The sequence below is a fragment of the Brienomyrus brachyistius genome, chromosome 20, assembly GCF_023856365.1.
Source record: "Brienomyrus brachyistius isolate T26 chromosome 20, BBRACH_0.4, whole genome shotgun sequence".
Lineage (NCBI taxonomy): Eukaryota > Metazoa > Chordata > Actinopteri > Osteoglossiformes > Mormyridae > Brienomyrus > Brienomyrus brachyistius.
This window is the reverse complement of record NC_064552.1, coordinates 3162202-3365398: the sequence shown is the minus strand read 5'-3', so window position 1 is coordinate 3365398 and position 203197 is coordinate 3162202. Positions and strand designations below refer to the sequence as shown.

The 203197-nt window shown below is 48.7% G+C and overlaps 18 protein-coding genes and 1 long non-coding RNA gene across 29 annotated transcripts; 6 read left to right on the top strand and 13 right to left on the bottom strand.

Annotated features, from left to right (window-relative positions):
- The first annotated feature begins 27801 nt into the window (after positions 1-27801).
- LOC125715526 (uncharacterized) lies at positions 27802-32387 on the top strand. Its single transcript, XR_007384091.1, has 3 exons — positions 27802-27907; positions 28124-28262; positions 31919-32387. It is a non-coding gene; the product is annotated as an uncharacterized LOC125715526 (long non-coding RNA).
- Positions 32388-37284: 4897 nt separating this feature from the next.
- Positions 37285-40959, top strand: LOC125716053 (galanin receptor 2a). The gene is made up of 2 exons (XM_048988289.1): positions 37285-38615; positions 38909-40959. The coding sequence occupies exons 1-2, from the start codon at positions 38269-38271 to the stop codon at positions 39639-39641; spliced, it is 1080 nt and encodes a 359-aa protein (XP_048844246.1). The 5' UTR covers positions 37285-38268; the 3' UTR covers positions 39642-40959.
- A 5659-nt stretch (positions 40960-46618) lies between these two features.
- On the bottom strand, positions 46619-59855 carry exoc7 (exocyst complex component 7). Of its 5 annotated transcripts, none has more exons than XM_048987231.1 (20): positions 59652-59855; positions 58628-58693; positions 58015-58199; positions 57567-57672; positions 57140-57362; positions 56661-56828; positions 56374-56385; positions 54350-54418; positions 53121-53266; positions 52703-52855; positions 52503-52601; positions 51944-52006; positions 51703-51769; positions 48960-49028; positions 48467-48587; positions 47633-47728; positions 47390-47453; positions 47151-47192; positions 46859-46992; positions 46619-46760 (listed from the first exon to the last, which is right to left on the bottom strand). In XM_048987231.1, exons 1-20 carry the CDS (start codon positions 59709-59711, stop codon positions 46658-46660), a joined length of 2046 nt encoding a protein of 681 aa, XP_048843188.1. In that variant the 5' UTR covers positions 59712-59855; the 3' UTR covers positions 46619-46657. The 5 variants fall into 5 exon arrangements, with proteins under 5 accessions (XP_048843188.1, XP_048843186.1, XP_048843187.1 ...); XM_048987229.1 differs by lacking the exon at positions 56374-56385 and adding an exon at positions 54886-54978; XM_048987230.1 differs by lacking the exons at positions 54350-54418; positions 56374-56385 and adding an exon at positions 54886-54978.
- LOC125715546 (uncharacterized) lies at positions 49035-51685 on the bottom strand. Of its 4 annotated transcripts, XM_048987234.1 has the most exons (3): positions 49467-51685; positions 49335-49426; positions 49035-49294 (listed from the first exon to the last, which is right to left on the bottom strand). In XM_048987234.1, exons 1-3 carry the CDS (start codon positions 50373-50375, stop codon positions 49102-49104), a joined length of 1194 nt encoding a protein of 397 aa, XP_048843191.1. In that variant the 5' UTR covers positions 50376-51685; the 3' UTR covers positions 49035-49101. The 4 variants fall into 4 exon arrangements, with proteins under 4 accessions (XP_048843191.1, XP_048843192.1, XP_048843194.1 ...); XM_048987235.1 differs by having other exon boundaries at positions 49035-49426; XM_048987237.1 differs by lacking the exon at positions 49335-49426 and having other exon boundaries at positions 49035-49286.
- A 676-nt stretch (positions 59856-60531) lies between the features above and the next one.
- Positions 60532-65038, bottom strand: tvp23b (trans-golgi network vesicle protein 23 homolog B (S. cerevisiae)). The gene is made up of 7 exons (XM_048987239.1): positions 64816-65038; positions 63962-64038; positions 63607-63751; positions 62775-62864; positions 62411-62530; positions 61234-61362; positions 60532-60966 (listed from the first exon to the last, which is right to left on the bottom strand). The coding sequence occupies exons 1-7, from the start codon at positions 64825-64827 to the stop codon at positions 60940-60942; spliced, it is 600 nt and encodes a 199-aa protein (XP_048843196.1). The 5' UTR covers positions 64828-65038; the 3' UTR covers positions 60532-60939.
- A 1289-nt stretch (positions 65039-66327) lies between these two features.
- trim16 (tripartite motif containing 16) lies at positions 66328-75290 on the bottom strand. Its single transcript, XM_048988010.1, has 6 exons — positions 74268-75290; positions 71233-71328; positions 69473-69706; positions 68801-68972; positions 68130-68213; positions 66328-67781 (listed from the first exon to the last, which is right to left on the bottom strand). The coding sequence occupies exons 1-6, from the start codon at positions 74958-74960 to the stop codon at positions 67147-67149; spliced, it is 1914 nt and encodes a 637-aa protein (XP_048843967.1). The 5' UTR covers positions 74961-75290; the 3' UTR covers positions 66328-67146.
- A 1356-nt stretch (positions 75291-76646) lies between these two features.
- fads6 (fatty acid desaturase 6) lies at positions 76647-83602 on the bottom strand. Its single transcript, XM_048988241.1, has 6 exons — positions 83089-83602; positions 81698-81864; positions 80591-80771; positions 79714-79901; positions 78900-79079; positions 76647-77657 (listed from the first exon to the last, which is right to left on the bottom strand). The coding sequence occupies exons 1-6, from the start codon at positions 83333-83335 to the stop codon at positions 77508-77510; spliced, it is 1113 nt and encodes a 370-aa protein (XP_048844198.1). The 5' UTR covers positions 83336-83602; the 3' UTR covers positions 76647-77507.
- Positions 83603-86100: 2498 nt separating this feature from the next.
- LOC125716072 (Usher syndrome type-1G protein-like) lies at positions 86101-91092 on the bottom strand. The gene is made up of 4 exons (XM_048988307.1): positions 90856-91092; positions 88644-89064; positions 87623-88450; positions 86101-86868 (listed from the first exon to the last, which is right to left on the bottom strand). The coding sequence occupies exons 1-4, from the start codon at positions 91041-91043 to the stop codon at positions 86101-86103; spliced, it is 2205 nt and encodes a 734-aa protein (XP_048844264.1). The 5' UTR covers positions 91044-91092.
- A 1731-nt stretch (positions 91093-92823) lies between these two features.
- Positions 92824-93714, bottom strand: LOC125716071 (sialidase-4-like). The gene has a single exon (XM_048988306.1). It carries the CDS (start codon positions 93712-93714, stop codon positions 92824-92826), a length of 891 nt encoding a protein of 296 aa, XP_048844263.1.
- A 4438-nt stretch (positions 93715-98152) lies between these two features.
- On the bottom strand, positions 98153-100965 carry LOC125715800 (sialidase-3-like). Its single transcript, XM_048987747.1, has 3 exons — positions 100831-100965; positions 100186-100423; positions 98153-100067 (listed from the first exon to the last, which is right to left on the bottom strand). The coding sequence occupies exons 2-3, from the start codon at positions 100399-100401 to the stop codon at positions 99132-99134; spliced, it is 1152 nt and encodes a 383-aa protein (XP_048843704.1). The 5' UTR covers positions 100402-100423; positions 100831-100965; the 3' UTR covers positions 98153-99131.
- Positions 100933-105292, top strand: LOC125716070 (protein HID1-like). The gene is made up of 6 exons (XM_048988305.1): positions 100933-101060; positions 102443-102560; positions 103381-103496; positions 103730-103816; positions 104145-104329; positions 105289-105292. The coding sequence occupies exons 1-6, from the start codon at positions 101055-101057 to the stop codon at positions 105290-105292; spliced, it is 516 nt and encodes a 171-aa protein (XP_048844262.1). The 5' UTR covers positions 100933-101054.
- A 283-nt stretch (positions 105293-105575) lies between these two features.
- On the bottom strand, positions 105576-110700 carry LOC125715801 (proton channel OTOP3-like). Its single transcript, XM_048987748.1, is given in 9 exon segments — positions 105576-105916; positions 106358-106528; positions 107612-108076; positions 108078-108280; positions 108745-108794; positions 108796-108885; positions 108968-109026; positions 109601-109734; positions 110106-110700. Coding segments are annotated over 9 exon segments (1692 nt in total). The 5' UTR covers positions 110455-110700; the 3' UTR covers positions 105576-105745.
- Positions 110701-128123: 17423 nt separating this feature from the next.
- On the top strand, positions 128124-134101 carry LOC125716048 (proton channel OTOP3-like). The gene is made up of 7 exons (XM_048988283.1): positions 128124-128652; positions 129022-129158; positions 130037-130095; positions 130178-130332; positions 130784-131469; positions 132535-132705; positions 133147-134101. The coding sequence occupies exons 1-7, from the start codon at positions 128310-128312 to the stop codon at positions 133315-133317; spliced, it is 1722 nt and encodes a 573-aa protein (XP_048844240.1). The 5' UTR covers positions 128124-128309; the 3' UTR covers positions 133318-134101.
- Positions 134102-134462: 361 nt separating this feature from the next.
- hid1b (HID1 domain containing b) lies at positions 134463-148425 on the bottom strand. 2 transcript variants are annotated; one of them, XM_048988278.1, is made up of 20 exons: positions 148275-148425; positions 147945-148147; positions 146632-146781; positions 145288-145458; positions 142431-142550; positions 141188-141294; positions 140953-141069; positions 140636-140864; positions 140493-140549; positions 140235-140375; positions 139381-139471; positions 139145-139296; positions 138975-139053; positions 138724-138888; positions 137867-138094; positions 137029-137144; positions 136707-136793; positions 136188-136279; positions 135910-136068; positions 134463-135706 (listed from the first exon to the last, which is right to left on the bottom strand). In XM_048988278.1, exons 2-20 carry the CDS (start codon positions 148008-148010, stop codon positions 135643-135645), a joined length of 2391 nt encoding a protein of 796 aa, XP_048844235.1. In that variant the 5' UTR covers positions 148011-148147; positions 148275-148425; the 3' UTR covers positions 134463-135642. The 2 variants fall into 2 exon arrangements, with proteins under 2 accessions (XP_048844235.1, XP_048844236.1); XM_048988279.1 differs by lacking the exon at positions 148275-148425 and having other exon boundaries at positions 147945-148184.
- A 44-nt stretch (positions 148426-148469) lies between these two features.
- On the bottom strand, positions 148470-152578 carry si:dkey-21c1.4 (uncharacterized protein C17orf80 homolog). The gene is made up of 5 exons (XM_048988285.1): positions 152125-152578; positions 150549-151652; positions 150117-150227; positions 149918-150034; positions 148470-149521 (listed from the first exon to the last, which is right to left on the bottom strand). Exons 1-5 carry the CDS (start codon positions 152132-152134, stop codon positions 149493-149495), a joined length of 1371 nt encoding a protein of 456 aa, XP_048844242.1. The 5' UTR covers positions 152135-152578; the 3' UTR covers positions 148470-149492.
- A 73-nt stretch (positions 152579-152651) lies between these two features.
- On the top strand, positions 152652-156563 carry si:dkey-21c1.1 (uncharacterized protein LOC100150256 homolog). The gene is made up of 3 exons (XM_048988286.1): positions 152652-153486; positions 154076-154190; positions 154738-156563. The coding sequence occupies exons 1-3, from the start codon at positions 153470-153472 to the stop codon at positions 154999-155001; spliced, it is 396 nt and encodes a 131-aa protein (XP_048844243.1). The 5' UTR covers positions 152652-153469; the 3' UTR covers positions 155002-156563.
- Positions 156564-157082: 519 nt separating this feature from the next.
- tepsin (TEPSIN adaptor related protein complex 4 accessory protein) lies at positions 157083-164143 on the bottom strand. 3 transcript variants are annotated; one of them, XM_048988281.1, is made up of 14 exons: positions 164070-164143; positions 163841-163916; positions 163355-163427; positions 163051-163142; positions 162849-162942; positions 162362-162429; positions 162031-162112; positions 161765-161836; positions 161280-161465; positions 159928-160111; positions 159729-159842; positions 159547-159625; positions 158859-158993; positions 157083-158618 (listed from the first exon to the last, which is right to left on the bottom strand). In XM_048988281.1, the coding sequence occupies exons 2-14, from the start codon at positions 163877-163879 to the stop codon at positions 158088-158090; spliced, it is 1749 nt and encodes a 582-aa protein (XP_048844238.1). In that variant the 5' UTR covers positions 163880-163916; positions 164070-164143; the 3' UTR covers positions 157083-158087. The 3 variants fall into 3 exon arrangements, with proteins under 3 accessions (XP_048844238.1, XP_048844239.1, XP_048844237.1); XM_048988282.1 differs by lacking the exon at positions 164070-164143 and having other exon boundaries at positions 159928-160108; positions 163841-164013; XM_048988280.1 differs by lacking the exon at positions 164070-164143 and having other exon boundaries at positions 163841-164011.
- Positions 164144-164278: 135 nt separating this feature from the next.
- Positions 164279-165591, top strand: ndufaf8 (NADH:ubiquinone oxidoreductase complex assembly factor 8). The gene is made up of 3 exons (XM_048988287.1): positions 164279-164411; positions 164533-164643; positions 165279-165591. The coding sequence occupies exons 1-3, from the start codon at positions 164331-164333 to the stop codon at positions 165297-165299; spliced, it is 213 nt and encodes a 70-aa protein (XP_048844244.1). The 5' UTR covers positions 164279-164330; the 3' UTR covers positions 165300-165591.
- Positions 165592-166758: 1167 nt separating this feature from the next.
- Positions 166759-184250, bottom strand: slc38a10 (solute carrier family 38 member 10). Its single transcript, XM_048988288.1, is given in 18 exon segments — positions 166759-169049; positions 169051-169186; positions 169299-169485; positions 170090-170110; positions 171288-171383; positions 171468-171887; positions 172032-172196; positions 173968-174130; positions 175369-175475; positions 175814-175925; positions 176130-176312; positions 177598-177700; positions 180410-180534; positions 182108-182251; positions 182492-182585; positions 183103-183148; positions 183305-183422; positions 183749-184250. Coding segments are annotated over 18 exon segments (3123 nt in total). The 5' UTR covers positions 183839-184250; the 3' UTR covers positions 166759-168236.
- Between the last annotated feature and the right edge of the window lie 18947 nt (positions 184251-203197).

The window sequence follows — 203197 nt, the reverse complement described above, 5'->3', positions numbered from 1 at the left end:
AGGGGTGGATCAAGGTGGCCTTGAGGCCCAAGAGCTGTTTATGGTCAGACCCCACGACCCGCCACGGAAAAAACAACCCCCCCCCCAAAGCACCAAGGGCCTCGACATCCTGCTGGGGAGCCAGGAATGCAATTTTCCATTCACTTTTCACCTTAGTTCCAACAATAATCAAAAGGGCAGCCGAAAGAAGAGCAACTGATCTATCTACCAGCCTCTCTGATCTCAGAGGGCCCTGCTGGGAGGATCTCAGATTCCCTCTGTTATTCAAGCAGGAAGAGTACATCCTCAGTTAAGTGAGTTATTCATAATAAATACTTCTTAGTACTTGGACCAGACTGGCATTTGTGTGCTTGCCAATCTATGGGTAACAATAGAAGAGTCAATTAGCCATATTTTAACTGGGAGGTTATCACTTGGGCACCAGGTACGTTTGTGGGTTCAGCATGAGCGACAAAGCTATCATTGTTCGGGGAAATATTCATTTGCACGGGTCATTGCTTTGGAGACCAACATCAGCTGGCCAGCAAACAATCGCTACCGTGAGCCGTCATGGCAGCAGCCGTCTGGGTCGAAACCGGCGCCGTCTGCAGAGGCCCGTCCTGTGTCGTTCTGATGGACGTCATGGAGGATGAAAGTAAGAGGGGGCCTTGTTTTCGGAGAGTTCCAACCTGGGAGGGGTGGGATCCACCACATTTGGTAGCAGCAATGCATTTGGTAACGTGTCAGCGGTGGTTGTTACCCAGTACCCAGTTTGGATCACTAAGGGGGCGTGCAGCAGCCCTGGCAGTTGGGATGAAACTTTTAATTTGGCCCCTGTTCAAGGATGGTGTGTAATAATTATTGCCGTTAACGCCGCATTTATCTACCTCTGACGTCCAGCTGACGTCCAGAGTAGAGGTGCCGCTATTGTTGTAGTAGTTGTTGTTGTCGTTACTATCGCTATTGAAGAAATAGTTTTCGTTATTTTGTTTTTACTCATGCTCGCGCGTTGGCGGCATAGATGTTAAATTTCCATGCCAATGAAGAACGCCGAATGGAATTGAATTTGAATTGCTGCAGATGCTTTTCAAAAAATAGAAATAAAAAATATGAAAATGAAAACAAAATGTGCAGTGACACGTCGGGGTGGAGCGGGGAAGACAGGTCTAGGTTTGCGTGCGCCGGGCGGCGTGTGAACGGGACAGAGGCCATGTTGGCGCCATATGGTTGCTCTGCACACACCACATGCTAATGAGCTGACGCTGCTCGGGCCAGATAAACATTTAACTGGGATTACTGGTATCTGCTCAGCCGTTCCACATGCAGCCTGTGAAAACTACCAGCTGTGATTTCACTTCCTGTGCTCTGCCATGCCAGTGTGTGCTTCACCTCTGTTTTTGAGGGTGATCTTCTGCTCAACTACATGATGTTCCTTCCCTCGTTCTTCTTTCAACCCTCCCTTCTTTCTCCCCTTCCACCACTCCTTTAGCTTCTCTTTCTTCCGACACTTATTTTCTGCCTATATTTCTTTCCTTTTCTCACTTCTTTCACAAAGTTCCTACTTCTTCCTTTCCTCTTTATTTCTTTGGACTCCCTCTCTCTCCGACTGCCCATCTAATCAGTCAGTGGATGCTAAACAGAGGCAGATATTCTGGTTACATATTTTGACAGAAATTGTATTTTGACTTTCCCTCATTCGTTCTTGGTAGCCTTTTTGCAACTTTCCTGAGGTTGCCCCCCCAGCCCATGGGGTTCGTGAGGCGAGCTCTGATTCGGCAGGCTTCTTTGTCTGGTGTGAAAGTTTTCTCATTGTCAAGCACCCTGTGCAGCCACAAACCATGTGGTCGCTTATCAGATCCAGATGACTTGTGCACGGGCCTTTCGCACAGACACACACACTCATATATTCTCACAGACACACACACGCGCTGCGTGTCACAGGTCCAATTTTTCCATCGCATGAGGCAGGCCTCACCGAGGCCTCGGATGACGCCGATCGAAAGCCTCGACCATTGCTGAGATCCTGGGTATGTCACGGGACCCGGAATTCCAGAAGTCTCCGTGACGCAGCCAGCCTCATGCCTGGCCCAGGTCAGCCCAGTCCAAAACAAAAACACTCAGCATCGCATCTGACATCCCGTTGCTCCAGCAGAGGCTACGTGTCTGTCCTGAGCCGGTCTGTGAGACCAGCCTGCAAAGAGAACGGCTGTGTCTGGAGGTTAAAACCCGAATGATCAAACTGCACATTTCCCCAGATATTAAATACAGGACTCTGATCCCTCTCTGTGTTCAGCTCTGTCAGCTCCATACTGCACTGGCTCAGTGAGATTGTGCGTCAGTGGAAAGTGTTCAAATTGTTCAGCTGGGAATTAGTTAACCGTACACACTAATTACACGCTGCGCTGCGCGTAAAAAAAACCGAGAGCCTCTCTGAAAACACATTTCGGTGTGGAGGTAAAAATAGATTGAATATATTTAGACTGTATAATTTTTTCCAGGTACTGGTAGCTCCTGTACGTGCGCAGCCTAATTCTGCTCTTTCTCAGGTTTTAGGGGAGTGGAAAGGGCGTGGCGGAGGTGAGAGCGCTGGGGGGCGGGGGGAGGGGGTGATGTTTCCTCCATACTCAGATCACAATCGCAAAGGCAGCAGCTCTACTGTAGGGGGGAATTTCATGTGCCTTCCGATTTCAGCTGGAGTATGCTGCGTCCGGGAGCGAAACCTACGAGGACCGCCCCAAACCTGAACGCTTTGACCTCAGGCTGGTTTGTTGAAATAGCCACAGAGCACAAGCAGACCAGGAGAACCACACTGAGGTTAGGAACATCCTGTTGCATCATATACGGCGTGTCCCTCATATGACCCCTCCCACCCTGGTCTCCGTTTGGTGGTCAGACTCTAGCTCATCCGGGGGACGACTGAACCATACAATCGGCTTTCACATAACAAGGTCGGGAATGGGAGAACACAGCAGAATTCATAATGCGCCCCAGCAACTGGCGATGGTGAGAGCTAACCGCAACAGCAGACCGAGAAGCTTTGCGGCATTATTTTCTTTTGCTTTTACTGTATGGTTTCAGTATGTCACTTTGCTATAATTAGAACTGTTCAAGATACAGTACAGGGGGGAGGAAAGTGAGGGACGTCAATGAGAGCAGTCAGTACAGCTGGGCACATGAAGGAAAGCGCCCGGAGATTGCACATCCACTAAAGTATCACTGGGAAGCCAGGGATTCACACTGTGGCTTTGCTGGGCAGAGCTGCTCCATGTTCATACAAATTCTGAGGTGGATGTGTTTGTGAATGCTCTCCACCAAGCCTATAATCTGAATGGGGCCCTCATGCAGACAACATGGGCGATGTTATTACTTACTGATGTCGCTATGACACGACGCGCCAACATTCTCATTCATAAATTCATTCATGGTGAGTCGTTGGTATCATCAGCTTGTAAAATACATGTTGTGCACCTGACTAGCAACGAAACATGGTCTAGACGGTAGGATAAGATATCATGAAGTACAGTTGGCCAAGTGGCTGTTTTACACTGTCGCCCCCTAGAGTGAGCAAATGAGATTACAGTCAGCCAGCGTCTGAACCGCTAAGTGATGGAGAAGGTTTGATGTAGGGATTGTTTCACAATGCCTTCGTCACAAAATGTGTGTTATGTCAGCTGCTCTAAGCCACATACTCCCCCCCCCCCCTTCCCTGCTCTACAGCAACACTGCCCCCCGCCCATCCCCATCCCAGAAACAGAGCTCTCCGAGGACACTGCCGAAAACTCCAAAACAAGTCGGATTGTCTATAATATTAAAGGACGTTTGCACTTTCAGGCTGTCACAGGTAAATGCTGAGAGTGAAGCCCGTAAGTGTTATGGTGCGTCTCTATCTGTCCCTGGACAGTTACTCCTTCATGTACTGCTGTACACCCCTGCATCTGAATTTAGGACCTGCAGGATTAATAAAAAATGACTGGGCAGACACACCATTCATAACTATGGGGAATTTGGTGACTCCAATTAACCTTAGCATGGTATCGGACTATGGAGAGAAACCAGAGAACCCGGAGGAAACCCCATGACAACACGGGGAGGCGCCCAGCCCTCAGAGCATTCATCTGAAACATACATGCAAGGCTGAAGCACAGTCATAGCACCCAGCTGTAACCCCACCCGAGCAGTGCCTCCTCTGTCCATCCACTCAGTGAACTTCATGCCCTGTTGGCTGTGCATATCAGCAGGTCTCAGGCCACTGCATGCATGTCTGCATGACAACTTTTTTTTCAGTGAATTAGCACGAGGGTGCAGTGTTTAAAACTTATCTCTGCTGTTGGCATCAGTATCAGTCCATCTAATGCCACCGCCCGCATATATCGCCTCCTAGAAGTTCAGTGCATGTCCTGTATTTCATAGGGTTCTGCAATGAGCATTTCTGCCTGTCTAGCCCACACATTTCTTCGGAGAAGTTCACAGGCATGCAGCTGGGTATTCCATCAGAGACTTCGCCTTCAGGTTGCCAGTTCTTGTCCTTATCCACCACGCTGCTTGCAGGTTGTGTGCTAGCGTGACTGTGGGATGAGATGAAGATTTTAACATGTGTATCTCGGGAAGGGGTGGGGGGGGGCAGCAAATGACTATCGATGGGGCTGCAACCCATCAAGAAAAGCTGGCACTGATCTCCTGCTCCACAGCATTATGGAACAGCCCAACCACCTGACTAACCAAGAGTATTATCGGAAAAATACTTAATGCATGTCTGAGCACTGGAAATAATTCTTGGAATTTTCTTTCTTGTTTTTTTTTTTTTTAATTGTGGTTCATGTATTACTTTTCCACCAAAACATCCAGCACTGACAAGGTTGGATGGGCTTTGAATGGAAATGTATATGTTTGTTTTCCCTGGCTGGTTCCAGTGCCACCAAAAGCCGAATTTTTTAAAAAATGTTTGAAAGTCTGACTTCCCTCATGAGCTGCTGTGCCACGCATTCAGTGCAGGTGAAGTCCGGCATGTGCCTGTGTGTGTGTGTGCGTGTGGCATGTGCCTGTGTGTGTGTGCGTGTGGAATGTGCCTGTGTGTGTGTGTGTGTGTGTGTGTGTGTGTGGCATGTGCCTGTGTGTGTGTGTGTGCGTGTGGCATGTGCCTGTGTGTGTGTGCGTGTGGCATGTGCCTGTGTGTGTGTGTGTGTGTGTGTGGCATGTGCCTGTGTGTGTGTGGCATGTGCCTGTGTGTGTGTGTGTGTGGCATGTGCCTGTGTGTGTGTGCGTGTGGCATGTGCCTGTGTGTGTGTGTGCATGTGGCATGTGCCTGTGTGTGTGTGTGCATGTGGCATGTGCCTGTGTGTGTGTGGCATGTGCCTGTGTGTACGTGTGCATGTGCCTGTGTGTGTGTGCATGTGGCATGTGTGTGTGTGCGTGTGGCATGTGCCTGTGTGTGTGTGGCATGTGCCTGTGTGTGTGTGTGCGTGTGGCATGTGCCTGTGTGTGTGTGGCATGTGCCTGTGTGTGTGTGGCATGTGCCGGTGTGTGTGTGTGCGCGTGTGGCATGTGCCTGTGTGTGTGTGGCATGTGCCTGTGTGTGTGCGTGTGGCATGTGCCTGTGTGTGTGTGCCATGTGCCTGTGTGTGTGCGTGTGCATATGCCTGTGTGTGCGTGTGGCATGTGCCTGTGTGTGTGCGTGTGGCATGTGCCTGTGTGTGTGTGTGTGTGTGCGTGTGGCATGTGCCTGTGTGTGTGTGGCATGCGCCTGTGTGTGTGTGTGTGCATGTGGCATGTGCCTGTGTGTGTGTGTGCGTGTGGCATGTGCCTGTGTGTGTGTGTATGTGTGCGTGTGGCATGTGCCTGTGTGTGTGTGTGTGTGTGTGTGCATGTGGCATGTGCCTGTGTGTGTATGTGCGTGTGGCATGTGCCTGTGTGTGTGTGGCATGTGCCTGTGTGTGTGTTGCATGTGCCTGTGTGTGTGCACATGCATTGGGCTGTGTGTGCGTGTGTGTGTGTGTGTGGCATGGCCTTACGTGCAGGTTGTCATGGAGGGTATTAGGTTTCGCCCGCGCTCATTCGACGGCTGGGGCCATGTGTATAAACAGAACGAAAATGAGTTTTTCTTAGGTTACACAGAGCTTTCTAGTAAAAAAAAAAATAATAATAACAACTGGGCCACCTACACTGAATCTGCTCAGTTTGGGCTCAGTTTCCACCACATTGCACGTAAACTCCAGGCACAGGTGGCACTGCTGTCTGTTCCCCTTTATTTTAGGCAACTGCCTGGCATTAAAACGGGCGTGTAAACAAACAGGTTTGCTAGGGGCCTTCCCTTCTCATGAGGCCTAGACATTAGGGCAGCCTGGTGTTATTTATACGCTTGGCAAGTGGCCTCATCCAGAACCGTTTACAGTATGTGCATTGGCCTCTGAATTACCCCTCAATTAATTAATTACCCCAGATAAAACAGTCGAGGATCTCTTAAGAATTTTGCAAGTGAAATCCCTCTGTGTCGACGCTTGCGTTGCGTTGCGTTTCAGTGACATTGGGGAGGACCCTTGAGACTCAGAGTCGATGATGGCTCACAGACAAGGCCTAGGGGACATATCCATGGCAACAGAAGAGCCCAGCACCAGACAGGAGACGATCTGTCCCGTTAAGTCTGTATGCTGTTTTCCCGAAATGTTATTTTCATGTCAGAGACTGGAACCGTGCCGGTCCGGGCCTTTGATGTCGTGTCCCTCGCTGGCAGCTGGTTAGACCAATGGGGCGTCTGCGAGTGCTTTGTGGGAAAGGGTTTCCCCCCCGACGCTTTGTCACCATGTAATGAATTTAATTTAAATGCACGCAAACAACATCGGACTTTTGAATTATGGCATTCTTTTTTTATTCTTAAGTCAGGCGTGGAGCATGTATTGCGCTTTCGGCAGACTCTGAAGAAAACAGACGAGAAGTAAAGCCAGTCACTCTGACACGAATGGCAGCCGTTTGTCCGTGACCCGTGAGTTTGCACGCACACCATTATCATCAACATCCAGGGTCGGCTGAGCGACAGACGAGGACAGTGTTGACATATCTGCGAATGCAGGACATATCTATGGCCCGCCTCGGATTGCTCATTGCCTTCTCAAGAGTGCTGGGGCGGAGCATCGATAACGTTGAGCCCGTCCTGGCACTGATTCCTCCCCATTGGGGTCACATGTTCTGCTTGAGACCCACTGCATGCACATGCAATACTGTAGGTGCACCTGGTTTTTGGAAGCTGTCAGCAGGTGGTGTTTTGCTTTAATGAGGGCCTCTTCCCCTTTCCTTTTCTGCTGTAACAAGCCTCTTTCTTTACATAGGTTCCCGTGGCAACCTGACCACAGAATTGATAAGATCCATTTGTATTACAGCATCGCCTTGTGCGGTCAAGTGTGCTGAAGCACGGAAGAGCACTATGAAAAGAAAATGACATAATTCCCTCCCTTTCTTACAGGGAGAGAGAGAAGCACCAATTTGGCAAAAGTGATACCATTTGCAAATGAAAAGTTGAGTCCTTGTCCAAGACTTTTGGTCTTCCAAAAATCACACTCCATTTAGATTTCCTGTGTCTAGCCGTCAACACTGCACGGTAACTCAGCGGCCTTTCTGTGGCAGCGAAGCCAGGCCACGGGTCATGTCCGCCCGACCAGTGACCCGAGTCTTGTACTGCATGCGAAGGCCACCGTCTTGGTCCTCCACTAATCCCCTACAGCTGGACCTGGCTGCAAAACAGTTCTTAATAACAGTGATAACAGACCTCACTGTCCCACCAGGACTAAACATACAGCCAAGGGCTTCAGGTCCAACACGACAACCGAGAGAATCTCACTCACTTGAGACATTAGCCGTATCTAATTTTTTCTTGCCATTTAAACAAAAAAAAATTCCTTCTGCTATGAGCTGTCCTGTTTATTCCTCCTGGGTTGCCATCTTTACTTGCATGACGTTAAGTTTGAAGAAAGGGACAGTGATGCCTTGAAGACATCAATTCTGCGATGTACTATTTAATTACAATTTCTATAGAAACCTTCTTAAAGTAGGGTGGACAGTAGAGAGCACTTGTTGCAATGTATCATTGTATCATTAAGTGAGGTAACAAGGTGGAGTTTAGCACAAATTTGTGTAAATTATGTTGGAATGGAGCACAACAGCGAAGGAAGTGTGAATGTGATGCTAGACATTATTCTTGTTCAAAATGGGGGGGACAATATACGTTCTGAACACCTGTTCTCAGCTTGAAATGTTCATAAGTCATTATGAACATCATTTTAAGGGTATACGCAAGTACTAAGAACTAGGATGTTGGGAGTACACACGCTACGCTGCTGAGCGGCGGGAGTAGCAGCCGGAATTGGCAAATAGAAAAAAAAAAATTGATGTTGCGGACAGGAAACGGAACACAATTTGGACGTACAGTCCTCTTCGTTCGTATGTCTGAAAGTTCGTAAGTTGAAAGTTTGTAAGTAGAGGAGCGTCTGTATTTGTCATATTCCAGGAAAATCTGACAGCACACTAACTGTGGAATATTGTTTGATTTTGTCCTAAATTACAATGAATACAAACACTTCTGAAGCATTTGTGGCTTTGAGAGTTTACCTCCAGATATTAGCATAACCTCCACAGGAAACATTTATGATTAAAATAAAAAATACGGAAAAAAATAAAGCACTTAAGTGAGGCCCAGCTGGAGTGTGAATGGTGCTCTCGTCTTCCAGTCAGGCAGCCGGTGTGGTCTGAGGTGGAATCGGAGACCAAACCTCTGCTGTTGCCTCTGCCAGTTGCCCGGATCTCATTTCCCGCTGTGTCCACACCGGCTATTGTTCTTCTCCTGTTGTCTTTGGACCCCACGGGTTCCAGTTCTACCACAGAACACCAGACGGCATTTGTGGTTTTTCAGGTCTGAGGTTGGCAGAGCTTGGCATTAAGAAAACCTTTACACTGGCATGGATGATATGGAAGGAACCACAGAGGGAGTGGAGTGAAGCGAGGCATGACTTGTGCTTTCAGAATAGTTTTATAGTGTTTTATTTTTAGAATATTGCAGAGACACATGTGACTTAGTGACATTTTCTTGCAACCATTTCTAACTGCTTTGAAAAACGTAGCCTGATCACAGGCCTAACTTAGCACTCCTGCTTCTTATGGTAAAATTTTAACAAATTATTTAGTAGTAACGACTTAAACTGCATTGCAGGAAGTCAAGCTCAGCATGGCCCAAGAACTATGTGATCTGAAGAACTTAGGAAAGCACTTCCAAAATGTATTATAGATATTTCCATTTATTTATTTAGCAGATGCTTTTGTGCAAAGTGATGTTTAAGTGTGAAAGCAGGGTTAGACAGTGTTCCTGGAGAAATTTTGGGTTGAAGACCTTGCTCAGGGGTCCAACGGTGAAATCGCTCCACCAGCTAAGGAACGCAAGTCAACTCCCTTCTGATTATGGTTACAGTGTCCTAATCACACACTGCCGCACAGTTCCCTTTTTCAGGGGGACAGAGCAGGGGGGTTGAATGGCTGCAAGAAATTGAGGGGAGGGACTTAACAATATGTGCAGGCAACCAAATTGCCCAAAAGTGGTACATGGGTCCTGTGGGCCCACCACTTGTAAGAGGGCCATGGGGGTCTGGTGCCGTGTGAATTGGGCAGTAATCCAAAGCAGAAAGGCCTTGTTAGACCAATCCTCAGCTACTGAAACTGACTTTAGGAGCATGGAACCGGAGGTCTGAGGATAAAGAAGCTTGAGCTCGTGCAGCAATACCATGTAGACAGTCTGTCTCACTTCAACGCACAGCTCAGGCTCTGGAACCAAACTCTTCAAGAGGGGTTGGACTCTATTCCATTCTGGAGTTGTCCTGGGTCAGACGTACCAGGCAGGTATGGATGTAGCCCTCCAGTCCAGCAGCAGGATTTTGCAGTTCCCTAAACGAACAAGAGGTTTGCTTCCCTTCAACTTCGAGTCGGGGGACAGGTTCTGACTGTGGTCTGTGCCTCAAGGGTGCCACTAGAGATTTGGGGCCCCTTGATACCATATGATATTGGGCCCCCAACCCAGTCCAATCCAGTTTTGTTATACATATTTTATGGCTCCTGTCACTCAGGGGACCTTGGAATCATACTAATTCTCCTCCCCGTTACGCTGTGTATACACACCAAACATCAGTTCAGAGTTCCAAGTCTCCTTGGAGATTTTGTATGGGGTTGTTGGACTTCAACACTAATGTGGTTAGCAACAGTGAAATGTAGAAGGATGTGATTGTGAGGAATGACCTTCTCAAACCCAATCAGTCTATTGTTATTGGTCTTCTGTTCTAGTGAAAATTTGTCCTTAATAAACCGTATATATTTAAGCATAAGGGTGTTCATAAGTGCATCTGGCACCAGAATACTTTAGGCTGTAGGTCAACGGTCTTTTTCGTAGTCATGTTTTCAGATCTGTGACCATATGTCTTGGACACTTGGGTGAAGAGAGACGTTGAGCTATCAACTGATCAGCAAAAACTCAAGTGTGGGAGCAGGCCACGATGACTGACAAAGCAGAAGCAGAGCTTTGCCCATACTGTTTACAGCACGGATGAAGTGCTTTTGACCTCAACTGGGGATATAGTCAGACAGTGGAAGGAGCATTTCAAGAAGGAAGCAGAGTCGGTGGACTTGGAGGAGATCTCGCCCATTACTAGGGCTGAGGTCATAGAGGCAGTAAAAAAAAAACTCCTCAGTGGTAAGACTGTAGGGGTGGATGAAATTCGTTCTGAGTTCCTGAAGGCTCTGAAGGCTGTCTCGCTTGCTTGTCTTGCTCGTCTCTGGATTGATCTGGGGTGGTGGTCTTTAAGAAAAGATGTGTTTCAACTTTGGGGGTATTACATTCCTCAGCCTTCAGAGGAAGGCCAGGGTGCAAGAGTGGAGGATCAATCTGTTACTTGAACCCTGGATCTAGTAGGAACAATGTAGATTTCATTCTGGCCTTGAAACACTGGACGAGCTCTTTACTCTCACAAGGATATTGGGCGATTCATGAGAGTTTGCCCAGTCAGTCTACATGTGTTTTGTAGACTTGGAAAAGGCACATGACCATGTCCTTATGGGGGTCCTGTGGGGAGTGTTTTAGCAGTATAGCGTGCCAGGCCTGCTTTTACGGACCATTAGGTTTCTGTATACCTCGAGTGAGAGTTCAGTTCTCATTGCCGGCAGTAGGTCAAAGTTGCTCCTGGATGGTGTTGGACTCTGCCAGGGCTGCCCTTTCTCACCGATTCTATTCATAATTTTAATGCATAGAATTTCCAGGTGCAGTCTGACACCTTAGGCTTGCATCTTCTATTTTTTGTAGAAGATGTGGGCTTGCTGGCTTCATCAGCCTCTGACCTGCACTGCAGCTGAGTGTGAACCGACCAGGATCTCCGAGGCCATGGTTTTCAACCAGAAACAAGTGTTTTGTACAGTAGCCTTCAAGTAAACTGGTTCAGCATTCATAATCAGAATCAGCTTTATTGTCCGGGCATGTTTAAACGTTCTGAGAATTTGCCTATTTTTTGTTGCTCTCAGTGTACTTACGCAGGACAGAAATACAGCAAAAATCAGGAGTGACTCTGGACATGTATAAGTATGACTGGAAGGCAGGTCTGCACCTAGGATTCTTTACACAGGCCTGACTGTCCATTGTAGTCTGTTCCTGTCCTGTTTGGTGGCCAAACCAAACCAGACCATGACACATGTGCTGTAGAGTAGTATTGGATATTGGATATTGCAGAGTAGAATTGCATCGGCAGCTCCTGAGGTCGGATGAATTTCCTGAGTTGCCGAAAGAAGTACATCCTTTGCCGGGCCTTTTTGGCAATTGTGTCTATGTCGGCCACCCTCTTAAGGTCCTGGGAGATCGCGGATCCCAGAAACCGGAAGGTTTCACAGTCGACACAGTGCTGTTGCATAGGGTAAAGGAGGGGGTGCTGGGGGACACCTCCTGAAGCCTACTGTGTTCATCTCCAAGCTGTTCTGACCGCATCGGAGGGCCAGCTGTTCAGTTTCCCATCGGTATGCAGATTTGTCACCAACCCTGATGAAGCCAATGATTATTAGATCATCTATAGGAGCATAACAGAAGGGTATCCTGAGAAGAGAACAGGGTAGAAGACACACCTGGGGGGTGCCAGTGGAGACTGTTCGGATTCTGGATATGATTTGCCGCAGCCTCACCTGCTACTTCCTGTCTCTCAGAAAGTTAGTGATCCGATGACCAATGGGAGCTGGAACAGTGAGCTGGGTGAGTTTAGAGTGGATGACTTCTGGGGCAATGATGTTAAACGCTGAGCTACAAGTTCACAAACAGGACCCTAGCATATGTCGACGGGGAGTCATGATGTTGCAGGATGTAGCGCTGTCCCAAGCTGACTGCATTGTCAGCTGACCTGTTTGCCCAGTAAGCAAACTAGAAGGAGTCTAGTAGGGGGCCTGTGATATCCTTCAAGTAGGACAACAGCAGTCTCTCAAGGGATTTTATGACCATAGACGTCAGGGCCACAAGATTGGGGACTGGGATGATGTGGAGCACTTGAAGCAGGTGGGGACTTTACACAGCTCCAAGGATCTGTTGAAGATCTGTGTGATGATGGGTGCCAGCTGGTCAGTGCAGGAGGGTGACACGCCACCTGGACCTAGTGTCTTTCTGGTCTCCTGAAGTGCTGATTCATGTTTTCTTCACAGACCCTGAGATGGGGGGATGGCGGGGGGTGCTGGTTGTGTGATGTGGTCGGGAGGATGTGAAAGTGGTCTTGTCGAACCTGCAGTAATACACATTCAGGTCATCAGCCAGTTTAATGATTCTATGCAATGTGGGGGGACGGTCTTCCGTAGTTTCTTTGCCCTGCAGGCCTCTCCATGCTGACGCAGGGCTGTTAGCTGAAAACCTGTTTTCTATTTTTTCCGTGTAGCACCTCTCTGCTACTCAGATCTCCTTTGTCGGTGTGTTTTTAGCCTAGTTGTACAGGATTCTGTCCCCACTACTGCAGGCCTCCTCCTTTTCCAGACGAAGCTGCCTGGGTTTGGCTGTAAACCAGGGTTTATTGTTGTACGAGCGGAAAGCTTCAGTTGGCGCTCAAACGTCCTCACAAAAACTGGTGTAAGATATCGCTGTGTCACTGGGATCGTGCAGGTCGGTAGCTGCAGCCCGAAAAAACACTCCAGTCAATGCAATCAAAGTAGCCTTGCAGTTCCAGCTTAGCCTCTCTGGTTCAGCTCCTCACTGCGTTGATCACCAGTTCTGCTTGTAAGTAGTGAGAAGATGTACGACACATTGGTCAGAGAGTCCCAAAGCAGTGCGGGGGACAGCACAGTAGGAGTCCTTTAATGCAGTGTAGCAGTGGTCCAGTGTGCTTTTGTCCCTGGTAGGACACTTCACTGAAATTTACCTGTGACAAAGTTTCCTGTCACATTTTAATTGCATATCAGGGGCAATTTTATTATTAACCAATGATGTATTTTTAATTGGTGAGTGACAGGGGAGGGGGCACTCTGGGGCACAGTCAGCTTTCAACGGGAGCCAATACTGCTGTGTCTTTGTCCCCATTTATGTACACATCAAGTCTTCATTCCAGTCTCGGGTCCACAGTAATTATTAGGCATTCACTAGATATTAGGGAAATGCTAATAGTAACATAACTGGCCCAGTTAGAGGTCAGCTCACAGGAAGATGCGATAACGCTCCTCCTCCTCCAGTTTCTCTGCTCCTCACTCCCACCGCATCACCCCTTCACCATCCCCCAAAAGCTGCCGTGTCAGGCATGGTGTGTTCTTCTTCATTTGAAGACTGGCCTATGTTTAATAACGTTTCCCTCCCGCTCTTTTGCTTATTTCCATGGTTATGGCTTTTGTTGTTCCATAACAAAACGACTTTATGAGGCTCATGCGAAAGTCCAGCTGCCTAAATGAGGGACATTCCATGATGTCATGGCCAGGTAGGTCCAAGCGAGGGGACGGCCGCCGGCAGTAACCATCCACTGTTTGACCTTCTACTTTTTTGTTCATCTCTGAACAAAAGACATCTCTGAAGTACGGGAATTGATGCACAGGATTGTTCTGAATTGCCGGCAGTGAGTAACATGTACTCACTTGAGAAAATTTGTGAATTTTCCAATAATGTGAGATGACTATCAGGTGCAAGAAGATGAAGGCGGAGGCTGACCGTAACACCAGGAGCTCATGAGGAAATGGGGGTGGGGCTTCAGTCTGGCTCTGGGCCTGCCATTCGCTGGTTCCTGTTCGATTTACTGCCCAAGCTCATTGTCTGGACCGGTGATTCCAATCCTGAGAAACATGACCTCACCTCCGAGAGAGAGGGCATTCCGAAGATTGGGTGTCAAAAAAGGCAAATTCTTACACAAGGCACAAAGCAGTTAGGCAGTTTCTGCGTTCCAGTACCTTCTGTGCCCAGTTCTGCCTTGTTATCACCCTCAGGACTAGAAAGGTATGAGGTAGATGGAGAGCAGGACCTTCAAACAGTTTGATCAGTTGATGTACCTTCCTGGTTGGACTGTGGTTATTTCCTGATTGAGTCCTGATTCTCCAAACTGACATGGCTGAGGCCATTAGCAGGGCACAGAGTATAAATGGTTCTTTAGGTGTCTCCCAGTTATCCAATGACCTGACACAAAGATTGGACTCCTTTGGTACTGTGTCTCTTCAGAGAATCCTTGGATATGATTAGTTTGACTTCTTCAATGAACGGCTGTTCAAGAGTCCCAAATGAGGCACATTACTTGCATTGGGAGGTAGCATCAGTTACGGTACTGTGGCCATGTGGCATGATTCGCTGAGGGTGATCCAGCTCGCAGGATCCTCATTGCTGAAGGCCCAAGTGGCTGGACCAGGCCAAGGGGACGCTCATGTGAACCAAGCTGCGGCAGATAGATGGGTACTTCCGGAGGGCGTGACCGGGCATGGGGGGGGTCACCAGCTGGGATCCTGAGGTGTTCCCTCATCTGCTGGGCATGATAATATGCTGCACCAGTGTATGCTCCCCAACCCGAACCAGTTGTCGGTCTCCATTGGTCAGAGTCTAGCTGCAAGGGATGTGCATCTCTGCCCATTGGAGTGGCAAGATGGAGAGAAGATGGGACACACCTTAGGTGTCCCTAGTGTCAGGACCGGGTAGCTCTAAGTACAATGCTGGCATGTAGACAAAACTCAGTGTCTATCCTGGAATCACCTCTCCATGAAGTCAGCAGGTTCATTCTGGACACTTGCAGTGGTGTTATTTATTTTCTGTGAAAAAGCTAATGACAGAAAATTACACGAAGCCCATTTCTCTCTCATTTACAACTGTGCTGTTTTGTCTGTGGAAACATTTACCTGTAAAGAAATTGAAAGACAGAAAGGAATGCTACTGTTTTTGTGTCCAGCCACACACAATGTCATTTGGACTAGGGATGAGAGGTGGAGACTCTGCCCCAGAACCAGCCCAGAATCCCGGTTCAGAGTTTGATACATATTATGCAACATGTCAAGTAGTAGTGGGCGATATGCCTTAAAATTAGTATCATGGTGTTTTCTCACTTTTTGGACAGTGATGGTATTATATTACAGTATTTTTTTCCAAGTTTTGGGAGGAGTAGCCTGCCCTTTATATAGCTAAATTTTAAAGATATATTTTATACGTACTCTTCAATCGCTATTGCAGTTGGGTTAGGGTGGTCTTACTTTGGAAAAATATAAAAAGTGAGATAAGTAATGTCTTCTCATGCTAATTTTATAACGCAAAGTGAATGAAAAGCCGTTTCAGCCGAAAACAGTGTATTTTACAGTACAGTTAATTTCAGGTATAACGCAGGGTTACCAACTATGATCAGCTGGCTGAAGTGAGATTTTTAATTCAAGACTGCACACACATGCACATGCATTGACATGTATGTTACAGTTTTATTACCATGTAAATAGTCTGTAGGATTCGCAAACTACCCCAATGCTTTTGATGTCGCTAATTTTAGGTTTATAATGGAATTATATAGATTTGCCATAGGATTTTCTGCGCGAGCACTGCGCAGTCCTGCCTCCTACCACGCACCTTGCCTGAAATCAGCAGCGCATACACATGCTGATTTAGCAACGCAGATAAACCGGTTACATATACTATATAAGAACAACTATTCAGATTGAAACTGATGCTTGGAAGAAAAAAAATGCTTTATTTTTATTAGTAGGCTGTGGTATAACTGGGCTGTTGACTTACCGCAGTCTTAACGGTATAATTCAAATCCATATTGTAGCACACAATCACAGGTAATAACTAGGATACCGGTTTACTGCCCACCCCTAATGTCAAGTTATTGATTTTGATTGGAATTTCCCGTAAGGGCTTAATCCCAAACATGAAACCAAGGGTAACTCCACTGGTAACCCTGAAACACACATCACATTTTTTACTAGATGTTTATAGCAGTCCTTGGAGCATTTGGGAGTTGAGGGCCTTGCTGAAGGACCCAACGGTGAAGTCACTCTCCCAAGCCTGGAGTGCAAACTGACAATCTTCTGGTCATAAACACAGCACCCAGAGACATATCATGCTCACAGTGGCTTCCTGCTTCACTGCGTGTCATGCAGCTGAATGAAAAACTGGGCCAGCTTAAGTCTGAATGAAATCTCTCATAACGGTGTAAGGACAGTAAGTTAGCTGTGCTGCTCAAGCGGAACTCCACTATTCATAATGCAGGTCTCCCTGGGGCTGACTACAGAACTGCCTCCTGAATGTGACAGCGGTTGTGTGTAGGAGTGAAGCTGTACAGATAGAAGAAAGGCCTGGATTTGTTGTCAGCTGGGGGGGGAACAACTGGGATTACAAGACTAGCTATGAGTACTCTACAAGTACTCCGAGTCCACTGTCCTTTGGCCCTCCCGTGGGGGGCGAGGCTATATTTGTGGTTGACCCACCCGACCATGTGCTAGCCTGACGCAGCTCGAAATCTGGTCCCGTGGGCCAGCTCAGGCAAGCTTGCGTGTTAAATGCCAGAATGTCCCAGGCCTATTGGAATGTTGCTCACACCAAATATTTCAATCGCCATCGCATCACAGAGGCAGTCCTCAATGAACATTCCAGGAACCGGAATGTGGCTGGATTCTAATAAAGAATGTCAAGGTCACATACAAGTACCCCAGGTCACAGTCTACACAGTCTTGGCATTGAGCGAAATGGTAATACAGTTGGTGGTGTGCAGCCAGGATGAGTGATCCAGACACAGGTGCAGCAGGGTGGTGCTAAAAATGCTAAGATTACACACTGTACAGAGGGGTGGTGCCATAGTGGAGGGTGGGCTGGAGATCGGGGGTAAATGGGGTGGAGGCAGGGGCAGACACAGGGGTGGGGTAGGTATGATAACATGCGTAACTATGCAAACTGCCTACATTAGTCACCCCCCCCCCCCCACTCACCGCCTTTTACCAACAGGAAAAGGCTGGGGCTGCAAAGCATTTATTAATCCACATCTATTTGAGTCAAATATGAAATCACTTTTAAGCAACACATGGAAAACACAAGAGGAACATCTGTGTTTTTTTTCTTCCCAGCAGAAGCCAGTAATTTCTAGACATGGGGTAGAGTGTGACAATGCTCAGCAATATAGGAAATATTTTGTTGTTGTTTTTTTTTTTTTATTATTATTCTTTCAAGATGCTGTTTTTAATAATTCTGGAAGGAAGAGATTTTACTCCATTGAATCACCCTGCTTGTCAAAAACATGATTCATGATGTCCGTACACAGACGCAGGACAGCTTCAAGCCTCACGGAAAGATCTGCCCTTCAGATTCCCACACAGACGGTACAAAATTGGTTTACGATCTACAATGGTACCAGAAAGGAAAGGATTTTTTTTTCAATAATATAATAAACAAAGAAATACTAGTCTGCATTTAAACTGTACTATTTTTTTGCAATAAAGGCCAGATTTAAGCTGGGATGAGATAAGTCTTCATCAGTAAGTAGGATGTGGTTTGTCCAGAACCCAGAAATGCAGGGAGATTCACTGCATCGCCTGTGATTTTCCACAGAATTTCCAGAGGAATGCCAGTGGATCCGGAATATGCCTACATTTTTAAGGAAAAATGAACCATGTATGAAATACATATAAAGGTGTAAGTTTTCACTGAAACATTACTTCTGTGACAGCCGTGTTCACAGTATCTACAGAGAAATACACAGTTTTTATTTTTTTATGTTTTCAAAAGTATCAATTGAATGCATGAACAGTTTGAGAATATCACGTTTCGGCAAGCTTCTGTTAACCAAGCCATCCAGGGCTAGGGCTCAGTATTCTACTATCTTGAGCGTTCAGCTGGTAGGACAGAACATTTTGTCTTGGTCTTGCATTGGTGGAGACGAAAGAAGAGACAGCAGGCTGAAATCCTCTGGGAGGCTCCTGGGCTCACAATCCAGGCTACTGGTCCCAAACATACCCATGTAAATGAGGTATATTAGAGGGCGTGAGTCCATAGTATTTACCTTCAAGCGAGATGCTGATCCCGAACTGCCCCAGTGGAATACCCAGCTGAATGAATGGGTAAAGCAGTCTTGCATAAAGCTAAATGGAGAATAGGGGACATGGTGCTCATCATGTCCAGCTGCAGTTGGCAGACCCCGTATCCACACTCAAACAGACCAGGAACACCAATGCCTGTAGACTGCGGTTGATATACTGTAGGAGTCACTCAGAAGCTGGTCCTCTGAGATATTGGGCCTATTCCTTCTAAGCCTTGGATTTTCTAGGCGACCATTGCGACCCTGGGTTTTGGCTGTGCAAATTTTGATCTCCGATTCTTGGATTTCAGTTATGTGCCCAGATTAAGCGCCATCAAACCTTCTGTATTTCTTCACTCGGACCTCAAACCATGTTTGTCACAGAGGTGAATAAGGACACACACACGGGCCAAGGGGCAATGAAGATTCAAATCAGTAGAGTAGATGGGGGACACTGTACTGTTTAACTGGCTTGCTCTTTTTGGTCGTTGCTGTGTGGTTAACCCAGTCAGCAAATGGCCCACCATAGGATTCCCAGGGAGGCCCCGGCTCTTATAGCCTTGTGCTTGGATTTCACACATCCAGTGAAAATGCAGAACCGTTTGCATGTTACAAAACTATGTGGGTAAACGCATCACGGTAAAGCTTTCTACAATTTTCAGACACTGCAGTTCATCGCTGCTGCTGAAATCCAGATATTTGTGATAAATGAAGCTTTGAGGACATCACAACAGCTGGCCTTCCGCAACATACAGTCGATGCACACGTCTGCGTGACTGACCCGCGGGCGGAGAAGGACGTCACTGCTGCCGCCCTGGGAGGTCTGTGAGAAGACACATCAATGCGAGGAGTCTGACGGGTCAGGTGTGTGGGGGGGGTGGCGAGGTCATAATTCTGGAAGCACGACACTGAAGCCGAGGTTTTATTGCACAGCCTGTCAGGACACATCGATAAACGTTTTTCTTTCTTTTTCATTTTGCGAAAACGCTTTTGCTGCCAGTCCACCCTGGTGCAGTGCCAGTGCTCTTTCCATTTACTCATGTGACGTGTGCCACACACACTGGATCGTTTCTTTGGGGGGTTTTCTTTTTTTCTTTTGCCTTCATTTATCTGTCGACAGGGCGCTCCAGTAGGCTGGAGATCGGCGGGCTGATTTGGGGCGATCTGCAGCCCACCAGTTGCATGTTTCACCTCCCTTTCACCTCGCCTGAGTCGAGTTATAACCTTGAATAAACTAACACAGAAAAGGTTCAGGAAGTATCACTTTTCTAACTGGAAATATACAGAATTCCTCAGCAAAACCATGCAAAAAACCCATCTCCGAATTCGATCTGATTTTCAAACCAGATTTTAAGTGATGGGGTGATTCATGTTTTCCGAGAGTGGTGGTCGGAGGTGGGGGTGGACATTCGGGTGGGTATCTTGCGCATCTGAGAGAGATGCATGAATACAACAGGCGTGGTTCTGTCGTGTTTCTTTTCTCATGGTAAAAAAATCATATGCATGTAAATACTGGATGGCTGCCTTGATGAAACCAGCTGAGTGACACAGTGACCATCCAAAAAAAAAATTCATTGATGGGGGGCCAACAGAAGAAACAGACCCAAGGCTGGACAGAGCCAAAATCAGACCACTGGGAATGTTAGACGTCCGAGCAACAGAGTTAAGCAGAGTTACATCCTGTCTACTTTAGGACCTGTTGATGAGGACAGGAGAGAGGAGATGGAGAGACAAGAGGACAGCACAGGGGAGATGGGGGACAGAAGAGAGGAGGGGTGGGAGAAAAAGAGGATGGGAAATGGGGGGTCAGGATGACAGGCGAGAAGAGTTGGGATAAGAGAACAGGAGAGAGGAGATGGAGGAACAAGAGAACAACAGAAGGGAGATGAGGTAATATGAAAAAGCAGAGCAGAGATGGAGGAACAAAAGCACAGAAGAGGGGAGATGGGGGACAAGAGGACAGGGTCCCACAGAAGAAGTGGGCCAGGACTTGATAGAGCCAGAATTAAACCACAGGGAATATTATGCCTCCAGGCAATCTGCTCCATGCCTCCATGCTGTCTGCTTCAGGAAATGTTGATGAGGACAGGACAAGAGAGGGGAGATGGTGGAACAAGAGGGCAGGAGAAGGGAAATGGGAGAACAAGAGGACAGGAGATGGGGACAAGAACACAGGAGGACGGGAGATGGGGACAAGAACACAGGAGGACGGGAGATGGGGACAAGAACACAGGAGGATGGGAGATGGGGACAAGAACACAGGAGGATGGGAGATGGGGACAAGAACACAGGAGGACGGGAGATGGGGACAAGAACACAGGAGGACGGGAGATGGGGGACAGAAAGGGGTGTGGCTAGTAGAAACCTTTTGTCCACATTAGATAAATCTAGTAAAAATAAGGATGAAGGTGCATTAGGCCAGTGAACAGAACATAAATATCCTAACAATCACAATTGTTGACAAAAACTTGAGAAGAATGAAGATAGAACCTGGAGATATCGGAGGTAAGAACTGAGAGACAGGACCAGGGATGCACTCGACCTGGAGGGGGAAAACAGGCGGCTAGCCAAGGTTGGGGACTCCGCCAACAAGCCACTATTCGCCTCTCCCTGGGGGGCATGTTGTCATGCCATTGGGCAGACAACTGTATCAACAGACACCGAGGGAATGGGGGGAGAGAGTGGATGCAGCCTGTTTCAGCCAGTACCAGCAGACCAGCTGGGAGGCTTGCTGTGTACAAGCCACACAGGAGTCACTGAATGACTGTGGCCTTTGTGTAGCTACATACCAGTGGTTATAGGAAGTTGACTAACTGTCTTATCCAAATTTACAGGGGAAAATAGGTTTATCTGTTATTTGCATTTTGATACAGGTGCCAAGCCCTTTTTCTGTCCAAAGGTACCACCGGCTTCTCGATGAACCCTGTATGTCATCTTGAGGACAGACTCAGGGCCGGAACAGTGAACAGAACCAAGGAAACGCGGAAATGTGCCATCAAGCCTCCGTTCTCTTCGTCCGGATTTCCCTCATAGGAACTGGGCTGGGATTCTAATAAAAGAGGCCTATTCTCCACTGTTGCGTGAGAGAGAATGCACCCACAGAATAGCTCATTCCGTAAGTGAACACGCAGCTTCATGTGAAACAAAGCAGAACATGCAAATTTACGCTAAATGCCTGGAAAGATGAACAGGTGGAACAAATTAATATGGATAACCAGTTACCTGCCTCCCCCCCCCCCCCCACCCCATGATGATGTCATCACTAATTTTGTGTCTATTCGTAATGTTTTCCCTGGACTGTATGCTAAGCTCTTTGAGGGAACCGTTTTGACGGGGGAAAAAAAGCATTTTGTTGAGTCGTACTGTCAAACCTCACGCGCATCTCATTGAATAAGACCATTTAATATTTAGCGTTTTGCGTCTCTGCTGTAATGGTTGAAGTGTTGGCAGGGTGTGTCTCCTATTTCGGGGGTAAGAATAACATTCCCGGTCTGCTGAATGATCCCTGCTAAATATTTCAGAATCAGTAACGATAGAATGGCAGTTATTCCATTAGGGACTGAAAAAAAGGTCCCATGACTATGGAAATTTCTGCGGTTGCATAGGCTACCAATTGTAGGTTAATGACAAAATTAGAGAATCTGGAGCCTATTTATAATCCATTGTTGCTGCATTAAAGTGACACTTGCCTTTGAAGTGATGTAGACCAGCGGCCAAAATTTCATTTTAAGCGTTTGCCAAGACATTGTTTCGATATAACCAGCGACTCCGCGTCAGTCTTAGTTTTTTCCTCCTCCCCACTAACCCTGTTTTTTTTTGTCTCAAAATATCATCTGCCCAAGATGAGTACCCTGCCAGTTTTAAAACCCCGGGCCAGAAACAACACTTTGTAATGTTTTATAAAAGTCTTACAAGTGCTTCCTAGAAAAGCAAAAAATGAAGGATCCGTGCGAGAATACAGGTCGTTTTCTTGGCTTCAAGTCAGTTGGAGAAAATGGCATCATGTTTGAAGGCACATGCATGGAACAATGGGGCTCATGTTTTTACCCAGAATGCAACGGGAGCTGTGATAACAAGTGATTGTCCAATCACCCCCATTGCTCTGCGCCCAGGGCTGGCGGGCTGTTCCCGGATCAATGATGACCTCACGCACACGCATGCCAACAGTGTGTTCAACCTGTTTTCATTTTAACGTTACATGACCATTAAGTGCAGCAAAAATTGAAACAACAGAGTGAATTGCACGTGAAGCTAATACTCTGATTCTCTGTGTTACTTTGGGTATATATGTCTGAGCATTTCAGTCTTTAAGCTTTCGGGATATTAACGCATTCTCCTCTGAGACCCATGCAATCTCACTCCCACTTGGGGGGGGTGGGGGCAGCTGGCAAGGCAGGATCTACATGGGGGTAGGAGCTCACACCTCCTAATGAGTTGTTTCCACTGCTCCCTGAATCTGAAAAAAAGTTTAAGGAAAGTGCCCACAGGCCCAGCTTGCTGTTATTAACTTCTGAGAGGCTCGACATTGGAGCAGCCTCATTTTATCTGAAACTGATTATCTACAGGGTTATATAAGGTCCATATATGTATGCTGAACCCTAACGCAGGGGACCATGAAAGATGTGAAATGGCTCACAATGGATGATGGAAATGACGCTTCCAGTGGGAAATTGCCTCACCAGGTACATGAACAACTGGAGCAGACCGGGCGTGTTCTAGACTTTGGTGAACCACGTTTGTGAAAACACGGTCGAGCTGGTTCCCATTCGGCTTCGATGGTGCACCCAACCAGAGGCGATGAAGGATCTTCGAGTTCCGCCCTGAGTTAAACTGCTCTGCTGCTCGTTTACCTTCGCTGCCAATTAAATGCAGTGAGAACCAAGCACTCTTTTGGCTCATGGAGTCAAATTTCCATCACCCCAGACTGGAGACAGGGGAATGGAACATAGTCCTCTCAGTTCCCAGCCAGTACTTTTATTTTGACATAATCACTTTATTTCTTATATGAACCAAAATGTTTCAGTGTTTTGCCCAAATATTTACTTGAAGACCGTTGCTGGAAAGAGTTCGAATCTGTGACCTTCTGGCCTCCCCAGTACCACCATTAGCCTTCTTTCCGGATGGTTTCCATCTCTTTGGTGCTCCTCTGTGTCTAAGGGCCAGAGTAAGATGCACGGCCATATTTATGTTTTGCTACCTTGAGCTTACAGAATCATTTTCCTGCTGGCGTTGACCTTGTAGTACAACCTGGCTTCTCGCCGTTGCTTAATCCACCCGGTTAAGGTGTGATACAGCATCTGCATGTTTATGTTTCTGTGTATGTGCTGGAAAATCAGCTGCACGATTTTGGGCTGCCTTCAGTGTATCTTCCAGGTTACACCCGTTACCCAAGGTCACATTGTCATTTCGAGCTCCTGGATTTGCACAGCGGTCTTGAAATCTGCTGTTCAAGATCTCTGGTCCACTCTGGATTACGCTGCAAAGACATCTGGAACTACAGGCTAGATAATGACTTCAAAACAAAGATCTTTGTAACCCCAAAGGATCACAGCTTTCTCTATGCACAAGTTATTAATTCAGTCTCTTCACTTGTCTTCCCAAGAAATCCTCTACTTCAATTCAGCACAGTTTTTCTAAAGGTATAGAGGAATAGCTAGTCCGCAGTGTATGTTAATGCACTAGCCTGGAGAACTGTTAATTGAATGAATGGCAAGGATTAAGCTGTGGTTTATATTCAATTAAGTTCAATGCCAATTTAGTGCGTGTTTCACGAATAATCAAATACAAGTAATGTAAAACAGCTGTAACACTTGTATACCAGGTCATTAAGTAACTAACCATTAAAGCACCTAACACTGAAGGATGTTACACAGTATTTTTATGGATAAAATTTATTGTTTACTTCATTCAGGCACATAGTACAGGTACTCCATGAATAATACATATTGAATTTAGCACATTTAAAAGTCACGACCGTGACTATATTCATTTGCTTTATCAAGATCAGAATGCAATTTATCCAAAAACCAAAGCTTATTAACCAGGAACTCAGCTGGAACAAAAACAGTGCATGTGTTACTTTTCCAGGAACAGGATTAAGACACCCAAATTTAGTGAGCAATTAATTGTCCCTAGACAAACTTCTACAGGGTTCAGATCCCGGGCGCTGGCTTGCACAGAAGGTCTGGGAGTCTGCAGACTGTGAGGATGACAGGAAGCAGAACCCGGTAGGACTGGACCACTCATTTCAGGGGCAGGTAGGAGGGAGACGGAGGGGGCCCGGCTGCTGGCTTCTACCCCCCGTTGGTCAAACCTCATTACCACTATCTCACAAACGTCCTCTTACATGCTTAGTGTATCAGGTACTTATTTAGTGTCGGGAAAAGCTAAAAAAAATCAGTGTGGAGGAAACAGAAATGAAAGAGAGGTCATGCCCCCGTCTGATGCTGTCCCCCCACCTTCCCAGCATGAGAGCTGAGAAGGAAAATGGCCTGGGGCCCAAAAACACAGGAGGTCCGGCCCACCTCCGCTCACAGTGCCCACAGACACTCTACGGTCCCCTCTCTGCTCTGGCTCTGTTTACCTACAGCTAAATGACAAACTGTACATTCAGGAGGCAGCTTGGACAGCTGGCGGTGGAGCTTGAGGCATTATGCGGAATTTAACTCATGCAAATTATTTGCTTTCAATGACAAACTTCAACAGGTCTAACTGCCCCCCCACAGATGGGGTTGTAGTACATCTCACTGGATTTACCTGAAATGCCCTCCATCTGAAACAGTCCACTGAAATGGACCACTGACATCATAACCAAAACCGTCAACTTGCACTGGAGGCAGCGTAGATCGTTATAGCAGCAATAACGTGGCACGCCAGCACAGGGGCCAGAAATACGCTCACATCCCATAATACTGTTGGCCCGCAGGACAGGCGCTGACTCGAGCAAAAAGGTTCCCAGAGAACCCATGGGGGTAAGTAGCTGGGAAAAAGTAAAGCTGTCATTGCCTGCTGTCCCCGTTCACTGGTCGCCACCGCAGGACTGCTGGCGGGTGACGAGGCGGAAGCGCATCATGGTCGGATGCCTGCAGAGGGCGATGCAGTCGAAAGCGGTCGGGGTATTTACAGCCTCTGGCACACCCTCTGCCCCCTGAAGGCACTGGCCCTCGCACCCAGACACGACGGCTAGCTCACTAACCTGTCCTGTCTCTGCCATTCTTGGCATCCTGGGTTAACTCTGCCTCTCAGAAACCAGCAGGGGGGGTGGGAGAGAAACACAGCAAAGAAATCATTAAAAATTACAGCACAATCATTTCATACTATAAAAATATGGTCTGCATTTGTTTTTGATTATTCCTATTAAAATTATATGAGAGGCCCTTCAAATCAAGAACAAGAAGGGATAATAATCCATGTCAGGTCATTTTGGTTTTTTTTGGATGTTCTCGGAACTGAAGGGCTGGTTCACAAAGGTAAACAGGAAATGGCTCCTCAAACCACTTCCTGTCTATCTTGTGTGGCACAGATGCGACAAAGGTTACAGATAATCTAGGCCATTTGCTTCCCCCCCATGCAGCAAATGCAAAAACCTGCATTGGTGGTCGTATGTGTTTCCCATAGCGGCTTCAGCGGTATTGCACTTTCTGATGGGCTCTAGAAAAACAGTATGGCCATCAAATGCATAATTTTTTAATGTTAGGGGTCAGAGGCTGTGTGGTTTAACTGACACTAATGAACTATCAAAAGTCCTGCTAAACTAACAGGAACAACTAGTGCAGTACTAGTTTTGAAGATCCATCCTATTTTGGACTATTTTATTTGAGTGGTATATCATCCCAGTACTCTTCTTTTGGGAAGATAGGAACCAATTTTTTCCCCCTTAATCCTATCAGTACAGACAAACATTTGTGGATGAGCCCACGTGATCTTGAGGAAACAGTCCCTGGTGACTTGCATGTGTGACTTGTGTGTACAGGATATTACGTGTGATGGCTGTCTCCTGGTTTAATGCACATCATCAACAGAGTATTTCGTTCTGTTCACAGACAATTAGCTGTATTCCTCTTGAATGCCAGGTCTGAATCGTTTTTCAGAAAAATAGTCGTTGTGAGTTCACGACTCACCTTCTTCCAATCAAATGCTAATTTGTTTCCCAGACCTTCACGTTCTTGATTGTGGTTGCCAGTCTGTACTATGTTGAGATTTCTGGCCCATATCAGCAGTGATCCAGCGATATAAATCCACCTTAATATCCTTTATCCTGTGTCACCGTGTGAGTCACTGTGCCGCAGTGGCATCCCATGCAGACCGGTCTTCTGCCCTGTCTACCTGATGCTGGCTCCAAATCATAGTGATGGATGCTCACCCAGATGGACAGGAAAGGCTAAAGCAGATAACATCAGGTAGAGCAGAAGCCCCAACAAACTTCTCTTCCATTGTGGCCCAGGAAGGTCTGAATCCAGGAACCTGGCTATGGGATTATACCTGCAGAAGACCCCTGGGGGGTGATTTGAAGCACAGGGAGGACCTGCCAGCTTGGTTGAACATTTAACCTTAAAAATCCTGAAGACCCTCTATGGGAGGGTGCTGCTTGGGTTTCTTAGACCATGAGCAAATGTGCTTCGCATGTGACCCTTCAAAACAACAGGGACTTCCATCTCTTGGGTGGTCCTCCATCCCAGTGCAGACAGGGCACCTTTGTCTGGTTTGTGTGTGCACATGCGCGTGGCCTAGTGGAAAAGCCTTTCTCCTCAACATCCCCGCTTTGTACTCGCAAAAGAGGGAAAGGTTGTCGGTGTCTTTCGCCTTTGTCACCAGCCACATCTCTTTTCCATTCATTTTGCCCTTAGCAAGCCGCTGTTACAAGACAGGACCGTAATCTTGAACAGATTATGCTGGCAGTGATAGACCATGGGGCTCACATTCCTCATGTTTCTATAAATACTAATCTGTTTCCTCTGTCCCCCCCCCCCCCCCCCCCACACACACTCCATCTGCAATCCTCATCAACGGTGGAAACTCTGTCTGCTTTGGATGTGACTCCCTCTGTACCCCAGACTCAGAGAACGGGAGGTGGCGGACTGCCAGATGAGGCGAGTGAGGGGCGTCTTGGGAGCGGGGGTGCGCGTTTCACCTGTACCTGGCGTGGTTTTCTTTTTGCGATGTTAGCAGTTTTGTAAGACGCAGGTACACAGTGAGCAAACTCTTCTGAAAGCAAATGAAAGGCAGAGTCTTAGGCCTTATTCACCCAACTTAGTTGTTTTTTTTTTTCTTTTTTCATTTTTGCTTCACACTTTAGAGATACATCCCTTACATACACCTGACATCTGAGTCCCTTCAGTCCCGTTCGTTGATGTATGGAAGATGACCTGTGAAAGCATGGACCATGTCTGAAGGTCCTTCTTGTGGTTGTGATGGGCTTTGCAACCAGCAGAGTAGTGGTCAGTACATCTATCAAAAAGGCCGAAATTATAATACAAGAAACCAGACTGACTATCACTGCTAACCTACTAAACTTATTTAAACCATTGTTAGAGTTTTACTTGATCCAGACTGACGATGGCTTTTCAGGATGCTCATTGTTGTTTGTTGTGTGTGTGTGTGTGTGTGTGTGTTTCTACATGTGTTTGCATATGGCACCACCTATGACTGGGCAGCGTGAATTTGGCCACTGCTGCTCCTACTCAGACTTTCCAATGGTGCCATCTTGGATCAGCCATGGCGGCACCCGATGGCATCGGCACATGGATGGGTTGTGGAGTATGGTTTTCATACGGAGTATGGTTTTCATACTGAGTGAGTATGGTTTTCATATGGAGTATGGTTTTCTTTGGCTGGTTTTCTGTTTCCATTTATAATGAAACAATAATAAAGACAGCAACTGGAGACCAAACAGAAGCTATAAATACTGCATGAATGAGAGTTTTCTTTAACTAAATTTGGCAGCAGAAAAAAAAAATTGGGCTGATTGCTAATGACTGAAAATGTAAATAGTTTTCCAGTCGTGTTCTGCAGGTCAGTGTCTGTAGAAGTGGCCGAAGGAAGAGGCACTTTTCTGTATCATCGTCTCCAAGGATACGGTCCTCTGATTGCACCGGAACTCGGTCTTACAGCCCATCCATTTCTTTACATTTATTTACTGTTTATCTCTCCATTGGTTAGTAAAACACTTCGGAAATAAAGTAACTAATAGAACCCAATTGTACAATTGCAACTTAATTTAACATTTGGCTGAGTAGGCTGTACTTTTGCTTCACACCTCCAGGGTTGGGCGTTTGAATCTTAAGATTACATTTCTTCTGGGTTCTCTGCTTTCCTCCTGTGGCCTGGCATCCTGTCTAACATATAGATCTGCTGTCTTTCCTGGGATAGGCTCCAGGCCCCCTCTGGACAAGCGATTGGGAGATAGACTGATGTTATTTAATTATGTAGATGTAGACATCTTGCTTACGGTTAAATGACATAACAGATTCTAGGGACATCTTACCTACCATCTTTCCCTACTGCCTATCTGGTGCTGGGTCACAGTGAATCTTGTCGAGGAGCTCAAGGGCAAACGGCAGGAGACAACCAATCTCTTACTTTGTAGTGCACCGAAACCCACAAGAACACGGGGGTCCTTACAGACTCCACATACACAGTTTGGGAATCGAACCCATAGCCCCGTTGGTGCACAGTTACGCTGTTACCATCCTGTTTAACTAATTTACTTGAGTTCTTTGAGGAAGCTACAAGAGAAATTAATCACAAAAAGGCCTATGATGTGATCTACTTAGATTTCCGGAAGGCCTTTGATGTTGTCACCCACAAACGGCTCTTGCTTAAGCTCAAAGCTGCAGTGTTTTTAGGAACTGTAGCAGCTTGGATTGAAAACTGGTTAACAGACAGGAATCAGCGAGTAGTTATTAGAGGCACAATGTTACTGTGGGCCTGCGTTCATAGTGGGGTACTGCAGGGTTCAATTTTAGGACCACTATTGTTCCTAATTTACATTAATGATATTGACACCTACACATACAGTAAACTGGTTAAATTTGCAGACAACACCAAGGTGGGTGGTGTAGCAGATACTGATCTAGCAGCAGAGAGACTACAACGGGATCTGGTTTTAATTATTGACTGGGCTGATACCTGGCAGGTGAAATTTAATGTAGATAAATGTAAGGTAATTCATGCAGGGAGCAGAAATATAAAGTACAGATATTTTATGGGTTCCACTGAAATAAAGGTAGCTGATTACGAGAAAGACCTCAGTGTGTATGTTGATGCTTCCATGTCCCACTCTCGCCAGTGTAGGGAAGCGATAAAAAAGGCCAATAGGATGTTGGGTTACATCTCTAGGTGTGTGGAGTTTAAGTCAAGGGAGGTGATGCTACGATTACATAATTCCTTGGTAAGACCCCACCTAGAATATTGTGTGCAGGTTTGGTCACCATATCTTAAGAAGGACATTGCTGCCTTGGAAAAGGTGCAACGTAGGGCTACGAGAATGATTCCTGGTCTTAGAGAAATATCTTATGAGGAGAGGTTAGCTGAGCTGAATCTGTTTAGCCTCACGCAAAGGAGATTAAGGGGGGACATGATCCAGGTATATAAGATTCTAACAGGTCAAATGGCTATTTCAATATTAGTTTAAATACTAGAACTCGTGGCCATAAGTGGAAATTAGCGGGAGAACATTTTTAAATGAATTTGAGGAAGCACTTCTTTACACAGCATGTAGTTAGAGTATGGAATAGTCTTCCTGCTAGTGTAGCGCAAGCTAAAACCCTGGGTTCCTTTAAATCAGAGCTAGATTAGATTTTAACAACTGTGAACTTATTAGTTAAGTTCTCCCCAAACGAGCTTGATGGGCTGAATGGTCTCCTCTCCTTTGTAAATTTCTTATGTTCTTATCCGCTAAGGCACTGCGCTACCTTGAGCATAAATACTTGGAAGTGACATTTGCCCAGATATGTCCATCTAGGATGAGGACAAACCCCTCTGTGCTCTAAGCGGAACCAGTGGCTTTTGCATGCGAAGGTTTCTGTCAGGCTGGAGAGCGCAGGTCCACGGTAATTGGCTGGATGGCTGCCGTTCAAGTGACCCTTGTAAACAGAAGCAGAGAGTCACAGGGGTCACCCCAGTGCTCACCACTGGGCAGACGGGCTGCTGAGGTGATGGGCGGAGCAGGGAGGGATATGTCTGGTGTCATGGAGGACGGGAGGGTAGAGAAGGTTCAGGGATTAATATTATGAGGTATTGAATTTTCCCCTCGGTACACACCCCCCCCAAGCCCCTTTACAATGTTCTGCCCTTTGCCATTTTCCTCCTCAGTCAGCCTCTCACCACCGGTGGCTATGGGGGGGGGGGGGGCTCACAGAGGCGAGGGTGGAGATCATTATTTTTTGGACGTTTTCAGTTTTTTCCTTTTTATGGTAATTCTTTCAGGGGGAGAAGAATGATTGAGGGGGCTTTAAAACAAGATTTCCATTAGTTTCTTATTAAGTCGTTACAGAAGAAAGTCTTTCCTAGAAACATTACTTATAAAAAAAGGCTGAGGATGGTGGGCCAAACAGTTCCACTTTATAAGTTAATTGGCCAAGAGGGAAAGAGTAAATGTGAACTTTGGGCTTCATTTAAATCCCGATGTATTGGTTAGTAAGGCACAGATGTGTCCAGTTAAACAGCTAGAGCCCAGCTTGGGTAACTTCGCTAAATAAACAGTACAATAGTAAATAAACAATCTATAAGACAGCCATACTGTACATATATTTTTGCCTCTACTACATAGAGTACGAACCAGTTTTATGTACTTTAATTGTGTTTAAATGTATCCCTCTTAGGAATATCAGATGAAAACTTTCAGATTTGCCATTAAAACCAGTTGATATTAATTTGCCGGCATTTTGATGCCCAGCAGCGACTGAGCCAGTTGAACTGTGCAGTTAATGTGTCACAGTGTGTCAAACCCGGTTCTCAATGCTGCCAGTCAAGACAGTCCTGTAAAGCCAGCCTGTAAATGTAGGTCATGTGACCTTCACTGCTGACTGCCTCTGTAAGGTTACTCAATCGTGGAAACGGGCTCCTCACATTTATATAGTAAATAATTCCTCTACGTCATTTCATTGTAATCACCTACATAACATTATGCTGATTGCTCCTCAAAGCAACAATAGTTAGAAGGTCAGACTGACATGGCATCGCTGTGTTTTTGAATGAATCAGAGACCCCAGAGGATTTGCAGGAGCTCGGTCTGTGATGTTTCACAGCATACTTCGGAGAAGACACTCGGGTGTGTGGTGTCTATTTCCACTCTGCCGCAGCTGAATCAGAAGCAGTCTTCCCAAGCTTATTTTTCAGACAGTTATGAGTTTGTGTTTGTATATTTTTATTTGCTTTCCAGATACTTTAACAGGTTTTTTTTGTTGTTGTTGTTTTTATACAACTCATTTTTTTGTGTTTTTTGCCAGATTCGCTAGAGGATTCAACAACAGTGATGCAGCAGGATTTGTATTGTAAGTCGGTCTGATGCAGTTCAGCTGCACCATGATGACCTCATAAATGACACCAGTTGACCCCAGGAGCTCCGAATTACTATCTAATGAATACATGAGGTCATCGTAATGGAAAATGAGGTGCTTTTATCACGTTTGGGAAAATAACTTTGTAAAACGGTGAGCTTACAGTCGTTAGTAAATAACACTGTCCAGTGTGAATTATCAAGCCCTCTCCCTGGGTGTTACACCCCTACCTCTCTTTGGAGAGAGTGAAACCAATTTTCCTTGAACGCCGCCCCACCCCAGCGGCTGGGAATCCTCTCAGCCCGTCGTGAAGGTACAACGGGATGGAGCTTTATGTAGATGAGGCCTTCTGACGTCACGCTAGCGTGCGAGTGCAACCCTGCCACGGAAACTCCGGCCCCGGGCTCCCATTTCCCACTCTTCCCTGTTCCTCTATTCGATGTCATCAACCAAGCATCCCCCCCCCCCCCCCCCCCCCCCGAACACATACACACAGATCGCTCCCCCCCACCCCCCACTCTTTACTAAAGCTCTGGGTCGTTTCCGACCAAATTGACGCAGAGGCTTTTTGGATACGATGCCGGTCTGAGCTTCTTCCCCTGTTGCCTGACACCTCAGACACATGCCGGGGGCCCGGTGAGGAACGTGGGGGGCCCACTACGCACGCAACCCCCCCCCCCCAGCCCAGATCGCCTTTCATCTTGGGGGTTGCTGTCTGCGAGAGCGAGTTCTTGCCCTCTGAGGCTGGGCCTTGTGTGGCCCCCTAGACACTTCCTACGTGAGCTTCAAAGGACGACCACGACGTACCTTGGGTGTGCATTCACTTTGAGAGGGGTAGCGGTAGTAAGGCCTGTCTGAAGCTGGGGATGACTCACAGCAGCTTGGACTCCTTCAGCGATATCCCGGTAACTGATCCGCTGTGGCTACTCTGTGTGGGAGCAGAGATACCTGCCCAGGAGACGGTGTATATGTGTGTGTGTCTGTGTGTGTGGTTTTCTCGATGACCCAGAATTCCACAAGGCAGAGGGGTCATTTCAAGTCTCACTTTCCAGGAACGTTTGGTTTGCTCCCATCCTTCAGGCACAGAAACCACAGGTTACTGGGTCACCAGACATGGGGGTGTGTGTGCCTGCGATGAGCCTCTATGTGAGGAAGGTGAGTGCGGGTTGCCAGTTCCCTGCTTCTATTCACGCTCCAGAGACACAGCTAAGTCCGTGTCTCACGACTCGACACAGTATTTACTCAGACCGTGTCCCGGGTGGGGGGATGGGGGGGGAGGGATCTCAGTGACAAGGCCTGGAACCATCCCTCGGCCGCCACACTGCTCACGCCGCCAGACTGCCGACGGTAACTACGGTAACTTGGTAACCGGTTGCACAACCCCGCAGATCGTGTTAACGTTAGGGGGAAAATGTGACCTCACACTGCCCGCAATGCCTGGGCTGTCCGGGGCGGCCTGTGGTCAGATGTGTTTTTTTTCCGAGGGGCTCGGAAGTGCCGTCGCGTGTGCCTTCCTCATGAATTATGTTTTGGATCTTGTTTTTCTTCACTGCTCCCTCTTCCCCCCCCACCGTGCTGAGCCGGGCCGGGCCAAGGCAGCCCCCGGCAGGCCGGCCTTTCCGTCAGAAGGTACCGGCCCCAGCCAGCGGCTCCTTCAGTTTCCACCGCACGAAAAACAATGTTTCGCTTCTTCAAGCGGAGGCTAAGTAAACGATCAGTCGTCGGGACGCTTTGCGGAGTGGGCGCGCAGTCATGCCGGCCTTTATTCAAACCATTCCTGCATGCGGTTAGGGGCAGGGCTGCGTGGGGTGGGGGGAGGCAGTTGAGGGAGACTGGCGCACGGAGATCAGGTGGCCCTCGGAGATCGTCTGGGACGTGGGAGAGTGAGAGGTACTGGGCATGGGGGCAAACCACACACGGCTCGCGTGACCACACTGCAGCTCAGCCTACTCCAGTCACCCCCCTCCCTAAAACCCCACCCCCCCCAATTGCCAATTCCGCCAGAGCACCTGCATGCCCCCCTCATCTGACCGGAGGCACGGTCTGGAATGACTGTCGCCTTCCGCTGCTCGTTCCATCCGCTGCCTCGGGTCTGGCCAACCCAAGCGAGCCCAGAACCAGAATGAGGAAACGACGGCAGCAGAATTCCAGACATGCAGACGGCATCCATTGCTTTTTTCACTCATTTTCCATATGGATTTCCCCCCTTCGCGTGCCTCACGATATATAGCATTTTGAGATTTCGATTCCGAAATAATTGTGGGGGAAAAAGGGGGCACGTGAAGGGGGCGGTTCTGAGAGTAGGGAGTGTGTGTGTGTGTGCACATGTGTGTACGCATGTGTGTGTCAGTGTGTGTGTGTGTGTGTGTGTGTGCGTGTATGGGTGCGCATGTGTGTGTCAGTGTCTGTGTGCATGTCTGTGTGCATGTGTGTGTCGGTGTGTGTGTGTGTCAGTGTGTGTGTGCGTGTATGTGTAGGTGTGTGTATGTGTGTGTGCCGGTGTGTGTGTGTGTGTGCTGGTGTGTATGTGTGTGCGTGCTGGTGTGTGTGTGTGTGTGTGTGTGTGTCGGTGTGTGTATGTGTGTGTGCTGGTGTATGTGTGTGTGCTGGTGTGTATGTGTGTGCGTGCTGGTGTGTGTGTGTGTGTGTGTGTGTCGGTGTGTGTATGTGTGCGTGCTGGTGTGTGTGTGTGTGTGTGTGTCGGTGTGTGTATGTGTGTGTGCTGGTGTGTGTGTGCTGGTGTGTGTGTGTGTGTGTGCTCATAAATTTTTAATGGCAGAGGACTGTGATGTTATTCATCGGCTGCATGGCTATGAAGCAGCAGTAGCCAATTTATAACATGTAAAATCGGCCAGGGAACGCGTGTGTGAATCTGTCTGTGTGTAGAGTGCATTTTCTCTCTGCCTGCTCGGGTCTCTCCAGGTTGTCTGGTGACCTCTCACAGCCATGCTTTCTCTGATTGTACAGTCTGACTGGCCCTTCGTGTCCACAGGTGTGTGTGTGCTTGAGTGCTCAGTAATGGACTAGCATTCCTGGTCAGCGTAAACCCCAAACATCACCCCAAGACACATATTAAAATTGGACAGGGGACGTCCGGAAGTTTTATGACCAGGCACCAAGACGGTTCAAAAAACGAAATGGCTGGCAAATCCTTGGGGTGCGAGGATGTGAGCAGCGATGGTGAAGATGGACGTGACACCCCCGTAAAGGCGCTGGCAGCTGGCGCAGAGATCGCGTGCTGCGTTTCGGCACATCCTCGCCGACCGGGGATGCCATGCCAAGGGGCTGACACTCCCTGCTAAGGACGTGGCCGGGAAATGGGGAGGCCTGATGTGCTGGTGTGTATCTCAAAATGGGACGCACTGGACAGCCTCCACGGGACCCTACGGGAGCAGCGAGATCACAGTCGTACAGGTGCCCAGCCAGGAAGCCGCCTCAGATCCCTGGCATCTTTTGTATTTATCTTGTACTACTGCACGTTACCTGCGTGAGCTGGGGATTGAGTGACTTCCCAGCATTCCCAGTTCATGTGCCATCCTGTGGTCAGCTAGGAGTAACACTGCGGGAAGCTGTATGAGTGCCGCCCGCCCTGAGCGCCCACCCGGAGACTAACGCCTGCTCCTGTTCTCCTTGGAAGCGCTTCCACATGCGTCCCGGTGTGAATCTGTCCGCCCGCCCGCCCACCGCTTTGATCCGGTAGGAACCGTGGGAGGATGTCGTGGGTGGTGTCCCTCTGTCTTCCAGGCATGGCCTGGTAATGCCATTACAAATGGACCTGCAAAAAACCATGTGCTGCCGGAGCTTTGGTGAATTCCTGACGTTCACTGATATAGGATCAGTTTTTAGTCCAGCAGTCCTGAGCTTGGGGATATGAGCTAACTAGCCTAACTGACTGGGGGTGGCTGCTAAATATATAAACATGAATATAAACCAATAAATACGCATGGGGGGGGGGGAGCAGGAGTTTGTGTTTTTCTACATTTTGTTAGCATCCGTAATTCAGCGGACATGTAGTTGCGAAAACTGCTTACCTATATCTATCCACATGGGGGCGCTATTGAGAAGACTCAAGGCTGTTTTGGTATGAACTGCAAACGTCGGGCTCTGTGCCCTGAGTTCTGTCACAATTGCTTTTTAAGGGCCGCCTGGGGGTCCCCAAAGACCCGGGTGAGAAATACTGGGCTAGGGCGATATTCACAGTACCAGTGACACTCTGTCGTACCTGCACACACCGTGGGGGCTTGTCGTACCTGCACGCACCGTGGGGGCTTGTCGTACCTGCACGCACTGTGGGGGCTTGGCCACAGGGGGTGACTGAGCTGGATCTGAAGGCAGACAAATGCAGTTTCCAGAGGCACATTCCATTTACTATTACAGTGCTGCCCTCTCTTGGTAATTGATGGGAAGTTCAGGGAAGTTCATGTTCCAAAAATAAATCTCCTAAGTGTATTCTGTTGACATATATGAAAAATATCTGGCTTGTAATTAGCAAAACAATGTTATTACTGACAATAAATATGACATTATTCAGATTTAGGAGATTGTTCTGTAACTGAGAAGAAAAACTGTCAGAGCAACCAATACCAGCTGTTAGCCTCTGTCTACCTAAATGGATGTTTGTGTTTTTTTAGCTGTTCAAAAGCCTGGTCTGAAAGCTAACAATTTGTGAGGATGTTTGTACCCCCAGCATTACAATTAACATATTCAGTTTCAGTTCCTGGGAGCAAATCTCACATTGGACATGAGGTCAGTGCTTCAGAAGTAGATGGGTCACTAAGTACGATTCATCTAACCAGCACTGAAAATCTTAAAGTCAAATCCTCAACATCATCCCCCCACCTCAAGCAGGTCCGGTCTGGAGCTGCCTCTCGCTTGGCTCCGGTCGCCGTGGAGATCTGCAGCCTGTACCCTGCCGTCGAATCATGCAGCCAACTGTGGGATCGCAGAGGAATGTAAACAGCTGTAATCTGCAGTAGGTTTGCTGTGTCCAAAACCCAGACACCAGCTTCTGGGTTGTCAACAGGACAGAACCCACAAAAATGTCAGAATTTAAATCAGAAATCTGTGTTTATGCTGGTGAAAAGGAAGTGATGATCACATGACCTCACAATGCTGTCAAAGGGATCTTAGCCAGCATTGCGGTCAGCACCTCTGTGTCACCTTAGTCTAAGGGGGTTAAATCTGGTCTCTGCTGGGGGGGCTGCTTGCATTGCAGCAAAATATGGAATTGAGACAAAAAGTCAATCCTTCAGTCACCATCTTAATCCCACCCACCACTTTCTGCAGTAAAATATCACGTCTGACATGACCCCCCCCCCCCCCCCCTGAGGTATTTGAGTACACAGGGCCAGAAGAACAGTCTTTTCGGCTGAAGGAATGTCGATGCATCTGCAGTCTCACATCTTTGGTCATCTAGCCTGAATGTGGTGTTAATGGCTACGTTTTAACAGGCTGAACCCTCAACCTTTATATCCGTCTGCTGTGTGGTTAGGAGTATAAGGGCATGTTTTTCTGTCTAATAACTGCCCGTTATATGCCTTTATCTATGTCTGTGTGTTGTGTGAGTGGGTGAAAGGTTAGATGCAGAACAAGACAGATAAAATATCAAGGAGATGTGTTAATTTACGGCTATATTTATTGCGTTAAAGCAAATAAACAAAGTTGCCAGACAGACAATCAGTCCGAACTGTATCTGTAATGTGCAGCAGTTATTTGGATACAAAATTCAATGCAATCAGCCGCGCGTTTTTAACTAATACTGATGTATGAACAATTAAATTGGAATCTTTTCTGTGAAGCGAATCCACATTGTTGCGCCATGCATGCTCTATTGGCAGTAAGTAGCTGGGGTTTTAGAGTGACAGGATGCAGAGTCGAGATCAATTTGGTAGCTCTTTCTGTGTGACTGGGGGCAATAAGCGACTCGGAAACGCCCTGCGAGGCTGTCAGGGGGAGCGCAGCTGGAAAGGCGACCACAGACTGCAGAAAGAGGTAGAGAAGATACGTGAATCGGTCTGGAAATGCCATGCGCGCCGCGACGCTAAAGTAGATTTATCCCACGCAAGAAGTCCGCGTTGAAAGTCCTCAATGAGATCTGGGCGATTTGAGAAACCATTTAAAGTTAACGTTTTATAATCATTAGTCTTATATAAAAAGGCCATCATTTCATGGTAGAGTTAATCAGTGACGGGTTTTGGAGAAGGGTCCGTCTGCTGATCGCTCCTCGGGGACGCGCACATGCGGCTCGCGTTGACAGAACCGGAGGCATCGGGATCTTTTAAAGAGCAGCCGAGAAAGCGATGAACGCATCTCATGTGAGCCATACCGCCACGACCTGGAAAGCGGAGTCCGTCATCCTTTCCCTGGTCTTCTCGCTCATCTTCTTAATCGGCACGGTGGGGAACTCGCTGGTGCTGGCCGTTCTTCTCCGAAACGGCCAGATGAACACCAAGAGCACCAACTTGTTCATCCTGAATCTCGGAGTAGCGGACCTTTGCTTCATCATTTTTTGCGTGCCCTTCCAAGCCACCATCTATACCATGGACGAATGGGTCTTCGGCTCCTTTCTGTGCAAAGCGGTGCACTTCTTAATATACCTGACCATGTACGCCAGCGTCTTCACGCTGGCCGCGGTGTCCCTGGACAGGTGAGGACCGCACATCCGATTCGAATTCTTACAGCCATAATACGGTTTAACCCGTTAATCGTTTAACACTAATCACCAATCATCTTTATATTACGTATAACGGATGCCCATTAATAGATACTGCAACCAAACGTTTTTTTAATATAATTATTATTAATAAAAAATGGAAAAGCATTTATGTTATTTAATGTGTTTTTATTGATTTTAATGAATAATACATAAAATTTAATCAGAAATATTTTGATAAATAAATTGTACAGATGTCTCAGTGACAGTTGATATGCACCGGCCAGGTATTTGGCGATCCGGTATCCCCTCCGATCAAGGGAGCTCAGGACCCCGACGAACGCCGTCTTGTCCATTGGCTGCGTATGGGGCCTCTCACTGGTCTTCTCGGGCCCCTATCTCAGCTACTACCAGCAGATGGCGTTGAACGGCAGCGTGGTCTGCATCCCCGTGTGGGGGCCCCGGGACAGGCGGGCCATGGACGTCTGCACCTTCGTTTTCGGCTACCTGGTGCCCGTCTGTGTCCTGGGCCTGACGTACGCCCGCACCATCCGTCACCTGTGGACAGCCGTGGACCCGCTACAAGATGCTGGCGAATCCCGTCGCGCCAAGCGCAAGGTCACCAAGATGATTGTGGTGGTGGCGACCCTCTTCTGCCTCTGCTGGCTGCCGCATCACCTGGTCATCCTGTGTATGTGGTCGGGCTGCTTCCCGCTGAACCGGACCACCTACGCCCTACGCATCCTCTCCCACCTGGTGGCCTACGCAAACTCCTGCCTCAACCCCGTCGTCTACGCCCTGGTGTCCCGCCACTTCCGCAAGGGCTTCCGCAAGGCGTTCAGCTGCCCCGTGCTGCGGCGTGGAAGGGTGGCAGGCCGCGTGCACGCCGTGCTGCCTGCACACACTGCCAGCGTGGCAGAGCAGGCCACCGTGGAGGTCTCCCAGGCCCGGCAGGGTGTCCCCGGCACGAGCTGCCGAGTTAAGGCAAGCGGCACCTTTTTGACTTTCAATGTGACATAGTCACTCGTGTTCCCACTCCACCCTTGTCTCTAGGTTCCTGCCACTTCTGGAATATTCCACACCTGAACACTAAGAGGGTTTGTTCTCCTTTAGTTACAGATCATTAGGGGAGAGGATTTTACTGACAGGGGGGCTTTGATGTTTGCTGTGTGTTTGCTTTGTGATTCTACTTTGTAAGTGCCGGGGGGGCGGGGGGCTGTTTCCATTGGTAGAGTGCATTGTACTTTACTCCACGATGAAGTGGAAACCAGCTTAGAAGCGCCCTCACGCACATTTAGGGTGATTAACACGGTGTCCCAGGACCCCGCTGCCTCTACACCGACATTAGAGCCCGGCAGCCATGACTCTCCCAGACCACCTGTCCTTCGCAGCGCACTGCAGCCGCCACTGACTGTCGACAAAAACAAAACAGGGTCAATTTAACGCTCACTTACCGCCGTCGGCAGTGCGCAGTGCAGCTGCGTCATATCGATGACTTTCTGGAAAGATGGAGCACAAACGAGCTGAAGACAAACAAGAAAAATGATTCTAGTAAAACCGAAATGTAGCCGCTTACTGCTGATTAAGCTGGATACACATGCGGCTTCGACAAAATGTATTTAATCTGTAAAATGATCCCCCCCCCCCCATGTCATCTTTTAACAACAAGAGGCTGTCATCACCTTATCTTTGATTCTACGAAATTGCAGGATTGTATTGAAGGGTAAATGACCTGTACGCCTTGGCCGTTCATAGTAGACTGCACATTGGCAGTCAGTTCTGTGATTTAGTGTGTTTTGTTGATATGAGAATGGTTTTATTTTCAAAAGAATATTTGGTAACTCTTTACTTAAAGCTGCCATCTATAGTGCACTTCATAGTGCATTATAAAGGTCGGTATATCAATTCATAATGCACTATAGCATCTTCTATGGAGAGTTATAAGGCATTATAGTGTTGATTATAATACTTCATAAGCTCCAATGAAACTCATATCTATAATTCACTATTAATACCTTCATAATGCATTATAATGATTGGTATAAGAATTAAGGATGCTTTGTACTGCATTATGGAGGTATCTATAGTGCATTATAAATGAGAGCTTCATAAAGCATTCATAATGCATAATAAACAAAGCTATAATGTCTTATGACTTTTCAGAAATATTTTTAGCCTTGTTTATAATCCTCTATGAATGCATTATAATGTGATATACATTCTTATACACATGGCATTCGCAAAAAGTCTTACTGAATATTTTTGTTTTGTCATGCCCGTTTTTATATTGTGTGAACCATATTAACTGTTCAGTTCTGTGGCTCACAAATAAATTCTCAGCTCGGTGTGTCTGCTACGAGGCTGCTGTTCCTGGTGAGAGTTTAGCTGTGTTGTGGAAAGTGGACTGGGATGAAACACCTTTTGATAGTGATATCTTGGCCACTCAGGCAGTCCTCACTGACTGACCGTGTCCACACTAGTCCTCTCAGCCAAGCAGCAGGATCATGTGTTGAGCTTCCTGTCCTGTTAAAGCAGCTTTCTTTGGCCATATGCCATGTCACTGGTTTAAAGAAAGGAGACACGTCACTGTCTTTATCTTCTAGGAGGTGCTTCGGATTTCTCAGTTTTGGGTTTCACAGCATATATTTTGCTACTGAAGCCTCTACATTAAGTTCCACATCAATAAACTTGACATGGAGTTTGAGAACTCTATGTCTGCATGTCTATGTCTATGAGCTCTATGTCTGCATGTCTATGTCTATGAGCTCTATGTCTGCATGTCTATGTCTATGAGCTCTATGTCTGCATGTCTGTGTCTATGAACTCTGTGTCTGCATGTCTATGTCTATGAGCTCTATGTCTGCATGTCTATGTCTATAAGCTCTATGTCTGCATGTCTATGTCTATGAGCTCTATGTCTGCATGTCTATGTCTATGAGCTCTATGTCTGCATGTCTATGTCTATGAACTCTGTGTCTGCATGTCTATGTCTATGAACTCTGTCTGCATGTCTATGTCTATGAACTCTGTGTCTGCATGTCTATGTCTATGAGCTCTATGTCTGCATGTCTATGTCTATGAGCTCTATGTCTGCATGTCTATGTCTATGAGCTCTATGTCTGCATGTCTATGTCTACGAGCTCTATGTCTGCATGTCTATGTCTATGAACTCTGTGTCTGCATGTCTATGTCTATGAACTCTGTCTGCATGTCTATGTCTATGAACTCTGTGTCTGCATGTCTATGTCTATGAGCTCTATGTCTGCATGTCTATGTCTATGAGCTCTATGTCTGCATGTCTATGTCTATGAACTCTATGTCTGCATGTCGCCACAAAGGCTGAGTCTCTGATTGGGTGACAAGGCTCGGATCACGTCATTGGCAGGCCACTATGCAATATGAGCAAAGCTGATTGCACAGGGTGTGAGTGACTATGTGAATAGAATAGAATAGAATAGAATAGAATAGAATAGAATATTTTTATTATTATTTTACATATACAATGAAACTCTGTGTACTTCCCACCAAAGCTATAAAAGATAAATAAGAAAATAACATGGAACATGGAAGTATATACACTATAGATGTACAGTATCAAACAATATATACAATATTGATGTGAATATTTTTTACACATATAACTCTTGGTGTAAGGCTCAGTGAATTGTACGTTTTTTCAGGAAAGCCATCTGCCGGGAGAACTTAAGGCTCGTTACGGAACTGAGGAGATTTTAAGCATCACGCTTTGATTGCCGAAGTAACAAATCAGCATACATGGTCAGAATGGAGATGGAGATAGAAGGGCTGGTGCGTGGTTTTTCTGGGGTGTGTGATACATGACGGTGGGTATAACTACAATCCCCAAGCTATTCTTTCCAATAGCTGCAGAAAAAAAAACGAATTTATTAATAATTGTTAAAATAACAAGAATAGACGCATGGCGTGCCATGCGGAGGGGGATTTACCAGCAGCCAATACTCGGAATATCACACATCATATTTCCACCCAAGCACCGGTTCTGCCCTTTAGTGGAACGAGAGCTCCTTCGTGTCTGGGTAAGTGATGGTGACCGGAGAGCAGAGCGGTCTCAGCGAACATCGGCGAGGCCTGCGTCACCTCACACCGGCGGTTTTATTTAAGTGCTGTCAGAGCAGACAGAGGCAAATGAGGCCAACCTTCTCTGTGCCGTTAGGGGGGTGGGTCCTAGCCCCCTCCAAAGAGCAGGTGCCTTTTCAGCGTGAATCCCTTTTTAAGGCTTCCCCTGTGTCCCACTCAGTTTTCTGGGAACCATGTTTCAAGGAAGAAGAGCCCCCAGGAAGCGGGCTTGTGTTCCAGACCAACAGCCCAGAAGAATGGCTCCTCATTTTCACCTGTAGATGGGCTGCAACCCACACGCCCCTTAAGAACATTTCCTGGAGACAGGTAAATGCTGATTCCTGTGACCACATTTGGGTTTTAACTCAGCTGCTGGGTGGTGCCTGTCTCTGCGGGTTCGAGAGCTGTGCCAGTGTCCAGAAAGTCATGGGTTCGAATTTTGTTGCCAGCAGAGTCATCATATCCGGAGGTGGAAAGTTCAGGTCCAGAAAGTACAAATCCGGACCAAGATTTTGTTCCAACCAGTCAGTCGAGTACTCTGGGAGTCTGACTCTTTATACTCAAGTGGTTGGATGAATCAAAATCTTGGTCTGGATTTGTACTTTCTGAACCTGGACTTTCCAGCTCGGATAATATCACCGTTGGGCCCTTGAGCAGGGCCCTTAACCCCAACTGCTCCGGGGATGCTGGGTTGGCCTGCGCTTCCTTACTCGTACTTCCTGTTTGGATGGAAGTATCTGGCAGATGTAAACAATGATGCCTCAGTGCAGCCAAGGAGCTCAGAAAACCGGCATCTGATTCATACCCTCCAGTAAAAAGCTAATTATCTCCTTCTCAGTCATCTTAAAGTGACAGGTACGCAGAAAATGGAATCCACATTCATACCAAAGACTGAAGACACTTCAGTAGCATGTCAGGGACATGTAGCTAGGCTAGCTGAGGTCTGTAAATCACCTACAGCGCGTAGCTGCCCATATATGAACTTGTACTTAATGCTTAATATGTTGTTGGTCTGTCATCTTCCACACATTTGTGACAAGCTGGTTAGAGAATTTCTTTTGGAAGTCTGGGTTTAATCTGGCTTAAACATATCCCTTGTTATTATAATATTTTACGGTGTGTTAATCACGTTTAATCACTCCTCCTGTGGGGGAGCGTGAATTTGCAAATCTGATCATGATGATCGCTGAGTCGTTCATCTGATTACTTGTATTAAACCGGGGGGCCTGAGGTCTGTAGTAAGGGGAAAGTAATTAGCTGTCATTGCTGACACACCACAGCACGCAGCGCACAACAAAGAAACGTGTCCTCAGCAATAAACCCATGTGACATCGTGACACAGCTGGGGGCAGCTAATTCAGCGCCCTGGGAGCAGTGCTTGGGGGCGGTACCTCAGTGCTGCTTTGTTGGTCGGGGATTCAAACCAGCAATTTTTCAGTTACAAGTGTGCTTCCCTAACCAAGTCTCTCCCCACACCGTTAGGGATGGGGGTTTGAATCACACCCTCAGTTTGTGTGGCATTCTGCCTAATCTCACCTAAGCATTTGTTGTGTGAAGTGAACACTGCCGTTATCCCTGATTGAGGAGTAGCTATTATTATTATTTTTTTAATTGAGTAAAATTTCAGATACTGTAGGTGTTTATTCTCACCCTCTCACCCGACGTAGAATTGAGGAAGCAAGGTCAGGCTGTCCCTGGAGCAGCTGGAATGTATGGGCCCTGCTTAAGAGTGATATCATGCTGCCAACCAGGCGATTTGAACCAACAACCTTCTGACCCCGAATGTAGTATCCCAACCCCCAGAGCGACACATGGATTTAAAATAAAGGTTAGCACTACAATACCATGACTATGAATCTGATAACCGAGACAGCTACTAAGTGACTTAGGGGTGGGTAGCGTATATGGTGGGGGGAATAGCATGAGATGTCATCATCCCACTCAGAACAGCAGGCAATTTAAACTTATGAATTGTTTTTTCTGGAATTTTCCATTTAATATTTTTGAACTGTAGTTCATAATGGATAACTGAAACCGCAGAAAGCAAAACCACAGATAAGGGGGGACCACTGCATTATTAAAGTAAAATGAGAAAAATCGTCTTCAAACACAGTCCTCCTGTTCTGCAGTCGCTGACCATGTCTGTGTCTGATTTATCTCACTCCTCTTAGTGATTCATGTTATTTCCAGATTCTTCCATTTTAATATTATTCTTTAAATAAAGAGTGATGTAAGACATCTCTGCTTAGGAGTACTTTCCATCCCTGACACAGTCCAGACTGGGGGGGGCGGGGGGGGGGCGGACAGGCGTGGAACGGGACCGAGGCCCATTGTTTACAGAAGGGTACCACTTGGATGGCCCGGTGTTCTGAGCCCTACGCCAGCTCACCTCGGTGTTCATCACACTTGCATTGCAAGTGCATTCTGGGATGTTCCAGCCCTTTTCGTAATTAATTATCCATCGGTTAGCAGTTTTTTTTTTAAGAAAGAGATTTATTTAATGTGTTCAGTTTTCAGTGTAGTCGGTAGCCATTTAATGATGTATGTGTTACGGTTAACAGGCTGGCAGTGATTGGTTATGAAGCCACATCCTCACTGAACATGGTTGTCCGTGTTACTGGTCGTTACTGGTCGTTTTACTGGTCGTTACTGGTCGTTGATACTGATCGTTACTGGTCATTGTTACTGGTCGGTGGTAGTGTCACGGGTATGAATAGTCTCTTTGAAACACTAAAACACTAAGGCCAGGCAAACAGCGATGCAGCAGGCTTGAAAAATACTCTTGAAAAATGGCTGCCGTCATGTTTACGAATCCTGGCGTGGACTTTGGTACTGAAGTGTCGGTTTTTGTGGCCCCCATATTCTGTAAAATTGGGGCCATCTGGTGGCCAAACTCTAATACTGTAGCTCTTGGCAATTATTATTATTACTAGTCTGATATGGATATAAGTACTTTTCCCTTCTTAATAACATCAGCACCTTTTATAAATGAGCTCCCTGGCCTGACATGCAGAGCAGACCTTTAATAACCGTTAGTTATTCATTTTATTTGGTGCCGTACATTATGGGATTGCCACATATACCAACATAATTTAGCATCACTACCATCTAGTGGGGTCAAAAAAACACAGTTGAATGGTATATGAAGCCTGTTAGTCCATCACTATGTCCAAACCACACCTGAAACAATATGAAGGCCTAAATCTTTAAAGTATATGAAGCGGTGGCCGAAATCGGAGAACAGCATCTGTAATGTGTAATTCACAGCGAGCCTGAAGTGGTTCCGGCTGGGCGGGCGTGCAGCATATACTTAAAAAGAGAATCCTTGCTGATACTTAGTGTGTTTCTTTGCATTTTTGAGTAGCACACCAGCTCATCAAAAACAGGATTTATATACATTTATATATACGGTCCTCATCTTTTTTGAATTTCAAACCGAATAAATCATGATTTAATCATCCAATAGCTGTTATCGCTTTTCAAGGAACCGCTGACCAATCCTTTGATAATTCAACCCTTCTGAATGGAGAACATATGTGGAAGAGGTGAATCGTAAATACACTGTTTGGAGGCCAAAATACCACGTCTTATCATGGAAGGACGTTATCAGGACAGAGTACCTTATGTAGAAAACAGTACTCCTGAGATATTGTGTCTTAAAAACTATTTTAATTGCTGCATTTGCTATTGTTTTCTGCTATTTGACTGATTTACAGAAAAGCATCAACAAAACTCAATTCTGAAAGGACTTTCTTTATTAAAGTCCCAGCAAAGAGGAAAATAATACATAAATAATATCTTTATACAAAAAGAGCGAATCAGATTCCCAGAAGACAGACCCGGGAGACAGGAAAACCAGGTGTGGTCTGGGCGGGCGGGTGGGTGGGCGGGCGGGCGGGCGGGTGGATGGGTGGGTGGGTGCGGCTGGGAGGGGCGGAGCTTCAGGCCGAAGTGTCAAACAGCTTCTCGATCATCTCCTCCACCTGCTCTGGCCTGTACTTGTGGTACTTCTCTGGGTTTTTGGTGAATGAAATGTTGGCGTACCTGTGAAGGGCAGGCGAGGGATCATGCGTCAACAGAAAGCAAAGCATTCTGGGAATGATGCGGCCGTGTTAGCGGGCGGCATGGATGGGCGTTCCCACCTGTTCAGGAAAGCCCGGTAGGCCTCAGAGACCACCCTCTTCTGGGCCTGCCGTATGGCATCTCGCTGCTCCTTGTCTGGGATGGCCCACACCTTCTGGATCTTGCACAGCTCCTCAAGCCCGTCATTAAAGCCCTGCAGGCACATTCCCAAAGTTAAAGTTCACCATTAACCACAAGAGGCATTTCACGACGTGTCACAGGCGGCTCATAGAGGAACTGCTCCCATGAAAATCGATCCTGGTTGGGGCTCATAATGGCCCCCGTCAGATAGTGGCTCTTCAGCGTTCCTACCTTGAACTTATCTTTAATCATCTGACGCTCTTTGTCCTTCAGCTGAAGAAGGAAAACATAGAAACACAGATCACAAGGTTTTGCGAGCGAGAGGAAAGCATCGAACCGACCAATTACGCAAGTCCTCACAAGAGCTAACAGGAGAGCGCACAATGTCAGCCTGCAAGAGGCCTCTTTGAAGACGCGTGCTCTTCTGCTGAAGCTCGCATGTATCACGCAGACCAGGACAAGCTTCTCACCTTGGTTCCTGGCTGAAACATGGGCATGTTTCTGTCATTCAGGTAGTCTGTGACCCTAACCCAGCTGCAAAACATGACAGAGCACAAAGGAGGGGTCAAAAGACTAACCATGAGCACTGATCCTCACCCTGACGTCATACATGCAGGTTTCACACCTTCCACATTCAGGTGGTGCGACGGTGGTCATTCCAGCCAGTTCCCCCACTTCACAGCCTGGGCGGAACGCTATACACTCGGTCTCACCTTTGCTGGTACGTCTTAATCTGCTCCTTGATCAGCTCACGGTAGGAGCTCTCCGCCCTCTTCTGGGTGACGGCCACCAGCTGGATCAGCTCCGACCTACAAGGTTAGGGCTGGGTCAGGTTCTGACATATGAAAAAACCCTGTCGACAAGAGTCTGTGGCTCAGTATCAGCTAACTGTACAGTCAGTGGGTGGGGCTTTCAGCATGACCATCCAGGAGATGCTGGACTTCAGCACGTAGCCATAGCGTAGTCATGGTGTACGGATCTGTACGTCTGCGGTCATCATGTGGTCATGTGTGCAGTTAGCCACGGTAAACCGTAAACTTAACAGGGCAAGTCACCCCAAAACTAAAATAAGACTAATTATAAGACAATTTTAGAAGAGCTTTAGTGCCATGTATCCATCTATTGGCGTGTGGAGTTCGGAGAGGAAAATAGTTCCTACATTAAACTACTACAACTTCTGCGGATTGAGTAACAGGGTCATGATTTCCGGTACGAGACGCTGCTCTTCAGTTTTCCTGATGTATTTTTTTGTCACTTTAATCACCGCAGAAAGAATGTCATTCACTCCCATTATTTTCGAGAGAAGCCCGACATCCCTACGGCCGATATCCCCAACGCTAGGCAACTGGGAGCAGAACAACCGAGAAGGATAGACAGCACTAACCCCCCCCCCCCCCCCCCCAAAAAAAAACATATCTTTTTCAGTTTTGGGGTGAACTGTCCCTTTAAGCATCAGCTGAGTCTCTCTTTGTAATGCATATAACAGTGCGCTAAAACAGGGGCACGTGGATGGATGGACGAGCAGACTGGTAAGCGGAGGCACATACTTCTCCAGGGACTTGAGGATGTAGTTATAGTTGTTGTGCAGGAAAATGGCGCTTAGGGCAGAGTCCTCATAGACTTTAGACTTGCTGAGAAGGTTCAGCTGCAGGTTCCCGAGCACCTTGCCTGAGAACCGGCAGAGAAGCATCTCCATTGTGACTCTCAATACAGACCATTCGCTGTAGGAAGCGCGACCTGCAAAACCCACCCTTTGATGGAAGCCCTCGTCAAACAGTTCATATTATAAATAGCTACCATCGACGTCATGTTGACATAGTCCTTCAAGAAGAGCAATCCTTGGATGCACAGAGCACATGTATACATACAGGCAATCACAGCAGCAGTTCAGGAACAGTCCACAAGGGGGAGCCTTTCACAAGAGCACAATGACAGGAGACTCTCCCAGGGCTTCAATCTATAACGTTCTGCCTTAAGGATGAGAAGATCCATTCACTTCTCACTGCATACAATCGTAGTGCTGGCAGCTAAGGGACTTACAGATGTAGGTGCTGAGAAGTTTTCGGCTAAACTCTAAGGAGCTGTAGCTGCTGGCCGAGGAGCTCGTCTCTGAAAAAGGAGTGTGAGAAAAACAAAGTAAAAATCACAGCAGCTTCTACAGTAACTGCAAACTGCCGATAAATCACCCCAATAATGACGTCAGCTCTGTCTGGCTCACTAATGACAACATCGTAAGAAAAAAACACTTTTCTGAACAACACAATCTGGCACCTTTTACATGGATCTCCTGAGAATTAACTACAGGGAGAAATGTTTGGAGGAAAAAGATAACGACCAAGATAGCAGAGTAACGACCGAGACAGCAGAGTAACGACTGAGATAGCAGGGTAACATCCGAGACAGCAGAGTAACGACCGAGACAGCAGAGTAACGACCGAGATAGCAGGGTAACATCCGAGACAGCAGAGTAACGACCGAGACAGCAGAGTAACGACCGAGACAGCAGAGTAACGACCGAGACAGTAGAGTAAAGACCGAAACAGCAAGGAAACGACCGAGACAGCAGAGTAACGACCGAGACAGCAGGGTAACGACCGAGACAGCAGGGTAACGACCGAGACAGCAGGGTAACATCCGAGACAGCAGGGTAACGACCGAGACAGCAGGGTAACGACCGAGACAGCAGAGTAACGACCGAGACAGTAGAGTAAAGACCGAAACAGCAAGGAAACGACCGAGACAGCAGGGTAACGACCGAGACAGCAGGGTAACGACCGAGACAGCAGGGTAAAGACCGAGACAGCAGGGTAACGACCGAGACAGCAGGGTAACATCCAAGACACCAGAGTAATGACCGAGACAGCAGAGTAACGACTGAGACAGCAGGGTAACGACTGAGACAGCAGGGTAACAACCGAGACAGCAGAGTAATGACCGAGATAGCAGGGTAACATCCGAGACAGCAGAGTAATGACCGAGACAGCAGGGTAACGACCGAGACAGCAGAGTAATGACCGAGACAGCAGGGTAACAACCAAGACAGCAGAGTAATGACCGAGACAGCAGGGTAACGACCGAGACAGCAGAGCAATGACCGAGACAGCAGGGTAACATCCGAGACAGCAGAGCAATGACCGAGACAGCAGGGTAACAACCGAGACAGCAGAGTAATGACCGAGACAGCAGGGTAACAACCGAGACAGCAGAGTAACGACCGAGACAGCAGGGTAACAACCGAGACAGCAGAGTAATGACCGAGACAGCAGGGTAACAACCGAGACAGCAGAGTAATGACCGAGACAGCAGGGTAACAACTGAGACAGCAGAGTAATGACCGAGATAGAGTAAACTGCCTTTACAAATCATCAACATCATACTGCCAATGTTATAAACAGCATCATAGCACCTGTTTATGCGACAACGGCACAGTAAGTGAGCTGTACCTGAGAATCCCATTTCACAAATTAAAATAAAAGTGATGAAAAGGTTTTAACGAGGACAGCGACTTAACTCACCAACTTGCCATTATAGTGGCTCAACTAGTCCTTGGATACTGGGGGAAGGTGGTTGAACGATTTCTTTACATAATCCTTTGTTTTTCCTATTCTAGATTTCAAAACAGTCTGACACATACACCCCTCCATTCCCAAAAGGGGGCGCTCTTCTCTGCTTACCTCGGGGGTCTAAGGGTATATTGTAAGTATCCCCAAGGACTACAAGGCAGAGGCATAGGAGGGAAACAGAAGAGAGAGAGAGAGAAAGAGAGAACGAGGGAGGGAGAAAGAGGCACAGTGCAACAGGTTAAAAAGTCTTGTTAGTATACAGTAAGCAGCCCCACCCGCCACGGTCAGATGGGGGGGACGATGAACCTGCAGGGGGCGCCGTCCAACATCCACAGAGGCAGAATGTCCATAAGCAGCATATTATAAAGCTTGAGACACTGAGAGCTGTGTGACAGGAAGGGGGCGCCGAGAAGCTCTCAGGCGCTGACAGACTAGTTACAGTCGTCACACCAGAATGTACAAAGCGGCTACATCAAAAAGTCATCTACAAAAAAAGGTTTCGCAAAGCATCACAATTTGGGACATCTCAATCAGTGGACATGCCCGCTAATGTAGGCACTGTCTAGGGAGAGGACAGCTCCCCCTGCTGGCCAGGAGGCTGCAGAGACGGCAAGGGAATGGGTAAGCCAACATGCCGGGGAAGTGAAGGGAGGTACACAGGGAGTCGGGCGACAGGAGGGAAAGGTACAAGAAATAAAGATGCAGGAGATGTATCCCACCAGGGGGCGATGTAGGGCAAATGGGGCAGCAATTTCAAATGAAGGGACCCCAAGAAATGAGGGTGAGGTCCCCACCATGGAAGTGACATGGCCTGCTGTTCCAGCACAGACAAACGAGTGTATGTACCAAACATCTGCCACCACCGGGGGGCAGCAGCAAGCTCACAGGACAAGATTAATATGCATCCTACTCACAGTGCAGGAGTCACAGTGCAGGGCTGCTTGGTAAAATAGTTTCCACCACTAGCTTCTATATTAATTTGTCAAAAAACCTATTAAGTGGCAGATGGACTCCTTCATAAGCTAGAGACCCATGTGCTCCAAGTACACTGTCACATGACAGGAAAGGGAGGAGCCTCAGTCTTTGCTAAAAACAAAGACGTAGGACAAAATGTATTTAAACCCTCACGCTGCACTGTAATTGACAGAACGGTTCTACATAATGATTCCCATGCACCAAAATCACCCCCCCCCCCCCCCCCCCCACGCCTTCTGCCCTACCTTGGGAAGCCAGCATGGCCCCTGCCGTCTCCTGGAAATCCAGCAGCTGCTGCAGGAACAGAATGGCCTGCAGGGAGCGGAAAGACACGGCGGGGGATGCAAAAAGAATCAGGGAAGCGGGGAGCAAATACAGCAGAGCACAGAAACGCAGCCGCTGCAGAGGGCGTGTGACGCAGCAGGTCGTTACGAAAACCGCACTCATTCTAGCGTCTTCCCTGACGCCTCCCGGTGCCCAGCTTACATTGCTGGTCAGCTCGTGCACAGTGCCGTCCTTGGGCATGTTGTACTCCTTGTCCGGGTCATTCTGTCACAAGGAGGGGAGTGCATGTAAGTTACGGATGGATCGTGTGACGTAGCTACTCTCAGAAACACAGTGACGCGCAGATGCAGACACGTGCAGATGCAGTCACGCGCAGACGCAGACACGCGCAGAAAGACACACAGAGGCTCTCCTCTTATTCCTGTGGGCTGCAGTATATGACTAATGAGGGTTGGAACCAAATCAAAGACCCAGTAATAATTCATAAACATGATATTTTGTCTTACAAACGCCTGAGAAACATAAGCACAGATCCCAGACTGAGCCAGACTGGACTGCACCGAGCCGGACCAAGCCGGAATGGACAGTACCGTACCAGACTGAGCCGGAAAGCGCAGGACAGAGCAGGACTCATCAAAGTCCACGCACAGATACGTGATTTGAGTGGTAATAAACACCACTGCCTAGCAGTATATTTTACTAGTTAAAGGGTTTGGCAGTTTATCTAGTCTATCGCTCAAAGGAGGAGACAGAACCGCACCTTGATGCTGTCAGCGAACTCCTCTAGGGCTTTTGCACCAACCGTCTCCATGGAGGTGATGAGTGTGGGCAGCTTGTTCTTGGTGCTGGCTGCAGTTCCCTGAGGGACAATGTGGCATCACAGTGTCACGTGGCGAAAAGCCTCACCCACCCAAAAAGCCTTCATCCCATGACACAAGGACGACCGTCTCAGTCCGCCACCTGCAGCGTGGTGTCGAACTCCGGCTTGGTCTGCTTCAGGTGCCGCAGGATGGGGAAGATGGTTAGCACAGCCGAGTAGTCGTGCCTCAGGGTGGCTCGGCGTGCTGCTGACACGATGCCCTCACCCTCCAGCATCAGGCTGTCCAGGGCCTCCTGGAGACGAGGCGCGGCTCAGTCAACACCAGGGGGCGCTAGAGAGGAAAACCCTAACGCTACCCCTAACACCTAACCCTGCAGCACCAGGCTGTCCAGGGGCAGGAGGAGCTGCAGTGGTTACAGTGAAACAGCCTTGTATGGTGACTCACTTCGATGTTTAATCAGGAAATGAGGTCTTCTAACATCTTACTAAAGACGCAGCCACCTGCATATCAATTCCCGAATTCCCAGGATGCAGCAGGCAAAGCCGACGCCCCCTGACCTGGATAAGCGAGTCGAAGGTCTTCTTTTGGTGGTGCTCGGGGATGATCTCCGCGAGCAGGGCGTACTCGCTCTGTGCCAGCTTCACAAACGCGCTGATGCAGTGGATGTAGGAGTCGATCTCCACGTCCAGCATGTCGTCCTTGCCTGAGGAGGGTGCGGCGGGGAGCCGGTAAATGGGGGGGGGGGGCTTCAGCCTGGCCATGAGATTTCACATCCCTAAACACATTAACCGTTTTCCCGTCACATTTGATGAGACCGCATATGAAAATGAGGAGTGATTCAGGGCACGGGGTCACAAAGGGGGGGGGCTCTACATTTCAGTCTTACATGATAACATCTAAACTTCATAATGCCTGCAGAACTGATTACTGTTATTATAACAAACAGGTGTCAGTCCACACCAAGCGACAAGGCAGCCAACAGCACAATAATCACGCGATAGGGATGAGAGGGACCTGAAGGTCTCCTGCCACGCTCTGCTCTCGCCGGGTCCCTCCAGTGCTTATTACAATACATTACGCAAATTAAAATGAAAGATCTGGTAGGAGGCCACAGCAATGCAGGCAGCAGGAAATCTCAACGCTCAGGCGACGTCATAGGGCTGCACGTCCGTTCCGAACGCGGTGGGCGTTCAGGCGTTACATAAACACAAGGTAATCGTCAAAGAAAACCTCCAGGAACAGGCATATCAGCTGGAAACCTTCATAAAATGTGTGTAAAAAAGGTTTTTATCCATAATGCATTTTTGGGAACCATAAATTGACTGGACTCATCTCTCCCCTGAATGATAAGGGGAGATTCTATGGAGTTCATTTTGTGCCAAGAGTATTAATCAAAATTTTGAAAACCGCAAGCAAATTACTAAGTATCAGAATGAAAATACGCGTATGTATTATAAATATAAAACAGTCAAAATCATTTTTTCCTTCTTCTCTAATTGTCTTCTCTAGTTTTGGTTCTGGAATGTTTTTCCTTTGCTTTTGAATTATTATTATTTTTTGCTTCTGCTGTGCATCATTGTCTGTGTGCTGGACATCACAATTCTCTCATTAAAAATCCCACCTTACTTCCGTTAAATGTTATTAAAGCCAGAAAGCCTCATATTCGATATTCAGTTAACATAACCGCGGTGCCCCAGGTAAACTTGACTTAGACCCTCCCACTCTACCCACAATCCTGTGGGTGATGTAGACACGCCCACTCCGCGTCCGCCTCGGGCGTACTCACCTGCGGCCGCCCCGTGCTTCTCGTTCAGGGCGTCAGAGACGTGTCTGACCCGCAGGTCAAGATCGTGACCTAATGGAGTATGGGGGGGGGGGGGGGGCGTCACGCAACTGGCAGTTATTCCAGTTGTGCGTGCGGCTGGGCCGAAGGGTGGACTTGGGACTCCCCTAAAGAAAATCCCCGACCACCAGACACCCAGAAGCGAAAGCAGAGGGGACTCAGGGTGGGGGGCTCGGCGCATGACCCTGTGTGTGTGTGTGTGTTTCACCAGTGTTATTATACGCTGCAGGTGAAGCCGGACATCAGCGGAGCTCGCTGTCATTTTACACATATGTGATTTACAGGACGTGCACAACCAATTAGAAAATAACATCTTTAAATAAAACTGTCAGCAGAGCTGCTACAGTCCGGCTGGCTCCTGTCCGCTGGCTTTGGGTCAAAAACAACGGAACGCGCTAAAAAAAGAGAGCAAAAGAAAAGCCCAGGATGAAGGGGGGAGACGGCAACTCGGCACCGGGGAAGAGGCGAGGATGGATTACCTTCCAGAGGAGTGAAGTTACAGCCCCCCCTTTTCCCTTCGAGCGCGTGCTGAGAGTACTGTTTCAGAAGGTTCTGAGCCTTACGGATCGTCCCTGTTCCCACGGAGACAGAGAGAGAGAGAAAGAGAGATGGGGTGGGGGGGGGGGCAGCCCAGGAGGTGAAAGGAGAGGTCAGAAAACAGAGAGGAAAGCTAGGAAGTGAGTACTGAACCAGCAGCCCCAAAATCCCTCCACCAAACACCACAGAACCGAGGTGGGGGGAGTCCTTGGAGACCACAGGCTTAGCTACACGACACAGCAGGACACAGCAGAACACAGCAGTACACACACCCCAACCTCAGGGTGGAGGAACACACAACAGCAGCTAAAGCAAACACATACAGTGGAGGTTATTCGTCATTATACACATGAAAATACAGACAGACCTGTGCATTTCATCAACAACAGTGTTAATACTGTCATTCCGTTACAGATGCATCACCATCATCATCATCATCTCATAGCATGGTTTAATGGTGTTTCTCGGTTTCACTGCGAGCTGAGCATGCCTACACTTCATCAAGGACACATGGCAAAGCTGGCGCACTCAGCGATGGCCTGATCGGCGTGCTGTGTTAGTAAGCGCACATTACACTGAGACCATTACAGATGGATTATGGGTATTCATGCGATGCCGTGGTAATTATCAAGGGGGGGATAAGATGATCAGCCTATCACTCTCACTGACCTCCTGATGTCGGATCTTCCGCAGCAGCGCCGTACAACCAGCTAACTGCTGCCCCCAAAGCATTATGGGAAATGCAGGAGCACGACACGCTCCGATAAAAACAGATGCTGAGCTAACAGATGTGTCACGGCTTCAACTAAGACGCTAATGCTTCCAGAAACACCTCAATCTTAATTCTGCAGATTCTGACTATACTATCTTATTCTGGGAACAGGGAACAAAATTAAGAAAATTAAACAGCCTGGTGACGTGTGGGAATCAGAGCGGAGACTAGGAGCATGAAGAGACGACTCTTGCTAGAGGAAAGCATGACGCTGGCAGAATCATCCGGGCGAGTGGCGGGAGGCAACCCGACTGCCGTTTCCGTTAATATTAAGCTTCTCTGGCTTGTTTTAATTGGTCGGCCAATGCGGTGAGACCTCTCACACTGGCCCACCCTTTGTGTTGCCCACTGACTTGCGGGGGGGGGTCCTGCATTCTGGGTCTCTGCAAACCAGGGGAGGTTTAACATCCCCTCTTGTTGATGCTTCACCCAATCACGATGAGCCCTGCAGACCCAGACAACTGAAGCTGTCTACGGGAATACGGGGGCCCTTCTGAGCGGCATCAGAGTGCACGGCACCTCACGATTCCGCCTCTGGGGGGCTGTGGCGCCGCCCTGGTGGCCAAGGCACTCTTGCAGTGCGGTGAAACACGAGTTTCAGTCAGACACAAGCAAGCAATGGCAGAGGGTGCATGACAAACTGAAGGAGCTTCTTTACCTGGGATGTACACTGCCATCAACATCAACAAACAAACAGAAGAGAAGAGAGAGCCTGTTAATTAGGGTATATTCAAGTGGGGGGGTGTACAGGGACAGCCATTTACCCATCATCAGTGCTCTAAGCTCCCTCTTTTTTGCGATAAATTCCATTTCCGGTTGTGTCTGGCTGACATTTAAGACCAATGCAGGGGATTGTGGGATACCGCTGGGTGCGATGCACAGGCTGAGCCTGCAGGGGGCAGTATGGAGTACGTCTGCTATGCAGGAGGGCGGAGGGGTGCTTACCCGGCCTCTTGGGTGGCTTCTTCGTGGGGGTGTCCTTGCGCTTGATCGGCACTGCGGGGGAGTAGAGCACTCCCGAGGAGGCACTGTTTTTGCGGAAGTGCTCCTTCAGGCCCTTGATGGAGCGGTCCAACTGGCTGGAGCGGATCTGATAGTATACATTCATGAAGTCTGTGTGTGGGGGGCGGGGGGGGGGAGGGTTTGGGGAGCAGGAGGGGGCAAACTCCTGGTTAGAATGATGAGTATATCTGACCCCCTTGTGGTACATTTCCCTTTGCAAAACCTCTGTGTGTCACATAACCTGTGCGCCAGTGGACATCCCCCCCGTTCCCGGCCCCTCCCTCAGTCTTAACGCTTCACCTGGCCCCTCCCTCGCCTTGAGGTCTGGGAGTACCCGGACCTCCTAACCCCCAGGGGCACCCAAGCATGATCCTGCAAGGAAACCCCGACAGAACACACTCGCTAGCGACGTGCTCCTGTACCCTGGTTGCGTCCGTACTCCACCAGCCAGCCCGAGATGCAGATGATGTCCTGCAGTGCGGCCTCGGGGAGGTGCTCCAGCACCACTTCCTCCTGCACCTCCAAGTCTTCGTCCGTCCCAATGGCGTCCAGGATGAGGATGGGCGGCACCGGCTTGCTGTAGCGCGTCAGCAGGCTGCGGAACTCGGCCTCCAGCAGCTCCTTACCCTTCTCGAAACGTGCTTTCTGAGCAACGACAGCAGCATGGTGTACAGCTGGCTCAGGGGATCCGACATACTCACATATCATGTTCTTACCTCGGTATTTAATTAGTGTAGCTAATACTACGTCTGACAGAAACTATACCTGAAGCTGTTACGGGCCTGGATCGACATTCAGCCTCCTTCACCCAGTAAAAAGAAATAAAATACGTGAAAAGGTGTCTCTTACCACTGTGTTGAGCTCGGGACTGTCGGGGTTGTTATCCTGAAAGTACTCCACTGCTTTCTGGATCTTGGCGATACAGGCCAGGTACTCATCCAGGCGACCAGCAGGTCTGAATAAAAATTTTAAAAAAAACAACATACAGAATGATCCTTCCGGCATTTCACACCAACATGGCTGCCATTTAGCTCACTTAGAAACTTGAATACCGGCACACAGCAAAACATAAACTTTACAGGCAATTTCTGGTGACATCACAGAATTCCCACAATTCCGTGCTGCTTCCTGCAGCTGCCCAATTGGCAAGCTTGACGTGTCAGACGCTGCTCGGTTAAGGAGGGGTAAGGGACACTGGAAACAGCATCATCCCTCACAGCAGCCACATCCGCCCCTGCACCGCCCAAACCCCGCACCGCCCAAACCCCGCACCGCCCAAACCCCGCACCGCCCTCACCCTTCCTTGATGATCTTGTCGGTCTCCTTGGCCACATGGTAGTAGCTGATGACGTGGTCCAGGCAGGACAGGGTCTTGTCCACGTTCTCCTGTAGCCGCTGCAGATTCTCCGTCTGCTTGTGCACGGGGATGATGGAGTTCTCCAGCTGCATGAGGCGGCTCTCGAACGATGACAGGATGGACACCTGGCACGTGGGGAGGGGGGGCAGAGTTTATACACCTCATGCATTCAAGTCAATTTGCTGCCCGCCCCCGCAGCATGGACAGTACAAGGTAAAGTTCAGCAGAGAGCAGAGGGAATATACTTCTTTAGGCAGAGACGCTCAGAACTTCCCCGAATGTGCCAAAGCTTCAAAGGGGTCGGCTAAGGTAGAGGACCGCAGGCAATGCAGCTATGGGGCTGGGTATAAACAGGACCCCCCCACCCCACCCCCACCCCCAGGGTCCAAAGACACTTGGCTAAAGACTAGAAGCCACATGTAAATATACAGCACAAACAAAAAAAATTAACTTAAATATTAAAATAATTTAAGTTTTGTGGCCAGCTGTGTCACTATCAGTCACTGTCCTTGCAAACCAGAAGGAGACCACAGAAGGCTCTGCTTGCTCTTACCATGCTTTTGGTTAGCTGGTCGCTTTTGTCCAAGTTTTCACGGATGAAGGAAAGCTGGTCCTGTTCCTGGTTGGCAAACGTGAAAAGAAAGGAGGATCGGGGCGCATTCCGGAAATGCCCGAATGACGGAAGAGCACGAATCAAACGGCTAAGGCGTGGCCTGGCGGAGACTGCGGAGCAGATCAACTCAGAGCAACTCATGTGCAAGTCTGCATGACACGGATAATGACCTCACTTCCAAATGACAGGGAACCTGAGGAAGCGGGAGTGGAATCAAAATGACCAGAATAAAGATTATTTTGAGCATGTTATGAATAGACCTGGTGCATTTGAGAAGACAGTGATGACTGGAAAAGCTGAAAGAATGAGGACGACCAGTAAGCAGGCGGATGAATTTAGTTATAACATGAACATGACATTTGGAAGCCAGCAATTCGCACCTACATGACGGCACTTAATAACTATAACTGCGATTTAATTCACATATTTACATTCGTCATGCTTGTGCAAAAATATAGGTTTGACACATGAAAAAGTCGCCCAACCTGTTTAAAATCAATATGAAGTATAGAGTAAAACCTATTTGTGTGTTATACCCCCGTACTAGTGGTTAGGTTGTAGTATTTGGATGCATTGATGTAGTAAATAGTTCGTTTTCGTGCGCTTCCTGAAAGCTGCATTTTAATTAATAACTATACACACATGCATCCGTCGAATTGTTGTACATGTACATCTGGTTATGATACATATATGCTTTAAAAACACTGATCGGCACTATGCAGCAGACGGTGCCCCTACCAATGCAAATAAATCAAGAACATTTCTCGATAAAAATAAACGTTCATGACAGCAAACGTCGGAAAGGCGTGTGCAGTGCGGCGTCTGTAGATATGCGGACGGCTGGGTGCTGCGGCATGATCGGGATCCGGTGGCCCGATCTGGAAGCGCCCCACACGCTCCCCGGCCTCCCGGTGCGCGCACCGATCACACTCCCGCTCCATCTCTCCACGTCCCCCGAACCGACCTGCTTAAGCTTCTCCTCGATCTCCCTCTTCCGGGCCGACGCATCCTCGGTCGGGATCATGCTGGGACGCGTCCGGGCTCCGCTGGACTTTCCGCGGGACCGAGCGCTACGTTTACTGTATATTTCAGCTAGGAAACACAAACCCTAGAGGAGCTCCCTGCTCGAAGGGATCCCCAGGAAGTCCCGTGATCCCGTTCCGGGCTTCGTTCCGGTTCCACCCAGCCTGCTCCAGCCTCCATTAGTGTTGTGGCAAAAGACATCCACAGTTTATCACCAGACTCATCATTTGACTGGTCTGATCTGCGACTATTATTTAGCCAAAAAAAGTCGATAAACGGTCTTAAAACACAATTCTGCACCGAAGTCGTCTCTTTGAAATTGAGCTGATGTAATACCCCCGGATACCACTATGCGACGCTGTGCTGCAGAATACCGCACTTCGGCGCAGAATGCAGTTACAATGTGCTGACTGTGTACGGGTAGTATAACATTTTCTCATTATTATATGGTTTTTCACGTATAATGCCTTCATTTTAAACTTCGCCGTTTTACCGGCTCAGAACAGATTCGACCCCCACGTCAGCTGTCTTCAGCTGGATGCAAAATACAGTTTACAGTAAATACTTTATTTTTTGTTGTGGCTCCAGCTGATGGTGCATGCAGCAAGGGCATCTGCTGCGACTAAGTGCTGCATTTCAGCCTTCAGATGTGTGACAAAAAAAAGAAAAAAACAACAAAGACAAATGTCCTACAGCTATGAATATTAGGAGGGCAGCAGCAGTGTTGTACAAACACCCAGTTTCACCGAAACGTTTTAGCACCAGGCTCTGGTAGGGAAGAGGCTTCCCCGGAATCTCAAACCACCAGAAGCACAAAAAAATAGCTGAAAGTCCTTCTTTCATCTTTATATAAATAAATATTTACAAAGTTATGCCATTCTGTCACCATAGAAATCACTAACTCATCTCTGTATGTACAAAACTGTGGTAGGTCACCAAAATTATTATTAATCCCATTCATTAGTAAAGATAAAACATTGTAAATGAGAGGAAACATAGAAACCAAACAGACTTAATTTGATATTAACGTTAGTGCTACAGAAACTAACAAATGATGGGGATGCGAAAATGGTGTTACACAGTAGCTAATTATCCCAACTGAAAAAGTAGGTCAGGATACTCTAATTAATAAGGAATTCTGAGAAAGATTTTTTAAATTACATTTATAAAAAATCCCACAGCCGATATCAACTGATCCAGAATGCGCTGTAAGAACCAGTCCGAGTCTCTCACGATTCTTCGTGCTTAGCCATGGCCTGGGGACAAGAACCAGAAGAAACATGAAACTCTTTACAGACAAGAATACTGACCATGTGTGTACATCTGGCAAAGCATGGGGCCAACATACAACATACGGGCAAATTCACACAGAAATACTGCACACAGTGATCCAACGGCAACAGGAGACGATGTAGATTTGTGGGTGACCCATCTTCACATAGATGCACTGTGTGTGTGTGTGGGGGGGGGGCTGCGGCCATGTGTTTCGATAACCATGTCAGCAAAGCTTAAGGTTTGCACACCTGCTTGAAGAACTGACGACCCAAGAAGCTGGTGGCCATGTTCTTTAGGTTGGTCCCGCCGCCCACCTTGCAGCGGATGTAGCCGTACAGGTTGGCACCCTGGAGAACCACCCCCATGATCACCACCGCCTGGGGGGGGGGGGGGGGGGGGAGGTTATGCTCTTCCTTCCATTTTTAGTCATTAATTCACTTTATAGATCCATCCACTTTCTAAACACTTATTATGGTCAGAGTTGCAGGGACGTCTGGAGCCTATCCCAGACAGTGTAGAGCACAAGGCTGAGGGGCCTGGAGCCTATCCCAGACAGTGTAGAGCACAAGGCTGAGGGGCCTGGAGCCTATCCCAGACAGTGTAGAGCACAAGGCTGAGGGGCCTGGAGCCTATCCCAGACAGTGTAGAGCACAAGGCTGAGGGGCCTGGAGCCTATCCCAGACAGTGTAGAGCACAAGGCTGAGGGGCCTGGAGCCTATCCCAGACAGTGTAGAGCACAAGGCTGAGGGGCCTGGAGCCTATCCCAGACAGTGTAGAGCACAAGGCTGAGGGGCCTGGAGCCTATCCCAGACAGTGTAGAGCACAAGGCTGAGGGGCCTGGAGCCTATCCCAGACAGTGTAGAGCACAAGGCTGAGGGGCCTGGAGCCTATCCCAGACAGTGTAGAGCACAAGGCTGAGGGGCCTGGAGCCTATCCCAGACAGTGTAGAGCACAAGGCTGAGGGGCCTGGAGCCTATCCCAGACAGTGTAGAGCACAAGGCTGAGGGGCCTGGAGCCTATCCCAGACAGTGTAGAGCACAAGGCTGAGGGGCCTGGAGCCTATCCCAGACAGTGTAGAGCACAAGGCTGAGGGGCCTGGAGCCTATCCCAGACAGTGTAGAGCACAAGGCTGAGGGGCCTGGAGCCTATCCCAGACAGTGTAGAGCACAAGGCTGAGGGGCCTGGAGCCTATCCCAGACAGTGTAGAGCACAAGGCTGAGGGGCCTGGAGCCTATCCCAGACAGTGTAGAGCACAAGGCTGAGGGGCCTGGAGCCTATCCCAAATAGTATAGGGCATCTGAACAAACATCATTCAAGCCCAAAATGCTAACTTGCTTAGCATAATATGACAGCATCACTAAGAAGACAGGGAAGAAGCTCACCATGGGGAGGCTTGAGATAGTACCCCCCCCCCTGTAAACTCACCAGCCATTTGATCTTAAAGGAGAAGAGGGTGCTGAACACGAAGATAACCCAGATTATAGGACACACAACCAGGCCCAGCCAGAAGATCCGAGCCTCGGAATCCGAGGATGCCTTCTTATCCTAAGATGGAGGACATCTCTACAGGTTGGAATCTCAAAGTGGTCATTGGGTTAATATGAGAGCATACAGAAACACTGGCATGGCCGCACTGCGTAGTTTGGGAGCTTTTAAGGAGCTTTTAATGTCATTTTAATGGCTACAGGATAAAATAAGTCCAGGAAAACAAATGAAAGCGAGACTGGTACTGAAGCTCTTTGGGATACAGAATCCAAATGCAGACCGAACTGGGAGGGTGCTGACATACCTTTCTGGACTCAAATACCCAGTGGCTCTTCCCATCGTCATCCACCTGGTTCCACCACCTGAGACCCACCATCAGGCGGCCAGTGACGTTCTGAGGGAATCCAGAACAAAGCGTATGTTAATGTCACACGACAACAGGGTGTGGGAAATCATGTATTTTTAAATCACATTATTTGCGAAGTGTCGTTGCAGTACTTTCACACGCCCCTTGCCTTTCTCCCTCATAACTGTGCACTGTTCTCCACGCCATGTCTCCTACAACGAGGACTGACAGGCTGTTTTTCATATGGTCCTACCAGGTTTCTTAGATCTAAGCAAGGACAGTTTTCGCGAAAAACAGAAGTACGTGGAGATGGCATTAGAGGCTACGAACATCAAATCTTCGTGGAGAGCCCCAGATAAGCTTTAGAAACTGAAAAACCTTCGCAGATCGAAAAGTGTTAATCGTTCTCTTTTCTGTTGTTTCATACTTCCATTATTTCTAGTATGCCTTAAAGTTAATCACTACAGAACTCAACAGGCTCCAGAGTTGGTCATTTTTCAGAAAAATCCAACGAGGACATCAGAGCACAAAGTGACACAGTTTTTCCTCGAATTTTTAGGTGGACGTTGGACACAGATACTTATGGTTTAATCACAGTGTGTTTGTCGGACAGCTACGCATTTCTTTATGCACGCAGTAAAATGTTTTATATTACTGCTACACGCTATGCTCTCTTCCCAGCTTATCTGCCACTAAGTGCTTAACACCAGCTTAGCAAAACCGCTAGCCTGTCATGTGACAGCCACATGAGGCAATGCAACTTCAAAATTCTAATTACTTAGACACCCACCTTGACGGTCCAAAAGTCGCAGGACAGCAGCAGGATGATGGTGACCATGCAGGCGATAAAACTGCTGCTCAAAATCTCACAGAGCAGGTAGACGAGGATGGCGCTGACGCGGAAGAACAGGTGGAAGAAGCTGGCCAGGGGGTGCCTATGGGCAGAGCGCCAGGCTGGTGGTCAGGAGCACCAACCATGGGCCCACAAAATCCCCTTTGACTGACTGCATTCGTGACCCTGCATTTCCTATACTGGCCACAGCATGTCCAAGTAAATTTTACACAATTACCAGTTAATTATATGTATTCCAAGGAGAATCAGCTCACGCTGAATACTACTTTGGTGCAGATGGCGTCCAACTCACTTGATTTTCGATTTGCGTGACCTTCCAGGAACATCATCTTCTGCATCAAAGAGTGACACATCCTCTTCACTCAAGTTCTGTCAAAGAAAGGCATCAACTGTAAAAATCACCAAAGTGTTAAAGGTATATATCATCCTCATCAATTTATTATGACAGGAAAGGGAATTTAATAAAATACATTAACAGTATGGAGGGAGGACCGGCAACCAAGGTAACTGTAACAGTGTTGTTCATAAGTTCCAAAGTCAGGGCAGAATAAGGCAGGATGGCAGACAGCTGCAGGGTACATTGTAGGAGTAACGCCTCAGACATGGATCCTGGATCTTTAAGATGCAGGCGCCCCATCAAGACTAACACGATCACTCACTGGAGCAAACCACACAGTTTGACGCGCCTAGACTTCACTTCAACAAACAGACCGGGGCAAATTTATTTCAGTAAAAAAATGTAAAAAAAAAATCACTGAGAAACAACTAATTACCTAAACCCCGTATGAGTATAGTGACCTTAATACCTTGACCATTAAGGTATGCCCTTGTAAACGGTTCACATGTTAAGGATATTGAAAGTCATAAGAAGAAAATTATAAACACGGCAAGTTAGTATCTAAATTGCAAACTCTTCTGGGAGTAACAAAAACTTAAAAAACTGGAGTGACGAGTTAAAAAAAAAATCAAACAGCCGTCACACTTTGCAACACTGATTCTCTTGCTGTCACTAGTCAACAATGACACTGTAACACCGAATAAAACGTAAATACGTGTATTTAAACCACACTACACGTTATTTCTTTCCTAAACAAAAAGTTCGCCGTATGTCTCTTTAAAATATTACATAGCTAGTCAGTAACTTACTTGTCTCATCATGCTGAATTCAGCCGTACGCTTCCTGGTAACGTGTCCTCAACCAAACAAACGTGTCCTTCTCGCGCCTGAAAGACCCAAAGGCAGCAGTCCTGTATTTACTTATCGACCGGGAATTAATCAGCACACATCACCGATAATGTACAGTTTTGACGGAGCAATTAACGCGAAACAATTGCGCCAAAACTTAAGAAAGGACCCCAACAAAAGGCGCACGGTCGGCAGCCATGTTTGTTGTGGCAGTGTGTGCCGGAAAAGGATTCTATTCAGTAATCAGCTGTTATGTTCGAGATTTAATGTTGATTTCATACTATTGATGTTTTTGGGCAGTTTACACAGAAAGTGCAGAACATTCTCTTTATTCTCGTAGTTTTACAATCTTTAATTAAGGCTTTAATTAAAAACAGAATTAACGTTAAATTAAAAGCAATATATTAATTATCATGTAAAATATTATTGCAGGAACTCAGCCACGAAGTGTCAGGCCATGTAAAGTAACAGGATGGGGTCACCGAGTGCTGAGGCGCATAGTGCAAGTCTGCAATACTCTGTTGACTTGGTAACTGCAGAGTTCCAAACTTCCTCTGGCATTAATCCCAGCACAAAAACTGCTCATGCAATGGGCTTCCATGGCCAAGCAGCTGCATGCAAGCCTCACATCACCAAGCGCAATGCCAAGTGTCGGATGGAGTGGTGTAAAGCACACTGCCACTGGGTTCTGGAGCAGTGGAAACGTGTTCTGTGGAGTGACGAATCACGCTTCTCTGTCTGGCAGTCTGATGGATGAGTCTGGGTTTGGCAGATGCCAGGAGAACGTTACCTGCCTGACTGCATTGTGCCAACTGTAAACTCTGGTGGGGGAGGGATAATGGTATGGGGTTGTTTTTCATGGGTTGGGCAAGGCCCCTTAGTTCCAGTGAATGGAACTCTTAATGCTTCAGCATACCAGGACATAATAGTTAATTATATGCTTCCAACTTTGTGGGAACAGTCTTGGGAAGGCCCTTTTCTGTTCCAGCATGACTGTGCCCCAGTGCACACAGCAAGGTCCATAAAGACATGGTACTGGGGGTTTGGTGTGGAAGAATTTGACTGGACCCACAAAGCCCTGAACTCAACCAGAACTAGAATGGAGATTGTGAACATCAGTGCCTGACCTCATAAAAACTCTTCTGAATGAATGGGCAAAAATTCCCATAGACACTCTCCAAAATTTCGTGGAAAGCCTTCCCAGAAGAGCAGCAGCTGTTACAGCTGCAGAGGGGAGATCAACTCCATACTGATGCTTGTGGATTTAGAGTGTGAAGCCAGCCATGTAATGGCCAGGTATCCCAGTACGTTTGTCCATATTCTGTATGTCTGCAGATATTTTACATTACAATGTGTGTGGAAATACTTTATTTCACATATTTATTTCACATTTTAAGTAACATCTGTGACTGTAATTTTCAATATTCAAGTATACTCAGTTTTAAATAATTGTTTTAATTAATCCATGTCTTAAATATCATTGTTATTATAAGTATTTGTTTTAAGGGGTTCTAAGCTCTTTCCCTGTGGAGAGCCACACTTTACAATTGCTCTTATTTCACCTTGTTTTTACTGACACTGAATTGTGGTACCAAATCCTCCCGGGTCTCAGTGAATCTTCATTTAGTTATAATTGTACAGAACTGTACGAACTTGCTGTGAAATGTAAAATGTGACATTTCTAAGAGTAATAAATGCAGTGCCATCTTTAAAAATATTGCTGAACTAATTTTAATAATAAAGATACAGCAAACAGTTTTTATCCATAAATATTTATTAAAAATAAAAGTGAGAAATAGACGTATAGAAGTCAGGTGTGACAGCGTCAGTGACCACAGGCTGATGTGGAGTTTTGACTGGGCAGTAATTTGTACAGGTCAGCCCAGGTAAGCAAGCTAAAATAACACTCACTACTTCTTTGTGGCTTGAAAGGCATTTGGTCTTCCTGTGGAAACCGGCTGGACGGGTCCTCAGCACTTCCCCAGTGCGTGGGCCCCGGTCGCCTGCCACCTGCCTGCTCTCCAATCGTTATGCAAAGTGACGCATGCCTTTTGTTTTCCTGCGGTTAGTCACGCCACAGTGTCATCTGTGTGTCAGCTGACCCAGCGAGGAGCCGGTGCTTCCTGAAATGGCTGAAGCAGAGCTGCCTCATGAGCACAGGAGCTGCGTTCTGTTTAGCGTTGAAAAGTAAAAGGACTCATTCAGAAATTTGTTAATGATGTTATACTTTATCTGCTAGGGCTGGCAACGCCTCCAATTCTGCTGACGTTCACTAACTAAACGGTTGAGGCCTTAACTTTGTTGCGTTGCACTGGTTCCATTAGTGTTGGTGGCCACGGTGGTGGCATTGGGAGAAGTGGAAGGGGCCAAGGAGCCCGTCTCAGATGGGGTGTCATCAGGCCCAATGAGCATCACGGAGTTGTCCTTCTTGGGGAGCCAGACGGCAGCGAACAGGGGCTCCAGGAGCTCGGCGCGGTATTCGTGAAGGAGGGTCATGGTGTCGCTCACACCAAAGAAGGCCAGCCAGGATCGTCTGTAGTCCACGTAGACGCCTATATGCGTGAACCCGTCCGCTTTTAGGGGCGTCTCGGCGTCACCGTGCCAGGCGGAGAAGCCGCGCTTCCCGCACTGCAGGCACCAGGATAAGTTATTACCCATGATGCAGCTGCTGGTGCCCTCGCCCTTCCGGTCGATGCTCTTGTAGGTGAGGCCCACATGCACCCCTTCTCCGATCACCTCCACCTCAAAGTAGTGTTGGCCCAGGTAGAAACTCTCCACCGCCAGCACCTGCCTCCAGTGCTCGAAGCGCTGTGATGTGTCCGGGTAGTCGTGCTGCCAAGGGGTGGTGTTGGTGACCTTCCTGTTCTCCTTGGTTAGCCGCAGGAACCTGTGGACGGTGTCAGCATCGAAGCTCAGCGGGGTGCAGTCTGGAAGGGAGTGAGGTACAGCCGTGAGGAGCTTGTGGACCATGAGAATAAAAACATCTCATTGTCCTTCAACTGCACCTCATCTTCAGTTAAAGCCGTGCAGCTATTTCCAGCAAAGCTAGTAGCTGAGCTGTATTGGGTACAGATTACGACATTGTCAGATTACGCCAGAGCATCACTGGAATTAGGCTACTAAACTCTCAATAGGGAGATCAGGACTCTGGACTTGGTTAACTTTGTTGGTTTTTGGTTTGAGACTGATAAAGTACAGTATCTCCTTAGACAACCTGAGGGACTTTAGAAAGTTGATCTTGAGAAAGTTGATCTTGAGAATTAGATCAGGCTTACACTTCAGAAAGTCATTTCGGGTCTTCGGATTGACGTGATTCAGGGCAGTCAGTGCACGAACCATCGTCTTTATCCCAATTTTATCTAAAGAGAAGAATGTGAAAAATTTCAATCAGGTGATACTATTACTGATCAGACACATGATTATCATTTATCACTTGCGTGCATGTTCCTGTGAGATTACGCAATCCACAATTTCATGTCACAACAGGCTGAGATCCAGAATGATTTGCTTGGTCACAGCATACCCGATTAACTCTCTGAGCCTATGCATGCCTGTGGCATGTATGTGTGTACATGTTTGTGCGTGTGCTCTTTCGGTGACATGGCAACAAGCTAAGGAGTAACAAAAATCCACACCCCACCCTGCTAACCCAGACATGTGAAAACATGTTTGGCCCTAAACAAATGGATCTGAAGTAAAGCCTAACTTTAGTGTTTGTTTTAAATTAGCACTTATGGGCAGAGATGAGTAGTTCAGATCCACAGAGTGAAAGTCTGGACCAAGATTTTGTTTCAAGCAATCAGTTGAGTATAAAGAGTCACAGTCACAGAGTACTGAACTGGTTTGTGGAAACAAGGTCTTGGTCTGGACTTTTACTCTCTGGACCGGAACCACCCATCTCTGCTTGTGGGTGACCTCTGACCCCTTTGCCAGTCCTGGGGCTCACCGGCCTTATCCGATCCCTTCAGCTTCTCCCTGTAGATGGACGGCAGGTGCTCGCTCAGTTCCGTGGTCGCCTCCATGACGGTGCGACTGAAGCAGGTCATGCGATCCGCCAGGCTGATGTACACGCTGGGCAGGGAGAAATCCAGAGACTCCTGCTTCCACTGCGAGTATTCCTGCCAACGAAAATGCACCAGATACACATTGTTAGCGAAGTTCGGGGAACTCTTACTCTCACAGGAAGTGGCTCCTGTCATGTCTCAGGGCTGAGATCACATAACCTCCTACACAAGCACAGACTGGATGTTTGGCTAAAGCACTAAGGATAAAATGACCATCTAGAAGCTTAGAAGATGTAATTAAACCAAAAGCTATAGACCTTCTGTAGTGGTCATTTCCTAGGGAGATGTAAGCACAATGTGTCTAATCCCTGATGCGGAGTTTTTACATTCTTTATACGTCGTCAGAACGGACTGGAGATAATGTTGGTATTATTAGGATCTTCGGTTGAACAGGAGGCTGCAGTTCTTAAATCCAGGAAGTTAACACATTAGCTATAACAGTATTGTTTGTAAGCTACATAATTTGCTCTTAGTTTCGTTTAGTTGATTTGTGGTTTTGATTAAAGGTTGCAAGCTCCAGTGAAGGACACACAGCCTGTTTTCCTTGGTGGTACCTGCAGGAAGTCGATGTCGTTACTCTGCCTGGAGAGCTTATCCATGTGTGCCTGTGTCTTCCTCAGCTCTCTGCATCTGTGCTCGAGGTGCGTCCGGATGCCGTCGGCCTGCTTGAAGGCCTGCCTGGCTTCACCGTCCAGGATCTCCGTCACCTCCTTCTGGGCCTTTTCGACCACGGCCTGGAGCCTGCTGAACTGCTGCCTGATCATGTTGTGCACCTCAGCCACAGAGGCCTTGGAAGACGGGAACACGAAAGAGTCACGGGTGAATATAACCAATGTGCTAGACTGATAGCGGTGCTGAATAAAATGGCCGACCCTCCAGGACTCAATTTCCCAGAAGCATGAAGTAGTGTTGTACAGGTACAAGTTAATGTATGGCTGGATGCATGAAGGGGAAGGCACAACAAACATGCTAGCACATGATGCTACTGTTATTCCATTTGGCCTTTGACTTCTGTTTGTTAGAAAATGAATTTGCCTTTCATTTGCTGAGGGAAGGACGCCAAACTACAGTATATGTGAAAGACCTAACAAATACTAAGAAGATGGTGTCTCTAATGAGCCATCCAAGAAATGTACACACCCTGTCCTCCTTTAGTGACCGAGCGACCAGGTTGTTCAGCGAAATGGTCACCAAGTGAAAATCACGGTAGCCTAGGCATGACCACAACTGTGCGTAACAACCTCTCCTCCAGCTTTCCAAACTTAATTTCTTTAACCCTTCATGAATTGGGTGTTTTTAACAGTTTTGACCTTTTGTACATTCGACTTCAAAGATGGCTCTCACTAAAGCGTGCGATACTGTCAGACATGATAAATTTGGTCATAAATGCACGCATTGATCAGGAAATGAATCGCGTGCCCTAGTCGCTAAATGAGGAGCGATGCCATTATGAATAAGGCTGGGGGAAGCAGAGTCCTCCACGTTTCGGGGTCACGACTCCTCAGGATCTAGGCAGCTGCCTGGCGCCCGATCATCTCAAGGGGGCCAGGCGAAATCTCTGGTCGGTGAAATCATTCAAGGGGATCCACCCACCCAGAGAGGTAGCGATTCCCCAGCAGTGTAAAACAGCCTAAAGGTAATTTGGGTGGGTGGGGCTGTGGTTTCAGTGTTCAAAAGCAGGAATGCAGTAAATCAACATGGAATTACTCACACACTATAGAATCTATCTGCTCAGTCAACAGACAGCGTTTACATTTCCCAGGTGCTTTTTATTCAAAGAAACATATAAGGGTCAAACAGCGCGAGCAGCAAAGGGAGGGTAAAGGTCCAACTCTGAAGCCACTCTGCCAAACCCGGGATATGAACAGGCAACCTTCCGATCACGAGAACAGCATTCGAACCCACTGAACCATGTACCACTTTCATAATGTTACGGTCTTTGCAACAGTAGAGAGACAGCCAGTTGGGGATTATGATATGACAGGCTTCTGAAGAATAATGTTTTACAAAATGCTCCACAGGCATCTATCTGACTCTGTGGGTGTATCTAATAAGTGGCTTCTCTGAGTGGAATTTGCACAGTTCATGTCGAGTGCAGACATTGGAGATAAACCGGACAAAGGTGGACCGATTTTATCACGTCTCCTTGATTGGTTTGGAGGTTGCAGTTCTAGTTGTGATTAGCCAAGTGACCGATAAGGCGACTACTGAGAAGAAGGACAAAGTGAGCAGCGAGGTGCAGAGCAACTGGGGGTGGGTGAGAGAGGAGCGAGGTCGGCGTGAGGAGGAGGAGGAGGAGGAGGAGGAGGAGCACCTCGATGGAGGCGGTGTTGCTGTGCAGCTTCTGGATGGCGTTGTCCGCGGCGGTGACACTTCTCCGCATCTCCATCCGCTTGTTTTCCAGCTCCTTCTGCATGTGAGGACATGGGGAAGCAGGCACACATACAGCTGGTAAAAAACGATGGCTACTGATTTATTTATTGCCAGGTAGCTGAACAACCTACTAAAGTACAATATATTGTATCCATCCCCCCTGTTTCATATTCCTGTATTTTTGCACTTAAAGTGCAGTGAAAACCCTCCCCCGTCACAAGTAATGCTGCACTGAATTCCTGGGGGATGCAATTTTGTGCCACTGTACAGTATACCTATATAACGATGGTATGACAACTTGACTAGAGTTGAGTTGATGTATTTTTGAAGAATTGGTCAGACTTTCCCAGAATCTAAATGCTGAGATTTGAGATTTTGACACTACAAAACAAATATTTCTGAGGATAAATCAGTTCCTTGTCGGGCCGTTTAATCATTCCTTCAGGATTGTTTGCACTGTCTTTGTGCTGCAGAGGTCAGATAGGGAGCAGAAAGACCTTTTGTGGGAAACTGCAGTAGCCACATGGTATTCATGCCTTTGGGGCACGTTACCATGCGATCGCCTTGTTCCCAGGCCCCAGAAGGCTTAGCTTGCCATTCAGGCGACAGACACGCACTGTGATGTCATAATGGTCAGGAGGGCATATGGGCGCTGTGAGCACGTCATTCCTGACTGGTGTGGAAAGCTGGTTTTGACTCTCAGCTCTGTTTTCATTCACGCATCTGGCGTGACTCTCACTCTTTCAGACTCTCACACGCACTCAAGACTCTCCCAAGAAATCTTACGGCAAATCCATAGTATTCCATTATAAACCTAAAATTCGCTACATCAAAAGCGTTGGGGTAGTTTGCAAACCCTACCGACTATTTACAAGGTAATAAAACTGTCAGATACATGTTATTGAGTGCAAACTTGTCTCAAGCTGAAAATCTCACGCCAGCCAGCTGACCGCAGTTGGCAGCCCTGTTTATGACGTCATCCCAAGTAGCCATTTCCAGACTGACAATCAACATAGGAAATTTAATTGATTAAGGCTGTAGATCTCCGAGAGACTAAGGGTTCGATTAGCAGGTTTTCTGTGTCGTGTTGTTGATTCTGAGCCAGACGCCGTTATCGTCGCCCTCTGCTGCCAACGTAAAGTCACACCCCAGGTGTCCTAACGGGAAGACTAGCGTGACAGGTTCAGCTGCTCTGGCCCGTTAAATGACCTGTTTCAGCGTCACCAGAGACACTGTAGGGGGGGATGCACCATGGTTGGGAAGCATTTGAATATATATTCTATCCCCAGCTCTGACTTCCATCTTCCTTCATTCACAGACCCTGAACACAGTACAAAGAGACATGAATCAGGTGGAATTAACTTGTCTGTCACTCTCACTGTTTCTGAGTCACCAGCCAGCCAAGCCCAGTCAGGTCCTGAGTCATGGCTGTAGACCAACGCCAGTAGCACAGCCAGTCATATTTAGCAGGGCTGCCGAATCTCACACATCAGGTATGACTCACACTACCAGACTGTCACGCTCACACAAGAAATATTACAGCAAATCCATATTATTCCATTATACACCTAACATGAGCTACATCAGAAGCTTGTGGGGTAGTTTGCAAACCCTACAGACTCTTTACGAGGTAATAAGACTGTTAGATACATGTATATGTGTGAGTGCATGTGTGTGCAGGCTTGTCTCAAACTGAAAATCTCACTCCAGCCGGCTGACCGAAGTTGGCAGCCCTGGTCTAGACATTGTCAGTCTTCAGTAATTAATCAATTAAAACTGGAAATAATTGTTTATATCTTCTTGTACTTTGCTTTCCATGTGTCCCAACCACAAAAATTTTGTTTAAAAATAAATGTAGAACTTTCTGAAGAACACGAGTCCCCATAGTTCCCAGAGCACTGCATGCTAACATAAGTTCCCATAGTTCCCAGAGCACTGAATGCTAACACGAGTCCCCAAAGTTCCCAGAGCACTGAATGCTAACATAAGTTCCCATAGTTCCCAGAGCACTGAATGCTAACACGAGTCCCCAAAGTTCCCAGAGCACTGAATGCTAACACTAGTCCCCATAGTTCCCAGAGCACTGCATGCTAACATGAGTTCCCGCAGTTCCCAGAGCACTGAATGCTAACACTAGTCCCCATAGTTCCCAGAGCACTGCATGCTAACATGAGTTCCCGTAGTTCCAGGAGCACTGAATGCTAACATAAGTTCCCATAGTTCCCAGAGCACTGCATGCTAACACGAGTCCCCATAGTTCCCAGAGCACTGCATGCTAACACTAGTCCCCACAGTTCCCAGAGCACTGAATGCTAACATGAGTCCCCATAGTTCCCAGAGCACTGCATGCTAACACGAGTCCCCATAGTTCCCAGAGCACTGCATGCTAACACGAGTCCCCATAGTTCCCAGAGCACTGCATGCTAACACGAGTCCCCATAGTTCCCAGAGCACTGCATGCTAACACTAGTCCCCACAGTTCCCAGAGCACTGAATGCTAACATGAGTCCCCATAGTTCCCAGAGCACTGCATGCTAACACGAGTCCCCATAGTTCCCAGAGCACTGCATGCTAACACGAGTCCCCATAGTTCCCAGAGCACTGCATGCTAACACGAGTCCCCATAGTTCCCAGAGCACTGCATGCTAACACTAGTCCCCACAGTTCCCAGAGCACTGAATGCTAACATGAGTCCCCATAGTTCCCAGAGCACTGCATGCTAACACGAGTCCCCATAGTTCCCAGAGCACTGCATGCTAACACGAGTCCCCATAGTTCCCAGAGCACTGCATGCTAACACGAGTCCCCATAGTTCCCAGAGCACTGCATGCTAACACGAGTCCCCATAGTTCCCAGAGCAGTAAATACTAACATGAGTTGAATATTCACATAGCTCGATGACAGCTAATGGTGCCCCTGTTGTTCTTCCTATTATCCTCCACATAACACTGTGAAGCAGGTGTTAGCCCACTGTACCTCAATCAGATGCCGCGCTTGTCTGGCAGGCATGATGTCATGCCCTCCGTGCCCCCCTTTGGCGCATTCCTGGCACACGCAGCACCCATCCTGGTTGCAGTATAGCCCCAGGGGCCAGTGGTGGATGTCACAGGAGCGTATCTCCATGTCCTGCAGTGGCTCCACCAGCCGGTGACTCTGGAAGCGTGTGTTCTCCAGGTGGGGGCGCAGGTGAGCCTTGCAGTATGACACCAGGCAGGTGAGGCAGGACTTGCACGCCCGGCGGGGGCTCTCGATGCACGAGTCGCACGCCACATCGCCCGGGCTCAGGGCGTCCTCCGGGTCTCCAGCCTCCGTGAGGGTCACCTCTTCACTGGCCACCTCGGGACCTTTTTCTTGGTCTTGTACTTCTTCTGACCTCTCAAGTTCTGGATCTTCTATCTCGTTATTGGTGCCCATGATCTTGGGGGGCTCTGGCCCCATTTTTCCCCCGGTGCCATTCACCTGCACATTCACAGCCTCCAAAGGTCTGGGATCTTCTGAGACTTTGTCTGGTGAGCAGCTCTTTGCTTTGCCTTCATGAGCCTTGTCACAAAACTCACCGGCAGGCTGCCTTGAGGGGACCGGCCTTGGGTCTGATGACACGTCTGGGCAAGCAGACTGGCTTGGGGGCTGCGCCGATCCAGCAGGCAGGTCTGTGTCTGTGTTGGCCATGGCTGATCTTTGGATCTCGCTTGTTCTGACCTTGCTTGCTCGCGCTCTTGTTCTCCTGGCCACCTCCTTGGCAGGCGTGCTCCGTCACACCTGTCGCAGTGTCTCGTGAAGCGGAGTGGAGCACAGTAGCTCGTTACACCTTAGGAACGTCAGCTGTCATTGTTCTCATAGTTTTACTCACCCCGCCACCACACCTGGCCCTCCCCAAGCTCAGAGAGTTACGCAGAATAGGAAGAGCAAAGTGGGATGGTCTCTGTGGACGAAGGATCCGTTGCGTAAATGAGAGCCGTGCCCAAATCTAGTAGCAAACCAGGTTTCTCTTTGTTTCCTTATCAACTCTTTACACTTGCAATGGGAGGGACTTGCAAGGCAGGTTTCACACAGGCGGAAACGACAGAGCAAGGCTTAACAGGAGACAAATGGGGAGGTTCTCCCATTCAGATGTCAAGTGAAGTCAAGTTTTCTGTATTGACTATTAATGTTTATTATTGTAATATTCAGTGAGAAAAACAGTAGTCCAAAAGATTTCTTTATGTGTAGCGCTCACAGAAAGTCTAGGACGATTGTCTAATTCTGTAACAATGCTGCAGATTTATTGGTTTCATAACACAAGTCCATTGACAAGCAATATTTAACATCTGCGCGTATCTTGCACACAGACATTTTTTTATTTATGTCATCATCCTTCAGTCCTTTTCTTGCGATTTTGCTATTAGTTATAATTGTAGTCATTGACTCCCAAAGGGAAACTACAAATGCGTAGTGTTGCTATGTTATTGCAAAGGTGTTACTCATGACAAAACACCCAATGATGTTTGTCAATGAGCTTTTTCACTCAGAACAGCTCTTTCCGAGCTATAATCTGGGTTTCAGTTTATCACTGGGATTTCAGTTACTACTTGAAATAAATGTTTTACTTCTAGCTGTTTCTAATGTGATATATATTATTTGTAAACGGACTAAGTAATAATTTTTGTTATGAAACCTCTAAAGCTGTACAGGTGTATCCTTGAAAGCAAATGAGCCAAAAATATATTAATTTTGATCTATGAAACGCATCAGGCCCACTGATAGATAAGGTTACCCTCTCTGAGTTATGGTCTTTGCTGCTGCTTAATTCAGGTGCTCAACACTGACCCCTGGTGAAGACGTTTAAATTCCCTTTTTTATTTTATTTTATCTGTCTTTAATGATGTAGGTTTCACCCAGAGCAAGTGAACTTTGTTTAATGGCCAATCGCTGAAACACATGAAGACGTTGGTCTCGTTATACAAATATGATGTAATCTGCTCATTTTAATGTCACCCGATAATGATCAAGATGAAACTGTAAATGAGAATGTTGACATTTTTATTGTATTACTACTCCATTATGTCCGTTTTTTTTTTGTCTACCGAACACGAAAATGTGACTTTTCTTGTTGTCCATCCATCCATCCATCCATCCATCCATCCATCCATCCATCCATCCATCCATCCATCCATCATCTAACCAATAACCATGGTCAGGAAATGGGACACAATTCTGGGGTACTACCAGTTTGTCAGCTTTGTTACGTTAAACAAAAGAATGCAAAAAAGCTAAGTAATGAAAATTTCCTGGACTTAAGTATCCATACTAAATCCCTACTTATACTATGTTGGATGCCATTAAACATCGCATGACAATTGATGAAAACAGACAGAATAGATTTAAATGTTTATTTAGTTTAATTACTGTCGAAAACATACAGTTGTTTAAGATAGACAAATTAGTCTTAAAAATTTTCAGCTCGTTAGTGCATTAATCCAGTGGTCATCGTTGAAAATGTATTACACAACACGATTAATTTATCTGAATTAGTATATTTTCTCTTTATAGCTGTAGATCTAGTAAAAGCTAAACATTTCTGGGATAATTAAAGCTCTTGCGTGTAACTTAGTGGTTACGTAGTCGACATCGTTTAATGAAGTTTGCGGACATCGCCGTCATAGTTTAGCACATAGCCGTCTGCTGTGCTTGCTTTTCATGCCGAAGGCTGATCGTTCAGCACGTCTGTGCTCTGCGTAAATAAAACACCAAGCGAGAAATGAAGCTCTGCTGCTGATCAAAGTGCAGATTAGTATGTGAAAGCAGCATTTCACTGTGGCCAAAGGTGCGGGTGGGATCCCAGAACGCCGTTACCCTGCCTAGATAAACCACAGTCAACACTCTACATCTTCTCATTCTCTTAGTGTGAAGTATTTCTCCAAGAAAGCCTCAAGCCAAGAAGGTTCTAAACTAGAAGACCAGCAACAGGAAGACAAATGGATGTAGCAGTCGCCCGTGTCACATGACTGACACTCAAGCATAAGGAAGACAAGCCGCTGTCGATAAAAGGCAACAGCAGGTATCAACATCCTAAAGGACCCCAGTGAAGAAAATGTGTAATTGGGCAGCACTGTGGACGAATCGGCGGGCTCCAGCAGTCTGCTGTTAAGAGTTCGTGTTAGTCTTTTGGATTCAGTCTGAGCTACATTCATTGCTTGTGCTATTTCTGTACCCTGGCAGGGGCGAGACCCTATGCTCCTACTGCACACCGACCAGCTCTGTGATGGGGGGTGCAAACACCATCAGCTCCTGGTACTTGTGGAAGAACAGGTGCAGCCGTGACAGGTAGCTGTCCTCCTGATATGGCAGCTTCTTCTCCTTTAAGTATTTAGACACGATGGGTTTCACCTGGGGGGGGGGGGGTGGGGGTAAACAGAACAGAGGGAATATCACACGTAAGGGAGGACAATGCAGACCACTCAGCTTCTCTGGCTTTTCAGTATCGAATTTGCGAGTGATTGATTTCCTCAGAGCCCTTGCTCAGCAGTTCCTATACGCCTTTCATTAGTAGCAGGAGCCAGACTCTCTGTTCTGACCAACACTTAGTACGTATTAATCAGGGCAGAACCTTGGCCCGAAGCTCAGGAAGTGTAAGCCTGAGATGTCGGACTGAAGCAGCAGGAGTCATTTCTGTTAACAAAGAAGAACAAAGTAACCAAAGATCTGCCAAAGAAAGAGAACCTTCTGGAATGAGACTAGACTCCATCGCAGATCTAAACACCTGGAACCCCATCAATGTGACCGAATCCTACATTTCCCTCGATTCCACTTCACTGTACACAGATATACAATTTTACTTTTATTATCTTTTATACTTCATCGACACGATGGTACTTTTAATTACGATTTCGTAATTAAAAATTCTACCTTTCAAATTCTAACCAAGAAGGTGTAGTTGCTAAGCAACAGTTGCCAGCTGTATCCATAGCGATGTGATGATTAGCACTGCACTCCATGATCTGGTAGCCTCTCTGGGCCTGGTTTTAACTGAATAGTAAAGAATCAACACGGCTGAGTGTAACTTTGTAGAGGAGGACTGTGAATGGCCGGACCAACTCCTGAAACTGAAAAGGAATGGTGGGGGATTGATTTTGAAACAGCGAGGCCATGATGCCTGGTAATAAATTCCGAGGAGGTTGAGCTGCCTCTCGCATGCTTGCTTTTCAGCAGCGAGTTCAAAGTAGCATCTGAGCAGTTGAAAAATCAAAGTTTAAAAAGATGCTGACATAAGGCTATTGCTGCTGCAGTGAGATGTGGGTGTGCTTTTGGCTGACAGCAGCCCAGAGAGCTTAACTGTTGCCTCTCTGCTACCCAGCTTGGTCTCATTACTGTGAAATGGTGTTTCTAAATGATGGTGTCTCTTTCTGTGATGGTCTGCCATCCCATCCGGCACGATGATGGCCAGGAGCCCTGTGCATCCTAGGGTAGGTTCCTAGCCTCGAGTCTCAGTTCCTGCCGTGCAGATCTTTGCTTCAACCATCTGCTGTTGCACCCTTAATCTACCAAGAGACCATGGAAATCTGAACCGCAGACACACAAGAGCTTCATCCGGAATGCAGGTGCAGCTTCAGACTGTAGGGGGCGCCCTACCTTCAGACACATGTTGTCGGACAGGGAGGGGAAGAGGTGGTGCTCCACGTGGCAGCTGATGAGCGAGTGGCCGAAGGTCCAGTCCAACAGCGGGTTTCGGGGCAGATTCAGGACCCCGTAGGTCATCTGGTAGATCCGCTTTGGTCGGTTGGTCGGGGAGAACATGGACAGGCCGATGTGCTGCGAGAACGGAGGCAAAAGGAGAAGGAGGGGGATGGGAGGAGGTGCAATGAGGAGGGCAAGCCCAGGGGCTGCATGAGAGTGTGTCATGGAAATATCACACACACATCTAATACACTCACACACACAAACATCCAAGCATGCGCACGTATCTCACAAGGAAACACACGCACACAGTTGGTGCAGAGATCAAGCCAGCAGGCTGCTGGATGGTTGCCATGGTGACATACATACACGTATACAGGCACACACACACACACACACACACACAGCGGGATAGTTCCCCTCTGTCGCTCTGGTCCCAAACAATGACTGATTCTTCTAAAGCGTCTTGTTTCCAGATCAAGGGGAATGTTTTTCTGCTCAGCGTTTTGAAGCTGCAGAAATACACAAGCGTGTACAATGGAGTTTAGTCTGAAAGCCCGGCGTGGAAATTCCAGGGTGGTGATGCTGAGCCCAGCATCTGAGCTGTGGGAAAAAAGCTTCAAGGAAAAGGACCGGAAAGCTGGGACATAAGAGTGAGGAGGAAGATCTCCACCAAAAATGACATTACCGCTGGCTGGGACACTGACATACCGCTGCACAGCTCCCAGTAACCAGGAGCTAACCACGGTGACCAGGACTAGCTGCCCACCTGGAAGATGTTGACGTGGATGTAGGGCACAGAGAACAAAGCCCGGCAGACGAGCATGCAGAGGAGAGCGCCGCCCGGAGACCGGAATCCAGAGGCGTTGAGCAGCAGCCAGTACTGGGAGTAGAGCCCCAGAGCCACCATCAGGACTGTGCGCAGGGACTGGGCTGCAGACTGGCGTCTCAGCTGGCCTAGGGGGGCAGGATGGAGGGCAAGGAGGTCAGGATGGAGGAGCGCTGGGGGCCGAGGCCAGCTCTCTGCATTCCACTTATTGCCTGGAGTGCCAACGGAGGTGGGAAGCCATTTTATGGATATCTGAGCACTGAGCTCTCGCCTGAGGATGCATGGGATGGGTACAAAGGTCAACACAGCCCCCTGCGCTGTTTGCACCCCCCCCCCCCCCACACACGAACCCGAGCAATGAGCAACGGCATTTAATGACCTAGACCTCAAGCTGTACGAGGAACGTATACAGGGGCACTGGGCCCAGCAGAAAGCTGATTGGCCCCTGGAGTGCCCCCTCCCCTGGCACTCACTGCCTTATCATTGGTTGAGCCCCCTGTATGAATTATGGCCCCTCTAATGCTCCCCCTCCCTAACAAATCGTGTGTAATAAATGTCTGGCTCGCTGTTACATATCCTCGCTTACATTGTCTCCTGGTTTCCTTTGTATTTTAGAAACATGTTACTAAGAATCAATTGAATTACAAAATTATGCTCTTTTATAATAAACTGCATGAGCACACTGGGCACAATAAAAGTAAATAAGCCAGCTATAATTCACTTCTGTGGCCTGAATTAAACATGTGCCACAGTGCGACATCACCTCCTTACATTCACTACCTCCCCACCATATTGCACAGACGCCCCCTGCTGGTACCTAGCGCCACCACGGGGGTGATGATGGGCACGGCCAGGGGGGCGACGAACAGGTAAATGCTGCGTGGCAGGAAGGGCAGGCGCCAGGTGCTGGAGTCGCCCAGGCCGATGACATTGGTGTGAGCGTGGTGCATCTTCACGTGGGCATGGACCCCCACCCTGGCTGTGAAGGAGCCGCATACCTGGAGAGAGAGGGACACTCAGGTGGGAATTAGCCTCAGGACATGCAGACAGATACACTGGAAGTAATGATAGACAGACGGACAGGCAGGCAGACAGATGGACAGGCAGACAGATGGACGGACGGACAGACAGGCAGACAGATGGACAGGCAGGTAGGTAGACGGACAGAGAAACAGACAGACATGTAGGCAGACACACAAGGACAGACATTATAATGAGACGAGAGGAAGCCGACAGAGACAACAAGGATTATAATGATACTACAGCTGACAAATAGACGGAGGCTTTGAAGTAAAAATAGAGACCGGATGGAGACTGTGTCTGATTTTCTGTAGCTCACAGATCAACACAACAGCTGTGAGGTAAGCCACGCCCCCACACAGACTAACATGCAGAGATGAACCCCGGACTTTGACGGGAGCCAGTGGGATCAGCTGGGCTGCACAGCAGTGGATAGATCATTCTAAGCACAGCACTACATAGACAGGTGAGAGGAAATATGTGGGTCAGAGCGCAGGATTGACCAGCATGCAGATCCCCTGGAGCTGGGGGGTACGGGCTGAGCTCTGGAGCTCAACGTCGGCACCAGCCAACCAGCCCTGGGATTCAAACTAATGACCTTCTAATCACAGGCACACACCCCAACAGACAGAGTTACACACCAACCGCCCCCCCCCCCCCCAAAAAAAAAAAACAAAAAACGAGAAAGAATAATTATTAGATATAAACAGTTTAGCTAACAGAGAGCCCTTTTCTTAATGGAAAGGTTGTGTCTTCTCCATATTCAGAACATTCCGGCAGCAGTGGGCACTGAACTCAGATCATCAGCCATTTGTGCCATCAGACCATTTAAAACTGTAACTGGGAGACAGTGGAGGGCCAGCCTCACGGCTCCCTTTGCTGCCGGTCTAATCCTTCTGCTCACCTCGATGAAGAAGACGGCCCAGAACTCCCCCCAGGCCTGGGACTCGCTTAGGGCCCCGTGGCTGGCCAGGTGGGTGCCCTTCACGGTGATGACGGCGTGTGCCGCCCCCATCAGCAGCATCCCCAGGGAAAACAGCAGGATCTGGGAAGAGCTCAGCAGCAGGAAGGCTGGAACAGAGATGGGCAGATGTATGTGGAGATGTGGTGTAGAGGGACACACATGTCATCAGAAGAAGAGGGAAGATGCCCAGGAAAGAGTAGGGATGTGATGTGGTCTCTCACAGACGGACAGCAGGTTTTGTTGGCCTGGAACTGGGAGTTTAACTGCAGAACAGCCAGAGGAACAGGGTCACATCCTCCCAGCTTCAAGGCTAGCATAACATAAGTGGTTGGAAGATAGTCTCATGCTACAGTATTTCACTGTGCTTTCAGTGGGCATCTCCTCAGGGCACAGTAGGTTGGGAACAATGCATGAGTTTCTACATTAGATTGAGCTTAATGTTTTATCTATATTTTAATAAACAAAAGAGATAATTCCCACCTAACCTTCTACTTAAGAGACACGCAAAAACATACAGACAGACAGACACGTGCACACATGCACACACACACACACACACAAACACACACACGGACGGACACACACACACACAGACATACAGACAGTCACACACAGACAGACAGACACGGACACACACAAACACACACACACAAACACACACACGGACACACACACACACAGACAGACACGTGCACACACACACACACACCCTTTTAAGGCTGGGTATTGCATGCTTGTCCCAGCATCTGGGATTTTCACGGGAGCCTGTCAGGTGGACAAGTGGGGGGGGGGGGTGCAGAGGGACTCAGTCCTATCTATGAGAACTTGAGAGAGTCTGAGGTGGAGCTGGAAGCCTGCGTTTCCTGGCTTTCCAAAAATTATTCCCAAACATCCCTCTGCAGGAGAGCCGGCGAGTCCCCGGAGTCCCCGAGCCTCTCTGTCCGGCTCTCACACGGGAGCCCGGGCCGCCGCCGCGAACAGAACATCCAGCGCTGCTCCTACACCAACGCAGGAGCACAGCTACATTTCAGGACTCACGTTACGACCTGAAATAGCACCGGACAGAAGGATGATACCCCAGAGACTAAATAGAGATGGATTTCTGTCCCCCTACCCACCCGGTGCATCAAGCTGCGTTACCACAGAATTATATTAGACCCAGAGTGTCCCAGTGAGACCAGAAGCGGACTGCGTACTGACATTGTTGTACTGCAGACCTATACTTCATACGTCACCCCTGGTAACCAAATAATGCTTAAGGATATACATCCTGCCTACCTGTGACCTTCGCTTCAGTGCTGGAATGTGGGGGGTGGGGCAGGGGGTCCTACCTGGCGGCAAGCAGATGAACGCCGCAGTCAGAATGGCACAGTCGAGTCCCCGCCTCTCCCACCAGCTGCTCCGGCGGACGACCGTCTGCACCTGTCGGGTTAGCTCCATCATCAGCGACTCGCGATCGGCCGCCTCCGCCACCTTGCCCTCCCCCGGGGCCCCCCCATGCTGGAACGGGGTCCGCTCGCCATCCTCCCAGGGGTCATCGACCGCATCCCGGCGACACTCTTCTGGAACGTTCTGCATGCTCAGCGCAGCGCGCTGTCCTTGCGTATGTGAGCGCTGGCGACGGCACAGACGTCCCGGCAGCGGCGCGGTATCTGACAGGAGCACGGAGCGTGGCTCCCCCTCCCCCACCAGCCAAGGCCGCACTGCAAAGCCCCCGCCGGTGAGCAGATCCGGCTCTGCAGGGAGCTCGGCTGTCCTCCCAGAACCTTGCGCAGTGAGGGACGCTGCGGATTCCTCCCTCTTCACGTACAGAGCACGTGCTGAGAGCTCCGTCCATCTGCAGGACCAGTTTTGCTACCCCTCCACCCCCCCCCCCCATCGATCCTGAGCCCCTCATGAATACTGCATGTGCCTCCCCCCACTCCACCCGCCCACTCCCCTCTCCTCCCTTCATCCTCCTCTCCTTGGCAGACAGCCTGGAAAGTGGGAGGGACAGGGGACAAGGAGGAGAGGACCTGCAGAAACTCCTTCGGGGGGGGAACAGTTTCTTTCAGCAGGGAGGGGAGGCTGGACTGAAAGAAGGAAAATGAGACAGAGAGCAGCCTGGCGTCATGTGACGGGATGGACACCTTTGGCCCAGTGCCAAGCGAGAGACCCCCCTCGTGGGCAGGAGGCACAGGGGGATATCCAAATCCACTCACTGGTATTAAGAGCAAAAGTGCCATGGCAACCAGCCCTCCTGCCTGACCCCTGAGACCCAGGTCCAAAATTGGGGGAGGGGCTAATAAATTCTGACCAATCGGGGGATAGTTTGTTGCTGTACAGTCTTTTTTTCCCCTTTAGCAGTTTGGAAAACAGAACAATAAGCGCTCCTCTTCATTTGCTATAACAAAAGACATTTGATACAGTGACATTAACTGGTCACAAAGGCCGCGGCAAACATGAACAGTCTACACTTGGAGATCATATTTGCTTCCAAACTGCTTTCAAGCTCCTGGTCATAAAATTACATAAAAATGTTTGAAATCGCAACATCATCCACTACCTTCCCATCTCTGAACAATATTTTCCTTTAATTCACTTATCAGAGGCTTTTATCCAAAGCGACGTACGATTTGGGTTAGCCAGTCCCTGGAGTAACATCACAGCTCAGGTTACGCCTGAACGAGAAAGACAGTCATCACCTTCTCACGAGTTTTTTTTTTTTTTTTTTTACTTTAATGTGCAGAAATACTGGCAGGAGCAGAGAGGACGAGTAAAAGGGTGAAGGTGAAGAAGATAGGGGGCGGATCAAAGGTGTGGAGCCTGCAAAAACACCACCTTATGAATGAGGACCGAGCACCATGCCCTGGGCCATCGGTGAGGCCATCGGTGAGGCCATCGGTGAGGCCATCGGTGAGGCGAAGTCACCTCACTGCCTAATGCTGAGTCAGCGCCTGCCCGCTTCGACAGCGTGGCATCCCAACGGCGTACGGGCACAGGGTTACATCGCTCACCTCATTTGTGCCTCTGTGTAAGCATGCGGCGGTCAGAACTTAAATAACCGTTTGAACACATGGACAGGAGAAAGAACAGCATATTAGTGCTGAGTGCGGGAAAGCTGGGGCACGGGGACTAGGTTAGAAGAGGCAGGAAACTCGGCCAGCACTGACGTCAGGTGACCAACATGGCATCACATGACAGAGACAGTATCATGTGACCAACATGGCATCTCCCTGCCCATCACTGTGACCTTGATGTGTTGTAGCCCTTCACATTAGAGCTGTCAAAAAGATTTCCTTATTGATATGGCAGAAGGGAGTCAGTGCATAGCAGATGACAGTGAAAACTAAGTGACTGTGTGTGGAGTTAGTTCACCCCCGTGTGGGGGCGTGGCTTATTGGCAGAGTCTCCGGTTTCCTTCCGCTGTTCAGAAACATGCAACTTAAATGTCTTAAATTGACCGTGTGCGTGACCCTGCAATGGCTGGATGGGTCCTGCCTTGTGGCAAATGCAATGTATCTGTTGCATTACATGCGCTTACTCGATGGACCGTCAGGTTATTCCATAGATTGCTCGATTATTGATGTACATTGACCAATAACGACAGCCCTGGGTTTTGTAAGATTCTGCATCGGATCCGCAGTCCCACCCGTGACCGTGGGCAGCGATTCAGCCGAAGACGCTTCCAGTTACCGCTAAACAATCGAAATGGGTGGAGCCAGTGTTGGGGGGTGGCATCTGAACTCCAGTCGACCTCGTACAGATGACCCCCCTCCAGGCAAACACATACACAGACCAAACTGTAGGGTAAAGACTACAAATAAAACACTTGCATGCGCTTTTAATAATAATAAATTCATTTGATTCTAATGTGCACAGAGCTCCCTGCTGTGTGATCCAATGCATCTGAAGATATATGAGATAGTTAAAGGTCTTTGAGGGGACCTGGGTGCTGTCATGTCCACCAGAGGGCTTGGATAAAACACTAATCCCAACATGACGATCTTAACCCCTACCTAACCCTAACCTAACCTCTACCTAACCCTAACCCTAACCTAACCCCTACCTAACCCTAACCTTAACCTAATCTCTACCTAACCCTAACATAACTCCTACCTAACCCTAACCTAACCCCTACCTAACCCTAACCCTAACCTAACCCCTACCTAACCCTAACCCTAACCATAAGTAAGCAAACTAAATGCGAGACTTGGCATTTCTATTTTTTTGGCAGCATTCACAGGTATTTATGGGGACCTGAAATATGGTCCCCACAACATAAGAAACATTTTATTTTATTACACTGTGGGAGACATTAACCCTAATCCACACACAGACACACACACACAGACACACACTCCTCACAGTTTTGTGTCCTTTAGTTCGCCAGGGTCCTGCAGTGCCTCTTGTCTCCGTCGGCAACCTTCCATGATTTTCCGACGGGGTCCCAGTGGGATGTCGACTCCCTCGAGGTCGTGGTCGGAGGAAAGCAGCAGGACATCCAGGGTGATCTTCTCCTGCTGGAACACGGGCAGGAATTCACTGGCTCCCCATGCAACCAGGAAGGCCTCCAGAGGGGAGGCATCATCACCGCTGGCATCCTCCCCTAGGCTCAGCCGTGACTCCCACGGCGCCTCCCTCTGGTCCTCCTCCAGGAGGTAGCTGTCCAGGCTAGGGGAGCGCCGCAGCGCCGGCCCGGTCCCCACCATCCTGCGGCCCAGCACAGTGGCTCCGGTCCCCGCACCAGGGCAGTAGGTGCGTCTGAACATCACGGTCCCCAGTCCGGGCCGGTTGAAAAGCGATTCGTAGCCCAAGTCCATCCTGGCCTGCCAGCCGACCTGCTCGGCCACACAGACGCCTGGGTCACTCACGGCGCGGGACATGACATCACTGTCACCAAAGGGGAACCCGTCACAGGCTCTGGGGTGAAACAGGGAGTCCCTGGGGCACATGTGGGAAGGGAACATGACATCATATGCACTGGTGAGCCCAGATGGGGAGGGGGAGTCCTCAGGCACAGCAAAGGCCCCCACCACCTGCTTCCTCCTCCGCAGAATCTTCTGGATCTTGGCCTTGCCCTTGGCGATAGACTGCAAGGTGGCCTGCAGAAAAGGAGGGGAGTCAGCTTGCTGCAAAGTGAATTTACATTTACATTTATTTTTGTTTAGTAGATGATTCTGCCTAAAGCGACATACAAGCTGTGTGTGTGTGTGTGTGGTGTGTGTGTCAAGGAGAGCAGGATGGGATCAGCAAAGAGAAGCATTCCAATGTACTCCTGCAAATACAGGAACATTCCTCCTTTCACACATACATACCGGCAAGGAGTCGGCTAGGCAGGAGTGCAGCTAGGCTGAGCTTCCAGTCAAAACCCAATAAAAGTCACACATGCAAAGCAGGTGGCGGTTAAAGGGCTGGACCAGGAAGCAGCAGGTTCTCTGTCTGGGGGACGCTGCTGTTATACCATCGAATTAAGTCCTAATTCTACTATGATGAATAGTCGCTGAAAAAGTGGGGGTGAGCCTGTAAGCTACTGTGAAGCAAAGGAGGGGAAACAGAGAAAAATGGAAGATGGCAACGCTGACTGGAAAATGAAGGACTTTGTAGTGAGAGACCTTTCTGACCTTCCCATGCGGGCTTGGAATTGAATGATTGCAGGTTCGAATCCCCGACCAGCAAGGCATCACTGAGGAACCCTGATCAAAGTACCATCCCCCTCCCCCCCCAAGCACTGCTCCCCGGGCACTGAATTAGCTGCCCCCTGCTACGTCACAAAAAGTCACATATGGGTTAAATGCAGGGGACACATTTCATTGTTGTGCACGGTGTACTGTGGCGCATCACAAAAAAAAAAACAAATGCACGCAGGGGGACACGCAGGGAGACACGCAGGGGGATACGCAGGGGGACACGCAGGGAGACACGCAGGGGGATACGCAGGGGGACATGCAGGGAGACACGCAGGGGGATACGCAGGGGGATATGCAGGGAGACACGCAGGGGGACACGCAGGGGGACACGCAGGGAGACACGCAGGGGGATACGCAGGGAGACACGCAGGGGGATACGCAGGGGGATACGCAGGGAGACACGCAGGGGAAAACGCAGGGGGACACGCAGGGGGATACGCAGGGGAATACGCAGGGAGACACGCAGGGGAAAACGCAGGGGGACACGCAGGGGGATACGCAGGGGGATACGCAGGGAGACACGCAGGGAGACACGCAGGGGGATACGCAGGGAGACACGCAGGGGGATACGCAGGGGGACACGCAGGGGGATACGCAGGGGGATACGCAGGGAGACACGCAGGGAGACACGCAGGGGGATACGCAGGGAGACACGCAGGGGGATACGCAGGGGGATACGCAGGGAGACACGCAGGGGAATACGCAGGGGGATACGCAGGGAGACACGCAGGGGGACACGCAGGGGGATACGCAGGGGGATATGCAGGGGGACACGCAGGGGGATACGCAGGGAGACACGCAGGGGGACACGCAGGGGGACACGCAGGGGGATATGCAGGGAGACACACAGGGGGATACGCAGGGAGACACGCAGGGAGACACGCAGGGGGATACGCAGGGAGACACGCAGAGGGACACGCAGGGGGACACGCAGGGAGACACGCAGGGAGACACGCAGGGGGATACGCAGGGGGATACGCAGGGGGATAACTGAGCGACATAGCGACTGACCTTCCCTCCACATCTGATTTAATTAGAAAATGGCCATGTCCTATCAACATCCCTGCCATGAAAACACATAGAACGCATGTTCTTCATTTGTGGAGTCAAGTGGTGTGTCTTTGGCTCCCCCTGCTGGATGTTCAGTGCAATTACCAGTGACAGAAAAGGCTGGGTGAGAGTAAGCAGAGGGTTCAGACGGTAGGCGGTCGGCTGACCTGGGAAAGGGAGGTTCTGGAGGTCGTGATGCCAAAGGTCTTGCTGCTGGTGTAGCTATAGAAGCTCAGGTAACCTTGCCCACCCCAATAGTCATAACGTTCCAAGAGTTCTGGGTGCTCATGCCACGCGTCCTGCCCGGCGCGGGTCCGGCGCTGCATGGCGCGCTCCGCCCGCTCCTTCAGCTTACCCACCAGCTTGGGGTTCAGCCCCTCCTGCCTGGCTGCCACTGAGTCCAGGTAACGCACGCAGTTCATGTGGCCCCGCGAGGCCGCCACCTCCAGGGCAGTGTGGGAATCGTTGTCCAGGCACCAGACATTAATGCCGAACGACACCAGGAAAGAGACGCAGTTCAGGTGACCGTTGGCAGCTGCCAGGTGGAGTGGGGTGCTGCCCCAGATGTCACACTTGTCCAGGTCACCCCTGTGCAGGCAAGGTGGGGAATGGGGGGAGGAGTGTGGGTGGAGCAACAATCACAAAGATGATATTTAAGGAGATCCTTAAGAAAAAGCTCAGAATTAATCGGCCGCTGGAGCCGATAAGGGCGGCCAGGGTCCCACGTCGAGGCTCGAAAGGCGGCGGCCATTTTCACTGCCAGGCCCCGCCCTTAAGAATGAGCAGGGACCTTCTTACAGCGTCTTCTGTCTCGTCTCTATGTACCACAGGAAAACCCGTCATATCTGAGGTCACAGGATCGTGAAAAGATATCGCATGTTCTCACTTAGGTGTGGAAAGGGCTGGTCCAAAGGGGGGGGGGGGGGGGAGGGGACTCTCCACACTTCACCTCTTTGGATAAAGCAGAGGAACCCAAACTGGCTTGAAGATATGTGGACTTATCTGGCCTTTGAAACGCTGGGCAATGCAGCCTCTCCTGTTTCCATACAGCTTAGCGCTGAGAAGGGGCTCTGCTGGTCACTGCTGGCACAGTACTGAGGTCTTGGTGTTGGGGGGTCTCTCTCCCAATCAGGTACCCTCCCTAAACCCCCATGTCGGCGATCGCCACGTCTGATATTTGCCCACCCAGCTTTGCACCTGGGCAGGCACTGTGAAGGGTGCGGCCAGATCTCTCAAACGAAGAGGGGGGTACAGGTCACTTTCCCCAATCTGGTGACATTCGAGAGACCAATTGCATCTATGGCCCTCTGCTCAGGTGTGACACATCGCAGTACTTACTGCGCGCCTCCTTATCGCAGTCACGACTCCGTGACACCAAGAGCCCTTCTCAGTCACCTTTTTCAGGCCCGAGCTGTGCAGCGCATACCTGATCTACAAGCCCACTAAGCATAACCCAATATAAATATCCTAGAAACAATATATATCATTTCCATGGGTTTAATTGGCTGATTGGTTGGTTTAATTGGCTTAATTGGGCCATTGAAAGAAGGACCTCAATGCTTCTTCAGAAGACTGAGGCAAACAGTCCCCTCTCACGGGAACAGGGGGCGGCGCCCCACCCACCAAGTCACCTTTATGCTCAATTTGCTCTCTATTAAAATTCAAACGCCAGTGGTTTGTCACCATGGGGAGTAATTGGAAATCGTGTCCTCCACGGTTGATGATAAATCCTGGACTCGTGTGAGTAAACACATCCATCAGGTTAAGGCGGCCAGCTGTGCCCAGTGCATTTAGCCAGATCGCCCTTCCGTCCGCTATTAAAACGGCCTTTAAACGTCAACATAGATCTGCAGGGGGTTGCGTTAGATAATTCAGCGATGTGGGTCAGTCTCCCTCCCTTATTTAACCTGTTTTGACCACGTAGGTTCTTGCTGACTTTAGTAGAGATGGACCCTCACGCGCCTCACTTGTTTGTATTCACCATATTTAACACTAATTCAGACTTAAGTACAACATTCAAAGCAAACACGCTGATCCATGTCTGTCCTTCTTAAAATATTTAGTACCATGACTAAAACATTCTTTCCAACCGTTGTGATTAAAGTTAATAATTATCACAATGGATTTTCCATTTTGCTATATTTTTATCATCGTTCTAACCACCGTCTGTTCCGGATAATGATAATTATTCGATAGTTTATTTGCTTGAAGTAAATTCTGCGGTTGTGTCACAAATTAAAAATGTACCTATTATATTACGGGACACTAAAGTGCGATCCTTAAACTAACAGCAGAATGAGAAAATCATCAAGCAGCTCCTCCAAAAGACGGGGGAGGTTCTGGCCCGGTTCGGCTCCCTGAGCGCCCCCATACACTCACCCTTTCCCCGCGATGAGGCGCAGTGCCGCCAGATTGCCGTGATAGGCGGCCCAGAGCGCCGCTGTCATGCCGTCTTCGCCCGGGCACTTTAGGTCCCTGCGCGTCGCCTCCTTCAGCAAAGCCAGGTGGTCGTCCCGGGCCGCCCTCCGGTACCTGTCGCTCACGGCTCTGGCACACTTGTGCATCATATATATGCTGTCGCGGGAGAGACCCGGAGGCTGTGACTGAATGATCGCGGGTCCCTGCACCTCTGAGCCCAAGGCGGTTTGGGGCGCCCAGGATGCAGGAGACGCTGCGAGCGGTTTGGGGCGGCGAAACACACCCATGCTGATGGCAGACGGCGCCGCCTCGCGTTTCTGTAACAATGCAATGCAGAAAACGGTCTACGTTTCATTTTAATATAGCAAACGTCAATTTATTCCTGCGCAATATATAGCATCGACTCCCTTACCGTTAAAAATCGGGAACAAAATGCTCACCGATTGAAGTGTAACAGTCTTTTAAAAATCTGTTATGGTATGCAATCAGCAGGGGAACATCAAGAGAATGTTCAATAAATGTAATTGGAGGCAGTGGCCCTTGGGTTTGTGTTGTTAGAATTTTACCCTTTGGGGGGAAATAAGTGGGGGCCACTGGTCTACAGAAACTATGCATAACATTTTAATGCGTTTAATGTTATATGTTATATGGGTATCACCCCTGGTATAGAAATACTGATGTGTGAGGTGAGTGGTAATATACTCGTGAAATACTCGTTTTGGACTGGGGGGGGTTGGCACTGTTGCCTCACACCTCTGGGACCCGGGTTCGAATCTCACATGTGTGCGGAGTTTGCATGTTCTCCCCATGTCGTCGTGCGGTTTCCTCCGGGTACTCCGGTTTCCCCCCCCAGTCCCCCCCCCCAGGAGAACATGCAAACTCCGTGTGAGGTGTGAGGCAACAGTGCTAACCACTGCACCACCATGCCGCCCCCTACCTTAGCTACTCATGTCTGCTAAAAGCCCAGACCTAAAAGCTTATAATAAAATGGGCTATATTTTATCTGATTAACTGATTGACAAATATGTTGTTAGGCCTATTTAATTAATTTAAAAAAATAATAATAATTGTTGTTCCGTGTTCCATGTTCTGTCATCTATTTATTCATTTAATTTTTCTTGTTTTCCTGAACTTTTCGCTATGGTATCTGTCAGGATCGCTGGGGTAGACGAGCAGGCTGGACGCGGGGAAGGATGAGGCAAGCGGGCGAGAATGAAGGAAACGGTGTTTTATTGGGAAGACGGGGCAAACGGCGAGGAACAATACAGCACATATCATCAGTGACGGACCTTCAGCCGAGAAAGACGTGGACCGATATACATAAGACAGGGCGAAATAACAGGGAACAGCCGGGCACAATCGGGGAAGCGCACATAGGTGATGAGGGGGCGTGGCACACACGAGGATCGGACGAGCTGGGCGTGACAGTATCGTTTCTGTATCGGTATCGAAATATTTTTGGCAGGTATCGCATCGAAGTCATGATTTTGGTATTGTGACAACACAAATACACACATTTTATTGGTTGATTAGTTCCCACATTCCTGCTTTGCTTTTGTTTACTGTGTACAATCCTATTCTCCTTCTATCTGCTGTAAGTTGTTAACATTCATTTATCGCGCTGGACAGATTTACTGGATCCTCTTGTAGATCTATTTTTAATCGTGTTTTATTTCATTACCTTTTATGTCTATATATGTAATATTATTTCTATTTTACTCTTTCTGATAATTATCAGTTTTCTTTTCGTTCTAGGTATTCCTCTTATTTAATTTGATTTCTTTTGTCTCTTTATCTTAAACAGAGTTTCATCGTTTCTGTAAAGCACTTTGGGCTACATGTATGTATGAAAAGTACTATACAAATAATAGTTATTATTATTAAGGAGATATGGTACGAAAGAACAGATTAAGATAGAGATGGTCAGACCTAGACTCTCTCGCCAGCAGCCTTCAGCACATCATGAAGGTCAAAGCACAGCAGAGCGATCTGCTCAATCTCTTTGTTCTCACCGCACTCCACCAGACAGGCGAAGAAGCCGTAACTGGCACAGAACGCCAGGTCAGAGTATCCGCTGGGCCCGGGGTTCAGCACCAAGGGCTGCTCCCAGCTCGACTGCTGGAAGGGGTTCTTGTTCAGGTAGATGCCCAGGTCCAGCCTGCCCTTGGTACTGGTGGGATGGGAGAAGAGCAGCCAGCACTTGGTGCCTGAGCCTGCATGGGATTCTGGCCCAGGAAGGCTCACCACGCTGCCCTGGCACCCGGCCCACGGCTCTACCAGCTCTGGAACCAAGTGGGACTCCGTGAAGCTGACCTCTTGGCTTTTCCCCCAAGCCTCCAGCCTATACTTTTTGTACTTGCTTCGGGCGTTGCAGTACAGGTATGTTTGGCCCTTGTCGTCCACAATCTCAGCCATCTCGCACTCCCCAGATTCTTCTTCAATTTTCTGACTCAGCTTCCAATTCTTACCCTTGTCGTCGCTGTAGAAGTAGAAGGCATGAGGCTGGGCAGTAAGTGGGTTCCTGTTGGTCCCAGGGTACCTGTAGGCCGGAATCACCAGCCTCCCACTCGCCAGCTGGATGCCGTGTCCGGGCCCCACAGCAAACGTGGCCCACTGGGCAATCTCCGCTCCGATCGCAATCTCAGTCAGATCGTTCACGGAGCTCCAGCTCTGCTCTCCCTCTTTCCTGGTGACACAGCAAAGCCTGGCAGCGTTTTTACCAGTTATAATCTGCTGCTGTTCTGATATCCCATTCTTAACGCAGATGAAGAAGAGGAAGATCGTTTTGGAGCTTTTCTCATACACCGGGCAGGGGTTCATGGTGCGATAACCTGGCAGACCTGCTGAATTCACCCTTTGTAAGGGAGACCACTGAGGGGGGAGGTATTAAAGTGTTACAAGGTTGCTCAGAAAATACGTGGGTAAAACAGGGCACCTAAGAGTGTCCCTCCCGATCTGAAAATACGAGTGGGGGTGCTGCTCCCATTACCTCAATGGTTTTATCGGGGGATACCTTCCCCTCCCGGCAGGCGAGACTCTTCGCATGATTATCAGATGGAGAGGTACGCTCCTCTGCAAAGGCCAGCAATGTGTGACTGTCCTCAACATAGATCAGTGATGGGATCCTGTAAACCAGGCCCTCAGGAGTCTTCTGGAAAATCGGTGTTTTCTCTGAAGGAGTTTCCTTACATGTAGAAAGAGCCATGACTGGGTTATATGCCGGAAATCTGCGGTAAAAGTGGCAGAAGAGAAAATGTCAACATCGTTTAGAACACCTTGACTTTACTGTAAAAAAATAACTCCCATCAAATTTACAGATTGAATAAAAATACACAATGCAAAAAATACATGTACCGGATCAAATATGGACACTGAACGATATTCTTAAGTATTTACATGTGTTGAAAGGTTAAAACGGCATGTAAGACGAAGACATTCATACATACATACATATACTATAAAACCAACCAGAGGAACAGACGAGAGACAAAGGTATCTCATAAAACTATGCACGTTTCCTGCATAAAGTCCACTTTATAGAAACACACAGCTCCTCCTCCCACTGGATCAAGCACGTGAGACCTCCCACTGTCAGGCGTGTGGATCATTCAGATAATCACGGGTGGATCTCCCACTGTGAGGTGTGTGGATCATTCAGAGAATCACGGATGGATCTCCCACTGTCAGGCATGTGGATCATTCAGAGAATCACAGATGGATCTCCCACTTTCAGGCGTGTGGATCATTCAGAGAATCACGGATGGATCTCCCACTGTCAGGTGTGTGGATCATTCAGAGAGTCGCGGGTGGATCTCCCACTGTCAGGCATGTGGATCATTCAGAGAATCACGGATGGATCTCCCACTGTCAGGCGTGTGGATCATTCACAGATTCGCGGGTGGATCTCCCACTGTCAGGCATGTGGATCATTCAGAGAATCACGGATGGATCTCCCACTGTCAGGCGTGTGGATCATTCAGAGAATCACGGATGGATCTCCCACTGTCAGGCATGTAGGTCATTCAGAGAATCGCAGGTAGATCTACCACTGTCAGGTGTGTGGGTCATTCAGAGAATCACGGATGGATCTCTCACTGTCAGGCGTGTGGGTCATTCAGAGAATCGCGGCTGGATCTCCCACTGTCAGTCATGGGAGGCATTCAGAGAATAATTCCAAAAAAATGAAATACAAATTACCCTTTACTTTACTTTGACATCCGCCTATGTAACATTTCTGTTATGTTCTTTTTTGAAATCAGTGGAAACACAGACTGGTTCTCAAAAGGCACCAAGACAGAACCAGCCCAGCACCAGTTCTGTGCTCGTGTCAGGGTCAACACCTATCTGTCGACGTCTTTCATGTTCTCTCCATTTGGCCGTCCTGTCCTCCCTGTCCTCAGTGTCTTTAGTATGCTCCCCCCGCTCCCCAGATGGCCGCATGGCTCAATGAGCTGAGCATGCGGCTACCTGTAAACTCCTCTGTCGTGACTAGTGCACCTACAGGGCGTGACCGGTGTCCATAACGAGAGTCGTGCATCTGCAAGTTTCTAAAACACGGGGCTTAAATACCATTTAACAATGTGCCACTGACTCAGTTTTCTTGCTGCCAATGCTGCCAGCCACATCACACTTAAAGAACACTCCTAAGAGCAATCTTGTTATCTTGACTCTGCGTGTGCATGAGAATGAGCAAAGCGCTGCTACGAAACTAGCAAAACCACTTTGCACCATAGGGCCCGATAAATAGAAGGATCCTTCTTGCACACAGTAAACAGATTTATCCTCCAGACGCAGCCCTTCAGGTAATGGACCCTCCCCAAATTTCCATCTTTTTCCAGCTCCCGAGGTAAGGCACACTTTACCATAATGTCTACAGACCTGTTGGGGTAGACTGGGCTACTTTGGAAACTTGCAGCGATTATTTTCGATTTTTCTACAAGCGAACTGCAGGGTCTGAGTAACGGTGGGGAAAAGACCAAGTTGTTTTGAGGAGAAGTTTGAGCAGCTTACTCATGGGTGGCTGTTTTTGCCGTCTAAATGCCACGTCGGCTGATTGTGTTATCAAAGTTTCAGATGATGAACCGCCGTTAAACACGAATCACGAATGGTAGTTAAAGGTGTCTCTGGAGTACAGAGTCCTGAAGGAACTGAGAGTGCTTGGTATTGCAATTTATCAAACCAAGACTCCGATTATGATGCACTTTTCATAATAGCAGCCCAGAATTTAGAGGCATTACTAAGTGGGGCACTGACATGATGTACCAGAAAGAGGTCTACCAGTGTTTTCTTATCTCTGTTATTTGATATAATTCTTTAACTGTCTGTTTAGTCTAATGCCGTAAAAAGTTAGATATCGGATCACTGAGCTCTTGCCCGATGATGCATGGGATGGGCACAAAGGTCAACACAACCCCAGCACTGATTGCACCCCCCCACACACACGAACCCGAGCAATGAGCAACAGCATTTAATGACCTAGATACAGGGGCACTTAGCCCAGCAGAAAGCTGATTGGCCCCTGGAGTGCCCCCTCCCCTGGCACTGACTGCCTTATCATTGGTTGAGCCCCCTGTATGAATTATGGCCCCTCTAATGCTCCCCCTCCCTTACAAATCGTGTGTAATAAATGTCTGGCTCGCTGTTACATATCCTCTCTCACATGGCACCTCTGAGCCCAAGGCGGTTTGGGATGCTGGAGACGCTGCGAGCGGTTTGGGGCGGGGAAACACACCCATGTAGGCTTAAATACAAGTTTTGAGTGCTAGTGTCGTTGCTCTTAACAAGGGAAACTTGTTCATGGCTGCCACAGTCTGCGATATTTCTAACTGTTGTCACGCCCCCGATGGGAGGGGAGCCTGCAGTAGGGGGGATTTGGCTCTCTGCCCCTCCCGCACCATAAAACGACACGCTGGCAACCTCACCATTGTGAAGTATTGTTGCCAGATGTGCGGAAATGAACATTCCAATCTCCATTCTCCTAGTCTTCCGTCTGGCCCATGGTATCTCGACTCGCCTGTTTCCACTCTGCTTGTTCCTGCCCTTCCTGTCCTGACCCAGCCTACCCTGGTCTACCTACTCCTGCCCAGCCTGCCTGGTGGTCCCACTCCCTACCTCGTGCAAACTCAGCTACAGACCTTCCTGGATCTCCTCTCTTGATCATGTCTCTGACCTTGCAATTATGATTTGGTTGCCTAGTCTCACGAATAAAACCTTCGGTCTCTTGCACTGGGGTCCCCCGTCATCTCTGGTCTCCTGTCTTGATATGGTGTTTCTCCAGTTGTGGGTATGGAACATTTCAAAGTCAAGGGAAAACTGGGTGAAATGCAGAGTCTGTCCAACGTGGGACCATCAAGCCTGTACTCCAGGAGGAGCTCAATACACCTGTCACCATGGTGATTGTGATGGTGTCAGGGTCGGCTCCTGTTGTCTCAGTCTTTTGTGTCCCTTCCCTGTTTGGCCAGCAGGTGTCGCTGGCCATCCTGTCTCTCCTGTCAGTCTTTGTGTTTCCCCAAGTCCCTATTAGCCGCATGGTTCAACATGTTGCGCATGTAGCTACCTGCAAATCCCTTTTGTCGTGTGTTTGAATCCCACCTACTCTGGTTTTGTATTTTGTTCCCTAGTGTTTCATGAGTTTTTCTAGTTCCTGTGTCTTGTGATTTGTATTTGGTTTTGGTTAAAATCCTTTGTGCCCGTGCCTGTGTTCCTACCCATCTGTTACTCCTTTAGTGTAGATTCTGTTTTCTTTCTGTCAGTCTTAGTTTTTCCCCTCCCAGTTCCCTGAGTTAATCAGTTCCACCTGTTGCCTCTTCTTCTGCCTGCGCTTGTGTGTTTCCCTGGTTGCTCGTTGTCCTGCACCTTCCCCTATTGGTTAATTGTCTGTTTCACTCCTGCTGTCTCGTTACCCAGTTCAGTTTTCCTATTTAAGTTCTTGCCTGAGTTGAGTTCTCCAGTGACTTGTTATAGTTTCGCTGTTTGATGAAAGACCTGCCTGCTCCATTTTGTACTCAGTCTTTGTTTGTAGATCATTTGGTTTTATTAGTTACTTTATACCCTTTTAGTTTTGACCCCTCATGGTCCTTTATTTTTTAGTGTTTCCTGTTTTGTTTAATAAACCCCTTCTGCCCCGGGAGCCGCTAGTGGGTCGTCCGCACTTCTGTTCTGACGTGCACTATGCCTCGTCCGCAAGCTAAACCCGCCAGATTCGTGACAGATGGTGCCTAACATCACACACACACACACAGACAGACGCGTATTATAATTCAGTTATTTTGTTTGGTTTTATTATGACCTTTGACTTCAGTTGTGATTAACATACATTGTACACATGCATAAATGCCCACACATGCATAAATGCCCATACATTTTGTTGAATAAAAAAAAATGTAAAAGAATAAGTTGAAATACTTTGATAGCATTTTAATGTTACATTTGACTTGGGACTGTGGTGCAGCTCTCCCTGACTATGGGGTAAATTGTAACATTTTATACAATGTGCTAAACCATTTGTTGTCTGTTTGTGATACAAAGATAATAGAAGATACATGTGTCAAATTTTGAATGCGATTCCTTTGAAGATCTCTGAGGTACAGGCAAAAATGTAAAACATCATTACAGAAATGGATTAGTCAATATGGTTGGTTCTCACTGCACTAGCGAGACAAGACTCTATAGTTATATGTAAAACTCACACACACCACAGATTTTTAAGGCTTTGTGGGTCACCCCACCCCTGAGAGACATTAGTAGAGCTTACAGAAGGGTTAACATAACTGACGACACGCATAAAGAATTTATGAGGCTACGGGGATATTTGCTGCAGAAGGAATGAAATAAACTGGGAGATTCTAAACTTGACCAGCATATCTACAGATAAAATGGACGCTGGAGAACAATATGTTAAGCAGAAAATAAAGGTTTACTTTGTCCTGGATGACAGCAGAGGCTTCTACAGTATCTAAGCACAATGAACTCACTTTAATAAAGTAGTAAATGCAAATTACACAGCGGATATAATGGAGTTCTTTACTTCAGTAACCTTTAAACATTTCAAAGTAACTTCTACACAGTTAAGGTACTAAACTAAAATTCGCCGTTATACCCAATGTAGCACTGAGCCTGAATGCTCCAGTAATGTTACTCTGGTCTTAATCAGTGTCTGTGGCTGAAATGTTATCGACTACAGGCACGAGACAGACAATGAGATATGAAAGGACAGCTAAAAACAGAGGTGGAGAAACTTAGGGTTTCTCACCGATAGCCTTCAGCACATCATCAAGGCTAAAGCGCAACAGAGCGATCTGCTCAATCTCCGTTTTCTCACCGCACTCCACCAGACAGGCGAAGAAGCCGTAACCGGCACAGAACGCCAGGTCAGAGTATCCGCTGGGCCCGGGGTTCAGCACCAAGGGCTGCTCCCAGCTCGACTGCTGGAAGGGGTTCTTGTTCAGGTAGATGCCCAGGTCCAGCCTGCCCTTGGTGCTGGTGGGATGGGAGAAGAGCAGCCAGCACTTGGTGCCTGAGGCTGCTTTTGGCGCGGGGAAGCTAACCACGCTGCCCTGGCACCCGAACCGCGCCTGTACCAGCTTCGGAGCCGGGTAGGACTCCGTAAAGCAGACCTCTTGGCTTTTCCCCCAAGCCTCCACCCTGCACTCCTTGTTGATGTGTCGGGCATTGCAGTAAAGGCGGGTCTGGCCCCTCTCATCCCAGATCTCAGCCATCTCGCACTCGCAGGACTCTCCTTCGACATTCTGACCCAGCCTCCAATTCTTACCCTTGTCGTCGCTGTAGAAGTAGAAGGCATAGGGCCGGGCGCATTGCGGGTGTCTGCTGGTCACGCAGTACCTGTAGGCCGGAATCACCAGCCTCCCACTCGCCAGCTGGATGCCGTGTCCGGGCCCCACAGCAAACGTGGCCCACTGGGCAATCTCCGCTCCGATCGCAATCTCAGTCAGATCGTTCGCGGCGCTCCAGCTCTGCTCTCCCTCTTTCCTGGTGACACAGCAAAGCCTGGCAGCGTTTTTACCCGTTTTAATCTGCTGCTGTTCCGATACTTCAGTCTTGACGCAGATGAAGAAGAGGAAGGTCGTTTTGGAGCTTTTCTCATACACCGGGCAGGGGTTCATGGTGCGATAACCCGGCAGACCCGCTGAATTCACCCTTTGTAAGGGAGACCACTGAGGGGGGAGGTATTAAAGTGTTACAAGGTTGCTCAGAAAATACGTGGGTAAAACAGGGCACCTAAGAGTGTCCCTCCCGATCTGAAAATACGAGTGGGGGTGCTGCTCCCATTACCTCAATGGTTTTATCGGGGGATACCTTCCCCTCCCGGCAGACGAGACTCTTCGCATGATCATCAGATGGAGAGGTACGCTCCTCTGCAAAGGCCAGCAATGTGTGACTGTCCTCCACGTAGATCAGTGATGGGATCCTGTAAACCAGGCCCTCAGGAGTCTTCTGGAAAATCGGTGTTTTCTCTGAAGGAGTTTTCTTACATGTAGAAAGAGCCATGACTGGGTTATATGCCGGAAATCTGCGGTAAAAGTGGCAGAAGAGAAAATGTCAACATCGTTTATAACACCACGGCTCAGGCATTTTGGCGAACATGACGTATCAACTCCCACCAAACTTAATTATAACCACAAAGTTATTTTTTTTAATTCGTGCATAACAATACTGATGTACTTTCCATAAGACATGACAGCAGACAAAGTAAAATAATCATACAATGAAGGAAACGGAAACAATAATCTAACACATTGAAACAAATACGTGCACCGACACTGAACAATATCGTTAAGTATTTACATGCGGTGAAAGGTTAAAACACCACTCAGTGTAAGACGAAGACACACACACACACCATAAAACTAACCAGAAGCACTGATCAGCGCGAAAAGAAACGGAATACACTACGCGAGTTTCTTGCATAAAACTCACTTTTTACCAACAGACTGCAGCTCCCACCTCCGCTGGATCAGACACTTGGGCAGGAGAAAAAACTGGAGAACGGTGCGTTTTGCGTCCAGTTATGTGTCTAAACGAGGAGGATCGAATTGCAGCTTATCGGAGGGCGTAAACAGGAACACCCCCGGCAGAAACGCCCCCACGGTGACGAACGCATCTGGAAACAAACCGAATATATTTCGCATAAATAGTGGCACATGTCGGTGAGTTAAGTTTGCAGGTAACTTTTAATACGTCTTTCCTTAAGTCTTAATGTTTTCTAGATTCACAACAGAACGATCGTGTCTTGTTAAACATACAAGCTGTAACGCTGGAGTCGCGCAGCGACTTGTGTTACTTGTGTTACAGAAAGTTATATGAGGATTAAATGTTATGACTACTAGTTGCACCAGGTTTTACGTTAACATTAAGTTAGTCCATGCCCCCCGCTGTGGCAGGCGGTCGAGCACCATGCAGAGATTGGGTCCCTGCCCTGGGATCAGGGGCGCCCTGACTCCGGTCTTGAGGAATGTCCGTGCTGCCTGCTGGTACACGGAGAACAGCGATAAATTCCTTGAACAAGTTCAGCCCCCCAGATACTTTCCATGGAATATCGTGAAGCTGCGGGGGCAGAAACGTGTCAATTATATCTCAGACATGCACTAATGTATTAAGTATGGGAGAAAAGGCGAAGCCCAGTGAACCGTGTACTCCTAAATCAGAGGATGGGTGCTAGGAGTGTGTCAATGAAATGTAAATAAAGTGCCAAAACAACCAGTTTGTCTCTGCGATTGCCTTATGAAAATTTGACTATTCTTGTTATACAGTATAATTGTAGTAACACTTAAATAGCCGAGTCGCACACTGGGTTAAGCTCTCCAGCTTTTACTTTTGCGAGCTCACTCTGGTAGATATAGATGCCTGCTGTGTTGTGTTTGTTCAATGTTAATACAAACTAGGCGAAGGTCCTGCTGATTGGCTCTTTTTATTTGCTTATCCGACACGCATGCACGCATTGCCCAGGAATCTACGCACACACGTAATCCTGCCAGGGTTACAACTGACAGACGGAACTACGAGTCTCTACATTATTCGACTGTTTAACGACACACGCTGGTGACATCAGGAACTACTACAATAATCGTGCTGTATATGTAGCCTTGTTTGTCAACTACAGTACACTTTGAGCATCATGTGGGACTAAAGGTTGTGAATTCACACACAGGCACAATTCCTTAAACTAGGGGTGGACAATCTTACTCTCACAGGGCCGATTTATATGCAGGATTTTGGGGTAACCTTTAGGTCAGCTGTTCAAACCCAGGTGTGAGGACTCTTCAGCCAATCAGTCCTCTAATTAGTAATCTGATTAGGGAGTTGCAGCAAAAACCAAAAAAGCCCTTTCTGGAAAAGATTGCCATCTCCTCCCTTAGAATTGTCACTTCCCCAGGCATGTTTAGGGGGTGTTTTTGGTGTAATGGCAGTGGTTTAATGTTCTACAGGCTTACTGTCAATAAATGTCTGTCTTTCCCAAAACTCCTTGCTCTTACACTGTTGAACGGGGTGTCCCAGTGGGTTATGCAGGGCCTGTATTTTTTTCCTTTAGATCTTAGGTACGGCCATCTCACGCACCAACTCGCAGGAGACCGTGTCCATGGAGGGCTCGCGACCCGCGGCCCCCGCTCAGCCCGGCACAGTGAAGACCAGCCTGGCTGCCACCCTGGGTACCGAGGCGCCGCCCATAGGCCCTGCCCACACACCTTGCCTACATGCCCTGACGCTGGTTTCTGTCATGGGATGCAAACGCACGTGGTATCAGTGTCCGGTTCATCGCTCACAGTTAGCGGGACAGGCCCTCTCTGGTCAGCTGGCGGCTCTCAGGCAGCCTTTATAATTTATAATTAACTTTTCTATTGATAGATTTCTTCGGTGAAAATCCAGGTTCTTGTAGTTCAATGATGAGGCAGGTTCCTTAAGCTTAAGCAGTTTATTAAGATAGAATGAAGATGTTACAGAAGGATGTTTCACACGGCCGGTTCAGTGTCTGTCTGTGTCTGTCTCTGCCCCCACTGAGGGAAGCAGGCCCTTTATCCATGGTCTTCATACAGACTCCTGGGGCCGGGGGTTCGGACGCCCTTGGTGAGAGTAAGTTGTACGAGAGGCAAGGAACATGATGAGCGAGTAGCAAGGACAGAAAGAAATATGTAAAAGAAAGAAAAATGTACCAGGAAGGTTTACTGGTCCTTCAAATACCAGCTATGTTTATTTGCTCATAACTGGGCTTATCTGTTACATCATGATGAGGAATTTAAGATAACCACCATTTATCCTGATATCAGTGATGGAAAAAATGATGCTTCATGAACAATTTGCTATATTTTCTGACCCCACTAGCTGGCGCTCTCTGTTCAAAAAGGCACAAAGCATGGCCCTCAAAGCAGAGCCAGAGCCAGAGTGTGGTTGGAAAATACAGCAAATGTTTCATGAGGCGTCATTGTGTCCAGCACTACCTGATATGCTCTGATATTCACTCGCCGCCCACAGGCATTGACAAGCTGACTGAGAAGTCGCAGGTGTCCGAGGATGGCACCATGGTCTCCGTACAGCACACCCCGTCGGACCACAGTGACACGGAATCCAACTCGGGAAGGGATAACGAGGTAGCAGCCCCCTTTATTCTGGGGGTGGGACTTTTCAGGTCCCCATGAAGATCTGTGAAAGTCTTGTATTTCGTTTAGTTACTTATGGTTAAGTTTTGGGCTGGGGAGGGGTTGAGGTCATCATGTTGGCATTAGAGTTTCCCCCATAGTGAGTCCCCACAAAGATATAATTACAAAGCTGTGTGTGTATGTGTTTGTGAGTAAGTCTTCACCGGCCCCCTCCCTCCTCCCAGGACGTGTTTTACACAGAGGCCGAAACGGCCCGGAGGCGTCTGTCCAGTGTGTCCTCGGTCTCAAGCTGGACCCCCACCCCAGAATGGGTGAGTCCACCTCTCCCCACCTCAAAACTGCCAATCACCCACCAACTCAGCTGCTAGAACCTCCAACATGTCCTACAATGAATGAGTAATGACCTGTAGCTACAGCTACTCACTCCCAGAGAGAGAGGCATGTAGGAATGCAGGAAACCCAACTCAGCTCTTCCGGTTTTCTTGCGTAACCAAAAATGGTCACTTACCAGCAATTCAGGGGTAAATATCCTGACGGGTAACGAAAAACATCCCGGCTGCCGCATTTATCGATGTTTCTTCCCTCTTTCATTTTCCTGTGACTGGCTTTTCTTTTTTTTATCCCCCTAAATAAAACAAGTCTGTTTATGGACGACAAAAGGTACAAGATGGAAGGAAGTCGTGTGAAAGCTGGGCTTCCTCACGACGGATCCTGTGGATGCTGTTCGAGGGGCATCCAGTGTTACTACAGGGTCCAATGGGAGGTAGTTTCTGTGGCAGGGAAGTGACGGCACCTGACTGTCCCAGTCGGGGATGGGTGGGGGCGTCTGTCATCGGGGGGGGGGGGGGGTCTCCCCTGATGGTGTCAGACCAGTGTCTCGCTTTGTGATGTTATAATGCCAGTATATCAATGTGGCTCATACAGTCTAATATATATGTATGTATACAGAATGAGATATAATTTGTGGTTTCTGTTTGAATGAGTATTTTTCCGTCTGAAAGATATGTAGAGTATATTATAAAATAAACCCTTTATAAATGAATTACAGAACATGCTTGCAAGGGGTGGGAGTAGGAGTAGGGCTGCACATTAAGTATTGTTTTATTAACAAGAGAACAGGACGTTGATCATAACAAAGGCTGATTAATCTCTGTAGTGAATTTTCTGACTGACAAAAGCATGGTTAGGGTTGAAGAACAGGGCCTGTGATTCCCATGAAAATGACTTTCATGCTGATGTAAAATTGGCCGATAAAATTGCTCCAGTTCCGGCTTCTCTAAAGCAAAACTCACACCATCTTGGCCACTTTCATTATGTTCTTCAGTATCAGAACTCGCTTTATTGGCCAGGCACCTACATGTACTTGGGATTTTTCATGCCAGAATTTGTGCGTACATTCAATGGAAATACAGAACATCAGTAAAATTAGCCAGTTAGCTGATTAGTCAATTTGTGTGCAAGAACGTGAACATCTGCACAGGAGACTTACGCCGGGGCTCCAACGCTGGGCTGCTGCCTCTCACACATGCTGGGATTCATACCAGCTCTGATCCAAAGTATTTATGAGTGGTTAAGCCTAGTGATGGATGAAGTGACCGTGAATATTTTTTTTACCCCACTAGATGGTGATCTTGCGTTGCTTGTCAATGCCTGTGGGTGGCGAGTGAATATCAGCATATCGGGTAGCGATGGACAAAATGATGCCTCATGAACCATCTGCTGTATTTTCCAGCCACACTCTGGCTTTGCTCTCGGGCCATGCTTTGTGTCCTTTTTTGAACAGATAGCACCATCTAGTGGGGTCAAGAAATATAGCAAATGGTTCAGGAAGCATCATTTTGTCTGTTACTAGCTGAGCCCCTGACTGATGCTTGGACTCTGGTATCAAGGGTATGAATTTAGGGTGTCAGTTCAGTCTGATATCTCCTATAAAAGGGTCAGTATCAATGCAATGCCAAATACAACTGTCTTAGTAACAGTTAGATTACCTAATATTTAAAATCCTGAACTAAATGTGTATATGTTGAACTGATGTTTTTTCCTAATTAACAGTGGGTATCAAATGCAACATTGTGTCACTGCAAATGTTTTATTTCGACCATGTTATTTGACTCCCTTAAGAAAAAGTCTTATTTATTCTTCCCTGTGCATCTTAGGCTGGATAGCAGGGCTTCATCCTACAGATCCAAAATATTCACATCCTCCAGTGCAGTAGTATGGCTTATATCGCCTCCTGCTGTTCAGCTTAAAATCAGCAGCTCCATCAGCGCACTTACAGAGTGCATTCTGTAGAAGACCACCAGTGGCTGGCCCAGGTTGACAAATATAAACCAGGCCTGGAACCCATAGAACTGCTTCCCCAGTCCGTTCTCGAATTGGGGATGAGCGCCGAAGGCTGGGATCACCCACAACTGCGGCGGGAGGTGGAGATATGGAGCAGGGAGAGGGATGGAGAAGGAGAAAGGGTCACCTCATCATGCAGGGCATCCAGATTTCAGTACAAGCCTGTCTAATACATGCACTAGGCGAAACTCAACACCAACTCACAGCACATCTGTGCATCCGAGGTGGAAACACAGGAAAAACGATTGTGACAATGGCGCCACCTAGTGTCCTGTAAGCAAACATTTCAATAAGCATATAACCATGTTTTTTTCAGATAAGAAAGTGGTTTGAACCTTAGTTCTACCTAAATACCCTAGAATTTCGATTGGCCCAACCTGACTGTAGCTCATTGGAGGGCGAACATTCCTATGGATATTGTCAGGAATGTATATAGGCAATTTGGTATTTATATTTGCATTACTATATTCTACTTATTCCATCATCTCTTGTCCCACAGAGTCACTCACCATGACATTGCCCAAGATGAGGAATGCACAAATCTCTTGAATCACTCTCTTGGTCCGCGTGTTGGTGTTGTTCACCTTCACACCTGCAGGTGGTGCTGTAGGCCCACTTTTTAACAAAGTGTCTCCTCCAGGTTCATTCACCGCTGGGGTCTCAGCAGCTGCCTTCTTTTTCTGTTTTTGGACCAGACAATCACTGGGCTATAAGTGCATGCTTTTTATCTGCTGAGGAACAATTAAGTCAAAGCAAATGCGACGAGGTTTGAAAATATCTGAGAGTTGCTCCAAAAAGTGAAAGTGAAAGTTTTCATGTCTGTTCTGAGGAGTTGTTTCTATGTCACACTGCAATATACTCGCATGCACAATAATCACCATGGCTTCAGATGACGGGCGGAAACATTTGCAAACATGCAAACTCCACACACACGTAACCCAGGCAGAGACTCGAACCCACGTCCCAGAGGTGTGAGGCCACAGTGCGGACCACTGCACCCCCGTACCGCCCTGAAGCATAACTCTGACGCCCAAACGTTAGTGAACTATATACATTCGGCGTATCTTTATGTTTAATAAATTCAGTTAGCGGAGCCACATGCTACTGTTTTGGTAAGCCATGGAAGTGATAAGCACTGAAGCGAGGGTGAAGAACGGGACAGCTCAGCGGGCACCACGTCTATCAAAGGAGGAGATATCGCAGATCAACAAGGGAAGAAAAGGCGTCGTGGGACAGTGGTACATTATGCAGTTTGAAGTCTGACAAGTTTATGAAACATGCTCTCGTGAATATTTTAGTCATACTGCTAATCTGCTTACCAAAGTAAATCAGTATATAGTTCCGGCGTCTGGACAAATATTTACGCCCATCGTTTTCCTGGTGATAATTGTGCATGCACCATATAATCACGATGTGATATTGCGCCTACTTATAATTGTAAAATGGTTGTACACCATGGCTGAGGTGATGTTCTTCACGATCAGGCTGCCGAGCAGAAGTTAGATATTTGTGTCCAGATCAGTATGTGACACACACACAGTCACATTGCTGATGGGGTGTCGACTTAGAAAGACAATTTCAATTTGTTTCAGACAGGGGGCGCCGGCGGTGAAGTTTGCCTAGGGCGCCACATGACCTTTGAATGGTACTGCACTACTCACACAACACTGCAGTACCCAAAACCACCACAAGTGTAAATCCCCTGTAATCCAAGTGCTATGAGGAGTATAATCAAAGATACTGGGCCTTGAAATTACCGCGGCCAGCCTTCCCTTCGTCCTGGTGCGGCTTAGATTCGGGTGACGGTGGAGCCCCTCAATGATGAAGATGTTCTGCAGGAGCAGCTCCAGCAGGCTGAAGAGGTTGTACGAAAGGTCTAGGCTCCCCAGATGGTCTCTGGACCCAATGGCCATGGCGGCCACAAGGGAGAAGTAGGAGAGCGCTAGCTGGCCCACAGCCGCTGCCACCAGCAGGCGAACGTCCAGGCTTCTGGTGGGGTTGTGGCTGGCTTCGTGCAGCCTACTCTCCACGCGGTAGGTGATCGTGCCAGCCAGCGAGAACAGCGACATGGCGGGAATCAAGGCCAGGTGGTAGCCGTAGAAGACGAGGAAGGCGTCTTCGCGGCGAGAGTCACTCACCCACACCTGGTAAAGGATGAAGACGACGGCTCCCATCACGAGGACTAGGACGCCGGCCAGTGGGCCCAGCAGGATGCCCTCCTGCCGGATAGATGCGCATCACGTCATGGTGTTGGTGGTGCTCGTGTGGGGCTTTGCCCACACGCCGGCCCACGTTCTTCCACATCACGTAGATCATGCAACCCGCCATCAGGTAGAACTCGATGTTGAAGGGGTATAGGATCTCGAAGCCCTTGCGGAACACCTGGCACGGCGTGAGCTCGGTGCACTGACATTCAGGGGATTCGCCGGGATCTGAAAGCAGACACAGACTGTGCTGTAATGCAGAAAGTTCCAGAAAGAAACCTGACATCAATAGTATGCAAGTGTAAATCTGAGCATGGTGCCTAGCTTGCGTAATGTTCAACTGAATAAGTGAATTTAGTGTAAAAGTCACAAGCCAAGTAAGTTGTTTCAAATACATATAATAATGGATGCTTGCTGTCAACAGGAACTGCTTCAGTAAGCAGGTAACCTTTGTTAAGCCCCATATGAAATGTATAGTCCTGTTTTTGTAAACCCTGCTACCAGGCAAAGTCATGACTAAGAAAATATATGTCTATGTATAGCAGTGATATTTCAAAGCGCAGGTGTTTTGCCAAAATCTGCATCTGAGATGATGTCCTGCGATTGCACAGTGGACATGCAGTAACGCTGATCTGCTGAGCAGCTTCACGTGGCTGTGGTTCTGCCATTAGAGCCCATACCATACTCCAGACCCGCGGTGCTGTTCTCAGCCAGGGAGCCATTGGCGATGACCTGGTTTTGCTTCCAGCTCGATCTCCATGTGCACAGTGTCCTCAGTCACCGCATTCAGCCACAGCAGGATGTTAGTAGAGAGCAAGAACATCAGACCGGACCTGCGAGACCCACACGCATGTCACACCGCGAGGAGAGATAAGCAGCTAAATAATTACTGCAGTTTAGAGGGTCATCGCGGACCTGGTGAGAATCTTGTGCTTGTGGATGCAGTCCTTTGAGTGAGCCCAAAGGAGATACGTCTGCACAGAGGGAAACATCAGCAGGTCAGTGACAATGCTAATGCTAAACGGCTTGCACACAATTTTTTTTAGTTATAAGTTATATCAGCACAGCTTTCATGTCATGTGATCAACCAAACCACATCATCAGCACTCATACACTTAATAAACATTTAAAAATGCACATCGCCATGCAGCAATGGTGGCAGCTATTAATTTCTGCCCATGTTGTCTGCATATATTATCACATACTGTATAAAGCATTTAGTTATTTTGACTATTTTGTCATGTCTAATGGTGATACAGAAAATGTATTATGACAATGAAATATATGATTGTTAAATAAAATAGTAATTTAGTCATAGATCAATGCGATAATGTTATGCATTTTGAAAATGAAATATTTTTATGAATTTTCTTTGGCAGAAGTATTTCCTGCATCTTGACCTTATGCACGTGTTGCACATTCCAGAGAGGTTAAGTTCCTGCTGACGGCAGCAGGCAGGTCCCAGCAGGTGGCTGGATCGATCCAGAAGTTGATTCGGGGCTGACATGTTTACTTGGAGCCGAGCAGGCAGGGCTCACGCCATCCTACCTGCAGAGCCAGGAAGGGCGCCTCGGCAAAGGGGACCAGGACCTCGGCCAGCGGCTTGCAGTCCCGCATCATGATGAAGTAACCCATCCTGAAGATGTGCAGGAACAGGCTGAAGGCCGAGAAGATCACCAGGACTATTGGGGGAGGGGGGGGGTTAGCCGGGGGCGGGGGCCGAGGCACCGGGGGATATACGTTTACATTTTTTTTTGTATATACTTTATATTTTTATCTTTCTTTCTTCTACGTCGTTACTGGAGTGCCACATCAATTTTCACTGAACGATGATAAAAATATTCCATTGTATTCTGTCCTAAACGGAAGCCTTTTAATCAGCTTGCACTGCCCAAACACTTCAGTTTTCTCTGAGTCATTTACCAGTGAATTTGTTTTAAAGGCGTGTGAGGAAGGTGGAGGTTTGCTGTTGGACTTGAGCTCTGCAGGAGGCTGCAGGGCGTTTGGCTGAGACTTCGCTGTGAGTCAATGAGGTTTAAATAGCCCTGCTTACCTGTGACGGTGATGCCCCCTGCGTGGTGGTCGGTGTGGGGCGTGCGGCCGGGTCGCTTGCGTGACCACAGCAGGTACCAGAGCATCCAGGCCACGCTGAGTAGCAGCAGCAGCAGGATGAAGACCTGGCGTCCCTGTTGCAGCTGCCCATTGGCATAGAAGGCATCAGCTGCCACAAGGGCGGCGCCGAGCATAATGACGTTCAGTCCTAGCAAACCAGAGAACAGGCGCCGGCCTCCAGGAACCCACTCCGGCTCTGGGTCCATTTCCAGGTCAGGATCAGACCCTGGGTCCTCATCACATTGCACATTTACACCAGGGCTCTTATCCTCGTCCACGTTCCAGTCCATTTCTCTCCTTGTATCGCTCTCTTCGTCTTTTCACTCACTCCTTCCAGCTTTCCTCACTGCTCTCTCTCCTTCTTCTCCCTTCTTCGCTTTGATCTCTTTCCCTCTCGCAGCCCCCTGTGTGGCTGTCCTCTTCTACCTCTGCCCCCTCGGGAACTGGGCACGCGAGCTCTGACACTTGAGCTTGGCAATGCGGGGGCGGAGCCAGACTGCTCGCTCAATCCCCTCCCCAGGTCTCAGCCCCACTTGGACCTGTCCCACCGTGGGTGTGGCACTGTGACCTCGTCTAGCTCAAGCCGGAACACGTACAGGCTCTCCCACCCGAGTTTGCACATGCGATTATAAATCAGTCTACCTTAACAGTTACTTACTTGTCCTTAAAGGTGGGGCTGTGAATTGACAGGCATGTTAATACTCTGTTCAGTACCAATGTTGCTTTTCTGACCGTCGATTAGTGGTTTGTTTACAGTTAATTACATTGTGTCGCTGACAGCATAATGTCCATCTACTTAGCTCCAGATCTTGGATTTAGAAGAATATGCAGACCAAGGGCGTAGATTTGCTTATGGGCAAGAGGGACACGTCCGTACCAACATCGTGGGAGTGACATGTGCGTTTAGAGGGAGGGGGGTCCGGACTCGTTTCATCCCTGCCAGTGCTGAAACTAAACCTACTGCCTTGACAGAGACAGAGGAAATTCCAAAAGGGGGCGGGGGGGGTTAGGGTTCTCCACCTGAAAGTGTCCCTTGAAGTGGTAACACAGGTTTGTGAAATGTGACCCACAGAGGTGAAACTCTGACGTTTAATGTCTTTATATTTGGGGGGGGGGGGGGGGGGGGGGAGCTAAACATAATGCAGGAAGGGTGGATTTCCTCAGATCACAAACACTACTCTACAAACTGGCGATTCCTTCTCAGCCAAAACTCTCTTTGTCCAACTGATGAAAAATTAGTCTTGAATGAATCCACACGATTCATAAACCAGCTCAGATGTTTTAAGAATCACATCAAACACAGTCTGCTTCCTCAGAACACCTTTCGACTGTTAGCCAGGTAGCCAGCTAACCAAAGCGCACGTGTCCCAGCAAAGTGTCCCAGCTGCACGAGACTTACGAAAATCACAGCATAAAATGAAATCTGAAGTCATGTGAATCGGAAGTATTACATGTGAGCTTTTTGGAGGTGGGGGGGTTGAGTCGTGGGGCCGTGTTAGTCCCTGCGGGACAGCAGGGTATTGAGGAACTTGACTGAGCAAGAAGCCACTGATGCATTTGTCCAGAGGCGTCTGGCAAGGACAAAAATCCCAAAACACAGGATTCTCACACCCTTAAACGTGTGTGTGTGTGTGTGTGTGATTGTCCCACCTCTGCACTCCAGTCTCCGCTGTACCTGTGAAAGCATGTTCCCTGAGGCAGGAAAACTGGTTTCAAACACAACAAACACTATGCAAAAACTGCTGTATCTGAATGAAAATCTATGGCCCTCTCCCCCGCCCAGCTCTCACAAAAGCATTCCGGCTGCAGAAACAAGCATGTTTATTTCCCCAGCAATCCCCACAAAAATGTTCTCCATTCTTATTTCAGATACTTTCCAGGTATAATACCATGCAGAATATTCACACGATGTCTAGACACTGATTAGCTTACTTCATAAGGTGCCAGACTGCAACTATTTTTGGAGAGCATGAAAGTAAATTGTAAAACTAGGCACACCAGTCCGACTTGCAAATATGCCCCCCCCCATTTATTTTTTTAAACCATCATTGTACATCAGGTTAAACACCCAGAGAGAGCAAGGTGTGTATGTGTGTGAGCGGGTATACCTATCCTTATGGGGACACAATGTCCCCATAACGTGATAAATATTTTTTTTCCCTGGTCCCCATAAGGGAAAACTGTATTTTATAAAAATCAGTGACTGCTATGAAAAAACTAAAAATGTAAAACCTTTTGTATTTTGCTAGGTTACTTATGGTTATGGTTAGGGCAGGTCGGGGGTTACGGTTGTCATAGTTAGCGTTAGCATTTTTTCCATAGAAGTGAATGAGCGGGCCCCATACGGATAGGTATGCCCTACATGTGCGTGCTTGTGTGTGTGAAGGACATGACACTTTCCCACCATAGAAAATTTTATTACCAAGGAGGAACTTCTGTCGTGTTTCCACCACGGGAACTCAGATGGATTTTAGTTCCTCAAAGCTACTGCTGAGGTGAGGCTTACAGCGACAGCTTGCTGATTGGTCGACCACAACCCAGTGTTACGGGAACTTCAGTTCCCCCATGTCTTGGGCGCTGATTCGAAATCATGACATCACCTGCTACTTTGTAGTTCAAATCGTCCAAATCAGCATGCGACAGGGAGATGTTCCATCAAATTACCTCCACAACCAAATATCACAACTTGCAAATGCTAAGTTAACTATTATATCTCAATGTGATAATATTCAAAGTGTGAAGACAACAGCAAAACAGTGAAAAAAAATAATGTCTTAACATCAAGTTCAACATATACTTCTTGGAATTCCTGTTGCGTGAGTTGCCTAGTGCGAGTTCAAACAAACAAACCACAACAAAACAATGCATGATCATACGTTTGTCTTTATGTGGGCAGTGCTGTCTTAATGATTAGGGAAGCGCACTTGTAATTGAAAGATCGCAGGTTTGAATCCCCGACCTGCAAGGCACCACTGAGGTATCCTGAGCAAGGTACCGCCCCCAAGCGCTGCTCCCCGGGCGCTGAATTAGCCGCCCCCTGCTATGTCACGATGTCACATATGGGTTAAATGCAGAGGACACATTTCGTTGCTATGGTGCGTCAACAATGAAAATTAATCACTAAATTCTAAGATTATGCATATCGTGTAAAATTCCTACAAGACATTCAACAGACAACATTATTTTCGGACAATGACTCTTTCAAATGTTGTCAAACACAAATTTTGTTGACGGCTTCACTCCAGTTCATATCTCAATGCCTGTAACTTAGGACTGAGCTGTTTTCTCCCATCATCAAGATTAAATAGGATGATCTGAACAAACTCAAAGGAGCCACTTAGCTTTTCAGGGCAGCTCAAATCTGGCCCAACAAAATCAGCGGTGCATCACTCCGAAATCTGCGGGACATTCTAACCTGATCCTCAAGGGCGACTCACACACGACGTGTGTCGAAGGGAATTCGCCCGAGTCAAATCCTCTGCACTGATCAAAGCCACAAGAAGCACCTGTCCCCTCACGATTTGCCTCCATCTCGTCCTGGAAAGGAACTAGATATTATACACGTGTGAAACTAATTGAACAAATCATTAAGCTAATAAAAAGAACAACGAGGTAACTGCAAGCTTGGCCATTTGCTAGGGATTAACTTGTTACATTATGTGTTAATGTTTCAGGATTGCAATATACTGTTTCACAACGTATTACAAAAAGCTAAGAACACAAAACTATTTAAGCTCATAATTACCTGTCACGCCCAGCCCGTCCGATCCTCGTGTGTGCCACGCCCCCTCATCATCCAAGTGCGCTTTCTCGATTGTGCCAGGCTGTTCCATGTTATTTCAGCTCGTCTCACGTATATCAGTCCACGTCTTCCTCTGTTGGTTGTCCGTCATTGATGTGATGTGATGTGATGTGATGTGATGTGATGTGCGTCGTTGTCGGCCCCGTCTCCCCAAATAAACCCGCGTTCAAGCCTGCCTGCCTCATCCTTCCCTGCGTCCTGCCTGCTCGTCCACCGTTACCTGCTCGTCACAACATTACTCTCAATTTTTCTTCCATGTAACCACAAGAGCGTTCTAGTCCAAGTCATCACTTGCACATAATATGGAAAATGAGCTATGCCGAAAAAACATGCAGGTGTTGAAGACCTTTGGCTGCATTGTTGTCATTCTAATACTATAGCACAGACAAGACATGTATAGCAGATGTTAGAGCACACAGACACACACAAATTGGGAGGAGTAGCATGTCCTTTCCCTTTATGTAAATAAAATATTTTGATTGTGTATTAAGTACATGTATCATTTTCAACTGGGAGCCAGAAGAGAGTGTGAACAGCATGTATTTTGCCAAAAAGCCAGATGATCCTTTTATGCGCTACGACAAAACTAAAATGGCCAGTTCTGCCGTGCCGAAGGAAGAACACTTTTGTGGTCTTTTTTATGAACCAAACTGTATAAAACACACAAATGAAAGCTTCAGGGCACACAGCTATTAAAACGTAAATTCTCCGGCATGTTAATGACGGTCCCGTGCAAGTTTATACACAATATCCTGGACATTAGTTTTTTAGAGTGAGAGCGCGCGCGCGTGTGTGAGAGAGAGCAAAGACCCTCAAGCTGATGAAGTATTTGGGGAAAAAGAGAGGGGGCGTCACGAAGCCGCTGTCTACATGCAGGAGACCCCCTCAACTTCCGGGGGGCTGGACAGTGAAATATAGGTAGACCAGTTCCAAATAACAGAGGTGTCCCCGTTTTTAGGAATGAGGGTCTCCTCTCCTGCCGACGCCTCGGCTCATGTCTCTTCTTATTCATTTTTCTCAGCCTTTCTTAACTTCATTGGCCTTTACCGAGTTTAAGCGACTATTGTTTGCATAGCGTCAGCACGCGTTAATCGGACAGTTGTGCCTTTTACCACGCATCTTGCACAAAGGCAGCAGCGCAAATATATGCTGATTTACCGAATATGTTTTACTTTACTGTTGATTTTGAATTTGTTAATTTGGTATCATGATGGCGTCAGAATGTGTAATAGAAAATTAACACAACGCATATAAACCAGTTACATATACTATATGAGGACAAGTATTCAGATTACAACTGAAGCTTTAAAGAAAAGTAAATGCTTATTTTTGTTTATGTAAATAGCTTGTTGTATAATTAGGATGCTGACTTCTGGTGGGAGTAAGGGTATAGTGGAATGCATGTCGTGGCCCACCCTATATTTCACACATATTTTCAAAACACTGTACGTGGGTGTGAAGACTTTTTGCCAGGCGTAGAACCGTGAGCTTTGTTTGCTTTGTTTCCGTATGCATGACCTGACTGATATTTTGATAAATATCAAATAAATGATGGGGCTATGCTTTCAACAGTACTCTGTGTAAGAAAAGGTACTATCTGAGCAAGTTTCATTCATGTAGCACCAAGAGAGCCAGAATTTAAAGAGGGTGCATTTCCTGGCAGGTAGCGTGCTGTAAAATGCACCCTCTCTGGATCTACCTCTTACGTTATCATATCATAAAATGTTTTTTTTTGTGTGTTTATGGGAATGTTTGACCATTCTTCCAGGAGAGCATTTGTGAGCTCAGGCACTGATGTTGGACGAGAAGGCCTGGCTCACAGTCTCTAATTCATCCCAAAGGTGTTCTACTGGGTTGAGGTCAGGGTTCTGTGCAGGTCAGTCAAGTTCATCCACACCAGACTCACTCGTCCATGTCCTTATGGACCTTGCTTTGTGCACTGGTGCGCACTCATGTTGGGACAGGAAGGGGCCGTCACCAAACTGTTCTCACAATGTTGGGAACATGAAATTGTCCAAAATGGCTTTGAATGCTGCAGCATTAAGAGTTCCTTTCACTGCCCAACCAAGCCCAACCCCTGAAAAGCAACCCCACACCATAACCCCCCTCTACCAAACTTTACACTTGGCACAATGCAGTCAGGCAAGTACTGGTCTCCTGGCATCTGCCAAACCCAGACTCGTCCATCGGAATGCCAGACAGAGAAGCGTGATTCGTCACTCCAGAGAACACGTCTCCACTGCTCTAGAGTCCAGTGACAGCGTGCTTAAAACCACTGCAGTCGACGCTTTGCATTGCACTTGGTGTTGTAAGGCTTGGATGCAGCTGCTCGGCCATGGAAACTCATTCCATGAAGTTCTCTACGCAATGTTCTTGAGCTAATCTGAAGGCCACATGAAGTTTGGAGGTCTGCAGCTACTGACTCTGCAGACAGTTGGCAGCTTCTGCACACTGTGCGCCTCAGCATGCATTGTCTCCCCTCTGTGATTTTACATGACCTACCACTTCACGGCTGAGTTGCTGCTGTTCCCAATTGCTTCCACTTTGTTATAATACCATTAACAGTTGACTGTGGAATATTTAGTAACAAGGACATTTCACAAATGGACTTATTGCACAGGTAGTATCCTATCACAGTTCCACGCTTGAATTCACTGAGCTCCTGAGAGCGACCCATTCTTTCGCAAATGTTTGTAAAAGCAGTCTGCATACCTAGGTGCTAGATTTTATACACCAGCGGCTATGGAAGCAATTGGAACACCCGAATTCAATGATTTGGAGCGGTGTCCCAGTACTTTTGGCAATATAATGTATGTGGTGTTCTGATCCTTGTATGTGAGTTCTCCCTACCAGTAGATGGCGCACTCTACCTTCATATGTCAGGTACTGAATAAGCCTGCAGAACGGTAACAGGTCACGTTAATCTGGTTTGGAGTGTCTTCTTTAATTAGAACCACATCCACCAGCAGTATAAACATATAACACAAAACACGCAATATATCTGTTCATAAAAAAACAATATTGTATGGTTAATATATAGCGTTAAAGTCAAAGTGATGACAAAGACAGGGTAAGCTACTGCGAGAGGTTAAATGGCGCACATCTATGGATAACCTCGCATTTTTGGGGGAGTCACAAAACCCGAAAGTCTTCTTTAAGATATTTGCATTGCAGTCCGGTAGTGGTGATATTTAAGTTCTGCTTTACAATACCGACAGACGACTGCATTTCCATTCACTTTTAATGTTAAGTGCTTCCACACAACAGATAGTTTTCGCTCTTTATTTTCACCTTCATTTGCGTGAAACATACGTTTTAATGTTGTATTAGCTATTTCTATGAATGCGCATAATTGTCCCTAGTATTTGTAGAAAAACGATGGAGTAAAAAACGTATACAAACACACAAATGCCTGCAGCAGTGCGTTTTCAAAATACACGGCGACGTAGCACACCAGCGGAAACACACATAGTTTTCAATGCAATTCACGATGTGAGAATCGCAGAATGTGCGCGCTGGTGAAAAGCGCGATCAATGTGCACAGTGGGAATGAGCCCTAACGGTTTAGACCAGTTCGAGCGCAACACTAAACAATGGAAGGAGACGTTGTGACTCGACACAACGCTTAAGTTCGGTGGTTGATTTGTAGAGAAGGGTCTGGCTGCAGAGCTTGCACTCTCAGCCACAACGGGAAGTTCAACTGGGGAATCGTTTTGCTGGTTGCTAAATTAGTCCTAATAAAGTGTAAAAAATGTACGTTTTCGAATCTTGCCAATTATGAACGATATGAAATATTCTTAATCATGTTAACATGCGCATATTTATGTTGTTTGGCTGGCCTTTGTTGGTTTATTAAAATATTAGATTATAAATACCACATCAAGTTTAACAGGCGCGCATTTAGCTTGATTTTCTTGTAATCATTAGCATCGTGGCCGTGGTAGCGTAAGGAGAGCACTGATGTTCAGACCCTGCTACTTAATTTTTTCCGCTGGAAAAATTAATTGTGCAACCATCATAACTCGCTGTCCCCTTATTCTATATAACCACTGTTACATACATGCATACCATATTTATGTATGTGTGTGTGTGTGTGTGAATAAAGAGTAAAATGGAATAAAAAATGTACAACAAACTATTATGTTACGTGCTGTAAGTTTCAAGGGAATGTCCAACAGGTTCTCCGGGCCTCCCGCCCTCGTCGCCATTCGCCGGCTGCATCTTCAGCTCGGCCCACAGGCCTTGTCGTCATCAGCATGTCCACCATGTGACCCTTGCTCCGCCTCCTCATCCAGACCCCTCCCACGACTCGTCCGATGCACCGCTCGTCACTTCCGATTCCTGGAAAGAAAAGGCTACGGCTGGTGTACTTGGAGAGCTTTGCTCATTGGTTCGATTTATTATCGTATTGTTTATTGATTTGATTACTTGTGTGACTATTCTTTTCGCCTCAGCTCTGATTGTTTTCTTTGCTCTTGATCTCCCGCCTGTTTGTTGACCATTCTTTAGCTCTGTGTCTGTGCTGTGGTGCGTCCGGAGTGACTGCCGTTTTTGGTCTGTTGCACCTATTGTTGTGAAGTATCTGCGTATAAAAAGCTATATAAAAAAGATCCCTTTGTGTCCCGTGTTCCCTTTCCTCCGCCCCTAGTTGTCCTGTTTTTCCCTTTGTGATACACTCCAACCCTAGACTGGATCGTAACAATTAATCTTGTATATCAGAACTGTAATACGTAATACACTTTCGTACCATATGGCATATATAAACTGTGCTTTAAAGCTATATGGAAAAAAAAAACACACTGCACACATCAGGAATCAAATGGTTTTTTTTTCAGATAAGAAATAACAGCCAAAAAAACCTAAAACCAATAAACACATCTAATTTAGTTAAGGAGGCAACAGTACATGGTGAACTTCCTGCAGTCAACCATTTCTTCCAAAAATCTGTGCACGTCTTGCACACGGCTAAAGCCAAAACATCTTGATCCACACTAAAATCTTCCTCAGCGTTCATTTCTTGGTTCTCCTGCAGAGCCTTCCTAACATCTGCCTCTGTCATACTCAGTATCTGTGGCAGCTGGACCAGACCAATGAATTGTTGCTGGTTGTCAATGCACCACTGACTGGCCGTTTTTAAGTACGCAGTGACAGATACCTTAGTATTGACGCGTCCTCACATTCACCCAGTGCCTGCAAAACATAACATACTCTTACCCTCCCTGGAAAACTGAAGAAGACCACCTTGGATTATTTTCAAACATCCCACATTTCTTGTAGTTCCAGACGTCTACTGCATACAGCTTCTCGACACAGAGCATCCCAAAAATTTGGGGTTTTTTTTTGTGCGCAAGAGTCAGTGTGAGACTTAGGGGGCATTCTGATTGGCTTGTCTTCGTGCAATTTTTTTCATGTCTGTACGATGCCTTAAAAACTAAACCTGTTTTTCTTGGGCTTTAACATGTAAGAGTTCAGCGCCTTCTCGCACATAAAATATCCAGTCACCCTAGTAATATTGTAATACTCCACCTTCTTTCATGCACTAGATGCAGCGGACCGGGAAAGCAGGGAGCGAGGAATTTATTAGGAAACCGATGCATCAAACAAGACTAGCGTTTAATCATCCCTAACGCAGACTTTAATAAATCGAACTAATGATAGCAACAAGAAACAGCTGATCACACTGGGATTCCACACGAGGTTAACGAGGGGGGCGTGGCACACGGAAGGAGCTGACGATCTGGGCCGGACACTCGCATTACCTTCAAAAATTATTGCGTTTTTAAAATGCCCATCTAAATGCTGCTGCATTCTTCCCAACCTCAGGCTGCAGGGCAGGGCATAGCGGGCAGTGGTAAAAAGTGCACCAGGCTGTGCGCTGCTGTGTCACGAAGTCCTCCCGGCTTATGGAGGGGCGCTTCTGTAAAAGCACAAAGAAACAATACATATTTGTCTTAACAGTAAGCTTAATAAACATTTTTACATCACTTTAAACATGAATTTAAATATGCTTCTGATATTTTAAGGTTGAGTGAGGAACACAAGGTTGGAGGGGTTGTGATATAATATAAAACCTTCATCTGTGTCTGATTTTTAGCTGCACATTTACTGCACTTTTAATCAGATTTTTTAGATTTTCTAAGCAATATTTAAAAGTTCTTTTCATTTCTATTTTGCTTTTTTGTCTTGGTTTAACATTTTTTTATCTTGTTTTTATAAAGAACATTAAATAACCCCTGTGTATGATAAAAAAAACTTGCCTTGCCATAAGGAGAATTGAAAACTATATGCTAGAAACTAAGACACTCACGAGATAACTCCATGAAATGCTCTGTAAAAGTAGAAATGTGTCTATTTTACGGCAAGATAGCGCGAGCTAACTGGCTAGTAGTTGTAGCTGAAAAAAATATCACTCTAGTCATCAGAGAAAAAGGTTACTAACGCACTAGATCAAAACATTTACATTGCAGTAACGCGTGTATGGCATGAAATAAATAAACTTGTACAAATAAGTTAACATACCGTTCACATTGGCCTCAAGGACTAAGTTAGCGCTTGATTCCCCTGCATGAACGTGCTAAGAGGCGATTCGGACGAGAATGTATCTAACACTGACGTTAATTTTAAAGTTACTGTTAAATTTGATCTCATCTAGACTAGTAATGTCAATGTTGTCCTGAGTTTCTTTCGAGCCATTCTGACTGAAATCACTGCTGCTAATTAGAGTTTTTTTCCTTCGGGGAATATTATTGCTGTAGTTGGTTAGTGTGGTTTTACAAGCAGCTGGGTTAATGCGCTTGGAGCAAATACCCATTGCTTTTTAAAAACCAAACGCTAACGTTAATTATGCGCATTTGAAGTTTTAAACGATTTCAGACAGTTTTAAAAAGTGAATGTTAGTTCCAAGAGCATTAACCCAGTTGACTGTAAAATAATAGCTACATTTATGGTGGGATGAATTGGCACATTCATGTACATTCTCAACACTGGAAATATTAAATACGTAGAAATATAATTTTTGTGGCTTTTCTACTGCCTTAAAAGTACGGTTATTGAGATATTACAGACTCCACCATGGCCAGTATTCCACAGTTTCACTTTTACTTTGTATGACAATTGCTTGTCCACATTCATCCATTTATCAAGATTATGTGATGAGAAGAGAGTGGTGGGGAGAGGCTGCAGTCTTGAATCAGTGTTGAATTTCATTGCCTTGTGTGTGATTTTAAGCAGCCGTTTGTTCAGGGGGGTGTGTTCATTCATCTCAGGGGGGCATTTAAAGATAGAACGAAATGTCCATTTACTACCTGCAAGTTTAAAACAAATGCTTATTCCACATATAATGCTCAAACGCAGGGAATATCAGAATACATCCGAGAATGATGCATGGTGAGTGGTAGTGCGAGGTGTGTCAAACACTGACGTCGAACACGGACCAGCAGAACCTTTGTATGAAAATGAATTCGTATCCGAAGCAGCCAGTAGACTGATAGTTTAGGGGGACAGTTCCAGATTAAGCTGACTAGCTTCTTCTTGAAAATACCGTTGGATGAGTACGACAGACCGAACTACTTCCAGTTGGTCACCCACACAAGTCCAATACACTATATACACAGACATGGATTCCCTTAGACACACGTTTTATTACACATGAGTCAGAGGGCACGAAATGGAAAATTGATGAAAGATAATAACACAAAAGATCTAAAAACTTTTTAAAAGTTTATATTTATTACAATTTTGTAAACATCCAGATTAATCTTAAATATACTAAAGTTACACAGACCACCAAAACAAAAATAATAAAGGACTCCACAGAAAAATCTAAGAAATCAGTCACGACTAGGCAGGTCAATACCCTTACAAATGGCAGACAGACTAGCTGGTGGTGCACCCCCATAGTCACACTGCTCGTGCACTCACTCGATGACGCGGCGTCAGTGCAATAATCCTCTACAAACATTTTGCTTGTAAAATAATATCTACATTTTTGGTGGGATGAATTGGCATGCGTGGAGAACATTTTGTGACTATATCACAAAATGCTTTGGACAGTACACTCCGTGTAGCAAAGTGTGCTGTCTGAGTAAGTTTCATTTGCGTAGCACTAACAGAGGCAGAATTTGTCGTAGATGATCGTATATTTTTTTGATAATACACACAGTGGACCTAAAGTTGTTATCCGAGCAAGATTCACAGATTCAGTTTCAGTGCAGCTAGATTTTAAAATGGTGCATATCCCATAATGCATAAGGACGCACCCCTCTCCAACCCCCGCATGTTCCTGTCACTTGATCTTCTCCTGATATGCTTTTTATAAATCCGCACAATAGAACAACATCAATAAACAGTGCAAACTTTGTAAGGTACCAACAACACACTTACTGAGCCAGTTTCTTAAATATGAAACAAGTAAGCTGCCGTAAGATGCACCCCCCCCCCCCTCGCAGGGTGCTGCACGTGATGTGGCATTTATGAAATTCAGTAATTATCATGTATTCCGTTACATGTGTTGTTTGCTAACAGCATTTCGTGATAAAATCAAAGGAGAGAATGGAAATGTGTTTCCTGCCAGGTAAGCCGTGATGACGACAAACATCGTTTTTTGTTTGGGTATTTCAGATCACTGTACCAGAACATTCTCTTCATTGTGGAGAAAAATACATTACTAAATATGTATAAGGAATGATATTGTGTAATTTTCTTTGGTTATTAAAGTCAAGGACTTCCTTGTTCATAAACTAGTAAACTAATGACGATACAAATAACTTACATTCTCGTTCGGGGCTCATCGTCTACATGTCACAGTTTATCAGTTTTATATGGGTTAAATGCAGCTTTCTTGAAGTAAAACAGTGATAAACGTCTTCTAAATGTGCAAACGCAGTGTAATATTTCTATTGCACATTTAGATTGACGGAACTTAGTCTTTTCCCCCTTCGAATCGAAGTAAAGAGCGGTGCGCGCTCCCGGACAGGGGGTGCATTTCATGGCAGGGGTGCAGAATTCGGCACAACATCTGTTCGCGAACCGTGTTTCAGGCTGCGGACACACATATCTATACATAAAATTACAGTACTTCATTAATAACATAAATTATTATGTAACTCCTATTTAAGTGTTATTTAAGTGGCATTTTTGTGTGGACAGCAAAGTAAGAATTTCATTGCACAGAGAAATGCACTTTTCTACTGTACATATGACAATAAACGGTTTCAATCTTGAAATTTCTCCATTCACACATAGTGGCAACTGCGTATTGTTTGTTTACAGCACAAACACAGAAGTTCATCGCCATACAACGCGTGGCATCACGAAATGTACATAAAATTTTTGGCATATTAACATAATTTACAGAATAATAACAAAAATCACATTTTAGAAATTACTGAATTGTTTTTGACTGTTTTTTTCCTCAGTCTTTTAATGTTAATTGTTCGGTTTTTTGGGGGGGATGTTTTGTGGTTCTTTTCCGTGTTTTGTCGTCTTTCGAGCGACCAGCCCGCCAACAAGCTTATGCTCAGTTGTATATTGGTCCGCCTTCCGTAAACATATTATTTTGATGAAAGGAAGGATCCAGAGAGAATTTTAGCTATTCTGCGTGAGTTGTATGGGTGTGCTCAGTCACTTGTGTCTTTAAAGGAAGGATTCAGAGAGAATTTTGGCTATTCTGCGTGAGATGTATGGGTGTGTTCAGTCACTTGTGTCGACTTTAAAGGAAGGATCCAGAGAGAATTTTAGCTATTCTGCGTGAGTTGTATGGGTGTGCTTCCTGTAAAGACACATGTGACTGAGCACACCCATACAACTCACGCAGAATAGCTAAAATTCTCTCTGGATCCTTCCTTTCATCAATGGACTGATGTTTGATCTCCTCCCTTGCTTCTCCTTCTAAATGGTCAAACAGGAAGAATGCCTGGTCGGCTGGGGAAAGGTAACGAGCCCCCATACAGCCTTACACATCGTCCTCCCACTCATCTGAAATCAATTCTGCCCTCCGTGACCGCCAAATACAAAGAGATCCAATTATCACTATTTTTGTATGGGTGATCAACAGGAAGTAGCCATGTTGTACTTATTCCTGGGTGGGTCGGGGGGCTCCCTTCCCCTTGCTGCGTTGCCACCCGAGACAGTCCCGGCAGTTTCAGAGAGTAATGTACCTTGATCTTTACACACTGAGATGTCTCCGTATTCTCCGTATCTTTTCACAATATTGTGAACTGTAGATGTTGCAAGACCTAAATTCTGTGCAATATAGCATCGAGGAATGTTCCTTTTGAACTAACTAACAATTCTCTCACGAATTTTGGCACAAAAGCCACGACCCATCCTTGCTTGCAAAGACTGGGGATTTAATAGACACTATACTTTTAAATCCGATCATGATACCTCACCTGCTACCAATCAGCCTGCTTAATGTGGAGTCTTCCAAACTGGTGTTTCCGGAATATTCTGAACACTTTTCAGTCTTGTTTTAACTCTGTCCCAACTTTTGTAGAGTGTGTCGCAGCCATAAAATTCTAACTTTGCATGTTTTTTACAAAATATAATTAAGTTAGTCAGTGAAACTGTTGTAAATCTTTTCTTTGTACTTTTGCCAGTTAAAGAAAGGTTCACGTGAATTAATGAATCACAGATTTTTGTTTTTATTGCATTTATGAAACTATTTTGCAAATAGGCCTTGTAATACAGAAAAGTGTTTGAAAACTTTAAATCTATTTTAACATTGTATGTGTTTTGAAAATATCTGTGAAATATAGGGTGGGCCACGACATGCATTCCACTATACCCTTACTCTCACCAGAAGTCAGCATCCTAATTATACAACAAGCTATTTACATAAACAAAAATAAGCATTTTCTTTTCTTTAAAACTTCAGTTGTAATCTGAATACTTGTCCTCATATAGTATATGTAACTGGTTTATATGCGTTGTGTTAATTTTCTATTACACATTCTGACGCCATCATGATACCAAATTAACAAATTCAAAATAAACAGATTTTGTGTAATAATGCACATTAAACAAAAAACAACCCTGTTACATATATATAGTAGCAAATTAAAAAGTAAAACATATTCGGTAAATCAGCATATATTTGCGCTGCTGCCTTTGTGCAAGATGCGTGGTAAAAGGCACAACTGTCCGATTAACGCGTGCTGACGCTGTGCAAACAGTAGCCGCTTAAACTCGGTAAAGGCCAATGAAGTTAAGAAAGGCTGAGAAAAATGAATAAGAAGAGACATGAGCCGAGGCGTCGACAGGAGAGGAGACCCTCATTCCTAAAAACGGGGACACCTCTGTTATTTGGAACTGATCTACCTATATTTCACTGTCCAGCCCCCCCGGAAGTTGCGGGGGTCTCCCGCATATAGACAGCGGCTTCGTGACGCCCCCTCTCTTTTTCCCCAAATACTACATCAGCTTGAGGGTCTTTGCTCTCTCTCACACACACTCACTCTAAAAAACAAATGTCCAGGATATTGTGTATAAACTTGCACGGGACCGTCATTAACATGCCGGAGAATTTACGTTTTAATAGCTGTGTGCCCTGAAGCTTTCATTTGTGTGTTTTATACAGTTTGGCTCACAAAAAAAGACCACAAAAGTGATCTTCCTTCGGCACGGCAGAACTGGCCATTTTAGTTTTGTCCCAGTTGAAAATGATACATGTACTTATTACATTAATACACAATCAAAATATTCTATTTACATAAAGGGACAGGACATGCTACTCCTCCCAGTTTTTTAAGGGTAATACCGTGATATAATACCGTCACCGTCCAATATGTGAAAAATACAGTGATAATAATTTTAGATATATTCCCCACCCCTACTGAGGAATATTTTCCCTCTTACCGCACAAAATTTACAGCCAGGTAATCTGTGTTTTTGTTTGTGCGGCTCTTCATCTGCTGTGTTCCTCCTCCTCTGCTCTTTGAACTTCAGCTGCTGAAGCTGAATGAGAAACGGAAGATGGAGAAAGTTTTGATGGCATATGAGGAATGGCTGGTGTGTGTGTGTGTGTGTGTGTGTGGGTGTGTGTGCTCTAACATCTCCTATGCATGTCTTGTCTGTGCTACAGGATTAGAGCCAAAGGTCTTCAATACCTGTAAGGAATTTCTGCATTTCTCATTTTCCAATTTTGGGGCTGTTTCCCAGACAGAGGTTAAAGCTTGTCCTAGATTTAAACAACCTTTTAATTAAAACTAACAGAAATCTGCTTTCTCACTCAAGATATAAAACAGTACTAGACTAAGACTAATCCTGACTAAACTCAGCTTGTTTCCTGAAGGAACATTAGACCTAGTCCAGGAACAAATTGAAGTTTAAATAAAATCTCACAGCAGGCAGGTTTGACTTCAGATTGATTGTTGTTTGCTGAAGAAGACACATGGATTACTTAGAGTATGTCAGTGATGATCACCGAATATCACCTGCTAGACAAATTCATGTTGACACAAGTGACCCTCTGCAATACTTTGATGAAGTCAGCTTCCGAGATCGTTTTCGAATGCATTGGAATCCAGTCTTTCATCTGTTACCCAAAGAGGACGGCCTGTTCCAGTAAGTCTGCAGATGCTCCTTTTTTGGTACGTGGCACCTTCCACAGAGAAGCTGGGGATTTATGGGAGCTCCGTGAACCAGCAGTGTGTAAAGTCGTTCACAGGGTATGCAAGGCCATTTGTGTATTGAGAAGATTTGCAATCCAAGTGAATTACAAGGTACAATTCTATGAATATGGGAGCTTTCCAGGAGTCATAGGTTGCGTTGATGGAACCCATATTCCCATAAAACTTCCCTCTGGCCCAGATGCTGAGGAATACAGGAATTACAAGAACTGGTTTTCCATTAATGTCCGGGGTGTATGCACTCCCCAGTTACAGCGTTCAAACATTGTCAGAAAGGTGCCACTCATGATTCCTGGATTTTATTTAACTCATCACTGTATGCTCAGTCTGAAAGGGGAGATCATAATGGATTATTGCTCGGTGACAGTGAGTATGCTCACAGGAATTCTTTGTTTACACCATACTTGCACCCAATTACAGCTGAGTAAAGGTGCTACAACCAAGTTCATATGAGCACTAGGGGTCTAGCGGAGAGCATGTTTGGGGTTCGGAAGAGTCGTTTTCAGTGCCTTCGGAAAACACTTCGATTCACGCCGAGAAGATGCTGCATTGTCATGATTACAACAGCTGTTCTTCGTAACTACCTGGAACAGCATGGATGCCCAGTCCCTCCAACACTAGAAGATGACGATCCAGATGTACCTTCAATTCCAACAAACCACAGAGACGGACTTGCATACAGAGATGCTTTTGCATTGTGCCACTTTAAATAGCTATTTTTGACATTATTTACCAATTCATTATTCAGCTGGAATATACATTTCCACATGTCATGGTCAAATTAATGTATTCTAAAAAGTGCATTTTTGTCTGGAATATTAAAGAAAGTCATTCAATACGATGTAATAAATATTTTTTATTTGTTGCTGGTATAATGAGACCCACCGCATCTCGCTCTCCATCTTCATTTCATGCTCCTCCTTTAGATGCTTCCACTTGTGTTCATGAGATTCAACAGCCAGTTTTTCATGGATTGAGACTCTTCTGTTCCTGTGACAGACATCAGCTTCTGAGGATGCGGAGAGGAAACCTCTCGCATGATGTAGATTTAATTTCAGCACTGGCAGGGATGAAACGAGTCCGGACCCCCCTCCCTCTTAACGCACATGTCACTCCCACGATATTGGTACAGACGTGTCCCTCTTGCCCATAAGCAAATCTACGCCCTTGGTCTGCATATTCTTCTAAATCCAAGATCTGGAGCTAAGTAGATGGACATTATGTAATTAACTGTAAACAAACCACTAATCGACAGTCAGAAAAGTAGTCCAGTACTCCAGTAGTGAACGGAGTATTAACATGCCTGTCAATTCACAGCCTCATCATTAAGGACAGGTAAGTAATTGTTAAGGTAGACTGATTTATACTCACATGCAAACTGATGTGGGAGAGCCTGTACGTGTTCGGGCTTGAGCTAGACGAGGTCACAGTGCCACACCCACGGTGGGACAGGTCCAAGTGGGGCTGAGACCTGGGGAGGGGATTTGAGCGAGCAGTCTGGCTCCGCCCCCGCATTGCCAAGCTCAAGTGTCAGAGCTCGCGTGCCCAGTTCCCGAGGGGGCAGAGGTAGAAGAGGACAGCCACACAGGGGGCTGCGAGAGAGAAGGAGATCAAAGCGAAGAAGGGAGAAGAAGGAGAGAGAGCAGTGAGGAAAGCTGGAAGGAGTGAGTGAAAAGACGAAGAGAGCGATACAAGGAGAGAAATAGACAGTAAGATGGATGAGGTTATGAGCCCTGGTGAAGATGTGCAATGTGATGTGGAGATGGTCACAAGGTCTGATCCTGACCCAGAAGTGGATTCAGAGCCGGAGTCGGTTCCTGGAGGCCGGCGCCTGTTCTCTGGTTTGCTAGGACTGAACGTGATTATGCTCGGCGCCGCCCTTATGGCGGCTGATGCCTTCTATGCCAATGGGCAGCTGCAAGAGGGACGCCAGGTCTTCATCCTGCTGCTGCTGCTACTCAGCGTGGTCTGGATGCTCTGGTACCTGCTGTGGTCACGCAAGCGACCCGGCCGCACGCCCCACACCGACCACCACGCAGGGGGCATCACCGTCGCAGGTAAGCAGGGCTGTTTAAACCTCATTGACTCACAGCGAAGTCTCAGCCAAACGCCCTGCAGCCTCCTGCAGAGCTCAAGTCCAACAGCAAACCTCCACCTTCCTCAAACGCCTGTAAAACAAATTCACTGGTAAATGACTCAGAGAAAACTGAAGTGTTTGGGCAGTGCAAGCTGATTAAAAGGCTTCCGTTTAGGACAGAATAGAATGGAATATTTTTATCATCGTTCAGTGAAAATTGATGTGGCACTCCAGTAAGACAAAAATATAAAATGATAAATAAAAATATAAAGCATATACAAAAAAAAATGTAAATGTATATCCCCTGGTGCCTCGCCCATCGCCCTCGACTAACCCCGCCCTCCCCCAGTGGTCCTGGTGATCTTCTCGGCCTTCAGCCTGTTCCTGCACATCTTCAGGATGGGTTACTTCATCATGATGCGGGACTGCAAGCCGCTGGCCGAGGTCCTGGTCCCCTTTGCCGAGGCGCCCTTCCTGGCTCTGCAGGTAGGATGGCGTGAGCCCTGCCTGCTCGGCTCCAAGTAAACATGTCAGCCCCGAATCAACTTCTGGATCCGTCCGGCCACCTGCTGGGACCTGCCTGCTGCCGTCAGCAGGAACTTAACCTCTCTGGAATGTGCAACACGTGCATAAGGTCAAGATGCAGGAAATACTTCTGCCAAAGGAAATTCATAAAAATATTTCATTTTCAAACTGCATAACATTTTCGTAGGGCAGCATGCTGGTGCAGTGGTTATCACTGTTGCCTCACACCTCTGGGACCTGGGTTCAAGTCTCCGCCGGTGTCACATGTGTGCGGACTTTGCATGTTCTCCCCATGTCGTCGTGGGTACTCCGGTTTCCCCCCACAGTCCAAAACATGCTGAGGCTAATTGGACTTGCTAAATTGCCCGTAGGTGTGCATGTGTGAGTGACTGGTGTGTGAGTGTGCCCTGCGATGGGCTGGCCCCCATCCCGGGTTGTTCCCTGCCTCGTGCCCATTGCTTCCGGGATAGGCTCCGGACCCCCCGCGACCCAGTAGGATTAGCAGTTCGGACAATGGATGGATGGATGGATATTTCATTGTAATAATAGATTTTCTGTATCACCATTAGACATGACAAAATAGTCAAAATAACTAAATGCTTTATACAGTATGTGATAATATATGCAGACAACATGGGCAGAAATTAATAGCTGCCACCATTGCTGCATGGCGATGTGCATTTTTAAATGTTTATTAAGTGTATGAGTGCTGATGATGTGGTTTGGTCGATCACATGACATGAAAGCTGTGCTGATATAACTTATAACTAAAAAAAATTGTGTGCAAGCCGTTTAGCATTAGCATTGTCACTGACCTGCTGATGTTTCCCTCTGTGCAGACGTATCTCCTGTGGGCTCACTCAAAGGACTGCATCCACAAGCACAAGATTCTCACCAGGTCCGCGATGACCCTCTAAACTGCAGTAATTATTTAGCTGCTTATCTCTCCTCGCGGTGTGACATGCGTGTGGGTCTCGCAGGTCCGGTCTGATGTTCTTGCTCTCTACTAACATCCTGCTGTGGCTGAATGCGGTGACTGAGGACACTGTGCACATGGAGATCGAGCTGGAGAAGCAGAAACAGGCCATCGCCAATGGCTCCCTGACTGAGAACATCACCGAGGGTCTGGAGTATGGTATGGGCTCTAATGGCAGAACCACAGCCACGTGAAGCTGCTCAGCAGATCAGCGTTACTGCATGTCCACTGCGCAATCGCAGGACATCATCTCAGATGCAGATTTTGGCAAAACACCTGCGCTTTGAAATATTACTGCTATACATAGACATATATTTTCTTAGTCATGACTTTGCCTGGTAGCAGGGTTTACAAAAACAGGACTATACATTTCATATAGGCTTAACAAAGGTTACCTGCTTACTGAAGCAGTTCCTGTTGACAGCAAGCATCCATTATTAACTATATTTGAAACAACTTACTTGGCTTGTGACTTTTACACTAAATTCACTTATTCAGTTGAACATTACGCAAGCTAGGCACCATGCTCAGATTTACACTTGCAAACTATTGATGTCAGGTTTCTTTCTGGAACTTTCTGCATTACAGCACAGTCTGTGTCTGCTTTCAGACCTCGCCGAATTCCCCAAATGTCAGTGCACCGAGCACACCCCATGCCTGGTGTTCCGCAAGGGCTTCGAGATCCTATACCCCTTCAACATCGAGTTCTACCTGATGGCGGGTTGCATGATCTACGTGATGTGGAAGAACGTGGGCCGGCGTGTGGGCAAAGCCCCACACGAGCACCACCAACACCATGACGTGATGCGCATCATCCGGCAGGAGGGCATCCTGCTGGGCCCACTGGCCGGCCTCCTAGTCCTCGCGATGGGAGCCGTCGTCTTCATCCTTTACCAGGTGTGGGTGAGTGACTCTCGCCGCGAAGACGCCTTCCTCGTCTTCTACGGCTACCACCTGGCCTTGATTCCTGCCATGTCACTGTTCTCGCTGGCTGGCATGATCACCTACCGCGTGGAGAGTAGGCTGCACGAAGCCAGCCACAACCCCACCAGAAGCCTGGACGTTCGCCTGCTGGTGGCAGCGGCTGTGGGCCAGCTAGCGCTCTCCTACTTCTCCCTGGTGGCCGCCATGGCCATTGGGTCCAGAGACCATCTGGGGAGCCTAGACCTTTCGTACAACCTCTTCAGCCTGCTGGAGCTGCTCCTGCAGAACATCTTCATCATTGAGGGGCTCCACCGTCACCCGAATCTAAGCCGCACCAGGACGAAGGGAAGGCTGGCTACCATCATGTTCAAGGCCAGTATCTTTGATTATACTCCTCATAGCACTTGGATTACAGGGGATTTACACTTGTGGTGGTTTTGGGTACTGCAGTGTTGTGTGAGTAGTGCAGTACCATTCAAAGGTCATGTGGCGCCCTAGGCAAACTTCACCGCCGGCGCCCCCTGTCTGAAACAAAGTGAAATTATCTTTCTCAGCCTGTGCTGCCCTCAGCACTGTGACTGTGTGTGTGTCACATACTGATCTGGACACAAATATCTAACTTCCGCTCGGCAGCCTGATCGAGAAGAACATCACCTCAGCCATGGCGTACAACCATTTTACAATTATAAGTAGGCGCAATATCACATCGTGATTATATGGTGCGTGCACAATTATCACCAGGACTGTAAACGGTGGGCGTAAATATTTGTCCAGACGCCGGAATTATATACTGATTTACTTTGGTAAGCAGATTAGCAGTATGACTAAAATATTCACGAGAGCATGTTTCATAAACTTGTCAAACTTCAAGCTGCATAATGTACCACTGTCCCACGACGCCTTTTCTTCCCTTGTTGATCTGCGATATCTCCTCCTTTGATAGACGTGGTGCCCGCTGAGCTGTCCCGTTCTTCACCCTCGCTTCAGTGCTTATCACTTCCATGGTTTACCAAAACAGTAGCATGTGGCTCCGCTAACTGAATTTATTAAACATAAAGATACGCCGAATGTATATAGTTCACTAACGTTTGGGCATCAGAGTTATGCTTCAGGGCGGTACGGGGGTGCAGTGGTCCGCACTGTGGCCTCACACCTCTGGGACGTGGCTTCGAGTCTCTGCCTGGGTTACGTGTGTGTGGAGTTTGCATGTTTGCAAATGTTTCCGCCCGTCATCTGAAGCCATGGTGATTATTGTGCATGCGAGTATATTGCAGTGCGACATAGAAACAACTCCTCAGAACAGACAACTTTCACTTTCACTTTTTGGAGCAACTCTCAGATATTTGCAAACCTCGTCGCATTTGCTTTGACTTAATTGTTCCTCAGCGGATAGAAAGCATGCACTTATAGCCCAGTGATTGTCTGGTCCAAAAACAGAAAAAGAAGGGAGCTGCTGAGACCCCAGCGGTGAATGAACCTGGAGGAGACGCTTTGTTAAAAAGAGGGCCTACAGCACCACCTGCAGGTGTGAAGGTGAACAACACCAACAAGCGCACCAAGAGAGTGATTCAAGAGATTTGTGCATTCCTCATCTTGGGCAATGTCATGGTGAGTGACTCTGTGGGACAAGAGATGATGGAATAAGTAGAATATAGTAATGCAAATATAAATACCAAATTGCCTATATACATTCCTGACAATATCCATAGGAATGTTCGTCCTCCAATGAGCTACAGTCAGGTTGGGCCAATCGAAATTCAAGGGTATTTAGGTAGAACTAAGGCTTAAACCACTTTCTTATCTGAAAAAAACATGGTTATATGCTTATTGAAATGTTTGCTTACAGGACACTAGGTGGCGTCATTGTCACAATCGTTCTTTCTGTGTTTCCACCTCTGATGTACAGATGTGCTGTCAGTTGGTGTTGAGTTTCGCCTAGTGCATGTATTAGACAGGCTTGTACTGAAATCTGGATGCCCTGCATGATGAGGTGACCCTTTCTCCTTCTCCATCCCTCTCCCTGCTCCATATCTCCACCTCCCGCCACAGTTGTGGGTGATCCCAGCCTTCGGCGCTCATCCCCAATTCGAGAACGGACTGGGGAAGCAGTTCTATGGGTTCCAGGCCTGGTTTATATTTGTCAACCTGGGCCAGCCACTAGTGGTCTTCTACAGAATGCACTCTGTAAGGGCACTGATGGGGCTGCTGATCTCAGCCTGAACAGCAGGAGGCGATATAAGCCATACTACTGCACTGGAGGATGTGAATATTTTGGATCTGTAGCATGAAGCCCTGCTATCCAGCCTAAGATTCACAGGGAAGAAGAAAAAAGACTTTTTCTTATTTAAGGGAGTCAAATAACATGGTCGAAATAAAACATTTGCAGTGACACAAATGTTGCATTTGATACCCACTGTTAATTAGTTCAAAATATGGTCAGGACTTAAAGTATTAGGTAATCTAACTGTTACTAAGGCCCTTTTATAGGATATATCAGACTGAACTGACACCCTAAATACATACCCTGGACACCAGAGACCAAGCATCAGTCAGGGGCTCAGCTAGTAACAGACAAAATGACGCTTCCTGAACCACTTGCTATATTTCTTGACCCCACTAGATGGTGCTATCTGTTCAAAAAAGGACACAAAGCATGGCCAGAGAGCAAAGCCAGAGTGTGGCTGGAAAATACAGCAGATGGTTCATGAGGCATCATTTCGTCCATCGCTACCCGATATGCTGATATTCACTCGCCACCCACAGGCATTGACAAGCAACGCAAGATCACCATCTAGTGGGGTAAAAAAAATATTCACGGTCACTTCATCCATCACTAGGCTTAACCACTCATGAATACTTTGGATCAGAGCTGGTATGAATCCCAGCATGTGTGAGAGGCAGCAGCCCAGCGGTGGAGCCCCGGCGTAAGTCTCCTGTGCAGATGTTCATGTTCTTGCACACAAATTGGCTAATTAGCTAACTGGCTAATTTTACTGATGTTGTGTTTCCATTGAATGTATGCACAAATTCTGGCATGAAAAATCCCAAGTACATGTAGGTGCCTGGCCAATAGAGTTCTGATACCGAAGAACATAATGAAAGTGGCCAAGATGGTGTGAGTTTCGCTTTAGAGAAGCCGGAACTGGAGCAATTTTATCGGCCAATTTTACATCAGCATGAAAGTCATTTTCATGGGAATCACAGGCCCTGTTCTTCAACCCTGACCATGCTTTTGTCAGTCAGAAAATTCACTACAGAGATTAATCAGCCTTTGTTATGATCAACGTCCTGTTCTCTTGTTAATAAAACAATACTTAACGTGCAGCCCTACTCCTACTCCCACCCCTTGCAAGAATGTTCTGTAATTCATTTATAAAGGGTTTATTTTATAATATACTCTACATATCTTTCAGACAGAAAAATACTCATTCAAACAGAAACCACAAATTATATCTCATTCTGTATACATACATATATATTAGACTGTATGAGCCACATTGATATACTGGCATTATAACATCACAAAGCGAGACACTGGTCTGACACCATCAGGGGAGACCCCCCCCCCCCCCCGATGACAGACGCCCCCACCCATCCCCGACTGGGACAGTCAGGTGCCGTCACTTCCCTGCTACAGAAACTACCTCCCATTGGACCCTGTAGTAACACTGGATGCCCCTCAAACAGCATCCACAGGATCCGTCGTGAGGAAGCCCAGCTTTCACACGACTTCCTTCCATCTTGTACCTTTTGTCGTCCATAAACAGACTTGTTTTATTTAGGGGGATAAAAAAAAGAAAAGCCAGTCACAGGAAAATGAAAGAGGGAAGAAACATCGATAAATGCGGCAGCCGGGATGTTTTTCGTTACCTGTCAGGATATTTAACCCCTGAATTGCTGGCAAGTGACCGTTTTTGGTCACGCAAGAAAACCGCACGCATCTGCTTTGACAGGATACTTCAGCAACGCCATGTAACTAGTGCCCTGAGGTGGGAGAGGGCGACTCCCACAGGCTCGGCAAACACACTGACAAAAATTATTCAAAAGAAAAGAAAAACAGAAGACCCCCTCCCACCAGATACCTAAAACAATAGCTATTTTTAACTTTCAGAAAAGGAAAGGAAAAGCTTCACCGTGTATATATCCGATTTACCAGGTGGCAGAAGCCACCTCACAGAACACCTGGCAGTCAGGTGTCCTTCAGGAACCTGCACAAGATCATGTGATATTCATTGCCTGGTTGTCTTGGAAACAGGCAAAGGGGCCATCCGCCTCTGGGTCTGTTTACTGTGGAGGTTAATGCTAGAGGTGCGGGCAGCAGGAATGCTAAATTGAATTGGAAAAACAGACAAACACACAGCATAGCCTCCATCCTCCGGTTCTTTCTCCTCCCTCTTCCTCCTCAGACCGGGAGAAGTACTGGAGGTGGGCTTTGTGGGCAAAGCAAATGCCGACTGTTGGTGGTCATGGGGGAGCAGAGCTGGGAGGGCAAATAATAAAGTACCACGCAGTGTCCTGGCATCTCCTCTTTTCTCATCGGCAAACCTACACTCTCTGGATCTCAAAGAGTCGGACATCCGTGTCATACCAGATGGGGGGGTCCACATTACTGTAACAAGGGAAGAGAGAAGCCGCCTTTCAGAACAGCATAAAGGACGGCATCACACTGCTAAACTTCTGGATTAAACTATGAATCAGTCAAAGTCATTTCCAGATCTGAAATTCATTAAGGGTCAGTTGGGCTTGACAACCAGTTACAGTCTCCGATCCTCTAAACGCCCGCGGACTCATTCCGCCCACAGCTAGACTTACCGCAGGTAGATCACACCCCACATGTAAGTGCGAAACCACATGGCAGTACCGGCGTTGGCCTGGTACTTTCGGATCAGGATGGGGTGGGGGACAGGCAGGAGGCCCACCAGAGTGCCATGCTGCAGGAACTTCAGGATCTCCGACTCGTCCGTCAGGCCCCTGGAGGAGGATCAAGTTGGGCTCATGTTCTTACCAACATACTCCCCTCCCACACAATCTCTGTGCAGCAGAAGCAAAAGCCAGACATGGTCTCCAGCAGAAGACTGGTAGCATCTCACTTGTCAATGCAGATCTTCTCCACTTGGGGCACCAGGACCTGGAGCAGGCGCATGATTGTCTGCAGAGGGAGTTTGGTCTTCCAGGAGAGCACCTGTCAGAGGAGAGAACAGCTTACTCTCTGTGCTCCATGGTCTCCAAGCTGTGTCCTCCTTACAGGAGATGATCACTGAGGTGTGCAGGTATTTGCCCCGAATTCCATGGCAGTTCATTTGGGGAAATTTGAATCTGGACGTTCTGGATGTGAATAAGGCGCTGAATTCTATTGCAGCTAAACAGGTCATGTAAGGTCAGGAGGAAGAGAAGGTGGCAGCCTAGTCTGGGGGGGGGGGGGGGGTGCACTTTATTTTGGCCAAAGGAAGAGCTGAGTTGGGTTTCCTGCATTCCTACATGCCTCTCTCTCTGGGAGTGAGTAGCTGTAACTACAGGTCATTACTCATTCATTGTAGGACATGTTGGAGGTTCTAGCAGCTGAGTTGGTGGGTGATTGGCAGTTTTGAGGTGGGGAGAGGTGGACTCACCCATTCTGGGGTGGGGGTCCAGCTTGAGACCGAGGACACACTGGACAGACGCCTCCGGGCCGTTTCGGCCTCTGTGTAAAACACGTCCTGGGAGGAGGGAGGGGACCGGTGAAGACTTACTCACAAACACATACACACACACAGCTTTGTAATTATATATTTGTGGGGACTCACTATGGGGGAAACTCTAATGCCAACATGATGACCTCAACCCCTCCCCAGCCCAAAACTTAACCATAAGTAACTAAACGAAATACAAGACTTTCACAGATCTTCGTGGGGACCTGAAAAGTCCCACCCCCAGAATAAAGGGGGCTGCTACCTCGTTATCCCTTCCCGAGTTGGATTCCGTGTCACTGTGGTCCGACGGGGTGTGCTGTACGGAGACCATGGTGCCATCCTCGGACACCTGCGACTTCTCAGTCAGCTTGTCAATGCCTGTGGGCGGCGAGTGAATATCAGAGCATATCAGGTAGTGCTGGACACAATGACGCCTCATGAAACATTTGCTGTATTTTCCAACCACACTCTGGCTCTGCTTTGAGGGCCATGCTTTGTGCCTTTTTGAACAGAGAGCGCCATCTAGTGGGGTCAGAAAATATAGCAAATGGTTCATGAAGCATCATTTTGTCCATCACTGATATCTGGATAAATGGTGGTTATCTTGAATTCCTCATCATGATGTAACAGATAAGCCCAGTTATGAGCAAATAAACATAGCTGGGATTTGAAGGACCAGTAAACCTTCATGGTACAGAACAGGACTTCACTTCTCCTCTGTCAATGTAGCCTACATTTTGCCACACCACCCAGTAGGTGGTGATCACAGGGCAATAAGCTGATACGCAACATTACCCAATGGAAAACTGTTCAATTCAATGAATTTATAATATGGCAGGTTTATCAACACAGCGGCCCCAAAAGGTCTAAAAAACATAACCCAAGGTTGGGAAAATTTTGTTTGTATTAGATAGAGAAGTTAATTATAAATTATAAAGGCTGCCTGAGAGCCGCCGGCTGACCAGAGAGGGCCTGTCCCGCTAACTGTGAGCGATGAACCAGGCAGTGATAAAACGTGTGTTTGCATCCCATGACAGAAACCGGCGTCGGGGCATGTAGGCAGGGTGTGTGGGCAGGGCCTGTGGGCGGTGCCTCAGTACCCGGGGTGGCAGCCAGGCTGGTCTTCACCGTGCCGGGCTCAGCGGGGGCCGCGGGTCGCGAGCCCTCCATGGACACGGTCTCCTGCGAGTTGGTGCGCGAGATGGCCTCAGGCGAGCGCTTCTTGCGCTGCAGAGCCTTCTGGATGGAGCCGGAGTCTGACGGCAGGTTGGCCAGCTGGTGGAAGACGGCCCGCTTGCGGATGATGGCGTACACCAGGTTACAGTTGCCTGGGGGTGAAGGGGGGTGTTGGGGGAGGGGTGATGGAGAGAGAAAGGTCAGGTCAGAATGGCACATCAAGCGTTCCAGTTTCCAAAACAAGTAGGACGACAGGTTTAGCCATCAGTTAAGAGGGTGGAGGGCTAATATATTATAATATTAATATATTAATATTAATGCCTCCTGTGTCTTGTTAAGCAGACTTTACTGCAACAGGCAGGATACAGTGTGTCAATTACAAAAAAAACAGTATTTGTTAAAAATGAGATTTCCCTTCATCAGTGTTCCCCAGTTCCGGTCCTGGAGGGTCAGTCTGTAGCACAGATTTCCCTGCTCAGACACACCAACTAAACCTAGTAATTAGCTGGTGAGTAACGTATGTCTGAGCCAGGAAACCTGCAAACTGTGTTGTGGACTGACCCACCAGGACCGGGACTGGGGAACCCTGCACTGCATGAGATTAACAGCAGAAACTCTGGTGGGGAAAGAAGCAACAGCTGCATAATCAATGGAAACGCAAAAGCTAATAACTTAGAGCAAAGGTGGAGCCTTTGAGATGCACATGGACTAACTGAGACTGTGGTCTCACACACACTGGAATTCGCACTGGTTCCCCCATCCACCATCACTCTGTTCTTACCATCAAACTGGTACTGAATGATGTTGTTGAAGACCTCCAGCAGGAAGAAGACCAGGTGATGGTTCTGCGAGACAGAGAACAGAAACCAGGGCGTGGAGAAGGCTTCTAGAAGGTGCAGGAGCTTGTTGGCTGCCACCATGGACAGACTCTTCAGGTAGGGCGAGACTGTGGACGAGGGGTTAAATGCCATTTATTCGGTGTTTAGTCAGATAAGGAGCAGTTCACACATCCGACCAGCAGGTGTCACTCACCGTTCACAACAATGGTGAGCAGGCAATCAAAGAGTGGCTGCAGACGCTGGTGTCCGCTTGTGATGATTTTGTGGAAAACCTGTGGCGAGTACCGACATCTATGGATAAGAACTGAGACGGGGAGGCGGCAGTAGCTCAGATGAAGAGTGCTTACGAAGGCGAGCACGCACCACGATGAGGAGATCAGCGTGGGTGCCCGTGAAGACGGGGATGTCCATGGGCACGCGCACCGTGTAGGGCTTGTTGAGCCGAACGCCAAAGTTCCTCTCACCGCTCAGCAGCAGTAGGATGAAGACGCCGATGTGCATCAGGCCCACGCGAGCTGTGGAGTCACGTGCACACATCAGGGCAAGATGCACACACCGGGCGTGCGTGTCACTTCCTGTGGGCCATCACACACACTCACACTGGTCAGCTCGGGCGTCGTTCAGGTAGTACAGGATGGGTACCAGGACATCCAGCACGTCACTGCTCTTCAGGACGAAGAAGAGGAATTTCTGCAAGACACCAGCAAGACAGAGCAGGTCAGACGAGATTCAGGAGATTGTAGTCCTGGACGTACCTAGGATCTAAAGGAAAGAATACAGGCCTTGCATAACCCACTGGGACACCCCGTTCAACAGTGTAAGAGCAACGAGTTTAGGGAAAGACAGATATTTATTGACAGTAAGCCTGTAGGACATTAAACCACTGCCATTACACCAAAACCACCCCCTAAACGTGACAGGGGCGGGTTCAGGGGCGGGCAATCTTATCCAGAAAGGGCTGTTGTTTTGCGAGGGTTTTTGCTGCAACTCCTTAATCAGATTACTAATTAGAGGACTGATTGGCTAAAGAGCCCTCACACCTGGGTTTGAACAGCTGACCTAATGGTTACCCCAGAAACCTGCATACATACTGACCCTTTGAGGATAAGATTGCCCAACCCTGGCCTAAGGAATTGTGCCTGTGTGTGAATTCACAACCTTTAGTCCCACGTGATGCTCAAAGCTCCGAGGGGGTTAGGGAGTTCTACAGTGGTTAAGGAACCTTTTTGACTTCAGGAACCACTCAATGATATTGGCAGGGGTGGGGTAACACCAGCTGTGAAATGACTGGGATGGTGGGACACACAACACAATTAATCTAGACCAATGCTGGGAAGAGAAGCCCCTGGTCTAGAGGATTATCTAGCAGGCTGTGAACCACATATCAGGAATCTCAGTGCTCCTGAGGTCCTCCTCAGTGAGGAACATCTCCAGGGCTCTCAGCCTTGCGCACCTTGTTGAAGTCACACAGCTTCCAGAAGAGCACCAGGAGCTCCTGGTGGAACTGGATCTTTTTGGTGGAGTTGGGCAAGTAGGTCTGAATCAGTGGGTTGGTCAGCAGGCGGGCTAGACCCTTCAGGATGAAGCCAAAATCCTATGGGGGGCAGGGGGGGGGGGCAGGAAAACACAGCTTACTGACACAGAATCACAGGGACAATAAATAATGAGGTTGAACCAGAGTGATTTACTCTACATGTGGACTGAGTCTCACCTCCTCCCTGTGGATCCTAGACAGGTAGTTCACAAACAGGTTGTCTGGGCCCACGAACTGCATACAAGAGAAGGCTGTGTGAAATATGCATCACCATGGCAACAGCGTGAGCCAACCACAACGCTGAGGGGCGGGGCTCGTACGTCCTGGTCGTCCAGGCTAGCGGGCGAGCCCGTGGAGTCCAGGGCCTGACTGTGGCCGGGGGCTGCCCCACCCTCATGCTCCAGGGTCACGATGAGGATCTGCACGGCGTGCTCCACCAGCTGCTCACGGTAGTCGGAGAAGAGCAGGTGGTTGTAGGGGATGCCATATCCCACGGGGTCGTAGGCACACACCACGTTGAGGAGGGAGGTGAAGAGGGGCAGGGCATGCCTGGCCAGGAGGGGGCAGCGAGGGGACGTTAGTGCTGCGCTCTGCATGAGTGCATACATGGGTGCACGCTCCCGCGTTAGCATCTCACCTGTTGTCCGTGGAGCAAAAGAAGGTCACCCAGGGGTTGAGGATGTTGTTTTCCGAAGATGGAGGGAGATACATGGCCTCAGAGAAGCAGGTGAGCAGCAACTTCAACAGCTCTGTCCTGAACAAGGGTAGGAAGGAGCGGAGGAGACAAGTTAGCAGTTAGCGATCCGGCTAACAGGGGCTTACTGGGCTCGGACCTGCGTTCAGACCCCCTCCGGTCCGTGCTGTGAGCTCACCTGTTGAGGTCGTGGATGTAGTTGAGGGGGGGCGACTGGGCGAAGCCCACCCCGGCCTCCCAGATGTACTCACAGCTGTCCAGGGTCTGGATGTCCTCTGCAGTGTCCTGCGGGAGGCAGAGAGCATGTGACCACGTCACCACACGCCCGTGTGAGTCATCTGGCGCTTAGAGCACGCTGCAGCCGGGCCAGGCATCGAGCCACGCGGAGCGTCCGTTTGGGGAGCTCTTAAGGGCAAGGGCCCCTTCATCGGGGGAGGCGTGTGGTTGGGGGAGGAGGCATCACCTCAGCGCTGCCAGCGCTCTGGGGAAAATCCACCATCACCCCCAATGACGAGGAACAAATAACACCCCCCAGGGACCTTGGCTGACTTTGGCCCGCAACCCGGGGCTGCTATCAGGCATATGGCTTTATCTTATGTTATTATTAGTGTGGGGGGGGGGAGGGGGGGGCGTGCAAGAAAAAAAAGGTCCATCAGGTTCCTTTCCCATGTATGACGGAAGGTTTTTACAAAAACTGCCGTATCAAACAGCTAGTGAATATTTCATCAGACGGACAGACAGACAGAGAGAGTAGGCCAGCCAGGCTACCCGGCGCCCTTTCGTCTCTGCAGGCTCGCTCAGCGGTCACAGACAGCACCTCCGGTTACAGCGATCCTGATAATCGCAGGATCATTGGAGCCCCCCCCCGGGACTGGGCACAGACACTGACTGTCACCATGGGGACAGGAGGACACTCTCAGCGGCACCTGCTCTGGCATCCCAGCTTTTCAGATTCGCATCGTATGATGATGATGTCACTGATGAAGATCTCCGAGCTCATTCATCTACTTCTCAGACCCCCCCCCCCCCCCCCCCGTCTTCAGGGACCTCCCCAAGTCCGCATAATTACTGCATCCAGCGACTCACCTCAGTTACATAATTAACTCCATTATTAATGGTTATTATACCTCAAGTGTGCTGGACAGCTTGAGTAGGAGGGACCTAGCCTCTACGGCCAATGGAACACTAGAAGCCCATAACTGAGTCTGACCAATCAAAGACAGCCTTTCCAGCCCCCCCCTGCCCCCACCCCGGTGAGTACTTCCAGTTAATGTTCTACATGAACTTAAACACACACCTTCAAGCAGTTCCTTGTCCTCTGTCAACATTCCTGTTATCGCCAGAACTCTCCACCACTTTAGGTCAAGACCCAAGCACCAGAACAGCGGCGTATCCCTTAAGACCCGCTGGCAACAACTCACCAGCGCCCCCCTCCTGTGGCTATGCACGGTGAAGTCGGGGCAGAAAAGCAGGTCGGCGACGGCCAGGAGCAGCAGCTCGGCGAGCGGTCGGGCTCCGTCATCGTCAGCATCGCCGTCGGCCTGTACCAAGCACATTTTTTGGGAGGGGGGTGGGGGGGTATATCTCCTTACACATTTAATAAGACTGATATAAAATGTCTACAGAGGAACGCCACTGCATCAGGAATAAACAGCACGACTGAAAGTGGGGGCAGTTTCTGGGCTAAACAGTACAGAAATGACCAAATCTGAAAAACAATCTCACCCCCCCTCCTGCTTCCCCTTGCCCTTCTAATCCACACTGACAGACACCAAATAGGTGACACCCCCTCCAGATCACATGGCAGCTTTAATATTTTATTTATTATATTTTATGTATTGATGCACTTTTAAAAAAAAATAAAAAATGCAGAGTCAGACAGTCCCTAATGATGAATATTTGGGGGCGTAAGGACCTGCAGTCCAATCCAAACCCCCTGAGCTACACCCCCCCCCTCCTTTAATTAAAGGCAAGCTGGTACCCAGCAGGGCCAAAATGAGGGACAAACAACGGCAACGGTGTGGAAAGCCGAGGACTCGCACGGACAGGCAGGCATGACTCAGAATGCTGGGTAACAGGAGACCTCAGGTCCATGCTGGCTGCCCACTCCAATAAGACATATCATCCTCCGCGGGAGAGCAGGGGCTGGGAAGGCAGCGACCACATCGACACCGATCCAGAATGTCTGCTGACATGCAATGCATGCTGGGATGGCTGTCGGCCGAAACGGCCTACGTCCCAGAGCTGCATGGCAAGGAGCAGGAAGCGCCTGAGGGACATATCAGCCACCTGCATCAGATGTAATCCCAGTGTCCATGGCAACGACCCCCAGACAGGGTACCTGGCGGATAGCGGATGCCGAAAAGGAAGGCAGTATTTTCCAGAAGCATTCTGTGCTCACAGAAGTCGATTGTGGCCGGACAAAAGAGCCGCTTGTTACTGCCGCACGATCCTGAAGTCCTCGGCCACGCAAAACGACGAAGGAGGATATGGGCAGTGAGAGCGGAACAATGACCCCCTGTGTCCTGGCTGGGGGTCACTGTAGACGCTCCTCAGGAACGGTAATAAAACCCCGCACTGGGGGGGGGGGGGGGGCAAGGCTGCTTCATCAAGACCTGGGTGCCGGATCCCACCTGAAGCGATCGCGCTGTTTGGTTAGTGTCTCCAAACATAGGAGGGTCCAGCAAAGTATGGCACTCCTCTGCGTTTACACCCGGGGGGGTGCAGGCCACAGCCCACACTGGCGACCCAAGAAGTCCCCCCCCTAAGAGGACGGGTCAGTCTCTCATGGCAACACATCGCGCTGTTTAAAAAACCAAAGCCTTTTAACTCGGCAAGGCATTCAGTTGAGGTCAGTTAACTGCACCATAACACAACCCATTGGCATTAATGAATAACCAAGACTCTCCTCCACACAGAACGCCACACTGCCGTCCTCCTGCTGTCCAGCCCACGAAAGCTACGGACGTGCACGGATTCCAATCGACCCGAGGCAGTTTTTTGTTTTTTAATTTACACCCGCGGTGATATTTCCGTCTCGTCCAGAGCGACACAAACCAGAGAGGAAAAATAAACAAATCAGAGTAATGGAGGATGTTAGCAAACGTGACTATGGTGATCCCCGGTTACCATGGTGATCCCCGGTTACCATGCGGCCTGCCATAGGCTTTTGTGGCCTGCTGCTCCCTCAACTGTCACCGCCCCACATCCTTGTACACATCTCTGACCAAGCCTCTTTGGATACACATTCATGAGCAAAATTCCACACCCACACCCAGGGTGCATGTTCCACAGCAAAGCTCCCAAAAGCAGAGGAGCTACCGGGAATTATGGGTAAGTTCCTGACATCACAGTGCGTCGACTCCCAGCTCATTCAGTAGGCTTGTCAAATCAAGGATGTTTCATTTAAATTAGGGCTGCAAAATATCACATGGCAATAACATGGAATAATCACCAGGGTTTTTGTGGGCCCTAAATGCCTGTACAGCAGCAAAAAGCCAGCATTCAGACAAGCGCTTACACCTGTCATCTAAAACCCTTAGTGATCATTACGTCTGCGCCACATAATCGCGATTATATCGCAGTGAATATCCTGCAGCCCTGTTTAAATGTTTAAGAGTCTAAAAAACACGTCTTTCTCAAAACTATAAGTGATTGATCTATCAATACCCAATAAAGCGGTTTGTTGAAGAATCACAGTGCTTTTTGCCCATGTGTCGCTTCTGATGTGTGACCGAACCCCCCCCCCCCCCCCAACTTCCTGCAGTGCACCAGCCAAGTCGCCGACATTTTACTAGAGTAGGAGTGTCCACTGTGTAAATAATGCCGACACACTTCACCACCCTTAAAGGCACCGGGTGGGAATCTAATGTCTTATAAGCAGGAAATGCCAGACATCACAGGCTGCTTCCGCATGGTTCCATAAACCTTGTGTGCTGATCCAGAAACTTCTCACAACTCTTATACACTTCCTGCAACTTGCTACCCACCTCCTGATTAAATGTGCACCAACCGCTGATAAACCAGTGACTCACCCCAACGTCTTTCAACGTCATTTTTTTAAATCAGGACACCCACATTACTTTTGAATGTCCGCTCCATTGTTATAGGTTGTTATTTATCTGGTTAATTCTCCAAAAACCAGAAATCAGAGGGTCGCAGAGTCTGCTGGGTGAGGATTCTCCCGGATGGGCTGGTGACCTCCACACAAAACGCTTTCAGGAGAGACACGGGGCAATAGGAGCAGTCAGACATGAAGCCAGCCTCCCTCCGGCTTACCCCGTCCCGGCCGGCTCCAGGCACAGTGGACCAGAAGAACCCTCTCCAATCAGGGTCCTCAAAGATGTAGGGTAGGATGCGTGTGAGCAGCCGGGCGCAGTTCAAGACGATCTGCTTCTCCTTCTCCGAGAGGCAGCCAGACTCCGCCCCCTGGACCAGCTTCTCCACAGCCTGGGGGGGGGGGGGGGGGGGGGCACACATGGCACCGATGCTCAGCGACACACGTTTCATACGTGCAACATGTGACACTCGTACAAGCGAACAGGAGGCTTACTGTACACACTGTCAGTCTCACACACGCACACGAAGCTCTTATTCTGAAGCGACACGTTTTCATAGCAAAGCCCACAGTCAAACATCAAAACAAAAGCACTTTGCCGAGCAAAGAGTTTAAAAATGACAGGAGAAAGAACACAACAGACCATCTGCTGCGGACAGCAGACCTCTGACCCCGAATGTCACGCAGAGCAGAGCGACGTGCATTTTGGAGTGAAGAGAGCCTGCATTCCTGGCAGCCTGGCTGTAACCGCGGAGCGACGACACCCACAGTGACGTCCTGCCTGGCCTGCCGCTGTGAACAGACCCGCGGGTCACGCAGACCCCGCAAGCCAAACAGCAGCTTCACTGGGGTCTCACAAAAACCTTATCTGAGCAAACCCAGACCCAATCAATCCCCCAGAGGGTGTGGCTCATCCTTCCTTCCCTCCACCCGTTCCCTTTGTTTTCCTTCCGACCAGCCAATCGGGAAGCGGAATGTGCGAGTCCTTTCCCCCCCATCTCTGCTGCCAGCTGTGTGACTCCCTCGTCGTCCCAGAAAACGCCCCCACCACCCCATGCCCACCCCCACCACTGCCACGGGAACAACGTACCAGAGGACATTTGTAACAATAAAATTATTTATTAGAAACCTCCTAAAAAATTTATGTAATTTTTACAAAATAATAAATAAATAAAAACCCATCAATGACAGAGTTAATACAACAGACACAAAGGGTGAATCAACAACCTAGAACAGGACAGGGGGGTGATTCTAACATGAGGGTGAATTCATTCTGCATAATACATCATACTCATCCTTGGGCTGCCCTTTCACAGCGAGAGCCTGAGGCTTCAGGGGGGTGGCAGGGGGGCCCTATTCATCCACTTCATCCCACGCCCTTGCAGGAACCTCATGAGGAAGCGAGAACTCCATACCTACCCGCCCAACAGAGGGCAGTCTTGCGCCTCAGGGCTCACACCCAGATCCCATCCTGGTGGGAGCACTTCACCACACTTCCACCTACAGCCCCTGATTCACTACATACATCCACCCACCCATAAAAGAGTCAACCCCCCCAGGCGTACCTTATAGCAGAGTGTGGCCAAATTTGAGGGAGACTCTTCACGGACTGCCCGTATTTCAGCAGCAGGGACCAGCGCAAACACATCCTGGACAGTGGTGATCGTATCAGCCCAGAACTGATCCCAGAAAGCATCGTCCGTCGCCTCGACAGGCTGTGGGAAAGTAATCAAGCGATTCACATTAGACCTTATACTAATTCGAGCATTTTGATTAAAGCTATTTCGTCGTTTGTATAAAAGATCCCGCTTGTAAGGAAAAAATCTAGGTATTTAATCTTAATCGGTTAACGGTTCAACTGCATATTTGCAGCAAAAGAAAACGGACATAAATTATTTTTAACCGGAGAGCTGATCGCGAGAGTCAGACACTCAAGACAGTTATATTATATTGCTGATTTTTATATAGCTAAACACCACGAAGCGCCTCAGAGTTCACGGCGAGCTCTTCAGACATTATCCGGAGCTTCTGCATTGACGTCGGTCCACCTTAAGGCACCTGCCGCATCTGGAGGGAATAATCCTTAAAACCACGTCATCCATCCATCCATCCATCCATCCAGCATCGGCAGCTCGTCCGTTTTTGACCAAATGCTATTCAATTGACGTAAAATACTTTAATAAATTAATGCTTCGGTCAATGTTTATATGTAAGATAAGAATCCCACTTAAAGCACAATGACACACGAAGCTCGATATACTTATTATGCGCGGCGGCCCACCTTAAAATGACTTCACCGCTTAAGTTTAATTATATAACCGCCTTGAATAAACGATTTACTAATTGCCGGAAAATTATTTAAAAGACGGCACACTATAAAACAATGCATCTCGGTTTATCGATTGTTAAAATTAGGAATATTTCGGTCGAGCCTGGCGAGATTCATATCGGAAAATTGCAATTCGGTTTGCCAATGAGAAAACTGTCTGGGATCGTTATAATGAAAATAAAGATCCGTAACGTAGAAGAAAAAAAACGTGCATTTATTATACAAAAGGGAAATTACGGTCCGTTATCGGTCACTTACAGTTACACCGTAGTGACAGCAATTACTGCCTATAAAATTCCCAAGAAATTAAATCCTATTGAATCTGGCTTTGTTACAAAATACCACCATTCACCATACGTATAACGCTGCTGTAGGAGTTCAGACATCTAAATCCCCCCGGTTTCCATCCCATCACTGATGTTGCTGTACCATCTGGTGCGTTTTAGTTGCTATTTTTATCCCTTTGCATTAGCGCATTGTAACTTGGCGCGCGACCCCTCATCACGCGGATGCTTTTATTATAAAGACTATAATGTAAAAAACACCAACCTGCGTTTTCGTCGTCAGCTGTATTACCGCCTTCCTGAAGTTGAGCTTGGAGTCCGAGCCCCCCATTTTGCGTGTGTGTGTATGTGTGCGCGGTTTCTCCTCCGCCCCTGGTGCTCCCTCCCCCGCGTGTGCCGCCCTGGCGGAGGCGACGGCCGGAGCGCAAAGCAGGATCCAGGATCAGCCACTTCCGCTTCAGCGCCTCACTGATTACAGTCGCAGTACATAATAAAAATATATAACCCGTTTCTCCCCTTAAACCTCCCCCAAATCAATAAAACATTTATTTCAAATTATTCTTATAAGACCAAAATGTATTTTAACAAGACTTACGTTTATCATCAAAGCAAGTGTAAGCTTAATCAAGTAACAACTGTGAAGTATTAATTACACAAAGACCTTAGAGTAAATAATACAACAAAACGAAACAGAAAAACGTATTCTAATCCCGTCAGTATTTCTTTCCATTCGCAGGCGGTCATTACATGTTAACAAATACAAAAAAAACACAGTACTGTAGTCTTCTTAAAGAAATTCTTTAATGGGCAGACAGTGACACCTGCTGGAAATTGCAGGTAAAACGTGACGAGTTTAACGCTGGTGTTCCGGTATTGGAAGGACCATGTACTTTTAAGTAGGATACACTGCATTCTGTCCACGAGCCCTACGCCAATGCGCGAAAGGCAATTACTAATGTAGAAATACAAAGATGAATAGAGACGTGAAGGCAATCTCTCTACATATCTATGGTGACCTTTTGTTACTCCACATCAAATCAAAGTGAGACCAGAGTGAGTCACCACCACCCCACTTTGGAAATGTCCTTATTTTAACGACCCCACCCTTGCTGGCAGGGGCCAATCAGATTTAGCAGACAGTAAGTGATGCTTCATACGGGGTCTGGTCACATGACCTATTCATTTAAATCCTCACAAACAAGTAAAGTAAAATGATTTCATGGACACTTGTACCATCATATCGGATACGGGAGGCACTTCATCACTGGCCGTGTTGTTTCATCGGTTCACAGTCATCCTTTTCTCTCTGAGGTAGTTAAGGAGGCACTATGAGGGGGTCTCTGCTGCTCTGCCATACCATTAGCTTTGCACACAGCAGTGCATGAAAATCAACAAGCAAAAGACACTTCGGCCAGCAGTGGAAAAGAAAAACAAACCTCCGTCATTCGACAGTGACTTTGTCAGCCATGGTCTCAAATGCAAAGGATTTATAAAAAGTCTGTAATTGCTTCAATCTATCTAAATACTAAAATATACAGTCCATTTCATATTTCAATCCCCACCCACAGACTGATAACATATGTCTGACTGTACTTCCTCATGAGTGAATATGAGGGAGACTTACTGACAGACTGTAGACAGCACTGGCTAATAACTGGACCAGTTAGGACAGTCGAATAAGAATGAGAACCATGGCAGTAACAGAAGCTGAGATTCCTGTTCTAAGCGAATGTCTCCTGGGTCAGAGGTCAGCCACTTCCTGGGTCAGAGGTCAGCCACTTCCTGGGTCAGAGGTCAACCGCTTCCTGGTGCTTCAGTGATATTTTCTCCAACGCTCCTCCTCTTGCAACGAAAAGGGAGAAAGTTCTACATTAGTAAGTCTAGGTATAATTAGAAAATATAAAGATACATTTACAGTAATTTTAGGCAGAAGCTTCTGATGCGTAACGGAACCTGATTTCAGTCGAGCTGGACTTCAGATCCAAACTTGTATGTAAACAAGTGAAAATGTGGCAGAATTTTAAAACGGACATAAACTGAGCAGGTGATATTAGGTGCAGTTTGGGGGTCTTATTCTGGCAGGAAGAGGAAGCCTCTTTATGGGGCCACTCAGGGTTTGGGCTGGACTACGGTCCAGCAATCAGGGCTGAACAATTCTGAAGGAGCAGGGAGCCCCGAAGGATTTACTGTAACGTGATTAACACAACGAATGGGGCTAGGAGGCAGCAGTGTTCTCACTGAGGCGGGGGTAACTCCACACGTAGCTCAGGACACAGTAGGAGGTCAGCAGCATGGCCACCCCGCTAACCCCGCCCCTTCGGATGTCGATGTACCGGCTGTAATACCACCTCCAACCTGTGGGGGGCGAGATGCTACATTAGTATGTCACAGTGATGGACGGATGAACAAGCAGAACACAGTCAAAGCAGAAGCTCACCTCTCTGCAGAGAAGCCACACCAGCCCTGGGGGTCGGCAGAGGTCGTGACATCAGCCACGAAGGCAGTTCTGCAAGCCGCACATCCACAAAGGCTCGCTCCGTCAGACACCCTAGGCACAGAGTCAGGCTTTCAGAAGGGTGCTATCCATCAGCCCTTTAGCACAGCACGAACTACATCAAAAGTGAGACGCTGTTTTTAGATGGTCATCCGGGGCAAAGGCCGATGGAGAACGAGAGATCAAATAACATTAAATAACAGGTCTGAAAGCATTTTTTGGGTTTCGGCATAAGACCAGGCCTTCATTGTAGAACATGAAGTAGATGAACCGTGAAGCCAAGAGCCAGAGGGCCCAGTCATGTAGCCTAGAAGCAAAGGAGCACTCCCTGCGAGTCCAATCCTACACATGCACCATTCGTCCGGCCCACTTTACCTTGAATCTCTGCCGCTATTGGCTGGATCTGAGGTGAATGTTTCTGCACATGCTCAGTGTGGCACGGCCTTCGGGGAAGCATGGAGAAGCTAATACCGCGGTAGGCCAGAGCCAGCTCGGGCATCCACTCCAGGCCTGCAGGACGGCTCCACCTCTCTCCCGGGCCCCACTGGGGGCCTGATGGAGCTTTGGAGGGGTTCAGAGGCGAGGTGTGTGTGCACACTGGGAGCGATGAGACCGTGGGTGTGGGGTCTTTACATGCATTATCAGCAGCAGGCAGAGGCTTATGGAGAAGGGCAGTCTCTGTAGGCAAGGCTGAAGAATCCAGAGGTTTAAGTCCAAAGATAGCAGGTTTGACCTTGAAGGCCCCTTCGCCAGGATCGGCTGTCACAAGATGGGTCCAGGGCATTGTGGCTCTGGGGCCTTCAGCATCACCCCCCACACAGACGAGTGACCCGCTTGGGCCTTCAGGGGTCCCAGCATGGGGTTCTGTCTGTGAGGCTCCGGGTTTCCTGTCTGCTTCCACGACACTCTGTCTTGACGAACTCGGTGGGGAATCTTCAGCCACAGTCTGTTTCGCCTTGTTCTTCACATCTCTCTCTTTCCGCTTGGCTTTCGTTTCCCTGCCCCTCGGGTCATCGCCGGCTTTGCCCGATACGTCATTCCCCCTGTGTGTGGAGCGCAGCAGATTTCTGCTGTCACCAGGCGGATTTCTCTGGGCAGGACTGACTGCTTCCATTCCCCCCTTTCCATGCTTCGAGTCCATCACCCTCGGGCTGCCATTAGACACGCTGGACTTCTTGGAGTTCTTTGGCCAAGCTTTTTTGTCTGTCCTTACCACTGGCGACTCAGCCTTTGGGCAGAGACGGGTGTCTCTGGGCAGGTTTGAGTCAGGGGGCCTCTCCGGTGCGGCCGTCACAGTCTGCCCCGTGACAGCAGTGTGTTTGAGAAGAGCACCACCGTGAGATGAAGACGAGGTTGGGCAGCTGTCCGGCTCCTTGGCGATGGGAGCCATTTTGCAGTGAGGGAGGTGAGTTTTCAGCCTTTTGAACGGCCTGCCGCAATATGGACACAACTGCCTTTGAGCTGTGGGAGCCTGCTGATCTGCACGGTAAAATCGAGTATAAAAGCGTGAACAGGGTGTCTTTGTTACAGCACGATACAAAGGTAGATTCTGGTATTTTATATAAAATATATTTATATAGAACATATTTTATATTCGATTAATCTAACTTTCAAATACATTTTAAATGCCCGATAAATATAAATTATGATATTTTATAAAAAATGTTTTTTAAAAAAAGTGTTAATTACTGTAAAGAGTACAAAAGTGTAACGGGATTTTAAAGGTTGATTCGAGGTACAGTGGGTGCAGAATATCACAGTCCTGTTTTTAAAAGCCTCTTAAAAAACATCATTAATTAAAATGGCTATTTAAGAATAGCACTTTTAGTGGCAAATAATTTATAGACCAGAGCCTAAATTCAGTACAAGTATTTCGCATATTAATCTCATAAATTACAAACGGGTGTCATATTTTAAGCACTGGAGTAAAACATTAAAATTTGCTACCTACCTGAAGTCATGTCTCAATTCATTAATCAGTCTTCATAAAATTGTTTTTAATTTCATTTGTAAACTTCCGCCACTTAAAAAGAAACTTACTAATGGAAACTTAAGTTGTTCTTTATTGTGCGGAATAACATTATTTAAGAAATATTAGAATGATCAGTCCTGTCTTCATAGCTGTATGTGAAGTTCACTGTTGACAACTTGAATCACATGTTGGTCTGCATGTAACATAGTGCGTAGTAACGGGCTTCTGGAAAAGCACGTCATTCAAAGACCCTGAGGGTGTCCCTGGCAAATGCCTGACTGAATCGCAAAAAGAATCTTTACGTAACACCAGAATAAGTCTCAGATATTTATATGAAAGGCAAATACAGCAGCTGAGTAAGTTTTCTTTCTTTGGCAAAGTGGGTTTGTTTATCACAAGGCAGGCTGCGGGTAACCGTCCTGCCGCCGCCGTGCCCGTGCCCGCAGTCGATTGCAACGTGCCCCCGCACGCCTCCTTCCTGGTTGCGCAGCCGTGACGTCATGTAAACAGCAGCAGCTGTGTGGACAGACGGAGGTCCGGGGCCGATCGGACTTGGGGGGCGCATTGGGGCGTGGAGGAGCCGGCACAAAAAGCGCCGCTTTCGCGCAGATCGGCTGCTTTTTTTAATAGGGGTCCTCCTTCTGCTTAGCCATGGACATCTGCGACCAAGCTTGGGGGATTTATTAAGCCAGGGACGGGGGCGCTTTTTGTTGAGGAGTCCCTTCGTCACATTTACTGCTTCACTTTTTTGTTCTGTTTATGGCGATCAGATACGTTTAAACGCAGATCGGCTCGTATTTAGTTATTTCCCCTCTCTTTTCGCGCTTGGCCGTCCGGACGCGGAGTTTGCTCTGTGTCGCCCGTCGCCGTCCCCTGTCACCTGTTTTCCGGGGGGGTCTTCGGCGTTTTCCGGTGGCGCGGACTTCGGTGGACGCACGAGCCTTAACCCCGCGTGCTGTGAGCCGTTTTTGGTTAATATTCGTTTTGTTGTCATTTTTTAAGCCTGTATTGTGCGGAGAGGGCGAATCTGGGCCTAGCAGAGTGACAGTCTCAAGGAAGCCGACACTCAGACGCCGACCGCCAGCCATCGCCTTGCCTCGCTGACGCCGGAAAAAAAAACCCTTCCGGGGTTGATCTTCATCAGGCCGGACTGTGAGGGCATCTCGGGCCGATCCGTGATGAAGGACGGCGCTGAGCGGCTGTAGATCGATCACGGGACCAGCTTTACCCACCGGGCCGTGACGGAGGTCTGCCGGGGGCGGCAGGGAAGCTCTTCATCTTAGGGCTCGGACGGGCGGCCGGCGTCGGCTGGCCAGCGATTTAGATGTTAACAGAAAACAGGTAAATTCCTCGTTTAGTTCTGCCTCCTCGGCTTCTGTTGGTGGTGGACGTGTGCAGTCGCGGGTGATCGTTTTACTGCCAGGAATCTTTGGGCCCGTGCAGTTATTCACGGCCCTGGGTTTGTATCATTATTTATATGTAATGGCTTATATATGCTGTGTTGCACGCTGATTCGGGTGGTGGCCGTGTATCTTACGGGCATGGTGCCGTGAGGAGGCCCAGCTCCCCTGTCACGCCGGTGTCGAGCTGTATGTATAAATAAAATCGGTCACGCCGTGCCGTGACTCATCCGCGCCTTCATGGAGTCATGGGCCAGGTGGCGGGGCCTAATCGGGACTGTCAGCTGGCTCCCTGTGCCACACCAGGGCGCATAACGGGGGTCCAGTCTGTAATTACTCCCCCCTGGTGGTGCTGTGTATTTTGAGAGCCCTGCTGACAGACTCACAGTGGCGCCTGGCTGCGTCTGGCCCGGTGTGCGCGCGCCCGCGCATGTGTGAGTCCTGCAGGTGCCTATAGATGCCAGGCTGGTATGCAGTGCTTACCTGAGTGCCCCCCTCCCCCATCCTCCATGCTTGTGTACCCATTGCAGGAAACGGCGGCGCAGCTGTGGCAGCGACGACAGCCAGACTCTACCACAGGCAAAGAGGTCAGGGGGGGCTCACCCCCTGTTCCCCGAGCTGGGTCACGATGCCTGGGACTCTGAGGTGAGCTCCTGCCCCCCCCCCCCCAACCACACTCCCTGCTGCATGCTGATAGAATCTTGTCTTTCTGAGAGGTGCATGGGTAATGCAGACCAGCAGGTTCATGCCTTCCCCCTCACTGAGTTTTGAGCGATGGCAGGACAGCTGGGTTGTCCTTGTTTGGAAGGCTTGCCCCTGACATCTCTCTCAGGACAGGGCAGTCGTGTTCCTGTCTTGGCTGGGTCATCAGATCTCCGCATTACAGGACGTAGAGGAATCATTCTTAGCAGTGACACCCCTGCCCAGGGTTGATTAAAATGCAGAAATAATTGTAGTAATTAGTCTTGTTTCATCAACAGCTGGATAGGTAAGGATCTAAATACAAGCGTTTATATTTATTTAAAATTGATGTCCTTGATGCAGTATTTAATCGGATCTGAGTGTAAGAGTATCTGTTCTAGTCTGCCTTGGCTGGTGGAGAGACTTGAGTGTTCATCATGAGGCGTGTTTATTGATGCTGAGGTCTGTCCCCTGTTTCCCCCTGTTCACCCTTGTCTCGCAACGTGTGCAGTCGTGCAGCAGCGACAGCAGCGTGCTCAGCAGTCCGGAGCAGGCCAACGGTGGCACCAGCACCAACGTCGGAGGCACTAACACCCAGTGCCTGACGGACAACAGGGGGAGCCAATCCACCCCTGGGCCCTGCAGCCCGGCCGGCCCGGCCCACCATGCAGAGGAGCCGTCCGTGAGTCTGGGTCCCTACCTCCACATCAATCGCATCCTGCGGGAGGCCCATTTTGCCAGCCTGCAGACCCGTGGCCACCAGGGGGCCTCCTGACGATCCCCCCGCCCGACACACACACCGTGCTGGAGAGGACCCGGCCTGGGCCTGAGTGTACCCGAACCTCACATGACTTCCTGTGCTCAGCCTAACAACTTCCTGTTTTTCAGCTAATTTAGTCTCTACAGCACTTACTGGGTTTGTTTTTTGTTTTGTTCCGCTTTCTTCTCCCATGCGTGAGTGGGGATTGTGCTCTCTGGTGTAGTATCTCAACATGGGTGCTAATTCTAGGAAAAACATTAATGTGACCATCTTTTGCAATAATAACAGATACTGAAATGTGTTTGGGCCGTTTTTTGCATTTGTCAAGCAGGGTGAGAGGTTTGGTGTTGGGTTGGTGAGCTTTTCTGGACAGCCGACCCAAGTTTTGTTTGGTAGCTCTGGTGAGAATGTGTCAGACAGCCAAATGCTGATAGGCCGATGGGAAAGGAGTGGGTGGCCCTGATAAGGAAGGGGTGGGGCCACTTTAAAACTCCACCCACTGGCTCTGCGTGTAATATTTCTCATTTTAGTGACTTCTAGCCAAAGCTGTTTGCCTTTAGCTTAGAGTACTGTATAGTGGTCAGCAGTTAAAAATAATAATAAAAAACACTTCGGATATTAGGGTTCCACATCAGCACATGGAAGAATAAGGTTTTGAGGACTTGGTGTGTGCTTTAAGCATATGCCCTGTGGGGGGCACTCTCGAGTATCTGTGAGTGTGACATGAAGGCAGACCCTGGTGGCTCTTTGCCTCTGTTCCGGTTCCTGTTTAGGGGGGAACATTGCAAGGTGAGCCACGTGGGGCTGTTATATGTTTTCAGCTGGGATTTGCACCATACCCCCCCCCCCCCCCCCCCATACTCATAGCACCTCGGCCGTAATGCTCCAGTAGAGGGCACTGTGGTGCTGACGCTGAAAGCTACCCCAACAATACACCTCTCCCCAGTAGTGGAGTAGCAGAAGGACCCACAGTGCAGTGGGGCAGGCAGGGGTGTCTGTGGGAGGATTGTAAACCTGTCGGCTGACTGGGGCAATGGGGGTTGTCTGCCTGACCACACACACAAGACTTGTAGCACTCATGCTGTTGAATGCCAGTGGCCCATGATTGCACTGAAGTCCAACAGTCCCCCAGTAATAGAAGCCGCCCAAATGGGATTATAAGGGAGGCGTGGCTACTGCAAATTGTACTGTGCAGAACCATTGATGCTAACATTAACTGGATGGGCTGCAACCAGCCAGGCAGGTAAGCATTTGTCCATCCAGCCGATATTCAGATCAGCATGTCTGCCCGCACACCATTGATAGAACCCTTATCCCTTGACCAATCCTATTTCACAAGGTGCTCACACAGGCTCCGCCCCCTCCCCCATCGGCACTCTGTGCTGGCCTTCCCTGTCACTGTGTTCTGTATACTTGTGGGGGGGGGGGTTAATAAATTTGAAAAGCAGCATTTGATTATTATTCATGTTTTGTATTTACAATTGTACATTGCCTTTTGGCCTACATTGAAGTTTAGGATTTTTTTTAAATCCATCTCTTACATTTGAAAATAAAATTTAAATTTTTGGTTTTTAAAATCTCTCCTCATTTGTAACTGGTTGAACCCAAGTCTGTTTGTCTCTCGCCTATTTTTGGCTTCTTTTTAATGTCACAGTGTTTAGCACACATTAGTCCTGATGGTTTGTACATTTAGATCGCGGTATGTTGCAGTGGGGGTGTGTGTGGTAGTCATCCAAGCCACATTCTGCCATGTAAAAACCCTCCTTCTGTATATTGTACTTATGCATTAGCATTCATGATATATTAACTCACCACAGCTCTCTCCTGCCCCCTAGCTGTCTGATGGCAGCACGTTCGTTCATATAACCCAGGGGTGGCCAATCTTATCCAAAAAGGGCCGTTGTGTATGCGGGTTGTCGCTGCAACTCCTTAATCAGATTACTAATCAGAGGACTGACTGGCTGAAGAGTCCTCACACCTGGGTTTGAACAGTGGACCTAAAGGTTACCCCAGAAACCTGCATACATACTGACCCTGTGTGGATGAGACTGGCCACCCCTGATCTAACCCAAAGGCATATAATTTGAGACCAAAACTGTCTTTCCAGATAATTTATTCTAAAAGTGTTTTCTTTACCGAAATCTTTGCAAGCAAAATAGTTTTCTCAACGCCAGCGTCCACAAACTAGGATTTGTTCGTTGACAGGAAATACTGTTAGTTCCTAAATATACAGACAGGAAAGATACACTGTGGAAGACTAAAATGGTTAAAGGGCATATTTCACACCATGTAGCCTGTAACTGTGGAAGGCTTATGGTCGGCAAGACACACGGAGGATAGCATATCGACTGATCCCTTCCGAGCCGTTTGCCTGGTTAACTTGGCTGGCGGCCCTTAGTGGTGAACGTGAGGTAATCAGGGCGGCTGGCTTGAGAGCTGCCCCCCCTCACCTCTGCCTTACTGTGGTCACAAAGCAGGATTTCTTAGCCGGATAACTTGTCGGATTTAAGGTAGCCCGGTCTAAATGTAAGAGAACAAAGAATTTCCATTGAGACCACACTACCTTAAATCCAACGAGCTATAGGAATAAGTAAGAAGTCCTGTTTCGTGGAACATCCACCCCCAAGGTGCGGCTTGCAGGATTATTTCCAAAACCTGCCGGAGTCCAAGCAGAAACACTGATGAAATGTGAGCAGACGACGGCCCCCCAACCCGTCGAGGACACAGAGTAACGACGGGCAAAAAGCAGAAGAGCTCCACCGCTTGGAGTCGCCTTCAAAGAAAGGCAGCTTTTGTGAATTACAATTGTTGCAATAACGCGGTAAAAATAGTAACAGAACAGAAGGATAAGGAGGGTCATACAGTGGACAAGGTGTCTCCAAAGGCGTGATCCACGCAGTGCAGGATTCCGCATGGTGGTTAAGCAGCCGCCCTGCTACCAGCGGCCATGTAGAGCTGTACGAGTTTCCCTGTCTAGCTGCACTTTTCTGTGGTGCAAAAACGCAGCATGATAATAATTAACCCTGATTTGTCATCTTAGTGTTCAGGTACAGTACATTCTGCTTCCATTAACACCAGCAGGAATGTGGGTCTCTCCCCTCCTACGTGTTCAGGAAGGAAAAGGCAGAGAGGTGCTGGGGGCTGAGCTGAGGGTCCTGAGGGGGAGTGGAGCTGCCAGGTTGGTGCTCTGGTGATGGCCGCTCTCCGCTGCCCCTCACCCCTGCCACCGGAGCTGGGGGGCACACATGCTTGCCCCTGGTCACCAGCTCCATGCCGCTGAAGAGAGACGGCCTTCCTGCGGTACCGGCAGCGTGGAGGCCTGCCTGCTCTTCACGGTCCTCAAAGCCAGTGGGCCGCCATAACTCAGGTTCTGACATTTCGCTCAGGGCCTCGTGGCCGGAGCTGTCTGTCTCCGGCCCCCCCCTCCCAGCCGCTGAGGCAGCCTCATTTTGGCCGTCCCCAACCACTGGGTGCGGCGCCCCCACCTGGCTGTCTGAGGCTGTGCCTAGGGAGAACACAAGGGCTCCAGGCAGCTTGGAGGCGCTGTCCAGTGGGGACGGGCCAGTGGCAGTGGGGCAGGATGCAGTGTCTGGTCTGACTCCACCCATCAGAGCCTCAAATTGCCTGAGGAGCTGGGAAACACATACAGATGTAAAATCTACTTCCTAAGGTACTGTTGTTCAGCATCTTAACTTAAGCTCATTACATTTTTTTTACCTTTTCATTGAAAGAAAAGTCTGACATATTCAGCTTTTGTTAAATAAAGTGGGTGGACCAACTAATATAAACACATCCGGTTACTGTTTTGAGGAAAAGTCGCATTTCCTGCAGTCGCATTTCCTGCAGATCGTCCGTATTTTGCTCAGACTTACCTTGGTTGCCTTGGTGCTGACGGCGCCTGGTGGACCCTCACTCAACGGAGCCAGCCACTTGTGCGTGGCACCAAACATGTGGTCCAGGGACAGCAGGTCAGAGGACATTAGGCAGGCGATGGCACACAGCGCCCTCTGGTGGCCAGAGCAGCAAAGCTCAAGTCAACACAACACACGCCAAACAGATGACATAGTGGATTTCAACTCCAGAGCTCAAGGGCTTCCTTCTGCAATTTTTAAAAGCTTATTTTACATAACAATCCAATATCTCTTCACCTAACAAAAGTATTAGCTGAGGGCCATCACCGTGAACGCGTTCCACCGCCGGCCTTCCTGTCACGGTGTCATTTCATTTTGTAACATAAAATTAACAGGTATCCAATAGCTTAAGGTAGAGTATCATTGATTATTTTGTAGAGTACTGATAATCCACTTCTAGATTATTACATTTTTGCTTCACAAACGATGAAAAAACTGCCATGAATGTGATACACAAACACACTTGCAATATATAATTATTACAGATTTTCCTTTGACTAAAACAAATGGAAAAATTAAAATCTAGTTTTAACTTGACGTCACTTGTCACCCCGTCCTTTGACGGCTCCTGGAGCTAATGAATTCTGCAGAGTAAGAGTAGAGCGTGGTCAGCTCTGGGGTCTCGGGGCCTGGCGCTCTGGTACTGTACCATTTGGACCAAGTGGACGGGCTCCTGCAACCTACGGCACAGCAGCTCCAGCACCACCTCGCAGTTCAGTGTGGCGCACCTGGGTCAGGACAGATGCATGATGGGAGAAGGCTTAACCATGACCTGAAACATTAATGGAATGACCAGGCTAACTAAATGACATGCCCCCCCCAGCGACTGACTCCTTGATGAAGTGCTGGGACTCCTCCCTGGACAGGAAGGCCTTGGAGCCTTCGGTCAGGCTATTGATGAGCGCCACCTCCTGGCCACAGTCCCCCGGGTGCATGGCCTCGGCCCTGCGGACACAGAGGGGGTGAAGTGAGAGGCATATGCGCTGGGTGGCGGTCAAACACCGACAGGCTTTGAATTGGACACCCGTACCGCTCTGAGAGGTCCCCGCTCTCCCGGCTGGCCCCTGATTGGCTGTCCGTCCCAGACCTGCCACTGCTGCCCGCCAGCGATGCCCGGCTGGCATTGCCGTTCTCCTGGGAGGAGTCGCGGGAGCTGTGGCCACTGTCGGTGTCCTCCCAGCCCCCTCCTGCCAGGCCAGGACACCTCGGAGCTGCTGCGAGGGGGGGGGGGAATGTCAACAAGGTAACTGCACACGTTGGCATGACAACCGTACACAAGCTAACTGTACATACATGAGAAATATGCGTTACCTTACCAGCGATTTTAGGAGGTTTCTTTTTGGGGGGTGGGTAGATCAGAGGGATCATGCATGCGCCCACCTTATCATTAGCCAGTGCTTTGTTTTGAATCGGTGAGTGACAGGGAAGGCGTCCAATCGGCTTTCATCTGGGGCCCCTATGTACATCCCAGCGTCTTACCAAGCAAGTCTGTTAAACTTACCCTGTGTGTCTCTCAACACACATGTAAGGTAAAACCATGTACCCACCATGTACCTCTGAGTATTCAGAACATCTTTTATTCATTATTATGCACTTACTATTACTTAAGGTAAGATCATCTGTTGAATTAATAAAGATGAATGTGGTGCCGAAACTTGAGCCCAGACACCCGTGTCTGTATGTGGCGAGTGTTTAATAGAGGTGTTTTGTTCTTATGGGGGGAGGGGGGCACATCTACAAACCGTGATGCTCCCACGTGAACCTTCGGCCCCCGCATGACACCCGCAGCTGGGTCTGCTGCGATGCCATTACAGCAAAATCCCCTTATACTGGACTCGCTTATAACGAATATCGTCTATGACGGACGAGGTCCGCTGGTCCCGGCCGCGCGCCTTTAAGAACATGCAGCAAAAGCATCGGATATAGCGACTCGCATAATGGAATTTCGCTTATAAACGGACAAACAATTTGGTCCCCGGGTCCTTTGCTGTTTATTTTAGCTGTAGTTTTGTTCGCTATAACGGACATGCAGGCTCCGCCTACAAGGCGCCTGGCACGTGCCGGTGATATTCAGCGCAGATACGTAGTCGGGATTATTAATAGTCATGCATCTGGTCAGCTAAAGTTGGTTTACTACATGTACAATATAATAATCTATAACACAAGTGTGTCTGCTGGGGTGCGGCATAAGTAAATGGTGTCCTGTAGTTGTGTTCTGGTCATACAGCAACTCTGGATATAACGAACTTTGGATATAACGGACTGTTTTGCCAGGTCCCTTGAAGTCCGTTATAACTGGATTTTACAGTAGTACCATTTCTCTGGCAGTATAATGCTTCTGTAGTGTCATGTTATGTCGCGTTATGACCGACCCCCCCCCACCTTTCAGCCCATGGGAGGGCAGGCTGTAGGCGCATGCTGGAATCGCCACCTCCACCGCAACAGAGGGCGCTGCCACCGCCTGGTAGCGGTTGTCACGGAGTCGAATGCCAGGATGCTCAGCGGGGGGGAGCACGGCGCTGGCCACCACCTCGGCTGCCTTCTGGATCTTGTCCAGGAATCCACCACCTAGGAGAAACAGGAAGTGACACCATTACGGGTCACATGACCATGATAGATGACTTCCATGTCCATGCATCTAACATAGAACACCCTTCTACAGGAGTCAGTGACAGGAGAATACCATCACTAGCCAGAAGCCTTGAGTATGGAGGCCCAGCGGACCGTGATTGGACTCATCGCTCTGGTTGGGTTTAAAAGATGAGCAGATGCAGTTTTTATGGCACTGGTTAAAGTGTGTACCAAACAGACCTGGATTGATAGACAGGCACACAGACAGTCAGACAGGCAGGCAGGCAGACATGTACCCGAGGGATGCTTCCCAGGGCTGTACCCAAATCCTTGCATCCCTGATGTAATCGCCGACTCGGAGCCCATGCCTGAGGAGGGGGGTTAGGGACAGAAGTCAGCGTCATCTACACCGTCCACTGTGCGTAAAAGCCGGTTCGCTTCTGTTCTGAATTGCAGTTTTTATATCATGGAAACCCCTGGCAAATCCCCACTGCTGGGACAACCAGCAAGACCAGCTTCACTTCATAGTCTCTATAGAGTGGAGCAGAATGGGCTGACTCACCCATTGGGGGTGTGGCAACTCTCCGCGGAGAGGGAGCAGCCTGCGGGGACACGGTGTCTGCGAAGAGCTGGCTGGCCAGCTCCTGGAGGAGGTGGTGCAGGAGAGACACGGAGGGAGAGAGAGAGAGATTGGGTGAGGAGAGCACCATCCTCTCTCCACAATCACCAGGCAGGCTATTACTGTCCCCGCAATCCCTAACACAGCCCCTGAGAGCATGGAGGACGCCGACACACTGGAGCCACAGACATGCTCCAATATTCCTCAGGAGAACACTGAAGGTCTACAGAGGAGCTTAACATGTCAGAGGAGACACATCCACAGCGGGACTCACCTGTGCAGCAAGTCGCACTCTCTGGTACAGCGCCGTGCCGTGGATTGGGTCTGGGGGCCCACTGTACACTGGGGGAGGCAGACCGATACGTTCAGAAGGTTCTGACCTCTGTACCAAACTAACAGACGTTAGCTAACAGCAAACGTCTGAGCTTCTCCTGGGGAGTACAGGGTTGCCCGAATGGGTGACAGCCCATCTTGGGGCACTCATGCAGCCATGAAAATAATCATACGGTCCATGCAGCTGTTAAAGCGACAAACAGGCGCATGAAATGCAACAATATCCTACCTAACGTCTACAGTCATGATGCATAATGTTTTGTGCTAACAGTTACGAGAGTAGGGTTAAAAAGTCCGGGAATTAATTCAGTAATTCTCATGTTTCCAAAATTCCCCAGTTTACCTTCCCGTTGAATGGAAAGTTCCTTTGCAACCCTACACAACAGCAGCGCAGCATGTGTTATAGTCACCACAAAGTACCATCCCACCTGTCACTTCCTGGATGAAGGTGGCGTTCCGGCGGAGTTCCGTCAGGAAGTGAAGAGACCCAGTACCACAGAGATGCTGGAGGATCTTCAGCACCTGAAACGTTCGAGGCGAGCCAGCCAGAAACCTGTCAAGATCTGGAAACCACTGCCAGGCACAGAGAGCCCCTTTTCCCTGTAAGCCTAAAGCTAAAGTCCCGCTCACCTTGAGCTTCACGTGACAGGATTCTGTCTGCAGCCGCTCCAATAGATACTCCAGCAAGCACTGACAGCAGCCCACGGACTCATGCGAGATCTCTGTCATGCTGGTCAAGACGCATGTCAGCATTTGAGGTCAAATTCAAATACTGCCAGCTCTCTCTCTTTAAATAATCATAACAGCTTTTATTTGGCAGAAAGGTCCATTAAGTGCAGCTACATTAAGAATGTCGCTTTCACACGGGAATATACTAGTATACTATTGGATATATGATGAAGTACTATATTGTACTGATATCTACAAAGGATACTTCCGATTTCTTCGAAGAGATAACCGGGGCAGGGCGTTTCGTCATCTGCCGTGGCCTTCATCAGAGTGGGCACCTATGACATGCATGGCTTAGTCAGGACCGATCGGCTGTCCCGGATCCCTACCCTGGCGTGACCTCGGGGGGGACCCACACCTCCCAAGCAAAGCCTTGAGAAACACTGATATTACGAGCCAAAATGAAGCGTGCAGACTAACGTAGAGCCCAACAACATGCCGCTTCTTATAGTCAATCGGAAAGTTTGAACGGAAAGCATAATCATACGGTCCATCATACGCGGAACGTAGTTAAAATAAGCAAGCAATTATCCGCACGGAGGACTTATTGGGGTGGATCTGTAATCTTGCTTGGCTGGTTATAAGAGCATTAAGGTCAGTAATTAATCAAGGCACCTTTACATGTAAAAACAATCAATGTGGCTTGCACAAAACTAGCATTTTAATTAAAACGAACAGTCACCGAACCTACTTTTTGAAGGAAAGACAGGCGTTCCATAAGGGTTGCCATGATGTTGCACTGTCAGAACCGTCCGATCGCCCATGGCCTGTGGGCAGGACCAACATAAATAACCAGCCAAATAAAGACCAGAACGTCAGCATCCTTCAACTGTGATTGGGTATTCGGAATCGTAATAGTTATGGCGACCTATGGAATAGCGGGACGTTAAACCCGCCTCACTGATTGACGTCCACTTTACCTATCCGAACAGGACATTTTGTTCCGGAAGGCGGGACCTCAAACTCCGGACCAACATCATGGCGACGTACATAGAGGACGGATGGTAGGTAAACAGTTAGCGCTCTCTTCTGCGAGAACCAGGCATCACCCAGTGGTTAAAACAAAAAAAGTTTTTTTTTTCATATACGTATAATTTAAACCCGATAAATTGATATCCAAGCAGACTATTCGTTTCGTTAATCGAAAACGCACAAATCAAAAGCTGAACCGGCATAGCACTATGTCAGGCGCAAACGTATGGACGCGAAGTCGAGAGAGAATGAAACGATTCCCGGAGCTGTTTGCCCAGTGTGGCCCAGAGGTGAGTCGACTTCTGGCTTCTGCCAGTACGAGCTCGGAACATAGCTAGCATTTCAAACGAGACTATCTGAAGCTGTCATAATAAAAGTCCCTAATAGCGTACTAAAACATTTCTGATACAGGCAACAGCTTATGGGAAATGCGTGACTGCAACCACCACAAGTAAAGAGGAGCTGAGAAAGGACCTTTGCATAAGAGAATTTGAGGCGCTGAAAACTTGTATACTGTCTGCGGTAAGCAGTTAGGCTGCCTTTAAGAACAAATGCTGCTGACGAAACTGTGGCTGGGAACCTGATCCCAGACGAGCTGTTCAGTGCAGAGCTGGAGCTGTCGAGCTGTATCTGGGACATAAGGGCATCGGAGGGCACAAGGGTATAAGGGCATCGGAGGGCACAAGGGTATAAGGGCACCGTTGACCTAGTCCGACACTCCAACGAGAGTTGGACCCTGAAAGATTAACTGTTGTGAAATTAACTTCCACCAGATGTTCAGTTTTAGGGTCTGAAATAATTCAGTTTACGTAACGGATTTAGGTAAATAATACGGGTAAACCCTTAGGAAACATAATTTTTAGCTTTCAAAATTTAATCAAATGCTTAGAAAAACTTGTAATGTCTCAGTTAAGACACCCTAGGCCTCAGTTAAGACACCCTAGCCATTTTATTTGGCTCTATATAGAGAATTTCCCTAGAGTATAATGTATCTATTTTTGTACACTTACAGAAGGTTAGGTTACAGTTGAGGCTGCCGTGCAGTAACATCCTGATTTTTGTGTACCTCACTGTACAGTGTACGTACGTCAGTGTTCAGCATCTCACACATTCTTTCCAGACGCAGCACCTTGTTCACACCTGTCATTTTCTGACAGGCTAAGAAGACTGTGAAGTAGCTACCTGCTACAGCCAGTGTCCCCTATTGTAAGAAGAGCGCCTCCCACTGGATGTCGGTGTCATGGCATCGGATCAGCTGCTACTGCTGCACGTGACACACCGACATTCCTGAAAAGGACAGTATAGGGAGTAATCTCAGTTTTCATATGGGGGCGACATTTCTGTACGGGTGTAAAGTGTAAATATAATGTACTGTGTGAGCGTACGATTGTTCCGGTTGTAAAGCGAAAGCAATGCCAAGATGTGCGTTTGAAATGATTGGGCAAATGAAATAAATCGTGTTCTTATTGATTTTCATTTCGGCGCCCATGTTATCAGATGAGGGCGTTACGCTGCCTGTGAGACACGCAGAGTCACCCGGAGAGTCGAAGTGGCACCTGTTTCTCAGGCGAAGCAGCTCAGAAATATATCTGTTGATAGTCACACTCTCATCATACCAGCAACATTACACAATTGTCACCTTTTCACTATAGTTTCAATATCTAGTTATATTTCACATACATGAGAAAAATGTAAATATAATTTCAACCATCTTGGCACTTCAATGTTATGAAAGGAGAAAATAGAGGCTGTCTGTGCACCAGAGCAGAAAACCCAGTCTTGGCTATAATTATAATTATGTAGATATGTTAACAGAACTAGAGGTAAAGTGCAGTAGTTTTCAGGTATGCTATCTGGCTCCGAATGAGGGAACACAAAATAACGTGATTGCTTGCTGGTTAACTTTACGGACTTTTCCAACTTGAAATATGCTGTCATCGATGGTCATTACCATCGGCATGCTCATTGTAGAAAGACAGGGCTGGCAGTTGAGCACCGCAGCGGCGATGCAAACCATGCATCCGGTGCTGGGTCACGGGGGGCGGCAGCCAGACGCGGCGAGATATAAACCGCGATGTTCAGAACGGACACATGAAAACCAGCTTAATTGATAGGGGACGCGACCTGCGCCTGGACTCCAGCCAGACTGATTACGCCTCGCCGTCTCATTAGCAGCCCCGGTGTGGGGCCCCACACTCCCTCGTTAGCGAGATGTAAATGCCGGCGTGGCCATAAAAACCCGTCACTAATGACTTGTGACAGGACTTTAGCTCAGAGAGCTTGGAAATTACAACTGGCCGTTTAGCTTGTTTTTTAACGTCAGATTCTGCCTTTGAAGGGCGCTACCCTGGGATGGCCTGTTTTTAATCATTTTTGTCTCGCCGACTCACTAATGATGGTTTACAATCCACCAGAGGGTGGATTCTACCAATTCCAGCCTCTATTCCTCGACGAGGGGAGGTTTCTTTTTTGTCTTTTTAACGACACACATTTTGCCCAGGAGGAGGAAAATCTTCACGGGCTTTCCATCTTTCCTCCAGCGGGTGTTTCTCGTATGAATGGCTACCTTACAGATTAAAAGAAACTTTAAAAAAAAAAACCTCCATGAGAAACAATCGCCGCAACAGCAGGATCAAGCATGTTTAAAGAACATTATTTATTGAGATCTTTGATTTAAATTTTTTCAATGCTGTATGACTCGAATACAGTTTATCACATAATCACAGGACTTTCTCCATTTACAAACATCCTTTTTTTGGTAACTTTCTGCGGATCATTTGGTTTTCTATGAAACAACCTTATGGTCGGAGGATGCCAACGTTCAGCGAAACTGTCACAGATGCTGACAAAGACACTAACGACTATATATACTTACAGTTTGTCCCTCAACAGCAGTTCTTGGGGGGCAACGTTAATTATGACCTTTTGAAATGAAGGAGAATCCGTTCGGATCTCTTGGAATGTCTGGCATATTCTAATGTGTACATACACATAACAAACAAGAACAGAAATGTTTACATGACACAGGCACTTAAAGGCAGAAAGCCCCCAAACACCGGAACAACAACAGGCGTGGGACACACTCCATGTTACACAAGTCCCTGAAACACAGCGAATACATGTACATTTATATTAAGGCACAAGGTGGAAGAAACATTCAGAAGAAGAGAATGTGGAATGCTGGGATAGGGGAGGTGCTGGATTCCACGGCTTGAAGGGAAACACCATGTCCATAGAAACCCCCCCCCCTTTCTGGAGATGCACCCAACTGTACTACAGTTTAGGTGTAAATCCAAGTACTCAGCTGGTCCTGTATTTACACTGGAATATTCAACATTGTACTGGAAACAATGACTCTGCAGGGGAGTGCATGTAAAATTCAACAATGACCTCAAAAGGACTGTGATCCTTTGAAAAATGAGAGGCGCAACACGTTTAAATAGGAAGAGTCAGACTAAACGAGGCACCGCAGCACTAATGAGAATATTTAAGTTCTTAAACTGACCTAACTCACGCAGACTGATGTCTGACATAATAAAACAAATCGAAGCCGCTCCCCTCTTTGAAAGCAATCTACACCGTGTACAAAAGAGTTTCATAAAGCTTTTGGTCCTAAATCGCTCCCGGGTGAAAAATACACAGATCGACTATAAAGCAAGATGCATTATAAAAATATCAGTGACTGAAGGTCTTTGGATAAATAGGAGATATCCAGGTGGGGGGGGGGGCAGGGAGGTAACCCAGGGCTCAGAAACACAGGATGCAGTCATACTGTGTCAGGTGACGTCACGTGAATGATGTCGGTGGCGAACCAGCCTCATGGGGCAGGCGGATTTACGGGTAAGTGCCACCGCTTAAGGCAAAGTCACGGAAGAGTAGAAGTGGCTGGTGGCGTGTGACGTCTGTGCGCTCGAGGCTGACTGGACGAAGACCAGGCAGGAGATACCAGGTGTCAGGCTCCAAAGACCATGGAGCAGAGCTGCTGATCTCCTGCGAGCTGCCACCCACATCCCAGCCGACCTGGAGGGAGTGGGCAGAGGACGCTCTCTCCTAAGGGAATGAATACTAAAAACATCTGTGTGTGGGAGGAGGTGGTAGAGGAGCAGGAGGAGGTGTTATCTCTCCTTTTCAGTGTGTGTGGCCTCTTTGATTTGCCGGGTGTGGACCAGTGCCCCCCCCAGGAGCTGTCCCTCCAGAGCAGCGTGAAGATCAGATCCACCCAGTTCCAGCAGGGGCTCAAGCCCCGGGACGCCCCCGGGCCCAACCTCGCGTCGCCTCCTCTTCAGGTCCAGCTCCTCCAGGTGATGATTATCACCCTCCTGGGCCTCCTTACCCACAGTGGCCCCCTGCTCGATGGGCGTCCCCCTCCTCTCCACCTCTTCCTGCAATTGGATGCTTTGCTTCAGGTCTCTTCCAGCCTTTTTGACTGGCTGCTCCTCCCCTTCCTGTGCTCCGCCCGCATTCTTGACAGCACCATCTGGGGCCTCCACGATAGGCCGCTGTGGGGCAGCCCCCCCATGGATCTCCAGCCCCAGGCCCTGTCCTCCCCCCACCACATCCTTTTGGCCCCTCTCCGGCTCCTTGTCTACCTTCTCCTGCTTCTCCAGGTCCCTGTTAATCCTCTCCACCTCTGGATGACCCACAGCCCCCGGTTTCACCCCGGCCCCGCCAACTGCAGCCCCCTGTTTGATTTTAGGTTGGGCGTCGGCCTGGGCTTCTCCTACGGGGGGCCTCTGTACCAGCAGTACCCCCCTGGCCTTTAACTCCACATGTGGTTGTTCCACAACCCTGTCTACAATTACCTCCTGCTCGGCAGGGTTCCCTCCCACTTTGAGGGGAGGTGAATCCTTCACTGGCCTGGAACTGGGCACTTGGGGATCGGGGTGCATGGCGCCCCCCAGAGGTCCAGCCACCCCTTCCTTCACCACCTTATTGGCTGGCTGAGCAATGACCTCCTCCACATGCTCCTGAGTATCTGGGCCAATCTCTTTGACCTTGGCTCCTCCATCCACAGGCTGCAGCTTCTCCTTCTGGTTCTGCTCTGCCTCTGGGCCTGGCTGTCCTTCTTGGGGGGCAGCAAACATAGATCTCAGTGCCTAAACATTACTCTTTGACTGTAGCCCCACCCTCTTAGAAGGGAATCGTATGCGTGTGTGCGTCCACATGCTGGTGCTCACCTGCTCCCCTTTGCTGCTGCTGCTGCTGCTGTTGCTGCTCCCCCCCCCCCTCCGCCCACCCCCCCCTGCTGCTGCTTATCCTTCTGCTGCTCCTCGATGGCAGCCAGCAACTTCTCCTGCTGGTCCAGTAGCTTCTGTTGCTGCTCCTTGATCACCTGCAGGATCTCGGCGTGGTCCAGCTGACCCTCTGGATGACAGGAGGGGCGCGTAAGAGAGCCAACGTGAGGGTGGTGCCAAGGTGGAGTCCGGTCCCACATATCCTTAAGCCACACCTAGCATTCCATCTCCTCTTCTCATGCATCGCCCCCACCCCCTACAGCGACATTACAAATTCTAACTGCATCCTGTTTTGCGTGTTGAAGTCTAGACCGGGATTTTGTTTCAACCAAACAGTTGAGCATAAAGAGTCACAGTCGGAATAAGAAAATCCCGGTGTGGACTTTTACTTTCTGGATCTGAATTACCCAACTCTGCACTAGGGCATCATTTCTGAACCTGGTCCTTGGGAACCCAGGGTCTACATTTTTGCTCCCTCCCGGCTCCCAATATACCTGTAACAGTGTTCTTGATTAGCTGAGAGTCTGGAGGGAGCAAAAATGTGGACTCTCGAGGTCCCAGAGGACTGAGTTGAGAAACATTGCTCCCTATATAACAGCTGAACTAGACAGCAGTGGGAAATCATGGAGAACACAGCCCATCATGTCACTGCCTGACACCTAATTATCTGCAGACATGAAAATCGTAGGACAGTGCGGCTTCCATGACAGAGAGCCAATGAGAAAAGTCCGTACTTGTACCCCGCCGTTTACTCGCTGCGGCGGGGTTCCAGCGCAAAGCAGGTGGAGAGGGGAGGAGAAACCAGAAGGAGAGAAGTGAGCAGGAGAAAGTGGGAGTGACAAGACATCTGCAGAGATCAGAGAGAGAAGTCAGATTCACACCATCTGTGTTCTCGGAGCACAGGCACAGGGTGACTGAGCAGAGCCAGCATCGCACAGCAATACGCGATGCCTGTGTGTCACCCCTGTGCAATTTCTGGATTTCTCCAGAATTAGTGGCAAAATAAGATGGGGCAGGCTGTGTGAACCACTCAGATAGTTTACGTATGCTGTCACAGACATGGAGAGCAACAGTGACCCAGCCACCCTAGAATTACACAGTCAGAGCATTTGGTGGACGGCTTGTGGCTCTTTCACTGCATTCCGTTTGGGTTATATGGGATGCCTGAACCATCCTTTCATTCTGCTCCAGAATACCAGTGATCAGAGAGGCCTGGTTGAATAGCTTGGGGTCCAGAATATTTTTACACATATTGTGGAGCCCAAGTTCAGGTTCCTGCTCTTGGAGCTCTGGGACAAACATCATGAGATCAACCAAAACATGTGCGCAAAATCCCACAGGGCTGCCACAACCCACAATCCCCCAGAACCGGAGCGCAGAGCCTTCCCAGGCGGCCCGCATGCTAAATGTGCCTTTTCTGGGCTTTTTCCTGCTTTTCTGGGAGGTTGTGCAGCTTGCAGGTCTTATGTGGTGAAGACATATAAAACAGACCATGGGTTCAGTGAGGGCATGTAAGGCAGTAGGGAAGCGCCTCGGGCCCACTGCCCTCCAGCTTGGTAACCAGCTTAAAATGACCTTGAAGCATTTTGTCAACGCTCAAAATAAACAGAAGTGACCCGTCTGATTGTTCAGATAAACAGAGGGAGAATTCCCCGCCCCCCAGGGGAAAAGCAGGCTGCTCTCTCTGTACCCAGCAGTGCCCTGACGCCGTCAAAGAGACACGAGCCAAAGGGAGGGCAGGTCAGAAGCCTCCTGTGAAAGAAAGCGTGTGAACCTCTACTCCTCATCACAGCCTGACCACTCTGACCTCGTAGCTCCGCCATGCTCTAGCAAACCATCTTCTGCAGAACCCTGGACACTGACCAGGCTTTCATTACCGCCGCCTCTCTGCCTGCCTGACAAAAATCATACCCCCCCCCCTTGCCCGCTCACCCTCCGCAGCAGCCTCCTTCCCTTCCTCCTTGTCTTTGGGCTCCACAACTGGGACACGGGGGTCTTCTTCTGCGGGAGGGGGAGCGTGATGGTCCCCTGAACGGAAAGCGATGGAAAGGTCAGTGAGCGGACCACCAGGCTGCCCTGGCCGTGCAGAGCCACCCATGAGAAAACACTCACGTTTCTCAGAAGACACTGCCGGGGCCCTGTCCTCTACTCCTCTCCTCCTGTCCTGGGCGCCATCCTTCCCAACAGGCACCCTGTTCCCCTCAGGCACTCTGTCCAAGTCCTTGAAGGGTGGCGCGTCATGCTCCTGTTTCTCCGGAGCCAGAGCAGCGTTGGCCCTGTCATCTGGCTTTGGGACCTCCGCCAGTTTCTCCTCTAGCGCCTCCTCCTGGGCATGCTCCGCCCCTTTCACCAGCTCCGCCCCCTGTGCCAGCCCCGCCCCCTGCTCAGAGTCCTCCCCTCCATCTGCTGCCTCTGCTGGCCGCTTGACCTCCTCCTCCAGCTCGTCCTTATTTTTCTTCTCATCCACCATCACCTTGTCGTGAGGAATTGGGGGCTCATGGCGATGTGCTTCTCCATCTGGCATGGCTATGCCTGTGTGCAAGGATGTGGGTGGGGGGAGGGGGTCCATAAGCATAAGGGACAAACGGCCACGGCACGGAAGAGCTAATGGTAATCGGCGCCAGTACGGAACATCGTTGTACTATAATATATTCATTTGGTGATGCCATGACTGACCTGCGTCTGGCCGGTCCAGCTGCACCTCCTGCCCCTTCTTTCTTTCCGGAATCTCCATGGGAACTTTGATCTGGGGAGGTTCTGGGGGCTCGCCCCCCCCCGCAGGCCGTGCGGGGTTCACCTGCTCCTGTTTCTCCATTGGCTTGTCCAGAACCACATTCTTGACTGTGGGCAAAAAAGGGAGGGACAGTCACATATGGAGGGGAAATCATCTGGGAAAGGGGGCGGAGCCAGTGAACGTGGACTGGAGCCAGTCGCAACACTGGAAGCAGCACAAAAGCAGCAAAGGAAAAGGCAGCCTTCAGTTTAATAAACCAGATATTCATTTATATCTAGTTACAGGTTATATTGTCGTTAAGCAGCAAGTGTCAGAACCAGTTATGATGAACAGACTAATGACTAGCTGACAAGTATTTCCAAAGCAGTGGCAAACAGCTGGTCACACCAAACGTTTGGGCTCAGAGAGCAGCCACCTGCACAGTATGGCCACTAGATGGCAGCGCGCTCCCAGCAAGGCTCTGACACAAGAGCACCCTGAACTACTCAGGGATCAAAGGGACATTTCATACACAGCCGTGCTTTTTATCGCATGCCAGCGCGTTCTGACAAATGCTCACGAGCGCATCTGTCACAGCCACCCGATTCTGTGTTCGACCAGCACTCACACAGCGTGTGCCACCCCTTCAGGGTGGCGCGGCCCAGGGGGGGCTGCCCCATAACCCCAAACATTGTTATATATGAGCCACACCCACCAGGCCAGCCAATCAGCACAGACTGTTGGCGTGCCGATTTTGGGGAGGAGCAAAGGAACACTTTTGTTTATCCAGAAGGAGGACTGTCAGACATTATCGGAAGCAGGATAAAAGTGGCTGCCCCCCCCCCCCCCAGCGCTGTCGACTCGCATCATGCCGGCACGCGATGTTTATAAAAGCTTAAGCGGCTGCCGGCTTTTGTTGCTCTAATTATCGTTTAATTCGAAACAACATTTAATTAGGTTTGCGCTGACAGGTAACAGATTGCAGCTTGATTCTCACCCTGCTGTTTATTTATACGTTTCGGGGGGGGCAGCTCCTCAGCTGGTTCCCATTACAGGGAGCATGTGAATAATTACAGAAACGCGCACACACACACTTTCTCTCTCTGTCTCTCTCACACACACACACACATAAAGTATCTATATTTCCATTCTTGCCCCTGGGCATAACCCTAAATATGTCAACCTTGACCCCCACCCAGCCGTAAGTGAAATACAAGACTCCTGGTATTTTTGGCTTTTTGATTGCATGCACAGATTTATATAAAATTGAGGTTTATATTGGAGGAACCGGAAAAATGTCCCCAAAAGCTAAAAAGTAACAGGTTTTATCACATTGTGGGGACATTTGTTCCCCAAAATGAGGTAAATACGTGCACACAGACAGACAGAGACAGAGACAGACACACACAGAGACAGACAGAGACACACAGAGACAGAGACACATAGAGACAGACACACACACAGAGACACACAGAGACAGACACACACACAGAGACAGAGACACACAGAGACAGACACACACAGAGACAGACACACACAGAGACAGAGACACACAGAGACAGACACACACAGAGACAGAGACACACAGAGACAGACACACACAGAGACAGAGACACACAGAGACAGACACACACACAGAGACAGACACACACACTCACTCACATGCACACATGGTGACAAACAGCTTGTCAGTCCAGCAGACAGAGAGAAGCCGCTAAATTGTCCTTGAGCTGCCCCCCCACCTCATGCCACACAGAGACTCAAATTTATGCCTCTCAACAGCAAGCGCTATACAGAGTCATTGCTCTCTCCCCCGCCCCCCACCACCGTTTACCCTCCTCCTTGAGCACCAGTATGAAACAGAGGGCCGCCAGAGTGACACCCCCTCCCGCCTCTCACCTGTCTGCAGCTGGGGCAGCTCAGCCTGGCCCGGGTCAGGCTTGGCATCGCCCCCAGGCATGGGGGCTGGAGGCGGCCGCACACTGTGACTCTGCTGCATCGACACAGAGACCGTAGTGAAGGTGCTGATGAGGAGGATGCCCAGGCCGACCCAGAGCACCAGCTGAGGGGGGGGTAGAGAGAGACACACAGCTGTAAGAAAATAGCAAATAGGAAAACGTTTCCAAAATGGGGAGAAGACATGGGACATTTTGGGGGGGGGGGGGCACCAAACAACAAAGTAGCTGCTCAGGACAATAATGGGGGGGTCCCTGTGTTCCCCCCCCCCAGCTTTGTTTCTTGTCTCTTTCCAGTAAGCTACCGTGGGGGGTGGGGGGGTGCACTGACGATAATGTCTGCTCCAGCCCCTCCAAAAGCCGAAAGGTGGGTTTCAGGGGGGGCCCCTTGAGGGGGCGGGGCAGCCATGAAACACCCCCCCCCCCACCAGCTTAGTTGGGATGTGACGTTAAGTGTTTAACAGACAACCTTGATGGGGAGGGGGACACATTGATAAACAAGCTGAAGCATATAAAAGCTTTTATCCGCCCTTGGGCAGTGGGGGCGGGGCATATTCCAGACATACAATACCCCAGAGTTAGTCCCACCCCCACACACCAAGACCACTTTTATGGGCCAAAGTCAACAGGCAGGGGGCGACAAGCGGCAGTCACATGATCACAATCTCCTGCGGATCCCAGATCACCCAGCGGGGGCCTGGCAGGGGAGAGACGGGGTGTGGGGCCTCATGCTCATCTGAGCCAAACAAGCCCCCCCCTCCGCACTCTGATCTCCTTCCCTCAACCACACACCCCACCCTGCCAGACTCTGGTTCAACAGCACTTCCCATCTTGCTCTCCGCCACTGGCCGACCACTCGGACTGGCACCGACGCCCTGTAAATAACCCCCCCACGGCCCGAGTCTCAGCGGCAGCCAATCCACCGCCCCCCCTGCCCGGCCCCACGCTGTAATTACATCCTGTCGAGGAGAACAGGTCACTCCCGCCTGGCGGGACGGGCACAGACAGCTTGTGAAAACTGAGAGCATAAACCCCCCCCCCACGCCTTGCCCCCAAAACCTGGGTCCCCCCTGCTCACCAGTGAGCTCTATATCCCCCCCCCCCCGTTGGCCACAAACAGTCACTACACTATGGGGGGCCAAAGTGTTTTTATGAGCGGTGCTCCAAAGTTTGACCACTTACGGTAGTGAGCATAAAGAACCCCCTCTTAACTAAGGACCCCCCCCCGAAACATAGGGATCACTGAAACGCCTCACGTCCTCCCCAGCACTAAACCACAGCTCGGCACTTTACTGGAGTTTCCTCAAAGGTCCAAAAGAAAGCAGGGGGTCGGTGGAGGTGGTACCAGGGCACTGATGGTGTTCTTCTGGATCTTCTTGAAGATGAGGGCAGGGCAGATAAAGCAGATGAGGCTGCCCATGGTGGCTCCGGTCAGGCCCAGAATGGTCTCCACTGAAGGAGGTCAACACACAGACGGTCAGGGCTGTTTTGCAAATGGACACTAATTCCTCGCAAGGGGCTCTGCTCCTCTTAAGAGGAGACACTGTAGATCCCCCCCCCCCCCCAACTGCCCAAGAATACAACCCCCCCACACACACACACACACACACACACACACCAAGGGGATGTAAAATATTTAAAGAGAAACAGGGTTCCAGGGCGACCTGTGGTATGACTGCTGAACACAGTCCTCAGTCGCTGAACACTGCAATGCACCACGCCACCAGCAGGGGGCAGTGGTGGCACTAATGGTAACATGTGCATGCGGATTCGTTCACCGTGGGACTCACCATTGGGAATGAGAATGCCACCCAGCATGGTGCCGAACACAATGGAGAGGGTGATCATTTTGAAACGCAGGGGTGGTATGTAGCCCCCGGCAGCGAAAGTGCCATCCTTTTGCTGGTGGAGGGGGAAGAGAAAGAAGATCAGTAGGAGGGGTTAAAAAAAGAGAGAGAGAGAGAGAGAGAGAGAGAGAGAATAGTATGCCCAGGGTGAGATCTCAGACGACCAGAAAGGGAGGGGCCTCATACAGAAGAACTTTATGATGATGTCGTCCGATGAGGCCCAGGAGCCCAACTGACACTGCCTCCGGGGGGGGCTGACCTGCTGCTCAAAGAGCATGGTGTTGATGGCCTGCCGGCAGGGCAGGATCATCATGGGAAAGCCCACGGCCACCGACATCATGAAGCCCACGCGGATCATCTCCGTCACCAGGTTGGAGGGGAAGTTCATGAGCACGTTGCCGGCGATGATGTCGGTGAAGCTCACATAGCCGAAGAAGCCAACCTGGAGAGGCACGGGGGAGGGGGCTATCCTGAGCCTTCTGTTCCATTCCCTAAACACCCCCCGCCCCCCACCGCCACCTGACAGCCCCGACTGTGATGGACAACCGCAAATGTAATCCGTTCCCTGAGCGTTTCTGTTAGGGGTGGGGGTTAGGGAGGATAATGGGTTTGTGCCGAGTGGACAAATCACACACAAACAGGAGTGTCCCTACTTCAAGGACAAGGGAGGCCCAGCTCACAAACCAACATCTGTACACGTAAAAAAATAAGTTAAAAAAGGCCCCAGTCTTGATCTCGCGGACACACTGACTCATGGCCCCATTCCGGGACGCTCCCATCCCAAACGCCATTTACAAAGATCCAAGTTGGGTCAATATTCGAACCCGAATTGCCCGGCGTTCAAACACAGATGCGTCACGGATTAAATGAACCGTGCCGTTTAAGAAAAAGCACTCTGCATAATTACTCACATCACTCACCGAGTCACGCGCCGCGGGGTTTCACCAAGACCCGCGTAGTGTGCGGGCGCAGCGCAGACCTGTGACCGACACGCGAGGCAAACCTGCGGCTAGCGGAGGGGGAAGCTCAGCACCCTCCACGTGCTAGAGGTCCCCCAGGCCAGCAGGTGGCATGACGCTTTGGGAGCCCCGTCAAAAAAAATCAGTCTCAAGTTCACCCTAGGCTTCGGGAGGGTACAACATCTCCAGCACAGACGCAGAGACGCACGCGCGTCGTTCTTCATTTTCAGACCTGGATTGAGACGCCGTGGGCTCTGTCAGAAGCTACAGGGCTAATTGATTCGCTCCTCCCTCAGCTCCCCCCCCTCCCAAAACACTCTTTAAGGAATCATCCCCAAAGCCTATAATTACACACCGTGCCGCCTGACACCAGGCCCTGCGGCGGAGCGGGATTGGTTACGCCTGATGCTGTTATTATTACAACAATCCCTCATTGGCTGCTCCATCACCAGCCTAGCTAATCACGGCTGGCGTTCCCGTGTGAGCGAGCGAGCGGCACACGCCACCCGCTTGGCATTACTTATTACCCTAACCCTTACTACCACAGCAACCATTATTAATCTCTTACCACTATTACTATCACTGTTATAATGATTGTTAGTATCGCTCAGATGGCAGCCCCTGCCCAGCGAAACCAGCCCTTTCACCTCCCCCGAAACACCCACGAACAATTCAACATGCAGCATCTCGGAGCCTGAGCAGAAGACGGCACAGGGCTCCAGGGGGCGCTGTGTCACGCACGGCTCGACTAAGTCTACCCATACTCACTGTGACGTAGAAGGTGGTGACCACATTGAGGGAGTAGGTGAAGATGGTGCTCATCCGCTTGACCGAGGGCTCGTCCAGGCTGTCGTACGTGGGCAGGACCTGCCTGCAGAGAGGGAGAGGACACACCCTGTGTGTGTGTGTGTGTACGCATGTGTGTCTGAGAGAGACACACACACACACACACTCGCTCGCTCGCTCTCACACTGTAAACAATGGTGAGATTCACAGCATAGACTGTCCCCGACTTACGTCGGACAGGCTGTATGTCGCCATGGACACACGTCCGAATGTGAAAATGACACTGATTTGTGCGTGTGAGGCTGAGATGGTCACACAGTACAGTAGTTCACCACTGCAGCTATCGTACGGCATGCAGCCTGCACTAGGCAGCGTAGGGCTGCCAGGTGTAAAGCCGCCCAAAAAAGATTTTTGAAATACATTTACTGTATTTAAAAAAAATATATAAAAAATTTGCATGTGCAAGTTGTCAAGTCAAGGACAGTCATCTGTAAAAGTATAATAATATGGAGAGAGAGTCAAACCCAGCCATGAGAGGAGATAAATGCAAAGAAATGACGACAGAGGTACTCGAACTGCCGTGGACACCAACAAACACACGAAACAGACTCACAGACCTCAGGAGCAACATCCGCGTTTCCAAAACAAGTCAGGCTGGTGGCCACGCGCCTTGGGTCATGTGGCACCCCTGGTGCAGGACACGGAAGCACACAGCTGAGAGAGGGTTTAGCATGATAGGAAGAGGGCCACGTGGGCGGGGGCAGTTAAAGACGTGTTATTTTTCTGGAATCGAAGAGCGAGAGGAATGATGGGGCTGTCGCCTCAACAAGCCGCGAGAGCGCGAGCTGCAGGACTGCGGAATTTACCGCCACTGTCTATCCGAGCCGAGCCGCTGATCACGTTTTAAAACCTTATAAAGTTTCTTGGCAGTCGGTTTTTGCCAAGCCTCCCCTCTTAGAGGGAGCGAAACCTAAAACAGCCCCTCTTATTTTCACAGGCCTTTACAGGACTCCTTAAACGCAGTCAGTCAATCTCAGCACCACTCCATCCCGCAGGCCGCATAAACACGACTCTGGGGGGACGCCTGCGGACAGGTGAGCTATTGGCAGGGGTCAGCCCCACGGCCCCCATGCCCCACCAGCCACTAGTGACCAAGGCTCGGGGGGGAGGGCAAAGGTTATTGATTGGCTGTGTGTTTCACGCGTCATCGTGCCACACAATTTCACGGCTCAGGGAGCGACTACATCGCAGCGTCCCGCTGAAATATGGAGCCACTCTACGACTCCGGGGACTTTCACCGTTTTCTGTCCTGCATCCGACTACAGAGAATACGCAGTAATGACACTTAACGGGAATAATAACGGCACGATCCAACGAATTAGCCAGCTCAACTCTCTTAGCCAACCACGCGCTGCAGATCTCAAGGAGCGTCCATGGTACGGTGGTGTGGTTTCTCTCTTGGGGGAGGTGAACAATTAAAAATAATAATGGAAACAAATCAACAATGACCAAGAGTGGCATCAACCCATCCTCTCACCAGACACCCAAAAGACAAGGAACAGGAAACTGGACAGGACAGGTTGGGGGGGGGGGGGGGGGGAGCGACAGGACGGGACACGGAGCGACAGGGCAGCAGAGGGCAGAGCGGGCAGCAGAGGGCAGAGCGGGCAGCAGAGGGCAGAGCGGGCAGCAGAGGGCAGAGCGGGCAGCAGAGGGCAGAGCGGGCAGCAGAGGGCAGAGCGGGCAGCAACAGGACGGGACTGGGAGAGACTGCGGGCTGCGAGAGGGTGGGGTGGGTGACAGAGGCGGAAGGGAAGAGGGGGAGCAAGGCTGAGATTACCCCCCACCCAGAGCCCTTTCTGCCCCCCTAACACAGTGTTTCTCAAACCAGACAAAAATGTGGGCTGTCTGGCTCTCCCCGAGGACAGGGTTGAGAATCACCACCTTAACAGTGCACTGTACCTCACCGGCTAGCCTACTCATGGAACTGAGCCAGCCCCCCCCCCCGCCCCAGCATTGCTTCTCACCCCCCCCCCCATCTGCTTACTCATTGTTATCTACAGACACCCCCCCACACCCACACCCAACAAAACCCGGCTCTCCCTTGGCTGAAGATAAAACAGTTGCTGTTTGCCACTTCCTACTCTGACGCCCTCGGTCAGGTCGACCTGACTGTGCGAATGGGATGGCAGATGCCCCCCCTCTCCCCACACACACACACACAAACACACACACGCACACACACACACACACACCGCGACATGGTGCCAGGAAGATGGCGGTGGGCAGGGAGCCCCACTGAAGTCGAGCCAGAACTTGGAAGTGGTTTCTGGCCTGCTGCTCCCCACCGCGAGCGGTTCGGGGAGAGGGCCAAGGAGAACTGGCATGACGAGGGGGTGCAAGTGGGGGGCAGGCTCGTATCTAGGCCAGGTTTTCTTACAAGCTACAAACACACACCGCTGGTAAAATGCTTAACCCTGTCATCTCTTCCTGACGCAGCACCAATAGAGAGAAGAGGGTTTGGGGGAACAAACCAACAGGTGGTGCAGCTGAGCCACGTAGCAGAACAGAACAGCAAGATGTAAGCAGTTATACAACAGACCCCACCCACACATGGATTAGCCAATCAGTGTTCTGTTCTCCCAGGCAGGGGGGTGGGGTTTAAAAGACAGATTAAAGGGTTTAGCTCAAAAAGGGAGCACGCAGCAGCACATGTCCCATATGACAGCTGACCCCCCCCCCCCCCCGCCAACCTCAATGCTTGGGAGCAGGAAGAGGAAGGGGCGGTACTTACGACTGACAGGCGAATGCCATGCCACAGATTGGGATGCAGCGAAAGACGCCGTCCCAGTGCATGTAAGTGACCAGCTTCACCCACTGCCCGCTGATGAGACCATGTTTGAAAGAGGAGAGCACCATCTGCGTTCGAGGGAGGGGAGAGCAGCGAGGTCAGAGGTCAATCCTGCCACTCTCTGGGCTCCAGAGGAAGGGATGGTTCCAGAGACCAGAGAAGGGCAGGCTAGAGATCCCATGATTATAAGTTCTGCCCCCAAGCCCTGGCACTATTCACGGCGGAGCACCACTGTCCAAAGCACCAGAACCAAGGGGAAACCTGGAGGCGGCCCTGGGCTCAAGGGCCACCAGGGGCCCCTGGGAACGAAGAGGAGAAACCAAAAGCATGATCTAGCAAGATGAGGTGGGTGTGTTTCTGTTCGGGGGGGGGGGGGGGACAGCACAATGAGAGCAATGATTTTGATTGGCATCCGCTTCAGGTGAGGGCTTCCCAGGTAACCAACGACGCCACCTCCGTACCCCCCGCCTGTGACACCCCCCCAGAGACTGAGCTGAGATGGGGTAGAGGGAGTCCAGGCACGAGGGTGTAGGTACTGGTTTAGATCTGCCCCCAGCCCGCCACACACACGCACCCACATACACACGCGCCCAGAGAGAGACAGGATGGAACCAGACAGAATCTGGTGCATGAGCAGGAGGTGCGGAAGGGGGCGGGGCTTACGGTCTACTTACGGATGGCAGCAGAAGGTGTTGGCGATTATGGGCAGGCACTGAACGATGCCTGAGCCTCGCCAGAGGTGCACACGCTCCGCCCACGAGCCACTCGCAAAGCCGTAACGCAGAGAGGACAACACTATCTAGGGGGCGGACCAGCGCCGCGGGAGACGGAAGGGGGGTGGGGGAAACACATCATGGAGAGGGTTAGTGGCCGGGACAGACGCCCCCCCCCAGCCCAGCCCGGCCAGGACGGGGATAGCCAGGCACGAGCAACGCAGCAGCCAGACACCACTAATCAATCCTGGAAATGTTAATTCAGAAAACAAAAAAAAAATATCGTTCTACCCAAGTACTGTAAATATCTTAATATACTGAAGCTCCACAGTCAGTAAGAGCGTGTTAGTTAGGGGGCGGGGCAGGATTATTACCCAATCAGCATGCAGCTCATAATTAAGTTCATGATTAAATAGAGAGATGTAACAGCCAGCGGCAGGTCAACAGCGCCCTGCGCGGCCGCATCTGCCACTTGACGATGTCACAGGGGCGCGCAGCCCAGTGAGCGGTAACCGTGACAGCAGATGCTTTGAACGATGGTGATGACAGTGACCGAGAGAGAGGTTCGAGAGGGTGGGGAGGGGAGGGGCGGGGCGGGCCGCACTGGTTCTGAGAAAAAGCGGAGAGTCAGCCTGCTCTGAAGCAAGAGAGGTGACATCATTCACACACATTCGCAGGACGCGTGCATATGTGTGTGTGTGTGTGTGTGTGTGTGTGTGTGTGTGTGTGTGTGTGTGTGTGTGCAATGGGTGACCTCTATCACTGTTGCATGCAGCCTTACCAAGGCAGCCACGTCTCTCCAGTTTGGCGCCAGTCTACTGGCCGCAAGTACAGTCTGGGCTTTGGGGGGGCGGTGGGGGGGGGGGGGGGGGCACTCAGCTGCTATGGACATACGCTCCACCCTGGCTGTGGGCGGCACACAGCTCACCACGAACATGAAGAGCGCATAGAACATGAGCGCCATGGCGGAGAAGGACTGGATGGAAGACATCATGTTCCTCTGCAGGCTGAGCGGCAACACGATGAAGACGGAGACGACGACGAGGAGCACCACGCGGAAGCTTCCCGTCACCTGGGAAACGGGGTTCGAGAAGGATCAGCGGACCAAAACAAGAACGACAGCATGCGGCAAACACCCATTCCCGCACAACACAGACGAGAACATTGTCTGGTATACGAAAAGAAAATGTGCAAACATAATTAACCATTTAAAATATAACTATTAAAAAATTTTGCATAAAAATGGAACATATATTCAAAAAGAGTGATGCATACATGGAAACGGATAAAAATCAAAACATGTCTCTCTCACCTGAAGCCCTAACAGCTGTGCAAAGAAATTGGAGCCCAGGTCAGCGATGACAACGTAGAAAGCGATGCAGGTACCCAGCATCAGGCCGATCATGCTGCAAGACAGGAATGCCACTCAGCCACCAGGGGGCGCTCCGCTCCGACTCATAAATCAGTTTCCCAAAAGCAGAAAGTTCAGGTCTAGAAAGTACAAATCCAGAACAAGATTTTGTTCCAATCAATGTGACTCTTTACACTCAACTGTTTGGTTGAAGCAAAATCTTGGTCTGGATTTTTACTTTCTGAACCTGAACTTTCCTCCTCCGGTCCTTCCCAACCCGGTCCTCATGGGCCCCTGTAGAGGAGGGAGCACAAACGCGGACTGCCAGGGTCCGTGAGCACCAGACTGGGAACCACTGTCTTAAATAACCAGCCCGGTCTCCCTGAACTTCACACAGCCTATTCCGCCACCCGTATTGCTTATTTCAGAGCAGTGCCATCTGCTCTCTTTAAATAATCAAGACTGGAAACAAAATGCAAGGAAATGACGGCAGGCGGCTGAAATGAAGCCCCTTGTTCAGTCTGCCTGGCAGGAATGGGCGCCAACGTGGGGTGACAGCAGGAAACACTCACCTGGTCTCCACCAGCATTTTTCCTGCCTTCCCATACGCATGAAAAGCTGCAGATACATAAATACAGAAATTGGAGAGAAATGGATTTATTACAGGGTTACTAATACATTCTAACCGTAATGCATTTCGATATTAATGCAGCATCTCCGGAATGCTCTATGGGTGTCGGTTGCCACTTGTGTCATACTACTGGCGAAGCTCACCCAGGCCGGCGTAGGTCCTACGCTTGGTGCTGCTGGCTGAATGGACCAGGAACATACAGGACTGGTGCGTCATCCAGGAGCAGAAGAAGAGCAGCAGCGTGCCCAGCACGATCCCGCACTGCAGGGGCGCACACAAGGCGGCCGGTGAGAACCGACGCGTGGCCCCGACACTATTTCTTCGCGTTTTTCTTCAACCAAGAGCTGATGCAAAGCAACTTCGCCGGAGTAACGCGCCCAACGGCCATAAACAAGGGTATTTTAGAAATGCAACATTCAGGTAAATCATAAATGATTTGCAGCAGCTCAGTTATGACACGCTTCTCTCCCACATCTGTCGCACGCGAACGGCGACAGTGGAGGCTCAGTCGTGCCTTCCCCTGTCACTCGTCAAACGTCACCCCTACCATGCCAAAGCTCCGCTCCGCAGACACGACGCTCACCCACCTGCTTGAAGCAGAACGGCATCGTTAGCACGCTCACGCCGACGATGCTGTTCACCACGTTCATAATCAGACCCCAGTTTGAGCCCGTCATTTCCGCGGCAGTTCGGGGGGGGGTTCCCTTTGGGGGTGCTGTATCAAACTATGTTTTCAGCTGGAGATTCGATAGCTGTGTTTTTCTCTGTTTTATGAAGCACGACACAGGCACAGCTGGGTACCGCCGAAGCTCCTCTGCATGTCAAACTCGGCAGAATCCTTTCCCGTCCAACACCAATAGCGAGACTTCCCGAGACAGCGACATTACAAAGCACCAAATGCCAGGCCTCCTACGTTTACGCACTACATGAGAGACATTTTCCCGATAGTTTAATTTTACAAAACAACGAACTTCGAGTTATAAAATCCGTTTTCCGAACGTTACGTTCGTCTGTCTCGCAGTTTCCTGGGTACGTATCCAGGAAGTATGAAGGGAAAACGGAGACACACGTCGACAGGAAACGAAAGTCAGCGCCGCCGCGAGGGGCGCGGGGCCTCTACCGGGGACGGCTTCTCTGCTGCCCCTATCGGCCCGGATGTTTAACGCACGACAGAAGTTTTTTATTTCAGTGTTTATTGCGTTGGTTAATCGACTTTTTTTTTTGTTACAACGTTTACTTTGTATTTGTCTCATCCCGCGCAGTAAAAGTTCTGTATGTGCAATTAAAGTAAAAACCATAGAAGTCGATTGATTAACGATTTTTATGAATCACTTTTAATTTGTAAACAGAAATACAACAGTGAAACCCATCTCTTTCTCACGCTGCCGATCCAGTCCCAGTGTGTACAGGTCAGTTCTTCTCAGGGCGTACACGGAAACACACGCACACACACAAAATTATACATGAGGAAAAATGTAGACTGACCACTCCCTTAAACAGGACACCAGAGAAAACCCACAGTAACCCATGGAGTACATGCGAACCGCACACTCATAGAGCTTGACGAGAATTAAATCCACATCTCTGACTACATTCCCACACACCCAGTCACTGTATTACCCCATAGGTACAAAAGCTTGATAAATGTGTTCCACCCTGTCCAGTATAAAAGGAATTGGTTTTTTTAATACATCAAAGAAAATGAAATGGACTGTAATTTTTATCCAGTGGGATAAAAATCACGCGAAAAGAGTAGCGTGCATTTAGACAAAGACGTCCTTAAATCACCTCCGTCTGCCGAGATGGATGCTGGTGTGCCGACGGAGGGGGCGCGTGCCGTTTGCGAGCGCGTGTGTGGATCCCGCAGCCATGTGCTCACATGCAGGCTGCGTTCCAGGCAGACATCGTCACACGCATTGAAGCATACAGCTTATAGAGCATCTGTGGCTGACTGTGAAGTCAAGTCTATAAAAAAAGAATCACAACTCCCTGATTAAATGGTGCTATCAAGTTTACGGCAGAGACAAGGGCAATTATTCCATTTTTAATTAGTCTGGGACCCCGCGGTCCCAGGAACCGGAGCGGCGCGATTAAATCTTAGCGGTCCTGCGTACGATCCGGTGGGCTTAGCGGCAGTTTTAAGTTTTAGGAAGCGGTGTGGGTCTCGCAGTGATGGAGCGCACCACACGTGTTTCATACATGTGAAGTAACACTGGATCGGTGGGAGAGGGCAAGGGAATGCAGAGAGGGGCCGGGTGCTAGGACCAGGCTGGCTGGGGGTGGGGGGTCATGACCTCGGTGCCATCCCCAGGGAGGGAGTTGGGTGAGCAGGGGAGACCCGACAGGAAACTCCTGGGCTTCGTGCTCTACCACGCCCCGAAAACCAATCTGACAGCTCCCCCGACTGGCAGGGGCCCCCCTCTCATCGCACTTAATCCCCGATGATGGGCCTGATGCCGGGGGCAGGATCTGGTCAGCGGTGGAACCTGGAGAGGGCAGAGAGGTTAGATATTGGAGCAGATTTTAGGGGAAAAAAGAAGGAACTTGAGGAGGAGACATTCCAACTGGGGTAGAGGTAGGAGGGGTGGAGTCAAAGCTGTGGGTGACCCCTGACCTCATGGTGACCTCAGGTCAGCACAGGGGTTAGTTGGGGTGGGGGAAACCCACCGTGTAAACTGGGAAGGATGGGGCTCACACAGGACCTGAAAGCAACCTTTTGTGAGGTCAGACCCTCAGCCTAAGGCAGAGGGGGTACCTTTTTTTGGGGGGGGGGGGCAGGGGAGTATATTTATGCGTGTGAGTCAAAAAGAGAGCACAGCTTCCATAATCACATTTAATTACACATTATCCAGCCCCTAGAACAGAGTCTCCCATTGAGAGCTGGGCGGGTGCAGCCAGACATTGGCCACCTTTGTCCCTGAACCTCCACAGCACCTCTGCCTGTCCACACTTCCTGCTCCACTATCAATGCAGCGCTTTAAGGCACCCAACCCCAATCACGTTAATTACCTTCAATCACATGCATGCATGCAACAAGGTCCCCCAAAGCAGGAAGGTCGGGCGCATTTATTGCGAAAGAAGTGGGGATGGGGGGCGCACAGATTTGCAGCCACCCGTTGGATCACAAGGGAGGTCTGTTCACAAGTCACGTGAGCAGGCGCCCAGAACCACAAGCGGGAAGGTGTTGCGGACCCATGCAGAATAACAGGATCTGTTAATGAAATGATTCTTTTCAACCTCGTTAGCTAACAACTGGGTTCTTGGTCACACTGAATGTGCGTCTTCGCGAATTCTCATCCATCCATCTTCCATAACGGCTTATCTGATACCAGGCTGTGGCCTGGAGTCTGTCCCAGGAAGCTCAGGGAACAATGCATGGGACATCTTGGAGGGAGTGTCGCAAAAAATGTGGGCGGAAGAGACCGCCGTCAGGCCAGGCCCCATCAGCGGAGCAGCGGGGTTTGGGAGAGGTGATTTCCGGGGAAATGGACACACGTTTCCTTGTGGCCTGGTGACTCTGATGCTGAATTGCTGCCTGACGTCCTCATAGCGCTGAGACGTGGTCACATGACCACCGGCATCGAGGGGGAAAACGGACCCTAATCCCACTAAAGGTCGAGGTGGATTGTGATTCCGGACTGGCCCGATTCCCCTCCTCACTTTTCTAACCACAGAACGCCTTCGAGCACTTTGAACTGCGCAGGGGGTATCGCACAGGCGGACAGGTGCTCGGAACAAACCAGATCATGACGTCCGTTTATTGTGACCGCCACTTTTTCCACAGCCTGGCATGGTACCGCGGCGAAATGCCTAACCACAGCACGGTCATGTGATCTCATGAACGGGTGGCGCTGCCCATTTTCCCTAAAGCTCTAGCTGGTACGGAAACCTCTGGAAGAGGAGTTTTGACTGCCTGACCCAGATCCTGAGTCGCCCCGAACAGACCCCACTCAAATTGCCGTGAGACGCCTTTGACAACTGGCAATAAATCATTTTTTTAAATGTCTGCTCTCATAAAGCAGCTGATTGACACAGCTTCACCTCCTCACCTCCCATGCATCGGCAGGGGGTCATCAGGGATGCTGGCTGTTACCTGCCGGACGGCCAGGAGGGGGAGACAAAGAGAGAGAGACAGAGAGAGGCGGTCTGAAAAAGGGGGATCGAGACAGATGTATATAGAAAGACTAAAACGGAGAGAAACAAAAAGAGCGGCATGAAGACAGAGAGAGACAGAAAGAGGGACTGAGATAGAGAGAGAGAGAGAGAGAGAGAGAGAGAGGTGAACTGAAGGCTGAAGAACTGTTCTGATGAGGGGAGGTGGACTTGGACAAAAGCAGGTAAGGATAGCCGAGGGGAGGGGGGGGGGGGTAGCACAGGCACAGGTGAGGGCACAGGCTGTTTGGCTTGGCATACCCTCCCCAGGCCAGCAACATGCTGCCCCGATTCTCTCCACATTGCAAAGCTGCTGGCCGTCACCCACAATGCACCTCAGTCAGTGAGGCGCATGACGTCACCCCCCTGATACTCAAATGGTCGCCCTTACTGCTGATATCTCCCCCCTTTTCTATGCCCATCTGCATCTGCTTTGCATGGAGCCACTAGCCCTTGATTGACCCCCCACACACCCCCTTGTCTCCACCCATCCTCTTACAGAGTCCTGCAGTGAGCGATGGAGGGCAGCAGATGGACGTGAGGAATTCCCAGAATCCCGCTCTTCGTCCCAGTGGCCTCGCACTGCCACAGCAGCCTGGTCTCTCCGCCATGCCCAGTACCTATATCCGATCTCCCCCCTCCAATGGCGTTTCTTTAGTTCATTTTATGCTTTATACTTCCCTCACCATGCCAAATCTTGATTGGACAACCCAAGCAATCCCCTCTGTCTCATCGGATGGTCACCTGTGATATGGGTGGAGCTACAGGTTCAAGTTAGTACACAGCTGGATAGGATGCCCACCTCTATGGACCTGTCAGTCTGCCTATCCTTTAATGAGCACCACGGCCCACGCCCGGAGGGCGGAGTTTATCAGAGCGAGTGGATATTGAAAATATAATTCATGGCTGGAATTTCCTGTGTTAAAACTTCAACGTGACCGGGAAGAGAAGAGCGAGGCTGAAGGTGGTTTGCTCCCTGAGCATGTGAGCGCCTACACCCGCTGGCTGGGAATGACAGGCATTCCTGCTGACCTAATTACAGGCCGCCCAGCCCCACCTCCACGACCCCCGCACCCTTCCTCCTGTCCTCTATCTTTTTTCATGTCCCCCTCCTCCCAAAAGTATCATAAACATTCTGCCAGTTCCCAATCCTGTGTGACCCACCCCCCCCCCCCCCCAACCCCACCCCTTCCTCTCTGGTCACTCCATGTTTTCGGAATCGTCCCCCCCCACCCCCGAATCCAGATGCCACACCTTCAAGCCCCTGCACTCCCCAGTGGCTGGGGGCATCCGTACATCCAGGTACAGTCACATGACCAGAGAAGCGTTGGCCTGCGATAAACAGGAAGCGTCCCGTCTGGGGACAGCAGATTCGGCCGGCCGGCTCGCAGCGAGATGCACCTCTGCTCTCCGTCGCATTCGCGTCGCTCATGCTGCAGGGCAAGCTGCCCTAGTGGCGAGGATCCAGTAATGGGCGGGGGGTCGCATCACCAATCACATGTGTGCAGTGCGGGGGGTTTACTGAAGTCCCGCAAACAGATGTTGCGGGGGGGGTGGAGAGAGAGCCCATGAAACAAGCCCCCTACATCTGCCAGATATTAGACAGAAGTGCCGGATATTTTTGTTTCTCGTTTGCTTGCAGCCGTTCCGTTGCGCCGGTGTTTTTAGTGGAGGTTAAGACTCATTAATTGCGCTGAAAGGGTGTAAATAGGAAGTGTGTGCTCTGCATCTTCCTGTTAGCAATTAACAGCTGCTCACGGTGGCGACATGAACATGCAGTATGAGTAAAGGGTCAGGTGGGGGCTCAGGAGGGCCGGGGGGGCTGCCTTGGGTGGGGGGGGGGCTCCAACCTGCTCGTTTGCGCCCACTTGTGATCACTGACTGCGATGTGTGTGCTCCCCCCACGGTGCCTGGGGGACGCATGCGGACTCCAGTCACAACCGCTCCTTTGTTCTGCTCCCAAGTCTGGTGGAGGGGGGGGGCATTTTGTAGCCCCCCACTCGGGTCTGGATGGGCTGTCAGAAGCCCGCTTTTCTTCTCCTTCTTCTCCTTCTTTTTCGCTCTCATTCATCCCCTCCTCCTCTTTTTCACGTCGCTCGTTTTTGTATCGGAGATGACACACGGCGCTGCACTGACCCCTCCCAGCTGACTCTGAGAACATCAGCGCTGTGAGTGTTTGTGTTTGGCAGAAGCTTTTGGACATGGACTTCTGGGAGGGGTGCTTCTGGGCCGAGGAAGACAGAATGAAAAGAAAATCCTTTGTAATTGCCCCCCCCCATACTTTTTTTGAAGTGGAGAGACTCTGTCAGTGGAGTTATGTCAGTGCAGTCGGTCCCCAGAATCCAAACAGAGGACGCAAAAAGAAAAGAGTGCATTTGTAAATATTTAACCGGCGGGTTCTGGTAGATGGGGCTGCTTTAATGCCCCGGCTGGGATAGGGGCGGGACCGCGGGGGGAGGGGGGGCTCTACCATAAGCGCTCTGCGGCATAGGGAGCCCCTCCCTCTGAGATCCCAGCTCTAGTCTGCCCCCCCATCCAAGGCCCATTACCAGATAATTAGTCATTATGAAATTAGGCACTGACCTTAGGGATCGCACCAGCCAATCAAAACAGAGGCAACTACTGCCCCCTTGTGAGCTAAAACAATTGATAATTTCTGAACTTGAGGCATTTAACAAGGTATGGGGCACCCCAGTGGTTCCTGTGCGTCTTTGGGGCTTGAGGAGCCCACCTGTTTGAGAACTGGGTGGGGGTGGGACCACAGACCCGCCAGCTGTGGGGCCTGGCTTGTCATGTGACATGCATGCATTCCATCACTATGGTTACTGGTCGCCCAGTTTGCTTCATGCACCTGCTAACAGACGCTCCTCTTTCCGTCGACCAATCCGAAGCTTCCTGCCCTAAGGCCAAAACCGGTTGGCCATCACCGACTAGGCAAGGTTGCTGGATAGCTGTCAGTTCGACCCTAAAGTCTGGCCTCCATCTCTCCCGCGTCTCCCACCTCTGACAATCCATGGCAGGAAGAGACAGAAACTCCCTCCACCCCCCCACCCCCCCACATGTCCCTCGTTCAAGCAATTTGCTGCCAAGGCAATTATTTCATTTCCAAACAGTAAATCTGAAGTGTTCTCTCTCCCTCTCACTCTCTCTCTCTCTCTCTCTCCCTCTCACAGCTTCTCTGTGTTCCAGGAATCGGCCACAGGTTGTACATTTGGATTTCATTCTGCCCGTTTAAGTCCTGTTCAAATAAGAAGCACATGCTCGTCCTCCTGGAACTAATCAGCTACTGAGATGTTGGGGAGGGGAAGGAGGAGCCAAGGGACAAAGGGGGGAAAGAGGGAGAGAGAGGGAGGGAGAGAGAGGGGAAAGTAAATGGGATGCAAGTGGCAGTGGTGTTAGAGAAGGAGATATATGGAGGAGGTGAAGGAACGGAAGGCCCAGCTACATCCCGGCCAGTCCCCGCAGGCCGCTTCCCAAGGCCCAGTCACACCCCAGCCGGTCCCCAAGACCCAGCCACATCCCGGCCAGTCCCCGAGGCCCAATCACATCCCGGCCAGTCCCTGCAGGCCACTTCCCAAGGCTCAGTCACATCCCAGCCGGTCCCCAAGGCCCAGTCACATCCCAGCCGGTCCCCAAGGCCCAGCCACATCCCGGCCAGTCCCTGAGGCCCAATCACATCCCAGCCAGTCCCCGCAGGCCGCTTCCCAAGGCCCAGTCACACCCCAGCCGGTCCCCAAGGCCCAGCCACATCCCGGCCAGTCCCTGAGGCCCAATCACATCCCAGCCAGTCCCCGCAGGCTGGTCCCAAAGGCCCAGTCACATCCCGGCCAGTCCCCAAGGCCCTGTCACATCCCAGCCAGTCCCCAAGGCCCAGCCACATCCCGGCCAGTCCCCGTAGGCCGTTCCCCAAGGTCCAGTCACATCTCTGCCAGCTCCCGAGGTCCAGCCACATCCCGGCCAGTCCTCACATCCCCAGCCACATCCTAGGCAGTCCCCACAGGCCAATCCCCAAGGCCCAGCCACATCCTGGCCAGTCCCCGTAGCCCAACCACATCCCAGCCAGTCCTCGTAGCCCAGTCACATCCCTGCCAGTCCCCGAGGCCCAGTCACATCCCTGCCAGTCCCCTACGCCCAGCCACATCCCGACCGATCCCCAATGCCCAGACACATTATAGCCGGTTCCGGCTGGCTTTGCCAATAACTAGAGAGCCAGGCTAAAAGGGATTCAACTATTGAATCCCATTTGGCCTGGCTCGTCATCTGCCCCCCCCCCCCCCCCCATGCATAGCCACTGGTTCTGGGAGGGGGGGGGTGGGTGCTCTCACAGGTGGAGTTGCCTGGGGGAGAGCAGGTTTGGACTGTAGTGTCTGGTGTCTGTTGGACTGCCCCCCATTGCCCCCCCCCCCCAATGCCTGCAGTAATGAGGAGCACCTGGGATGGGCTGGCTGCACACGCGGCCAGGAGGACCTTATGAGGAACATATGTGGGACTCCCCCTCCGGCCTCCTCATCCTCCTCCTTCAAGAGGGACTCCCCTCTGTGTCTTCTAGTAGGATTCAGTTTAACATGCACTCTGTCAGAAAGTTTAACTCTGACTGGAATGACTGAGTCTTTCTGCATGGGACCAGCGACTGAAAACATAAGGAGAATCCAGGGCTGGGGGCTGGGGGCAGGGGTGTGGGGTGGGGGGTGTGGGGTGGGGCAGCCCCCAGAGCTCCAGTCTATTCCTCCACGGGCCTTTGATCCAAAGGATTTAAACTCACCCTCCCGACGGGTCAGTAAAGCACTAAACCCCCAACCCTGTGAGGGAAACAGGTCAAATCTCGCAAGGCCAGTGCATCTGGTATCACCCGAAGGAAGACAGGCGGGTCCGGAGCAGGTGATCAGGATCCGAGCTGCTTGAGGTCGGTTCTGACGGGACAGTGCAGGTTCCACTGCAGTGCGAACGAAACCCTCACCTTTAAAAACACCTGAGGAGAGTCCCTGGCGGGCATGGGGGATCCACACCCGGGGCGTTTTGGGTTCAAGCCACCCCCTCTGACTCGGAGGAGTTTGTGTGTTCTCTCCCTGTTTCTGCTTCTTCTCAGATGGTCCATACTGCCTCCCAATCCTAGCACCCCCTTTGTTTTGGCTACCCTGCTGTACGCAAACCCTCCATCGGATGGCAGCACCCCCATGGAATAGCCCAGCTTTGTGTCTGCCTCCCCCATAAAGCCCAGCCCCCTAGAAAGGATAATCGCTCCTCTGCGGCCCTCGTCACAGAAAACACCCCCCACACACACCCCATCAGCCCCGATGGGCTCACTTCTTTTCAACAAATAAGCACCCCAATAAACATCACCTCCCATTTCAATTTAAGTCAGTCAGCTCCCCCTCATTTACACCGCACCCCCCCCCCCCCCCGCTGCATTGCGGTGCCAGGTGCCGGGAAGCTCGCCTCCATCCTTCGTGTTATTTATTACCGGACGACGTTTCGCTGCTCACATGCCGAACAGATGTCTGCTCGCGGCTTCTCGTGCAACTCTGCGTGTGTGTGCGTGTGTCTGCATGTGTGTGCGTGTGTCTGCATGTGTGTGAGTGTGTCTGCATGTGTGTGAGTGTGTCTGCATGTGTGTGTGTGTGTGTCTGCATGTGTGTGAGTGTGTCTGCATGTGTGTGAGTGTGTCTGCATGTGTGTGCGTGTGTCTGCATGTGTGTGTGTGTGTCTGCACGTGTGTGAGTGTGTCTGCATGTGTGTGTGTGTCTGCATGTGTGTGAGTGTGTCTGCATGTGTGTGTGTGTGTGTCTGCATGTGTGTGAGTGTGTCTGCATGTGTGTGCGTGTGTCTGCATGTGTGTGAGTGTGTCTGCATGTGTGTGTGTGTCTGCATGTGTGTGAGTATGTCTGCATGTGTGTGAGTGTGTCTGCATGTGTGTGCGTGTGTCTGCATGTGCATTGTGTGTGTGCGTGTGGGTGGGTGTGCCTGGGGGTGTTTGAACATACCTGGGCAGCCTGGCAGTATGTGCAGTTTCGACATGCAGTGACGCGCAGTGACACGCAGGGTTTGATAAAGTGGAGTAGAGCTGTCTGCAGGGAGTGTCTTTGCTTTTAGATATCATGGATATCTGCTTGGATACATGGTTGAAAGAAAGAAAGAAAGAAAAAGAAAGAGAGAGAGAGAGAGAAAGAAAGAAAGAATTTTTACTGTATATTTGTCCTGTTAAGTACATTGAGAGCAACAACCAACCAGAGACAAATTCCTTTTATACATAAACATACTTGACCAATTTAGCCGATTCTGAATGAATGTACAGATCACCTTCCTGTGATGAAATGACCTGGTGGCTGCCCCAGAGCACCAGGGAGACCTTGTGCAGCCCCCCACATCCCCCAAGGCATCTCAGGCGACCCCTAACCCTAATGCCCCATCCCAGCAAAGGGCGTCTCACACCTCACCATTTCGGTTCCAGGTCCGTGGACGACCCTTTCCGAGAGCGGCGGGTCTGGCTGCGGGGAGCCTGGAACCCCCCCCCCCCCCCACGGCCTGGCACCGTGCTGCTCACAGAGACTCTCACAAATGCATGCTCTCCTTTTTATTAACTCATTTTATCGGCTTCCCTCTCGCTCCAGAGCCGTCAGTGCTGTCATTCAGGCAGGCGAGCGGCGTCTGCCCGCCAGAGACGCGATTATTAACAAATTAGGAGCGAGGCATTCAGGGTGCATGTTGGGCTCTGCTGTACCGCACCTCTATTACTCATCCTGATAGGCCTGATTCCCCCGGGACATGCGTTTTTTTTTGTCTCTGCTTGCAATTCCATAATTGGCCAATAGGGGGAGTGTGGACACGTTGGCAAACCACTGCTTTGATTAAGCTCTCATCGCTAAACTTACAGGCAGAAATAATTTGTTCCATGTTCCTTTGTTTTCATATGAGGGGTGCTTTATTTACAGCTTGGCTATTAACCCCTCCTTCACCTGACCGGCCGTTGACCTGGCAAATCCACTCACAGTACGGCTGTGACCCAGGGTCGCATGACATCAGACCGAGAAAAGTGCCTTAGTCAGGGGAGGGGGGCGAGCCTGAGAGCGCTAGGCTCTGTGCTGCTTTTATAGCACTTTATGGAGAATGTCTGTGTGTGTGTATGAGCATTCTGACTGGCATGAAAGAAACCGAGAACATTTAAGTTACGGAAATTAGGAAATGATATTAACATGCAATTAACAAAATGATTTTGAGTGTTAAAATCCACTCCAAAGTATGATAGATAAATATGTGATCACTCACTTACAGGCATCCCATCAGAGAAATTGGGGCCCCATGGATGGAATTCTGGGAAAATAACATCGGAATACTGGGATACGTAGTCTCTGTATGGGAGTAGGACGAGGTTTGTCCAAAGTGTGCAGCACTTGAATTTCTCTGGACAGCAGATGTCACTAATGATCAGGGTCAAGAAGGCATCGCCACGGGAGGAAAAGAGAAGTCAGGAGTGAGAGACGGCATCCCAGTGGGTTTTGGGGCACAGCTCTTGGCAGTTTTTCCAGAAGCTTCTCGCAGCAGCACTTGCACCCGGGCTGCGTTCTGACAACCTGGCGCTTTTGGTGCTTTGGTTCTGTGCTCATGGTCGCTGATCCTCGGGTCGCCTGGACTCAGTGTGACTCTTACCTGGAATGAGAATGAATAAAACAAGACAAAAACACAGAGTCTCCTTCAGAGTCCTCCCGCCCCCCCCAGTCACTGGGTACCTGGTGTTAGTCCGGAGGAGGGGGGGGGTGGGTGAAGGAGCGTGATATCGTCGTGACCTTCTACCGACTCCCTCTCGCTCGACATCTGGTTCGACCATCTTCCCCCCGCCACTGCCCCCCCAACACACTCCCTTGCCCCCAATCTCATTAATCCTGTGTGTCATCAGTCCCACTCTCTCTGTTATTGGCAAAGCCAGCCAGAGATGTGAAAATGATGCATGGGCAAATCCCAACAGGGAACCATGCCTACTGAGACCCCCTACCCTCTGCACCCCCCCACTACACACATCCTTTATTTCTTTCACTAAATCCCACTGATTACTCAGGAGCCTCCGCACCCCCACCAATTCCTGCCATTCACCAGAAGTATTTTTTACCCCCTTATTGCAGTCACCCTGTTCTGTGATTTGGCTTGGGCCACTCTGCTCACGCTGCCCCCGGTGGAGCCCCGGAGCGCTGCGCCCGTCCTCAGCCATCCATCTGCATTTTCTGCCCCTTTCCAGAGGGGACGGTGAAATCCAGTGCAAAGGCGGGGGAGGGGAATTAGATAAACAGGCTTGGACCGCTGTCACGGTCCAGTTGCTCACTGGCGTTCACCACACCCCCCCGCCAGCCATCACAGAGCATAGCATCATGGGAGGCACAGGCCAGAACCGCTGTTATGATGTTCAGATGCCTGTATCTCCACACCTCCAGCCTTTTGTGGGCGGGGGGGGGGGGGGGGCTATCTTTTTGTATTAATTCAGCTGTCCACTTTGCTTGGCTCACACACAGCCGGACCCTGGCCTGGTCCCAGTGACGGTGACCCCTCCGACTGGGGGCTGCCGGCTCTGAGAGGTGCGAGACCCCCCCGCCCCGTGAGCTCCTCTGTCTGCCCATACTGACCGGGGAGGGGCTCACAGGTCATCTACAGAAATGCGACCCCCCCCCATCCCAACTGCTGCCCCCACCAGAGGATCCCAGATAAAGGGCCCGAATAATCCCCCCACCCCGGCTGGGTGCGGGCAGCAGCCACCCCCTCCGTCAGCCTGCTTGTCTCCACGGTGACAGCGGGGCTCCAGTCCCGCGGCTTGAGTCATCTGTTAATTGAACGTCCCACTATTGTTCCACCCCCCCGCTAACCCCCCCTCTGTCTTTGAGAGGGGCACGGGAAGGAGACCGTCATTGTACTCTCACACACACCCAGCCCATGGGCTTCAAATCGGCAGCTTTTTTTTTTATTGCGGGATTTTTACGCCTTTCTTTTTCGTTAGAGCGGCTCAGTTAATGCAGTGTGATGCAGCGCTGGGAATTTATAACGATTTTAATTAGAAAAGGGTGCCGTTCGAGGGTCTCACTCTGGTTCATTGAAATGTGGAATCTCCAGGAGTCCGGGAGCCAATTAAATGCCTGCTGATTAAACAGGACCCCCCCCTCCCCACTAGCCAGACCAGCCACTACCCCCCAAATACCTAAAGCCGCCCACCCCGCCCTTTCTTCACCCTCCCACAGAAAAGTCCCTTTGAGACGATGGAGCTTCCAGCTCAGGTGTTCAGCCGCCTTCTATCGCCAGTTTTTTTTCCTTTTCATCGCCTTGCAGGAGCAACGTCACATGACTGGGTCTATTCCGCTCTGCCCAATCAGAGGGGCACCTGTCAGTCATGTGACAAGCCTGGCCCATCAGCATGGAGGATTTATACCTTCCTTTTTAAATACTTCAGGTGAAGTTAATCTTGAAGCGTGACTATTATGCCTGTTTGTTTGGCTGTTGCGCTTTTATAAATGCTGAACTTTATCCCTTCATACATGGAGTTTTCAAAAAGTTCAACCAGTGACCTTCAAGGCTGCATCGATGATCTCCATAGTGCCTACTCCTTTGAACCAAAGGAGCACCTCACTGAAATATATATGCAGCCCCCGAGGGACAAGGCCAGGTCAGTATCTGCACAGGTAGTGCAGTAAAGGTCAGTACCAGCCACATAGCGTCTGACTGGTCAGACCGTGGATGCTAACCCAATCAGGTGAGACTGGTATGTTAATGGCCTCTGCACCAACAGGATGGTGATGCCAGCTCAGGCACCTGGAGGGTCCCGCCATCATATCTCTAAGTGATGTGTCACGTTAAAGTGGGTGTGGTCAGTGTAAGGTAATGTCAGGTGGCTGCAGGGGCTCATTCCCAGCCCCGGAGTCCAAGCTTCAGAGCTGGGGACTGAGGTCATGATGTGATCTCAGGGCTGCTTAATCCAGCAGACCGACACGGCGTGCAGGAGGCGGCCGGGCACAGGGAGCAGCAGCCCCACTACATACGCCGTGTGGAAGTAATAAAAGGGAAATCAAACACGGCATCGATTGCCGAATGGAAACTCTTCACACCTCATTCATCTGCAGTCGACGGAACCGGGGGAAATATTTCCCAAAGTATATTCCGTAAATCTTGTCATGTGTTGATTGGAAACATTTACAGTTTCACACGACTGCACAACAGACGCCTCTGGCTCCGTGATGTCAGAAAGAGGGCCGGCCGCCGGTCCTGTCGGGACTCTGCTCCGAATCGCTGAATAACTCGGTTCTGGTTTGACAAGAGGTAGATGGAAAAGAATATGGAGTGGGACAGAGTGCAGCACCCTGCAGGGAGCAATGAGGGTGGCGCTGGAAGGTGGGAGGGACAGAAGGCACACGGCCGGACCCCCCCCCCGCCTTCTGAATGTTTGACCAACTGACAGAGAAAAGAGAGATCTTTGCCACATCGATGGTGTCCCGGTGACTAAGCAGGGTGAGAGAGTGAGAGAGCAAGAAGGAGAAAGAGGGAAGGAGAGAAATGGAGGAAAAGAGAGACAGGCAGGGAGAGACGAAAAGAAGCAGAGATGAGTGAAGAGACATGAGTGAAGATGAGTGAGGGGAAGAGAGGAGAAAGGAGGGAGAGAAAGAGAGAGAGAGGGATGAAGAGAGAGAGAAAGATTAAGCAGGAGAGAAGGACAAAGAGACAAACAGAGAAAGGGATAAGGAAAAAGATGAAGACAGACCAGGAGAGATTGAGAGGGGGAGATGAGGAGAGACAGAGAGAGAGAGAGAGAGAGAGAGAGAGAGAGAGAGAGCAGGAGACGAGGGAGGCGGAGAGCTAGGAAGCCGGTCGTGCTGAAGGCTCGCGGCCCGCGATGGTGTTCCCGCCGCTGATCTTTTTAAAATGATTTTTATTGCTGTCAAAACATTTGTATTGGGATTAAACAGGGCCCAGGGTGGGATGGCGTTCAAAACGCATTAGGAATATGCACACACACACACACACACACACACACACACATACTTCCTCCCGGGCTTTTTCTTCTCCTGCCTGACGGAAGACGAGAGGAGAAAGAAAAAGAAGGGGGAGAAAAAAGCTGATTAATGTCTTCCCTACACTCCGACTGCTCCCCCCCCTCCCATGGAGAGTTACAGGGCATGTCTCCATACCGAGGGACGGAGAGCGTGGTCGGCAGTGCCATGTCCTGTCAAACAAACACCCAAACATTACGAACCCGCCCCCCCCCCCCCATCCCTTGGCCCGACCATTAAGCCTTCGACTAAAGGTACATTGGGGAGGGAATAAAAACAGTATTACTCAAATACCCTGACATCTAATGCATCACATAAATCTGAACCTGAGGGTAATATCCCATTGTGGACTTGGATAGATGTGTGTCTGTGTGTGTGTGTGTCTGCGTGTGTGTGTGTGTGTCTGCGTGTGTGTGTGTGCGCATGTGCTCACACACTCTATCTATCCATCCATCTTCTAATCACTCATCCTGGTCAGGGTCATGGGAGAGGGGCCGGAGCTGATCCCAGGCAGGGACATACCCTGGATGGGATGCCTGTCCATTGCAGGGTTCTGCACACCTTACTGTGTTGCTGTATTCAGCAGTTCACTTTGACAGGGCGCCCCCTAGAGGTTGGGATGTACACATAAATGAACCAATGACAGAATTTGCCCACTTAAGCCCTGTATATACAGTCCAAATGCAAAATGAAGATTCATTAATCCACAGAGAAAAATGTGTGTCAGTGCATGTGCGTGTGTGTGTGTCAGTGCATGTGTGTGCGTGTGATTCTGTGTGTGTGCGTGTATGTGAGTGTCTGTACATGTATATATACGTGCGTACATGTGTGTTTGCGTGTATGTGTGTGTGTCTGTTACACTCTTTCTACTGACAACCCTTGACCTCAATTCTTGGTGGAACAGAAATTTTGCACAAACATGTACGTTTACAGTAAAACTGCTTTTATTCCTCAGTGAATGTTTGTTTCTTTTTGAACTTAAGTGTGGCACATATACAAGATGTGATAAGGAGAGAGAGAGGAACATTACTGAATATAGGACTATTTTCCATGGGGTCATTAACAGCCCATCAGCGGCCAGCACCAGTGGCGTTACACCTGTCGTCATGGCCGCAGTCGTCATGGCCGCAGTCGTCATGGCCGCAGCCGTCTCGGCCGGCCTGTCGCTCTCTGTGCACCGAGCCCCCGGGGATCAGGACACGAGACACCGGGCGATGTACACCACACCATCACTTTATCAACGCTGGACTGCACGCTCCCTCACTGGCACAAACTAATCACTGCAGGAAGGACGGATGGGGGGTGGGGGACAAGAATGAAGAGCGATGTCCCACACTGGGGGTGGGGGGCAGCTAAAATAGCTATAGGTCCTATTTTCCATTTGAAAAGCTTGAGAATGGTAACATATATGCATTTATAAATATACACACACACACACATAAATATATATATATGTAAATATATATATATATATATATATACACATGTGTGTATGTGTGTGTGTATTTATATATGTATTACACACACACAGACACGCGTATGAAAGGTGCATGTGGAGTGGTGTTTCATAGGACAGGATTTAACATTTCATTCCCCATATCCCTCATAAAAACAATTAACAGAGGTGGAAAATAATTTCATCCAGAAAAAAAAATGCCTTGTAAAATTGAGATTCCGAGCTAATTAAAACTGTTTTTCACCTAACGTAATTTGATTCATATAATTGAAAAAATAACAAATCAGACAGGTATAATTGGGGAGAAAAAAACTACATTTGTAATAAGCAATTCACATATTTTCAAGAAAGTCTTAATTATCTCGTAAATCAATTAATCCTGATCGAAATGAGAAATTCGGTGGGAATGATTCAAACAGCCACCCCCCCCCCCCATTTGGCTTTAGTTGCACAGAATTGCTATTGAGCGCAAGTGGATGACACAAGGGCGCCTGGAGCCTGTCACAGCTATGGCCTGAGATAGACGGGGACAGGGACAGAGACAGGGACAGAGACAGGGACCGGCCTTACACTGCCACTTACTGATGCCACTGAGACAGCTGGGGATGGAGATGTGGACAGAGACGGGGACAGGCCTTACACTGCCATTACTGATACCGCTGAGACAGCTGGGGATGGAGATGTGGACAGAGACGGGGACAGGCCTTACACTGCCATTACTGACATCACTGAGACAGCTGGGGACGGAGACGGGGACAGAGACGGGGACAGGCCTTACACTGCCACTTCCTGATGCCGCTGAGACAACTGGGGATGGAGATGTGGACAGAGACGAGGACAGAGAGGGGGACAGGCCTTACACTGCCACTTCCTGATGCGGCTGAGACAGCTGGGGATGGAGATGTGGACAGAGACGGGGACAGAGAGGGGGACAGGCCTTACACTGCCACTTCCTGATGCCGCTGAGACAGCACACTGACACAGAGAGCACCGCCCCTCTACCTGGAATGCAATTATCTCACATTTCCTGTGATATATCTAGTCTCATATAACTTTAACCACGGACGTTAAACACTTCAGGTGATGTCTGGGGGTGCTTGCGACATGACCTCCTAAGGCAGCGTGTCAGTTCCAGAAGGACGCAGAGGACAAGCTGCTCCATCTGTTTTAGGGGTGTCTTCCTACGCACACCAGTATGGCGCTATACCGATTCAAACTCAGCCTGTGGTCCCGCGTAAAAAAAAAAACAAAAAAACATCTTATTTCTGCTCACTGTCAATTAACCACGACGGGGAAATCTTTGCTTTTAAAGTTTTATTAGATGTGAAATTCGTTTTTATTTTAGATGCACCTACATAGACGTGGCACTGACGTCGCCCACTTGATCGCTTTGGAGTATTTTGTTTAGGTATTAATGATCCGGCATGCAGGTCTGTTGTTAAGGAATAACCAGGTCCATAGGAACATTTGATGTTACTCGCCGTACTTGGTTTACTCCACTGGGATTAAGGGAAATGCCGATTCCAAGAACGAAGAATTAAATAAACTCTAACGTGTAGGATAAATTCCAGCCTGGGATCTGATCAGCCCTGGACTGTTTCCCTTCCATGTGTACATAACTTTAAATCACAGGCCTGCTTAATTTCAAGGAATGCATGAAGCTCTATGAAAGCACTTTGTTGTTCTGTGGTGGGACTGAATATAAGAACGCTCTGTCTTCATTTGCCTCTGACCTCAAGAGAAAGTTAGCGAAGGAGTGGGAAGACCGTGAACAGCGATACTGGTGAGTCTGAGCGGCGAGGCGCCCGTATGTTACGCGGACGGCCACTAGCCGGCCTCGTGACTCTCCGCTCCTGTAGTGCGTGTACGCTAACGCTAATTTAAACAATCACCGATTTCACACATTTTAGTGGCAATTAACCTTGTGCTTGAAGATATGGTGGCTGTTAATATAGTTAGCAAACAGCAGAAAGTTGAGTATTGCTGGGCCATCTTATTTGTACTTGGACCTTGGGAGATGACGGAAGTGTAGCAGTCACCAGCGCTTTTTAACTCCATAAAACTCACTTTACTTACTCAAAAATGTGCGTTAATAAAATGTTCATTTTGTTACAATCCAGCGCTGTTTTACAACTGAATACCGCTGGTGTGGAAGCACGGCTAGAATCGCAATGTCAGTTGCTGCGATGTAAGTTCTGCCAGCGGGACATGTTCAGCCTTAAAATCGACAAGGATTTCAGACATTTTAATTGTCCATATCATACTCATATTTTTAAAACGTTTCCTTTGGACTCTCTGGAGTCCCATGTTTTAACGCCTTTTTTTGCATTATCCTTTTTGCGACGGACTTTTTCCTTCCCAGATTCTATTTTTTTTTTAAAGAAAAGAAAACTCAACGGAGAAAATGCGATGAATCTCAGAAAGTTAGCTTCCAAATGAAAGGGAAACACTATTCCCAACTGAGACATACCGGGGAAATACTATTTTGCGTAAATTACTCTGAACAAACACAAAGCGAGTCTCCATGGAAACCGTGTAATCCAAGAAGCTGGCACACCTGCTTCTAATGAAGTAACTTACACACACTTTTCATGACTTTTGCTATCAAGCCCTGTACAGACTCCGGCAATGACTGTGTTTTTTACTGCCAGAAGGCAGTCAAGCACATATTAAAACTATTATGTAAGTTTTTAACCAGCGAGCGGGGTCTGGATTTTAGGACAGGTGTATGCAGCATACTGTTCTGAACCTTCAGAAGTGACTGACTGTTTGTTCTTCTGGGTCGGTTAATAGTCTCCTATAAAATTAAATACTAGAGAATTGAAGTTGAACCAGGCCCACTACAAAATTGTCGCTTTTAAAACTTGTGTAACCTATACATTGTATTACATGTTAGAGTATTAAAAAGCCCCAAATTCTACGTTTGATATGTGGCCGGCAGTTAATTAATAAAATTAAATCATAGCGAGGGTTACATGTGTTTGCGGCTACCTTCGTTGGCCACAGGGGGGCAGTGTGACCGCCTGCAGCCCCGCACCCTCTCCCAGCCGCGTGCCACACACACAGTTCCCCATTCAGTAATCAACCAGTTATAATATTCGCCAAACGACATTTCGCCTTTAATGTGAACCAGTGCCTCAACTTTGCGAATCATCTCCCTAACCCTAAAGTTAGACTACATTTTGCTGAATGTCATAAAAAGAATGTCTTTTTCATAGAAGGTACGACTTGGACGTTGTTAAATGTAAAACTCCGCGAAGGACCGAGTTTAATGCAGACACTCGCCCAATACCACAAATGATTAATAAAATAATTACATTTTCCAAAGAACGTGTCCCGGGATCACACGCCACTTTTATCACATTTATTAACTTAATAAAAAGGCCGTCTGCTGGGGCAGTATAAGTGTATCG

Excerpts from the sequence above, each read along its gene's own strand:
- LOC125716053 (XM_048988289.1), top strand. The coding sequence starts at position 38,269 with ATGAACGCATCTCATGTGAGCCATACCGCCACGACCTGGAAAGCGGAG. Across the intron at positions 38,616-38,908 it reads GCCGCGGTGTCCCTGGACAG|GTATTTGGCGATCCGGTATC; the intron begins GTGAGGACCGCA and ends TGCACCGGCCAG.
- LOC125715546 (XM_048987234.1), bottom strand. The coding sequence starts at position 50,375 with ATGGGATTCTCAGGTACAGCTCACTTACTGTGCCGTTGTCGCATAAAC. Across the intron at positions 49,427-49,466 it reads TCTGCTGTCTCGGTCGTTTC|TCTGCTGTCTCGGTCGTTAC; the intron begins CTTGCTGTTTCG and ends CTCGGTCGTTAC. Across the intron at positions 49,295-49,334 it reads GTCGTTACTCTGCTGTCTCG|GTCGTTACTCTGCTGTCTCG; the intron begins GTCGTTACTCTG and ends CCTGCTATCTCA.
- exoc7 (XM_048987229.1), bottom strand. The coding sequence starts at position 59,711 with ATGATCCCGACCGAGGATGCGTCGGCCCGGAAGAGGGAGATCGAGGAG. Across the intron at positions 53,267-54,349 it reads GAAGCACGGGGCGGCCGCAG|GCAAGGACGACATGCTGGAC; the intron begins GTGAGTACGCCC and ends CACCCTCCTCAG. Across the intron at positions 49,029-51,702 it reads GGCCATGCTGGCTTCCCAAG|AGACGAGCTCCTCGGCCAGC; the intron begins GTAGGGCAGAAG and ends CTCCTTTTTCAG.
- tvp23b (XM_048987239.1), bottom strand. Across the intron at positions 63,752-63,961 it reads TCACGCAAATCGAAAATCAA|GCACCCCCTGGCCAGCTTCT; the intron begins GTGAGTTGGACG and ends CTCTGCCCATAG. Across the intron at positions 62,865-63,606 it reads GCGACTTTTGGACCGTCAAG|AACGTCACTGGCCGCCTGAT; the intron begins GTGGGTGTCTAA and ends GGATTCCCTCAG.
- trim16 (XM_048988010.1), bottom strand. The coding sequence starts at position 74,960 with ATGGCCAACACAGACACAGACCTGCCTGCTGGATCGGCGCAGCCCCCA. Across the intron at positions 71,329-74,267 it reads AAGCGCGGCATCTGATTGAG|AAGGAGCTGGAAAACAAGCG; the intron begins GTACAGTGGGCT and ends CCTCACATGCAG. Across the intron at positions 68,214-68,800 it reads GAAGGGATCGGATAAGGCCG|ATAAAATTGGGATAAAGACG; the intron begins GTGAGCCCCAGG and ends TCTTCTCTTTAG.
- fads6 (XM_048988241.1), bottom strand. The coding sequence starts at position 83,335 with ATGCAGAACGTTCCAGAAGAGTGTCGCCGGGATGCGGTCGATGACCCC. Across the intron at positions 81,865-83,088 it reads GTTCATCTGCTTGCCGCCAG|CCTTCCTGCTGCTGAGCTCT; the intron begins GTAGGACCCCCT and ends TCTCTGTTCCAG. Across the intron at positions 79,902-80,590 it reads CACCCCCGTGGTGGCGCTAG|GCCAGCTGAGACGCCAGTCT; the intron begins GTACCAGCAGGG and ends CTGCCCCCCTAG.
- LOC125716072 (XM_048988307.1), bottom strand. The coding sequence starts at position 91,043 with ATGATGCACAAGTGTGCCAGAGCCGTGAGCGACAGGTACCGGAGGGCG. Across the intron at positions 89,065-90,855 it reads CGCCTCATCGCGGGGAAAGG|GGGTGACCTGGACAAGTGTG; the intron begins GTGAGTGTATGG and ends TTGCCTGCACAG. Across the intron at positions 88,451-88,643 it reads CCAGAACCTCCCTTTCCCAG|ATGTGGAGGGAAGGTCAGTC; the intron begins GTCAGCCGACCG and ends TAATTAAATCAG.
- LOC125716071 (XM_048988306.1), bottom strand. The coding sequence starts at position 93,714 with ATGAACCCCTGCCCGGTGTATGAGAAAAGCTCCAAAACGATCTTCCTC.
- LOC125715800 (XM_048987747.1), bottom strand. The coding sequence starts at position 100,401 with ATGGCTCTTTCTACATGTAAGAAAACTCCTTCAGAGAAAACACCGATT. Across the intron at positions 100,068-100,185 it reads CCCCCGATAAAACCATTGAG|TGGTCTCCCTTACAAAGGGT; the intron begins GTAATGGGAGCA and ends CTCCCCCCTCAG.
- LOC125716070 (XM_048988305.1), top strand. Across the intron at positions 103,497-103,729 it reads ACTCGGGAAGGGATAACGAG|GACGTGTTTTACACAGAGGC; the intron begins GTAGCAGCCCCC and ends CCCTCCTCCCAG. Across the intron at positions 103,817-104,144 it reads GGACCCCCACCCCAGAATGG|TCTGTTTATGGACGACAAAA; the intron begins GTGAGTCCACCT and ends AAATAAAACAAG.
- LOC125716048 (XM_048988283.1), top strand. The coding sequence starts at position 128,310 with ATGGATGAGGTTATGAGCCCTGGTGAAGATGTGCAATGTGATGTGGAG. Across the intron at positions 129,159-130,036 it reads CGCCCTTCCTGGCTCTGCAG|ACGTATCTCCTGTGGGCTCA; the intron begins GTAGGATGGCGT and ends CCCTCTGTGCAG. Across the intron at positions 130,333-130,783 it reads CACCGAGGGTCTGGAGTATG|ACCTCGCCGAATTCCCCAAA; the intron begins GTATGGGCTCTA and ends GTCTGCTTTCAG.
- hid1b (XM_048988278.1), bottom strand. The coding sequence starts at position 148,010 with ATGGGGGGCTCGGACTCCAAGCTCAACTTCAGGAAGGCGGTAATACAG. Across the intron at positions 142,551-145,287 it reads CTGGAGCCGGCCGGGACGGG|GCCGACGGCGATGCTGACGA; the intron begins GTAAGCCGGAGG and ends TGCTTGGTACAG. Across the intron at positions 140,376-140,492 it reads CTAGGATCCACAGGGAGGAG|GATTTTGGCTTCATCCTGAA; the intron begins GTGAGACTCAGT and ends TGCCCCCCATAG.
- si:dkey-21c1.4 (XM_048988285.1), bottom strand. Across the intron at positions 150,228-150,548 it reads AATAGCGGCAGAGATTCAAG|GGTGTCTGACGGAGCGAGCC; the intron begins GTAAAGTGGGCC and ends CTCTGTGCCTAG. Across the intron at positions 149,522-149,917 it reads GTGGAGTTACCCCCGCCTCA|AGGAGGAGCGTTGGAGAAAA; the intron begins GTGAGAACACTG and ends TTTCGTTGCAAG.
- si:dkey-21c1.1 (XM_048988286.1), top strand. Across the intron at positions 154,191-154,737 it reads ACGATGCCTGGGACTCTGAG|TCGTGCAGCAGCGACAGCAG; the intron begins GTGAGCTCCTGC and ends CAACGTGTGCAG.
- tepsin (XM_048988281.1), bottom strand. The coding sequence starts at position 163,879 with ATGGCAACCCTTATGGAACGCCTGTCTTTCCTTCAAAAA. Across the intron at positions 159,843-159,927 it reads AGCGGGGACCTCTCAGAGCG|GGCCGAGGCCATGCACCCGG; the intron begins GTACGGGTGTCC and ends CTGTGTCCGCAG. Across the intron at positions 158,994-159,546 it reads CCGTCCACTTGGTCCAAATG|AGGGCGCTGTGTGCCATCGC; the intron begins GTACAGTACCAG and ends TCTGGCCACCAG.
- ndufaf8 (XM_048988287.1), top strand. The coding sequence starts at position 164,331 with ATGTCAGGCGCAAACGTATGGACGCGAAGTCGAGAGAGAATGAAACGA. Across the intron at positions 164,412-164,532 it reads TTGCCCAGTGTGGCCCAGAG|GCAACAGCTTATGGGAAATG; the intron begins GTGAGTCGACTT and ends TTTCTGATACAG. Across the intron at positions 164,644-165,278 it reads AAACTTGTATACTGTCTGCG|GCTAAGAAGACTGTGAAGTA; the intron begins GTAAGCAGTTAG and ends ATTTTCTGACAG.